The 288,358-nt window shown below is 39.8% G+C and overlaps 1 protein-coding gene across 1 annotated transcript; it reads right to left on the reverse strand.

Annotated features, from left to right (window-relative positions):
• Positions 1-14,882: 14,882 nt before the first annotated feature.
• Positions 14,883-165,597, reverse strand: BEGAIN (brain enriched guanylate kinase associated). Its single transcript, XM_063291067.1, has 7 exons — positions 165,160-165,597; positions 164,284-164,312; positions 78,901-79,062; positions 75,388-75,454; positions 29,192-29,299; positions 22,658-22,741; positions 14,883-16,690 (listed from the first exon to the last, which is right to left on the reverse strand). Exons 1-7 carry the CDS (start codon positions 165,595-165,597, stop codon positions 15,320-15,322), a joined length of 2,259 nt encoding a protein of 752 aa, XP_063147137.1. The 3' UTR covers positions 14,883-15,319.
• Between the last annotated feature and the right edge of the window lie 122,761 nt (positions 165,598-288,358).

Below are 288,358 nucleotides of genomic sequence, written 5' to 3' on the forward strand. Positions count from 1 at the left end.
GACTGTTTCAATTAATCATGCATTCTACCAGACTTTTTCTGCAATAGTATGAGGTTCACATGCTTTTGTTATGTGATAACTGATTAAATAGGAAATTCTAAAGGCATTTTTCCTGATGCACAAAAATGTATGAAATCCCATTTTCTTTTCTTGGAATTCTGCACATTTTCATTTGAAATACTCAGGATTTATATTTCAGATTGGAATGTTTGGTTTTCAGATGTCTTCATCATTTTGCAGGATTCAGTCTATTATCTAATCCTTGCTCACATTCAACACACAATCCATTTGATTTGTCTCCCTTGCAGTTCATGTAAAACTGTTCAAGCTCTCATCATATTTCCATTTCTTATTTATGCTTGAGCTTAATTTCTCAGTCCTTGTGCCGTAAGAAGTAGCAGCAACACCAGAAGCACTGCAATTTGTTTTGATTCTTTTTGTTTTCACCTTTTTCTGTACTGTCTGCAGTTGTACCAGTCTGAAGCTGATGATCCATATCTGGAAAAATGTTCATGCTACATAAATATTTATTAGGCCTAATCAAAAAACAAAATAATATGCATATACAGAGGGGTAGAGATCTAGGATGGATATGACAATTTAATACTGTTAAGCTGAAAAGTTATGTATGAAAGTCACCATTTGTGATGTCATTTAAAATGAATCCCTTAGTTGGGAATGCTGAGGGCCTGATGTTCTAAACATGGCATGCACATATTACTGTAGACAGTAGTAATGGATTAACAGTGAAATTAAATTAGTTTTTTTCCCATTGTGAATGTTTTGCTGAAGCCACTTAAGCACTTATCTTCCTCCTGCCTGTCTGCCTTTGCAAATACAAGTCTTGTCTATGTTTACTACAGAGAATCCCCCGTAGCAGACATTTTTATGGCCTGTGTCTTCCTTGCAGGGTTGGTGGACTGGTACTCTGCCACTTCTCAGCTGCCTGCTTGCCCTAACACTACCTATCTATTGTTCCTGGTTTTTAGAAAAAAACATTAAAAGCCTGTGGTTAGTGTGTGTGACCTCTGCTGGTTTAAAAATAAAAAATAAATAAAATGTATTCCATACAAAAGGAACAGCCCAAAAAGATGCAGCTTTGTTATGCTGATATTCCTCTACCCACTATGGATATTCATTCACAATCACATGGAAAAAATTGACAGTAAACAAGGTCCACAATAAAAACATGACAATATTTTGAATTTCAACGTAATTTAATGTAATCCAAAAGATAATATGAGTGTATTTCATCTAGGAACTAGTGGAGCCCAGGTCTTCAGAGGTTCGCATTGTATCCAATGCTTGAAGTCTTTCTCTGGGTTTCTCATTAGAATCCAGTCTGGTGCTAAAGAAGTGAATTCATACTAGGATTATTCAGCCATTTTGATGCCCTTGTAAAACAAATTATAAAATTATCTCTTTTAAGTTCTGGAGATTTTGTGTAACACCTGTTTCTTTCTGTAGTGTTTGCATGGCTGCAGCACGTGTGCTTTGTTTACCAAAACAGTAGGTATTAATGCAGTAGTATTACAGCTTTCCCTTCCCTTCTCCTAGACTTCCCCCAGACTTAAGGTCTTTCAAGATAATAAGTGCTTTTGGTTTGCCATTAATGAAAACAAGAGCATCAGCAAGGACAAGCAAGCAGGAAAACAAACAGATTGGCTAACCTGGCACCTACATAAGGGCCTCAGTTTTTCATTATTGGTGTGATTCACAGCTCCAACAGAAGCGATATCTTTGGTTTGAGAATGTGTGAGTCCAAAGCAAAAAAAATTTTTTCTGAATACATTTCAGGTAAGAATATGAAACCTGATGTTGCTGAGGGAAGGATTCCTTTCTAAGATTTGTCTTCAAAACAATTTATTGTATTTACTTTTTTTAAGGAGTTCAATCTTTCAGGGAATATCTGGATGTACCCACAATTTATTCACAGGTGTGCCTTCATTTCTCAACTTCTGCGGTCTGTACAACACAAACAGCTTAGCTATCACCTCATTATACTTCTAACACTATTTTCTAGTTGAAGCATTATATCTGTTTGGACACTGAGTCATCTTTGTGTAAAACATGCTAAACCAATCCTGGTGCTTAGGTCAACCACTTACTTTTTGGGTGTTACCAGAAACATGGCAAATCCTGGCTAACACCATTTTTGACAGAATCTTAGTCTTCTTTGTGGTGGTTGGCCAGCCAAGACTTTTGAATTTGAGTTGGTTGATTACTAATTCAAAGGTGATGGAGAGAAAAATGGGAGCAGCAGAAACACCTTTGTTGGAGCAATTTCATTTTGCAGCCCTCCCTTCAGCTTTCTGTCCAGAGGCTGAAAGGGGTAGTTAACTAGAGATAAATGCTCACTTCCAGGTTCAGAAAATAAGCCAAACCCAAGTTTAGTTTAGCAGATCAATAGCATTTTTTCCAACAGTAGTAAAGCTGCTCCTTCTTACCCTCAATTTAATCCATCATTTTGGATTTGGAAATCTTGTTACAGTTAACCATAGAATGGCTTAGCACTTGGCTCCCCAAGTTGGCACCTTCTGGGGTATGTGTCAGTCCTACAAGGAAAACCAGACTAAGAAACCAATGCCATACAGGTCAGGACTACTTTTATTGTAACAACTATAGTAACAGAATCTTGCAAGTTTGAATGTGCTTCCTCCCCATTCTCCCTTTATCTTTGTGTGAACTAAGGAGGGGCTTGTCTGAGATGTTGTCTCAAGTTATTTTCTTGGCCTGGACTCAAGCTTATTGGACCATTGCCTTGGTAACGGCTCTTCCTCCTGTCCTTCAAGGCCATTCCCTCTATGCCTATAGACACTTACCTTAGCACCTCCCAGGCTGTATACATCACTTGCTTCGAGGAGGAGGAGGAGGAGGAGGCGGTGGCAGCAGCAAAATGCCAACCTCAAGTATTATTTTATTTTCAAGAAACTTTCTGAGCCCTTCTTATATTCCAGAGGCATTCTTCCTAGAAAATTAAAATGAGAGTGCAACTGGACCCATCTATCTGGAAAAAAGAGAGAAGGAAATTGGGGTGGTTGACAACATAACAGCATCCTGGAAGGTTAGAAGGGATGGTGAGGAGCAGTTTACCTCTACTATAACAGCCATTTTGTGAGAATGTCCATGATACGCTGACAGACCCTTGGTTTAGAATGGGATGTGAAAAGAGTCATTGAGAATTAAATCACTACAGGATGAGAGGCAGAGCAATCTTTGCCCCCTAATGTCAGCGAGTAGAAGTGCAATTCAGCCCTTAAAATCTCACAATCAGTATGCATTTAGCATGTGTTGGTCTTGTATTAGCATATCTGCAAGGTGCTGGCTAGGCAACCAGCATTGGCATCATACTCCAAATAACTGACTTTTTGGTGTGATGGATGGCTATTTCCTGAATCATTTCCCTAGCTTAAAATCAGTTTGTGCTACACTGCAGAATCTAGATAATGAGAAGTTATAATTGAGGCTTCAGCGTAATACAATATGAGCACTGAAGATTTTTTTGTGGTATATAATTTCAGGTTTTGTCCAAACAGTTGTTGCAACAAAGAAATCTTGTATATTTTCAGTGAGCCCATTTTTCAACTTGCAACAACTTGTCCTACCTTTCATTACAGCTTCTCAATTGTCCAGCAATTTACTTTTTGCATGACAATGGCTAAACACCAAGCTGTTTCTGACTGATTCAAAAGCCATCCTTGGAAAAGGCATTGTTCCACAATGTTTGTTCCCCAACTGCCTCCTTCTACAGAGCCCAAACCAACTGGTATTCGTGTTGCTAAAAACCTTCTCTCCCAGACATATTCTTTGAACACAATTTAAAGATCAGGGCAGTATAATAAATGTTTTGACTCACATGGCTTATTATAGTGAGGCTGTATGCCAGTTCCCATTATCAAGCACTAGAACATGACGGGGGTGGGGGTAGAAACAAACAAGAAAAAAAGAAAAAACCAATAAGGAAGGCACAGAACAATAACTTACAAGATCTTAGCTAAGGGAGCAATTATTTTTTGCCCTCAATGCACACTTCAAAGCAAACCAAGCATTCTGCTTGTAGAAATGGGGAGGGGTGGGATGTCACAAAAAAGGTGGAAGAATACGTTTTGTCAGAGCTGCTAAAAAGCTATATTAGTGTAATAGGTATGCATAGATTTAGGTTATGCTGGTCTGTGAAAATAAGAATAAATATTGCCTGAATAAAGAAATCTTAGCCATTGTATGATTAACAGTTTGATCCTATTCATACCTGTTTAAGAAGTAAGCTCCGTTGAATTCAATGAGATTTGCAACAAAGGATTACAACATCTATTTACATAAATTTCTACATATACATACATTAATACTTCATGAAAATCTACCTTGAAATTTCTCAAAAGTTTTATTTCCCTATGAAAGACACTTTCAATTTGCTACCTTATTCTCAGGGTGCTTGAATATTTATCTCAAATTTGTCTTGATGAGGTTTTTCTTACTTTATTGTTAGAAGTGATGGAAAGTGTGGCTGCTTTTATTGCTTTTCTTTAACTACATAACTTAAATAATTTCTATCCCTCCTCTTTCTTCCCTGGCTGCTCTCCCTACCCCCGCCCTCATTTCAAACTGAAAAGCTCAATAAAAGGAGGTTCTTGATTCCTGATGAGCCTAACCCTAATTGTAACCCATGAGATTTTTCATTAAAACATGAAAAGCCAGGGATGTTGTTGATCCCTGTAGAGACTATTGTCCAGTGAAAGAAAGCAAATTCACACAACCCTCTTTTCTGCCTCAGAACTAAATAAATACAAGAATATAGTCTGTATTTAATCTGCATTCTTCCCATGATAATTTCTTTGAAATTCTTTTTCTTTTTAAAGAAACTCTGAAAGCAATTTAAACATATTGAGAGAACAAGTGGGGAAAAAGTACAGGAGGGGTTCTCTACATGGCACTTACATATATCCAATATTTTGGTGGGAAAATATTTGGTTGCATAGAGCAAAGTATGCTGATTCCAGTGGTACCTAATTAAAAATCTTTTAGGCATTCCAAAATTAGTTGACTTGTTTATGTAAACATAAGTACCAACACCTTTGAAGATTACACTTTTGATACAGCCTATGAATAATTTACAGCATTTATTGAGGTTGTGACCATAAATTTACATGGTGTTAAAGGGGCCATATAAGGAGCTACCTTATTGACATTATGTCCTGGCTGTCAGGTTTCAGGGAGGATGGGGGGCGGGTTACTGTGGGATAATGCAGAGTCTGAAGCAGTAAAAGAAGCCTTTGTGGGAGGTGCCAGTGTAATGCAGGGGTTACAGGATTGGACTGGAATGGGAAGGCCTAGTTTCAAGTTGTCCATCAACTGAGAAAACTCACTGGTTTACTTTGGGCCTCTCATACCTCACAGGGTTGTTATTTTGGTTAAAAGAAACCTGCTGTGTAAAAGGTGAGATGTGAAGCTAACTATAAACAAGAAGTCCAATATGATACCATAAATTGTCCTAATCAAGGCAACTGAAATGGCCACTACAATTTATTAAAGCATTTATTTATAAAGGTGATCTCTCCTTCAAGGTGGGCTTGATTCCTGGTGGCTTCCATGCAGCGTTCTTGGCCATAGCATGGAAACCATTTGCCAGTGTCTTCTTCCAGGATATTTTCCCAGTTCTCAGCTTAGTTTACTGCTCTGGTTTTACCTAGGAGTCTCCCCTTCAAGCACCATCCAGAGCCAACCCTGCTGAACTTCGGAGCCCCGAGAAGGTCAACCAATACTGTACATGTTTCTAAATAAGTAAGGAAAGTCTCCCCATTGACAATCATTCAAGGACTTAAATTGGAACATTTCCATTTTTATCTTATTGTGCTGTTCCATGTTTATACATGGTGTATTCAGCAAGTTATGATCTTATGCATGTAAAATATATTTAGATGAATTTTAGCATGCATGTATTTTATATGTATTGTTCTGACCTAGAGTATTTGGGATCAGGAAGGCTTCTTACAAGACTCTCTCCCTCCAACTTTCTATCACTGAAAGAATGTTCTGTCCACAGGAAGGAGGAGGGAACGGGGCCTTAAAAAAACTCAAGATGGTGGTTGCAACTGTTATTAAAGCCCCACCCCTTTTCTTACATGTGTTGCACGCCTGCAGATACTGCTGGGAGAGGGCAACAGCTGGGTGGCTGGGACAGACTTCATGTTTTTCTTAGTTTTTGGTGGGAATGGATCACAGGAGACAGGATTTAGGGAATTGACATCTTGCAGTCTATATGGATGATGCTGTCACTCTATTCCTATCACAGCTAGAGAGCTATTATTGCCTTAGTTCAACATTGTCATAAGGAGCATTTGATGGTTAACTACTAAAAACCCAAGGTAATTATCTTTTTAAGAAAATCTATAAACTTTAGTTGGACCATTAATGGTTATAAGATAGAACAAGTTAAAATGTTTCAATATCTTGTGGTTATATTTCAAGTCAATGTTAGAAGAGGTGCTCATGCTGATTATGTTGCCAATCTGGCCCTAAGAACCAAGACAGCAATCTTAGCATATCATCACTCACAAGGCCATACTTGTAGCCACTAAACTTTGTCAAGCCAAGGCTTTAGCACAACTACTCTTTGGAGCAGCTATTGGTCCATATTCTTACTTTAGTCTGCTGGAATCTATTCAATCCAAATTCCTTAGTTCTATATGGGGTACTCCCAAATGCGTCTCAAATGTGGTTCTTAAGCTAGAAGCAGGGCTGATCCAAGTAGAGACAAGAGCTTGGCTTGTAATGTCTAATTATTGGCTTAATCTATCAGCCCACAGGGCTGCTCTATTTGTTTTAAATGATACTTTCCAAGCCACTTGGAAGAAGTCCCATAATCAAAAGCTCCTTTCAGGTGGCCTTTCTTAGCTCATTTTATGTAACCTTGGCAAGTCTCAGGCTAAAAACTTAACTGTCCAACAATTACTAGAAACCGAGCTGCGGTATAATTTGAACTGGCTTTTGTCTATTACCAAAACCAATTTATTTCCTAGTTAAATAATGTAATAAAATAGATCTGATCATTTGATGCTAATGTAATTAATATAATTGTGTCCTCTACATGCCTATGATGTCAGGGTTTGCAAAAAAAGGTCTGCCAGCTCATGTGGGCCATTGCTGTCCACCTCATACAAGGTAACAGGAGGGAAGGCAAGCATGTCTCTATTGCAGTAGGTTTGAGTACTATATTAATGGTATGTGGAAGTAGGGATTCCAGTAGCTGACAGTGCTGGAGATTTCCAGGGCCTGACATTCCCCCTGCTGGAAACCTCATGAAGGAAATTTTGGACTGGACAATTTAGCCTCCTATGACCAAAGTAGCCCAATGCAGGTTGAAATGATCATAGCAATAGCAAGTCTACTTATGTTTATTGGTTAGTTAGAAGTATGACCCATCTTTTTTCCATGAGCTTAAGGGAGTGTGCATGTCACTTCCTCCTTCAATTTCCCCCCACAACATTGTGAGTTATGTTAGGTTGAGAGAAAGTGCCTAATCTAATTTCACTGTGTGAGTTGAGGCTGAAGATTAATTTGAATCTGAGTCTCCCTGATCCTAGTCCAACCCTTTAGCCACCAGACAACTCTGGGACTTCTAAACATAAAAGACCCCTTTTGTACTACTGAACTATAGGCTATGCCCATACTTCCTCACTTTCATATGTTTATTCTAAACTTGCAGGTGCCCATTTTTGCATTTGGAACATTTTGTGGAAATTAATCAGTTAATCATCCACACACACACATACAGGATCAAAACATACAGGCACTCACATACTGTATATGCAGGATCAGGTTATTTTATTGGCCCTCTGCTGTCCTGGCTAGGGTGAAGATAATGTCTCTATACTGGTTCTGTCTTAGCCCTTTCACTAATCCCCTGCAGCCAATGGTTTTAATATGCTTTAAATTCAAGTAGTGTGCAAGAAATGAAATGGCTGCTCTGAGTGTTGGATCCTGGTAGAGCATTTGTTGTTGAGGTTGCTATGAAATACCCTGTGGAGGATAGAAAATAATGTAGGCAACTACTGATGTTGGAAATGGAGGAGAGTAATTAATTGACGACTGCTGCTGTTTCTATTTTTAAACTGCAGGGATGCATAGCATAAAACTAAGTTTGCTTTGGCAGGAAACATCAAGCCAGCTCAGTCACTCATATGCGTCTGTGATGAAAAGGAACATAGATTGAACTGACCCAGGCTTATGAACTCAATCATTTTTATTTTTTATTTGGTAAACCAATATGCACTGGAATGGAGTTGGAGGGTAATGTGCATGATGAAGAACGTAATCAGGTGGTATGAATTGGCACTTAAAAAGTCCAGTTCACATTTTCCACCTGGAAGAGCTGATTTATGTTATGATATATGTATATTATAATGTATTTATATTATATATATTATATATATTTATATTATATATATTAAATATATCTAAATTTCCTCAGATCACACATTTTTAAATAGCGTATTTCACTGATTTCTTACCAAAGGTACAGGTGGTCTCCTATCCTGAACCGCTCACATGGTTCAGAAGATAAGCCATATTTGTCTGTTGCAGTAAAACTAGCAAACATCTTGTAGTCTCACCATAACATATTTCAAGGGATTGTAATGAGGAGAAAGAATAATGCTGCCCATTGTATACTAAATAAGCACATAAGCAAATACATCATGGAATAGATAAGCCTTTACACTCCTCACACCAAATTCATGACCTGTAGATGTGCTGGAATATCAGTACTGCTCATGTTGGCTGGGGATGATAGGCATTCATCCACTGCATCTCAGGATACCTGGGAGAATAAGGTACTATGAATACAAAGGATGAGAGGAAAGCCATAGCCTGTAACATATGTTCAGATCCTTGTTGAAATGTGACCTTGGCCTATTCGCTATTCCTCAGCTCAGTCAACCTCATAAAGTTACTGTGAGAAAAAAAAGCAAAAAAGACTCTGAAAGGAAAATGTAGTGAATAAATGGAGCATGTTAAAAAAAAAGATCAGGGACAGAGCCCTTGAAAGACACTTTAAAAACAAACTGTTTTTGTGGCATTTGATGAAAAGCTGCAAGCCAAACTTTTGAACCCTCTCTTTTTCTCTCATGCAAAAGGAGCCCATGTTCTCTAGTACCTTTTTACCCCCCCCTTCCTTCCTTCCTTCCTTCCTTCCTTCCTTCCTTCCTTCCTTCCTTCCTTCCTTCCTTCCTTCCTTCCTTTTTTGGGTTGGGTGGGTGGATGTCTTCATGTCAATCCCAGTTGTGAATCTGCAAAATGAAACCTGTCACTCACATGAATGCTTTCTGAGTAGAAGCCAAGAAAGTAAATGGAAAAGCCCTCAAGGCAGGCTGTCTCAACTAAATGAGGATCTGATGGAAAGTGTACAGAGCACCATCTGTCCTCTAGCAACAATGAACAAGTGGCCATCATTGGAAAACAGCCCATTAAATCTGCTTACAAATGCCTCCTTCCTCCACCTTACTTGGCATCAAATACTTGCTGATTATCGGCTGGTCTAATAAGCATTAAAGCAGAAAGTTCCAATTGCCTCTAAGTAAGTTTAATTGCAGGCATTGTTGCTCAAAATAAATGCTAGCACCAAATTACTTGCTCCTTCCTACCATTAGTTGGCATCCAAAGACATTGTGCAACAATTCCAACGATTGACTAGAGTTGTGCTCTTGAGAGAGGTGTTCATGCAGTGCTTTCAAGTCATGCTTTCTCTTCCTCAGGAAACCATTTACACAGGGATCAGAAGCCCGTGAGCCACATGCAGTTCTCCAGAACTCCTCAGCAAGGTTCACCCATTTTACTAGTAGCATCTGCAGGGTCTTTCTGCTATGGCTACCCACTCTCAGAGCACCTAACAGGGTTAAAAACATCACAAGACAAAAGCAGTAATAAAATATAAAATAGACACTGCTGGGAACAAAACACAATCTCTGTATATTTACAGCAGGTTCATATGTCATGCAAGCCCCAGAGGTGTCCACAGGGTGTGGTCAAAAACATCAAGATGGCAGCCACCTAAAAAGCACATAAAAACCAGGTGGAGCTTCAGTAGCACTGCTGTGGCCATAATCTTTGACTTTTTTGACCACACCTGCAGACATCCCTGCTAGTCCAGTGCCTGGGGAAAGAACCAGGTCTTAGTAGATTTGCTGGGTCAGCAGCAGCTGAGTTACAAGGGGAAGACTCATCTATATGTCAGGCCCTGCAAGAAGTCATGACTTCTAGACCTTATCAGAATACACTGTTCAACTGATGGGACCCAGAGCATGCCAACACTGTTGGATTTTGTAGGATGAGCAGAGATAATTGGAGCCAGACAATTCCTCATAAAACCAGACCTGTGCCAAGCAGGATTTATAAATGACTTCCAGCAACTTGAATTGCGCCCAGATCCCATTGTAATCAGTGCAGCTCACACAGTAGTGGTTATGTGGGCATATTGAGGTATGCCCATGCCTACTCATGTTGCTGTACTGTACCAGCTGTAGCTTCTGAGTGGTCTTCAAGGACAGCTCCATGTAGAGCATATTGCAATGGTGTAGTGGTTAAAGGCACCAGGCTGTAAATCGGGAGATCATGAGTTCTAGTCTTGCCTTAGGCCCATTACTCTCTCTCTGGCAATGGCAAACCACAGGGACTTGTCCAGGCAGTTTCTAGGAGTCGTGACTGACTTGAAGGTACCAATTTTTTCTTTTCTTCCAAACAAGCCATGAGTGATTGGCTTGTTTGGAGAGTGAACTGATCCAGAAATGGGTACAATTGGTGCATAAATTCTTTATTCTTTATTCCTATTTTTAGTATTTTTACTGTATTTTATTTTTTGTATATTCTGATGGTTTTAATCACTTGTTGTAAACCGCCTAGAGGCCTCCGACGGGAGGAGATGGGCAGGGATAAATTAAATAAACAAACAAATAAAATAAAATAAATTTGTACAAAGGCTAGGCACAGCTGCCAGCTGCTCTTCAAGCAAGAGCCATGAATCTAGAAGAATTGCACACCAAACTGCACACCAGATCTGTCTGGGGAAGTTCATGACAAAAGCAGCACTGTGGCAATGCAAGCTCTACTCCTTTGGGGCATGCATTTGACATCACAACATGTACAAAAGTGCAGAGCTTGCATCATGCAACACTCCATGATACTGCAACACTTTTGTCAGTATGATTTCCTTTGTCTCATATGGACACCACTGCATTTCACCTTAAAGCCCCTCCAATTTTTGTCCTTGTGATAGAGGCTATACTTTCATTGCTACATTAAAAGAGTATGTGTTCATCCATCTGTACAATTACATGTGTGATCATTCGGCCTCAGGAAGAACCTTATTTATGATTTATATGCTGGTTTAAACTTAAGTTGGCTACTGTGAGGCCTAATTTCATTTTTTTTCTCTAGTTCAGGTCCACAATTTTTTCTCTCTCCCCCCCTCAATCAAACCCAACCCACAATCTCAAATCAAATATGAATCTGTGTATATTCATTCTCACAACCATTTGAGCCATTTGAGCCATACAGTAAGATGGTGTGTTCAGGGTAACATATGAACATTCCTAATTTCAAAGCCTAAGGAAGGGGAAGGTAACGCTGACTTATTTCTTATATTTGCCACTTCTACTGCAGAGTACACAAACCCTTCAAGATTATTTGTTCTTTTCTGGCAACCAATATAATATATTTTATTATATTTAGTTACTTCTTGGGTTTCTCTGCCTTAATTTTGCAGCACATATGTGTTCACAACTACAACCCATATATTCACATACATGTTTTTGATTACTAATTTAAATATGTCCCATCTTCCTGAAATAGCTTCAGCAGGTGGTAGCTCAGGCTGACCTTGTTGGGCTTGGAAACTAAGCAGGTTCAGGCCTGGTTAAAACTTGGGTGAGAAACTACCAAGAACTACTAGGCTGTACTTTTGCCTGGAAAATGGCATAGACGTATCAATGGAGTCACCAGCAGCTGCTCAATGTAATGGGTTTTACCTTTATCTTCCTTTGTTTCTAGTCAAATGTCTCAATTCCTCTGAGATTTGATTTCTGCCACGAAATATATTATGGATCCAGACTGCTCTCTTCACGAAGTGGTTTGGGAATTGTAACCAATCTGAAGATGTATTGATCCAAGAATTAAATATTGACCCAGTCAAATTCACAATCAATTCTCATTACAGTAGTCAAGTTCTTTAAGGATGAGATTTTCAAAGGCAAAAGGACAAAAAGAAACCGGATCACATAAAAATTGGATAAAATCTACAGCTTGATTGAATAGCTAGATTAGCTGAAGCTGTCCTCAGAGGAAGGATGCCAAATTTAGCTTTGACCGGATTGATGCCATAGGAACAGCTTCAGTTGGCAAACTCAGAATGAACTGAGGCAAATGTTAAATTTAGATTTTCAAGCCTGCATGCCCTGAAGCTGAGCTAAATTGCAATTTTGAAATTTGCACTTTTCATAAAACCAGCCTTTCAGTAGGGAAGGAAAGAGCACTGTTTGTACACATTTGTAACATTTTAAGAAGAAACCATATAATCTGGTATTATTTAATGTCAACAAATTTTAAATAGAGACATCTGTTTAGGACCCAATTTATATTTAAGTCCTCGTTTAATCTAAACTTTCTCCCAAGTGACGTGAGAGTGGTGCTCATCAGGAGAAATCCCTCTCATTGGTAACACCCCAAGGATGAAACGCCTTCTATGAGGAAGCTCCCTTGTTGTAAATACCTGGATCTGTAATAGGCTGAATCCAGATTTAGTCAAAACTGGAGTTGCCCAGCTGAAATCAATTAGACTTCAGTTAGTCTGTAAGGCTTTTTACTTTCAGTGATCTTATTTAATTGTTTAAGTTCCTCTTCCATCCTTCTACTTAAATGAATATTCAAGATGACTAATAATAATTTAAATAATAGAATACAAAATGTTATAGAATATACATTAAAATTAATAGTGGATTAATGAACAGCTGAGAGTCTAGCAAACACGATGTCTCTCTCCAGATTTCCTAAAGGCAGAGAGAGTGTCTGAGAAGACCCCACCCCAATGCACCAGATGATTGGGTGGCAGCCAAAGACAGAACCTTAAGGAGTGATGGGGTTCATGCAGAGGAAGACATTCTGTCATGTAGACTAGCCAGAACGACAGGGCTTTAATAACAGCACTTTTTGTACGTCACTCAGAAGCCTTTGGGCAATCAATAGTTATTTAAGAACAGGCCCTTTCAAAATAGCCTTTACATCAACCAGACCAGTGGCTACATTCTGAATGCATGGTCTGAACATAAGGGCAACCCTTAATTTTTTTGATTCGCAATTCATGTGTTGAAGCCTAGGACTGAATAATTGGTAGTCGTCCGTTTAATCCCAAGAACACCCCTGCACAATAAATTAAGATAAGGCATAGTAAGTTACCTAAGGCCAGCAAGGGAATGCAGGGCTGAGCAATTACTCGAATCAAGATTTCCTTGATAACCTTAATCCAACTGTTATATCATGCTGAATCTCAATTTACAAAAGAATTTTGAAGGTCTTCACCAGTTTGATCCAATGCTGCTCATTTTAATCAATGATTGTACATTTGGGGGGGGGTTGTGGAAACAAAGGATATATTTAATCAAAACCTTGGATATTCAAAGAAATGGAAGTAAAATGTAGTTTTAAAAAAAATGATAGATAGGTCCATAGGTAGACCAAGAGGAACAGCAGTGGTATATTTCATAATGGCAAGTAAAAATAATCATAGTGATATTTGCTAGAGGGTCTGTGGATGAGTGGCAGACTTTGTGAGCTTATGTGAAGCAGCTGCAAGTGCTCTGTAGAATGACTGGATCAGATTCAGATCCTGACGTATCCAGGTAGGGCTAAGAAAATTCCTTCTTGATATTACAGATAGTGCTCTAATCAGTATTGACAATGCTGAGCTATTATAAGGCACTTAATATTAAGCAACTTCCTATGATTCTGTATTGGCTGTCTTTAAACTGGTATCTTCCAAACAAGTTAGGATTAAAATGTTCGGAATTCCTAGCCATCATGGTCACATGATGAGAATGCAATTTTACTATATCTGGATGGTGAGGTGAAGCTATTTTAGGGTTCATAAACAGAACTGCATAAGAGAAATTGGTAGGCATCTCCAACTGCTGTAATATTGCTAAAAGGCTGCAGTAAACAGAGGGCTCCCTGCAACAATGGAACATAGTTGTCTGGTCCATAATTTTGGATGAATTCACTTTCTGAGTTAATTACAAACATCATGGGGAGCACTGCTCAGCATCAGAGGCCATGATGTTTAGTCTGATATAGCATAAGCAGCCTATGTTTCATATATATGTTAACCATTGCACACTAACACTGTTGAATACACTACACAGTAACAACGTTCTGTCAGAACATCTTTTTAATGAGAAAAAAAAATCAAAACATTTTCACCGGTGCCTTTTATTAAGTAATGCAAAATACAGTACTAGTTATGACACTCCATGCAGTTGAGACGATATAAATGCAAGCTTACAGAAAAATAAGTGACCAAAGAACCCCTCAATTAATTTTGAGGTAGTGTACAGTGTGGGGAATTTGAAACACAATGGGACAGACAAACCAAAATATCTGTATCACTTTGTGCATTCATTTTCCCCCAGGTTTTTTTACTCCTAAATACATTTGTATTAAATAACTTTGTGGGTTGTTTTGACTCCATTTCATCTAAAAAATAGATTTCTTTATAATATAATATCACGTTCTAGTATATCTTGCACTGCACACAATCCACATTTTAAAATAATCTTATAGGGCCTGATTTGTCCTTGCAAAAAGGTTTTTCCCTTCTCTTTCTCTCTTTCTCCCTCTTTCTCTTTTAACCCTTTTCCTCCAAGAGTTTAGGCACATGTGGCCTCATGCACAAAAAATAAATAAGAAACCTACTTGAAGGGGACAAAAATGTCACTCAAAGTGCTTGAGAGTACTAAGGATAATCTAATAAATACCATTTTGTTTATAAAAATATATTAGGTTATAAAAGTGGGCAAAGGGTTAGTATCCAAGATGGAAAAGTCATTATGTGAAAAGTGTCTTGTAATATTTTTCTTTTGCTTTTATCAGGTTTCTGGTTTTTTTTTCCTGTTTAAAACAGTACCATTGTGACTATGTATACGTGTATGTTCTCTCTCTCTCTCTCTCTCTCTCTCTCTCTCTGTGTATAGTTTCTCAGAAACCTACAGGATGCTGGAAGTGTCAAATGTCATTATAGTTGCTGTTGTTCTATCTCCTTATTGCAGCTTTGGAAGATGTTTCAATTAAGGAGAGTTCCATACAATTGTGCTTTTGTGAGGCTGTCCTTTCGACTCAAGCCTGTACTTCCAGTCCGTTGAAACTGCTGCTGCTTGCTATGGAGGCTTGAATGGCTTCCTTGCTCAATGGAAGACTGATGGATCTCTGAAGCCTCCATGGAACTCTGGTTGAGGGACTCAGCTGAGCTGTTTGGACTAACGTCAACGTATTCTCTTTTCAACACAGGACTCCCATCAATGCTTTTGCTACTGCACACCTGGACTGTGATTCTTTCACTTTTTTTGTCCCTTGGTTCTTTTGTTTTATAAGAGGACAATTTGTCCTGCTTACAACTGGTACTTATGTCAATATTCAGACCACTGTCTGTCCTCAGGAAGCAAGAGTCCACAAGTCTACTTTGACAAATATCATCTCCCTCTGAGAAGCTATCACCTTTGTAACTAGCATAAATGGGACTTGACCGACTGTCTCCTTTCTTTATAGGACTTCTGTAATACTGCTCTGAAAAGCTGCAGGGTGAAAGCCTGCCACTGTTCCTGTAAGAATATGCACCAATATCTTCCACACTAAGCTGTCTCCACTGTCCAGGCAGGTCTTCTTCTGACAAATGGGTGTTCCTGCATTCACTGCGCATCTTCTGCGATGCTAAAGCTTGTTGAGTTGTTATGGCCGAGAAATGATAAGGCTCACTTGCATAAGGTGACATAGTCCTAGTGAAAGTAGGGGAGTTCTCATTGTCATCTGCCAGCTCCATGTGCTGAATAGATTTAGCCTTGGCAAACCTTGGACTCCCCTGGTCATAACCTGAAGATGGCTTTCTTTCAAACATCTCATCGCGGCTGCTCAGGTAAATGGCTTGCTGGGAGGCTGTCAAGGTGCTAGCTTGGGCATTCTCCTTCTCCTCAGAAGTTACACTAAAGCTGGAGTAGGAGCTAGAAGTAGGTAGAGAGGTAACATATTCTGGGAAAGCTTCATGAGAGAAGCTGGAATGGAAGCCATCTTCTTCAACTGTGCTGTCAGTGGAATTCTGGGACCTCAAGAACCCAACGCCCTTTACTTGCATGTCTACACTCTGCCGTCTCTCCCGCCTTCTTTCCTCAGGGCAGTAAAGAGCTGTATCACTGCAATAAATGTCAGACTTGTACTGAGGTCTTTGGCCAAGCTTTCCAACAGATTCCTGGAAGGCAAGGTCTCTGCTCGATGGGCTTGACATGTGGGGAGAAAGGCTGTTTGGGTCAGGCTTTTCCAGGACTTTTGCAATGACGCAAGTTGGTATGTTATCAGCAAATGATGTATGACACAGGGGTACCGAGAGGCTGCATCCATGCTTTTCTAGATGGATGCTGACACGTTCCTGAAATTCAGCTGGCAGCTGTAATAAATGTGGGGAAGGAGAAGAAAAATATATGAAAGGGTTGTCAACAGTATAGCTTATGATCTAGAAATCCCAGTTAGTGAAGCCAACAAGTGTGACTCTTAAAGTGAAAGAAAGCAAATAATTAATAAAAAGGCTCCAATCATGAATGAAGCATTAACTCAGATGTGCAAACATGGCAGATTACCCTGGCTGACTAAAGGAGTTAGCTATTTGTTATGTGCTTATATGTTATAGGCTGTCCTGCCTCATAGAGGCAGGATGTTTAACATTCAGATGTTGAAATATATGAACATCCTCCCCTTCTTTGTCCTTTTTTGATTCATGTCAATGAACCGATATACTGTACACACCAATTACTACTGAATATTGCAAATTAACAATCAGTATTAATCTTGAGCATTGCAGGTTGTACTTTCACTTACTTCTACTGTCAAAATAAGCTTGTAGCTCCTGTGATATAAAGCTATTCCCCACTTTCATGATGATGTGCAGTAGTTTCAAGCCAGGCTGAAGTAGCCACTTAGGGGAAAAACAGCACTTCTTATTCCACTAGCAGAAGCTGACTGGGCTCACAACTGAACCTTGTTTTTAATACCAGTGAAGTAGCAGGCAAGCTCTGGGCACATAGGAAAGACTGTGTGGCATGGACAGTTCTGCCCTCCATTGGAAACTTAAAAGCAGCAGCAAGGCTACCACTGCAACCTGAAGTGTCCCTTTCACTTTGCCTAACAGTGAGACCAACCCTGGATGTTGGACTCGGCAATGGCTCTGAACATAAAGTTCAGGTAGCAAGAATAAGTCTTTGGTACAGCTATACTACAGTAAGGCCAAATGTAGCTTTCAGGAAAAAGTCTCCATTCCAGAACAACTATAAATCAACAGGGCAGAGGTCTATGGTAGCTGGATCTTCTTCTTGTAAAGAAACTTCTTGCAAGTGTGATGTGCTAATGGAAATCAGTCACTGTCAACGTAAGGACAAGTTACAACACTCAGCAAAGAAAGCAAATTTTAAAAAGTATGTTGATATGGCCATGCTTTATTACAAAATAACTCAATGTCCCTGATCATCCCCATAGCCCAATCTTGTGGTATACAAACATCTGCAGCATAGCAGAATGCGTTTCACATGAACTGCAACCATATCCTTCCTAAGCTATGAAGCCATAAAAGCAGCTTTTCTCATTTTCTCAGCTGTAATGAAGAAAGAGATGGTGGCAAGGGACACAAATATGCAACCTGAAAGCTGATTTACAGCCCAGAAGTCCAAAGACTCCCATATTCATTTTTTGTGAGTCCAGAAAACTAAGTCTGCAATCCTACAAAGAGTTTTGCTCCGAAAAAGCACCAGTGATCCCAATGAGACTTCCTGCCTGGCAAACAGACATAAAATGGTGCTATAATCCAGTGATTTTGGATTGTTTTCAGGATTAATTTGTGAAAGAGGTCTATCCGGGTGTTTATGTTAGCAGTTAGACAGCAAATAATATTGACTTGGGATGCACAGCTTTATTGATGCCAGCTTCTTTTTCTTTGCTTAGATTCCAAGGCTGTACTAGATCTCACTGGTGATGCCCTGACCTCAGCTGAGTGCTAAAAGTAAAGTCTCCCTTGAGCAAGTTTAACTCCTGGCAATTTCGTAATTGGTAAATATAGTTTCCTTGGCAACAATATGGATGTGGTTTGCCATTGCCTTTCTCCTGGGATGCTTTTTCTAATTCCCAGTTTAGCCTATAGGCTTTGGGATTTTCTTGTGGTGTCCCATCTAGGTACTATTTCAGGTACTATATCAAGTCTGACTATTCTTTTTTTTCCCTTTTTTTTTCCTGAGATCAGCCAAGATTGACATTTTGTATCCCTCCCCTCTTTTGTATTTGTGGAAGGTATCAGTATAAAACAGTGCCTTAAGCTTTAGATTTTGAGAGATTTTAGGATTATAAGAGTGACAGAGTTGCAATAAGCCACAAAACTGAAATTTAAAGTATTGATTTAGCAATTTAAAACTTCCCCTACCGACCCAAAAGGGTTGAAAACATTGATCCTGTCTAATTAGAAGGTGCTTTGGGTGCCAGAAGAGGGCACAGGGTGGTCTTATGTGGTCTGTGACCAAAGGTGTGCCATGACTTCATAAAATACTGGAGCTCAGCAAAAAATTGGTAGCTGTGCAAATACACAGTTTCTTCTCTTCTAGTACACGACCTGGCATAGTTATTAACGTAATCCGTAGGAACCTGTTATTACAACCCTTTAACTAAAAATGGAAGGCATTAAAAAGCACCATCATAGTTTTATATCAGTTCCATCCGGCAACCATCCTACAGCTATGTAAGAAAAAGAGAGATGCTATTGGAAGGCCTTCCTCTTATTAAAAATGACTGATTTGTGATTTAATGGGTATTTAGAATCATTCACATCTTTGTTAAGCTTCCTGCTTTCTATACCCAGAGATAGCACAGTGTGAAACAGCAGGAAGAGAAGAGAAACCAAGAGCCTTCATCAGTCTGGAATCAAAGCAAGTCAATTTCCCAGTACTGAAGTGACATCACATACTTAATACTTAACACATGCTCTTGTGTTGTTATTTGCTATTTTCCAGATTACATTAAACATACATTTAGGAGCTGAGGCTGGTAATGTAATGGGGGAGTACAGCTCTACTATTTTTTTCAGAGTGGGAGAGTCAGGGTTATTGATGAATCTGCTTTGGTAAGTGAATAAGATGACGGTAAAACTTTCAATACTTATTTGTCTTTGCAGAGTAGAAGTCAGGGACTGAGGAAAAGATTGAAACAGGCTGGATTCTTCTTTCTTTTTTTATGGTGTTACTGTATCACTTTAACATTTGGAATAGAACCACCTTTTTGCAATATTGTTAGCTTTTCATTAGCTGAAGAATTTTTGGTGAAACTAAACGTGTTTGTGATTCCTGATGAAGTGGGCAGGGTCTTTCAGACTGTGAACTTGGCCACTCATTTATTAGGTCCAGGCCCCTCCAGGGTGGTTAAAGCTGCTTGGAACAGTTGGGTCCATGCAATGGTATTGGCTTCTTTGAAATAGGTGGTCCCTTTGGCCCTGAAGGAGGTGGTGGCATGCCCCCTCCTTAAGAAGCCATCAATAATCCTGGAGAACTTTTGTCCCATCCCCAACCTTCCCATTTTAGGAAAGGCTGTTGAAAAAGTGGTTGGGCTCCAGAAGATTCTGGAGGCAACAGATTAACTGGATCTGTTCCAGTCAGGTTCAGGCTTGGATGCAGTACTGAGACAACATTGGTCGCACTTCCTGATGACCTTTGACGAAGCTGGGGTGGGGATGGTGCATCTTTGTTGTGCTCTGTGATCTCTCAGCAGCTATCCTTATGGAGTGGCTGCAGGGACTGGGAGTGTCATGGTGGTTCTCTTCCTTTCTCTGTGGTCAGTTCCAGTTAGTCTTGATGGAGCGGGGAGAGGTTGAGTCTGTTGCCCCTCACTTGTGGGATGCTGCAGTGCTCAATACTTTCCCCCTCCTATTCAACATTTACATGAAACCACTTGTCCCTGGACCATCCAAGTGTTGCTGTTGTGTTCTGTCCCAGTATTTGGAGATTGTGCAGATCTGGATGGGGAAGAACAGACTTAGGCTCAATTCTGTTGATATTCAGGCCGTCTGGTTCTAGGGAGTTTCCCTCTCTCATATTGGATGGGGCAGCATACCCCCATTTGAGAATGGTACACAATCTGGTGTCTTCACAACTCCTGGTTAAGGAGCAGATGGCAGCTTTGGCCAAGCAGACCTTCACACAGATCCATCTGGTGCACTGGTTGCACTTGCTCCTCAATCAGGAGGCCCTTCAGATGATCACTCATGTCCTAGTCACCTCATGACTGCACTATTGCAATACAATCAACATGCCCTAGAAAACCATTTAGAAGCTATAACTGATCCAGAATATGGCAGTGTGGGCAGGCCTTGATATGCCCATGGGACACCACTGCTCCACAAGCTGCATTGGTTGCCAGTTGGGTTTCAGGTACAATTCAAGCTATTGGTTACCACCTATAAAGCTGCAACTGCATTTTATTGTAAACCGCCCAGAGTCCCCCATGAGGTGGAGATGGGTGGTGAATAAATTTATAAACAAACAAACAAACAAATCTCTCCAGAGCATAGGACCAAGTTATCTGAGAGATTGCCAATCGCCAATTGTTTCTGCCTGTCCTATAAAATATGGCAGAACATGTATGCTTCATGTTTCCTCAAATAAATAAAGTCACCCAGTGCACCTCATCTGTGGCAGTGCTGCCCTCTGGAATAGCATTCTCTCAGAGATCCATACAGCTCCCACCCTGATGAAGTTATGTAAGACATCGAAAACATGGCTATTTTCTCTGGCTTTGTGACAAAGTGGTGGGTGAGCCCCTGTAAGTTTTTGTTTGATATAATTTTGTTTAGTTGTATTTAGTCTTTCCAGATACATATGATCCATTTCTTTTTTTATTATTTTTCCCTCGTAATTATGTAAAATGCCCAGGGTAATCTGGAGTCGGGCATTCTTTAAACTGATGTATATAGATGAATAAATAAATAAATTCTATGATTTCAGAACTAAAATGAAATAAACATGACTGAGTCCAATAGTAATAATGCATAGTGTTTTTATCATATCATGAAAGCTTAATTGTGAGGATTTTATTCATTATTTATTTATTTATTTTTCCTTTTCAACTTTAATTAGAATTTCTAAAATTGAAATTGAAATTTAAAGTTAGCATACTGTGCAAATGTAATTGCTAGGTCTTTAACTGACCTGGTTAAGTGGGTTAGGCAAGCACAGCAATGAGATGTCTGCAGGACCCTCAAAAGGCATCCTGGTTGCTCCATAGCAAAACAAAAGAAAACAAAACAAAACACTGAAATCTCATGAGGTTGCAAGATCTTGCATAAGAATGCCAAAATCAGAATTATATATATATAAGTATATGTATATGCATATGCCTATGCAGATACACACATACACACATGCCCAGTCATTTCATAAGATACTTTGATAGCTCCCAGTTCAGAGATAACTGCTAATCCCTAAGAACTGCTTAACTGTACTGGAATGATGCCTTTCAGATATGGTAGGGCTCCAACTTCCAGAATCCAAAGTTGCCATAATCATCTGGAGAGGTACAGTTGGGAAAAGCTGGATTAAAGCTTCATCTAGGTAAGTACTTCACGTCTCCAAAAGTTGTGAATTGTGTATCTACCTTTGGGAAGCTCACAAGAATAGTGAGATGGATACGCCAATAAACGTCAGAACATTGAGTAGAATGTCCTTAAATATTTTGTTTCTGCAGACAAAATATTGAATTTCCCATCCATTTCACTGATACAGCTTGGCACTTGAGGCTGGGATAGCCCCTACTCCATTAATGCTCAGGATATGCTTTTCTGTAGAGCTTGTATTTAGCCATATAACACTAATAAGGGGGGAAACTGAATGTCTGGGTTGTTTTTATGATTTTAAGCAGCCTAGAATCCATGGAAGTTTGTCTATGCTGTCTTACAAATGACAATATAAACAAACAAACAAAAATAATGCACTAAGTACAAGAGACATGGCATGTTGGGCTTCTTGAACCTTCTTCACCCTTCCAGCTTGGCCTTGAAGCTACTGGGATCAAACATGGTTTCATTAATCTCTACCCCATCCCCATTATTTTGTCATCCAGTTGTCTCAATTTAGGATCCCATCCAGACCCTCTTCTCCATTCCAGTAAGTGAATGCTATCTCATATCTTAGTGATCTTCTCATGATAGTTAATGAACATGGTCTTGCCCTTGGGCTCTTTAATTACTTCTCCCTCTGCTGCCTATTTCTTGCCTAGGCACAGCATCAGAGCCTCCATCTTCCCCTCCCCCTCTCATGGTTCTTGCAAAGAAGAATTAGGCCTCAACAGCAAGCACAATGATGAATTTCAGTTATATATTTATTTGTGTTACCTCAGAAAGTTTATGCGCCCTGTCGTAATTCTTGCTACACTGGAGCAGCTGAGCAGCTAAATTGCAATCCTTTCTATAGAGCTCCTGCAAAATAACATAAAATGACATTTAAAAGTCTTAGTTCTGCAACCAACAACCAAAAAGCTGCCATCAGCGATCTGAGAAAGTACAGAATATATTTAAAGTTTCATCCCAATGATGATGTGGTAACAAAAAGTTTATTATATTAGAATCCAGACTCCAGATGCTCTCACATGAGATTATAGTCTGGAGGCTGTATTGGACAATGCATACACTTTCAAATATCTCATTTTAAATGGCTGTGATCTCAATGAATTTATTGTTATCATCACAAATATAACAACGATAGATAGAAGATAGAAGTAAGCCATTGACCGTGGCAATCATAGCTATATTACATATAGTTATGCAGTACAATAAAACACACAATTGAATGTCATCATAAGCCTGTTATTATTCTATCCAGCAACTTCAATTTTCAAAATGAGTATAACAAAGAGGTTCCCACAAATCCAATTTCATTCTTTTTCTTTTTAAAGATTAGGATTTTTGCTGTCTTTATAAATGCTTATTTCAGAAAACTGAAAGAAACACTGATTAAAGGCCATTTGGATACATGATTGCATCACAGAAAATATGGGCAAACTTTGATTCAAAGGGGTTTTTTTTCTATTTATGTATGGTACTCATGAACTGAATGGGCAACAATCTGGAAAGAAATGGGAATACATAATATTGACTCCCAAGATATAGGAAGTATAATATTTCTGCCCTGCCCTGCATCTTCAATCATGCATTTAATGTCTATATAGCTCTAACAGCTACTGAACTTTCTATTTCTGATTTCCCCTAAAATTAAGAAAATTGCCCAAAGACATCTGGAGCACTAATTCAATTGAGTGGCACATTCCAGACATTGAATCCAGACCTTCAAAAATCTGTTATGCACTATTGGTATAAATTAAGATTATCATGCTTGAAGGTCCATTCACTCACATGAGTTCTTAGTTAGTTCTGCTCCAGAGCAGGCTATTACCCATGTGGCCAGCTGATTTATAGTAACAGGAATAGAAACATACTGAAACACTCCAAATTTTGCTATGCAAAAGTAGTTGGATTCTACATTTACTTTTTGACACTATGGGGAAAAATCAGTTTAGCCTGACCAAGAATAATAGCTACATAAGTTAGTGGCTGGTAGATTATCTGGTGTAGGAGAACTACTCCAGCCATGATAGATTCAGCCATTGTTTCTCAGAATTGGCAGGTATGCTTATTAGAGTAATTACCATTCATTTCACCCCTGAAGATTAGTTCCATGAAAATGAGGATTTTTATCTTGGCAATTTGGTTAAAGGGGTGATAATGGCACCCTAGTTCCTTAATTGCAACATATTTTCAAGTTAATCTGCTCAGCTACTGATCTGTTCAAATGCCATTTGTATGGTGCTTTTTCATATGAAAACTGAATTGGTTGAAAAATAACCATGCACACACAGTAAACACATTTATATATTTTTTTCTTCCTTTAGATACAATCTAAAATGCCAGTATTCACTTAGAAGGTCTCAGCTAGGTCCAAGAATGCGGTGGCTTGGAGCCTAAAGTAAATTAAGGAAGTACACAAAAGGAACATTTCTGCAGGGAGTTGGACTATAAGGCTGAAAAGGCTCCTTCCAACTCTACAACTTCCAGATCCTTCCTTCTACAGTCATTTGTGGCTCCTGAAAAGTTTTTCTGAAAAGTCAGTAACTCTCCTGAGCAACATGGGATCAGAAGTCCAGGGAAAGAAATGGATAAGGAAGTCCCTTCTGTGAATATGTGAATTTATCAACATCCCAGCTTGATTTTGAGCAAATCTCCCTCTCTCCAGCAGTTCTTCCATGTTCCTCCTGCTTGGTTTAAGTGGAGTCTACAACTCTCCTGAGAAGGTTCTTTAGGAGTACAGGTGACTGTAGGGAGACAGTGGGATGAAAAGCATTTCTTTTGTGAACTTCCTGATAGCATCTATTATGCATTTCCTGCATAGTGAACCTCATCCAATTCAATCAGTTTTACTGGACAGATAGGTACAACTGTGCTGTTCAGATGATCTTACCTAATGTGCACAAAGTATGACAAGCAAAAATGCAGAGAAGTCTTGAGCCAAGTTTTGAACCAAAAGCCAAGTTTCTGTGCTGCCCTCAAAGGACAGATCAATGCTGTTTACCTGAATCAGCATAGCTCCCAGGAATCTTTCCATTCAAAACAAATCAAAAGACTTGTTTTTTCTCTGAAAATGTTATTTTTCATTATCACCAAAAATGCTTTCAAGGGTTGGTTTACACACCCAATGGGCTTGACGATAACTCCATGAAAATGAAACCTGGAGAAAATTTCACGTGATTTTTTGACAAAATCCATACCTTATAGAGCAGTGTTTCTCAACCTTGGCAACTTTAAGATGTGTGGACTTCAACTCCCAGAATTCCCCAGCCAGCCATGCTGTTGTAGAGTAATTCATATAGCTATAAATAGTACTGTATCATTTAAATCTCATTTCTTTGCTTGTCATGTATAGCTATGGATGCAGCTAATAACTAATGTGAATTCCTGACATGATGACACTGATGCCTTTAGCCGGATCACGTAGATGTCCCAGCTGGGTAGATACCAACAGCACCAAAAACAGTTATTGGGTAGAGGACACATTTGAATCATCTTTTCTGAAGCATATTTTCTTGATTCTGATAGAGCTAGCACAATTATAGGAAGGCAGATTTTGGCAGAATGGTGGGAAAAATGTCCTAAAGATAAGAGCATTTTGACAATGGAACCAATTACATACGTGGTGGACTCTCCTTTGCTGGATATTTTCAAACAGACTGGACAGCCAGATATCAAAAATGGTTTCATATGGATTCCTTCAATAAGTAGGGGGTTGAACTCAACCATGTAAACTACTCCTTGTCACTCAGCAGGTTTATGCTTACAGCTACACTCTTATTTCAATTTTACAGGTTAGGTTTAGATTGTCATTTGTTTGTGAAAATGGCTTGGAACCAAAGTGGTTTGAGAACAAGGAATAGTGAGCTACTTGAGTATATGAAGAGTTTCTGCTTGCCTCCAACTATGTATATGTATGTGTGTAGAATATCCACACAAATAACTTTGTGTGGATATCAAAATGAGTTCTGCATGAAGGTTCTTGTGGCTTTTGCCAAAGCATCCCAATCTATAAATAAATGGATTCCTGATAATCTACAGCAGCCTAAACCTGGCACCTTTATTGAGACTGCAGTTCCTAGAAGTTGTGCCTACCATGACATTTGGAAGATATTATGAGAAATAAACTGAGAACCAGCAGTTCTCTGCACAGAGGTATCAGTTATGTCAATAGCCAGCAACTGCTGGACTCCAAGAAGCACAGGGCAAAGTCTCCACTGAAATGTGGGAAAGGTACAGAGAAAAAGCAATGGATTTAAACTATCATGGAAATAAGAGGGGAACTATACCCTCACATTAACTAAGGGCAAACAGTTGTTCAATACTGAAATGGTTGAAGCTGGTGAAACAAGCACTCCTGATTCTCATGCCCAGGAAAGCCATTGGTAAATAAGGGACAGATGACATGGCAGAGAACTTCAAGACTGAGAAGAGCAGCCAAAAGATAAGAAGAGGACCAGAGTTTGAATCTTAGAACTCTGTCTCTTTCTTTCTCTTCCTCTCTCCCTCCCTCCCTCTCCCTCTCTATCTCTCTCTCACAAACACACACACACACATACTTGGCATACGAAAGAGATTTCAGGCAAGTCTGAGTTTAGCAGCCAAACTAAGCCATGTGAAATTGGGAAACTGAGATTTACTGATGAATTTTGGTCCAGGGAGCCTGACAAGTGCAATCCACACTCATCTGGGGGTTGCCAGGCTAGGCTGCCATTTAACATAAAATTCTTACTATACAGAACACTGTCTGCATGTCTGTATCTACTGTTTGATTGTTGATCAAATTGTTAATTGTGATTTTGCTATTAATCTCTTGGTGGACTATTCAAGCAGAAAAGGGCTTTGGGGGAAAATCTCTATAAATAACATTCTTCAAGGATCGAAAGCTTCTTCTGACACAAAATTTTCTTTTCAGAGAAAGGATGAAGGAAAGATTACAGTATTCGATGTGAGCGTAATGAATTGGTGGGGATCAATGCAAAGTAAGAGCTGAACTATATATTACATTAAAAATGTAACGGGTTATTGGAACTAAAAAAATAGGTTTGAGTCTTCAAGGGAAGAAATGGATATTGCTGAACAGGAAACAGGATGATAGATCCCTGAAGAACAGAGGTGATTCACAATTATGAGAAACTAAAATAAATGTGTATTGCCTAGACATTTTGATTTCTTTGGAGCAAGAGCATGGATCTGGATGCAACAGAATAACTTCCATGATTTAACAAATCCTCTAACAATTATCACTTCCTGCTAATCACTGTGGAGACAACATTGCTAAAAGCTGCTACAATCTATATCACCATGGGCTCTGAACATCTAGGAAGGAGTGGGGTCAGATGATCTTCTCATCCATTATTTCATGGGAAAGGATTGAAAAGAGAAAGAATATTGCCGAGGAATAACTGGCTACCCAAATTATGTTGATGGGACATATTTGATTTCTTAGATCATAACCTCAGTTAAGATTAGATTCTTGGCACAAGATAGGTTACACCTTACAAGGCCTGAAAAAATTGTGTTTGCCTAAAACTTGATAAGCTTGATCAGGAGGGCTCAAATGGAATCCTGTGGGAACTGGAGTGAAAAAATATAAAGTATGGATATCAGGTAATGACTTGAACACTAAAAATTAGGGAGAATGTTGAAACATGTCCTATAAAACCATTAAATAAAAAATTAGAAAGGTTGACTCATAATATTCATGCATTTCATTGCCTAAAATTTTATGTAAACATGGTAAGCTTGAACTCTTAATACAGGAAGGCAAATATAACCTAATATGTATAACAGAGAGCTGATGGGATGACTCCCATGATTGGAATATAGCAACGAAAGGAAGCAGTTTGTTCAAAGAAACAAAAGCAGTAGAAAAGGGAAGAAGCTGCATGGTAAATTAAGTGCATCCATGCCTTAACCCAACCCAAGTGAATGAATTAATTTATTGATACTGTAAAGAGCATCTGGGTTAAAATAAGTGGAGGAATGAATAAAAGCTATCTTGCTATCACCTGTCTAATCAAGGAGAAGATGGGGATAATGCTTTCCAGGAACAAATTGCTTATTTTTCAAGGAGACATGAAATAGTAGTGATGGGGACTTTAATTTTCCTAGCGACTGTTGGATAACAAACTCTGCCAAGCATTGTCTTCCCAGGAAATTACTGATTTGTTTTGCTAATGACTTTCTCCTTCAGAGAAAGGAAGGCACAAATCATTGACTTGATACTAACCAACAGGGAAGACTTCACTGATGAAGTGAAAGTCATAAGAACACTGGGGAAAACATTTAATTAAATTAATGATCACCAATTAAAATTCTCTATTTATTTACTTATTCATCAAATTTTGCCACCACCCATCTCCCCCCATAGATAAAATTCTCTATAAAGTAAGGTAACCCATTGGTAGAATTAATTGATCCTTTAAAATGATTTTAAGGGAAAGTAAAGCTGATTATAGTCAAACAGAGGCTATGTTAGTTCTGAATCAGAGGCTGGATGCTGTGAGCTGCTGGAAGCTGCTCCCACAGTCAAAGAGGGTCAAATAAACTGAGACTGAATTATTACGAAATGGAGAGTTTATGGATGGCTCATTCCTGGTAATTGGAATGGCGATCTTTGTTCTCAGTAAGGTTCTTTGTTCTCATACCCTCAGACATAACAGATAGTTTAGAGATACTTCTCCAATCATAATTGCCATGATATCTCCATAGTCAGAAGGGCCTGTTGTCAGGTTTGGTTGGGTGCCAACTATATCTTCTTCTGGACAGAAAAAGTAACACTTGGAACAATAGACCAGCATATAGTATATAATTAGAACTTAATGATTTTTGTGTAGTTGCTGGCTCCATTTGAGATTGAGATGATTCTCCCATTTGTTAAAAAAAGTAAGACATGTGTTTTGATAAACCTTTAGCAAGTGAAATAACTGTTCTGTACATTCTTACTAAGTGGAATACAGGTAGTCCTCGTTTAGTGACAATTGGGATCAGCATCTCAGTCGTTAACTGAAGCAGTTGCTAAGTACAACTACAACTGTGTTTATTATCTTCAGCTTTCCTTTGCTTTATAGACTTGCAAAGGTCGTAAATGCAAGGATTGGTTGTAAAGTTACTTTTTCATCACTGTCGTAACTGCAAATGGTCGCCAAATGAAGCAATCGCTAAACGAGGACTACCTGTAGTTAAAAGCTGAGTAATTAGTACAACAAAAGAGTACCAAAATTACTTGTAACATAATATTTTTATTCTATAATTCATAATTTTTACCTTTATCTTTCCACATATTATAGCAGAGAAAATACTTACATTATCTTCTGATAATTTATCAATTGTCACCTTGGCTTCTATCAAATGGTTATTGAGGGCTATTATTTCGTGGCTTAATGCTCTTTTTTCTTCTTCATAGTGTTGACCCTGGGTACAAAACAGTTCAATCAACATTTTTCCCTTCCAAAACAAGCTATTGAGCTGCAGTTTCCTCAGCCAAAGAGTAATTGTATGAAACACCTTTTCTCTAATATTTCTTTTTTTTCTGTTACATTTCTTCCCAAGAATCATATAGTAGAAAGTTGAAAGCTGACATTTCAAAACATTCAACTTTCATATGAAATATTTTCACTGATCGTTTTTGGGTTCCAGTGTCAGGCAATATTTATACAGAACCTTCAGAAAAATATAGTGTGCATTTCCTTACTGTGTCGCCCAGCCATAGCATTGATTCATGGCCCATATATAGCAAGCCATGTTTAAGCCTCTAATCTGACAGCCCTTTTACATTCTTATGGTCAACGTATCTGCTTTGCAAGACAGAGATGTAACTTAAGGGTAATTGCTTATGTTTGCTTTTATAGATCCATCACAATTATATAATAAGCCCAACGCTGTTATCATTACAAAGATAGCTCTGCCCCATTTTGCTGAAGCTACCCTGTTACGGCAACCTAATCAACCAGGTTTATATGGATAGCATATAAACATTACAAATAAATAAATATATAGATATTACTGATTTTGAAGTATAATTAATTTTGGCCATGAAATACCATTGGAACAGGAGCTTCATTTTATGTTACCCATTTTTAACCCCCTTCCCCACTTGACCTCAAAATCTGGCCCTGAAGTTCTCCCAATCCTCTAGAGCAGATTTTGAAAAAAATGTACAGGAGTTGCAGGGTGGAAGAAAGTTAGAAGAAATCCCAAAAGAGGAATGGACGTTTGTAGCACAATGTTGATTTCTACCCATGATTTTCCCTTCCTTCCTCAGAAGCCTCTGCTGTGCTATATTTTGGCCAGTTGTTCTCAGGGTCCTGAGCTGCTTCTTTGTTTCTAAGGTTCAAATGCTGCCACTGTCTTTCCAAAAATGTTTATATCTGAAGAATACCAAATATTCTCTCAATTATTATTTAAAACCCACAGTTCTTGAACTGTGCAATGCAGCCTCCAGGGCACCATGGGATATTTTAAATTTTTGAGGAAAACACAGCAGTAGTTCACAGTTTTGGCCTACAGGTGTCATGAAAAAATTACTGAGACACTAAGGGTGCTATGAACTGAGAAAGTTTGGAAACCACTGATTTAAAACTTAAAAAAAATTCTATAAAATTCAAGCAGCAGTAGGTAATGTCATACCTTCATACCTCCTTTGGTTCCAGATTCACTATCAATAATCAATAATCAATAAATAAATAATCAGTAATAATCACTATCAATAATCAATAATCTAAGACATAAATGGGAAGCAAGCAGGCTCCAAATGGTCTCCAGCATCATCTTTATTGAGAAAGAATGTCCTGAACTATAGATAGGTAGGTCTCATAAACCTTCTTAGAAAGTCGAAATGGTCAGTAGCTGCAGCCCAGTGTTTTGTGGTTATACCCCCAAAAGGACAAAGTTAAATCAGTATAGACACAAGAATCTTGGGGAACTAGAAGGGCTAGTGGTGAGTAACTTCACTTGTTTACTGTCTTGTAAATGGATTCTTTTGTGGTTGACTATATGCACCATGGTACCTATTACCTGAAGAGACAAACTTCCATGACAACCATTTTGTAAGCCTCCACACATTATGTCCTTAACCTTTCAGATAGGCTCACTGGCCTTAAAGGTCCACCTAAGCCTCTATTAAATTAAAACATTGCAAGACATCATGTATCAAAACTGACTGAAATAACTTCTATAAGGCAGAAAGATTTTGTCTGTCAGTTATTGGGAGGGCCCCCTAGCTAGGCCTATTTTCTTTAAGTTCCAGTCAATGTGCAATTATTTGCTGGCAGAAGAACTTCTTCAATGAGGACATCTGCACTATTTCATCTGCCAATCAATTGGGGTAGTGACTCAAGGCAATTTTTCTTTCAGTACAGCTGGAGAAACAGATGGGAGTGCCAGACGCATCCTAAGGTTCTGACAAAAGTGTCCACAAATTGCATCAAGCCACAACAGTCACAGAATAATTTTGTATTTATTCCATAATTTTTAAAGTGTACCTAAGGATACCACTCAATGCAACATGAATATTGCAAATGTGTATCATAGAAGGGTAAGGCAACAGACTAGAAACCAGGAGGCAGAGAATTCTAGTCCTGCCTTAGGCATGAAAACCAGCTGGGTGACCTTGGGCCAGTCACTCTCTCTTAGCCCAACTCACCTCACAAATAGGAGGAGGAAGGAATATTAGGTATGTTCGCCGCCTTGAGTTATTTATAAAAATAATAAAGGCAGGATATAAAATCTGGATTGTTTGTTCTTCTCCAGGTTGTTTTACCTTACCTTTTACCTGTTTTTCCTTGCAGGTTTACACATGCTTAAAGGTGTAAACAAGCCAGGAGTAAACCATGCATGTCTATTGGTATATCATGCTATGTCACCATTGCAATCAATTAACCTAACAATAAATCATGGTTTCAAACTATGCTTTATTCATAGAACAGGTATACCTATTTCCCACATTAAATTAAGTCAAAAGTAAACCAACCATTTATGGTTTAGCATAATGTGGGAACCCAGCTGCTTATTTCCAAAATCACCACCACCACTACCACCACAATAATAACTACTGCTATTATTGTTTCCTCTCCTATTCTGTATGCATGTCATTTCTGCAGCCTTTTATTTGCCTTTAGGAAGGAAGGAGGGAAGATAGGAAGAAACAGCTCCACACATATTCCTTTCAAGAACTTCCCTCTCTGCAGAAAAGGGCTCCCCAAACTTACACTTATCTTTCCTTTTTACTGCAAGGCAGCACATGCACTTCTCCACTGCATTTTACCCCCAGGAAACAAGATGCTGCCCCTGCCCGCATTCACCAAGCTCCATGGTGAGGCAAACCTGGATCTCCTCTGATATGCTAAGCACTGCCCCACATTTGCTCTCATTTACATGAGATAGCACAGGGAGCTCCAAAGTCCAAATCTGCCAATTTCCTATCGTATTTTATGTTGTCTCTTAATACAAAAATCCTGCAGCATTTTATAAAATCCTAAAAACATTTCAAAGTAACAACCAAGCAAAAACCAAGGAAAACATCAGAAGAGAAACTGGAAGAAAAAACAAAGTAAAAGACAATCTTTTAAAGGACAACTGTTATGGGGAGGTCATAGCTGAACAAGGTCCATCCAACCATCATTACTTTTATATCTTGTCCTTCTAATCAGTTTTGGCATTCTTGGTCTCTTACCTCCCACTTTACTGTATCTTGAAAGAAGAGAGGGACCCTGGTTTTGGGGGAGGGTGGAGGAGAAAACCACATGCTTACAGAGATGTAATGTATGACCATTCCATGTCTTTTTTTTTGGAGAAAGGCTTTTTGCTTTGAGAAGTTCTCTGGATAGTATTCCTTATTTTGATGTTTATCATAAGTAGCTGAGTAGCAAGCTTATTTGTACACAGGGCAAATGTCAATGGAGATTATAGAAATTAAAATGTGACAAACTGCTTACATGAAGCAACACTTAAGTGATTTCAAGACTTTATTTTTGGGTGGGTGGGAAATCAAATTTAACTGGTGGCAAAGAAATAGTTATTATCATCTCAGGGCAGGTCTCTACTATTTCCAAATGAACTGTGCAGCAGTAAGTTGAAAATGGCAGTACATTTACAGTAGTTGGCTAACTTATTTCAAGTAAGGCAATTCCAATGGAAGAAGAAAAAAGAATGGGAAACTAATGGGCAACTTATTACATGTGCAAACTCTCTCAGAACATTTTTTTCTATAAAGAAGTAGGCATGTCTAACAGGTCAAGCCCATGATAATAGATCGGTGTGAGTGAACAGTGTCACTAATATCCTCTGGAAATTAATTTGAAATGCTTGAAGAAACTGATGCCACAGGTGAATGTCTTCAACAGGCATAAAATGGAAAAGAGTGCATAAATGCAAAGCAATACACCCAGATAACACAGCAGCAGCAAGAACAACAACAACAATAATAGCTAGGTTTTGTGGCTTAACCTTAAAACAGGGTTTGCTTGGATGGACTTCAGGGATGTAGGTGGGAAATAAATTTTATAATATACAATTTCCTTATGTGGTCTACATGCAATATTTCCTATGTACTTTTTTGAATACTACTGTAAAATATACATTTTTCTATATAATTTATCTTAGTTTGCTATGGGTGAAATTCTATATTCAATTCCTGCACTTGGAGCTCTGACTGAATGTGGACTGGAAAAGCATTATCTGATCCAGCTTCTTTCAGATAGGTAGATTTCTATCTTCACATTGTTTTTTTTTCCCATATGCCATCTTTCTACTTTCCATTTATACACAGCACAAATGTTATGTTTAAAGATGGAAGACAATTTCACTTTTCCCTCTTTTTAAGGAAAATACGGTAATTTGCATCTGGGGACTGACTTGCAGAGAATACTTATCTTTTGGACTGTGTACTTCTGCAACATTTTGTACCATCTCAAAAATTGTGTAGAAAAATCTATGGTTGCAAATGCTTCCATTGATTTTCCCATGGAAGGTCAGGAGGTTTTTTTTTGTTGTTATGCTCATTTTTTGTGTATTTCTTCTTTCAAAATGACAGACAACTGTGCTATCAATTTTCAGCAACTGCAGTCAGAGCAATGCAAAAAGGAGGCTCAAAAGCCCTCTGTGGCACTGGGACTGCTGTTGTCACCAAAAAGGGACTGAAAAAGAGCCAAAGTTCAGATACAATTTGTTAAATAAGCTGTTTGCTTAGAAATCCATACCCAAAGAACTGGCTATGGAAAATTCTTATTTAAGGCTTTCACTGAGTGTCTTCTAATTATTTTTAATAAGTAGACCTTAAATGGCATATCATGTGCCATTTGAAGCTTGTGTAATTGTAGTTCTCAAACCATCTAAATCTCTTCCATGCTATTAAGATGAAAGAAGTCATGTGGCACAGGGTTTTTTTTAGTTAAATCTATTAGCAAGTCCTCATGAAAAATATATGAATGGTCGCAAATTGAAACATTTAAATATACTTAAGAAAAAAACTTTTCCAATCCATCTTTCTTACTGGAAACAGCTCTATCATGACCTCTAGAACTTTGAAGAATATTGCATTGTGCTGCACTGCACTGCACTGCATTATTTTATATTATATTATTAATATTAATCTAAGCAATCATCATAGAGGGAGATCTGAGGGCTTAAATATGGGTATTCATCACTGAATATGGCTCAAGATCTCCAGGTTACACATCTCTGCTCTATGGAAAGTGAGGAACAAGACTAGGAACTGTCATATTCCTAACTCAGTACCCCAAATGTGTATGAAAATACAGATGTTCAACTGCTCTTAACCCAGTAGGGAATAGTAGCTATTCTACTATACTACACTACTAATTGAATCTGATTCAATTCATCAATTCTTTTTTAAGAGTCAGGTCAACTGAATCACTTTTAAAATGTCAAATTGATTTGAAAAAAAAAGTATGGGATGCATCAAATTGCCAAATCAATTAAAGGGCATCCAATTTGTTCTGAAGGGGTGATTTGATCATATCACCATCAGATCAAATCTTTGAATCAAAGCTTCACAAAGTCTTAAGCTAAGCAAAACTTCTGTGACTGCATTTACTGTACATTGTTAGCTTGGCAACACCATGAAGTGGCATGCCATTTCCATCTTCTGGAATTTCAGGATGGTCCTGTCCCAATACTACCTAGGCCAAGCATTATTTAACTTCAGAGATCAGCTAACTAGATGCTACAATATGTTGAGGCTTATGTGGCTAACAATTTTGGGATATTTCAGGGTGGAACTAATCCCAGAGATAAAGCTGGAACAGTCAGTCACCCAGGATATATGGCATCCTTCATAGTGCTTGACATGCAAGCAGAAATATAAGAACTCTTAGAACCCAGGGCCAGCACAGCGCCTTACTTAAAACTCTTTGGCATCTTCAGGAAAAACCAAATCAAACCTGGGGCTGTATCCTTCCAGAATGCAGAAGTATGGAATCTTATGTTCCTTTAACATTTTTCCCATTAAAAATCCTCTCCCTGTGCATAGAAAGCTAGATAATTAGGGTCCATTCATTGATCTATTCCCTATTGGCATGCTGAACGGGTACAGTCCTAAAATACTTTATTGAAAGTTTATATTTTGAATGGTAGTGATTATTTCTTAATATATTACTCATTTGCTGCAACACTTAAAATTACTTGCAGCCCAAATTTATGCATGTTTGCTTAAAAGGAATTCGTATTGGAATAAATGGGACTTCTACACCTTAACTGGAGAATTATGAAGTCCCCCTATGCAAGATCAAGCACAATATAACTTGCAAATTAACTCTTCTATACATACGTCAAAAGCAGCAGTGCTTTTACATTTGAATCCTTTGAGCTCCCTCTCCAATCTTTTGTAGTCTCTTTGATTACAGCAGCTAAAATAACCTCTTCAGTAAATGGTGGTTATTTTTGTATTTGTAATTCTACAGAAAGAGCTCTATTTTCAGTTAGACAAAACGGAGAATGCTATATTTGCTTCATTTGTAGCTTTTGGCAATCTCAGCTTTAATGGCAATGGATTAATAGAAATCTGAAGGTTCACAGGAATACCATAACAGGAAAGTAAAAACAGTTAGATATAATAGAAAAATGTTGGTTTTTTCCATCATCTCAAAGCAAGGATGTTGATTTTCTAGTTTAAAAATCACCCTTGATTTCAGAGCTTTACACACATCCCACAATTCTTTTAATCTACATTTACTTTCATCTCCATCAAACATACTCCTAGCCTCTCATTAGCATTCTCTGACAATGTGAACAGTCTCAAGAGTACATATCTCTGAAGCAAGGAAAAGAGAGCATGGCCCTCCAGAAATTAGAGAAAAACAAGTACCAGCAGCCCCAAATAGGTGAAGGATAAAAAACATTATTGTTCAGTAAGATCTGGTGAGCGACATGTTTCTGCCCTTGTTCAAAGTCCACAACCCAGTAGTTACATGGGCAGTACAGATGCTATAGCAACCTGTTCATTGTACAACCATCTTTCACAGCCAATGTGAGCATGACTAAATAATGTGGTTGACTGGTTCTAGCTGTTGAAGAGGAATGTATGCCAAGCCAGCCAGAGACAAGATGCCACCCTTCCCCCATTCCCTTTTCAAAAGCTGACTGAACTGTCAGTTGACTCCTAGGTCAACACCAGGGATGGGCTCGCCTTCTTGATGACCAAAATTGTGGGGAAGATTCTGATTACACAGTAGGAGAAACTTCCTAGCAGTAAGAGCTATTTGGTAATGGAACAGATTACCTGTGGAGGTGATGGGCTTTCCTTTGCAGGACAGTTAAGCAGAGGCTGGATATTTATTTATCAGGTATGATGTTGGTCACATCCTGCACTGCAGATCCTGCATTTAGCAGAGGGTTTGATTAGATGACTTCCAAAGCACTTCCAGCTATATGATTCTTTACAGACAATACTGTGTTAAATGGGCCAATGATCTTGCTAAGTAATAGGCAGCTTCCAATGCTTTTAATCACAGCATGATCATCAGCCAGAAACTCCAAAATGACAAGGCCTTTCAAGCTAAACATTATTTTTTGAGACAGGGAAAAAAAAACCCCACATGATCACATTCACTTTTGCGATAAGAAAAAGACGAAAGGTCAGTTGAAGATTCCAGCTAATTTGTGTCTGTCTTTGCAAATACTGATCTTAGGTGATTGGCAGATATCAGCATCCCTATTCTTTGTATTTTTTCAGTGTAAGAAAGCCCACTTTTAAAAAATGACACTGGTGCCCAGGTTCCACAATAAAGCTTTACAATGATATACATTTCTTCTGATTTTTAAAATGGCTTTATCTTCTGATATAATAATATTCCTAAGCCTAAGGAAACTCTGACATTATTTTTACAGATGGGAATCAAAAGACTCACACAGAATTATTGGATCAGAAGGATTCTAAAGGCAATTTGACATGGATTCCCTTAGGAAACAGCTTAAGAGATTTTGGACTTTGACACGGAATGGTAAAAAAGAACAGTAACACTAAATACTAGATGAATTTAGTTGGCTGCCCTTTGATGGTCCTATTAAAAAACCTGTGGCCTGATAGGCAGGTAATTTCCCCTTGGATTCAATGTATGAAAACCCGAGAATCATCCATCTGGAAGGGGCTTGGAGGTCAGCTGGTATAACCCCTACTCAGTACAGGACATACAGAGCAACGCTATTTTCAGCTGATGGCTATCTTGTCTCTGCTTGAAGATCTTCAGTAAGAAGGACCCCAGTCAGCAATTCCAAACTGCTTCCATGGTGAACCGTCTTTCCTGGTTGAAAGTTTTTCCTAATGTCCCTCATGCCTAAGGCTTTCAGGAATTGTTAAGTCTCCTCCTGCCTTCTCCTCACCAAGCTAAGTACACCTAGTTCTTTCAACCACAGGAATGCCTAACCAGCTTAATTTCTCTCTTTTTCACTTGTCCCAACATGTCTATACCTTCTAGATGTGCAGGGGCTGGATCTAACTCAGTATCCCATTCTGTGTTAACTCAGCACATACAAATGATCCATACATATCAATACTCCTCAGATTAGCCGAAGTAATATAGTATATCCTTTTAGATTAACTATTGTTAATTTGGGGGGGTAGTTACATGAAGTTGCTGGGAAGTTTCATTTGCAGTTTAGAGCTAATTGTTCTCAATATTCCGATGATACACAATATTCTGATGATAAATAGAATTGAAATTGAATTCCATTGACAAATGGAACTGCTACTGTACTTCCAAGATTTTGGAGATTTATCTTTTCAGAATGGTGTTCCACTTTCCCTTAAAGATGAGGCTTGCACTACTGGATCCAATAGTGATGCTAGATAGCTAATAACATCAGTGGCATGGAGGGCTTATTACTGTAGCAGTTTCAGTTATTAATTCAAGTAGGTGCATCCCAATTGGGAAGAAAGCAAACTAGTTTTAGGGACTCATGTCCTAGTAACGTCAAGGCAGGATCATTGCAATGTGCTATTTGTCAAGTGGGCCGTGAAGACAATTCAGAATTGTAGCTGGCCCAGAATGAGGCCATAAGAATGGTCAGCAGGACCTTCTGGGGTTCCCACATTATCTACACATTGAAACAACTGGCTCAACCGACTTTCAGGGCTGCCTGAAGTCAATGTTGACTTCTGGCAACTGCGTGGACTAGTCCCTGCAGTTTTCTTGGCAAGGTTTTTTGGAAGTGGTTTGCCATGGCTTCCTTCCTAGGGCTGAGAGTGACTGGCCCAAGGTCACCCAGCTGGCTTTGTGCCTAAGGCAGGACTAGAACTCATGGTCTCCCAGTTTCTAGCCTGATGCCTTAACCACTACACCAGACTGGCTCTTCAGGGCTGCCTACTCTTATACAATCCATATTATACTTTTAGATCATCAGAGGAGCACTTTTTAGAGATCTTGCCATGAATGAGTTTCCATCAATGGCTCATTTAGCTTTCTTTGTGGCCTCATGGCCAATGAGACATGTCTTTCTTACATGAGGGCAGAGAACAAACACTGTAGAAGAATCATTTGCTTAGATCCTGAGAAGGCACCCAAGGGATATAAAGTGACCTGGCCAATTCAAATTCCAATATTCAGGACTCAGGCTGCATGTGGGCTAAGACCACTGAGTCCCTGAGAATGCCAGACTGAGGCTTTGCAAAATAAAACCTTTGTAATCGAGGCCAACTAATATCAGCTGTGTTTGAGTGGAAGCTGAAAGAATCTGAATTTAAAACCTGACTGGACATACTAACATGCTGGAACAACTTATCAGTGACTGCCTCCTATAAAGAAGTGTTGTGTCACGCTGCAGTCGTGGCTGTTATATGGGTTCTGCCTCCCATTTATTTTGATATGTGACTTGCTATTCTATCCCCTGTATGAATTTGGGCTGGCTGTGTACTTCCTAACAAAAGCGAGTACAGTATTGCTTACGCACAATAGATCAAGCTGAGTATGGCTAGACAATAGTATGGCCTTTTTAATGAAACAGATTACAATTAGAATTACAGCAAGGTGCTTTATTATACTTTAGAATTATATTTGTTTTCCAAGGCCTTTTATGCCATTGTTTTAGTTTCTCTGTGTTTCTTATGCATTATTATAATCATTATTATCTCTTCATCCAACAATAACAGTTTTGCCAAGTTGTTCTTGAAAGATAGAAATAATATGTACAACATTCCTTTGGATATTTTCAGTGAATTGCTTTCCCCACAGAAAATCCAATAAACAGTCTCCCTGGTCCCAATTAGATGCCACTGAATAAGGGGAAAGCTGACTTCTTCTAGTGAGAATTCATTACGTGTTTATCACTGAACTTGTTAAACAGTTCTGTGTTTATCATTTCAGAAGCAAAATATGTCCAGCCAAAAATAGAGGAGCTATATGGTAGCATTTAGAGCAAAGTAAATAAAATTAAATCAAATAAAAGCAGTATAAAACTTAAAAGTAAAAATGAGAAATAAAAACATATAAAACAAGCAATACCCAAAATGTCAGAAATAAATATTTAATGCTAAAAAGAAAGACTTGGTCAGATTAAATATCTTCTAGAATGATCTCAAGACATACAGTGTTCAGGATAGGTAGGCCTCCCTGAGATGGAAATTTCACAAAACTTCCATCACTTTGAAAAGGCTCTGCTCCTGGTAGATTCATACTGTCATACTGATAAGCAGAGCATCTAAGGAACTTGTAATGGTATGTGGGAATGACTTTGAGAGCCAGGAGGAAGACCTGCAGCCCAGGCAATGGTCTGATAAGAGGCAGTTCAGTCGGCAGGTGTAATGGTATGTGGGAATGACCTAGGGAGACAGGGCGAGGAGACAGAGCCAAGGGAACGGTTAGATAAAAGGCAACTTAGCCCATAGCAGGAATGTGGTCAGGGCAAGCAGCTCAGAAGGGACCCTCCCTAGTTTCTTGGGCTGTAAAGGGGATGGAGGGGGGGAGAAATGTACTTTCAGACTTACAAGGTTGATGTCGACCTTGCAAGGCAGACCAGACAGGAAACATGGCTCAGGATCTCCCAGTATAGGACTTTATAGATAAGAACCAGCACCTTGAATTAAACCTGGAAACAAGTGTATTGAAGAACACGGGAAGACTCCTGTTTGCTCAGACTGAAGGCCCTTCTGTTCTAGCATTCTGTGCCACTTCTTACTATTGTTCCTAGAAAGCTGCTATTACAAGATTGGTGACAGTGCTTTGTCACATTGTTTTTGGGGTACCTCTTTTTATACGTTAGATGTTATTTTATAATTTTGTGTTATTCCTCAAGATCTACTTCCTTCTCTATCAGCTTGTCTGAGACTTGGCGTCAACTTCTGAGGCCTAAATTCAGAAACTCACATCCAAAGTATTTTCAGCTAGAACCATTCTTCCAACTGGCACTTAGGCAGAACATGAAGCTTCTGCTAAACCACAGCTAAGATGGTACAGATTTGTTCAGTAAATGAATGTGAGAGCTACTGAGAACCCATGTAGGATTTTTTGCATTCAGTGATAGGAGAAAGGTGAGATATACATCAACAACATAAACTTAAAATTGAATTATGATGGTCTACTAAATTTTAAAGCTGCAAGTCTATATTCTCTGGAAGGTTATCAGATTTGAAAGTGATTATAAAGAGGAAGTGAATCAGAACCCACCCCAGCCTATACACATCCTGACAGCTTTTGGGTTTAGCTGTTTCAGACATTAGGAAAGTCCAACTCCAGAAATGAGCAAAAAGTGATAGCTGACTAGGATTATTATATCTGAGCTTTTGAAAAGAAGAGGATACCATACAGAGGGCTTGTTTTCACTAATACGTCATAATTGGTATAGCATGCAGCAAATGAATTAATTCTGTCCCCTGCCGCCATTCCCCAATAACAACATTAATAACTGAAACTAAAACCAATTCAAGGTGTTGGTTATCACCTTTAAAGCCCTACATGGCCAGGTTACCTGAGGGACTGCCTCTTCCCCATTACATCAACCCGTCCCACCTGATCGTGCAGAGAGGGCATGCTGTGGACCCCGTCTGTAAGAGAATTCCATCTGGCGGGGTCCAGGAGGCGGGCCTTCTCTGCAGTAGCTCCCGCCCTGTGGAACATGCTGCTCCCGGAGGTGAGATTGGCCCCATCACTCCTGGCCTTTCAGAGGAGTCTGAAGACCTGGTTCTGCCGCCTCGCTTGGGGTGGAGAGGGGAATAGATCTACGTGGGGATGGTTGCTAAAGACCACTCCTCCCACACTTGGACTGTTTTAGATTCTTTCGCCACTTGGACTTTTTATCTTTACTTTTATTTATATTATTATTGTATTTTTATATTGTATATTTCTGATCGTTGTTTTAATTGATTGTTGTAAACCGCCCAGAGTCCCCCAATGGGAGGAGATGGGTGGGGACAAATTGAATGAATGAATGAATGAATGAATAAATGAAACAACCTTTGCCACTATGAGAGCAGAATGGTACATTGAGCTAGTACATATATCGCCATGGCAAATGAAAGTGCTATTGATTTACAATCTCACGGGATACTGATAAGCACACACACAGAAAATAGTTTAAAGAGAATGCTCATCAGCCAATTTGATATTTTGCAATGCTAGACAGAGCATTTAAAAGACACTGTTATTGCAGCAGAGGGTTTTTTGCACTTCACACTGTTAAGTACCACAACAGTTTCAAATCTTCAATAAAATATTCTGATTCCGATATAGCCTGTACATGTTCAAATGCCTGAACCAAAACGGAAATGATTGTTAATGCTATATTTGCACCATATTCTAATCATCATCATCATCCTTCATTATCAAGAAAGATGGGGCATAAATCAAATCAATAAATAAATTTTCCTTTATGAATGTTTACCTTAAATCAAAGCAAAAATGAAATCTCTACAGTATAGCAGTCCTAATGACTGCTCAAACCAGAGTGTGACTTTTGGAGCCTGGTGGCCAGCAGCATCTCTATGGCCATTCTCTCTCTCTTTAATCTTACAAATCAGGAAGCAGAAGGGCAAGGCAGTTTCCTTAGGGTGACTTTGATGGAGAAGTCCTCCTCCCGACTGTCATAGCATATCATTTTCCCTGGCTACTGCAACTTAGGCAGTAGCCCTTTAAAACCCAGATGTTTTGCCAGGTTTTAGACTCCCAGCCAGAATGAGCATTCAAGGTTAAAACGAAGCATATGTCTGGGAAAAATTAGACATATGGTAACCCCACTCCTGACACAGTCCTAAACTAACATGAAACCTACAGCAGCTTTGAGTTGGCACCGAATTATGTTTTCCACTTGCCTTAAGAGAAAGCCTTAAAATAAAAATTAAAACAAACAAAAAAAAAAACCCAAGAAAGGAGAGGAGGACACAGAGGCTTCCCTCCTTCCCTTTCTCCTTGCTCATCAGTTGCTGGAGGGCTTCAAAGATATTCTGCTCACTTGAGGGAACGATATTAAAGGCAAAACTGAAATACTTTGGCCACATAATGAGAAGACAGGACAGCCTGGAGAAGATGCTGATGCTAGGGAGAGTGGAGGGCAAAAGGAAGAGGGGCCAACCAAGGGCAAGGTGGATGGATGATATTCTAGAGGTGACGGACCCGTCCCTGGGGGAGCTGGGGGTGTTGATGACCGACAGGAAGCTCTGGCGTGGGCTGGTCCATGAAGTCACGAAGAGTCGGAAGCGACTAAACGAATAAACAACAACAATGTTGGAATGCTGTTACTCTAAAGTACAATTAACCGGTCTATGAGTTATTGACTGATGTATAAAATAATACATTGTAGTGGATTTTTAAATCTTACTGTATGATTCCTTACCACTAATATCAATCTTCTCTTATTGGGTAAAACCCCCCCATGGATGCACAACTCTAGAGCAGTCATACTAGAAGAACAACAACAATTATGGAGAAAAACTATGGAGAAATACAATTCTGTGTTAGTCACCTGGAATTTTGCCAAATCTTAGTGATAGTCGGACTGTTCAGGAAACAAATCACATATTCGGCTGTGTTCAGGTCTTGTCATATTGAAATCATTCCTAACTTAAGTTCTGCTGATTTCCGTGAATCTATACAGATCAAATTAAACCTGAATTTTGCTTTATTTCTTTGCTATTGCCATTCCCATCCTCTACAAGATATTGAAGAGTCCAGGGCCCAGAACTGAATTCTGCCCTACCCCACTTGACACTTATTTTATTTATTCATTTATCATATTCATATACCACCATCTCACATAAATGTGACTCTGGGTGGCGTACAATAAACGTGTTCCACTAAGGTGAGAACTCTGAGTATTGATTTCGAGCCATCTGAGGATACAATTAACAGAGGTGACATCCAGGCCATACTTACTAAGTCTACTAATCAGAATATGGCAGGTTACTTTGTCAGAATGTAGAGTCAATTTCTGGTTATCCTACCACATAATGAATATTGCAGAGATATTTGTGGCACCATTGTGTTAGGGTTTTTCTTAATATGGTACACAACACAGACACAAAGACTGCATTTGCTTTTCCCACATAAAACTGTTTTATTGTACAAAATTAAACTCCTATCTTATCTTCCTCTTACAGTAAATTTACAACTATTTCTATTCTTATTTAATCCATGCATTTAAATCTCTATGTTCCTGTTCCTGTGTTTGTAGCCCTGTGTTTTCTTTCCTTAACTATTTCTTAGCCCTTTAAATCTTTCCTTCCCCCCCCAGGTCTTTAGCTCTTGTAGCCAGTCTCAGTCCACTTGCATGTGAAAACCCTTCCCACTCCTTTACAGGCTTGTGAATGGGCTTTCCTCTCCTCCCTCCTGCACTCACAGCCCTGTTTCTGGAGCTGGTCCTAAAGCTCTGCCAATGGGCTGCTGCACGCAGTGGTCCTGGTTTAGTGGCTTGCTTGGGTTTGCAGACTGGTTGGGCTCTTTTCCTCCCCCATCTCTGCTTTTCAGAAGTCTTGCAACTCTAAGAATTGAAGTTTTCTCTTGCTGTCAAAAGACTACTGCTGAGGTGCATGCTTTTGGGTTGGAGGTTTCTCTTTCCTGAGTGTCTGCTGTATTCCTGGCATAACTCCTTTCTTGACACACTCACACACATGCTTGCTTTCAGTTCCCTTTTTATAAAACAAACCCTCCAGTTAGGGAGAGGGTGGGGCTTTTTAAACCCTCTTTCCTAGGTAGCACCAAAACTCTGGATCCCAGAAGGAAAAAATGCCTGCTCACTCCAGGTGGTGAGTTCACTCTTCCATAATCCATTTTTATATTCACCATGCCAGTCTTTAAAGTCTACAGAAGGGGGGCCCATCTGTAGAATCTTCAACAACCACCGATGCTCTGGACCAGTTTCCCACATTAGAATCTTCTCCACCGTGGCACCTTTGCTATGGATTTCAGACCCTTGATGATGCCTCTTACATCCTGTAAGAGTATTGTAATCTCTTCAAGATGCTACTCTTCACCCCGGCTTTGATTCTCTTATATATGTATGTCAGCCAATCTAATCGTACATTTTATTGTATCTCTTTTATTTATTGTACATTTATCTTAACTTTCTAAGCCACCTTGCTATTTCTTCATGAAGGATAGTATATAAATCATCATCATCATCATCACCAAAATTCTTCAGATGATCCATGATCTGGACAACATGGATAGAATGGTATTTGCTTGGCCTTTACTAATGAGAAACGGGATTCTGAATTTGTAGAGGGATTGAGCTCTCGCCTTAAAAGGAGGCGACAGACATGAAACAATTACTCAGGCTCTAAAAGTAGAAAGCAGGAGAAAGACACAAGAACAGCCCCACTTGGATCCTGTTGTCCTTAAAAAAGGGCTTCCAAGTGTCTGTTAATGTATGCTACAAGAATAGAGTAGCATTCCTGGAATCCCTGCAGTGTCTGTTTCTTGACCTTGGTTACCTCAAAGGACTGATAGTGATAGATCTTTGGTCCAATCCATAAGGGATTGTGATAGCTTGTGATAATAACACAATGCTAGTTAAGTTATGCAGTTTAACACCAATACGTAGAAAAGCTGAACTACACTGTTACAATCAATTTCTTCTCATCCCCATGTTCATCCCTCTTCAGGACTATTATTGAGAACCGTGTTTCTTTATCTGAGATCTTGGTGTTGCCTAAGCATTTTTTAATGTTTACATAGTTGATATAAATTGTATTGGATCATCAGTGCTGCATAATTATTCATCTTTATAGTTTATAGTTTTTCCACATCTTTCCAGTGTACTAATTTTGTATCACATCTGTCTTGATAATCAGGAGTGCTGTTTGCGTAGGCAGAGAAATCTAGTAAGGTCTAAAGAGCAACTTATACATACATTCAAGGTTAGATGATGGGAAAAACGTCAGCAATTGATTTTAACAACAGCTGTTGTGGCTATTTATATCTCATAGAGAATCAAAAAAGTAAGTGCCAGAAATTTGGTTTAGAATGAATTGACTTCCAAACAAATTACCATGGACATTTCTGTCATAAGGTGATTCTTGGTGATTATGATTAGAACTCCTTGGGTTGCAATATGAAGCCTGTTTTACTCTGGCTTTTGTTAATTGGGAGATACGGCTAATTCTTCTTCTGCTGTACTGCTGTTCCTCTTTTAATTTTTCCATTATTACTGTTTTACTCATACCCAGAGATGCAGAAATCCAGTCTATTTTATTAGAGTTATATTCTGGTGGGCTTTTAAAAAAATATTTTTTCTTTTAGAAAAGATCAGCAGGAGAATGAACATCTATTTGGCTTGTAGCATTTTTGACACAAATTCACCTAATATTTATTGTTTTTATCGTCAATTCCTTAGGACAAAAGAATGTCCTTGATGTTACTCCTTTTTATTCAGAATTTCCCAATAAAAGCACCTTTTAATGAATTGTAACTAGCCCTTCTTGCATGCAATTTTTCACTGGAGAAAGATGGATACTAATGGACCCTTTTGAATACATCTATCTGTGGTGTGGCACAGTTCATTTTTGGCAGATCTTACACATCCACTCTGGTACTAATTTCTGGCAGATTTCTTTTATATCTCTATCGTAAATGTGAGATTCCAGCCAGCCTCTGACTCAGAAAACGAAACTTTTTCTGAGTCAGAGGAGGAAACTTACCGGGATGAAACTGGGAAAGCGAAACCCAGAGAAGAGTCAGCAGCATGGGAAGAGTCAAAGACATGGATTGGCCAGTCTTTGGAGGAGGATTTGAATCCTCCAATCAGCACACGCCAACCACGGGCAGAAAAGCGTGCGAAGAAGGCAGCCCGATTGGTTGCAGAAGGGATAGGCATGCGAAGGATCAGCATAAAAGGCAGGCACGTGAAGAGCAAGCTGCCGGAGACAACCGATCCTTCAACCTTGCAGCTCCCACAGAAGAGTCCTTACCAGCGTTGGAAACAGCATCTATTACCGAAGAGGAATCAGCGCCAGCGTTTTCCATCAGAGAGGACTTGGATCCTGCTTCTGCTGCCATCAAGGATCTTCTCCTCACCAGACCCAGCAATCTCAGTCTCGGGCCCAGCCTCAGTCCTTCGCATTCAAGGCACACTTCCGGTCCCGCTTCGAGGTTCCGTCCGTGTCCAGAGTCTCCAGTCCAGTCTTGTTGTGCTTCAAGTCTGCAGCCTTGCCCCAAGTCTTTGGTACAACTTTGCAACATTTCTAGCTCCCAGCCTAGTCCAAAGTCTCCAGTACAGCTTTGTTGTCCATTCAATCTCCAGCCTTGCCTTGGATCTCCAGCCCAGTCTAGCTGCACCTTGGTTGCACGACATTGTTCAGGAGTTTCACACCTATCTGGTTGTGAACCAGGTCTGCAACCTTGAATAGATCTGGTGGTCCAGTCCCGTCTTGCCTCAAGTCTCTTCTCTACTCCAGAACTTCAAGTCCAGTCTTGTCTTGCGCCTAATTTCCAGCCTCACCAGGAATCTGCAGCAGAGTCCAGCCTTGCTCCGAGTCTCTAGTCCTGAGTATCCAGCCCAGCCCAGTGCCTCCAGCCGAGTCTAGTCTTGCTTCAAGTTCTCAGCCTTGTCCAGAGCCTCCAGTTTCGAGTCTCCAGTCCAGTCTGAGTCACCAAGTCCAGTCCAGTCCTGTTGTTAGAACCAAGATTTATCCAGAGGGCTCCATCCAGCCTCACCCAACGTTCTGGTGCCAACTTAGTTCAAGTGGTGTTCCAGTTCGTGGTCATCCGATCCCAGCTCCAGTAGCACCACGTGCCTTAGCTTCTCCCAGCCTTCCAGCCTCTGTCAGAGAACCCTGCTCCGCTGCTTTGCTACCGTCTCCTCCTGCAACCTTGCCAGTTTCTTTGTTGCTGCCCAGTTGGTCTTGATCGAAACCAGTTACTTCTTGATTCTAAGGACTTATTTATTGTAAATAGTTATTTAATAAAGAGTATGTTTGATATTAAATCTGCCTGGCCGCCTCATAGTCTGATCAGGACACTAAATAGGGTGGCTTAATGTGTTGGCTTTTTTTCAATCTACTCTTTCAGTTCAGTTGGATATTTTTGTACCTGAAAAATGCAATATAAGTATTTGAAACAACCCATGCCCTTAGAACATGTAGTTGGGCTTTGCTGTGGGTCCTATTGTCAGTTTGGGGAATAAATATCACATGGACTTTGGTGGAGGGTGGAGTGGTTCACTGAAGTCAATGGCCCAGTAACCAGTACTATATAGAAAGACCTAAAATACTGAAATAAAATTTCAATTATATTTTAATTGGTTAGGTTTACCACCTTAAATGAAAAATATTGATCCATCTCATAGCTGAATACTAACACGTTCTTTGGACTGGGCTTCTTCCATGGTTGAGATCTAGTAAATTGTCCTATTCTCTCCACACACACTTACCTACTTTAAAACTCTTTGGTAACACTTGAAGTCACCAAGATCCACTTCTCAGGCAACAGATTTCTGAACTGTACCATTTTAGAGTGCATGTATTGGGACACTTAAGTTTTAGGATATCAATATGATCGTCTTATGGTGGAGGCAATTCTAAAACTATTTTCTTAATACATCTGTTTATTACAAGCACAAAGAAGTGTTCAATATTTTGATTAATGTGGTGGAATACTGACAAGAAATCCTCCAGCTTCTGTTTCTTCGGGGAATTTTACTGTATTGGTCTTGAAAAGTAAAACCACTACTTCCAACCATATCAAAAGGATAGTTATTGTAAATAAACATAGCATTTTTTCCTGATTTGTTTCAGTATAGCTTAAGAGTTCCAATTATGAGATTCAAACTCTGATGTATTGGAAGAAATAAAGATCTCTCCCTGCCCCCAGAATACTGTCTTCCTGCAATATTGCCCTCCCCTTGAACAAGGTAAAAGGTCAAAAGTTACAAAATAGAATGGGTTTGATGCACAAGGGGATGCCAGAGATTAAAATGTAAAAGGAAGCCTGATTGATTAGACAAAGGATTCCCTACCAATTTAATCAGAAACTTTGGAAAACAAAAGGTCGCTCATTCACAGAATTTAGCAGAGCCCATTCAGGTGAACAGCCAAACAGATCTTCATAGTCATAACAAAAGATTCCTGCCAAGGTGGACAGTTCAGGCTAGTAAATAAAGCCACAGCCCCACAGGTAACCCAGACCATCAGAACAGGAAACACAAACAGCAAGGGGCCTGACCACAGAGTGCCTCCTTTCTGAAATCTGGTAAACTGCACTTTTCTCAAGTTCCTAGAGGGCAGGAACACCTTTGCATAACAACAGCCAAGCTTTCCTATATAAAGGGCTTATGGGGGAAATACAAGGGTGGCCACCTCCAACCAGCATACTCTGTACATGCTCTTGGACAATAAAGCAATCACCTCTGTTCAAGCAATTGCCTGTGTTTCTTCATTCCTGGCTTGGGACGGACCCTGATAAGATTTCCTTCTAACACATTCCTATTCCCATCTCAAGTGGCTTTTATTTTAAGCAATAGCCAGAGTTCCTCTATGTCCCCCTCATATATAAATTATCCTTGGTAGCCTTCTAAAATAATAACAAGAAATTTTCATTATTCTTTCTGAAGAACTTTAATGTGGATAAAATTATTTAAGATTCCCCACTCCCCATATGAAGCTCCCTAAGGAAATGAGCAGAAAAAAAAAAACCCTCTACAAGCATTCTGTCCCAACTGAGAGAGAAAGAAATTCATTAATATAAATTGTTCTGTTTCAGCTTCCCCATCTTAATTCAAAAAGATTTTTAAATGTATCATTTTAAAAATCTACAGCCAAATAACTGTATTAGCTAACTTATATAGCAAACAGACATGTTAAAAAAGGAAATGGGCCATTATGCAAATTGTTGGATAAAAGTGTGTATCTGTGGTGAGATTTGGCTTCCAAATTTACTTAATATGTTTCTCAAGTCTACTTCAGTTCTGTTTCCCCAGAACAACCAATAATTCAAATTGCTTGCTATATTTTTTATATTAAAGGCTGGTTAATACACAGGGAGTGGAGGAACCCAGATGCATGATTTAGTTTGATCCTTATGCATCTTAGATATAGATGTGGGGATGTGTATTATATGAGCTATTTCCATGGCCCTCGAAGACTGTCTCAGGATGGTGTAGAATCTACACAATACATGTAGTATATAGAACCTCTAGTCCAATGTTTTCAACCTTGGCAACTTTAAGTCAGCCTTTCTGGCTGGGGAGTTCTGGGAGTTGAAGTCCACATGTCTTGAAGTTGCTAAGGTTGAGAAATATTGCTCTAGCCCATGGGTTTAATCTGACTCACAAGGCCTACTGGCTTCAAACAGAACTTTCTCACCAGTTGTTATGATCTACCCCTATAACTGACAGAAAAGCACTGTTAGTAAATTAAATCTCTCCTTTGGGACATCTTTGGCATGAGTTAAAATACCATCATAAATGTATCATATCTTTTTCAATTATGGTAATGAATTCCAAAACAGGTTCTGTGAAATAGTACATCTTTTATTTGTCGTCTCCTGAATGCCAAACAATTTCACTAGCATAACCTTGTGGTCAATCCTAACCCTTTCAAGCCTTCTACATGTACAGTGCCTATACAATTGAGCAGGGAATGAAAATCTGCTCTGACAGCTACCAACTTGGACCCTGAGGTCTTCATAAATGCTCATCCTACAGGTTTCCCCAACGTATTAGGTGGTATAGATGGCAACAATAAAAATGGTGGCACCCTGCCGGTGGGGTACCCTCCCTTAAAAAGCTTACCTAGAATCTACTTTATTATTATTCCAAGGGTTTTAATGATCTGTGCATTAATTATAATTTTAATTATAATTAATTGGCTGATTATAATTTTCTCTCAGTTACTCTGCTGTGCTTATTCTTAGTTTTTATCATTTTGTTGATTTAACTGATTTGTTCAAGCCCTGAGAACTATGGTTATCAAATACTTTAGAAATATAATAAATAACTAGACTTCTTTGCGTGCTCATAAGCAAGAATCACTTCCTGCTCATCCCTTGCAGTTCTTATTCAGGGTTGCATTGACCCTTAATATGGTGGTATTGATCTCTATGTACTGTATCTCTTTATTCCCATGGATGTTTGGCATCCTCCTCCTCTTCCATCTCAGCTAGGTGACAGGCACAAGGAAACAGTGAAACGGGTATTATGAATTGCTTTCACTAATGAGTCACAAGCATGACCTGCTGTTGAACTAGCACCGAAACAAAGATGAAAAACAAAAAGCTAATTTCCTTCAGCAAAGGAAATGTGTGAGCAAAAGGTCCTTTGTTCTTTCAGAAACAAACTGAAGCAATACCTTCATGCCGGCTTGCAAATAAACATAAACAATTCAACTTTGCAGGGCTGGAGGCAGACTGAGAACACATGTGGCTCATTAGTTACTCTGTATCTTAATTGTGGGTGAACATAGTGATGAAGAGCGAAACCATTACAAGCATTTGGGAAGAGGCAAGGTAAAACCCGTGATCCCAGCCAGGGATAAATCATATAAAGAGTAAGATTTCTCTGTGCATTACAGGATGGAGGTGTCATGAGTAAGGATGGCGAGCAGGGGGCTCCCTTCCAGACTGTTAAGCGCATGCGTAGCACTGAGGAATTGGTGAGCCATTCCAAGAGGCACAGATTGGGACCGCCTTAACCTGCGGGGTTTATATGGCTGGGTTTTTCCCACGCTTGTTCAGTTTGTTAGGATTACTGTTATGTATTAGCAATAAAACATTAGAGAACAGTTCCCTGTCTCAGAGTGTTTCCTGGGAGTCAGGACAGGAGGGCTACCAAAGTGGGCAAACATTCTTTGGCATTTTGTTTTTACTTTTTTTGAACCAATGAGGACCGCAAAGTAAAAACAGTCATGTAATGGCATAATTGGTGGTACTTCCCCAGAACTACTTTGTATGACCTTGACATTTACTCCAAACCTGACAGATCCCATGACATTGTCTGTTTCTGGGAGCTGTTGATTTATTTCTGATTCTATTCTAAACTCTTGGAAAGTATTTTCTTAAACATGGATGGGACTTTGCAAACTTTGTGAGAGTCTGCTTTCTTACTGGTGGGACCTCATGCCTTGCCTGGCCTCCCGGCCTCAAGCCAGCCGTTACAGGCAGTCCTCGCTTAACAACCATTCGGTTAGTAACAGTTCGGACTTATGATGGTGCCGAAAAAACTGACTTGCAACTGGTCCTCACACAACCGTTGCAGCATCCCCACGGTCACATGATCAGGATTTGGGCACTTGGCAACCAGTTCGCATTTATGACCATCACAGCATCCTGTGGTCGCATGATCACCATTTTTGACCTTCCCAGCTGGCTTCTGGCAAGCGAAATCAATGAGGAACTGTGTAATTTGCTTAATGACCACATGGTTTCCTTAATGTCTGTGGTGATTCACTTAACAACCACCAAAAAAAAAAGATAAAATTGGGTCAGATTCACTTAATGACTGCTTTGCATATCAATCAAAATTCTGGTCCTAATTGTCATCATTAAGTGAGTAAGTAACCTGTAGTTACTCAGTTTCTTCATCCCTATTGGGATTCAGTGTCCTGTTCCTGGAGCTTGTCTCCTCCTGTGTGCATTGTTTAGAACCTCTTTTCTTCAAGCCACTATAGCTACATGTGGTTTTAGTTACAGATCTTGGAAAAATCACCTCTCTACAAAGCCATGGAAGCTCACTGAGTAACTTCAGTCATTCTCTCTCAGCCCAATCCACCCCAGAGAGTTGTTGTTACAGCAGACTGGAGAATAGTATATTACCCTGGATACCTTGGAGTGGAGAAAAGTAGAAATAAATATGGTTGCGTGCATATATTCAAAGGTGGTGGCGGCAATCTCTAAACAGGAAATGCTTACAAATAGTTTTCACCGTTGTTTGCTTCTTTGTTTTACATCGGTTCGTAAGTTTTAAAATACAATTGTTCTCTCCTCGCTTTAGAGTGAAAAAGAAAGACTGTGTATAACTGTGCAATAATTAATCTCTAACACTGACATCATTCAGAATACAAGACATACTGCAGATTATCAGTTCTGCCTCAAATTCCTATTTGCTTTTTGTATTTTGTACAAACACAAATGCAAGATTTCTTTTTTAAGCCAAAGCTTCTTGGCACTCACCCAGAGAGGATAAGGTGTGTTTATAGCTGGTGGCTTATTGATAACTATATATTCAATCTCAAAACAAATGTACATATTTAACCCTTCTTAAAAGCAAGCCCTGATTATTTCTTTCTGCTTTTTGTGAACTTCTGCATGTACTTTTTGTGTGTGTGTGTGTGTGTTTGTGTATGTATAAGATTATCGCCCTACTTGTGGATAGCTAAGTTAAAGTGATAACCTGAGGGGGCCAAGTTGAAAAGAGTGAGCATAAGCAAAGACAACCACTTACTGACATGTTCCCTGTTTCTGCTTGATATAATTTCCTCATAGAGGAAGGTCAAACTATTTATTCATCAACCCCATGCTTGACTTGGTAGCGGCTTGCCAAATTCACAGGCACAGAGGGGTATTTTCTATCACCTTCTGATGGATTTTTTAAGGTAGTGATGTCAAGGATGGAACCCAGGCCCTTTAGCACACAAAGTATACACTACTTCAAGAAAAAACTACCTGATCCCCACCAGGCTCAATCCTCATCTTGGTTTTATTATTCTTTAAACAGTCTTTAAACTGAGTCAAAAATTCAAATGGAAATGTGGCATGCAAGAAAAAAAGTGCAAGGTAAACTTCACAAATAAGAAACTAAGGCAAAAGTCACATCCTGATGTTTGTGACTAACAGTTAATAACCAGAAGTTTCTTGTTTTTCACTTCCTAAATGTTATTGGACTCCAAATCTCATCATTCCCTGCCAATGTGGCCAGTGATTAGGAAAGATGGGAGCCAGTTTGGTCTAGTGGTTAAGTCACCAGGCTAGAAACCAGGAGACTGGGAGTTCTAGTCTTGCCTTAGGCATGAAGCTGGCTGGGTGACTTTGGGCCAGTCACTCCCTCTCAGCCCAACTCACCTCACGGGGTGGTTGTTGTGGGGAAAATAGGAGGAGGAAGGTGTATTACGTACGTTTCCCACCTTGAGTTATTTATAAAAATAATAAAGGTGGGATAAAAAAAATCTAAAAAACACCCACTGTTCAATAAAACCTAGCATTCAGTTTGGGGAAAGACTCATATACTACTTCTGATCATGGCTGTTTGAATTAGCACTCACATCTCATAGTCTTTGATAGGTCTACCTCCTTGTAGCAGGGGTTGGTAACACACAATCATTTTCTCTGCAGTTCTTAGACTACATATATTACCATTCCAAGTCCTTAATATGGAATCAAAGATTATTCTCCACCCTATTGAAGGCTGACCTGCTGCCATGGGATAATCTAAAATTTATGGACGAGGAAAGGGAAAATCCAGAGTTGCATTTCCCAAGCCCAAGATTTTTTTTTTTTGTTATGCAGGAAACTTTTGCATAATGATGAGCCACAGCTTGGGGGAAAAAAATGTGAAAAGAATCAGGCTGTTATCCTTGAACATCATCATGATTCTGCGTAGACTCAAATATAATTTATACAACCATGCCTTCTATATCAAAAAGCATCCTTTCTTCTTAGTTTGGATAAAAAGCTAATACTTTTCATTTAACCAAGCAAACTACATCTGTTTACATGGGGCTTGGGATTTGTCTCAAATTGTTTATTTCTTGTTTGTTTGTTTTTTCCTTTCATAAGCAGATCCCTCTGCCCCTTTCACAATCTTACAAGCTGAGATTGTTAAGAATTTGAATGAAGAATCTTTGCATTTGCAAGGCATTTTGGAGAGCACCCTGCTCTTAGATCAAAGAAACGTGCTGACTCAGTGAGCAGTATTAGGATGCGTATTTGCTTGAACATCTGGAACATAAAACTGAGAACCCTGAAAGATTTATTTATTGATTTAAACAAATGTGTGTGCCATCACAACCACGGGCCTCTCAGCAGCTAACAAGATGCAAAAATACAGTAAAGTAAAAGAGGATAAATGAGGATAAACAACTTACAATGTTTGACACGTGACAGCTTGGAATGATGTACATTTTTAATCTGCCAAGACAGGCTAAAGGTACATTTCCTTGTATTACAGAACCAACAATAATGTTCTCCTGAGAGTAGCAATATTATTGCAGCATTGGGCCAGACCCTGTTTTGTCCAAAGCATGAAGCCAAGACAAAAGTTCCAAGATCCAAATGGTGGCGAAACAAACCGAACAAAAACAATCCTATAAATTGAACGTGACATTTCCCAGCTCTAGAGCACACTTCCACAGGTCTTTCTTCAGGAAAGGAGTCAGGACCTTCCCCTTCAGCCAAACCTCTTGAACTGAGCCAATAATTATTTTAGTTGCTGTTTTCAGGTTTTATTTAAATTGAGCTATATTAGGAGAAGGGGATTGGTTCTATTTGCTTTGTGCATCGTTGGGATGGAAAAATGGAGAATAAATTGAATTGATCACAATAATAAAGATACCTAAAGAATCCTAGTCTCTGAAGTGAGCTGAACACTCAATTCCAGAGTGTCAAATTAATTCCAGTTCAGGAGCTTCACACTGGAATTTTTCCTTGAAATATTTTTGTTGGAATATCACAGAATCATAAAATTGGAGGAGTTGGAAAGGACCAACTTGTCCAAACACATGTGCTGTGCAGGAATCCATTAATATAATATCCCTGAGAGATGGCCATCCAGTGCCTCTATTTAAATACCTCCACTGAAAAAAAGTCCACCATTTCCACCATTTCAAGAGCTGTTCAACAATTCTATTGTTGAACAGCTCTTGAGAACCATTATGATATTTTTCTGATCTCCAACCAAGATCTAATTCTTTTTAATTGAAACACATTATCTCCTGTCCTGTCTTCTGGAACAACTCTGAACAATTCTGCCTCATCCTCTACACAACAATTCTCAAAGTTTCCTGCTCACCAGAAAAAGTCCCTCTGGAAATGCTGAAGCTTTCTTCATTCAAAATTTGTGTTGTGCTACTAATCTGGGATTTCCTCTTATAACACAGAAGCATATAGTATGAAACAATCACTACTTCCCCCATTTATTTGTTTTCTGATTATATCAATCACACCTCCCCCTCCATTGTATGGTACATCTGAATTCTTACTCTTACAGCCTTCTTTCTTTTCCTACAATATAGGAAAAGACAGAAGGGAGACTGGATTAATAATAAAAAATATGCTTTTAATTTTTTCCAATTCTCAATATTTCAGCTTGAGTTGCTAGGATTTCTAATCCAGGTGGCAGTGTTCAGAAAGGTCTTTGTAGGTAGGGCTTATGTAGGTAAAAATTAGCAAAGGAAAGAATATGCTTGATGTGCAATGGAGTCGAGAAAATAATATATAATGTATGCCTGATCACAGCCCAAAGGCATTTTTCATATTCCAGGATACAAGCAGAAAATTCCAGCTACTCGTGGCACCAGGTCCTCCCCAGTGTGAAATCTATATTCCTACAACATGCATATTTAGATCTAGTCTTCACATTTTCTTTTTTCTCAACTTACCATATTGTTCATACTATTGCGCATACTAATAGTATTGCATATACTATTCATACTATATGAAAAACCAATTATAGAAGCCAACTAGCTTTGTAGGAATTATTTAATTTAAAATACTTCTAAGAAGTACCTGGAAGTACATTTTTATCCATAATTCTGTCAAATAAAGTTTCTTTTTGTCCTGTTGGCAAGCAGAAAATATTTCTACCATGGTGATTTTACACATCTCTTAATTAGAAAGCATTTGATCTGAACATCATATTTCCTCATTGGAATCTATGGGGGATTCATTGGAATAAGATTAAACTTACAGAAATCCAGCTGTGTTCCTCTGAAGCTCACAAAGAAAGATGATATTTTAAAAACAAAGATTTACCTGGAAAATATTCTCAGAAGTGCTGTCTTGCAACTAGGCCAGACTGCATAATTCAGGTCTATTTAAGTCTAATTCACTTCTATGGAGTAAGGGTAGGCTATGCATTATTTATTTATTTAGTCCCCGCCCATCTCCTCCCATCGGGGGACTCTGGGCAGTTTACAGTAACCAATTAAAACAACAATAATAAAATCCACAATATAAAATTACAATAACAAATAATATAAATAAGAATAAAAAATGAAAAAGTCCAAGTGGCAAAAGTGGCACTATCTCTCTCTCTTAACCAACAAAGTGGCATTATCTCTCTCTCTTAACCTTTTAAAGGGGGTTGTGGGAATAATGGTAGGTTACAGTGAAATAATAATGTGAACAAGTTCATTCATCATCCTAATACCTTTACAGCTTGCCTCATAAAGAAGGACACACTTTTTATTGCTCACTAGATAATCCTCGCTACTGTTAATGAAAAAAAAATTAGCTATTTTTCTAACAACTTCTAAAGAAAATAAACCCTTGTCTTTGATTTATTACCTTCATGGCATGTAGTGCTTGCATTATTTAAGACTGATCATCTTCATAACTCATACTGGAGACACCTCATTGAGTAAGTAAACCAGCTAATGAATATAGACTGCTGCGTTCCACCAAGCGAAAAATCAAGGAATAGTCTTATAATTTAAGATGGAGCCTTAAGAACAGCATTCTGCTCTTATGGCAGCCAGCCAAAGGCTATTGGACATGCTCTATGGGAAGTCCAGAAGCAAGGCAGACTGTATTAGTTCTCTTCCTTAGCAACTGTGCATGAGAGACCTCTGATACTGGAGATTATGTACATACCTACATATGACTTGGCCTAATGCTGTACCACAATCAACATCAAATTTCTCAGAACTTTTCTTCTCCTGAGAAACAGATTCCTGTTCTTCTGCCTTTCTGCGTGCTTTAGAATTTATTCTGAATTACTTTTGGTGGTGTTTTGAGTGTACTTTGTGATTGGAGGTGGTGGTGAGTGCAACTGAGGATGCTTTTGTTTCTATTATATACATCTCCATCACGCAGAAGCTTCCCTGTTTGCCTGCATTTCCCAACCTGAAGAAAGCCCAACGGGGAAGAGGATTTCTCCCTTAATGTTCATTGCAATTTAACTGAGCAAGTCTGGAATGCTGCAGACTTCAGGAGGGATGATTGCATAATGAAAGAGAGGACTTTCATACATACCTCTTGGTCACCATGTAACTAATGAATCAACACCACACTCTACCCATTATTCAAATCAAAGTGGACTTGAAAGAAAAATAATACAGGATAATTTTTCTGGATAGTATTAGACATTAATCCTCCATAAAATAGGTGTGCTGTATGAAGTGGCATTTATTTTAATCTCTTCTGAAACTCTCATTCAGAATCATTTGATGATGCAGTTTTCTACACTAGATATGTTATCAACATCTGTCCTGTGTCCACTTGCTTATCTTTCCCAAAGCAAAAAGGACCTAAATGTCATTCCATGTTAGGAATTAGTAGATCAGGTAAAAGGTAAAGGTAAAGGTTTCCCTTGACGTAAAGTCCAGTCGAGTCCGACTCTAGGGGGCGGTGCTCATCTCCGTTTCTAAGCCTTGGAGCCGGCGTTGTCATAGACACTTCCGGGTCATGTGGCCAGCATGACGACACGGAACGCCGTTACCTTCCCGCCGAAGCGGTACCTATTGATCTACTCACATTTGCATGTTTTCGAACTGCTAGGTGAGCAGGAGCTGGGACTAGCAACGGGAGCTCACCCCGCCGCGCGGTTTCGAACCGCCGACCTTCCGATCGACAGCTCAGCGGTTTAACCCGCAGCGCCACCGCGTCCCTAGTAGATCAGGGGAAAAGACTATATTATTAATGAAAAGATGTGCATGGCGATTATTCATCTCAGTGGAATACAACTTTCATATTATAACATTACTCTATGACTTTATGGAGAATATGGATACAGAGAAATATTTTCCTTCTCTCTCTTCTAATTCTAGAATCCAGTCATTCAATGAAACTAAAGGAGGGGACAGGCAAAAAGGTTCCCCCCACCCCCCGCTTAGTACACTATTTGCCTGTTGAATTTGCTTCCCCAAGATGTGATGATGGCCAACCAATTCATGTGGCTTCTAAAAGGAATGAAACAAAGTCATGAAAGACTATTAAGGGCTCCTAGCAATTACATTTTGGGAATCAGAGGGAGCATAAGTTGGAGAATGCTATTACATTCATGTCCTGCATTTGGGTGTCCCAGGCAGAGTGGGAAGAAAGTGAAGAACCAGATCATTCTTGGTTTGATCCAGTACAGCTCTTCTTGGGTTTTCTTGCTTTTAAAGCAAGTATGTCTTGGAATACAAGTTACCAGGAAGCAAGCAATAGTGGGAAGGTTATTGGTGGACTTTCCAGAAAAAAAGGTGAAATGGTCTGTTAAGGAACAAGAATGAAAATGAGAGAAACAATTCTGAAAGAAAGGCCAAATTATATTTATCCTCATTGTATGTCAGGGGAAAAAAAAAACTTTCTCCAAGGGCTAGTAAATCCTATAGATTTAAGTATTGGCCTGTTAACACTGAGACTTCCTGAGGTAGTTGCCTGCTTTCCAAAAAAAGCAAAACAGGAACAGCAAAGCTTCATGGACAGCTTTCCAGCAGTTCCCATAGAGAACAATGTTAAATTTAATTCTCACCATCTGTAGTCATAAAGCCATTTGAGGAAGGCTGGATTAGATAGGTCTTTGACCTGATCAGTAATGTTCTTATTACTCAAGAACAAGGCATTTGTTACACTCTACTTAAGAAGGAAGTTCTTTCATGCCACTTCAAAAGATACACTTTGTCCCAGTCTTTCTTAGGTGTGTGGACAACAAAGGGAAAATCTTTAGGTGTATTTTAAGACCTTTCCTTCCACTTGGGGGCAACTCTAGATTAAGATAATTCAAGACCATGTGAGATCAAGATAATGTGAGACAATGCAATTCAACACAGCAAAAATAAGACTGCCCAAGTTGTAGTCTCAGGAAATATAATCTTTTTCAACTCCTCAGTCTATCCTAAAGCCCTGGGATTTCCTAGAGCTTCCCATCTAAATATTGAACAAGGCAAACCCAATTTAACTTTTTGAGAACAACCAAGATTGGCTAGGTTCTACCACCTACACATCGGGTGTTCTGCTGGTTCAAGGGGAAAATAATTTTCCCTGATCTGCCATCCTGGTTACAGCAAAATTAATGCAATGGTTAGTTTGCCAGTAGATATCTCCCTCCTCAGTACAAAATTCAAGGCATAAAATATCAGCCCTCTATAAATACAAGATATAAAACATAAATCATTGGTTAGTATGGTAGGTTTCTTAAGGCCTGCAGAAAAACCCTCTCATTTAAATGTAAAGAATGAAATAAAATTAAATGAGCTCCCAGTGTACTCTGAAATAAGCAGGCATTTGACCTAAGTAAATCACAGGGGAATCTCTCAATACTATTATTCAAGTTTCATGTTTTCCCCCTCTGCACATTAGAGGGTCAGTACATTGATGCACTTAGACACTGCTGTGTTGCAATAAATTCTACCTATTAATCTTCTAGTTGCCTACATAAAATTTCCCTTTGGAACACCATCCCAGAACATAATCTGAAAACTATCATACTCAAATTAATTGAAATAAGTTTAATTAGGATCATTGCTTTATTGAAAAATCTCCCAGGGTGAACTTGACTAATGAGAAGGGATGCTGGTTGACCACCAGAAGAACATTAATGTATGCTCAGCATAATGAGGGTGGACTGGTCAGCAAATCAGTTCAAATGTGTGCCTCACTAATTATTGAAACTGACTCTCTTTCAGCAATCTTGTCACACAATGTCACAGCTTAGCAGAAAGTAAGCAAATTTCAGGCTTGCAAGATTGACTTATTTTCAACAGAACTCTGAGATTTTCCAGCCAGATCTAGATACTTTACTTAGGTAAACATATGTTGGCTAGATTCACCCATCACATCACATGTGAAAAATAGTATCATTAATAAACAATCAAGAATTCTCTATAAACAAGCAAGAACAAAGCAAAACACAAACAAAAATGCTGATCTAGTTTTCTTGCTATTCTGTTAACTTTCCAGTGAAGCTATCCAAAATTTGATTTCTTCTCTCCTTTCTCCTGATATTAAAGGCAAAACTGAAATACTTTGGCCACATAATGAGAAGACAGGACACCCTGGAGAAGATGCTGATGCTAGGGAGAGTGGAGGGCAAAAGGAAGAGGGGCCGACCAAGGGCAAGATGGATGGATGATATTCTAGAGGTGACAGACTCGTCCCTGGGGGAGCTGGGGGTGTTGACGACCGATAGGAAGCTCTGGCGTGGGCTGGTCCATGAAGTCACGAAGAGTCGGAAGCGACTAAACGAATAAACAACAACTCCTTTCTCCATCTGGTGTAGAAGGAGCTAAGCAGTATTCCAACCCCCATGACTCAGTATAGAATACCGTCTTGATACTGCTGAAGAAATCTGGATTATGAATTTGATACATAAAATAAAGTACACCTTAGTGTTGTCTTATTTTTGTCCTGTCATATTCAGTATCCCTTAAAACAGCCTTCTTCAAGGTGGTTCCCTCCAGATATGAAACCCCAGCGCATCTGGAGGATATATCAGCTTTTTAAAGGCTGTCACAGAATTTCCTATGACCTTGGCTTTAAGAGTCCTTACATGTAAATCAGATTTCTGAAAATGTTAATTAATGAGGTAGATATAATAAGATCATTATAGCTAATTTCTCATCTCAACTATGAAGTCAAGTCACAACACAGCTTCTATTTAAGTCCTCTCTCTTCAATTGTGCTTTTAATGGTCAGGGATATTGAATTGCATAGGCAATTGACAATCCCTCGTGTTACAGCATAATAACAGCATAATGTGAAAGGGTGATAGGCATGTTAAACTACTGTCAAATGTTACTGTTTGGAATTTCAAATATTATTCCCTGTAAAAAGTGTCTGACACCTCTGTCTGTGATCAATCCATATTTGGATACTGCAAGTATATACTGAAAGGACTAACTATGGCAGCCTTCCTTAAATTGGTCCAATCCACTTCTTTCTGAACTGAAGCTCCCAGAATTCCCAGCCCATATGGCCAAAACATTCCCAAAAAATCTGGAGGATACCAGTTGTAGGAACAGTGAATTGTGGTTATGGAATAAATAACATTGCATTACTTTTGGGCACAGAGAATTGAGACCCTTTGCTGAACTCCTTTGGTATCTGTGGCAATCTAGCAAACAGCACTGTTATCTCTACAGGTTTCTACCAGCCACCCTCCATTGCACTTTAAGAATATCCTGATAAAATACTCTTTCAGTGCAGGCCTGCAACTAGGGTCTGTGTCATGCGGGGCAAACATGGATTCTGTGCCCATTTTGGCGCCCCCCCAGCATGGCACCTGGGGCACATGCCCCCCTTGCCCCCCCCAGCTGCAGCCCTGCTTCAGTGCACTGTAGGCAGTTTATGGAGATAGCTTCCTGACTACTTGATACTGATGCTTAGTAAAACTGAACTCTGAATAGGGGGCAAGTGTTGGCACCTGTAAGCAGTGCTAGAGTGATGATCTCAACTGTTGAATCTGAGCTTGCCTCTAGTCCAGTCTCATTATTTCCAAAGTTCATTTGGAATCCTACAGCAGTTGTGGACATTAGTTCATGATTTCTGGAGAGCAATAGTTCTAATACATTTAGAAGCTCCCGGGTTGGGAAAGGCCATGTTAGAAAATTATTTAAGGAAGAACTGGTTTAAGTATTGCATATATAAAAATATGTCAGTATGAATTCTACCAGTAAATGGGATTAAAATGAAATATTGGCATACATTATTAGAGGGGAATAAATCTCCAATAATCCCTCTGTCTATCACATAACCAAGAACAGTTTTTCCTTGTCATATTCTGTTCAGTAGTATTGATCAGAGCTTTTCATTGCGGCAATGTCAAAAGAATATTTTCCATCCAGTCTGATAGAAAACAGTTTAATTTTTCAGGGAACACTCATACTTGAACTTACCTTAGTTACAAATTGACTGATGTTTCGTGTAGGTGTTCTATCCTTCACTATACAATAATCTCACTAGCCATCTGCAGCCAGCATGCCTGCTCAGATTTCAATTAAATCCCACAGGAAGACATCATGCAGGAACTCTTCCCATGGGCTTTTTTTAAGATAGTAAGATAATAAAATCATATAAATTAGATAGAAACAAGGGGCTATTTAAGCCATTAGCATCTCTGATAGATTGCTGTTGAACTTCCAGTCAAACATATCCAGTGAAGGAGACTTCACAATTATCTCTGGGCACCAAGTTCCACTGTCAAAGTGAACTTACTTTTAGGAGACTTTTCTTATCATTTGATCAGAATCTGCCTTCCTGTAGCTTAAATTCATTATTTATGTCCTGCAGTCTGAAATGATGCAGAACAGATCTTGACTTTATTCTAGTGTGACATCCTATCAAGTATTTGAAGGTCTATTTTATTTCCCTTGGTCTTCTCTTCTCATTCCTAGTTCCTTCAGTCTCTCTTCACAGGACATAAAATCTAGACCCCTGATCACTTTTGTTGCTTTTCTCTGAATTTGATTTAGTTTCTTTGAATCCTTGCTAAACTGTGGTGCCCATTAACTGGCCATCGTATTCCAAGCAGGTCCACCCAAGACCAAATAAAGTGGAATGATTATTTCCTCTGACTTGGAAATAAGAAGCAAGACCAACCTGGGGGCTGCAGCTGCGTGATAGATTCACATATACCAAAACCAACAGCACCCCCACTGTTACCTTGCAGCAGTAAATTTGGTTTTAAAACAGTTAAAAGAGATTTCAAATTACACCAAGTGTGAGGTAGAAAAAGAGAAGGCATCTTCAGAGAGGGAAAAAAAACAAGTTTGGGAAAATAGATTTTAGCGTATTGTTCCTTCCAATAATACCATACAGAAATGTTTTGGTGAGCCTTCCCTGGCCTATAAAAAATGATCATGTTCTTTGTTCCATGGAGCTCCAGGATTTAACTATTGCTCTAACAAGTAGTATTCCAGTAACGGATTAAATATTTTATCTTACCAAAGGTTAGAGCCACATCCATATATCCAACTAAGTCAGTGTTTTTTAAACTTGGCAACTTTAAGAAGTGTAGGCTTCAACTCCCAGAATCCCCCAAAATGCTGGCTGGTGAATTCTGGGAGTTGAAGTCCACACATCTTAAAGTTGCCAAGGTTGAAAAACACTGAACTAAGCCATGCTTTCTTTATCAGTAGTCTACTGAATGAACCATAAGTGGCTGGGTTCGCACAACACAGTAAACTATAAATCAGACCACAGTGGCTGAGTGTCCATGTCTCACTAAGCTAAATTTAAGCAACAGCATTCTTACTTAGTTCTTGTGGCTACTAGGGCTGGTGGTTTGGTGTGGAAACCTCTATATAAGCAGGAAATGAACATTTGTGGAGGAGAGAAGCAAATGACAAAATGGGCCTTATGACATCATGGCACAAGTAAGAAAGGCATCATGATGCAATAACACACTTTTTGTCATTTTGATGTCATCCCAGCTAGCTATCTATGAAGCAGGACTAAGCCATACTTAGTCTAATCACTAAGCCATAATCCTATTTGTAGAAATTTTAGAAATACATGTAAAAACATTTCGTTAAATGAACAGATGGACAGATCGTGATAATCCTGCATTTACAAAGATGTTATAACTATGTACACATAAGGATAGTATTATCTTACTCAGATAGTTTCACCATAGAATTGGACCTTCAAAACTATTGGAAAGTAAGAGTTTGAGGTAGGATGCCATTTATTTCAATCCATCATCTCAGGGTTCATGCCACATATGAATTCTGCTCTGCTAGAAATGTTGGTTCCTATTTGAAATGACCATCCTAAAGTTCTATCAAAGCTTTATGAAGCTGCAGTTTCAGCTATTCCACATAAAACAATTTATAAAAGTTAGGAACATTGCAAAGTCAGAAGTTGGTGGTGACACTCTGACCTATTCCCACAACACAGTGTTGACTTGAGCAACATTCGCCTAACTGAATTGACATTAGCATTATATTTAGCTCCAAACCAATGTAGTCTTGCACAGGGTTAAATTAATTCTGTCAGCCATGTCATGGGAACACTGAAGCCCAGTTGGTTAATCTGTTTTGCTTAGTTAGTCTTCTAAGAAGAGCGTGAGAAAAAGGCTGAAAAAGCAAAGCTTTCCACAGCAGAACTCCCTGCCAAGTCCTGGCAGCACAGAAGACACTTTGCAAAGATGGATTGCCTGCAGTGGGCTAAGCCATGCCCATTACTGCCTGGGAAAAGGGCTAACAAAGCCTTGCCAACACATCTCTGCTACAAGAGCACCAAAGAAAGTGTGGAGGGTCTTTATATTCCCCAAATGGCAGTATCTCTTTATATAGTCACTCATGAGCTGTAATGGTTGCCTAATCCCAAATACTCAGTCCCCCAAGCCAGGGCTTAAAGATAACTGATTTATTAAAGGAATAGTATGCAAATACAGAGAAAGCTGAGAATGAGCAAAAGCGTGCCAAATACAAACTTAAAAGCCTTGCTTCCAACCCAGTCCCGCCCCGAGCGCTCGTTAGCAACCACCCCCTCCCAGGTGCTAGCAACCGTTACATCTGCCTGGGAAAGTAACCTTGAACAGAGTTGCAAACCCAAACACACATTCCAAAGGAGCAAAATAAAGAGCACAGCAATAATGGAAAATACCAGGAAACGTTCAAGCATGTAATACACGGATTAAAGGTTTGACATGTGAAACGTTACGATGTTAACAGAACATTGAAATGGTGAACATGACATGAGCATTGTCAAACTACAGAAATCCAGTACAAAAGAAAACTGAGCCGAGGCCCCTAAAAGTCACACGATCAGCTTTTGCTCCAACTACTCTTAGGTGCTGCCAGAACTACTCATAAGGAGATTTGAGACTGTTGGAACAATCCCTAAAACAGGGATGGCAAATCTGTGGCCCTGGCCAACAGTCAATAATGATGGGAACCGTAGTCTAACAGTATCTAGAGACCCACGTTTTCCCCTCCTTGCTTCAGGGCATGCTTCTGTCCTGCTAACATTTGGGCTTATAACATACCAGCTGAGCTTAAAGAATGGAAGGCTTGGAGCCTCAAACCTCCTTCTTCAGAAGCCTGTGGATCTTCACACCCTGGCCCCAATCATATTTTCGGGTAGTGGCTTGGTATTTTGCCCTGCCACCATCTATCTTCCATCTACTCCATAACCCTGGTGTGTGTGTGAGACAGGACTCTCACAAGCAGTGCTGCCTTAAAAGTTAAAAATGCAAAAAGCAAAATAATTCAGCATTGCAACCTTCTGGCTGTGTAGTATAGAGATGGGTGATTTGATGATTCAACCCTTCCTTCCATTCTTGAGAGACAATGAAGGCTTAGCACTGAAAACCAAAAATCAACCAATCTGGTGCAGATTCTTGGCTAGAATGTTCTTATCTATTTCTATAGAAAAAAAGAAGACTCATTGAAGCAGATATTCCCTCTGCTCCAATTTCCTGGGCTTTCCCTTATTTCTTGGGTATTCCAACTTTTTATCAGAGTCTTCAGGGACCCCAGTCCTTTTCCCACCTCTGACAAGCCACTTCTGGTTTTGTATTAAATGGGGGGGGGGGGACTTTCTCTCTCTCAGCAGAGGGAGGGACTGGGGTATCTTACTCTCTGTGTATGTAACAAAGAGCATTTCTCCCTCATGGGGATGTATATATCTTGTCTGGGCAGTAATGTCTGGCAAGTAGGCAAAACACAACAGAGGTCAGGATCGAGCCTTCTCCATTTCCCCCAACAAGATGCCTGTTAGATTGAGGACAGAGTCACATGCAAAAGTTTAGGCTGTTATTTCTGCCAAAGTACGGAATGAAAGAGTATCCAAACTTCCGTTCCTGCCATACAGATGTCATGTTTAAATTTTTACCGTGTCATGATCATGTCAGCTTCTGTTCACTTAAGAGATTAATTGAAATATGCAAATTGAGCAGGGATGCCTAACAGTTTGCATATACATGCACAGTCCTTGCAGCTGAACTACCTATTCAGAGTTTCCTGTAGGGAGAACACCTGGGACTAATGTTCCGTTCATTAATATTAGGGCTGGCTTGTGCCCAGTTACCCTTACATAGACTTGCAGCTGTCAATGGAACTTAACTACAATAACCAGAGCCTTGGTTTCAGATTTTTGAATAGGCAGGGACATGAGTTTGTGCAACCTTGTTGATAGAGATGTTTAAAGATCATGATTTCCCCTTTTCTTTTTTGGAGACTTTAAAGCTGTGAGTAATCTAGCTTGAGACACTTCACTGAAGAAGTTGGCAATGGATCAAATGCTCTTTGTTTCTGTTATAATGGTACTAAATCAGCACTAAACAGAGTTAATTATAGAAAATGTCTATAGGATAAATGTCACCAGCGGAAACAGCTGGTACATTTACCTCCCATTCCAGTTTCTCTTCTAATAAAACTCCACAGCAATTCTCTTCCTTTCTTCTTTATGTCATTCATTTTCTCAATTTTTGTTATTCATCAATGGTTTATGGTTCAGTGGTTTATGGCAACATAGGAGAAGCTTTCTTCCTTTTTGGAAAGAAATTCAGGAGTGTAGACAAGTTGAACAAAATGTACCAAGATTTTTGTGAAAACATAATTCAGAGAGAGTTTTTCTCATTGTACAATAAAAAGGTCTTCGTAATACTCATTTTCTTTTATTAAAAATTAAACTGAGAGGACTGGAAAGAATAACAATATGTTTAAAAGTGAATTATCTAGCACCAAGTAGATAGAAATTGAAATAACAAGCAAATAAAATAAAACCTTACAAATATTCTCTCCCCTTGTTAAAACCCTTAAGCAACATTAATAGTAACAAATTAAAATGTCTAGGAAAACAAAAATGTTTTTGTATAGCTCTTGAGCATTCCATAATGAAAAGCAAAACATGCAAGAAAGAACTAGACATTATTTTAATTTTGAAAAGCTAGTGCTGTTCAGAATCATGAGAATTAAGAACACTTGATATTTGCTGAAATAGGTTGATTGGCTTTTAAACATATAACTATGCAAATGAACAGAAACAGCATGGATATACTTCAAAATGTGTAGAATATTTAGATACCATTAATGATCCTAAACAGTCAGAATTCTGTATCTGCTATTAAGCAGATGAGATCTTGTACTTCATTTGTGAGTGGGAGAAGAGAGTAGAGCCATAGGTCAAAGAGAAAGGAAGGAAGGAAGGATTAAGCCAAGGTGACCCAAATAATAATAATAATAATAATAATGATAATAATAATCAGAATTATTAGCCTGGTTCACATATGAGGCTAATTATCATTCATTTGTCCATAGTTTGTGGAGAAAAACACACAACTGACTGGACTCATGCACAGCGCTAAGTCATTCTTCTGATAGGAAGTGGAAATTAAAGGGCAAGTGGAAGAACTGACCATTCATGGAGGAAAGAAGGAATTCCAAGATTGTGGAAGTTACTTAGGCCTCACAACAATATAGCACAGAAAGAAGAAAGTAATACCATAGCACACTTTCCAATTATATATTAATTAATTAATTAATTAATTAATTAATTATCAATTTCCTATAACTAGGGGCCTGAAGAAACAGGAAGTTTCTCCTAAAGACTCTCATACTGAAATGATGCTTGATGGGAGTTGTGTGTGTGTGTGTGTGGGGGGGGTCACATGGGCCAGTTCTGCTCCCCTACCACCATCACAGCCATACCCTAGCTGTTGTCACCCTTGGCAAAAACACTTTCTTGCTACCTATGCATTCAGAAGCCACAGGAAAGGACTCCACATAATTGCTAATGAACATGTGCAGCCACATTCCTCTTTGAGAAGACAGATTTGACTCCATCAGTGTTACTTCTTGAATGGCAGGGGAAGAGACATAGTATGATATGTCATGTATGTATATATCATGTCTCCATGCAAACAAGTCCTTGTCTGAAGTCAAGCCTTAGCCATTAGACATGGAGCTGGCTTCTCATATCTTAGAATTAGAGTTTAGAAACTGTGGAGGTGGTAAGCCAACTTCAGGTTACAGTGAGACACAAAACTCTGCATCTGACATGGGGTGTGTGGGGAAGGCTCAAGTTCTCTGAAAGCCCAGAGAGGACAGAGTCTGATCAATAGATGTAGCAGGCAGTTAAGGAACAGGTAACTCGGAAGTAAAGGCTTCCTCAGAAGTTCAGTCATATTTGATTCCTGTACTTTTCTTTCACAGGAGGGTGGAGTGTTTCTTCTGGGGCTAGCTAAATGCCAGGTAAGAAAGAAACCCCAATCCAAGAAAGCTGGATTGGAGATCTAGGAAAAATACCACGCTCTAAGAACTAGTGGAAGATAGATGCAGAATTAGAATGCTGACTTTATTTACTTTAAAATGAGCTAAATTGTGGTGCCTCTGCTAATCTCTGGTTGCCTTTGTTTTATTTTGTTATCCTATGTTCTACTTGTATATTCCTGGCTGGAGTCAACTGACAGTACCCTTTTTGAATTAGTTGTTCAATTCCTCTTTTTGTTTTCTTTCCTTGTCTTTAACCCCCCTATATTCCCTAATTTTAATATACATAACGACAGGCTTGACTTTCTGTATTGAATCAGCCCACTCTTTCTGCAAGTACTTTTACCTTTACGCATACTTTGTTTGTTTGTTTATTTATTGGATTTATATAGCTGCCCATTTCATATATGTGACTCTGGGTGGCTCACAATATTAAAAATAATTTTAAAAATGTACAAAAATATAAAGCCCTCAGCAGCCACACTCCAACACTCAACATAACCAAGTAATGGGCTCTGTCCCACAGCCAGGGTCCAAGGCTCGAGGACAAAGTCATGTTTCCAGGGCCTTACGGAAGGCCAACATGGGGTCTAATGCACCACCCCTGTGCTTGTATGTATAAGTGCATATTCACTGACTATGTGTCATCAAGCCAGTGTTGATTCTTAGCAACCACACAGATTCTTCCCAGGGCACATTCATTACACACAGGGAACTAGGACTTAGCACAGAGGGTGAACCCTGTTTAAGCTCTACCAAATGTGACTAAACCCTCATTTCCCATTTTCCCTGCCAACATGGAAGTTGTTGATTGAGAGGAAAGGGGCTAGAATGCACAGTCCCATATACAACAAGATATTGTACCTTCTGGAAGTTAAAATGTTGGACTAGGGTTGAGGAGATCCATGTTCAACTCACACTAAGCTATGGGACCTCACTGAAGGATTTAGTCTAGTTATTATCTCTCAGCAGAATCTGTATCACAGGTGGGAAAGAACTGAGAGGACAGACTGTTATATACAGATGATATGATAGGGGCAGGCATCTAATGATCTAGATACTGCTGAAGTACAGTAATGACCATTGCCCATAATGGTTGGGGCTGTTATGAGGTAAAGTTATGAATTATTTTGAGATCTGCAATATATCCTTAGCCATATTCCCTCCATGCATTCTTTTTCCTAAGGCCTGAATGGGATAATGTGAAGTGAAAGTTCTCTTTCTGAAAGTTCTCAGCATGAAGGCAGGCTTATAAATGAGAAACAATTCCTTCAGGTAATGTGACTCCCAGCCATTTAGAACTCATGAATCCTAACTGCTGAATTCTGCTTTGAAATACACTGGCAGCTACTGTAGTCTTTGCCTAGAAGCGTGTTTGTTTGTTTGTTTATTTATTTAATTTTTATCCTGCCTTTATTCTCTATAGCAGGCTTCCAATCAACAGCCTGATGTCTCCATTCTGAAACACCTGAAGTTTCTAAACAAAAGATAGTCCCAGATACAGTTGATTGCACTTATCAGCAATAAATATAATGAAGTCATATTAAATATAAACTAGATATTATTTGCCACTTCGAAGAATGGGCAATGGCATTCGATAACTCACTGTGAACGAAAATCTTCCTTTCTTGAGGAAAACACTTTAAGTATGAGCTTATAAAAATACTTTACATCTACTCTAGGAAGGAAGGACCCTGCCATAAAATGATATATAATAAATATTTCAGAGATTTGTCATGGCAATAAATCTGTCACACCCCTGGACAAGGTAATTCTAAAAGCTATGATTATAGGTCAAATATGGATACTATAAATTATATAGAATTGCTGATGGCAGGTGGCATGTTCAGCATTAATCTACAGGAGAGAACAATCCAGTAAGAAACAAAATTAGAAACTAAAAATGTAACTAACCAAGAAATTAAAAATATACTCTCTTCATGATACCAAAGCAACATTATAGTATTTTAAAACTGTAATAAAACTGGCTTCAAAATACCTTTTTCAAATCATAATAATCACTGTATGCACAATACATGTCAAATGTCTAAAAATATGCACTTTCATAAAAGCTACACCTGGAGTATTCATTCACTTTTAGATCAATAGTTTTAAAAGGCAGTCTTTTCATGCTTATTAGTAGTAATGCTGGTCTCTTTACAATTCTGCAAACCATTTAATAATAGATATTCTCTCAACTGAGTGATTGCAATTGCCTCCCTGGTTTCTCCTGCACAATTCAGAAAATATCTAGAACAACTTCCTACCTTGAATTACTGTTAGTTGTGGTCAGCAACCCATAGGTGATTTGTCTGGCAAGGGACAAATCATTTCTACAAGTTCCTGGAAGCATTCCATATCTGTGAAAGACTTGAGACATCTACTAATAACTATAGAAGCAACAGGTTTCCTCAACCACAGGGCAACAACACCTAAAAATGTAGAAATCACACCAATTTCTGCATAACACAATTCTTACATACAACTAAATTGACACATTTTCTGACTTTTATTTTATGTTGCCAAAGTAGCTATGGGGCGTAGAGAGTGATTTGTGTTACAGTGTTGGGGGAGAAGAATTTGTTTTCCCTTGGATGATTCCATAAAGCAAATTACTAAGATCTGTTGTTAATAAATATTTATATTTATATTTATATTTTCATTCATTCATTCATTCATTCCCTTCTCACCCCTATGGGTGGTATGTGTCTTCCTCAACCTCGGGTCCTCTGCCAGAGGCCTGGGAGTTTGAGGGTTCTGAGCAGTATCTTAGCTGTTCCTAGCACTGCACTCTTCTGGACAGAGAGCTCTGATGTTGTTCCTGGGATCTGTTGGAGCCAGTCTCCCAGCTTAAGAGTCACAGCCATGAGTGCTCCTACCACCACTGGGACCACTTTGGCCTTCACTTTCCACATCCTCTCTAGTTCCTCTTTCAGGCCCTGGTACTTCTCCAGCTTCTCATATTCCTTCTTCCTGATGTTGCTGTCACTTGGCACCACTACAGCTATCACCACTGTTGTCTTCTGGTCCTTGTCTACTACCACGATGTCTGGTTGATTGGCCAGTACCTGCCTGCCTGTCTGGATCTGGACGTCCAACATCTTAGCCATGTCATTCTCCATGACCTTCTGTGGAATCTCCCATCTGGACTTGGGAGGGTCTAGCCCATATACTGTGCAGATGTTTCTGTGCACAATGCCAGCTACTTGGTTGTGCCTTTCAGTGTATGCTGTTCCTGCCTGCATCTTACACCCTGCCACTATGCGTTGGGCTGTCTCTGAGGCTTCTCTGCACAGTCTGCACCTTGGGTCCTGTCTGGTGTGGTAGACCCCTGCTTCTATGGATCTGGTGCTTAGTGCTTGTTCTTGTGCTGCTATGAACAGTGCCTCAGTGCTGTCTTTTAGTCCAGCCCTTTCCAGCCACTGGTAGGATTTCCCGACTACACACACACACACACACACACAACACAACACACACAAACACACACATGCAATATAGGTATTTTACGTTTTCCTCTGAATGCATTATAGCAGTTCTTAATAATCAGCAAGGAAAAGGGGAAGGTTGAGTCTTTCCTTGCCAGTATCACATCCCTAATCAGTATTGCCAAAGCTAATGTTCATGCCTATTTGGAAGTGTACCTTATTGAATTCTAAACCTTCATAGGGCTGCTCCATTAGTTATGAAAAGCACGAGGCAATCAACTTTATACAGAGCTATAGGTCTTGCATATCAAATAAACACAACAAGCAGAATCACTGCACTAAGCAAGCAAGACAGCCAAAAATGTGTGAACCTTTCTTAGGTGGTCTAGTGGCAAGTTACATTGCAGTATAAACATTTCCCCACTATTCAGGAAATACATACACACACACTCTCACACACACCTATATGTCCACAGACCTCATTTCTAAAGTGTGATCAATTTCAGAATTTTAAATATAGCAGCCTCCCTAACCTGATGTTGTCTAAGCACTTTGGAGCTCTACTCTGATACAGATGATATATAGATATAGATATATAAACATATACAGTAGATATATTCGCCTTCTGGCTGATGGCACACACAGTGAATGAGTCTCTGCACCACTCCCACTTAATTAGTCCTATCATATTTGGACTGCACAAATCCAGAGGATTTTTAGAGAAAATTCTAATAGCCATCTGGTGGTCATCCAGGTTTTTGCAGGCCAGGTATGATATACCTAATTTAATATCAAAACGTTGCATGATCGGAACCTTAGAGGGTACTAATTAGATTTACTCCATTAAAAATGACAGGGTTTCTCCTCCTCACCAACTGGAGACTCTGAAGATCTTCTATTTTGAATGATCTTTTTTAATGGTACAGGGCTGGATGGTGCATCTACTTTTGCCAGCACCTTACGCTAAATAAAAGGGAATAAATTTTAGGAGAAATAGTTTGCAGCAAAGAACCCCTTTCTTTCTAGTCTTCTGAACTATTTGAAAAGTGTATGGTAATTTGTAATATTCATGTTTTTTAATGCAACAAAACACAGATCACTGTCATACCCATGTCATAGACAGGCAACTATGAGAGAAAAATAGCTGGTCACTCACTTAAGGATATGAGAGAACTTTATGGCTAAATTAGGCATTTGGAGCTTGACTTCCAAGGGATGCATTCTAAATTCTACTCTCAGCTTTTGCCAACTTGGCACTCTCTAGATACTTTTGGGTGCAACTCCTGGAATTGCCTGTTCAGCTGGAAATCCTGGCAGCTGTAATTCTAACACACCATGAAGACGGCAACCTGGAAAAGACAACTCTATAAAGCCTTATATACGTGCAACAGGAATAATCACATATACTCTCCCTGACTAGCCTTTGCTTTGGTTTGCTTTCACCTTTTTGCTTTGTGTAAGATTTTAGACAATGAGATCCTTAGGTCACAGTATCCTCTTGTATTCTGTAAAGCATCAGAAAATGACTAATGGTATTGTCCACTACTCTGTGCTATGAGGAACAGCATCCTTCAAGATCATTAAAAAGAAGTACAGGTAGTCCTTGACTTATGACCATTTGTTTAGCAACTGTTGAAGTTATGACGGTGCTGAAAAAAGTGACTTACAACAGGTCCTCGCACTTACAATCGTTGCAGCATCCCTGCAGTCATGTGATCAAAATCCAGGCGGTTGGCAAACAGCTCACATTTATGACAGTTGCAGCATTCCAGGGTCATGCGATCCGCTATTTGCAACCTTCCCAGCCGGCTTCTGACAAGCAAAGTCAATGGGGAAGCTGGATTCGCTTAACAACCATGGTGATTTGCTTAACGACCGTGGCAAAAAAGGTTGTAAAATCAGGCATGACTCACTTAACAACTGCCTCGCTTAGCAATGGAAGTTCAGTCCCAATTATGATCTACCTGTATTTCCCCAATCCTGCTGATCAAAATTGTTTCACAAGAGACTTGCAAGGACCAAGACTGGGATTATCTGCCTGTAAAATAAGCTACAGCCTGAGCACCCAAAAGCCTATGTAACAAAGTTTAAGACACATCTTCACAAGCTTTAATCTACAGCTTTGCTGTCCTGAAGCACCAAGAGTTCAGTATTACATATGAATTCCTTTCTATCCATCTCACTACTGAAACATTAATTCTGTAATTGGAAGAAGTAAATACGGTCTGCAACAAAACACTGCAGTGAATAGTAATCCCATTTAGTGTGGCCAGATGGACATGCGTATTCCCAGAAAACTCCATCCCATTTCAGATTTGAATTTCTATTTATTTCTCTCTCTCTCTCTCTTTCTCTCTCCCCACAACAGTCACTATATTCTGTAATTGCTGCATGCTCAGTTATCACCGGACTGTTTGGGGATATTGAGTTCTAATTTTCTCTTGTTCATTTCCCCCTGCAAAAAGGTTCTAAACAGCTGCAGCAGTTCCCTTGTAGGATGATGCCAGATGAGTTCATTATTAGAGGGCAAACAATTAGAACATCAAGTGACTATATTAAAACATTCCTAAATTCATCCTGTTGCAGTAGGGGTTTCCTTTCATTATACAAGAAAATTTTATTTGTGCAGAATAGCAGAAAAGTCTACCTAGTTATGGAATCAGACCTTTAGGTTGCAACTGTAAGCACACTTATTAGAGAAAATGTCGTAAGTCAGTACTGTACGGCTTACTTCCGAGTTGCTCTGTCATAGCATAAATATAAGATTCCTCAGTGTTATTTTACTCCAGCAACTTAGATGACTGAAGAATCATATAGGTCTACTTAATAATCATATAACAGCCTCCTGTACTTACCATCCTGTATAATTTATCTTCTAGGTCTTGATTAATTCTTTGTAAGGCTAGGTAATTGTTTTGTATCCTAAAATAAAGAGGAAATCATGTAAGTAGCATATCCTTGCACTTTCAGTACTTTACTTTTTAATTTCATTTTGCACAAACAATTGCAACTTAATTCCCATTTCCTTTGTATGTGAGAGAGGTACATTATCTGTCATAAATTTGAAAAGCAGGATGATGTAATGGCCAAACTAAAACCAGGAAGACATAGGATCAAATCTCCACTCAATTACTGAGCTCTCATTGTCCAATCTTGGGCTGAAGACTATCTCTGAGCTTAGCCCTACTTCACAGGGTAGCTGTGAGAGTAAAAGAGAAGGGAGGAGAGAAGTTCCTGGGAAGTTAGGAAAAAAAACTGGAAACAATAATAAGAATCTGTTAGAACGACTGGATTGCTTATGCTTCCCTATTCTTTATTGTGTTGCAAATTCAAAGGCTGTTGTGAAATATTGCACAGTCAATCTATAAGAAGTTGAACTAGACGAAGAAGAGTGCCCTGATGTAATGGCACTTTTCACATTCTTTAGCTTCATGGAAATAAAAGGGGAAGATAGTGTCTATCATTACTTTTGATTCCCTACAAGTAAGAAGGATAAAGCATTCTGAGAATGGCTCCTTTCTGATAGAGTGTCAAGGTTGAGGACATTTTCTGTTTTTCTTCTGAGTTTATTGTCCATCTGATGTCATCAAAAACCAGGAGGAGAGGCATGCTCCAGGTCCCGTCCGCTAGAGAGTTCCATCTGGAGGAACCAGGGAGGAGAGCCTTTTCTGCCATGGCAGCCCCTCTGGAATATTATCCTCCCTGAGATTAGACTTGCCCCAACCCTGCGGGCCTTTTGCAAGGCATTAAAAACCTGTCTTCTCCATCTAGGCTGGCACCCTTTCAGTATGGGTTAGCCTGTTTCATGCTGAGACGCTGAATGTTCTTGGCAGCTATTCTATGCTATTGATGTTTTTTAAAATTTTGGTTGTTTTATCCTGTTTTTATTTGGTTTTTAATTGTCAGGCACCCAGAGTTATGCATGTGAGATGGGTGGCCATATAAATTTACTAAACAAACAAACAAATGATAAATTGGATTGGCTAAATGGTTTCATGGCATCATTATATAATCATTATACATTATATAATCCCTGAGGGGTGGCAAAGAGGACAGCTATAAATTGTGGTGGTAGGGAATGGCATAGCAGCAGAACAGTAAGCAACTTCTATAAACAACTGGAAAGGGTAAAAACATATAAAAAGACACATTGAATGGATCAAGAGAAACACTGGGAGAACAAAATACTAACGTTTGTTGAAAAGTGATTATTCAGCATAATCTGAATTTTTTAAAAAAGGAAAGAAACTCTTGGTAATTCTTCTTGGTATTAAAAGGCACTAATTCTAGATGGTGATTAGGAGAGGAAAACCATGCAAATATATTGCATAGAAATCATTCCAAATGAACTAATTTGAATTAAATATGAGATACTGGGGATCTTACAGGATGAGATCCTGAATCAAATATAAATGCCACATCCAATCTGAAAAGATATAATTTATTAAAAAATCTGATTAGTTCTGATTGCTCAGTGCTGTGAAACTTCTTTTTTGGTAACATGGAAAAAGAATTTTTGCACAATATAATGGGAGATTACAAAATTGTAGACCCCCCAGCAGCCCCATGAAAGGGATTTCAAATTGAAATGGTAGGACAAAAATATTGCTTATGTTACTGTTATTTTGAGGAATGGTTTCTTTTTTAGGTGACAGTCCCTAAAAGTATGAATTGGGACAGATGGTGCTTGCTGTTTGCTCAGAACCAACTTTCATTTCACTCCCTGCTCTAAACTGTTTCTGGCAGTCGAAACACATTTGTTTGTTTTTATTATTACTCATCTTGAAAATATTGGTAAAAGATGATATAAATGTTAATGATCTTATTATGAGAATTGCCACCACCATATATAAAACTTACAATATAGGTAATTTTCAGGCTGCAGGCAATTCCCTAACATCCTTTTTGAGGCATTCACTCTGGATGGGCAGGATCATTTGGGGCCTTCTTTTTCTGAGGTCAGAGTATTTGAAAGACTGAAGTGGGTGCCTTAAGCCTTGCAGAGGCTTAAAGCACCCATTTTCTTAATTAACTGTTTTGATTTCCAATAGGAAGAAAAATTGGTCCATAAATGAAGGTCAAAAGGAAGCTTCCGTGGACAAATAGAGTTAGTACCGGCTCAGATTAATATAAAATAAACTACTAAGAATTGCTGTGAGGCTCTCCTTCCACAAACTCCTTGCCAAGTGGGCCAAAAACATTAGATTTTGCACCGCTTTCAGCCCTCATTGGATTTTAAGTGCGGCCTCTGCTCACAAGGAAGCAAGAAGGATATGGACTTCAGTAAGGTCTCTTTAATACTAGTCTGAGGTTAATACAGAACCTTAAAAGCTCCAATAGGAATTTCCCTGCCACAGTTTTAGGAGTTAATTTCAAAAGAGTTTCCTTGAAACACTTTTTCTCACCCCTCTCAGTAGCTAGACTGAGTTTCCTTTTCTGAAATAAACATTCAACAGACCATCCCCCATTTCCCATAGGAAATCTCTCACAGGAAGCTGTATACCTTGACTTAAGAGATTTAATATATAATGGTAGCCATCCTCATAATGTGCCACAGAGATTCCTATGTGTATGGGTAATTCGCCATAGGGGCATTTTTTTTTCACCCTCTCTTGGCATTTACAGGTGAAAGATAAAGAAATATAGTACAAATGTTTATTAAGGAAACCTGGAGTTTCTTGTAAGGAACCAGCAAAGTTGCAACTATATATCTATTTCTCTGGAATTAAATTCCATTGACTTCAGTGAGTCTTACTCTTTTACACACATACATACAACTACTGTATGTTGTTATATATTATGCTGTTAATAATTGGGATATTAAACTTTTTACTTTTGACATTCATTCATTCATTATGGCAAATGGTGACAAAATGACCACCTTTACTGAAGGAGTAAAAAGAACAGATGAAAGATCTACTTAGTCCTGCATTTAGTTCCATTAGTGGACAACCAGTAACCCCTACAAACTAGAAAGGAAAATACTTCCTTTTGGCTGTGTAGAATCTTTTAGCAATTAGCTTCATGCAATGACCCTAAGATCCAGTATTATGAGACACAAGACAGAGAAAAAAATCCCTATTTCATTTCTCCACCTCATGAATGATTTTGCATACCTTGATTATATCCCACGTTCTTTGTCTCCCCACCACCATAAACACTGTAACTTTTCTTCATAGGGGAGATGCTCCAATTCTTTGACCATTTTGTAGTTCAGCTCTGAGATTTACAAATTAATGCCAATACTTTTCCAATGAACTTCCTTTCTAATTTTTAATGGACATCAACATTCCCCACATTTCTAATATCCTGATAAAATAAAATGTGCAATTTATTTTTCTGTAATTTCAATGAATTCAGAAACAAACCGTCTCAGCTTTTCTGTCACTTTTTCAAGTTCTTCCTGAGCACGTCTCAGTTCTACTTCAAGATATTGGCGTGTAGAATCAAATTCAGTTTCAAGCATTTCCAGTTTGTGAGTTGTGTAGGAAAGACGCTTACAGAGTTCTCCCTTCTGTTCCTGTAGCGTGCTAGAAGGACAAAGAGTGCAACAGATAAACAATTCTGTACAGAGCCTAGTGACAGATATGGTCACATAGATTATACAGCTTCATGTAATGTAACAAATATTCGAACTTCATGATTATTCTTCAACATTGAATTATAGCTGTCATCCTCTGGAGCAAGATTTGTGAAAGTGAAAGTCACTATCAATATTTGTGTTTGGAATTTGCTGGCAAATACATGAACACCTTTATTTCAGGTTAGAATATTGGTCCATCTCACTCACTCAGTCTACTATGACTACCTGTAACTCTCCAGTGTGTGGGCATTAGTCTTCTAGTGAATTAGCCTTTCATTTGAGAAGTAATAATTGGAGATACCAATACATGGAACTAAGATCTTTTGCACAAATCAAACAAAAACCATGGGGCCAAGTAAAAGTTCCACCTATGGATTGAGAGTTTAAGATTTCAGAGTGGATCCCACTAACCGGATGCCCACTGGATGTTTAGGACTGAAATCCCTATAGTCCACTGTTAGTTTTAGTTGTTCTGTTTTGTTGCTTGGTCACTATTTTATATCTTGTATTCTATATTTATATATTGTAGATGTTTAACATTATATAGTTTGGGAGGATTGTTGGTTTATTGTTTGTTTTTATTCTTTATATATGGGATAGGATAGGATAGGATAGGATAGGATAGGATAGGATAGGATAGGATAGGATAGGATAGGATAGGATAGGATAGAATAGGATAGGATAGGATTTAAGGACAAATTTGTAAGAGAATGTGGTATCTCTTGATACGTTTTTTGTAAAATGTCTTACAAAAACTGAATGAATTAGCTCAGCTAGAGCTATTAAAAATAATATAGTTCGTAAGATATATTTAGACTAGAAATTGTTATTTTAATAAAAAACCGATGTGATAATTACAAGAGACAATTCTGGGGGGAAAAGCACTTTGAACAAGGAAAAGTTATTTAGAAACAGAATCCCATCTATATATCCTTTTTGTGGATTGAACTGCATGCACTGAAGTATGCTATGTGAGTGCTGGGCGAAGCCTGCAGGCTGAATCTATGAATGCATAATAAAACTTTTTGAGAAAGTACATGAACAACCTAGATGTGTTAGGTGGCAAATTAAAACACGTCTTTGACAGTGGCAGGTTTACACATTCTAGGTGCTTGTTCATATACCATCCCATAAATGGAAATAGTATTACAGCTATAAAGTTCATTATTAGGCTCTTTTGTAATGAAAGTCATAAAATATAAGAGCCCTGGTGGATTAGTTTAGTGTCCAGGCAAGCACTGTCTTTTCAGCAGTGGCCAACCAGAAGCCTAAAAGAAGCCCACTAAGTAGGACAACAGCACAGCATTTCTTTCTCACTGCCACTCCACAGTGACTGGAATTCAAAGACAAACCGACTAGTAGCCACTGAGAGCTGATACTTCAATTAATGTGTCTAAGCCTCTTTTGAACTTTCTGAGTGGCCATTACTCTCCCTTTTACAATCTTAAATATGTGCACTGAAGAATTGCTTTAGTTTTGCCTAACCCGAAACTCCTGTCATTCAGCTTCATTGGAGACATCATGGTATTTTTATTTATTAATTTTTTAAAATCACCCAATAGCTGAAGTTCTCTGGGCAGTTTACAAAAAAACACATTGAACGATACGAATTGAATAAAAACATACACAATAAAATCAAAATGAAACTCCATCTGAACTAGGCAGCAGCAAGGTGGTAATTGTATAACTCCCATATAATATTACATGCCAAACAGCTACACACTTTTTTTGTAAGAGTAGGCTTTTTTTAATTGCACAGAATTCTGTGTACCTGAGTAACATTCTGTGCTAGAATACTAAAGCTTGGTCTTTTATCAAAGTAATTAACGCTTTAAAAAAAAGCACCATCCACTGAACCCTGTAGATCTTGTGCTGTGCCAGCCTTAGCTGCTTTAATATTTGGAGAGGAAAGCCAAATTTCATAAGAAATACCCCAAATTCCCTTCTCCTCCCTTCGTACAGGGAGAGCTTCAGAGCTGTAAACACTCTGTTTTAGTTAGATTGATTTCACCAAATATGCTTAATCAAAACTAAAACCAACAGCATGACCTTAGAAAATAATTGCTAGTTAAAATAGACATTGTAGCAAATGCTGATGAACTTAAGATTTCCTTCTGAGTAAACATGTATGGAATTGTACTGCACAAAGACTGATTTCCCAATAGTTGATTGCTTTATGTGTACAAATGGGATTTACAACAAAATACTGTGGATTGGCTCCAATTCAGGTTTCCAGCCACTCTGTTCAATGCATCTGGGTTTTTTTTCCTTCCCTCAAGTCAAGCAGCATTTGACAGCTACTAAGTATAATCAGTCCTCAATGGTGTGTATTTGAGGGTGGGGGGAGGAGTAAGAGAAGGATACAGCTTTTACCTGTAACATTTTCAAAAAATTGTACCTTTGTAAACACTGTTATGACAGAATGTAGCCATTGATTAAAAAAAGTTGCCCACCACTGCCTTAAACAATCAGTTGATGATTTGGAGAAGCTAACTTGTCTAGATAGACCAGAGAGGGAAATAAGTCCTCTACAGGTTATGTTCCTGCCCAACCACCCATTTCTTTCTGGTTGTATTTACAAGGCAGACTTAATGACATACTAACTAAACCCATTTTAGCCTAATATGTTTTCCAGATGCAGCCCATGGAGTATGTGCATAATGTGAGCCCAGGTAATTGTATTAATTGAGTAAACCAGAGTTCAATTCACCATAGGTAAAGATGCTAACTTCTGGAGTACCTTTCACATATCTCTAGAATTACTCACTGGTTAATGTGACTAGAAAGGAGTTTTACCTGTACTCATAAGTAGTTACACAGAGGAACTTCTGATGCACCCATTTAAGGGTGTGAAAATGTTCCATTGTGGAAAATTATGAACCTGAAATGGGCTGTATTAATTTTTGGATTGCACTCAGAATTTTTGGAATAGTTCAGTTCAAGGTCAAAATGGCCTGTTTCAAAATCAATTTCTGAACACTGGAGCAGCCCTTTTTGAAATGCTCCATGATGAAATATGCTCATACCAACACTGATTCTCTCCAGTTTTTCTCATGAAATTTAATTTCATGCAACTGCCTGTCTTTGATCCTGGCTCAGAAATGAACCTGATAAGGAAATTTTTTAACAGGGAGCTAGTTAGAAAAATTAGTGAGAGCTGGTTCTCTCACCCAAAGGAAGCTCTACTTTATGTGGCTGAGGGGCACAGTCAGCCCATCTCAGGTTCTAAAAATATTGGCATATCATTAGGTTTAATCCCTAGATGGGAATAGCTCAAGCTGCTAGTGACTGTTGTTTTCTCTCTTCCAAAGTCTCTGCAGTAAGTGGAACGAGCCAAGCACATTTGACTTGTGGTGCAGTGGACGGGGAACACCAGGGAACATAATTCAGAGCAGCAGGAATGAAGTCATCATCTGCCTATTGGGAGACCCTTTTTGCTTTGGCAAGTAGATGAGATGATATTGCTGTGCATGGCAGATGAGCATTAAGAGAGCCAAAGAATGAGAATAATTATTAAACTTAGTCAAGGTTTTTCTTTCCCCCTCCTTTTTTGGATGGAATTACTATTTCATGCTACCAGTTTAAACAGTAACACTGTTTTTGAGATTGCTTGCATTTTTAATTTAAAATGAACAGTTCTCAACTTAGCAGCTGAGGTCTTTTCAAAATCACAGTGTATTTTCCCAGTTGAACCTGTGCAATAGAAACGCGCTTCATTGAATTCAGTAAGTTTACTCCCAGGTATTTAAGAACAAGGTTGCAGACATGCCTAGCAAACTTCACTTTAGATTTGCTTTTATGACAATGTTTAACTTTTCAACCAGAATCTTAAATCCTTTCAGTAGGAATAAAATGTACCTTGGGGTGTAACAAACATTGTAGTTTATCTATTTTTATAGTGGCTAGAATAACAACAATTATTTTATTATGGAAGTATCAATAAATGCATAAGAAAATATAGCAATGCACTCTTTGGGATTTGGGTCTGGATATACTGAAAGTAAGAAAAAGCCAAGGAAAAAAACAAAGCTATGAGTTATGTCAATGATATTTTCTAACAAAAAAAAGTTAGAAATTCAGATTCAGTATATGCTTTTGTGGAAGCTAGAAACTATCTACATTTTCAAATACATTAAATTAGAGTCTACAATTGCCCTCACTGTTTAGTGTCAAAGGCAAAACTGTGATAACTCCAAAAAGAAACTCATTCTGAACAGTTACTTTCAAGCTCTCAAATGTCTTGATTTTAGAATTTATCACGTAGGTGCATTCTGTCCAGTACCAGGGACAGCTCTACGCAGAATAACCCTGACCAAATACTACCTTTACTGCACAAAATGGAGAAATCTAAAAGCTACTGAGCTTAATGTATGAGCTCAATACCCAATGTTCACAACGAAATATTAGACATGAATGAACGTAATTATATTGGAATCAATTATTTTCAGTATTGAGTTTGCAAACTTCTGGATCTAACATACATTTAAATTTCAGGAATATCTCCATGCCAATCAGCTGAGGCAACCCAGTGGTCAGTTCTTTGAAATCATAGTACCTTATATCTGCTAAATAGACTGAACTAGAAATCACTCATGGGTTCCCATAATTCTGGAAATAAGTTAATGTTTTGATGACCTTTATAAAGAAAAAATCAGAACATTTGTATTATGTGTTGACAGTCATGATTCACTTACCACTTATCAAATGCTGCCAAGTACAGAGAACACACTGCTGCCATTAAATTGCATTCCAGGTTCATGGATTGGTTTTGGAAATGAATGAAATCATAATGAGTGGAATTTGTTGTGAAACAATTTGCTGCATTACATTCAGCATTCCACTCACTTTCATTCATGAAGACTTAAGGGCCAGATTATACTTGAGAGCAACAGAGCAAGAAGAATGCTCATACATAAATGGATTATTGCCTTCCTTCTCATTCTGGAAGTAAAGGAACAGAATTTATACAGCTTGAGAAAACACAACTGGGTGGGGGTAGATATGATAGTACTTTTCAAGTATCTGAAGAGAAGTTATACAGAAGGTCAAGACCCATTCTCTTTTGTACCAGAGTTCAGAATATGGAATAATAATCTTAAATTAAAGGAAGATGGATTTGGACAATGTCATGGAAAAGCAATTCAACAGTAGAACTACTTACTGAGGTGGGTGGTAGCTCACCTTATTTGGTTGTGTTCAACCAAAGGCTGGATAGCTGTTGGGGATGTTGGATTCCTGCATTGATAAGAGCTTTGGACCTGATGCCTACAATGATCCTAACCTACTCTATGATTCTATGTCTACTCCCAAGCATCAACCTTGGAATTTTTGCAGGATTGGTCAATTTTTAGTGAAATAACCACTTGTGCCAGAATTCCAAGAGCACTTATCACTGCTATATAAATACCTTGTAGAAAGAACACACCCTACATTTGGAGCTGGCACAATAGACAACAAAGTATTTCATAGGCTGTTTATTATCCCCTGCATTTTGTACATTACCAGTGCTGTGGCAGAGCACAGATGTCAAAACTCTGAAAGGTGAGCCAACAATGACCTCATTGTCCATGATGGAAGATGAGATTATTGTTGGCAAACCACATATAACGTTACCTTCTGTGCTTTCCCTTAGGGCCAGGTAGAAATGCAATAGAAGCAGTAGTTTCTACCAATCATCTCCTGCATGCTGCCATCTCCTCAGCCCTAAATGAGAAAGTGTCCAGGGGATACTAATATTCTGATTTCCACTGACCACCTGGGGAGACAATAGGCAGATGACAGATCTGGATGTAGTAACAGATATCTCTTAATTGTTTCACAATAGCAGTGAAGCAACTTTTTGCTGGGATGTAACCAGAAGATTTTTGTATGAACATAATTCAGTTCTGGTCTCAGATTACCTTTAAATTTGTTTCTGTCTTCTGAACAGACTCAGGATTTTTTTTAAAATTATGAATCACAGGTTTTACTAAAAAAAAAAAAGCTGATATTTTACCAGTTCTCGATCAGTTGTAATTCTGCTGTGCTTCGTATAAAAAGTAACCATGGGTGGGGTGGGAGTGTTAATTTGTAAAAGATAACAACACAAGCCTTGGACCAAGCTTGGGACTTGGGTCTTGTCCTGAAACTGGCATCCTCCATTTATGCATAGAATAAAGAATATTCCACAATCTTTGGCTTTTACAAAAGGTACAGCAGATGAAAATGATCCTCATACAGTAGGAGATCAAGGTAATTCTGAATTGATGGAAAGGCTAGAACACACTGGCCAAAGGAGTAAGGATTGCTTGGTGTGTGTAGGTGACCCTGTCCTTCCACCTAGTATTGCATTATACCCCAGTAAGAAAGTGATCAGATGATCACTGTGCCTGCCCAGTGTACTGTGAGGTGCCCGATGATGAACCATGTCCCTACTCTCCTTTCTTGTAGTTTTTTGTCTCTAAATCAGATTTAGATTGGGGCAGCCTTGAAATCTTTAAAGACTTCTTCAGGAAGAGAACTGTGCTTTGTAAAACAGGAAGTATGGTTAATCTGTAGCAGTAGCAGCAGCAGTAGAGTAAACATAATACAAAATCTTTATTAAAAGACAAGGGAGAGCTAAAGGAATTTCCAGTTGTGTGTTAAAGACTAAGTGAGCCACTTGGCAAAAGACATTTTCAGTTTGGGGAAATGCCTGAAAATAACTGCTCTCATGGTAGATGCAAATCTTGCATATGTAAATAAGGGTACTCCAATCTTACAGCACTAGATGTTATCAAAAAACGAAAGGTGGTCATTTAGAAAAATGTAATGCTATATGTATTAATGAGCATTAGATATTCATGCATGAAATTCTACCACCCTTGATCTGTGCTAGTTGATTATCATGTACAGTATATAGACAGGGAATGAAGAAAAAAGAAATTCAGAAATAGCAGGACTTGCTGCCCAGAAGGAATTAGCTGTAAATAAGACTGGCCCAAGACATTTGCTGCCTGAAGCAAAGATACTGCCTTCTCCATTTTCCTGCACAGAGGAGTGACAATATGGACCAGCCTCTTCCAGTTCAAATAAACATGGCAAGCCAGCTTAGGTGCAATGTCATAGTTCATAGGATATACCCAGCTCTGACCCCTCAACAGCTCCTGTTTCATTCAACCTAATTGCCTGACCTTATTCTTTATGCTACCTGTGAAGGTGGAAAATAGAGGTATTTGCCAGCCTTCTGTTCAAATTACATTAATCTGATGTCTCTGGAAAAGCCCTTTTTCATGGAAAGAAATGAAGAGTGTTTATATCCTGGTCATGTTCTCCTTTCTCGCAATAGTTCATCATCAGATATCCTTGGAGTTTATATTAAGAAAAAAAATAATCAGGTCACCTTCTGTTTCTAGGCAGAATTTGTCAATTTCTATTGCCTCCAGTGGCAATGGAATGCACAGCTCTAATTTAACCCCTTGATTGGCGAGAGGGAAGGAGGGAGCAAAAAGAATGCATGGAAAGTATTAGGAAGGTATCAAGAGTACTATTAAGATGCTTTCAGATCTTATCCTGAATAACATTACACAGACCTGTTCACAGGCAACTTTAGGTTAGATCAGAAGGCATGCATAAGTGACCCTAACCTAATAGCTTTACCTCTACTAATGAATTCCTATGTAAACACAATGCCCCTCCTGTTATGGAGCTTAAATATCCAGATTGATTTTGTTTGAGGCCTTTGTCTTAAGAGCCTTCCCCAAGAATGGAGAAAAGAAGATGGACCCGTTTCAGATTATATGGCATGAGAATGTTCCAGGACTCAAGAAAGGATTAATCATGTGATCTGCAGTATTCTAGGTAAATAAAAAAATCAGTAAGTCAATATTAGAATTTTGATTTTATTTTGAATGTGCTCAGAGCTTTCTATGAGGCTAAATCTCCAGTTTGGATGAGTTTACTGACTGTTCCTTTGGGCATACTTATATTCTGAATCCAACTTGTTTTCTTTAAAACTTACAGCCATCCATACTTCTTTTTGCTGTGGTATGCTTCCTAATACATAAATATTATTTTCAAATAGATGTTTCTCTTCCCAGTAGTATTCAGGATTGCTGTAAACCTTGCTACAGATAGCCTAACCCTATGAAAATTGTTTACTAACTGCTGGTCTTAAACTGCCTTTGTTTTTTTGTCTTTTGTCTTTTTAATTAATGGAAGTGGTATTTTCCTCCTTTTGGCCTTGCTCCTAAATTTTGGTTGAAAGGAGGAAAAGGTGGTAGCAGCAACACCAGCAGCCAGAATCCTTGCCTCATTCACTCAGAGCCCCAGAATATGACTCTGAACTCAAGAAGTCCTCCAGAAATAGGAAAAGTAAACAGAAATGAATATTCCTGTATTTCAGTATGTATAAATATGAATATAAATATGAATACAGAGATAAAAATCTTCTGCGATGCCAAGCTAAAGTTAGCAACTCCATAGGAATCAATCTTGGAGATCTCCCTGACAATAAATGTGTATGTGTGACCCAACTGTATGTGCTCATGTATTTCTGTCTGTATATATGCTAGAAGCCCTACTCCAAAAAGGGGCAAAGGCAGGATAAGAAAATTAATATTGATTGAATAAGTACTGATTAAAATTGCTTATAAAATTAGCTACCCCGTTTATAGTTCTCCTTTTACATAAACCAACACAAACCTGTCTTCCATAGAAATCAGTTTCACATAGAGAAATACACAAGTGCACATGCACATACAACCTTCAGTCCTTCCAGCAGAAACTACAGAAAAGAAAAATAAACAGGATGGCAGTGAGGGAAAGGGAAGGGGAGCAAAGAGAAAGGAGAGAAACTGGATATAGATGAAAAATGCAGGAAAGGGGTAATTTAGCAGCAAAGGAATGAAGAAAGATAAGCCCTGATTAGGTTTTAGAAAAAGAGTTAAAATTCAGCCCTCAAGTAGGCCCTCTATATCTTCAAAAGCTTCCATGCTTTTCACCAGCCATTTCTACTTCCCACCCAATCTATCTTTCTCATCAAATTTGAGATGTCTGGACCCCTCCCTGCCCCATAACAATATAATAAATGTTTGCCATATTCACTATCAAGTAAACATGGCAAATATTCTTTGTGTGTGTGTGTGTGCCACAATAAGCTATCCACTGACCTGAGCTTCTAAATTTGACAGTCATTCCTTCTTGTCTGAACTGGGAATACATCAAGAAATAGCCAAAAGAATAAACTGGATTGAAGGTTCCAAATTGCAATTCAGCCTTCAAACATTTGGGTGACCTTAGACAAGTCAGTAGGCTTTCAGTTTTGTCATTTTATAAGGAAAAAAAAATTATAAGGTGGCAGTTCAGAACTTGGTGAAAACATATGTAAGAACTTTGGGTAGTCAGAAAAGGTGATGCTTTGCAGTAGAAATGAGAATTACAAACCAGCCAGTCTGACATCAATACCTGGAAAGATTCAAGAGTGATGCTCTTTTAAGAACCTTTTAAACCGTGGTTCCTAGAAGTATTTGACAGAGCAGCTTCTCATGACATTCTGATTAGCAAGTCAGTTATTTATAGCATGAATGGTATGCCTATTAGGTGGATCCACAGCTGGCTTAAAAACCGCTTGGTGAGAGCTCATCAAATGGGAGTGAAGTATCAAGTGAGGTGCTACACTTTCATACTTGGCCAAGCATTCTTCAACATTTTCGTAATTAATGACACTGATGAAAAAGTGAAAGAAATGCTTATCAAATTTACAGATGATGCAGAACTGGGTGAAGAACTAATATTCTAAAAGGCAGAAACAAAGTTCAAAATAATATTGACAGTTTAGGGAAGTGGTTTGAGAAATAACACAATGAAATTAATAGAGACAAATTCACAGCTAATCACTAAGGGGGAAAATCAATTTGAAAGATACAGCATAGGGGGTGCCAGGCTAAGTAAGAGTATATGAGAAAAATATATTGGAATCAACCTTATGAAGCCAACACAGGAAATCACTGACACTGACTGGTATCAATTCTCCAGGATTTTAGGAAGGACTTTTTTCATCTGTACCTGCAGATACTGGCGATTGAAATCTGGATATTCTCATGCAAAGTGTATGTTCTGCCATTCAGCTTTAGCCATTCTCCTGAGATTATTCTGAGAGAAGATGATCCACAACATTGACTTCTCTCACCTGGTTTGAGATTTCCAATAACACTGTAGCAGTGTGTAAAAGTGTCACTTATAAATGAGTCCCAGAGCAAGAGAATGAAGTAGGAAAAAGAGCTTGAAGTACCAAGGCAGGTCTCTAGTCAGAGAAAATTTCATTGCTAAGTTGATCTGGAGTCTTTCAAACACTATGCTAGTTTTTATTAACAAGATTTTGCTGAAGAGACTTTCTTGAAGGTTATATCTCTGAGAGAGGTAAAGCCATAGGCCTGAGGAAGATAAATGACTGCTCAGACCAGAAAATACAGGGGGATAGCTGCCAAATTCAATGATGACTAAGGGAATCTAAAGTAGGCTGGACACTTGAGGGAGGTAGTTGGACTGCTTGATTTTTTTTTAAGAAAAAAGCTTTGTGTGTACTGTGGGGATAATGCCCTGGTTTATTCTGAAGTGGGATAAGGGTTTAAAAATATTTATCTGGATTGCTTTTAGGGATTGGCTGACTTCATTCATCTTTAATGATTTGGATTAAGATGATTAAGGTATAATAACAAATAATAAATGTTTGGTTTGGGGTTTAATATGATTAAGATTATTAAAATTGTTGTATTATCAAGTATAATGGCAGACAATTATATGTGCTTTAGTTTGATCTTTATTATAGTAGACAGGAATATATAGAGTAGTAGTGGGAAGGAAATAATTAAATAAATGTTATCTTTGGGGGGAAGTTGATTAGGATATACAGTACTGTGCAAAAGTTTTAGGCAGGTGTGAAAAAATGCTGTAAAGGAAGAATGCTTTCAAAAATACAGTATATATTGTAATTGTTTATCAAATCCAAATCAAATCAATATTTGGTGTGACCACCCTTTGCCTTCAAAACTGCATCAATTCTTCTAGGTACACTTGCACACAGTTTTTGAAGGAACTCGGCAGGTAGGTTGTTCCAAACATCTTGGAGAACTAACCACAGATCTCCTGTGGATGTAGGCTGCCTCAGATCCTTCTGTCTCTTCATGTAATGCCAGACAGACTCAATGATGTTGAGATCATTGATGGTTTGGCCCCTCTGTGGGGGCCAAACCATCACTTCCAGGACTCCTTGTTCTTCTTTACACTGAAGATAGTTCTTCATGACATTGGCTGTATGTTTGGGGTCGTTGTCCTGCTGCAGAATGAATTTGGGGCCAATCACAAGCCTCCCTGATGGTATGCCATGATGGATAAGTATCTGCCTGTATTTCTCAGCATTGAGGACACCATTGATCCTGACCAAATCTCCAACTCCATTTGCAGAAATGCAGCCCCAACCTTGCAAGGAACCTCCACCATGCTTCACTGTTGCCTGTAGACACTCCTTATTCTACCGCTCTCCAGCCCCTCGGCAAACAACTGCTTCCTGCGACAGCCAAATATTTCAAATTTTGACTCATCAGTCCAGAGCACCTGCTGCCATTTTTCTGCACCCCAGTTCCTATGTTTTCATGCATAGTTGAGTCGCTTAGCCTTGTTTCCACATTGGAGGTATGGCTTTTTTGCTGCAATTCTCCCATGAAGACCACTTCTGGCCAGACCTCTCCGGACAGTAGATGGGTATACCTGGGTTCCACTGGTTTCCACCAGTTCTGTGCTGATGGCACTGCTGGACATCTTCCAATGTTGAAGGGAAGTAAGCATGATGTGTCTTTCAGCTGCTGCATCAAGTTTCCTTGGCTGACCACTGCGTCTACGGTCCTCAACATTGCCTGTTTCTTTGTGCTTCTTCAAAAAAGCTTGAACAGAACATCTTGAAACCCCAGTCTACTTTGAAATTTTTGCCTGGGAGAGACTTGCTGATGCAGTATAACTACCTTATAGTTATAGCCAATGTCATTAAAAACTATCTTCAGCGCAAAGAAGAACAAGGAGTCCTGGAAGTGATGGTTTGGCCCCCACAGAGCCCTGATCTCAACATCATTGAGTCTGTCTGGCATTACATGAAGAAACAGAAGGATCTGAGGCAGCCTACATCCACAGGAGATCTGTGGTTAGTTCTCCAAGATGTTTGGAACAACCTACCTGCCGAGTTCCTTCAAAAACTGTGTGCAAGTGTACCTAGAAGAATTGATGCTGTTTTGAAGGCAAAGGGTGGTCACACCAAATATTGATTTGATTTGGATTTCTCTTCTGTTCGCTCACTTTGCATTTTGTAAATTGATAAACAATTACAATATATATTGTATTTTTGAAAGCATTCTTCCTTTACAGTATTTTTTCACACCTGCCTAAAACTTTTGCACAGTACTGTATATATATATATGTATGTATGTATATGTATATACCTTTTAATATAAGGGGAGGGAGCAACTGTAATTAGTGATTTTTATATTGTGTCAATGGAATGATTTATAGAAATAATGTGATTTTGGTTCAATATAGAGTAAGGGATTGATTATGGAAAATGGTTGCATATCCTTGCTGTTAAAAGTTGGAAGTCACCTCTTTTTGAAAATTTCTCTTTTGTGTTTCTACACTTCTTTAGTTTTTTTCTTCTTTGTAGTTTTTTGTTTTTTTGTAGCTTTTATCTTTGCTTGAAACATAATACAATTCTTATTAAGGAAATAAAGTAGGCTGGACACTTAAGGAAGACTTGAATTGTCATATTTTAGCCTCTTGAGCTTCTGTAGCATGCATTTCAATTCAAATTATGTTTGACAGCCTACTGGTTGACAGGAAGGGTAGGAGGGGTAAATGCTTTAATGGGCAAGGCCTTGTTAGAGAGAAGTCTTCTACATTGACTCTGGGAAGCAAGTTGGCTCTGGCACACGGATGGCACCCAGATCTCTATGCTGACCAAGTGATACTGTCAAGATGCTCTTGGCATGTCTGTAAGGTGTAGTGGTCTGGCTGGGGAGGATCAGTCAGGTTCAACCTTAACAAGCCTGAGTGGCTGAGGTTTGGGGGACTTCCGGGATCTGAAGACTTAATTACCTGGCTTCTGAATGGGGTGCATTTTCCCAGACAGAGCTGGTGGGAGATTTTAGAATCTTTCTAGATTCTTGAGTCCTGCTTGAAGAGCAGGCAGCACTTGTAGCTAAGAGATCCACCTTGTGTACCAACTGCACCTGTTCCTAGACTGGAAGGCCCTATTCACTGTCACTTATGCTTTGGTCACCTATTGTCATTGTTACTGCAATGGATTTACATGGGACTGCCCTCAAAGACTACTTGGAAAACACCATAATTTACTGAGATACATGCTCATGGCAATGAGGATAAACTTTACCCAAGATTGGAAGAAAGATACAACACTGATGATATCAGATTAGAAACTTGAACTTGGAGAATACGCAGCAACAGCAAAACTAACAGCATATATCCACAACAGAAGTTTAACCAAATTCAAGCAAGAATGGTTTCCATATACACAATACATCATGCAGCAAGGCAAATACAAATACTTACAGTATAGGTTTTAAGGGGGTCTAAATGTTTATAAACACTGTAAATTGGTTGGAGTATAAAAAGGGGGAAGTTAGAAATTAAATACCTATCTACTCTTTCCAAGCAGCTCCTTTTTTTCCTTTTCCTTTTCCTTTCCTTTCTTTTCTCTTTTCATACTTACAAACAACAAAACAGTGGAAAATTTAATATGAATTATGAAGATCAAAGATCAAAACCTTTCTCATAAAATAATTCAGTGCATTTTGTAACTGTTTATCAGTTATACTTAGCATTAACTGCACAGTTTAAGCAACCTTATGTTGACTACAGTTTAGAAATCACATTTAACGTTGATACAAGCTTTCTTTCCTCACCTTTAAAGGTTTATCTAAATCATCACAGTGTTAACAATTTCTAGTTTCTATTGTATACATACCACTGTACTTAGTTATTATCTGTATTCTATAATGTATTATTTGCATTTTGTAATGCAATAAAACAATTAATTTGAGGGGAAAAAAGACTACTTGGAAAGCTACAGCTGGTCCAGAGCGCAGCAATGCAGGTAGTTATGGGTGTGACTCAGTATGCCCCTGTAGAATCTCTACTTTGCTAGCTGCACTTGCTCCCACTTTCCTTCCAGGTACAATTCAAGGTGCTGGTTATTGCCCATAAAGCCTTGCATGCATAGGGCTGGTTTATCTGTGGGACCACCTTTCTCCAAATGTTTCTGCTCTTCCCAAAAGATCAGACAAGGTGGGCATATTCCAAGTCCTCTTTATTACACAATGCCATCTAATGGGACCCAAGAAGCATGCATTCTCTACAACAGCATCTGCCTGATGGAACAACATACTCCCTGAGATTCAGTCCCTGGTGGCCTTTAAGGACTGAAGACCTGGCTCTTTCTCCAAGCAGTGTGTTGGCTGAGCCAGTCTTGGCATTCCTGGCTGTATGTTACTGAATTACTCTGCTATGCCCAGAGTAAAATTGTCATCTTCTGCTCTAAATTATGCCTCCAAAGAGCTGCTAGAAGCCTTGCAATAAAATAAGAGGTAAATTTACAGCTTTCAATAATACTAATGACTATTATGAAGATCAAATGGAGAAGTCATCTGGAAAGGGTTCAGTTTACAAAAGGGAAAGGCATCCTAGAATTGGTCATTTTAGAATCAACCATGATTCTTATATTTTTTAACAGAAGCATAGCTGTCGAGATCAGAGATTAACAGTAAATATAATTTAAAAGGTAAAAAAAAAAGCCATCAACTAGCTTCACACTCTAATGGCCAAATTCCAGTAACAATGATATTAAGAGGTTCTTATTTAGTGTTACAAATGTTCTGTCCAACCTGCTTCTGGGCACTCAGTGACAGCTTTATCTGCAGAAATCAGTAGGTGAAACTTTTCATAGAATGGAAATAAGCATCATAAACTATTAATACCTGCAGGTTCAGACATAGGAGTTGAAGCCAGCAAGAAGTTGGCAACCCAGTTCAGAAGTCATTACAGATCCTTAAAAAAACAGAACTATTTTGATTGCCATCATTTAGTGGTATGAATAGTTGGAATACATGGCCATGAAACTAATGGTTCAGGTAAACAAACCCAAGCTTATTTTCAAAATACTGTCTCTTTTATCAGAGCATCAAGGAAATGACTTTTATCAGAGCATCAAGGAAAGGCCAGGGAGGTAGGGAATGAAAACAAGTAGAAAGTTATAAAGAAACATCAACTTGACAAAATATCACTCTTTAATTACCTGTCCCAGAGGCTAGGTGAAGATTTTGCGAGCCTGCCCTGGAGTATTCTAGGCTGCCATAGGCAGGTAGGCACCCAGGAATTTCGTACCCTGCAGCATGAATAAAGGATAAACCATGGCTAGGAATGCGTCGAAACAGATATCTCTGTGATAACCTAATAGAAATCCTGCAAACAAGCAGGTAATATATATGAACACATATATTGAGGGGATCAGTTAAAATTAGGTTTCTGAAAAATATTCAATGTATAATGGACACTTTAACAAATCTCTTCAAACAACTACCACTTCATAGATCATCAAGCAGAGAGTTGGAAAGAAATTAAACTAAGCGAACTGAGAACTAGTGGATCATCACCCTCTACCTGAAGATCCTCCCACGAAGTTGATTCTACCATCCATCTCGATAATTAATTATATAGTCAAACAATGCCTCAGAAGTTTTTCTCAGTGTTAATCTGGAACTAGGTGCTTCTGCTACAAGCTGAGATCTCATCAAATGAGTCCTCAGCAGCACTCTTGCTGCATGGAGTAAGCCAAGTTTTCTGTGCTGCTTATTTGATAACTGTTGCTGTTTTATCAACTTTTAATGCTGCTCAGCATCATTCTGACTTGAGTGGCCTTACAAACTGAATAAATCAAATCAAATCAAACCTGTATTATGATGTCATGATGCAAGCTTTATTACTTTTATACATTTGTATCATTTGGCCTTCTCCAGATGCTCATGGCTGAAATTAATTGCCCACTAGGCCAAAAAGTATTTGTCCTCTTCTCTGACAGTCCTTTATGAATGTGAAAAGCACTGTTAGGTATCTCTTTTAACCTTTTCTTCAACTTTCCTGCTCAGACATGTCTTCCAGGCTATCTATGTCTACATCAGCCTTCCCTGGCTTTGCATCCTCAGGAAGTGTTCGATTAAAATGAATCTATACTGTAACCTTCTCCACTGCATCTAGAAAGCACCAGATAGTGGAAGAGTGGTATACCTCCTAGAGTACTGAACACATGATATGTGACTGTAGACATCAGTGCAGAGATGGATGGATAAGCAGGTAAGAAACTTAACTGTATGAATCCACTCTTAAACATGTTGCATGTGAAATGAAAATACATCACTTTGTATGCTCCCTAATAAGAGTTTGTCATTAAGATAACCATGGAGGTCTTAAGGAGGCAAGGATGATCTTAAAGCTGAAAGTTGGAAATCCTAAAACTATTATAGTTTTTATGCCCAGTATTTTGTGGTGTTTTTCTTCCAGACAATCGAGTAACTTAATATGGACTCTGTGCGTCAATAGGTAGATGGTGGAATGTGGGAAAGGGAATGACGGCTGGATCTATTTTCCTTCCTTCTCAACTGTAATGGTCTGTAAGGAGAGCTTCAAGTCAATGATATGGGTGGATCAAGCCTACTGCTCTGAAGGAAAGATGAGGGCATCTTAGTCCAAACTGGATCAGGACTTAGATTCTGCACCTCATAAACTGAGCACACCTGGCAGCAGAAGCAGAAAGACAGCTGTGAAACATTAGAGGTTTATTGGGGGGGGGAGCACAACTGGGATTAAACTTGAAGGAGCAAATATACAGGCCATGATTAACACACAGCTAAAGCAGACTGAGTGCCTGACAAAAGAGCAACAGGTAAGCATGCTAAGCAACATGAACTGCCACAAGATAAAGCACAGCTGTGCAGCGCTGGTCTGCAGTTATTTTAATTCTAACTATCTATTTTGTGCAATTTCTTGTATTTCTGCTAAAATAAACAGATGGCTTAAAAAAAAATCTGCACAGCAACAGGGAAATGGAGCTCAACATTTTTTAATGATTAACATATCCCTATTTCTTCCTTTATATTTGACTTTTATATCCTTCCTCATGGCTCTGCAACCCTTCCCCCCAAGACCTTGTGCACAATGCATAAAACAAATACCCTTCTGTTACCACATGCCAGAATAAACCTGCCAGCACTGTCTTACAACAGAGGCAAAGCCACTGGAACAATTCCCAGTCAGAGTACAACAGGGTCTGCATAATTAAAAACCACCACCACCAGATGTTTACTGAAATAAAACAATATTTCCTCATGTTCGTAACTAAGTAGGCCTTATTATGATGGTCTGTAATCAAGTACTAGGCTGGCCTAAGACATTCTGCTGCCTGAAGGAAAGGTCAAGATGGTGTCTTCCCTCATTCCATGTACAAAAACTGATCAAACTGAAAGTTGAACCTCAGTATGAATGAATGCTCTGGCAACGGAAGAAACAAGTTAGGTGACCTTGGGTAGGCTCTTAAACCTCACTGCTGCTCCCATCTTGCAGCAACTGCTGCACGAGATGACTAGTTCATGCTGTCAAATGGTAGGGCTGGCACTGGTTCCTGCCCTTTTGGGCCAATCAACCTTACTTCAGGCTCTACTGGCAAGTAAAGGATTCTACTTTCAGACTAAAGTAGAAGGGCCTTCCATACCAGGGAGAGGAAATCCATCACAATGCGAATGAGTGAGAATGTGCATGCTCTAATTAATATACAGATAAGCAGATTTGGAAAAAGAAATTAAATAGAATGACAATACATTTTCTTATAGTGGGAACAGATCAGGTGACCTGTGTGCCTTGTTATCCAAGTGCTGTTGATGATGTACATTATAAAGACTATTCTGTAAGTACATGCCCTTACAGGCATTCTTTCTCATGTTTCTGTATCTTTAAATAATGGACATCATCAGAGGATGGTCCTCCAATAGCCACTGAAACAGAGGATTATGCCACTTGACATTAAAGGCCCATGTCAACCAATATTCTATCAAACTAGATATTCCTTCTGCAAAGTGGGAAGGTAGGATGTCTCCTCATGAACTAGTTCTCCAACAACTGCTGTTTTGGGACTTTTCTATCTCAGACCCAGATAGAGAGAACTACAGTCATGGGAAAAGGTAAGTACACCCTCTTTGAGTTCTATGGTTTTACGTATCAGGACATAATAAAAATCATCTGGTCCTGAGCGGGTCTTAAAATTAGGTAAAGACAACCTCAGATGAACAACAACACATTACATATTACATTGTGTCATTGTTAATTTTTACAAAAATAAAGCCAAAATGGAGAAGCCATGTGTGAAAAAGTAAGTACACCTTATGATTCAATAGCTTGTAGAACCACCTTTAGCAGCAATAACTTGAAGTAATTGCGTTCTGTATGACTTTATCAGTCTCTCACATCTTTGTGGAGGAATTTTGGCCCACTCTTCTTTACAACATTGCTTCAGTTCATTGAGGTTGGCGGACATTTGTTTATGCACAGCTCTCTTGAGGTCCCACCACAGCTTTTCAATTGGGTTGAGGTCTGGACTTTGACTGGGCCATTGCAACACCTTGATTCTTTCCTTTTTCAGCCATTCCATTGTAGATTTGCTGGTGTGCTTGGGATCCTTGTCCTGTTGCATGACCAATTTCGGCCAAGCTTCAGCTGTCAGACAGATGGCCTCACATTTGACTCTAGAATACTTTGATATACAGAGTTGTTCATGGTCGACTCAATGAGTGCAAGGTGCCCAGGTCCTGTGGCTGCAAAACAAGTCCAAATCATCACCCCTCCACCACCGTGCTTGACAGTTGGTATGGGATGTTTGTGCTGATATGCTGTGTTTGTTTTTGCCAAACGTGGCGCTGTGCATTATGGCCAAACATCTCCACTTTGGTCTCGCCTGTCCAAAGGACATTGTTCCAGAAGTCTTGTGATTTGTTCAGATGCAACTTTGCAAACCTAAGCCATGCTGCCATATTCTTTTTAGAGAGAAGAGGCTTTCTCCTGGCAACTCTTTGTGGGGAGATGGGCGGTGAGAGAAATTTGAAATATAAATAAATAAATAAACCCTTCCAAACAAACCATACTTGTAAAGTCTTTTTCTAATTGTACTGTCATGAACTTTAACATTTAACATGCTGACTGAGGCCTGGAGAATCTGAGATGTAACTCCTGGATTTTTTGCAATTTCTCTGAGCATTGCACGGTCTGACCTTGGGGTGAATTTGCTGGGACGTCCATTCCTGGGAAGATTGGCAACTGTCTTGAATGTTTTCCACTTGTGAATAATTTTCCTCACTGTAGAATGATGGACTTTAAATTGTTTGGAAATGGCCTTATAACCCTTCCCAGATTGAAGGGCAGCAACAATTGCTTCTCTAAGATCATTGCTGATGTCTTTACTCTCTGGCATTGTGTTAACAACACCTGAATGCTCAAGACCAGCACACCCCTAAAACTTTGGCTTTTATAGAGGTGGGCACACTTGCTGATAATTAATCAAGGGCATTTGATTAGCAGCACCTGGCTGCTACTTAGCCTCTTAATACCTATGGAAGCAGTAAGGGTGTACTTAGTTTTTCACACATGGCTTCTCCATTTTGGCTTTATTTTTGTAAAATAAATAATGACACGGTGTAATATGTCATGTGCTGTTGTTCATCTGAGGTTGCCTTTAGGGCGCGGTGGCGCTGCGGGTTAAACCGCTGAGCTGTCGATCGGAAGGTCGGCGGTTCGAAACCGCGCGGCGGGGTGAGCTCCCGTTGCTCGTCCCAGCTTCTGCACACCAAGCAGTTCGAAAACATGCAAATGTGAGTAGATTAATTGGTACCGCTTCGGCGGGAAGGTAACGGCGTTCCGAGTCGTCATGCTGGCCACATGACCCGGAAGTGTCTATGACAACGCCGGCTCCAAGGCTTAGAAACGGAGATGAGCACCGCCCCCTAGAGTCGGACACGACTGGACTTGACGTCAAGGGAAACCTTTACCTTTACCTTAAGGACTAGATGATTTTTATTATGTCCTGACACATAAAACCATAGAATTCATAGAGGGTGTACCTACTTTTTCCCACAACTGTAGGTCTAAGAAAGCATGGTTGAACAGCAGGTTCTAATTTTTATTTCATAACCTGAAAATTTCCAGTGGGGAAATGGCGGATTGAGCAGCTGTGGCTGCGGGCTTAGCAGGTGGAGCTGAGAATGCATTTTTTTTCAGGCTCAGACAGGTTTTCCTGAAGCCCAGAAATGTTCTCCAGATAAAGGAGAACACCTGGAATCATCCCATATGTCCTCCAGACAGCTGCTTGCAGCCAGAAGATCTCAAACAGTGTTTCACGTTCGACTGTAAGAGCTGGCTGGGAGGTGGGGTTGTCATCATTTTCCAAGCTGCACTGTAGCCTTAAAGGGACACTAAGACCAGCCACCCCATTTCTAAATCACCAATTTATGTTTTTTTTAAAAAAAGTATGTGTACCCTAAGAGAGGTTTTCTACAGCAAGGAGAAGCTGGCTCTCTTGGTGCTTATAGTTATTTTTGGGATTACTTTAAAAAAAAAACTTTTTTAGGTTTCGGACTTCATTTTCCTTCCAAATATAAAGGAGGATTGAGAATAAACAATTGTCTTCCTGTTATTATTTTTGTACTAAGTTTGAAGATATTAGCATTTTCCTACACGTTGAATCAGCTGATCTGAACCTTCAACTTTGTTTCTATTTTCCCTTGGGAACTGTCTGCCTATCTCGCTTGTGTAAATACATTTGGGAACTTTTCCATATCTTCGATTTTTGCTGGTTAAGCTCCTAGGGGTGTTATAATCTACTGCGTGAGACAAGGAAGATTTTAAACAGATTTTTTTCTGACTTCTACCAAGGTTCTATGCAAGCTATTTAGGACATCGCAGAAAATATGAGGTCCAAAATGTGCCATCAGGTTGGGGATGTGGTGGGTGAAAATGAGGAATTCAACAGTGATAGAAATGTTTCTTCTAAGAGTGAGATTGGGATTTCTACTGAGATGCTGGATAAAGATTGGATAGTGGAGTTGGAGAAATTTAATGGAGAGAGAGATCTGCAAGCAGTAAGTGAAACTGACTTTCTGGTGGAATGTCATGAAAAAGAAGGTGTCTAAGGACAGAAGAGGTCATTATGTGTGGGAGGTTTTTTGAAGATGAAGAGAAGCTAGAAATTTTGAGGGGGCAGTTGGGCTGTTTGATTTTTTCAAGAGAAAAGCTCTGTGCATATTGTGGGGATATGTAAATGCTCTGGTTTATTTTGAAGTGGGATAAGGGTTAAAGAATGTTTACGTGGATTGCTTTCAAGATTCGACTGATGTTATTTGTTGTTAAGGATTTGGATTAAGATGATTAAGGTATAAAAATGTTTATTGGGATGGTTTTAAGGATTTGATTTAAGGCTATTGTTTTGAATTGTCTTTTTGGGGGGGTTATTAAGATTATTAAAACTGTTGTACTATTAAGCATAATGGCAGACAATTTATGTGCTTTTTAGTTTGATTCTTATTATAGTAGACAAAAATGTATAGAATAGTAGTAGGAAGGGAATAATTGTTATCTTTTGGGGAATTTTTTTCTTTATTTTAATATAAGGGGGGAGTAATTGTACTTAGTAATTTTTATAATGTGCTAAAGGGGAATAATGTATAGAAATAATATGGTTTGGTTTAATATAGAGATTGATTATGGAAATTTTTGTATATCCTTGCTGTTAAAAGTCAGAAGTCACATTTTTCTGTAATTTTGAAAAATTTTCCTCTTGTGTTTTCACACCTTTTTAGTTCTTTTCTCTTTTTCGGTAGTTGTTTTGTTTTTCGTAGCTTTTATGCTTATCTTGAAACAATAAAATTCTTTAAAAAATAATTTTATTTCATAACCAACCCTATCATTTCCCCTACCACTTGTAATAGATTAAATCATCTTTGTTATGCTAATAGACCAGCATAAGACATGGGGAAATAATATAGTCCTTGAAATACAACTGATAGCTGATTCTCTTATTTCTATGCCACACAATTAATCAGTACACAATAGAATAAAAAAGTCACCCAGCTAGTCCATAGGCATCCCCGCTTCTTAAATGCACATCATGCATTCACATTTTGCCCTTTTTGCATTTGGATATATTAGAGAGTTTCAAAGGACAAAATGGTTGCCTGAAGCCTTGCGGAGAATTAAGACACCCAAGTTTTGCCCATTGACTTCCATGGGAAAAATTGGCTTGATTCTTTAAGGGCATAGGGGTTTTTAAGTTTTCAATAGAAGCCTAAAATTTCTGCAGCCTTAAGACACCCAGTTTGGCCCCTATGCCTGACCCACATCTGCCCAAATGGGGACAAAAGTTATACAAATCCTTGAAGTGGGGAGTTTCAAAATCAGCAAGATGGCTGATAGACCATCTTGATGCAAGCCTTGCCCCTTTTGTATATGGATGTGACATCAACACATATACAAAAAGGCTGGGATTTGCTTCACAACATGCTGTCTACCATCTTGCCAATTCTGATGCACACCCACATGGGATGCTGCCGCTGGGATTTTCCTGTGGCATACAAATTGCTTACTCTTGACATAATAGATTAATAATCAACAACAAAATGGATCATATACTGCTGTCAGACCCAATGAAATTTTTAAACTCTTCAAAATCCCCAATTAAATGAATAGCATTATTATAACTCCCAATTTTGATTGATAATCAATATTTTTTTCCCTGTGTTACTTCATGTGCTTTATGACATGCATTGCTAGCAAGACTCGCATAATTTCTCTCAACTGAAGAAATGTTGAGAAATGCACTGAGATATAACAAATGTGGCAAAACTCAGCTTAGAAAAAAGATGTTTAAAAAAACTCCCCAAAGGGATTTAATAACTTCCTGTCAGAGATAATCAGTGTTCACTGTGGCTACATTAATCCAATTCAGAAATATAAGGTTGAGAGATAATGAGCAATTATATGACTTATTTATTTGCCTCATATATTAGAAATATGAAAATGAAGCTAGTGACATTCCAAAATTACAGTGGAAATCTTTTTATCTCTGATAAAGGGAGGAAAGATTCTGACACAGTTCAATACTAATTCTTATCTGGAGAAAGTGTTTTCATTGAAAAACCAACAGGAAATGTAGCTATACTTTGATGAGCCCCATCTTTTACCTTTGTAAATGTGGATCTTGATTCAACGTATGCACCCATTCCTTTTAAAAATATTATTTTTATCACTTTGTCTGGTATGCTTTCCTGCCAGGAACAACAACAAAAAATGGTTTATTTCTATAGATAGCTCTGCCAAAAGCTGAATATACTATATTGCAGAAAAGAAATAAGGAAGCTTTTTATGGCATTGTAGCTGATAATGTAATTGATCTTGCTTTTTATTTTCATATTTCATTACAGACTCAGTATAATTTTTTAATATATACTGTGGTCAGAATTAGAATTTTCTCAGTGTACTGTGATGGGTTTGATAAAACCAAAGGGGCTTTGAGAGCTGCATGAAACCTTGGCCGTCAGTCCCACTGTTGTGCTGGAGATACAGACCTGGCCTTAGGCCATAACAGTTGTTGTTGTTGTAGTTGTTGTCGTCATCATCATCATCCATTTTGATTTTTATTGCCCCCTTTTAGATCAGACACCCAAGGCAGCCAGTGTTTGAAAATAAAACAAACAGAAGCACTTAACATTATGGTTACTAGTACTTAAAAGGCCTGGTTGAAAAGGAGTAGCTTAATTTTTTCTTCCAAAGAATAGAATGGAAACTAAGTTTGGTGAGCCATCATGATGGTGACGCAGGGGAGCCACACTTCTATCAAGAGTAATGGTGGTCAAACTTTTTGAAGTCTAGAGCCATACAGGGATGTGGGGAGGTTGACAGCTATGCTGGGGCCTGCAATGGACAGAGTTATATCCTCCCCCTAAATTAGAGTTGTTCTGGAATTGGGTGGCACCCAAATCTAATCAATTAAATAAGTCTCATAAAGGCTAAATTCTTATGCTAGTGGGCTTCAATGAGGTATAATATTGAAAAGCACGAAGAAAAACTGAAAATACACTTGAACACCACCAGTGAATTTCAGCAGAGGTAGCAGGATTCCAAGTCCTGAAGAACACTGAGAGTCACTGGGGCTTACCAGCCTATCTTGCCTTAGATGTAATCTGCTGGGGTCATCTGATAGTGATGATATAGCTGGGACTAACACTGGGCACACCCAGAGATAAAAATTAGGGGTACCCTACCCCAATTCCCACTCTCTTTCTGCATTGGTCTCTCTCCTTGTCTTCCTCCCTGTCATGAGTACTGATGGTGAGCAGGAGGGGGCCCCTATCTAGGGGGAAAAACACATTCGTAGTTTAGAGGCTTTGAACTTTCCTTCAGAGAAACTCAGAGCAGAGCTGCCTTGAGTTTTGGGTTTATTTGTGTGGGTTTCCCACGGTCTTTCAGTTTGTCAGGATTTTCTGTCTGCTAGAGTAGTTCAGTTAACACTAGACACTAAGATACTGTCTCAACATGGTTCTTCGCTCTGAGTTAGGACACTCCCTGCCCACAGGACTATCAGAGGAAGAACAAACCTCTCTTGCTAGAGGCCCATAATCATCATTATAGGAAGGCAAGTACAATGGGACTGCCTGCAGCATATGTATGACAAAACCTCGCACTCTAGTGCTTCTGTCTTGCACCGAGGGTCTTCCAGAGTGGTTCAGGTTCACCCAAATTACTTTGTTAAGGTGAATGGGATGGCCTCTTCACTTCAGCAAAGCAAATTGGGTTGCCTCCATGGCCTAAATTACTTCAACAATAACAACAACAACAAGGTGTAGTGGTTAAGGCATCAGGCTAGAAACCAGGAGATTGTGAGTTCTAGTCCCACTTTAGGCATGAAGCCTAAGCTGGGTGACCTTGGGCCAGTCCCTCTCTCTCAGCCCTAGGAAGAAGGCAATGGCAAACCACTTCTGAAATCTTGCCAAGAGAACTGCAGGGACTTGTCCAGGCAGTTGCCAGCAGTCAACACTGACTCGAAGGCAAACATACACAAAATAATAATAAGAAAAACAAATAAACAAAAATGTTCCTGCAGTTCTGGAAGATGAGAAGTTGAAGCAATCCAAGGCATTATTAAACATGTTTTAATCTGACTGAAAAAAATGCTAATTCATCTAATGTTTATTAGTTTAAAATATTATTTTTACAAATCCAAATAGAGGGAAGAAAATATTCATCAGCAGAAAAAAAGCTCATAAGTAATTAACGACATCCAAGTTTAATCACTTAAACTAATAAGAATTGTAACAGTGAAAGCATCAACAATTAATTAATATTTGAATGCTTTCACTGTTCAAAAGCTTTCACATGTATTATCCATCTATAATCTTACAAGAAAATCAGTAATCTTTTATCCTGTAATGAAGCTGGCAATAGGGTGGTGGGACAGAGACTGAGACAGATCAGCTTGCTAATGAGAATGCAGGGAATACTTTGTCAAAAGCATTGTTAAAATCAAGATATATTATATCTATAATAGTTCCGTAATTTAATAAGTAGGCTAATTCAATTTAAAAATGAGGTAAGTTTAGCTGGCAAGGTTGATTTTTACAAATCCATCCTGATGTCTGATCAACTAACATACTGTTTTCAAGAGGCTGACAAATAGATTGCTGTTCAACCTGTTCTTGAATCTTCCTGGGTATTAATGACAGATTAACCAGATCTGTAGTTCCCTGAATCCTTCTTTTTCCTGTTTGTGGAATATTTGCCCTCTTCCAGTCATCTGGCCTTCATTCATTCTCTAGGATTTCTAGAATAAAATGGATTAAGATTTGGCCAATCCATCAACAAGATCTTTCAGGAGGCAATCCATCTGGCCCTGGAGATTTAAACTCATTCAATTTTAATAGGTATTACTTAATTATATATTTTTATCAAGCTCAATCCTACTCCAGCTTGGTCCTCACAATTGCTCAGAGGTTTTAGTGAAGACTGAGTCAAATTAGGTATTGAGTAGATATGACTTTCCTTTGTTACCTTTTAGCATTTTGTCATATTCTCTGGGCAACTGGCATATCGATTCCTTTTCTGCCCTTTATTTTGAACATATCTGAAAAAGACCTTTTCATTCACTAATCCCAACTCATTCTAAGCTTTATGTTTTCTGACATCAACTTTGCAGTTATGAGCTACTTGTACGTATTCTTCCTTGGTTTATTGACTTCCATTTGCAGCCTTTATTACTTTTACTATGCAGTCTGTGCAATCACATTGGCCTCTTCTAGCTTTCTTTACTTTCCTCATTGGAATTCTTTATGACCGTGCTTTTAGTATCTCATTTTTTCTGGAACTCCCAACCACCTTAAGCTCCTTTTCCTGTCTGCTTCTCCTGCCTTGGAGTTCTATTTATCATTACTTTATGTTTATTAAAATCCATTTTTGAAAATCTGAGATATGCATTCAACTACACCCAGCTCTAGTTTCCCCTAAAACCATGAATTCCAAAATTACATGTTCAGTTTTCTGCAATGTTCCTTCTACATCCACTCCTGCAAGGTGAAAATGAATTCAACAGACAATCTGAGCCAAATTAATGTGTTAGAGTATATGTGTGTGAAATCTGTAAGTAAAGGTAAAGGTTTCCCTTGACATTAAGTCCAGTTGTGTCCGACTCTAGGGGGCGATGCTCATCTCCGTTTCAAAGCCGAAGAGCCGGCGTTTGTCCATAGACACTTCCATGGTCATGTGGCCAGCATGACTAAATGGAACACTGTTACTTGCCCGCCGAAGCGGTACCTATTAATCTACTCACATTTTCATGTTTTTGAACTGCTAGGTTGGCAGGAGCTGGGACTAGCAACAGGAGCTCACCCCGTCATGCTGGGCCCTAAAACAATATTCCTACTGCAAATTCTTATTCCTAATATTCCTGTTGAAAATTCCTATTGCTGCCAATGAAAAAATTCCTTGCTAAGCTAGGTAGGATCCTCCTTGACATCCCAACGAGGGAAAAATTATGAACCTCACACAATACACTGGAATTCATTTTTTAAAAAATGATCCTGCTCTTAGTTCTTAAGCGGTTACAAACCACTAATAGATACTTTGACCCTAAGTTCCAAACATAGGAAAATCAATATTTGCCTGTTAGAGGATCAGAGTTACATCATTTTCAAACAATTAACATCTCTGCCATTGTTAAGAGATTTCTTACAGCTAGAGTATCTTCAAAAATTAATATTAGGGCTACCAGATCTGGACTGCAAAAATCCTGATGACCCATAGGTGGCAGCACACAGAGATACAGAAATATATCTGCTGTCATGCAGTAGACATTTGGAATTTTGTTGCTCAAATAATATGGTTAACATGCAATCCCTTTGTTTTTCTGAGACAGGCTGAATTTCTAGGAAACATTCCCTCCCTGATCCCCATTGTCATGTAAACAAGATACTTCACCTGCTTCACATTATTTTTCTAAATAGCATTGCTCAAGCCAATAAGGGCTTTACTTGCCAAAATTAGGATTTTAATACTTATAGGAAAGCTAGTGCAGAACACAAAGCACTGATGTCATATGGTGTTATGTCCTTTACCAGTTGGAAATTCTATTGAAGACTTCTAATGATGCCCTGTTAAGTACAACTTCTCTGACTGTAATGTATTGTCAAGGAAATACATGATATAACATCATAACACGCATTTCCCTTTCTCGTTCTGTATTACAGACTAACCTGAGAGGTAGGCTGAGAAAATGCATTATGTAAAGATTGACAGCCAATGTTTTCTTAAGTACATGGTATACCAATTAGCAAGAAGTCTGGCTATAGACAAATCAGCTCCGAGGGCCTTATCTTACCCATTAGACAACAATCAAAAGTGGGTGAGATCAGGCAGGCATCACATCAAGCTAATAGGGAGGAATACTTATTGATGGATTTTATAAGCAAATGCAGTGCCCAGGTATTATTGTAGCTCAGCCTCCACAACTTGGTATATTCCAGGTATATTGGACTTCTACATAAATATCATATATCATCCCATTTCAACAGACCTCAGTAATATTTTAAAGGCATTAAACACACTCTTTTCTATGTCAAATGCTTAACTTTAAATGTTAATAGACAGCTTGTTCTATAATATCCTCCCCCAAACACACATGAGCTGAAATTACGTGCACTGATTACTAATTACTTCTTCTGCAATTACTATACATGCAACATTTTATGGAATGCAGGAAGATGATATTACAAAGTAGAAGGTTGGGATCCAATATAAGTAATTTAGGAGCTGCCCAATCATTCCTGAGAAATAATTCCATTTAAGCAGAAACCTTGCTTTGAATTCTTTTTCAGGATTAATTTTATGGCAACCTCAATTAGAAGCAGAAGATATAATGTAGCCACTATGCAAAAAAGGAAAGAAAGAAATCATAACTAAAGGAATTGACTGTATATAGGTTATTCAAATTACTTAAATCCAGATGATTTACTAATCTGTTCTCATATATAATCAGCATTAGGTACTGTACTGTATGTGCAAATAATGGATTCAAAGCATTGACTCCGATTGTGCAATTCAGAAAGGTATTCACTTAATTCAGGGATTTGCTCATATTTTGTAATAGAAGGGAACATAAGTGCTCAGGGTTGAGCAGTTGGGTTCTTGTTGCTCTCTGAGCTTGGTAGTTTTCTGACAGATCTTTCATTACCAGCCTAGGTAACATCTTCAGTGCAAGGGAGAGTGGAGTCTGATGGCTGTTTATATAGTTTAATTTGCTCTTGTTTTCTCTGCTGAGGAAGACATCCAGGAAGTGTACTGTGTCTTTTTTTCTTCTCTTGTAAATTTTATCCCTTTAAATATGTTGTTGTCTCGTGTGTCTTTTCTAAGGAAGGAAATAGTCTAGAACACATCCCCTGCAGCAGCCAATACCCAGGTAAGCAGGAAACAGCACCAGATAAGCAATCAGGGAAGGAACAATATCCTAATCTAGGAACCATCAAGGAGGAAGCCACACCCCCATTAAGACTAGCAGGGCAAGCAACTATACAGTATATAAACAGCCAGGAAACCTCCCTCTCCTTTGCACTGATGATGTTACCTAGCCTGGTAATGAAATGTGTGCAAGAAAACATTCAAACTCAGAAAGCACCAATAACCCAACAGTATTCTGCACATGCACGAACGTACTTTTTCCAAACTAATTCAGATTTTTCATAACAAACTGTAAATCTGAATATGATCAGGGCTGATTCAGACACCATGTTATGTTACTTTATATATAATCTAATATATAAAAAAAGTTGAACTGCTGGCTTTGAGCATGTGAATTATGTAAATATATACATAGTTCTCCTTTCTCCCTGTAAGAGAGAAAAATACAATCTGGTAGGACGGGGATAGGTTTCTTAGTTAGGGATTGCATTTCTTGTCTGGCAATGAAGATATAGTTGTACTGTCACTATGGACAGAATTCTCACCACCTTCTTTTCAACTTTATATGGTTTGGTAGGATTTTTTGAGAACTTGGCAGACATGGATTTTCAAAATTTGGAGGCAAACAGATTGGGTGAACAGGTTGCCTGAATGTCTTCAGCAGAAAGAAAAATTCTCCATCTATTTCTTAAGGGCAGAACTCCTTGATATAGACCAAAGGGAAGATCTGCCTCATTATTACTTTTCCTTGGGATTTGACTGCACTGTGTGAAGCCATACGTCTGCAGGTCACTGGAGAGGACTGTACAAGGAAAATCAGGATATTCACACACACACACTTAATTCAGGGATTTGCTCATATTTTGTAATAGAAGGGAACATAAGTGCTCAGGGTTGAGCAGTTGGGTTCTTGTTGCTCTCTGAGCTTGGTAGTTTTCTGACAGATCTTTGTGGCAATTAAGTGCAAGACCACATTCAACTTAGGAATATTCTTCTGAAATTCTCTTATTTCTGAAAATAAATTCTAAAGCAAACTCTTTCATTCAATTGAATGCAAACAGGTAGGGAAAAAGCAGGAGAATGCCATTCAGTAAGCAGAAAAATCACGTAATAATTTTGCAGTTTGCTGCTGAATTTTGATGGGGTGATTGTGGAACAGTTGGCCACAGAAATGAGTCTGAGGACTGCATGGTCATGGACTGACCACTCTCCTCTAGATAATATATTGCAAGAGAAAAAAATCTGAACTGGTTATACCAAGGAAATTCTGACTGATTGTGCCCAACAACTGACTACTCAAGCAAATAAATTAATCCAGTGGTCTCAAATGGAAAGATTTTCTGGTCAGAATGTAGCATTGTCTCATTCCTGATAGCAATAAAGGTTTATGAGGAAATTAATCAAATGGAATATATCAGAAGTTCTCAAAACATGTTTTGCACATACCAAGAGATCTAGTAAAGGCTTTAAAATGTAAAAATTACTAGCAAATGTTCCAAGTTACTTGTTTTAGTTCCTAAAAATACATAAAGTCTTTTTAAAAACTTACCAGGTGTGAGCAATCATTGTATAATTATTCCATTCTGAGCTACCTGAATGACCTTTGGTCTCATTCTTTAAGCTAACTATTGTCAAACATGTCTCAGTTTCACAGTTAAAAAAATCTGTATACCCAGGTAAACCTTAATGCACCTGGATGTTTTTCATCATATGCTCATTTATTCTTTCTCTTTAAGCTTATAGAAAGCTCTGTAGAAAGAGGGGAAGTATCAGTGCATTTAAAATCTGGAGGGCAGGGAAGCTTTCCTCTGTATTTTAAAAACTGAAAATGACTGCTTTAGAGTGATACTTACATCTAAATGTATGTAAATGTGATGCAAGGATGGACCATCTTTTCTCATGGCTAGGAAGCCCCTTTGAAAGATGAGGACAATTAAGAGTTTGTTTACTGCAATCTGCAGAAAAGTTGACAGTTCTGAAGTCTGGATTGCATGGGAAGGAAACAGTGGCTTATCCCATTTACTGAAGGCAAGATATTTCAAACTGTCTCCTGAATGGGCTATTATGGAGCTGAGATTGCCTTGGTTGGCATGATGGATTATCTTTATATAAGGTTCAATACAAGGAAAGTGACAGTGCCTTCCTGGTCCCTCAGCAGCTTTCTATATCATCAACTGTGCTCTCCTTCTGGACTGCAGGAATGAAGCAGTCATTCCTATGTCAGGTTGATCTCTGATGGTGCCAGCTGGAGACAACTGCTCCTGGAATTGGGAGCTATTACATAGCATTATATAGCATCCCTCAAGGCTCCACTCTGTCTCCTAGTTTGCAATATCTAAATGAAATGCTGGGGGATATCACTGAGAAATTTAAAGCTATAGGCTATCAATAGACTGATGACTTCCAAATCTATGATATCTTCAGGTAATGGTGTGACTGCCTGCAGTTGGTAATTAATACATTAAAACTGAATTGAGACAAGATGGATGTGCCCCAAGTTCAGGTTACAGTTCGAGAGAGTGATAGATTTCCTTGTTCTGAATGAGATTATACTTTCTTAGAGTAGACATTGGCAGAGGACAGCCGTGTTAGTCTATGGTAGCTGCATATCAGAAGGAATATGGTAGTACCTTTTCTGAGTAATCTGATGAAATGAGCTGTAGTTCACAAAAACATATGTCTTTAAACAAAATTTGTAAGTTGGAAAAGGTGCTCCCAGACTCGTTTTGATTTTTTAGAAAAAGCAGGTATGCAATTTAGGGTACTGCTGGTCTCAGATAATTCTCTGGCTTCAGAGACTGAGGCAAGGGCCAAGAAACATCTTTTAGTAGTTTTGGTTGATGTGCCAACTGCATCCCTTTTTAAATCAAAATGACCTTAAAAGTGGTGCACATGCTGGTAACCTCTAGGCTTGACTACTGTAATGCACTGTACAAGTGGCTCCTGTGTGACTTGTTTCAAAACCTAATACAGAACTCAGTAGCCTGACTGATAGTTAGCTATATAATACATTCAGTAAGTAAGTAAGAAATTAAAATGAGAACTAAAGCCAGCTTCAGAGGTTGTTGGAAAGTGGAAAATCCAAGAGCCAATCCCCATGGATAAATGACTCCCCAGTAAAAACAAACGAACAAACAAAAATCCTCCCCCCCCCCAAAAAAACTTTGGACTAAGGTGCATGGGACAGTTTATCCTCCAGATTTTGCTGACCTTGGCTTAATAAAACACAACTGCTGTACTGTATTCACTTTATCAAGATTTACTCAAAGACATAAACCATATTATTGCTTAATGTGATGGCCTCATTCACACATTAGAATAATGGCTTGGTTTCCAGAAACCACAAGCTACCATTATCATTTCAGCTTACTTTTACAATATGGGAACAAAACCATTCAGTGAGTTCCAATGGAAAAATGGGATCCAAATTTCATTAGTGATTGTGAGTAGTGATTCATCTTGCTTCTTCTCTTCAAGTTCTCCCTAAATGAGGAAATACTGTATATGCAAATAGATATGCATTTTGTGGTGGAAAAAAAATGGAATGCATTGTCCCCTGTAGTTTAAAAACAGCGATGATTATTATTTCTTTCCAAGAGAAAGCAGGATGGAGCCTATCTTGTCCCTCTGCTCAAAATAAATTCTGTATCCCTGAATTTCCCAACAGGAAGAATGCATATTTAAGATTTTCCAATCCGCTGTTCTGCCTACCAGATCCTGCTCCACCTACAAGATTCTGGAGGGGTGAGGGACCTTAAGAATGTAACAAAAGTCCCATTAGCCAGTCCAACTTTCTGTTACCACACAAGGCAGCAGGATAATTCCGAGAGGTCTGTTGATGCGTATGTCCCTCAAAACTGGCATTCATAGGCATGCTGCCTCCAATACTGGAAGCCATGTATAGTCACCAAATAATATATTATATTTGTAATGCTCTCTTCAAACCACCCTTGGCAGCATTTTGCAGTAGCCTTTATGGCATACTTCCTTTTCTTTGTCCTAAATCTCTCAACATTCAGCTTCACTCTGAGATAGTCCTGCCCTCCACTATTTAAGATAGGGGAGGGGAGTAAATCTGCTTTCTCCATGCATACTCATTCTGAATATCAGGAGTAATCAGAGCTTTATTGTAGGTAATTCCTAAGGGGAAGGAAAAAACAACAAAAATGAGGCTACTCCTTGCATGAAAGGAGTTTGCTCTTCTAAGTTTCCTCTGCTTGTTTTTAGATCACTTCCACACCTAATTTTGCAGCTCCACCAATACAACTTACCCTGTTCAGGATATTCTCCTGACCTTCTAGAATGGACTTCAGCACAGTGCAAAGATTTTTTAGGGGTGGGGGAAGAGGATGAGACACATGAAAAGTTTCTTTGCCTAATTTCTATTTCTATTAGAATTTCTATTAGAGTGGCCACTTACATTACATGCACGAAGAAGACAAAAGAAAATACAGATCTGCATAAGATTTGCATATGCTCATTGATATGGGGGAATTCAAATTTGGAAATAATTACAATAATAGAAGTTCCACGCAGCTCACTAGAATGAAAAAGGTTGGGACTCAGTGGTCACATGTCTCTTTTCCAACTGCTAATTGCTGCCTGGCAACTTCAAGGTCCCTCTTCTCCACTCAATTTTGTAGACTAGAGAACTTTCAGACATAGGACACCTTCAAAGAGAGGACTGTCCTCTAAGTAGGTTTTGTAGCGCATCCTTTGGATTTAATTATCTTCAATTACTGCCAAAACCATCTTGACAAACAAAGTGGAGAATAAAAATGATACAAAAAAGAATTTATTTTATCTCTTTTAATGTCGGTTTATGGTTCTGGAATGTGCTGCAAAATTCTCCCTGAGCTGATGTCAGATTGCTTTCTGTAATTTAGCATATGTTTTCTTCTCAGAGAGCTTGATGGAAATGAAAGAAGTGAACCCATAGGATTCAGAACAGACTGATGTCACATTTCAATTCTGTAAATACTGAGCAAATGATTTTACTTCTTTGGTGGAAAGGTAGGCAGCGAAATTGCCTATCCCCCATTCATTCAGATCTAACAAATTAAATGGGTGAACATTCAATTCCTAAATATACAAAGAAAGTATAATCTTCCAGCATTGCAGAGTGATGCTGATAGAGGGAAAATAAGACTGACCTGAAACAAAATGTTTCACTGTGGAGAGCTCATGGTTCCAGCCATTCCATTCCATTCCATTCCATTCCATTCCATTCCCAAGACACTACTGCCCCTCCCTCTGCCATTTTTGGTTCCCCAAATAGGCACATGCTTGACATGCAGAGAAACTATCCCTGTCATCTCTAAATAGGGCTGGGAAAACTCCAGTGGGAGTCTTGGAGAACTACTTTCAGCCAGTATGGCCAATGCTGGGCTAGATGGATCAGTGGGTTGATTCACTCTACAATATTTTTTTAAAGTTCCTGAGGTAGAATGGAAACAGAAAATACCTTGTTATACGGGAGCAGAAGCATGGAATTCATGTAAGCAATTATCATTCCCTCCACCTTTTAAATAGGAAGCATCATTAAGAAGAGTGTATCAATCAAATAAAATTAAAACATCAATTACATTCAGGATAGCAGAAGAGACTAATCCCTCTGTACTTCAATGAATCAACCAGTAGTCCCTGATTTTTCTGAATGAAAAGGAACTCAGTGAACAAAAGGCCAAAGTTGGTTCTTTTTGTCCAGTGTCTCCATTGCACAGACTTTATCAGAGGTACTCAAATTTGACAAGGCTCAAATTATCATATTTTTGGATGCATTATGTGAAGACTCTCTGGATAAGTCTATAATGCTGGGAAGGTGGAACGAAAGAGAAGAACAGAAGAATCAGCAGCAAGGTGGACTGACTCAATTACAATGGCAATGGGTATCCCGTTGGAAGGCCTGAAGGGCCAGGTTGGGGACAGATAATTCTGGAGAAGGTTTATCTTTGTGGCCTCTAAGAGCAGACACTTGATGGCACATCATCCATCCATCCATCCATCCATCCATCCATCCCTTCGCAAATTTATCCAGATTGTATGAATATACTGTGGAAAAGTTAGTGCTTCTTCAGTGAGTAGGATGTTCACTTAAATAGAAAGTTCATCAGGGAGGAAGGAAAAAGGAAAGGAACTAATTCATAGGCTTTATAACTGCAGGTCCAATAGTATCCACACCTAGGTAAGATCCTTGTGAAATATCATCAATAATCTTTTGTTAGCAGACCATGATAAAGCCAAATGTTGCTGTGCTAAGCCAAGGATGTCTGTTGTTCAGCTGGTGAGCTCTTAGCTTTTTCATTGCTTCCTAATAGCTGGCAGACATATGTAGCACTTGAGGGAAATTGTCCTCTGCCACTGACAAGACAGATATAATACCTATGCTCATCTAATGTGCCCCTTAAGTGCATTAGAAACATGTAAAAGCTAAAGACACTAAATAATCCAAGCTCAAATACCTATTGCAGGGAACAAGCTATGAATGCAGATGAATAACAGACATTGTATTATCTGCCATTAACAGACATTGTATTATCTGCCAAGATTACTGCAGATGCTGACTGCAGTCAGGAAATCAGAAGACGCTTAATCCTTGGGAGAAGAGCAATGACAAATCTCGATAAAATAGTTTAAGAGCAGAGACATCACACTGACAACAAAGGCCCGCATAGTTAGAGCAATGGTGTTCCCCGTAGTAACATATGGCTGCGAGAGCTGGACCATAAGGAAGGCTGAGAGAAGGAAGATCGATGCTTTGGAACTGTGGTGTTGGAGGAAAATTCTGAGAGTGCCTTGGACTGCAAGAAGATCGAACCAGTCCATCCTCCAGGAAATAAAGCCAGACTGCTCACTTGAGGGATTGATATTAAAGGCAAAACTGAAACACTTTGGCCACATAATGAGAAGACAGGACACCCTGGAGAAAATGCTGATGCTGGGGAGAGTGGAAGGCAAAAGGAAGAGGGGCCGACCAAAGGCAAGATGGATGGATGATATTCTAGAGGTGACGGACTTGTCCCTGGGGGAGCTGGGGGTGTCAACGACCGACAGGAAGCTCTGGTGTGGGCTGGTCCATGAAGTCACGAAGAGTCGGAAGCGACTAAACGAATAAACAACAACAACAATTATCTGCCATAGTCCCAGGCTGATGCAACACAATGCTGCAGTTACAAAACTGCAAGTTTGGTTTCGGTTTACAAGCCCACATAGAACCAACACCCCCTTCTTTAAAAATGAAGACATATACAGTATTTAGAAGACAATTAAGACAGGCTTAGACATCTTGGTAACTTCCAGATAATTTGAACAATGGTGCTCTATGCTGGACCATACTGGCTAGAGTAGATGAAAGTTGAAGTCTAAGCCATCTGAAATGTACTACTGTCTCTCCCTGATATCAGGGAACTGAAAGAGGTTCTTATGGCTCCCCACAATACACAATCTATGTTCATATAGCATGTGTGACCAGATCAGTTAAAGGTTTGGCAACTGTATTTGCATAAGATGCTAAAGTTTGGTTAGTGTTAATATGCTGATGCATTTTGATGCTTAGCTTATTGTAAAAAAAAAAACAACCTTTGTTTTTTGGTTAGTTTGTGGTTCAAAATATTGTGTGATCCCAGAAAATATTTTCATTCAGATTAATCATGCTGGACAAGTGTAAGCATAGCCTTTTGGGGACACTGTATTCTATTAACAATACAGTAGATCAGGTAACCAGAATTCCTAATGTTCCACTTCTACATATCATAGTTCATGTCAGATTACTAGTCCAGCTCTAACACAGTGAAAGCACAGTTGAAATTCTGCATATATTCTGATTGCCACAGCTCAAAAAGGATATTATATCTTGGAGGAAGCATAGAAGAGAGGGAATCAAAATGATCAGTGATTAGAACATTTCCTTATGAGGAAAAATGCAACTTCTACATGTGGTTCATTTTAGGCAAGAAAACAAACAAAAATTCAGCAAGGGAGGCCACAATAAAGGCTTATGGAAGTATTCTTGGGGCACGAGAGACAATGGTACATTTCAGATGGTTTAGACTTCAACTAAATAAGGAGAAAACAGGAACAAAGAAAAATCCTGTTGGATTAGACCATGAATAGAGTGGCCAAAGAGATGGATCCAGCAAATTCACAAACAGGACATGAAGCTGACACTCTCTTGTATTGTTGTTCTACAGAAATTTGTCATTACCACGTGCTATTTAATTCTAGAAGAATATATGGCAATCAAGACTAGTAATCTTATTCTCTATGAATTTGTTTAGTATGCTTTTAAACAATGCAAACAAAATAGTGGCAGGGAATTCCATAATACTACGTATATTATAAAAGATGCTTCCTTTTATTGGACCTTAATCTCCCAGCATTTACTCTCAATGAATGATCCCAAATATATAGAGAGGGAGAAATAATTTTATCTACCCATTTTTTCTACCCCTTAACTGTACATCCCATAGTCTATAGACTGTGTGCCTTTATTTTGTGCCTCTCAGAGCATGCTCTCCAATGAGTGCTGCCAAACTTCAACCTTTTTTGTTTTAATAAGCTAGATGTTTGGGGATTTTAAAAGGTCAAATGGATGCTATAAGATCAGCAGATGTTAACGCATCAATTTTAATTGTTATAGTTTTTTAAAACTTAACCCTCTTAATGTTTCCCACGTTGCAAGGTTTAAGGCATCCAGTTTGCCCCTATAATGCCATCACAATCTCCCAAAGTTGAATCCAAAATGGACTCCCCTCAGTCTGATGACATCATGTCATTAGATGTGTCCTTTGGAGCCCTCCCACTTTTAAAATGTTGCCCAGGGACTCAAGAATGTTACATGCTCAGTTCTACACTATCACGTACAGTAGATCAGTCTTTCTCAACCTTAGCAACTTTAAGAAGTGTGGACTTCAATTCCCAGAATTCTCCAGCCACATTTCTTAAAGTCGCCAAGGTTGAGAAACACTGATGTAGATATTCAAGTCACCCATTATCCATCTTAATTCTAAGCTAAAAAGCTCTAAAAATCCCTTGGACTTTCCTCATATGGAAAGTTCTCTAACCTCCTAATAAAAGGGTTGTCCTTTTATGCATCTTTTCAAGGGTTCACTCCATGGCATCTGAGACCACCTGCTCAAACTGTCATCAAAGGAGGTGCTTCCCATTCTGCCTCTCTCTTCTTCCTGATTCTCTTGCAAACAGAGCTCATATTCTGCCTTTTTGCAGAGAGAGAAAAGGGTCAGAAATGCCCACTGAACATTTTAAGCTGGCATACTTTCCCACTGCCTCAGTGACTGCAGAAAGCATGTTGGGGCTGCAGCCTGAATGTGCTCATAAACACCCTCTTTCCATCAGGTATGGCTCATGTAGGATTTAAATCCAGAGCCACTTAAATTCTACATGAAAATCATTCCTGAAGACCAGGGTCAGGTAACCCTTTTCGTGGCCAGAGTGGCATTTTCTTCATTTGCTACTTTTCCATCCACCAGAGAACACAATAATTGTAGTGATGATCTTCTGCCCCCCTTTTGAGAATTAGGTAAGGTTTTTTTTTAAACAGAAAGTCAAGCTGTTAAAACCTGGTGGTTTCCTGAAATTCAACGACATAGCTTTGTACAGTTTTGGAGGACTGGGGGCATCACTTGCAGCCTGCCGTGGACCCAGGTAGAAAGCGGAAAAAATCTAGCATCCTTCAGGCTTTTAAAGTGAATAAGAAGATAGCAGTAATAAAATCATGATTGTCAGGAAACATTTTCCACAAGAAATACCAGAGTTTTACTTTATTGATATAACCTATAGTTATAGACTCTTGAAAGCCCGACAGCATTTTCCCTTCCCTCAAAGGGGGTCATTTTAAATTTCTTTATAATGCCTCTTTCTCTTCCCAGGCTTAATCCATGTTTTTCTCATGGTTTCCGCATACCTTCTTCAAGGTCATGCCTGTAGTTCTTTACAATGATACAGGAATGAAATCCACATTCTTTATCTTAGCACAGATAGGGAATCAGTATCTGTTTTTCTAATAATGCTCTTGTGTCTTTCTAAAACAGTGCCTGAGGAAATGTAAAAATAATGTTGTCTCATAATATTGGCCCTTCTAGATTAGTATTGACTTCAGCCTTCTCCAACCTGGCATTCTCCAGATGTCTTGAGACTGCAACTCTCAGAATTTCCAGCCTCACTACAGCTGGAATTGCCCTGTTGAGGAAGGCCTGTCTATGGTGATTGGTTGCAGCACTTCTGGGTTTCAGAGAAAGATTTGTCCCAGGTCTACAGAGAGATTCTGGAGATGAAACTTTGATCATGGTGCATGACAAATATATTCTCTTCCCTAAAAAGCTTTTTCATCTTCTGTCCCTCTTCTAATTCAGACACTAGGAAATGAGCTCCTTTTGGTGATCAGCTTCAGATAAGGATGGATTTTAATTCATCTTACAAGCTGTTTTATGCAACTGTATTTCTTCTTCTCTGCACCAAGGTTTAGAAAAGTATCTTCTCCTGGGCATGAAGTAAGCTTGGCAATTTCCACATGGGCAGGGTCAAAGATAGACACTCCAATTCATAACCTATTTCAGCACCACCCAGAAAATGTTTATACAACAGCTCCCACTTCTGACTCTTAAATGCCACTGGTGTTTTTGTTACTAGAAGTCTGCAGAGTTTGTTCCTACTCTCTCATTACTACTGAATCTGGTTCTTATTTGTCATACACAAGTCAATTAATTGACCCTTAGGCTCATTGACTAGATTGATTTTGGACTTTCACTGGCATGGGGAATATATTCTTGACGTTGCACATAGCTCACAGCAATTTTAAAACAACTGGCAGTAAAATTCCTAGACATTGAGAACCACTCCATTTTGTCCTTCAAGATGATAGGCACAAAATATTTTATGTCGCTCAAGCAATATGAATTTTCTCTGATAAATTAAAGACCGGGAATGTATATAATTTTCTTTTAGGCCTTTAAACTTTTGAGCCATTGAGTTCTAGATTTGTTGTATATTTTTAGTGAAATATTTGATTGTATTATTTGATGAATACTGGAATTTGATTTTTTATTCTTTTGCCCTTACTATGTTAATGTTTCATTGTTGCAAGCCACCTCAGCAACATAAACTTAGTATTTTATTATATTACAATAATGTTCATCATTAGGTTGCCAAACTTAAGAAGACATATTTAGAAATTTTTTCAATAGTACATAGGCAATTTCTACAAGAATTAGAATGTCATATTTGCTAGTTCATATACTAATTAAGGTCCTATTCCCATAATTTATGGCCATGAGGACTTTTAAATGTATTCGTTTTTTCCTCCCCTAGAACCTTCCTTGTGTTAAAAAAAACAATAAACAAAGATAAGAAGCATCCCTTCTAAACCAGTTTTCCATGCTCAAGTGGTTTTCTATTCAAATCATTACTTGGCTTGACAGTGCTTTTCATAAATTCCTGTTCAAAGAACTGACTAGGGTTCCATTGTACAGAGTGATGGCTGTTGCTCAACAGGCCAAGTTTAATTAACACTTCATATGACAAGGAATTGCTTGCTTCCCACCTGCTTTTCTTGAGTGTTGGTGGTAAGTGACAAATAATTGTTCAGTATACTTTGCAAGACAGCCAGTTTGGTGTAGCGGTTAAGGTATCAGGCTAGAAACCCAGAGATCGTGAGTTCTAGTCCCACCTTAGGCACAAAGCTGGCTGGGTGACCTTGGGCCAGTCACTTCTCTCAGCCCTAAAAAGGAGGCAATGGCAAACCACTTCTAAAAAACCTTGCCAAGGAAACTGCAGGGACTTGTCCAGGCAGTCTCCAAGAATTGGACATGATTGAACCGATTAAAAAAAAAACTTTGCAAAGCTTTATACCCAATACTTTGGGTGTGCAACTAATTATTCTGTAAGTCTGTGTGCTGAAAATTAATGAGATAGACTTCGGTTGGCGTACATTTGAAATATACAGACCTATTCTTCTGGGAGCTGAATTTGACTACAGATCCTCTTTGCACATAAATGGAATGGCACATTTTCTGTAGTTGTGCAGTTTTCACTTCAAACCCAAAATTCACAGATAAACAATTCATCCATGCTAAAAACACTCTATATTTCCAGGTATACCTGGACTGCTGAATTCATTACTGGGCATTTATCCCATTACCCAGTGGCAGTGAACATCACCACTGAACAACTGTTAAAACACAGGTGAGCAATCTATAGACTATGAATTACATTAGCCATCCAGCTCCATTTTTATGGTGCTCAGAGCCACTCAAAATCATATCACTCAAACATGTCCTGCCTTTCTTCCAGGTGCACAGGGCAAGATTTGGATTAAGATCTCTCTCTCTCTCTGGCAAAGATCACTTGTCAGCTACCATAGACAATACTTGACCAGACAGATCAATGCTCTAAATCAATGAAAAGCAATTTAATCTGACAACAGGGGCTTTAACTTTATTAAAATGAAAAAGAAGAGATATAGACGTAGATATATGGTGCTGTGAATGAAAATGCATGGTTGCAATAAAAAACAAATTATAAATGATCACAAAGTTGATCTGTGTCCAAGGAAAGAAAAAAAATACTTCATAAAACAATACATCGACATAAAGCATATATCTCAACACCCTCCCCACAAGAACTATGCAGGAGAAAATGAACTTGTTGTACAAGATTTTGGGAGAGAGGAAAAAGGAAAGTGAGTAGATTAACTGGATAAATTTCCATGAAATTCAGTAGATTCTAAAATGCTGAAAAGAAATATGTGGCTGACTTCTGAATCTTTCCAGTGGTTACATGGGACATGATTTGCAAAGCTGAATGCAGTTTTAAAACAATAGTGTCAGCTTCTTACAATGGAATAATTAGCAAAGTCATTTTACTCTAGATGCTCATTGCCAGATCTTTGCTTGTGTTCTTGCCCCAAACCATGGAGCTTTATTAAATGGGCTGTGTGTGTTAAAGAGAGATATGGTTGTGCTAAGGAAACCAATAGGGACAAGCTTAGATAGTCTCATAAGGTTTATCAAACAAGAAAAGTCTCAATCAGTGCCAATTTCAAATAGAGATACTGAAGTGAAGAACACAAGGCTGAATTAACTGAACAGAACTGCAGGAAAACTGTTACAATTTGAGGAGTGGGGAGAGAAATGACACTTTTCAGGGCTTAATCAGAATTTCTGTGTCTGTCATTCCATCTGTAGTATTCGTGCCTCTTTCTCCCTCCCCTTGCTATCTCTCCTGCACAGTTCATCATCTTCTTCAACTGACTGTATGGATCTTGGAAACAAGTGGCTACCCCACATTAGAAACAAGGTACTCAACTAAATGGGCCTTTGGTTTGAGGCTGTTAGGTTCACACTCACACTTAGATCACGGGCACAATCTTTACGGGCAGGGGCAAAGACCATATATTAATCTTACGGAATGTGCAGGGCAAGGAAAAAGGTGTGTATGGTTAAAGCAAATGGTAGATACAGCCAGAGTGAGAACCATTTTCCTTAAATCCAATTCCTTATTCCTGTTGATGCTCACACTATCCTTCTCTCCTTTCTTAAACCCAGTCACTTTAACATAACCTGAACATTGGAGGAGCCAGACAGAGGCAGGGGAGTTATCAAAAAGCTTTCAGGGTACATGTTTAGATTTTATGTTCCTTGGGGTTGATTCTATAATGCCGTTCAGGTGCCATACACCCTTATGATACTGGAATACCTTAAACAAGATGGACAAAAACATTGTGGAGTGCTCCTGTCCAAGAATTCAACTGGTCAGCTTGTCAGGATGTCACCACTGCATTCCTCACCACATACCCAATTTTCAACGTTATTCAGTTCCAACCATCATATTGTGTTCACTGAACTTCATTAAATTCTTAACAAGTGGTTCCACCCCACTGGCCCCTTCCCAGAATGTTTCTGTTTCTGTATACTATGAGATTCATCACACCTTCATCTTGTGCATAAAGTGTGCTGTTTGTGCTAAATAAGGACATTCAAATGGAGAATAAGTTTGCCTTTACTACAAGCCACACTTCTCTGCAGTGGCACCCGCCCTTTGGAACATCTTGCCCCGGGAGTTGAGACAGGTTTCCTCGCTCTCTGATTTCCGGAAGAAACTTAAGACCTGGTTCTGCCGCCTTGCTTGGGAGGGGGAGAGTGATAGCTCCACCTGGGGATGGCTGGCGCCATGGCACCTCTTAGTGATTGTGTTCCATCTCCACTTGGATTTTACATTTGTTTTTATGTATATTTTAATGGTAATTTTTACGTGGTTATGTTTTTAGTGCTATTTATTGTAAACCGCCCAGAGTCCCCCATTGGGGGAGATGGGCGGTGATATAAATTAAATAAACAAATAAATAAATATCCATACTGCAGTTTATATTTCCCTGCTGCAAAGCTGGATTCCTCACAAAAGAAATTCTTAATCCAAGTCTACTGCCAGGATTATTACTTCAGGCTGCTTCTGGTGTTATATGTGTGCTTCAGCCAAATGATAACAACACCTGCTTCTGCTGTTTTTAACTAAGTTAATCATGCACTTAGTTCTTGCGCATTGGAATCAATGGGATTACAGTGTGCTGACCTTTGTCTGCCTTTGTTCACATTGCTGCATTGCAAGTTGCACCAATGACCAACCCATAAGAATAAATCGTAAGAATGGGCTAATCGTACAGTCCCCGGATCATCATGCTGTTTACTGTCCAAACAACTGCTGCAATGCAGCAGCAAACAGCATTACATGAGCAGAGCAGTGCATGGAGAAGGGCAATGCCTGCCGCCTCTCTGCTGGCTTGCTAGGTCTGCTTGTGATGTATTAGGAGAAGGCTAGATATAAGCCCTAGAATATGAGGCTGACAGTGTTCTTTTAATTATTCTTCTAATATGATTTGGGTCAGTATAGAGACAAACATAATGTAACTGTGTTCAGACAACATACCCCAACATTGTTTACAAAACTAGGGCTTATTGGATATAATTGGCTGGCATTAAACAGCATTTAAGTAATAAACCAGGCTTTATAAACCATAATGGCTAAGTTCATACTCTATGCAAAGCTAAAACAAGTAAGCTCACATATGGCTTAGTGTGATGTGTGAATTCAGCCAGTAACATGACAATTGTAGAAGAACTGAAAGGAGAAAATGAAAAGGCATGAGGAATTTAAGAGCGAAAGGCTTGCATGTTGGAGAGGTTCACTGAGACTTGCATCCCAAGTGGCCAATCATATGATAATGGGAAGAGAACAAGCAAGTTATGTGGGCAGTGGTACTTTACTGCTCATGTGACCCAGGAAACAGTGATTTGACAGTATTCCATAGATTATAGCCACTTTTATTATAATGAGCTTATGGGCAAGGTACAGGGTGGAAGGTTATGAGTATCAGAACTAGGGACTCTACTGGAAAATCCCTGGTAGCACATTGGAACTAAACTAGAAAAAAATAGCAGCACATTGCTATTACTACTGCTGACAGAACAGCAAGCACTGTTGGGCAGCAAAACAACCTTTCTGGCAATCAGGTTCAATTATATCTTCAAATCAAGAAGTTCTTGATGCAGATTTGACCTATGATAGACCAGCATGCCATAGTTGCTGCTCCTGCCACCCAGTGATCTATTTATTTAATTTATTTAAATTTGTATCACTGGCCATCGCCCTCCATCTGTTTATCTATCTAACTAGTTTTTTCCCATTTCAAGTTAGATAGCATGTGTGCATGTAGCCAGACATGGGTTTTTTCTTTTTTAGTTGCTAGGTAGAAGCTGGGAAGAGATGAATATAACACAGGTTCTCTTAACTTTCTCAAAGGCAAGGGTGCTACTGCTGAGCTGGCAAGGAGGAGGAAGCAAGTAGAGCCTTAAGGAGAAGTCTAGGAACAAGAAGGGAAGGGAGATGGAGGTATAATGACAAGCAAACCAAGATGGATCTAGACAGCATTGGCCATTGAAGAGTTGTTTCGGAAGAGCCTGGGGCAAGACTCCAGAGGTTTGTGATTGGGAGAGGTCTGAAGACCCACTGAAGGAAGAGGACTGCAGTGGGACAAATCTACTCCATGCAAATAGCTTTCATGAAAAACTGAAGACAGAGGAGAAACTACATCCTGCTAGCCAGAGAAAAGCACTTTGCACTTGAAAGAGAGAATGCCAGCCAGTGTAATTACTCCCTACTTATCTCTAAGTAGGAAGTAGAGACAGAACAGGAGTAGCAATATTTGTATTTAGCTAACACATAACAAGTGGAGTTTACCAGAAGCAGAAAGCTTTACTTTGCCAGTTGAAAAAGAGTTCACTTCAAAATGTCTGAGTAGTTGTTTCTACTGTAATTCAAATTGCTACTGATTGCTTTATTGCTGCTCTTATCTGTGCCAGGAGGAAGGGGCAAGCTATACAGAAATACTGCCTAGAATAGAAACTAAAGGCTTATGTTGCTGGCTTGCTGAATAAAAAGAAGAAAAAATCATAAGCTGTGTCTGAGATCAAAATTCTGAGAATCCCCAAAAGCCTGTGACACACTGATTAAAATGAGACTATAAAATCTGAAACGAATAATAATTAAACAATGACAAAGTTTAAATATTGACATATTTAAAGACAAAACATGAAAAGGAGGCCTGTATCAAGGCAGACATTTTTAACAAGCACCTAAATATCCCGCAGTTGGTGCCTTCTAATCTGAGGAAGGAGGAAGCATTTGTTGGGTTAGCATTGTCACTTGGCAAACTTCCCTATTTCCAGGTGTGTCTGATCTGCAAGGGTTGTCTGCTTCAGCACAAAGTTCACCAGGACACTGAAAGATAGTAGAAAGTTGTTCACAGTGCTTCAGGGTATGCTCTTGTGGCACGGAAAAACAACATATCACAAGTTGCACAACACCTTCCCTTATGAATAATCATGGCATTGGATTCAAACCAGGACTATCATTATTGCTCCATCATGGCACCTCAGGAGGAAACCTGGAGCTATGGCTGCTTCTCCCCCCTAATTGGTGGTAATAGCAAGAGCTGTATCCCTTTAAGCCTGAGCCACGGTGACGAAGTGACCTTAGTCCAAAATCACTGGATTTATCAGGTGAACAAACTGGATGATCAACAGACTAATAAAAATAAATCCTTTTTTTACTGGACAGAACCAGTCACAAGATTGAGATGGGTGGCTATATAAATTTTATATAAACAAACGAACAAACAAACACCCTTGCTAATTCCTGTTCTTGCTGATGTGAAGAAATTGAAGTGGTAGATAGCTTTTGCTTTTTAGGATAAACCATTAACAATAAAGGAACAAGCAGTCAAGAAATACACTACAGACTAGCGCTTGGTAGAGTAAGCATGAAGGCCTTGGAAAAGATATTCAGATGCTGTGATGTGTCTATACATACAAAGAGCAGAACTGTGCAAGCATGGTATTCCCTGTGACACTCTATGGAAGCAAAAGTAGGGCTTTGAAGAATCAGAATAGAAAAATTCCTTAGAACTTTGCTGTTGGAAAACTCCGGAGAATACCAAGGACAGCCAAGAAAACAAACCAATGGATCATCAAACAAATCAACCCAGAGTTCTCACTTGGGGTACAAAGGACCAGGCTCAAATTATCCTACTTCAGACACATTACATGAAGACCCATTCCTCTGGAGAAGACTCTGATGCTGGGAAAGGTAGAAGAAAGGAGAAGAAGAGGAAGATCACCAGCAAGACATACAGATTCAGTTATAGTGGTGATCGCTGCACTGTTGGAAGACCTGAAGGACCAGGTTAGGGGCAGATTGTCATGAAGAAAATCTTGCTATATGATTGCTAGGAGTTGACACTGACTTGACATAATCAGTCAATCAATCACTCAATCACTCAGTCAGAATCTTGAAAGCCTGACAGTTTCCCTCTGCCCCTTCTTATACCATACAGAAACAAGGTGGGTTATTTTGAGTTTCTCATGGTCCATTCTTTCCAAGGACTATGCTGTTATTTACTTTCTCTTTTATTTTCTCTTAATGGTTCTAATAATTCTTGCATTCCTTGATTAACTTTATCTCTGCATTCCTCTACACAAGTTTTGTCTTAAAAAAAACCCCTGCCCATGTGTTTGCAATGCTTGCCAGATATGCAAAATGGGCATGCCTTCCTCCTAGTAATTACATCTGGAAAGGGCTCTTTGTATGTGTGATGATGAGGATGAAGACAACAAAATGATGTTGTATATTCCATTCTTCTACCCATGATTAATGCAATCTTCTTCCAATTTCACACATTCAGTACATTTGTAATGGGAAGTCTTCTAAGTAATTCTAGAACTCTTTTCTTCCAGGACTCTGAATACCCTCTGGGTTTAATTCACATAAATTATGCTTAGAAGAAATACAACCAGAACGTTCTCTAGAGGTGAAGATAACTAGGCTCAGACTCTCATACTTTGGCACATCAGCAGAAAAGACCGATTGCTTGAAAAGGACATCATGTCTGGTAAAGTCAAGGGCCAGCGGAAAAGAGGAAGACCTTCAATGCGATGGATTGATACAGTTACAGCAACGATGGATGCAAACATTGGGACAGTCAGACATATGGCGCAAGACCAAACAGCATTTCATTCTGTTATACGTAGGGTCGCCATGAGTCGTAGACGACTCGACGGCAACTAACAACAACAACAACATGCTCTTAGTTGCCAGCACATCTAAGGCAAACTCGTACCTCTGACAATATACAGAAATGCTGGAGAGAGCTGCAACTATTTGTATAATTGCAAAGGCTAGAAAGCATGCAGTTCTGTTGCAAAAATAATTTCTGGCTAGATGTGAATGGATTCAAAGTCTGGGCATTTTTCTGGAATCCAAACAAATGCTTTGTGCAGTGAGATTTTCTGTTTTTAAAACATTGAAGTCTTTTGACCACAGTGTTGAAAATATTGTTGCTTACCCAAAGGAGCAATTCATATTCCTTGTACTTGAAGCAATTATTTGGAACTATAAATGAACCATTAGAGTTGTGGAACTATAGGCAGAACTTCCATCTCTCTTCATGTCAATTCAGACCCAACGTTCAGCTAAAGTCAAAACAACTCTTGACATGGGGCTGCCACCCCCACCCCACCCCCCAAATTGGGTCATATTATTATACTCCCCTCTCTCTAATAATTATGCCCTATTTATTCTTTGAATGGCTATCCACCTATAGTTTGTAAAGAGGATCATGGTGACCAGCTATGCTTCGTCCTGACAGCACACATGGTGGTTGGCCACACCTAAAGCTCTTCCATGTGATGGAAGCCCGTCCAGATTCTACCCTATGTGGAGGAATGGTCATTTTTTCCCTGAGACTGACACTGCAAATGCTAGGTAAGTTGGTGCAACCATGTGGTTTATGTAGCAGGGTCATGGGCTATAAGAAACTTCCCAAGTTATCTTTATTTCTTGTGGAAACATTTCTGTTATGATTTTCACGTCACTGCTCTTCTGATATATGTTGATGCTCTGATGACAGACACTTATGCCCTTGTCACCTATCAAGTTGATTATTACAGCTTGCTCTATATGGGGGTGCCCTTCAAAACCACCTGGAAGCTTCAGCTGGTCTAGAATGCATGCTCACTGGCCAATCTTGGTACTACCATGTTACACTTCTGCTGCAGGAGCTGTATGGGCTGCCATTGTATTTCTGCGTACAATACAAGGTGCTGGTCACTAGCTTTAAAACCCTATATGGCTTGGGGGTTACACATACACACACATTGTTTGCTAATAATTGTTATAATTTTGTTATTGAAGTTTTTAAATGAAATTTTTATTGCTATTTTAATATGAGTAAACCATGTAGAGTCTGTGAAGATTGAGCTGGTAGTAACTAATCTAATCTAATTAATCTTTTTCTAGTAGCAGTACAGAAACTCATCTAATGATGATTCCAGGAAATGAAGTCAGTTGGTTCATGCCTTTTAAAAGGATACACTAAGATGTACAAATCATTCTTTTTCTGGACAATGATAGTTTGCATGTGTTCAGTCTTAAGTCCCTCCCAACTTGTTTCTGTATCAGCATATAATTTTTTAAAATTTATGGAAACTTTTTGGGGACACATTTTTGCTAAAATGTCAATGTTTGCATGCATTTTTCCCTAATAAACATCCAAAAGTTTTGCTCCATTTCTAACATACAATTTCACCATCTGAAAGAGTTGTGATCTATATATTAGTCTCTATATAAAATGGACTAAATGAAAATTTCCTGCATTCTTATTTTTAAAAGATAGTTCTCAGAATCTAAAGGTCATGAGAAAAATCAACCTCTCCAATGCCTCAAAATATTTTTAGATTGCAACTTAATATTTCAAAACAGTATGATCAATTGCTGGAAATTAAGTAACACACCTGGAAAGGCCCAGTTTGGGGAAGACTGTATGAACCATTGTTTTAGAACAGCATGTTCTAAATGTTCAAATCCATAAAATCAATTAGACAGTCCCAAGAAGTCACTGATTGTCTGTCAATAGTGCTTTAATCTTTATAAAAGAGATGGGCTGAGCAAACAGTAATTAGGATCAGCTTGCTCCTAATCCATTTCCAAATTTAATGGGAGATGCCTTTAAGAGTATTTAAGACATGGCAACTACTTGCCTCTAGCAGTACATGCCACTTTTACAATGACTATCTTTCTCACTATCTCACTCACTATTATGCTACACAGAGCTTGCAATACAATGACTTCCTTTTCACAGTCTTAAGGCTGGCTCAGGGCAATTAACTGTCTAGTCCTTCTGATCTTTAGACAAATACTATTCTCTCTGTTGTGTTAGTATATAAAGAAGTCCACTGAATACCTCAACTGTACTCTCTTCCATTCTGTTTTGGTCTGTGACCATTCAGAAAGTTAATGAAGAGAAGAAAAGGCATGTCTTTTAGATCCAAACTAGGAGAGGCATTCAGACAATGTAATGCCATTTCCCAAACCTACTGTATTTTACCAGATTGATGTTAAGATTACCATTTCCTTGCTAAAGGCTTGCTATTTAATTGTTCTAAGACATTCAGGTCTTGTGGCTAAAACATTTTGTATCCTGCTTAGAATTGCCAGGATGCAAGCTAGCAATTTGCCTCACACTTTTAAGGGCAGTGAGATAAGGGCCCAAGAACAGGAGGAACAGGCAGAAAAATCAGTGATTGCTCCTCTTTATTTGTTTTATTGTATTCATTCATTCATTCATTCATTCATTCATTCATTCTTCTTTCTATGATTTTTATTTTTTAAAGGTGAAGTCTGCTTTGAGCTTCCTTAAGGATAGAAAAGCACAATCTAGATCAATGAAGACCTTATACATTTTGTAGACAGGCAAAATATCTAAAAGTAACACGATGGATCTCCAAAATAATATATTGATGTGGCCCAGACTTGGATAATCAAATTCACTGATGCAGCTTTTATGAGGGAGAGTTATTCATACACAGTTGCTCAGCATCCAGTGTTGTGGTATTAAGATACAAGGTGATTTAAAATAATCATGGTCTATCAGGACATGTAAAACCTAGTTCATATATCATGTAATGGCTTTTTTAAAACATGGTTTACTACAAAAACATAATGGCTGGTTACACACAACTTGTAAACCATAAACCATGGTTTATAAATCACTATGGTAGGCTTACATACCAGGTAAAGCCTACCATAAAAAGGTAAAGGTAAAGCCAAAAGCTCACAAATCTTATGGTGTGCATTAGTAATGAGGCCATATTGGAGAACTCAATGGAGATGTTGACTCAGTGTGCAGCAGCTGTGAAAAAAGCAAATTGCCTGCTAAGGATCACTAGGAAAGTAATAGAAAATAAAACTATTTATTTTCTGGCCACAAAAATAATATTTTACAACTGGAAGATGCAGAAAAGGGAAAGCAGAATAACAAAGGAGCTGGAATTATCCCCAGGGATGAAATATTGCAATATTTGTGCCATTTTAAATTTAGATAAAGGCAAGTTGTGGGGAGCATAGTAGAAATATATAGAATTATGTATAATAATTGTAGAAAATAGATAAGGAGGAACATCCAAGATAGCTGAATATGGGGAGATTTTGGAGCACTTCACACAGCACATCATTGAATTATACTATTTGCTACCATAATTAGCATAAGATATAGTGAAGGTGACTATGGTAACTGAGGGGGCTTAAGATGGTCAATAAAATATGCTGGCCCTAAGCCTCTTAGAGCATTATATATACAGTTGGTAGAGCTTTGAAGTATACCCTTCAGGCCAGAGGCAGCCAATAAAGCCCCTGAAGCACGACGGTGACAGAACAGAGTTTTGACAGTTTCTTTAGCAACTGTGCTGCTTTGTTTTCCACTGCCTGAATTTGCTGAATTTGCTTCAAGGGTGTCCCACACAGAGCTGATCACAGTAGTCCAACATGGAAATCACCAGAGCATGTGCTGCCATAGTAAGATGAGAGTCTGAGAAAAAAAGCAGATCTGACAAAACTTCCTCAGTTGAGAAAAGCAGCTCCAATTCGCAGCACTTATCTGAGATGACAGAGTAAGAGATTGGCCAAAGATGACCCTCAGGTCTTGAGCCTTTGACATGATTTGTGGCTGGATTCTTGAGAATCACATACCACCTCCTGCATCTCTTCTCCCAGATCCTTTCCTCTAACATAACAGTAGTTCAGTCTTATCAGAGTTAAGGTTTAGGCAACTCAATGTTATCCATATACAAATATCAACCAGGCCTAGACCTGGCCCCACCCAATCTGAACCCATTAAGATATACACCTGGGTATCAACTGCATGTATATGATACTGCAACCCATGACATTTAAACAGTTCTCCCAATGGCTGCATGTACACATTGAACATGAAAGGAGAGAGGATGAGCTCTTGTGGAACACCAAAAAGTCAGGGTTCCAGAACTATGGAAACAGTATCCACTGTTACTAAGTGGTCTGGTCTGGACTGGGATCAGGCTAGAGACCAGAGCCTCTGCACCAACACCAATGATCAGCAGTATCGAACCCCACTGATAGATCTAGTGGTTAAGGCTGCAGGCTAGAAACCAGGAGACAGAGTTCTAGTCCCACCTTAGGCATGAAAGCAGGTTGGGTGACCTTGGGCCAGCCCAACTCACCTCACAGGGTTGTTGTGGGGAAAATAGGAGGAGGAAGGAGTATTAGGTATGTTCCCCACCTTCAATTATCTTTAAAAATAATAAAGGTGGGATAAAAAAATCTAAAACCAGCAGCAAGATGGATGGAAAGGACCACTGTTCATCACCAAAAGGAGATAATCACAAACTATGGTAAGTGCAATCTCCATATTATACTCAGGCATAAACTCAGCTTGATATTGATTCCCAGATCTGCTCAAGCACCACTTTCTCAATTAACTTCCCTAAAAATAGGAAATTAGAAATTGTCCGGTAATTAGAAGGAACAGAGGAATAAAGAGAGTTTCTTGATTCCTCTGTTTCTAGTCCACTAGCAACTTTCAGATCAGTGAGACCATGTTTGCCTTAAAGAGTGAACTAATCATCTCCCAGGCAGGTTCAAGTAACCAAGATCAATTAACATGCAAGAGGTTAATCTGAGATATCCAGAACCCCTTCCAGTTCTGCCTTCCAGTTCTGCCAATGAAACTTGTTTGAAACAACCCAAAGAAGGCACTCCTCCAGGATAAATCTGTAAACCAAGTTGAAAGGCTCTAATCTGACTGATTTTAGAAGAAAAAAACTCAGACTCTTCACAGCACTGAATAGATAGCTCTGTTTGGGAAATATCAGATAGTTTGGATTTATTAGACTGTGCAAAACTTCAAACAGGTCAACCTGATGATTCTTAACCATATCTATATGTGAGGAAAGAAAAAAAAACACCTTTATCTTCACAATAGTCCTATGATATTCCAAGCAAAATGCAGTAAAGCATTCATGATGAGCAGAGGAATGAATATGCCTCCAGTAGCACTCAAGCCTGTTTTTTCCACTGCAGCTCATCTGAATATCAGAATAAGACATGAGGGCTAGATCTTATTGCCTGAATACTACTTGCAAGGGAACACAAGTAGAAGGGTACAGCTGAATGCTAGGGGAAGACAGTGCTGTATTAGATCAACCTTAGTCTAGCCAGAATGGCTCTTATGCTTTTTTGAGGATATAAAATATCCTCACTGTCATCTTGGCAAGTGGGTCACAGAGTTATAGAATAAAATTAGCTCTGAATTATTAACATTTTTTAAAATGACATACGGAGACCCTATTATTTTCAGTAGTTGATGTGTAATTTCCCTGTGATGAATTTGATGTTTTATCATAATGATTCAACATGCTGAGTGGCAATAGAAGTTAGATCACCCATCTGCCTAGGCCTTTTACCACTAGGATTTTTATTTTTATTTATTTATTTATTAAATTTATATCACTGCCCATCTCCCCCAATTTTGCCAAGTACGCTTTCTTTTCAGGTCAATACTGAATTAATTATCCTGTTAATATTTTCCCCTTGTTATCAACACCATACTGACCTGAAAGCTAGCTACAGTAAATTAGAACCTAAAACAGAAAGACCATCCAAATAGATACTGGCATATTTCTCATTCCTTTACTTGAGACGATTACATAATGTAATTAAGACAGCTTTGCTAGGATGAGATATCACCGTTTACTGGTATAGTGTAGTGCGTATGCAGCAAGTCCCAGGATCCATCCCTGGCATGACATCAAGTGCCAGTGTGATAAAGGGGTCAGCACCATGCAAGAGGGCCGAACCAGCATCTGAGTTTGCCAGTCAATGGTACTGAACCTTAAGGTGATGTATTGGAATTTGGCTTAGTGAATTAAACCTGGCCACTGGCTTTGTAATTTATGGCTAGGCATATTATGTACGCTAGTCAACTATAGTTTATTTAATAAACCAAGTCCAAGCAAACTATTCAGAAAAGTAGCCAAGATACTTCAGCCTAGCTTACTTTGGATAACTTGTGTATGGTATATATACAAATTGCATGCAGTCATCAGTCGGGGTACACTATATAGTATATTTAGGAAAATAGTTCTGTATATTAAAGAATTGTTTGGTGTCAAAATTAGATGTTATAAGCCACAGTATTTATGCATATGATCAGATGAAGCTGAGTTAGAGATTTAGCCCATCTAACACAATATTGTCTATACTGACTGGCAGTAGCTCTTCAGGCTGAGATGGTCTGCAGTTTTCTTTTACTAGAAGCAGTAAGAATTGAATCAAACACGGTTTGCATGTCATCTATTCCTGAGCCTGCATAGCATTTATCAAAAAATAAGATGGTGATCTTAAAACTAATTTTAATAGAATCATTTTTAAAATTATAAATATATATGACCTAGGAAGCTTATGAGACAAATTTATGTACAAAACACATAAATTATAAAACAGCATTAAAAGTAAATGCTAAAACCTCTAAATCCTAACAAGGCCTGAGTAAAACAAAAATAAGTGTTAGGCTCCCACCTAAACTATAATAAGGAAGAGGGAAACAGTTTTTATTTATCCAGTGGCAATTTATTCCATGGCATGGGCTCCTCCAGAGGAAAAAAACCCAGAATTTATTGTTGATACCAATTATATCCATGGTACAACTTGCAAATGTGTCCCTGTGAGGACCTAGGAGTGCTTAGCAAATGAATGCAAAGGAGAATGCAGAGAATCTGGGTCTAAGCTGTATCAATCCTTATACATCAAAACAAACTGGGCTCAGAAAGCAACTGGAAACCAATGCAGCTGTTTCAACATGAGCATGATCTGGCACTCCTAAAGCTGCCCCTTGCTATAGATTGTGCTACATTCAGGGCCAGGAACAATGTCCAGATCATCTTCCAGATCTTCAGGAGACATAATGCCACCAGGTCCAACCTTCTCCTTGTAGGAATCCAAATTCCAATTCTATATACTTGAAAACAACGAAGAATAGGTTTTGACCTTCTTTTGCATGACATTCCTTCATCTACTCATGTTGTATATCCTCCCGTAGTCATCTTTTCTCAAAACTAAACCAAACTAGTTTCCTTGTCTCTCCTCTTATAAGATACAAGTTTCCAGTCCCTGGTCATCCACTGTTTCTCTGAACCTTTCTTAAAATTTGTGCCTAGAACTGGACATAATACATAGTACACTGGACAGGATATAATCAGTGTAGAATATAGTAGAATCATTCTTTTCCTCATGATTTGAAAATTATATCCCTGTGCTACCTAAAATTGCATTTGTCTTTTTGGGAGCCACATTTCCCTGCTGATTCATATTCCTCTTGGAAACAACTACAATTTAAAGATAGTTTTCACATGTGCTATTACCAAATGAGCTCTCCTCATTCTATCCCAGGGGTTTGGTTTCATTTACCTGACACTTGGTTTTAGCCAAAAGGGTGAGAAGCAATTTTACATTTGTCTTTATTAAATTTTATTCTGTTATTTTCAATTCATTTCACCGACCTATCAAGAGCACTTTGAATTTTATTTCTGCCTTCTATAGTACTTTCTATCCCACTTAGTTTGGTGTCATCTGCAAATCTGATAAGCTTTTCCTTATTTTTTGAAAAAAAAAATCTTAAAAGATTCCTCTACCTGAACCAGACTGAAGTCATCTCGAGATAATTCATTCAGCCACAGAGTAAATAGGCAAATTACTTTTAGGTCCTTTACAATTTGGAGGGACTTCCAGGGAACAGGAGTCACACTGTCTTTATTCTAACATCAAATCAAGTTTGTTTGTATAAACTGAAGCTAATCACTCCTGAAAAAAGAAGAAAGAAGTCTCAGTCCTTGAAAGAAAGCTTGTAAAATCCTTTGTATCTCCCTCTTGTTTCTAAAGGACTGTCCATTGGTAGAAGAGTGCCAATATTATTGCTATTATTCAAAGTCTTTGCTAACCTACTATACACCATCTGAAGATGGATCAATAAATACCAATAAATATAAATACAAGTCCAGGCCTGATTTAAAAGACAGGCATAATTAAGTCCCACATCTCCTAACAAGTTTATTAACTTGATGATTCTCTTTTTTCTAATCCTTCTCAAAAAATCTGGTTACAATTTTCATTCTATTTTCCATCCACATTTCAGTGGTCCAGGTAGATAGTTGGCAAATCTATTGTCTCCATTTTTCTTCCACAAAGACTAAGAATTGTCTGTCTATTCCAAAATTTGAAGCCTGCAGCTCACTTTATGTTCCACCTTCAGAAATTCCTTTCTGAGTCTCTAAATCTTCTCCACTCTTTCCCACCTTGATCTTGGCTTGCTAGGCACACTTTGCTGATTCATCACCCCATGGAAATTCCACTTTTCCCTTACCATTGCAATAAATACTGAAGAATCAATTTGTATGATTGAATAGGAATCCCATAAATGCTGATAGCCATTTAACATTGCCAAAAAGTATTTTTCCCCCCAGTGAGGCAGGTATTTCAACTTGTCTTAATGAAAAACATGCTTTAAAGCTTCTGTCTATAGCAGAGGTAAGGAATCTGCTGTCCTAGGGCTACATGTGGCCCCTGAACACATTTTTTTTTTGCTGCTCTTAAGTCTCCTCTGGTTGTATCCTTCAATTTAGCAACAAGTGCAATTTCTAGTCATTGTGAGGCAGGAAGCATCCATATTGTGGTATAAGCTGCAATATAGCACAGTTAGGAAAAGAGAAAGGAAAACTACATCCTCCCTCCCCCCTGGCAAAATGGAAGAAAATGGAAAATACCTGCCAAGTGCAAGGTAGGAGCCTTGCACCAAGAGAGCAAGGGCTTAGCATTAGCTTCTCCTCCACTGGCCTGGAAAGTAATAGTAGACACCACTTGACCAGTGCATCCAATCAAGTTTTAGGAGGGGTATTTTGTTTTTTGTTTTGTATTTTTTTTCTTTTTGGTGCCTTTGAGTTATTGTTGACTCCTGGCAATTTTCTTTTTTTTTCTTTTCCAATACTCTTTTTTCCCCCAGCTGTTTCTCTTGGAGGTCAACTGACTTTTTAACAACAAAGCTGGGTGGAGTTGAACCTTGCATGTGATTAGATCTATTTGGGATTAAATTTGACCTCCTGCAGGTTAGATAATTGATTTTTATGTTTCCACAATAGACTAGCCCTGTCATTGACCCAGTTAAACCTGCAGTGGGAACAGGGCCCCTGAGTATTAAGCCTGGGCATCTGGATGTTTGCACTTCTGGGCCAACCAGGATACTTGATAATTCTCTTTGCCCTTGGGGAACACCAAACAACCCATTGTGCATCTCACTAATCCAACTTCCTTAATAGCCAGCCCTTTTTGAACATTCTCCATGGTGTTCAGTAAACATGAAAAATAATCCTGTCTTGAATTGGTCTCAACTTAAGGTCATTAGCAATATATTTAATATTCTTTAATACCCTTCATCTGTTAATATGGAATATTCCAATTTTTATTCCAGACTTCTTGCACATAGTTGATATCAACCTTAGTGATAATATTTCCTTGTTTATTAAAAAGTACTGAAAATTTAGAATAATCTAAAACATGTTCAGATACTGATAATAATTTGGGTGTTTGAAACACTGCTAATTAACCTAGACCAAACTGTGAAATTGAGAAGGGTTGCACCAGCCATGCCAACTACACAGGACTGGGATGTAATTCCAGAATACAGACTGCACCAGTCAAGAGTAAATTGTTAAAACAATATTCTTCTGCATGTGGGCTGCTGGCCTTTGAAAGCAACACTAGATGATGTATAAATCAGTCTACAGTATGACATAATCAGGGAACAAATGTGCCTCTGGCAGGATCACCCCTAGAGCATACTAATTTGAGGATACTTCTGCATGGGTTTGCCTAAGTATATGTCTTGTTCATTTTAGATAAGCCAAAAGGACAGACACTGCCATTTGAAGAAAATATTGGCAAAGTCATCTGGGGACAAGGGACAGTGCAGTGACTCATCCAGGGTATATCTTGTGTATGCTGCATGAAAATATGAGGAGAAAGATGACACTGGGACATCCTGTGAAATCACAAATAACTGAATCAGGGACCCCCTTTCCCACTTTAGTTATTATGATCTCACAAATGCAGAGGAGAAATGCTAACAGCCCTCCAGAATTGCGATGTGCTTTGAAATCTCTTGCAGAAGAACTAGCAATATCTACTGAGATGGTGATAATGCCTTACAAGGCAGATTACAGTCATGGACTAAACCTATTAAATGGTTCTTCTTCAGAAGAGACTGCAACTATATCTGTAGGGTTAAATGAATAACTGTGTTTGTTTATTAGGACTTGCACTGGCCTTTAATTGAGGCTTGTCAGCACAATTTGTTAGCTTCGAGTAATTGCTGAGCTATTTTCTTCCCAAGAGATTGTTTTTATACGCATATGTTCTAATTCTAGTTTATGAATAAGGATGTTCTAAGAATGGAAATACTCATCTTTCCCAAAAATGGATGATTCAAAAAAGGGAGGGAGGGGTACTGAATGAACATGGCTTAAAGGAATACAGGTCTGCTCCAGTCCACTTGGAGCCAATTCATATTAAGAGGAGAGAGATTCAGCTTCAATAATAGTTACAGACTGCAAGCTTAAGAAAGGTAGTGCAGGGAAGAAGGTAGTGTGGGTGTGGGTATGTAATATTACTACATTCAGGGGTGGGCTGCCTTGAATTTTCTTTTCACAGTTTCGTTGCCTGCATTTTAATAAAGCAAGAATGTATACTTAGGATCTAAGAGTACTCAGAATATTCAGACATAGGTACTGTAAGTGCTCTTGCTTAAGAATATGAGAGCTAGTAAGGTGTCAGAACATTTACAATAGCTTTTTAACTATTCACTTTCCCTTGAGCAGAAAAGAAAGTGTTTTTCAAAGGAGAAGAATATGTCAGGAAAATTCCCATGGGTGGCTGAAATGAGTGCAAGTGTGTTCATGTCTTGTTTTCATTGTGCAATAATTACTCCAAGGTATGGTGGTCTCTTTGGCTTCTCATGCCTCAATTAAATCCCAATGGAAGACATCCTCTGGATTTTTGGGAGTGGGGGAGTTGGGAAGCATGGGTAGCCAAGGAGGTTTCAGACTAAGGGAAAGATACTTTACCCATAATGCCTTTTGCCATTTTTGACAATACAGAAAGCTCTATAATTATCTCCAGAAGAAATTAAGAAGAAATTCTCCAGCACCCTAGGAATAGCATGGAAACACAGAAGCCTTGTGTTTGGAAAAACGTTTTGAGGAATTGAAAGGTAAACTATTTTATATAACAGAATTAGGACCAGTAGCAGCCTTTTTTGGAATAGGGGGCAGTAGAAAAACAAAAAATGTTAGAAATTTTCTCCAAGATTATCTTCTGAGAAGTTTTGGCTCAGGTCCACTTCCCAAAATGGGATTGAGTGTTGCTTCTCCCATAAATAAGTATGAAAAGGTCCTGATGCCAATTTAGCGTAAAGTGTAAATGTAATCTTAACAATACTGTAAAATAGGTTAGGGTCGCATTCTCCTAGAATGTCAGGTTTGCAACCTGGAGACATTAATTGATCTACTTTCATCTTTAGAAGCTCTACGAGCTTTGTGGTTGAAGCCCACTGTGGCAAATTTAATGGCATGGAAACAAATTGATTACGATTTTCCATGTTCTAATTCCCCCATTTAGAAGATTGAAATGTTTTGCATAAGGCTGCCTTTAAAAATAGTTTAGAAACTGAAATTTGTCTAGTATCTGGCCTGCAAGATTAAACTTTGAGTCTGGGCATTTTGATAGTACTTTGTCAACTGTACTGCCTCCTAATCCATTTACACACCAAATTCAACTGCTCATTTTCTATTAAAGGTACTGACCAAGCCATATGAAAGGGTCCCTTTTCTTATATGTATCTATCTAAACCTTAGGATCTTCTCTAATGGCCAAATATCACCTCTAATTGGAATCTTTTAGGCTAGTCCTCTTAATTTAAAACTAACATTTTCAATTGTGTTTTAGCATTAATATTTTTTGTTGTTTTATACTGGGTCCTAAGGCTGAAGTTATGAGTGAAATAGTCAGAACAGCTAGTGCTATAGGCCTGCTAAATACAGTAGAATGAATATGCCAAACATGCAGAACTGCTCTTTATTATTACAGACCAAGGGAGCACATAATCTGACAAGACTATCTTGAGATACTGCCTATTACTCTAAGATATAAAATGGTTTGTTTAAGGGTTAGACAGATTTGCAAATGGGGAAGGGGCCAAGAATTCACTGTGGTTTGTTTTATGGCAGTAAATCATAGCTTGAAACTGTGGTTTTGTGTGATGTACCAGTAGGAACATATGGTTTGTTGATGGTTTATTTTGGTTTGTTTTTAAGCTCTTTCCAAGTACATATGCAACCTGCAAAGGGACAATGCACAAACATCTAAAAAGAAGGGAAAACATATGATGAACTAGCCAAACAATCCATGGTTATCTTGCTAAACTGCAACACTGACTATCGTTTCTTTCTGTTCTGATTAGCATATAGTGCTTTAGTATGATGTTTTAACACAACCAGTTTGAGCCCCTGAAGATGGCATCCTCCACATCCACTAAATTCATGCAAACCAACTGAACTAACAGATGAAATTTATTTCAGTGCTCATGATGGGACAATAACCTCTACCATGTCTGAAAATAGCAAGCTATCTTTGAAAGCATAGAGCAAGTTGATTGGAACTCATGGTTCTGTCCCCTCCACAGCATATTTTTGTTGCTATGTGTCTGCCAATATCTGCCACCTAAGGTAGCTACTTAACTCTGCCTGTTGATAGGGCTAGCTCTGCAGCTTGCAGTTTCTATTCTGCAAGCAATTCTCCCAAATCTTTAAGCAGTGATCTTGCCCATTGTCTCAAGCAGAAATCTTTGAACTGCAGCTGAAAGTGTGGTCTGAAGTAGCTTGCACTTCAAATTTAAGCTAAGAAGATTGGTATTATGAAGGTTAATGATTGGGTGGTCCAACACTACTTTTTTAAAAAAATTATTTTCTATCCCTTTATTATTTTTATAAGTAACTCAAGGCAGTGAACATACCTAATACTCCTTCCTCCTATTATCCCCACAACAACCACCCTGTGAGGTGAGTTTGGCTGAGAGTGACTGGCTGAAGGTCACCCAGCCGGCTTTCTAGTTCCTAAGGCGGAACTAGAACTCACAATCTCCTGGTTTCTAGCCTGTTGCCTTAACCACTAGACCAGACTGGCTCCCTACTTGCTTAACTTAACCTTTCCCAACCAATTATTTGGTGAAATGGCTACTTTCAAGTCCATAACCTCATCCGCCAGGTATCAATTGTCATAAAAACAGCCCTGATAGAAAGTCACACATTTCCTCCCTCCCTCCCTCCCTTCCCAAGTGTGTGTTGATTCCCATAACTGCTTTGGGAGACTTATAAAAATACTTGTGGAATTCTTTCCATCAGGAATCTCATTTACTTCTATGTCTGTTTTATTTTATCTATTTTCTGTTTTCTTACACTGTCCATTTTATCTCTTTGGGAATGTTACTGCATTTTATGATTAAGCTAATCATTTTATCTGCTCTGAGTGGTATGTAAGCAGAAAAGCATATTACACACAAACATATCCTAGATGCCAAGTATTGAAACTATACATGCAGTGTCTTTGTTCCTACTGAACTATGTAGCTTAATTAGTATTTTCCCAAATGACCCTAACAACAATGTTTAGTCTAGAATTATACATTTAGTATTCTTTATATGGAAAGCAAAGGGGAGCCTCTGTTGAATCAAATATACATTCTAGCTGGTATTGCTTTTGCAAATGAAATTCTGAACTTAAGGAGTGCAAAAAGCAATTACATGTTAATATCTTAATAAATGGTAACTATATGTTAATAGTGGGTTGGTTAAAATAATCCATTCAAGCAAAAAGCCAAAGAAGAAAATCAAAGCAAAGAGATATACTGTATATCTGATATAAACATTGTATTTTGGCAGTTTAAATGAGAAAAGAGTGATTTCTGATTCTGAAGCCCACAAAAAAGTAATTGGCTTTCCTTGCTAGTTATCAGAGCTTTGATGATAGATGCTTTGCTGAAATAAAAGGGACTCGAGCACATTAAATGGTTTATGGATTCTAGCCTCGGCAGCTCAAATACAGAGTAAGTTTAACAAGCTGACAGAGATAGGAGAAACAAACTATAATGAAAGGTATATTGATTGGGGAAAAAAATAAAATTCCATTCAAAATGTACTTGTTAACTAAAGTTGCTGCCAAAAATCCTCAATGGGAGCTGGAGGAAGATCTGTCTGCAAGTCTGGACTTGACTAAGATCATAAGTTGAGCTCTCATTGAATTTGTAGTGGATCCAGACTGTATGCCTTCCTTTACTAACTATGCTTGACCTAGTCCAGTGCTGGTGAAACTTTTGGGTCCGGCCTGTCAAAAATTCGGAAAATGCCTAACTTGACTCTGCTGGCATGTTACCCTCCCCAACAAAAGAGAAACAATTCTTTACATATTCATTTATTTTTTAAAAATACAATCCAATTTTCGGTGGACAAAAGGACAGAGATGGGGGAAGGAGATGATAGATGGAGGGAGGAGTTGCAGTGCCTTTTGTTTGTTCAGTTTCTTAGGTAACTCAGACAGGAGAACAGTTATTCATGGGTGTTGGTGAATGCTGGCGTGTCACCCAAAACATCATGGTATGTCACCTTTGATATGCGTGTCATAGGTTTACCATCACTGACTAGTCATCACTGAGCTTTGAGGGACTGGTGAACTTAAGTGACTTTACAGTACTTGGGTTTGGTATCAGCATATAACACTCTTCTGAAGATACCAAGTACTCGTATCCTGTTACAGGTCCTGTTGTTGACAGATGTCAATAAAGGACATATGAGAACAGCACTCTATGTCTTACAGAGTGTCCATGATTTAAACTTCCTACAATGTCACAATACTGCTTTCCTGGGATATTAAAATGGCCCCACTGAGAAGGTGCCTTTTACATTACAGCCCAAATGAATGCTATATCAACAGAATAATGAAATATTTCTGGAGTTTAAAAGTTAAAATTCTTTAAAAGTAGGTTTTCTTAGTTAAGACTTTGATTTTTATGTATAAATCATGTTTCCTACATCAGTAGAAAATTGCATAGAACTAAGAAAGTTGTTGTGATTCAGGATGCCCTTTGATACTGTAATTCAATTTCAAATGGCCTGAGTAATGAGGCAGAAGGCAGATAATAAGGATAATAAGACTTGCATTTTGGGAAGAAGTATGGAAAAGGGTCACTTTATCATAAAATAGAAAGGAATGTAGATCAGGATTAACAACCAGAGAGAGATATGAGTGCCAAGGCTGGGTCAGGCTGACAACCTTATTGCCAATATAAATTTAGGGACTTTTCCTGCCTAAGTAAATGCAATTATTCATGACTGTTGATGCATCTTTTCTATCTTCTATATAATCCAAAACGATGCCTCTATAAATGGACATCATCAGGTGGAGTATATAGAAACCAAGACAGGGTCAGGTATTAACTGTGGAACAGATGTGCAAGTTCCAAGTTAAGCTAAAGAAAAAGAAGAAAGCCAGTCAGTTTCCATAATATGATCTTGAGCATATAGCCACCATTTTTGAGGAGAACATCAAGAATTGCTTTGAAGTCCTCAACCTTACTGATAGAGAACCAAAGGAGTTATGGAATGAACTTAAAGAAGTTGGTAAGGAGGAATGTAAAAAGTTACTGCCAAGAATGAAGAAACAGAAGAAAGCAAACTGGATGTCAGAACAAACCATGGAAATTGCCAAGAAGAGAAAAGAAGCCATAGCCAAGAAAGATAGCTGTTGGAAGAGACAAGAAGCAGTATTACAGCAACAACTGTAAAGACACTGAAGATGGAAACAGACATGGAAAAACAAGGAAAGTCTTTCAAAAGATCTCTGAACTCAGAAGGAGGTTCCAACCTTGAATTGGTATGCTAAAGGATGCCAGTGGACAGATAGTAACTGATTCAAAGCAAATCACACTAATATTGAAGGCGTATACTGAAACACTGTACAGTAAAGATGTCAACATCCAAGATACCTGAGCAGATATTCCCTACTTACAAGAACATCCAGTACTAGAAAATGAACTCTGGTCATTACCAAGTTGGAAGGCCACAGAAAGATGACAAGCAACAGAAGAAGAATCAGTCAAGGTTTGAACCAAGCTATGCGAGAAAATCTGGAGAACGACACAGTGGCCAACTGATTGGAAAAGGTCCATCTACATCCCAATATCAAACAAAGAAGAGATTTAACAGAATGTATAAACTATTGTACTATATCCTTAATTTCACACACTAGCAAAATAATGCTTAGAATCATTCAACAAAGATTAGAGCCCTACTTGGAAAAAGAGATGCCAGATGTTCAAGATGGCTTTAGAAAAGGCCAAGGATCATGAGACATTATTGCTGATGCATGCTGGATAATTGAGAAACTCAAAGAATATCAAAAATAAGTCACTATCACTTCATTAATTATAAAAGGCCTCTGACTGTCAATCACATCAAGCTATAGAATGTGCTCAGAAATGGGAATCCCAGAACATCTTGCTGTCCTCATGAGAAACCTATTTACAGATCAGGAAGCCACAGTAGAGACAGAACATGGCAAAACAGATTGACTCCAGGTTGGCAAAGGAGTGCATCAAGGCTGTATTCTCTCTCTCTCTCTCTTCAGCAAAGGATCGTTACCTTGTCGTGGTGCTGGAGCTTGAGCACCTCAATGATGCCATGAGCTAAACCATGAAGGGCCACCCAAGATGGGAAGGTCGTGACAGAGAGGTCAGACTAAATGCGATCCCTGGGGAAGGTAATGGCAACCCACCCCAGTATTCTTGCCGTGAAAACTAAATGGATCAGTACAACCAGAGATATGTTGGTATACCATCGGAAGATGAGACCCCCAAGTCGGAAGATGGTCAAAATACTACTGGGGAGGAACAGAGGATGAGTTCAACTAGCCCCAGACATGATGACACAGCTAGCTCAAAGCCGAAAGGACGGCTAGTGGCCGACGGTGCTGGTGGTGAACGGCGAATCTGATGTTCTAAGGATCAACACACCATTGGAACCTGGAATGTAAGATCTATGAGCCAGGGCAAATTGGATGTGGTTATTGGGGAGATGTCAAGATTAAAGATAGACATTTTGGGCATCAGTGAACTGAAATGGACTGGAATGGGCCACTTCACATCAAATGACCACCAGATCTACTACTGTGGACAAGAGGACCACAGAAGAAATGGAGTAGCCTTCATAATTAATAGTAAAGTGGCTAAAGCAGTGCTTGGATACAATCCAAAAAATGATAGAATGATCTCAATTCGAATTCAGGGCAAGCCATCTAACATCAGAGTGATCCAAATATACGCCCCAACCACAGATGCTGAAGAAGCTGAAGTAAAGCAGTTCTATGAGGATCTGCAGCACCTACTGGATAACATGCCTAAAAGAGACATTATTTTCATTACGGCAGAATGGAATGCTAAGGTGGGCAGTCAAATGACATCTGGAATTACAGGTAAGCATGGCCTGGGTGAACAAAATGAAGCAGGACACAGGCTGATAGAACTTTGCCAAGACAACTCATCTGCATAACAAACACTCTCTTCCAACAACCTAAGAGATGGCTTTATACATGGACTTCCCCAGATGGACAACACCAAAATCAGTTTGACTACATCCTTTGCAGACAAAGGTGGCGGACATCTATACAGTCGGTAAAAACAAGACCTGGAGCTGACTGTAGTTCAGATCACGAACTACTTCTTGCACAATTTAGGATCAGACTAAAGAGATTAGGGAAGACAATAGAATAGGAAGGACAAGAGACCTCTTCCAGAAAATAAGAAACATCGGAGGTAAATTCCAGGCAAAAATGGGTATGATCAAAAACAAACATGGCAAGGACCTAACAGAAGAAGAAGAGATCAAGAAAAGGTGGCAAGAATATACAGAAGGCCTGTATAGGAAGGATAACAATATCGGGATAGCTTTGATGGTGTGGTCAGTGAGCTAGAGCCAGACATCCTGAAGAGTGAGGTTGAATGGGCCTTAAGAAGCATTGCTAATAACAAGGCAGCAGGAGATGACGGCATCCCAGCTGAACTGTTCAAAATCTTGCAAGATGATGCTGTCAAGGTAATGCATGCTATATGCCAGCAAATTTGGAAAACACAAGAATGGCCATCCGATTGGAAAAAATCAACTTATATCCCCATACCAAAAAAGGGAAACACTAAAGAATGTTCAAACTTTCGAACAGTGGCACTCATTTCACATGCCAGTAAGGTAATGCTCAAGATCCTGCAAGGTAGACTTCAGCAACTCATGGAGCGAGAATTGCCAGATGTACAAGCTGGGTTTAGAAAAGGCAGAGGAACTAGGGACCAAATTGCCAATATCTGCTGGATAATGGAAAAAGCCAGGGAGTTTCAGAAAAACATCTATTTCTGTTTTATTGACTATTCTAAAGCCTTTGACTGTGTGGACCATAACAAATTGTGGCAAGTTCTTAGTGGTATGGGGATACCAAGTCATCTTGTCTGCCTCCTGAAGAATCTCTATAATGACCAAGTAGCAACAGTAAGAACAGACCATGGAACAACGGACTGGTTTAAGATTGGGAAAGGAGTACAGCAGGGCTGTATACTCTCACCCTACCTATTCAACTTGTACGCAGAACACATCATGCGACATGCTGGGCTTGAGGAATCCAAGGCTGGAGTTAAAATTGCTGGAAAAAACATTAACAATCTCAAGATATGCAGATGATACCACTTCGATGGCTGAAAGCAAAGAGGAACTGAGGAGCCTTATGATGAAGGTGAAAGAAGAAAGTGCAAAAGCTGGCTTGCAGCTAAACCTCAAAAAACTCAAGATTATGGCAACCAGCTTGATTGATAACTGGCAAATAGAGGGAGAAAATGTAGAAGCAGTGAAAGACTTTGTATTTCTAGGTGCAAAGATTACTGCAGATGCTGACTGCAGTCAGGAAATCAGAAGATGCTTAATCCTTGGGAGAAGAGCAATGAGAAATCTCGATAAAATAGTTAAGAGCAGAGACATCACGCTGACAACAAAGCTCCGCATAGTTAAAGCAATGGTGTTCCCTGTAGTAACATATGGCTGCGAGAGCTGGACCATAAGGAAGGCTGAGAGAAGGAAGATCGATGCTTTTGAACTGTGGTGTTGGAGGAAAATTCTGAGAGTGCCTTGGACTGCAAGAAGATCAAACCAGTCCATCCTCCAGGAAATAAAACCAGACTGCTCACTTGAGGGATTGATATTAAAGGCAAAATTGAAATACTTTGGCCACATCATGAGAAGACAGGACACCCTGGAGAAGATGCTGATGCTAGGGAGAGTGGAGGGCAAAAGGAAGAGGGGCCGACCAAGGGCAAGGTGGATGGATGATATTCTAGAGGTGATGGACTCGTCCCTGGGGGAGCTGGGGGTGTTGACGACCGACAGGAAGCTCTGGCGTGAGCTGGTCCATGAAGTCACGAAGAGTCGGAAGCGACTAAACGAATAAACAACAACAACATCTATCCATCCATCCATCCATCCATCCATCCATCTATCATCCAACCAACCAACCAACCAACCAACCAACCAACCAACCAACCAACCAACCAACCAACCAACCTGCTGAATATAGTTGAGCATGGTTTTAGAATTGGAGGAAAAAATATCAATAGCCTGCACTATGCTGATGGTACTACCCTGATAGCCAAAAATGCAAAGGTTATGCAAGCTCTAGTAATAACAGTCAAGGAGCACAGTGAAAAAATTGGACTAAAATTAAATATAAAGAAGACCAAACTAACGTCAACAGGTACCAGTCTTAGAACTGATAATTTAGATATTGTAGTGGTGGGTAGCTCCTGCCTTTTAGGATCAACCATTGACAGTAAAGGAACTAGCAGTAAGAAATATGCCACAGACTAGCACTTGGTAGAACAACCATGAAGGCCCTGGAGAAGATATTAAAATGCCATGATGTGTCTACACCTACAAATATCAAAATCTTGCAAGCAATGGTATTCCCTGTGACACTTTATGGAAGTGAAAGTTGGACTTTGAAGAAGCAGGATAGGAACAAAACTGATGCTTTTGGTGTTGGAGAAGACTCCTGAGAATACCATGGACAGCCAAGAAAACAAACCAATGGATCATCAAACAAATCAACCCAGAGTTCTCACTTGGGGCACAAATGACCAGGCTCAAATTATGCTACTTCAGATACATTATGCAAATACCTAGCTCTCTCAAGAAGCTTCTAACGCTGCGAGAGGTGGAAGGAAAGAGTACAACTAGCAGCAAGCACTGTAACTCAGTTACAGTGGTGATGAGTGCACCGTTGGAAGGCCTGAAAGACCAGGTTAGGGACAGATTGTCATGAAAATTATCTAGGTTTGGTTTGGATCTCCCTTCCTTTCATTCATATTACTGTGGATCAGTCTTTTGTCTCCATGGCAGATTAAAATGGCAGGTGGGTAGCGCTAACAGGACTTTTATCACTGTAATCCATAGCTATGATGAAGTACCCCTATATGGCAGAGGCTCCCTATGAAGTAATTTGCCATGGCCCTCTGTAATATTCAGACTGTAAACAAGCCAGGATGCAGACCAAGCCTACTCCAATAATTTTGATTTTCTTGCAAAATATCTTGACTTCAGGGACTAAATCAGGCTCACAAGGCTTTGTGAGCTGCCCCGAGCTTGCATGGCAATTTATCATGTTCTCCCTAGCATACATTTTACCAGGTCTTCCCTGCTCTCTGCAAGACAGACACAATAGTTCCTAAAGCACATGCTTGTTTTGTGAGCAATGAATACTACTCACATTGGTGGCCTTTGCCTATTTTATTACTTTGATCAAGAAACATTTCAATAAAAGTTAAAGACAGCCTTGAGTCTAACTTGACTCCTGATAACTACAGGGACACAATTATGCATTTGTTTTTGGAAACAGTATAGAAGTGGTTAGGCATTCCTATCTTCCAGGATGGTTTTCGACTTCTTGGTTTATCTTGCATCTCTGGTATTTGCTATTGGTCTTTTATCCATCCAAATTGTCACCACACTTGACAAGGTTGGCATTCCTGCATTTCCTCTGTGGGTCTAATGATATTATGCTGATCTACATTTTATGAGTGCAATTGTACTGTATTTATATTAATATGCATAAGAGATTGTTGTGCGGTAAAATCTCTGATACCAACTCATTGTGCTGGCATGTTGGCTGAGAATGTTTGATTGCCTAAAGAACAAAGCAGTATTCCACTTTCTGTGAAGGAAGAGAAAGCTGTCATGTGAAATAGAATTGGTGTAATATAGCTCAGTAGACTGAGAAAAAAGGACCCAAAGGAAAGGAAAGGAAAGGAAAGGAAAGGAAAGGAAAGGAAAGGAAAGGAAAGTGGGGAGGCTGCTTGAGAAAAACCACTGAGGAAACATGATGTGAGCAAATGATTTCTAGGAAAATTCACAGAACTTAAGTAATGGAATGGTAGAATTGCTAAAGTCCTGACATGCCCCCTACATGCCTATACTATCATTCAAAGACTTTTCACTGCTATTGTTAGCAAGAATGTAAATTTCCCAAAAGTCAAGTTACAGGGGAAGAACATCAAAGGAGTCAAGAGAATGATTCTTACTGCAATGCTTACTTACTGCAATTCACTTGCAGGCTGCACAGTTCATGTATGGGATGAGTTAAGATAGGTGGCCTCGTGTTCCAGCAGGAAGTTGCATGAGCCACTTTTTTAAATCACTCCCAGAAGTATGTTTCTGTCATGGCAGATGGGTCCATGAAGACCATGCCAGAGAATTAATATGAACAACCATAGTCTGTATATAATGGAGAGCTTGGTTTAGGCTTGATTATTTAATACTGTAAATACATTTACCAAAATATTATAGACAATGAATCAGAGACTCTCTGTTGCTTACCAATATCTGAAATGCCGTATTTCATAACTTTCAACGGCATTTTGAGCATCTTCTGCTCACCAAGTCTTGTTGAACATATCTAGTTATGTCTATTGCTTATACAAGTATTTGCACAGTGACATCCAGAATTACAAAAGGAGTTCCTTTCCTCTTCATCTGCCTGAAAACCAGTATTATTTCTATGCTCTTAAACATGGCTTTAAAAGGGTATTGAAATAAAGAAGGTACCCACTTTTCAACTGTGTTTTATGACTTTGCCTTAAACTGACATCTGACCTATAGACCTTAGCAGTTGATAATCAGTTTCACTTGCTAATTTTGGGAGGTCAGAGAGATGTTGAAAGCACAAAAGCAGGCTAGGCTATGTGGTATGATTTTTCTTGATTAGTTGGCACCTTAATCAAACTGCAACCTTGACTGATCAACAGAATATGCTAGTTTTGCAGTGTCACCATGTAGTACTCTATAAACATCCCAAAATCTTAGCGACCGACCATTTCGCTCCATCCTCAAATGCAGCTTCGTTTTGTAGCAGAACCAGGTAATTTAATCACAACTGTTTTTATTATGGGAAAGAAAACTGTCAGTGCCTTTGAGTTATCTGTCTATGTAGCTGCATTCTGCATCCTAAAATGGTTTATTGTTGCAGATCTTAGTATGAAATATTTAGATCTTTAGTAGTTGCCGCTTCTTTTATATTCTAGCTGGATCTAAGCAGATGGAACAGGCGTGGTCTTCAGGTCATATAAAACATGGTCTGTGAAAATAACTATGCACAGACAGAAAGAGAAATGATGTTCACTTGGGTCCGTGGCCCCAATCCATGAACTTTTATAGTTAATATCAGCATTTTGAATGGGCCAAGAAGTGATCTGGGAGCCAATGAAGTTGTTGTAATATTGCAATAATGGGTAAAATGGTCCTAATTCCAGTCAATACCATTGCTGCCATATTATGCACTAACAGATGTTTTGAAACAATCCTCAGGGACAGTTCCAGGTATAACACAAAATGAAACATTACCAGTGCAGGGATTGCTGAAAGAAACTGTACAAGTCTGAAACGATAAAAACCACTTCGTGTTATGAAGGCTCACTGATGGTTCTAAAGACAGAGCTGGATCTGTTGACAACTGCATCCTTCTCCCTCTTTCCCCACAAGTTTGCTGTACAAGGTACGAAGCTTGTCAAGTTTACTGTGGGCCACTTTTGGTTTGGTGTACAATACATGCTTGATTTTAACAATGCAAGGATCAAAATTAGCAATTACTACTCTGTGAATAAGAATATACAAGAAATAAGGCAGGAAAGACTGACCATCTTGCTACTTTAACACTAACAATTTCATTGCAATGTAACATATTTCAAAGAAAGACTTTCAAAGGTACTTAAAAGAATTAAGAGTTTTTCTGCCTTTGCTTGTAGGCACAATATGGGTTATATGCTTTCAAGTCAATGGTAATTAGTGTTTCTTAAATGTCTAGGTAAACATTCTCAACCAACCTACAGTATATAAATATAGATTGGAGAAATACATTTATGATTAAAAAGTTTAGTCTCATTTCTGGGGTCAAGAATACATACTTGTAAACACAACTCCATGGTGCAACATGCTTCTAAGAATTTCTCAGAGGGATGGGTTTAACTCAACAGGTAGCTGAAATTGGGGATAAAAATTACATGCTTCCTCTTCAAGTGGGTGTTTCCCTATGCTTGAGATGAAATTCTGAGATCTTCCCAATTTTCCATCCTGATTTCCCATACCAAGCTCTGAATTAACTTTGAGGCTGCAATTGTATCCTTCAGCTCAAAAGAACAGAAAAAATTGCAGGTCACTCCACTTCTTCCAACAACAGAATTATCGTATCAAGCTCTGAGTACACTTAAGTGTATGGCTGATTTTTTTTTCTCTGTTTGCAGGCAAAATCTGTTTCTGAATTTCATCAACTTTCTATTTTTCTCTTTCCTTCCTCTTCTCCTAACATCTATAGACAAAAACAAAGTGTAAGAGTGTCTGGCATTAAAATAATGTCCAGTACACACACTGCTGAAACCATGATGCTTGTCTTCTCTGGACTCAGCTGCCTGATCTCAATCTCGTTGTGCTCTACATGATTACCTGCATTTTTACAGCTGTGTTAGCCACAGACTAGAATTGTCTTTGCACATATGATGGGAAATATTATGGGTTGGAACCACAGCCTGAGAAACCCTTGAAATTATCAAGTATCAATATATTCAATATTCCTGTAAGACAATAGTTCTGGGAGCCAGCGTCTGCAGCTCTGGAAATAATAAAGAAATGTAAGATGTTTGAGATACTCAAATCATGATGCTTGTCCTCTCTGGATACATTATCCAGTCTCTACACTGTTTGTTTCACAAAGCCTGAATCTTATAGTTGTCATGAGTTTTGGATTTTAATAATCCAGATAATGGAGGAGGCTGGGACCATGTGTCATGTCCTGAGAGATCTACTGCAAGTATCAATAGTTCTAGAGATTTCTGTAAAGGAGTCTCAGAGAACCTAGCAATGTCAACATCTTTCATCTAAGATGGCAACCTTGGCCTCCTCCAATACCTTCTTGGAATTCTCCTCAATAAAAAAGAGCATTCTCCTACTTCCAGTCATAAACCAGGTATTTGGATGTTGTCCAGTCCCACCAGAATCATCCCTTAAAAATTCCTTTAAGAAGAACAGAATCCTTAAAGGGGAAGATTCTAGAGGCAACCCCTTGGCTTCAGGACTGATGAACGTTACAGTCAGAAATTGCTGGGGCAATTCCTATTGTTCTGATGAACCTGTAACCAGTCAGTAATGCTAATCTGCATGGAGCTGATCTCCTCTGTTGCTGAAGCTTGTCCAAATTCCAACAAAGCCTCTAACTGGAAGCCATGATAGATTGAGAACAGTCTCCACAAGTTTCTTCCAGATCAGATTTAGGACTTAACAGTTTACAAACATTTCCAAATGAGAATTGTCTAAAAAAGGTTCCCAAGCAAAGGGATCTAATACGCACATCCTCATTCAGCAAACACAATTGGACTTTAAATACCTTCTACTACAGCTGCTAATTCTATCTAATCTGGGAATTCTAGTATGTTATTATCTTGGGAATTAAATAAATATATAATTACAGGATTTAGCCTGTTTACAATACATCTGTTACATGATTAATAGCAAAGTTAAGGCCAGATGCTAGTACAAAATCTGTACTAACTAAACTTTGTAACACTGAATAATTCAGGGACAGGTAAATTGAAGGGCTTCCAAACAACCATATGATCCTGCATAGGTTATAAGACTGTCCTTAGACTCCGCTCTCTGACTTGCAACTAAAAACCAACTATTTATATACTACTAAAACTCTCTTGTCTGTTTGTCTGTTTGTAACCTTCAATTGGGTGAAGGTGCATCAAAGGGCAACAATTTTTGAACCCAGGTATCTCAAATGGGCTAACTTACAGAATGCATCCAAAATCTGGGACCCATTACTCCTGTGGGATTGAAATTTGGCAAAGTTGTGGCCACTTCAGAGCCATCACACCATCTGACACTTCCCAGAAACCCATAGGTTGCATGGTGCAAGGGAAGATGGAAAGGACATATCTCTGCCCTCTTTCCCACCTCCCTCTGGCCCCTGCACCCAATCAGTTGGCAACAAGGCCCAATGGGTGAGTGACAATTGGCTGCTTTGAAACTGAGGCTGAAATCTGAAATCTGAAATCTCTTAAGGGCAGTGGGCAATGAGGGAAGGACGAGGGAGTGATTCAGATGCCTGCTGGCTTGGGGGTGATGGCAGTCGATGGGTGGTTCCTTTTCCTCCCTGAAGGGAAGGGGCCCTTGGGAACATGCCAGGATGGGGAGTGGGGATGCGGTTTTCCTTGCAGTCCACTGCTCCCTTTGTTCCTCCTCCCCCAGCAAAGTGGCAGGTAGTTCTGTGGGTCAGCCTAGGAAGAGGAGTCATTTCTGATGCTCCCTGCCAGCTTCCCACAAGCAAAATCAATGGGGAGGCCTGCAGGAAGTTGGAATCACTCCTGCTCCCGCTGCTTTTTTGCCTGCCCATGGTCATTCTGTATCTCTGTTTAGGTAAGGAAATATCTCTGAAAGGATGACCCAACAGGTCACGGGTTGTCTAGTTGCTACTAATTTTCAATCTTTTGTGTTGGCAAGAATAACAAGTAGGAAAAGCATGCAGAGCAAGGGTTCTTAAATACTTTTTAGCCAGTTTATTATAGGAAGTATATGTACTTTCTTTTGTATAATGAAGCATTGTGTGTCTATTTCTTCTTCCATGTTGCACCTGTGTTATAAGTATGCACTGGGAAGCACAAGGGAGAGTCATATGATCAGGAAGGAGAAGACAGCGTGGCTCAGAATGGAACAATCAGCAATATTCTGGCCACTATCCAACTGCCTCTTCCATCGAGGGAATTTTTAACATTTCCATTTTATTTATTTATTTAGTTATCTGAGTTATTGTGCCGGTGGGCTGACAGATTAACAAATGGACAGCTAGACCAAGGTCTGAGGCCCCTTAACATAATTTCTTTCAAACATTTTTTTGGGTGGGGGTTGTAAAGAACAAAAAAACAGAACTAAATGCAAGTTTCATCCATCCCTACAAATATCCACCTCATTTCACAAACAATGCATTTTAGCCAAGCCAATACAATCCACAGAAAGTACTGGCCCCATTACTCCTGGTCTTGGGATTCACAGGATTAGATGTTCATTTTTGCAAAGTGAAACCTTTCTCAGTACCAGATACATGTGGTATGTATTACATGTGCCACCAGTTTGTCTTAAACTAACACAGTTTTAATGTTTTTTATTCATTTAAAACATTAATATGCCATTTTTCCAATAGCTCCCAAGAAAGCTAACAGAAAGTATAAACAAGATGTCATTAATGTTTTTAAAAAGAAACTAAAGTACACCATAATATTAACAATACAATGAAAAAACAACTAGAAATGTATGCCAGGCTAGAGCATTTCTAAAGTTAAAATTTCTGAAAACTTAAAAAAATATAACAAAACTGTTCAGCCTAGTGCGTGAATGGATTGTAACCTAGGCATGAGCTGTGCATCTTATAAAGGCAGTCAATAACTTGGTCAAGAAAGCCCTTTCTTTTGCTATAACAATGTATAGAAAGCTTAGAGAAGAGCTTTAACAGAATAATACTGTCTATGCATGGATCACGGCCATCTGCAGTAAGGGGAAAGAAAAGCAAACGATAGAATGCCGTCATCATGTAAGCACCATAATTTATATTTGTGTCAGATGTCATGTTGCAACCTTAGCATCTCTATGATGACATCATTGCATATGTGCTATTATTTTGATGTAATTGTGATTTATTAGGATGCTGCTGCTTCAGACTGGAAGACTAGAATTCATTTTGGAGCACACATGAACACTTATATATAGCACCTGTCTGCAATTGCTTAAAACAGATGCATCTTTTCCCAGGATCACATGCTGCTCTCTGCTGCTGCAGCGTGATCATTGGAAAAGATGTATTTGGTTTAAAGGGTTACAGACAGGTACTGTGTACACACCTACACAAGCTTGAAAGGATCCTTTTTGAATCCAAAGTATTCTATATCATGACTGTTCTTCATAGTTTAAGGCAAATGCCTTAACCAACCTGATGCTTTCCAGGTATGTTGGACTATAACTCTCATCTCTGCAACATGTGAAGGCCCCAATGTTGACATGTTTTAGATGTCTTTATATGGACCTTCCCTGGCTTTTAACTCTCCTAACATGTCTTTTAATGGATTGTTTTTTACTCCAGCTGTCACTGTGAAATGTTTTTCAGATTTAGGATTTTAAAAATCACAGAGAATAAGAACTGAGAAGTAGTTACAAGTGGTATAAAATGTTTCAATTGAACTCTAGTATGACCATGCTGGCTGGAGATTATTTATTCATTCAAAATATTTTTTCAACTGCTTTTCTACTTACAAAGTATCCAACATGAAAAACAAGATAATTAAAAAATGGAATTAAAAATACAACCAATATTTATACCAGCAACCAGTCATAAGGGTCAGCTTAACAAGCTTTAGGTGATAAAGAATTCCATAAAACAAGAGCGGTTACTCCAAAGACCCATCTCTCTGCAGATAACAGCCTGGTTTTCAAAAGCAGTGGAAATGCAGAAGGAAGCCTCTCTAGCTTTTTTTTACAGGCCAGCAAGATTCATACAATACACTGGGAGTTGTATTCCATCTAGATCAGTGTTTCTCAACCTTGGCAACTTTAAGATGTCTGGATTTCAACTCCCAGAATTCCCCAGCCAGCCATGCGGGTTGAAGTCCAGACATCTTATGATTGCCAAGGTTGAAAAACACTGATCTAGGGGGTACACAGTGAAGAAGGTCGTGATGGCTTATGTTACTGGGATTGAACATAGAGGCTTCTTCATGAAAGGATATGCTCTATCACTAGCATATGATTCTCCCCCATGTGGTATATGTACCTACTTTTTTCATGGCAATAAATTCTCTGTCTCTCTCTGTTCATCACTAATATATTTCTATATTAGTAATGAATCTATATTAATATATTTCTAAAATGAACAACAATTTGCATGCCATCAAAGAGAGGAAAGTTTTCAGCCACATGCAAAATGGTAGATTTGCTTTCAGCAGGTTAACCAGATGATCTTGTTACTTAAATACTTCAAAAGCAAAAAACAACAACAACTAGGTTGCAAGTTTAGATCTGGTACAAAGGTTTATCAGGTACAAAAGTCACTCAGACTTCAATAAGTTTAAATGTAAAGTGTGTTTAGTACTGTGGCTCTCATCTTACATGTATAACTTAACTATTATTTGTTTTAAGAAAAAAGCTATGGGGTAGATTGCAGGTTTTGGATGAAGGAAAAATGCAACAGATTTAACAAAGTTAAACTATGCCTTTCATTTTTGCACATTTTAAAGGGAAGTTTGTATTTCCTAGCATAAAATGCATTTAGTTAAATGAAATGTAATACAGGTTTTTTTTGGTTCTATAGAATATATGATTTTTCTGATATGCTGACATGGACTATATAGCAAAGATCTTCTAATGAAAAGGTGCTTATTCTGTGCTACTGATTCAAGTTTACCTGTCAAACCCAACATAGTTGGCATATCTTTTGTATTATGTGTATATTATGCAGTATGTACTTCCAGTCTTCTTCTGAAGGAAATACATAAAACATGCGTGTATTTCCTAAGAAATGGTAGTCAGTCTCTGATGAGATACTGTCATTCTTATTTTTCACACAAACATTTCAATTCTATTTTAGATGACAGATGGTTATTTTTAATCAGATGAAGCCATGTTACCACCTGACTCTTAATTTTGAACAATTCTCTTTTCCCTAAAATGCATACAGAATGGCTATTTGGTCTCATTTCAATCTTGCATAGCTCAGTAAGTATTGCTGTGCAGACAGAAAGCACTTGCTTATGCAATCAAACGAGATGATCTATCTCAGATAGAGAAAAGAATTTTGATTGAAACATAACATCTAACATCCTAACATCTTTTAACTTCAAGAATCTTCCCTGACTTTGACAGGGGTCATGACTGAAAAGGGACTGTTTTCCTGGATGCCTGGATTCTTGGATAACTTTTCTGAATGAACATTTTGAACATTCCTGAGTTTTGTCATAGGGCTCAAAGTTCTGGCTCAAATCCTCAACTTTTGAGATTCTTTTCTATTGAAAGGATATCACTTAGGAGTCTGAAATGATAAAGTTAAGAAATATCTTTCTCTGTGCTCAATGAGACATGTCTGTCTCCTATTCACATCAGCCAGGTTTGCCAACTAAAATACGATCATAGAAAAATTATAACATGGGAGTAGTTATTCTGAGAAAAACATCAGTGTAAAATCCTGTTAGTCTTGTATTAAAAATTGGTGCATATCTCAAAAGTCACCCCTAGTAACATAATTGGCTTTTTAAGGAATCACCCAAAAAGAAGCAAAACAAGGAGCAGATGGAAGGAGCAACTAAGTAGGGTCCTATGCACCCCAATCTTTGGTTCTCATTCTCATTCTTGTTCACAACCTACCCTGCTCTCTCTTTTTTTTCAAACAGAAAAAGTGCGCTATTCTCCTCATATTGGTATTTGATTTCATATTGGAAGAGGAAGAAATGACCGCTGAGAAGAAGAGAGGGGTGAACAGTGCAATATTACAAGGAAAAATCCTTTTATCTTTCACAGATATCACTAGGCATAAACTAGGAGACTGAAGACCCAACTTTTTCCTCTGAAGGTCCTATAGCTACTCCATTTGCATACCATGGTCCCAGAATTCAGAGGCACTGGTGGCCACCTCAGCTCTTGAGTTAGGATGAAGTTATCATCTACTCCTACAGGCCACTATTTTATTAAAACTTCTTGGGACCTCCATGGAGCAGAAGTGTAGCCTAGAGTAAGAGTGATTAATATCTTTGCCAAAATACTCTCATTTTTTCTTCCCTTCTCCACCTTCTTTCAGAACTGCCTATTTAGCCAATATTGGTCAAGATGATGCAGTCATCAGAGTAGAGTATAGGGTTTCCTGCGGCCTTCCAAAATTCTTCTTTTTTGGCCCCCAAAGAGTGAGTGGGAAAAATCTTTTTAGCATTGGGGAGTGGATGAACTTTAAAAAGGAAAAAGATAATTAAGCCTTGCATATATTTAAAGCACCCATTTTGCTTGTTAAAATACCTGAACTCCCCTCCTAAAATAGGCCCTAGTTTTTGGAGTGCAGCTCTCAGTTTACCATGCCCTTGAGCCTACAGAAGCTATGCATTCCTATCTCAGACAGATGGATTAGGATTAGGATCTGAAAAACAGATTCTATTTCTCACTCCACTACTCCTTGATGATCCTGGGGTCTTGGGGTCTTGCTCAGCCTAACCCACCTATGCAGGCTATTGTGAGGATAAAATAGGGAAGAGAGTACCTATCCTGCTCCGAGGTTCTTGAAGGATGAGAACAAATATAATAAATTATAATTTGGTCTTGACTGTATCTTTTTTTGTTGTGGCATGGAAAACTCACATGAATCACCATCAAGGGTTTACATGTGTTAGGAGAAACATATTATGACACAGATGGGCAACTTTCACCCTAAAGCTGCATGCATCCAATATCTGGTCTTTGGAGCTGGAAATGAATGACCATTATGAGCTGACTAACAAAAAGTAGATTACTGGTAGCTGCCTGTCATTTATCAGGAAACCAAGTAATCTGGTTTTCCAATCCTAATGGCAAAATTGGGCTCTGGGAGGAAAGAGAATGAAGGAAGAAGAGAAATGACATGTATATATAGGTCTATGAAGTGCATGTATGCGTGTGTGTCATTGTGAAGGTATGCATGCAGCATGATTCTTCCATCAGACAACTTGTAAGATTCTTGGTACCAAAAAGATTGCTAAATTGTGCTCTTTGACAATAGATTATATGAGCAATGTGAAATAATTAAGTTGGAAAAGAGAAAAATAAATCTGTTAGTTCATTTTTCCCTATCATACATTTTTAAAAATTTTCCCTCTTTTACAATCAACTGAAATCCTCACCCATGCCTTTAGGGGAGGGTTAGTCAAATTCAGAGTTGGTCTACTGAAATCAATGAAGTTTAAATCAGACATGATTAATTGAAGACAGAGTAATTTCAATGGGGCTACATAAAGACTAAATTGAGTCACACATTACATCACAATTTATTGAATAAACCAAAATTGGCCAGGTTCCCACAATATGCTAAGCCATCAGCCATGGTTTAAACATTACAAAGAATGGATTCACATACTGTGTTAGGAAAGAAGGCCCCTAACTAACCAACCAATCAACCACAGGCCTTGTTATAATGTCTGAACTAAGTCTACATTTAACTAAAACTGGCTTCAGCCACTGTTTTTGTAAATAAAGAAAAAAATCAGGTCTTCTATATAACTAATAGTAATTAAGGGCTACTATATTCTCATATTTTGTTCTGTTATACATAGGGTCGCCATGAGTCATAAACGACTCGACAGCAACTAACAACAATGACAATATTCTCATATTAAGAGAGCAGTGCAGTGTAAGTGTAATATTTGGAGGGCAAATACCTGCCCAAAGAAAATAGCATAATATAACTCTTCATTCTATTTTACATATTTCATTCATTTTATCTCAATCAGTACTACCCAAGGCCAGTTTCTCTCTTATAATCGAGCAATACGAAACAGATTGGCCACACAAGATTTAAAAATAGACACAGGGTGAAATACCATCACCAGACAAGAAAATCTGGGTGAGGGCACTGACATCTAGGAAGCTCCCCCCACATTGGAAGGCCTGAAGCAGGGGGGAGCTGCTTATGATCTCTACTTCCATTTAAGGAGCACCGGGGCCAAGCCTCTTTTGCATTATTACTCTACATGGCAGTTTACACTGGAAAATATATAGAATATATAAAAGACAGGTCCTCTACTAGGAAGCTTACAGTCTAACCTGAAAAAGAATGGAAATTCAGGAATGACTACAGTCAAGGGCTCATGATTCTTGTTTTCCCACGTCAGTATGTGAGTTTGCTGATTGAATAATCAAGATTAAAAAGTAGATCATTTTTTTTCCTGCTAAATGAGTAGATGGAAATCTAGGAGTGTACAAAATAAACAAATAGGTGGCATGAAAAAGCTGAAATCTGAGCACTTTTATTCAAGTATTGTTTTGCCAATACTAATCTATTTTGGCCTACAACTATATTCTGGAGGGGGGGGGGTTCCCCAGTAAAAAGTTTGTTTTACAGAATTTACAGTATATTACAGAATCAAAAGGAATGCTTCTGGCTAAGAAGGATTGTTATATAGAAGGTATGCTAAGATATCAGAATTTGAGCACAAAGATTGTTCCTGCTCCCATGAAACTTGAGAATCAACGCCTTCCCTGATATTCTATGGAGAAGTGCAGACTCTTTGGTAGAGTGGAGCCTGAATATCTCAGATTACAATCCCACAAGTATTTATCTATCTTACTCAGTTCAACATGATTTACTTTTGAGTTGATATGCCTAGGAGAGTGCTGTTGCAAACAGTGTTTACTTCTGAAGTGATTAGTCCTTGGGAAAAATGTTACTTAAATTCCCCTCTCTTGTTTTCTAGTTGCTGTGACTTATTCACAATGACATTAAACATTAAATCATGAAATCCTCATGCTCAATGGATGATTCCTGATCGGGTAGGATAAACATTTAACTAATTTAGGGGGGAAAAAAGTAGTAACAGATTGTGATGCTGAATAAGAACAAAAAAAGGAGCAGCTTAATGTAAGGGGTGAGGTAGAGCTGTGAAAATCCTTCAAAAGGGAAGCTTCAGAAAGCCCCAGACCGTATATGAAACTAGTTTTTTTTTAACGTTAAAGCAGATGCATCATTTTCTAGCCTCATGCAGCTACTTCAGAAAATGTTCCCATTAGTCTCTGCACATGTGGGAAGGACAAATTAAGTGTCCAAGCATACATGTACAAGTGAAGACAACCAGGAGCAGCTTCCGAAGCAGCCTCACCAGCCTGTTAAAAGCTGAGACTGCTTCAATAATTCAAAAGGAGGTGCTCCCACCAGACCAAAGAGAAAAATCTTTACAAAAACCTTTTGGGTTTATGCTGATAATTAACCTTATCAATCAAAAAAAGAGGCCACTGCTGTGATTGGACTCCTGTTATCGAATGTTTAAAAATATATTCATGCAAGGCACAGAAACCTATCCTGCACTGTTTTTTTTAACAATTCTCATTCAATTTGATGAAAAAGAAGTTGCTTTAGAATTTTTGCAAGAAGATAAATTTGAGTGAAACTTTCATGAATGGTGTGTGGTATTCTTGCACTGATTGAATTACAAGGTAGCTGAGGGAAGCATCTGACTATCCTGTCTTCACTGTACAATCTTCTCTCCAATGGAGTTCTAGTCCTGCCTGAGGCATGAAAGCCAGCTGGGTGACCTTGGGCCAGTCCCTCCCTCTCAGCTCAAGAGCCAATCAGGCGTAGTAGGAGAGTTCTAGTCCCACCTTAGGCCTGAAAGCCGGCTGGGTGACCTTGGGCCAGTCCCCCTCTCTCAGCCCAAGAGCCAATGAGGCATGATAGGAGAGTTCTAGTCCCGCCTTAGGCCTGAAAGCTGGCTGGGTGACCTTGGGCCAGTCCCTTTCTCTCAGCCCAACTCACCTCACAGGGTTGTTGTTGCGGGGAAAACAGGAGGAGGAAGGAGTATTCAGTATGTTCGCTGCCTTGAGTTATTTATAAAAAAATAATAAAGGCGGGATAAAAATAAAACGAATAAACAAACAAACAAACAAACCTGCCTGGCTTCCCACTGTAGTTAAATCGCAGGTGAAGATATTGGAGAGGCCTCCTTGCATTGAGCTTTCTCAGGAGCAGTGTTACAGTCACTGCTAGGGAGAAGTCCTGCCTTTGGGAAAGGGTTGGAGAATTCCTCTTTCCCCTGGAGAAATCATCTACCCAATTTCTCTAACCACTTGTTTGGCGGAAAATTCTAAGATAGATAGATAGAAAGCTTGTTATCTTATGGGGGGAAAAGCAGGCCTGCATGAGAGATCCCTGGGGCAAAACCTACATAGCCATAACCTTACTTTTCTGATGCTTTTCAAAAGCAAAGGACACAAGCAGAGGGCAAATCAGAGATTACCTGTTGAGGGAAAAACAAGAAGGGGGAGGATGCCTACACCATTCTTACTGAAGCAGCTGACATGTTTTCTTTTAAGCACCCTATTCAGACTTCTCTCATCTTCATGTGGTGTTCTCCAACAGACAGAAAAGCCATATGTGTGAAGTTAGACAACAGCTTTTCTCACTTTCAACACCAGCACACTTGTGCTGATAACCTCGTTGGAAATGTGAGAGTGCTATGGCATTGTAAACTGAAGCGCTTTGCTAAAACAAACAAATGTTAACCCAAACATAATCATAAGTCTAGGATGTGTCTATGCCCCCTCTGTTTGGTGTGAGAGTTCCAAAGGCAATGTATTCTCAGCAGGAATTTGGAAAGTTATCTGGAAAGCCAAGAGTGAGGTGAATGTCTTTGTATATCTAGCAGCAGATTGCTGGCTCCTGTTTGAGGGGAACAATTCCCAGTAGAACTTACATGCAATCAAGATAACACCCAAAAAGGAAGTGCAGGGTTTTAAGGGCATGTGCTACATTGGTTTTCACAAGATTATATCAACACAGGATGTAAGAAAGAAAAAGGATCTGTGCCTTTGTCATTCATGCCTGTGTAAAGGTCCATTTTCTTTGTGAAATAACAGAGTTGATCCCCCAAAAAGTGTTTTTGAAGAATTAAGGGCAGCAAACTCAAAGGAATGCTGTTTCACCTCTTCTCTTTAAATCTGTCTTGCATCAAGCAAAGCTGTTATAGTGTTAGCACACTGCTAAAGCCTATTTTCTTTTCAGCCCCTTCTATCTGTAAAAAGAGCATATTTGTGTTCTCGTTATAAATTACTGGGGTAGTAAAAAAACATACTACTACTGAAGACCTAGGCCTTCCTATAATTTATAGTTTTCTACCTGTTTTTTTAAAAAAGAATTGCCTACAAAAACTCATGGCTGTGGGAACAAGACTCACTTCAGTAACATTTCTAGCTAAATTATTATAAATCCTTTGTGTTGATATACTCTTCTCTTTTCCTTAAAAAAGTATCTATCAGCTCATTCCTTTCAAATCCTTTCCTATTTCATAATTCAGTGATGTATCACATACGATAATTTACTCAAATATATTGGCAAAGTTGTTCTTGGTATAAGTAATTAACAATTAGGGACATCATGACAAATCATACTGCAATATATTTGCTGATTCCCTCAAAGTGCCCTAACAAATATCCCCCAAGATATTTTCCATCAACCTGAGAAATTCCGATCTTCAATTCCTATGACTCCAAAGAATAATGAATGAACTTTACATAAAACTATTCTAAAATACTTTGAATATTCCATTATGGTATTATCCTACAATCACATAAAAATAAACCAGGCTATGTTTTTTCAAGCTAAATTCTCAAAACAGAATCATTCACATTTCTTCAAGACCTCAGCTCTTACCTGACTTTGCCTATCTTTTGTTTAGAGGGTTTACCAACTTAATGGAAAACCTTTTAATATCCAGAAATCCAAAAACCATTGTATCTTAGCCTACAATGCTAAGAATTGAAAGAAATAAAGCTAATGAACCAGAACCCTTGGAAAGTAACCCTGAATGCTAAGATAAATATTGTTTGAACACAAGAAATTATTTTCAGGTTCCAAATTCCACTCTGTTGCTCACATTGCAAAACTAGTTTACTCCAATATAAGTCCTGTTGTGTTCAGTGGGGCTTCCTCTCTAGTAGGTAGGTAGGTAGATAGATAGATAGATACTTTGCTAGAGCAATTAATTTAACAAGGCATTATAGTCTTTGTCTAAGGTGAATTAGTTATCGCAAGACATACAAGAAACCAATTTCCAAAGCAGACTTAGCAATCAAGACATGAACTGGAAAACTTGTCCTCTTCCAATTGCCATCTCCTCCTTGATTTAAAGGAGGGAGTGACACTCAGAAGAAACTTCCACAGGCAGACAGCATTTTTAACACAGAGAAAACAACATAAAAATCTACTGCCATTACTCAAGAAACATAAAACATAAAATCAAATATTAGTGCTGCAACATTTACACTGAAATGAACATTAGCAGTTAGATGGCTTGATGCAAAGATTTTTTTTTAAAAAATGAATCTTACTGGTAGCTTCTTCCTTGCCCCCACCCCATCCCCTTTCCTGGGAATTATTGATCTGGCTTTTCTCACTGAACAGGGAAAGCACGCTCTTGCAGTCAATCTGACAAGTGGTGGTGGTGGCTACTGCATTTGTTCAAGCAACTGTCCCTCACATCTTGGAAGAGAAGCATGTTAGCATGCAGAAAGGCAGAGATGCTCCTTCGGAATTAATGTGGTTGCAGAAATACATCCAATAAAAAATGAAGTAGCACCTTACTCACTCCCTGGATGCCATTTGCTCCTCTGGCATATCAAAGCAGGAGATCCAGCCCATGACAGAGAGCATCAATGCTGATTGACAGAGAAGGGCTCTCTCATACACCCAAAGACTGCTTGCCTTGAAAGAAATGTGTATGGCATGGGGGGGGGGGGTATTTGGCTTACCTTATTTTCTCCATCTCTGCCGCAGAGGCCTACAAGAAATCAAACAAGGAGCAAGTGAATGGAGAGGGAGGGAAGCGTTCCCTGAGCAGGTTAATGCATAGTTCAGGCTATATACCCCAAGGACTGCTGCGGGCCAAGGACTCCCAAGCCCACTGCAAACGGAGGCCACGTCTTGGGGTGAGCATTAACACGAACACACACACACGCACATACACACACACACGCACGCACGGGCTGAGAGGCTGAAACTCCAGCAGAACGCAGCGGGCTGCAGAAAAGATGCTGGGGACCCAGGAGGCCTGGGCGTGCATGGGATGACTCAATTTGGAGCGTCGAGGAGAGGCAGAAAGGGAGAGAACCAGCCGGCAGTAACAGGTTACTGTGCCGCTCGGATGCCAGGAGAGAGAAAGTTGAAATCGCAGGGGCAGACACGAGCAGCAGCAGCAGCAACAGCAGCGGGAGGAGGAGGAGGAGGAGGAGAAAGGAAGGACGGAGGGAGGGAGGGACACGGCAGAGTGGTTGAGACTGCCGGCTCTAACCATCCAACGATTTAGCTTCGCTAGAAACCGGAGATGTTTGGCATGGGCTGTGTGTGCGTGTGTGTGTTCATCGTCACGTTTCCCAAAGATCTCGACAGATGGAGTGCGCATAAGCCCTGAAGCTCGGGCGGAGAGTTTCAATGATCAGCGGTTCTTCCCCCCAAGCCGCCCGCCCCCGTAATTCAGTGCCTTTAAAATTAACAGCTCTCTGCGTCTCTCTCTCCTTCCCCACCGCTTGCCTTCCCTCTTGCAGAACCGGTACCGCGCTGCGCCAGCCTCCTCCCTGCCCTGGCTCGGATCACACACCTCGGGGAAAGTTTCAGGGCGAGCCGTTAACCTGAGCCTCCCCCTCTCCTTCTTCTTCCTCTTCTCCGGCTTGCAGCCCACGGACATGGCCAGGAGGAAGCCTCTCTTTACCCGGCGGTTCCGCCCGTTCCCCGCAGAGCCGGGGAGGAGAGAGAGCGCCAGGCACGCGCAACCCTTTCGCTTCATGTCTCGCATCCCGCAGCCGCCGGCTCTCTGCTTCCCGCAGCCTTCTCCTAACCTGCCGCCTTCCAGGTGTGCCGGACCAGAACTCCCAACAGTCCCGACCGGCACAGGCCACGCTCGGCCGGGGATGATGGGAGATGTAGTCCGAGGCGCCAATAAGGCGCCGGCTTGTGGCGGCGGTGCGCGGAATCGGGACATCTGGAAGCCTCGTGATTAACCCGTTGCTTCCCGATGAAGCCATAGAGTGGGGCTCTGGTCTCCAGCGAGGTGAAGTGCCACTATCCATCTGTAACTTTCCGTCGCCAGATTCTTAGTTCAGTTAAATCCAGAACCTTTCATCCCAATTTTGTGAATTAGAGTGTAACATCACCACGTAAGCTTATCATCACACTTTTTTTAAAAAAGTACCTCTGCCTGCCCCCAGTTTACTTCCAGGAAATAAGATCCCTTATTTTAGATGCTCTGATTTTATACAGCCTGATTGTCCAACATAAGATGCTTAGTATTTTGTTTCTTTCATTGAGAACAAATCCCCACATCTCCCTGTATCACTCCTGTTTTCCCATGATCCATTCACTTACAGTTTCCATATTATGTGAAGTCATTCCCCAGAACCATTGTTGCCTTGGCAGTTCCAGTGAAGCGCATAGAGAGTCTATTGATTCACCTCCCCCATTCTCTCATATTGTTTGGTGCACAAGAATAAACATCCTATCCAAATGTCACACCACTAGGTGTGCCTGATTGCCCTAAACCTCAAGAGTAACAGTTGGCATATGTTCTATACAACTAGATACTGCCCCCCCCCCCCACACTCCCTCTGGATATGGATATGGCCTTTTGTCTCCCAAGCAACTTGCATTATGCCAGGGCAACCTCCTGAATCAGTCCACCTTCACTGATTTTACACAAACATATGAGATCAAATTCAGGTTCCCATCTGTATCAGTGCACATTCCTACGTCTGTACATGGTACATACAGCTTCAAGGAAAGAACAAAGAGGAAGGTAAGAGGTGTGTTAGGAAACAGAAACATTATTTTACAGTTGTGGCTAACCTTTTTGGACAAGTATTTTATCAGTTATGTCCACAGAATGAGAGGTTACTACTAGAATGCACACTGTGGTGGACCCCCAGTTGAAGAATGGGCCTTTCTAGAAACAGAACAATCTCCAGAGGAAATCTGACGTAGTAATCTAACCTAGCTACATGTATAACTAATAGGTCTGCGCAGGTTGGCAGAGGTTTGCCTTATGAGTGTGCAGCAATGACATGATTTGCCCTATCAGATTCTTGTAGCTGAAAGAGACCTCTGCAAATGTGCTGACCATACACAAATTCCTCCCTACTGGAAGGGAGGCATCAGAAGCAACACGAATTAATTCGGCAGCTTTGAGCTTTGCTTTGCTTTCGGAAGCAGCTTCAAAGGGTTGCTTTGTGCGAAGCATTAGTGATGCAAAGTATCCTTCCTAACTTACTTTAGTTAGTACTAATAATTTAGTATCCTTCTAAATTATTAAGACTGTACTGTCTTAATAATTCGTATACTACCTCCCTGCCCTACCCAACATCTCTCGTGATTTGCTTCTAGACTACTGAACTAGTGAGCGTGCAGTAATGCAACTGGAGCTGGCCACAGATAGCTTTCTAAAATTCTTCACCAAATTTGTGGGCAGAAAATTTTCTGAATTTCACCAAGAGAAGAGGAAAATGTATGTCACTTTCTTAAGGTCAGCACTCCTCCTTAATAGTGCCAGTAGCACTGCTACTGAAAAAGTCCAATGAGAAGAATGACATCTACCCTTCAGATTAAATGGAAGTGTAGGTAGACAGGAAGGCTGCAGAACTATGCCGTGAAAAATAATTTATTTATTTATTTATTTATTTATTTATTTATTTATTTATCAAATTTGTCACTGCCCATCTCCTCCCACCAGAGGGACTCTGGGCGGTTTACAACAAATTTACACATGCCCCTTGGTCATCCATGAACATTTCACTGAAATGCCCTTCTCCCTGGAAGAAATTTGTAAAGCAAATTCTCTTTCATCCCAGTAAATAAGAACTGGGAGGGGGAACAACACAGGAATAATTTTCTGTCCAGCGCTAGGCAACCCAGGAGAAACAGACAGAAGAATAGAATTGACACCAGAATGTAACCAGACACTCTTCAAATTGATCATCTATATAACACAGTACAGTACAATACAGGACTCACCAACTTAGCACCTCCAAAAGTGTGAGCTCCAGGTCCCAATAACCATGCACTGTCTTTTCAGCAATCAGGGTTAGAAGGGCCACAAAAGAACAATATGGGGTTGCAGGCTGCCCACTCCTGGAATAGGTAACTTCTGCATAAGATGAGACACAGTGCTGGACTTCTTCAGGAAAGTTTAACTTCCAAATGGGGATAATCTTACACACAAGGAATATCCCATGAGCATAACTTCTGGAATTTATATAGGACCTCCTAGTGATCAGTAGTGAATATAATACTGTAATAGAAAGTTATGTAATCCTCCCTCTGGGAGCAGACCTTGAGGTTTCTAATATGAGGCCCAGAAAAATTAACACCTAAAGCTCTAGTTTGAGAATGCAAACAAATAAGAAAGGAAGGTGTACCATTCATAGCATCTATTCTGGAATTCTTTGCAACCTCTTAATAGCAGCAATATTCTGGGTCATGTGACCAGGAGTGAGAGCATTGCACAATTGCCTCTTCCATAGGGATGCATCCAGAGAACTTTTTTTCTTGATCATTTTTCTCCATAGCCCCAAGGTGGGACCAGCCCAATCTTCTTTTTGCTGGCTTCTCCTGCACACCAAATTTCATCTCATTTGTTCAATTTTTGGAGAGTTACCATGTTGATGGACAGATGAAATTTTGATCCCTTTTATATAATTTCCAACATTTCATTGGGTTGGAAAAAATTAAAAAAGGGGCGGAGCATGTATTCGTCCTTGAAAAACTTGAAAGAAGAAAAGGATGTAAATTGGAATGTGTGATTGTGACAGCTGGAGTTGAATTAATGCAACTAAAACTTGAGTACTTTGGATATAATGAACAGCTTTTTAGAAATTGTTGCCTAAGTAGTTCAGTTGCAAGCTGGTTCACACATATTTATTCATCACTTGATGCTAGCAGTAGAGGCTGGGAGCCTGCATAAATAGTAAATGAGATTTTTGTATCCATTCAAATGCTTTTTTTCAATTTCATCAGTTTACACATTAACCAATAAGTATTTGAGTACTCCAGTGAAGTGAAGGCACCAACCTCATGTTTAGCGCTATTGTATCTCCATGAAAGGTATGGCTTAAAAGCTTGTACATGAAGCAGAAGATTTGAAGCTGAAGCAACAAGCAGCCCAACTCAACTTACAGGGTTGTTGTTGTGGGGATAATAGAAAAAGTATTAGTATGGGTTAGGTATGTTCGCCACCTTGAGTTATTTATAAAAATAATAAAGGTGGGATAGAAAATAAATAAATATGTAAAGAGTCAGTTCCTGAAATTGGTTTAGGAAAAGAATATGATATTTTATTTTATTTATTTAAAAATCATCTTTTAAACCATTTGTATTTCTGGGTTTCAGGCAGTGAACACTTCAGGAAAGCCAAGGTTGGACACATCTAGAGGTGCCTGGAAGCCAATGGCCATTTTTAGATTAACTTTCTACAGTGCTTCAAATACATGTTGTCCTCAGAACCAGTTCTGCATTTGCATTTGCATCACTTGGTTACTTAAACATTTAGACTTAACAGAAGGCTGGATGGATAGATGAGGTGGCTTCATTAAAAAGCATGTTACAGAAATATTGTGATGATTCATTTACAGATGAAAGTCTATCATGAGTGTGCAAATCAGCCTTGATTTTCATAGAAACAGAAAATAAGCTCTAATATATAAGAATCTAATTTTTACAGATTTGGTCATTCTAATTTCTTGACTATATAGTATTCCTAGGTAGTTCTGGATTTAGGCACTGAGTAGATACTGATCTGCTTAGCTTCAGCAAAATACCATCCCCTGGGAACTATTTGAGAGCACATTTTTTGCACAACATTGCTGTAGTATATATCATGTCTGCATAATATGAAGAAATCCATATTTTAATATTTTAAGCCCTGGAGTCATACAGCAGTTCTGCACAACATGATGTGATTTACTATAGCAAACACAGGCCACAAGGGTCATCATAATCCTAGCTTTGCTGATGGCCTGGGACAGAAGAAGCAGATAGGCACAGTGATGCCATTAAGGCAATGTTTTAGGGCAGTAGTCAAGGGTCTCATTTAAACAAATGCATCAGAGAGCCACCAAATACAGCAAGGTTAGCACATCATATTTTGAAAGAATTAGAAATACATACTAGATGTAATGGTGTGTGGGAATGACCATGGGAGACTGTGCAAAGAGATGCTGCCAAGGGAATGGTCAGATAAGAGACAGCAGAGCCTGCAGCTGGATAGTGGGTGGGGCAAGAGGCTCAGAAGAGACCCTCCCGAGCTTCTCAGGCTGTAAAGGAGATGGAGGGAGGATTGCACTTTCAGATTTGCAAGATTCTGTCAATGTGGCTTTACAATAAAGTAGAATTAGCTCATCTGGTCGTGTTTACTATGAGGTCTGCACCACAAGGCCGACACCAATCTTGCAAGTCTGAAAGTACATTTACCACCTCATTTCATGTCCTTTGCATCTCAAAATTTGATGTCATTCCTTCTAATCAAAATATTGGATGAAATGAATTGATATCAAGATCTCAATAAGGGGATTGCTTTCATACATAAAGGGTTTCACCAGACTTTTTTTTGATTACCCTTCCCTTCATTTCTTTAAAAAAAAGTTTTTAATTTTTTTTCAAAACTGTGAAGCTATGCTGAGTACAGTATCATGATGAATCTAGCTCAGGTTGAAAACTACATTGAGCCTGAATTATATTTTTGTCATGAAAGGGTTATAAAAGAAATCTCTTTACACCTCCCCTCATCCCCTACCCTGATTTAGTATGTTCTGTGCCTTAGCTTTCCTTCTCCAGGTCACTCTTTGTAAAAATAAGAGTCAATTCTAACTCCCACACAAAATGTGGAGCTATTAAGATTGCAAAGGAGATACTGAAATAAGACTCCAGAGATTCCTTTGTCAAAAGCAAACCATATTGATTAAAACAATCATTGGCTCCTCACATGTCATATTTTCCACTCCTTCCTGTTTCCTTCCCTCCTTCCTGCACACACTTCCACAGAGGAAAGGGGGAAGGCAAACCCAAAGGAACACTCAGTGAATATGTGATGCTATTTTTAGAGAGGGGTTTCATCCAATTGCAGTTCAGTAGACTAGTTGTCAAGGCAAGCACGAGAAGGTGGTTAAGGTTGAAGTTGTCAATGATTCAGCAGCACCGGCTGTTGCCAGTGCTGCTTGCATCTCTGAAGATGATGTGTGATGTAACGGCAAGAAAGATGGGCTTCAAAAAAAATACAGACTCACTGGAAAACCTGGAGAGTATTGGTCCTGGGGCAGATCAGAATCTATAGTTTTGGCAGCAGGCTGTGGGAAGAGAGAATGCAGGTGAGCACAGAACTTTCTTGAGAGCTTCAGAGCAGGGGTGACAATGACATAATCCGTAGGAGCACTAGAATAAATGTCAAATGACTGCAGCAATAACAGTTGGGGTCTTGCTTCTGTTTCTGATAGGAAAATGGTACAGTGGAAGACTGGAAATGAGCAAAACAAATCAAGCTAAGGCCACAGACGCCTTTTAAAAAAGAAAATGCAGTTTCTACTTCATGCTGCTACTTTCAAGTGGTTACACTCTGCAGTATGGTTTGCATTTCTAATCACAAGCTAACATTTCAGTTGGCAAAAGATCATTGGCTAAAGTTCAATATATTTTACCGGTTAAACAAATATACTCATTGAAGTGAATATTAAAACAAAGCTCAGAGAGCACCAAGGATTCCACAAATGTACTCAGTAGCAAGCACCACTGAATTCAATGGGAGCAACTCCAAGTAATTCCACATAAGATTGCTGTGACACCCCCTAACCTAATTAGAACTTAAACAATGAGTTTAAGTTGTTGCTTAAGGGTTGCTTCTTCCTTTTTAACTTCTGTGGTAGCCTGAACATAAATGATGGGGAAAAATCCAAATATGCAATTTTTCAATGCAGAGTGGCATTGAACTGCCAGAGATTTAAATAACAGGTAAGACTTTTATAATCACTAAACCCAAAACCAGCATGTGACTCCACTCATATTCAGCAGCCAAATGTTGTATATGTGAGGTTTCAGTCAGCTTCTGACTCAGAAAACAAAACTCTTCCTGGGAAAGAGAGACTTACCAGGCAGAGATAGGGAAAGCAAATCCCAGAAGTGACTCAGCAGCATGGGAGAAGTTACAGATGCTGATTGGCCAGTCTTCAGAGGAGGATTTGAATCCTCCAATCAGTGAGTGGGAAAGGCGTGCAGAAAAGTGCGCAAAGGAGAAGGCAGCCCAATTGGCTGCAGAGGGGAATAGGCGCTCAAGGGATTGGCATAAAAGGTAGACTCGTGAAGAGCAAGCTGCCGGAGACAACTGATCCTTCAAGCTCACAGCCGCAGTGGAAGAGTCCTTATCTGCGTCGGAAACCTCGCCTGTAGCCAGAGGGGAATCAGCTCCTGCATTTCCTATCATAGAGGACCTGTATCCTGCACATGCTGCCACAGAGGATCTTCTCCCTGCTGAATCCAGCAACCTCAGCCTAGTGTCCAGCATCAGACCTCACTGCTGCCATTCTGTGCATTCTAAGCACATTCTCAGCCTTGTTCCTAGCTCTCACCTGTGCCCAGGATCTCCAGTCCAGTTTCATCGTGTTTCCAGCTTCCAGCCTTGCCCAGGATCTCCGGTTCAGTCTAGTTATGCTTCAATCGCCCAGCTTTGTTCAAGAACTTCAGGCCTATCTTGTTATGCTCCGGGTTCTCAACCTTGTCCAGGATCTGCAGTCCAGTCCAGTCATGTTCCAAGCTCTCAGCCTAGTCAAGAGCCTCCAGTCCAGCCTAGTCATGTGTCAAGCTTACGAGTACATTTGTGGAATCCTTGGTGCTCTCTGAGCCTAGCCCAGAATCTCCAGCCAAGTCCAGCCTTGTTATAAGTGATCATCCTTGTCCTGAGTCTTCAGCCCAGTGTACCCAGTCCAGCCTGGATTGTCCAGCTCAGTCCAGTCCTGCCTAGAGAGCCAAGCCTTGCCCAGTGGTTCCAGTTCAGTCTTGCCTAGTTTCCAGGTGCTAGCCTAGTTTGGGTGGTGTTCCAGATCGCGGACACTCATCTCCAGTTCCAGTTCCAGTTTTGCCATGTGCACTATCCTCTTCCAGTTTCCCAGCTCCAGTCAGCGAATCCTGCCTAGCTGTTTTGCCACAGTCTCCTCCTGCAACCTTGCTGGTTCTCCCCTTGTTGCCTGGGTGGTCTTGATCAGAACCAGTCTACCTCATCGATCACAAGGACTTATTATTGTAAATAGTTGTATTAATAGAGTGGTTTTGATAATAACTCTGTCTGGCCACCTCATAGTCTGAACAGGACAGTATAATCTAGTAATAAGACATCAGTGATATAGAAATTTATTTGAACCATATGGGTGACTCCATGACAAAAAGCTGTCATTCTTTATTGGAAACATACTTTGAAGACAGTCCCATGTTCAGCCTGGGTAAGGTTTCCTGAAAGCCTCTGCCATCAATCTGCTACCAGTCAGTGTCATCCTCTGCCACAGCCTTTGCCACTGGTCAATGTAAATAATCAGCCACATGGACATTCTGTTGGTATATGGTTCTCTTATGATCCAATGTAGGGTAGAAACATTGTAAAAATATAATGTTGTAGTGGCACCCTTACTTTGGCAGATGAGGTCAAGGGGCTCATGCTCCACCATTGTCCAGTTTCCCTGGAAAATCTTAAAACAATTTTATTATGCCATATTTTAACATGGTTACCAGTAATAAATAGTATTATTAGTTTTAACTCCTGGCAACTGCCCGGAAAAGTCCCCGCAATTTTCTTGGCAAGATTTTGGAAGTGCACAAGATAAGGCAAGGCAAGGCAAGGCAAGGCAAGGCAAGGCAAGGCAAGGCAAGGCAAGGCAAGGCAAGGCAAGGCAAGATAAGGCAAGATAAGGCAAGATAAGGCAAGATAAGATAAGATAAGGCAAGATAAGATAAGATAAGATAAGATAAGATGAGATGAACTTTTACTGTCACTTCACTATACACCAAAGTGTACATTAAAATGAAAAGGAAGAACATCTAGCTATAAAGACAGTCAGTCCCTGCTCAGTTGCCTGTTGTCTGCATCGCACCTTGCCCCTGAAGATGCCAGAGAAACATCAGGAAATCTGTTGTCTAGACCATGGTCACTAACCCTGAAGCCCAACATTGCCCATTTTGGAAGTGGTTTGCCATTGCCTCCTTCCTAGGGTTGAGAGAGAGTGAATGGCCCAAAGTCACCCAGCTGGGTCTGTGCCTAAGGTGGGACTAGAACTCACGGTCTCCTAGTTTCCAGCCTGGTGCCTTAACCATTATGCCAAACTGGGTCTCTTAACAATAGATTAGAACTGGCAAATAAGGATGTCATCCACAAAGAACCCTGTTAAATGCATAAAATAATTTGCTTTTTCTCCCCCTACCACCCTTGTCTTCACAGAGACCATAAGTAGAAAACAAACATTGCTAGAAAATATTCCAATCACTCAAATATTTTGGGAAAGCACAAGAATTATGAATACAAATATTTTAATGAATAAAAGAAATATACCTTTTATACTTATAGCACTGTATAATTAGGCCAATCTTTATGGAGTTGTTTTGGTTCCTGATTCTTGTTTTCATCTTCTCCTGTGGAAACATCTGAGGGGGATTTTGCAAACTTTCCACTTAAGCTTTAGCAATAAGCAACATTTGTTTGCTTAGAGATTATTGAGGGTCCCTGAAGAACAAAGTTGACCAATATTGAATTTGTTAATGCAGATCAACAACTTACAAGATGCTAGTTTCTAATAATACTAAGTTGTTGCTGTAAAGATTAATTAAACTAAAACATATTGAACTGGCAAAGTAGACTCATGAATAATTCTCCATGACATACTGGGAGGATTGGGGTTTATTTGCTCCCAAGGTTAGCTGAAACTTGATGCATAGCAGAAAGAGCAAATATCTGCTGACTACCCCTGCCCTGTTTGCTACAACTCTTGCTTTCCAAAGCAATTGTTGCATCCCAATATACTTTGATTCAATAAGTTTAATTACAAAGTTGAAAAAATGTTTTATTTACCATGGATCACATTGGAATGCACTTAATATCCATCTAAATGAGCATTTGGCCAGGGCAATGAACATCTGTAAACACACACACACACACACACACACACACACACACACACACACAGAGATTTCAAGGTATGCAAAGTGAAGGAGAAAGAATAGTAGACCAGAAAAAAAATTAACAGGCAGAAGATAAGAAAAAATGAAAATGAAATATAACTAAATTGAGTGTATATGAACATCATTCACTATACATCTCTGACCCTTCTGTCCTTGCAAACTATCCTTGTTTGTGCCAAATTAATACACCAATTTACACATTGCCTTTTGTTCTTTAAACTTCTCACTCTCTCTTTTTAAAGATCTCATTAACTCCAAATTACAGCTTCCAAATTCCTGTGATCGGTCCAAACCTCGAAAGGACATTTAGCGCTTTCAAGGAGATGGCACCAGGTTTCTAAAGCTGCTTTCACAGCAAATGCCTCCTTTTTCCAAACATGCCAATGGCGTTCTGTTTCAGAAAATTTCCTGGATAGATAAGCGCAGGGTTTTAAGTGATTTTCTGAATCCCTTTGTAACAAAATAGCCCCAATAGAGGAGTCAGAAGCATCAACTTGGACCACAAAGGGACATTCAGGATCAGGGTGCTGTAGAATAGGCTCAGCAGTGAAAAGGGTTTTTAATTTCTCAAATGCTGCCTGGCATTCAGGCGTCCAATTCAGCACTGCCCCAGGGTCTTTTACTTTGCGTGTCTCCCCCAAACCCTTGGTATGGAGTAAATCAGTGAGGGGCAAAGCAATCTCAGTGAACCCCTGGATAAATTGCCAATAGTAATTACTGAACCCTAGGAAACTTTGTGCTGGCCTTGAGGAATCCAAGGCTGGAGTTAAAATCTCTGGAAGAAACATTAACAATCTCAGATATGCAGATGATACCACTTTGATGGCTGAAAGCAAAGAGGAACTGAGGAGCCTTATGATGAAGGTGAAAGAAGAAAGTGCAAAAGCTGGTTTGCAGCTAAACCTCAAAAAAACCAAGATTATGGCAACCAGCTTGATTGATAACTGGCAAATAGAGGGAGAAAATGTAGAAGCAGTGAAAGACTTTGTATTCCTAGGTGCGAAGATTACTGCAGATGCTGACTGCAGTCAGGAAATCAGAAGACGCTTAATCCTTGGAAGAAGAGCAATGACAAATCTCGATAAAATAGTTAAGAGCAGAGACATCACACTGACAACAAAGGCCCGCATAGTTAAAGCAATGGTGTTCCCCGTAGTAACATATGGCTGCGAGAGCTGGACCATAAGGAAGGCTGAGCGAAGGAAGATCGATGCTTTTGAACTGTGGTGTTGGAGGAAAATTCTGAGAGTGCCTTGGACTGCACGAAGATCAAACCAGTCCATCCTCCAGGAAATAAAGCCAGACTGCTCACTTGAGGGAATGATATTAAAGGCAAAACTGAAATACTTTGGCCACATCATGAGAAGACAGGACACCCTGGAGAAGATGCTGATGCTCGGGAGAGTGGAGGGCAAAAGGAAGAGGGGCCGACCAAGGGCAAGGTGGATGGATGACATTCTAGAGGTGACGGACTCGTCCCTGAGGGAGCTGGGGGTGTTGACAACCGACAGGAAGCTCTGGCGTGGGCTGGTCCATGAAGTCACGAAGAGTCGGAAGCGACTAAACGAATAAACAACAACAAGGAAACTTTGTAATTGCTTCCAGGTGCGGGGATGTTCCCAACTTAGAATTGCCTGAATTTTGGCAGGGTCCATTTCTATACCCCTGTCAGACACTCGATAGCCCAGATAGTCAAGTTGGGTTTTGTGAAACTCACATTTGGAAAGTTTGGCATAGAGTTTGGCATCTCTAAGTTTGTGTAACACCTGTTTGAGGAGGCATTCATGTTCCTCCTCGGTTTCAGTGTAAATGAGAACATCATCTAAATAAACCAGGACCCCTTTAAACAAATGATCATGTAATACTTCATTAATCAATTGCATGAAGACTCTGGGTGCCCCTGCTAACCCAAAAGGGAGGACTTTGTATTGAAACGATCCTAGCGGGCAATTAAAAGCAGTTTTCCACTCATCCCCAGCTTTTATGCGAATGTGGAAATAGGCTTTGCAAAGATCGAGCTTGGAGAAAATCTTGCCCTTTGACAAATGAGCTAACATGTCTTTCATGAGGGACAGAGGGTACTTGTTGACAATAGAGATGGAATTTAACCCTCGGTAGTCCGTACAAAGTCGAAGCGTGCCGTCTTTCTTTTCCCGGAATAACACAGGAGCCCCAACTGGGGAATTAGCAGGTTCAATAAACCCCCTTGACAATTTTTTGTCAATGAAGTCCTGTAATGCCTCAAGCTCCTTCTGAGTCATCGGATAGATTTTTGGCTTGGGCAATTGAGCATTGGGGACCAACTCTATTGCACAGTCAGTTTTCTGGTGGGGTAACTGATCTGCTTCCATCTCCTCAAATATGTCTGCAAATTCTTGGTATCGAGCAGGCAAGCCTTCTAATTGTGGCAAGTCAGGGCGCGGTATGACGATCGCTGCCCTTCCAACCCCTGCACGTGCAACTATCTCCGCTATAGGAGCTTGGTAAAATCCATCTTTAAAAGTCACAGTTCTGTGCTCCCAGTTTATATAGAGGCTTTGATAGGTCAACCAGGGGATCCCCAGGATTACCAAGGGATTGCCAACAGGTGCTACAATGAATTTCAAAGTCTCATGGTGGCTGCCCATTTGCATTGCCATAGTTCCAGTGAAATGGGTTGCTGCCCCGCCCCCCCCCCCCCACTGTTGAACCATCCAACTGTGTGAAGATCAAAGGATGCTGGAGGGGGAAACTGGGCAGTTCCAAAGCAGCAACCAGATCAGGGTGAATTAAACACCTGGAACACCCAGAATCAACTAAAGCCCATACCTCTGTAGTTTTTGTGCGGGAACCCAATTTCACTTTTACTGCTAAAGTGACAGTCAGCACTCACCATAGCATCTTCACGCCCATCCTATTCCACCTGCCCGCAGGCGCCCTTCATGGCAGGTGGCTGGCGTTTCCCGTCAGCTCCTTAGAGTTGTCTTCAGCCTCTCCTGAGAAGTAGATTACTTCTTCAGCGTCGGCTGTCCCTTTGGCTGCTGTCATTCGCCACGAGGGGGGGGGGTGATTTGGCTGGCGGCTTCCCTGCTCAATCTCCAGCCTTGGCTTTTGGGCAGTCAGCTGCTCGATGGCCCTCCCTTCCGCATTGGAGGCACTGACCCCTTGCGTAGCGCCGATCTCTCTCCTCATCCCAGGCTCTATAGCTTGGCTGGGCAGCAGTCGCAGCACTTCGGGGTCCTCTCATGGTGGCGAGTGGTTTCTCAGGTTTTCTAGTTTGCATGAAGGTATGCTGAGCATGCTCAGCCTTTCCTGCCAGACAGATCCAGCTGTACAATGACTTGGGGTCATCTCTATACAACACCCAATGCAGGACATCCCGGTTGAGTCCCTCTTTAAAACGCTCTATTAGAGTTGACTCAGACCAGTCAGTGATTTTCCCAGTCAGAGCTTTAAACTCTAGGGCATAATCAGCTACTGACATTTGGCCCTGGGTAAGATCCTTCAGCTCCTTCTTAGCTCTTGCCTTGGCCAGAGGGTCTTCAAAATGCAGCTTTAACGCCCACATGAAATCATCAAAATAATCAAGTGCAGGGGAGTCAGCATCACTTAATTGAACATACCAGTCAGCCGCTCGACCCTTCAACTTGGTGGCAATGGCAGTTATTTTAGCCTCTTCGGAAGGGAAGCATGCCCCAACTGCCTCATATAACTTTTAGCATTAGTTAAAAAGAAAGATAACTTTGTTGGATCCCCATCAAATTTGACAGAAAAGTCTCTCACTCCGCCTCTGGTTGGAGTGGAACCAGCAGGCACTTGAGTGGTCGGGCCCCAGGTAACAGTAGTTTTCCCTTTTTGGGGTGGGGATACTGATGACCGGGCCCTGCGGGGTGGAGATTCATCCCAGAGCCATCTCTGGCCCCGCTCCACCAGCGGTCTGGATGGTAAGATGGGGGATCGTTGCAGGAAGCTGGGATCTCCTCCGCGCCTCCCCTGCCCCTCCAGTGACAAAGACAGGTTTCTCAGCATGTACTCCATCGATTCTATTTTGGCTTCTACCACTCTTAGTCTCTCAGGGGTTCGAGAGTCCCCTCTCCTTCGCGTGCCCGGTTTCTTCTCAGTTGACACCATAGATTCTTTGTCAGGGATTAGCGGGAACCGATACTTCCAGGATGTCCCCGACGTCCCTGGTTGAGGTTCCCCCACTTCATCCAAGGTGATCAACTCTGTGAGCAATTCGCTGGGTGCCAGTTGCTTTGGCTCTTCCCCATTGTCAGATTCCTCTGCATCAGAATTGGAACTCGATTCATCCCTTGACAGGTCTCAGGATTCTGAAGGTTCTGTGGTGAGATTCAGTTCTCCGCTCTTGACCATCGACTCGGTTATCAAGCTAGCCGTCTCCTCGAGTCCCCCGGTTGTGGATTTTGACTCAGCCATCGTTAATTATTTTCCCTCACAAGAGACTGAATTTGGTAGGAGCTAATGGTACAACTTTGGGATTCTCAGCTTTATGTAACGGTTGCCTATTCTAAAACACCATCAGACTCATGAGCAGGAATTCAAAGATATTTGATTTATTAAAGAATAGTATGCAGGATCACAAAGAAAGCTGAGAATGATGAAAGCACCAAATTCAAACTAAAAACCCTCGGTGCAAATGAAATCCCTCACCCCACAGAGTCTTCTCAAGTTCACAATCCCAGGTCCTCCTAACAGTTTCTGATGGTCTGTGGGAAAAGGCCTTGAACAGATAACATAACCCAAACACATTCCATTGTACTGATTTCACATACAGAGCTTGGTACAAGGTCTCACAGCAGCTCCCTCCCAAACAGAAACGTGCGTCAGAGCCATGGCATGTGAAACGTTACGATGTATAAACTACATTGAATCAGTGAACATGACACCAACCCCCAATCTTTCCATCTTGTCCTACCCCTCAACTCATTCACTATGCCTTTGTATAGTTATTCAGCAATTTCCTCACTCCTTCTCTCCTTGTGACCAACCACTTCAATGTTCTTCTTTCGTGCAGTCATCCTCCCATATGCTTCAAAGCCCCTTTTTGGAACTGAATCCTAAGTGCTGCCCAGCTCTAAATCATCCCCATCTCACTGGTCCTTTTGCTCCAGCCGCACTAACTCTTTGCCCAGTTTCCCCTTCCCCATCTAGTTTTGCTCCTTGGATCTCATCACTTTACAGCTTTGAAGATTTGAATCAATCAGATTAACAGCATTAGTCTGGGTTTATAACTGTGACACTAGATTTGCATAATGATGACATTCAGACATTTCTACTGCAAGTAATCTGTATTGTTAAATCCATCTAACATCTCCCTTGAAAAATATAAAAAGGGATAGAATTTTCCCAAACCTCTGTTTCCCGAGGCTGCCAAAACACAATAAAATCTGATGCAGAATAATATGCGCAGTGTAGAATATCTGCACAACTGAGGCAACAGTTTCCTAGCAACCATAGATCCTCCAAGAATCTTTCCCTCATAGCCATTAAAATACACGTTAAATAGAATTGGGCATTAAAAAAGAGAATAAGATAAAATATAACAACGAGATTCATGCCTACAAAGATTATGAATAAGATGCTTGAAATCTGAGCGCAAAACATATCCATGATTATATAGACAAGGATACTCCGATCTAAATAGTATTGCTTATTATATATTGTGTTAATATGCAAGACCGGGTAAAGTCTGGTGCTACTTTGTTGAATCCAAGGGTGTCTGCACTGCTCTACTCTCTGGGCATGATTTGCAAGCAGTCCTGCAGCAGATGGCAGAAATGCAGGTAACTTACTAGAGAAGTCAGCAAAGTTCTTGTACCAGACTCGGAGAAGAACTCTGTATGCTTCTCAAATTAATCTCCCTCAAAACATTAATTGAGATTTACAAGTCCTAAAATTCTTTTTCAATATGGTTTCTTTAACCATGGCTTGTTGAATAAGACATATTTGGCTGAGCTGGCACACTGTATTGTCCTAAAACATTATTTATAAACCATACAGTTAGATTTACTGATCACCCAAGCCAAAACAAAACCAACTTCCTCATAGCTTAGTGTGTTGTGCATGTTAGGCCACAGAATCATAGAAATAGAAAATACCTCAGTGGGATCAGACATGGGTTGACCTACCTTTCCAAAATGTACAATATAATTTTCTGTAAAGGCACTGCTACAGAATGGTGCTACTTTGTTGAATACAGGATCTTTGCAGATAGGATGTCATATGGTCACTTGGCTATTCCAGGAGGTTCAGGAGAAGCCCTTAGTCTGCAAAGAATGTGGCATACTTGCAGCAAGATGGTAGCATTTTTTTAAAAGTTAAAGATGGAGGAGAACACTTAGCCATCTCATACATTTTAGAAAGCAGTTGCATCCCCTATTTTTCCATTGGGTTAAACCTGACAGTTTCTTCTGTAGGTTAAAACAATGTCCTCACACTGTCAGATTGAAAGTCTGCACACACAGTTAACGGTTAAGTGAATTGGTCCTGTTGATGGGCAGCTGCTAATCAGGACACTATGGAGGAGGGAAAAGTTAATTTCAGATGCTGCTTGTACCACCAAGCCTATCAGCTGTTAAACATTAAGGAGGGAAGGAAGTAGGTTAGGTTGATAGCATGGAATTTAGAAGACTTTTTCTAAGTTCTTTGGATTTTTTTTTAGGGGAAAAGATTAGTCAGTAAGCCTGAATCAAATTGTGAGTCCTGCTTCTACTTTTAATCATATAACTGGGAGCTGTTGGAAGCACTCACTTGTCTGGGAAACAGTTTCACATAATTGTGAGCCACTGTATGGTACCCAGTTCCCTCACCAAGGAATTTTGAACTGAGAGGCACCGGCATTCTTTTCTATAACAGGGACTTCTAGGCACGTAAGCCTCCAGAGGTCCCTGTTGCATCAGAACACATACATACGGTTGGCCACCAACCTAATATCTTTATGCCTGGTAAGGAAACCTTGGGGACACATTTGGCTAAATTCCTATGTAAGAAGAATCCCTCCCCCCACCTCCAAAGTTAACTAACCAGGAGAGAGCCCACTAAGGGCTTTTATCTTGGAGCCTCCCCAGAAGTCTTTCCAGGAACAGGACTGGCTAATGAGAAAGAAGATAGAACATGCTCCTGGTTGACAAATCAGAATTTTCCAAGATTCAAGAAAAATCACATGCAGTCTTCTACTGTAGGAGCAAAAAGTAAGCCGCATGTGTAATTTTCTTCTGTGTTAGATGTGCTCAAACCCCTGCCTGATTCATTCCGTATCTATTTTTCCCTTAGGCTCACTCTTTATTCTGGATGGTGTCTACCTATAGTTCCTTTCTTTAAACTTATTCTTTGAATCCAGTTCTTGTTCCACTCATCCCAACAGTTACCCATGCTTCTCATTCCTATTGTATGTTTTCTCATAAGGTAAATACTATAAAGACAGATTGGGGGGTGTGTGTGTGCCAGTTTGTGCCTGGATATAGTAGTCTGGTACCATGCCTTGATGGCCCAGGACTCTGCAGTTTGACTAATGGCTGTTGAGCTTAAACTGCCCTTAAGTGTTCATTCTTTCATTAGGCATTTTCCTTATTTTAGCCTTTCTCTGATATCCCTGACTGAAGGAAAAAAAGATTCTGCATTCACCCCAGGCTGCCTGGTTGAGTGGAGGAAGTCCCTGGGGCTGGGGTGATACCCTTGATATCCTTGCTTTCTCTTTCACCTGAATATCTAATCCAAAGAGTTTCAGCATGAGAATCAGACAGGAGTTTCAGGTGTTTTGAATAATACATTAAAGCTACTTTCACATTGCTTTTTGTTTCAGTGACATCTAAACCACTGCCAATATGTTACATTCCAGAGCTGAAAGATGTTATTCTTCCAGATGCCATATGACAGCAAAGGATAATATGAAGTTAAGTAGCATGATTCAGTGAAGTCTCCAGGTACTAACAGATTAGAACTTTCTATATTATGAGATCATGCATCAGAATATGCTTTTAAGTGGGTTCAGAAAAAACTTAGACTATTAGTTTAATTCCTGTTTTTAAGGACTGGGAGATAGGTTGGAAATCACTCCTGAGATTAGAGTTTAAATTGGAATTCTGGTGCTAAGGATGGGCTTTCTTTTATTTCTCCACATCCTGTTGCCCAAATAATAATTGTTGAGCTCCTGATGTTATTTGCTATGTAAACATGCACATGGCTATTCATCCTAATGGAGTAAATAACAGTTTTTAGGAGATGGGGGAGATCAAATTGTTTGTTGCCCCCATCACTGCTTTTTAGCAACAGATACTGTAAGATGATGAGGTATCTCATTCCTGATCTCTGTCAACTCATCTTGCTTGGCCTTGAAATGGAGTTCATGCTGTGTATGGAACAAAGATAAAAACCTGACTTCCACCCTCCTGTACCACCTCCTATCAACACTCCACAATACCATTCTAGGGTGGAATTACATAGGACTACCAAAAACAACACTTTGGCAACTTCTGCCCTTATCTCTAAATTAACTTGTCTCCTGGTTGTATAACAAAGGGCATTTCTCTGTCATTTTTTTTAAAAGGAAGAGCAGATATCAAGAAATGTACAAAGTAAGAATATGATGATACTGCAGTAGCCCATCCCATTGCCAACAACATGAAAAGTGAGTGTGTAATTGAGGCAGTGGAAGAGATGTTAGAAAGGCCAAGATCATTTGAAAATGTCCCAGAACATCAGAAAAGATTAAGCTCAGGTTATAATTATCCTGGAAGTCTCAAGATTTCTTCTCTGTGGCAGCACCTGCCCTCTGCAACACCATTCTCCCCAAGATATGCCTGCCCCCCATCCTGGCTTTATTAAAAAGAGCTCTAAAAATCTGGATCTTTACCCAGGCCTTGGACTGAAGTGGGTGGCAGGTCCTGCATGTTGGATTGTCTTTTAATGGTTGCTTTTCTTCAGGTGTTTGGATGGGTTTTTTAAAAATTGTTTTAATTGTATTGCATGATTGTTTTTCCTATACACTGCCCAAAGTCATTTTAAAATTGGGTAGACTTGTGCATTTCTAAAATAATGAATAAATAAAATGGGGAATGTTGTTGCCCTTAATTTCAGCTCTTGAATTAAACAATAACATTGGTTTAAACTGGAGCATCCTGGATTCCAGCGAACATTTAGGTATTATACTGCAGTTGGTAATAGTTTTCAGAGAGTGCTGTTACCAACAGAATCTCTGCTTCCTTATTATTTTGGAGCAGCATCAAAAATTCTGAATGTGTTTGATGAGGGATTATCATGGGTCAGAAGAAAAAAAAAATCCCATCACCATTCCTTTTCTTCAGATGTTATTTCAAAAATAACCAAAAGTATCAGAATGTATCTTTTAATTTACAATTGATTGATGTTAGCATTTATTTCCCCTGATAGTCTGTAACATGAAGGAATAAATAGCACAATTTTCCATAAGCCCAAGAAGTGAAAAACAGTGAGGTACATTATCTTCCCCAAATGGTTATGCTGTCTGACAAGGGAAAAAAGTTAGCATAGAAAATAAATAAAGTAAATATGTTCCTATCTATTTCTTAGGTAGGTAAAGGTAAAGGTTTCCCTTGACGTAAAGTCCAGTCGTGTCCGACTCTAGGGGGCGGTGCTCATCTCCGTTTCAAAGCCTTAGAGCCGGCGTTGTCATAGACACTTCCGGGTCATGTGGCCAGCATGACAACTCGGAACGCCGTTACCTTCCCGCCGAAGCGGTACCTATTGATCCACTCTATATCTTACTGTGTTTTTTTGGTCAAGCAAGAATACATTGCAATTGAATTAGACCTGGGGTTGTTGTTGTTTATTCGTTTAGTCGCGTCCGACTCTTCATGACTTCATGGACCAGCCCACGCCAGAGCTTCCTGTCGGTCGTCAACACCCCCAGCTCCCCCAGGGACGAGTCCGTCACCTCTAGAATATCATCCATCCACCTTGCCCTTGGTCGGCCCTTCTTCCTTTTGCCCTCCACTCTCCCTAGCATCAACATCTTCTCCAGGGTGTCCTGTCTTCTCATTATGTGGCCAAAGTATTTCAGTTTTGCCTTTAATATCATTCCCTCAAGTGAGCAGTCTGGCTTTATTTCCTGGAGGATGGACTGGTTGGATCTTCTTGCAGTCCAAGGCACTCAGAATTTTCCTCCAACACCATAGTTCAAAAGCATCGATCTTCCTTCTCTCAGCCTTCCTTATGGTCCAGCTCTCGCAGCCATATGTTACTACGGGGAACACCATTGCTTTAACTATGCGGGCCTTTGTTGTCAGTGTGATGTCTCTGCTCTTAACTATTTTATCGAGATTTGTCATTGCTCTTCTCCCAAGGATTAAGCGTCTTCTGATTTCCTGACTGCAGTCAGCATCTGCAGTAATCTTTGCACCTAGAAATACAAAGTCTTTCACTGCTTCTACATTTTCTCCCTCTATTTGCCAGTTATCAATCAAGCTGGTTGCCATAATCTTGGTTTTTTTGAGGTTTAGCTGCAAGCCAGCTTTTGCACTTTCTTCTTTCACCTTCATCATAAGGCTCCTTAGTTCCTCTTCACTTTCAGCCATCAAAGTGGTGTAATCTGCATATCTGAGTTTGTTAATGTTTCTTCCAGCAATTTTAATTCCAGCCTTGGATTCCTCAAGCCCAGCATGCCGCATGATGTGTTCTGCATACAAGTTGAATAGGTAGGGTGAGAGTATACAGCCCCGCCGTACTCCTTTCCCAATCTTAAACCAGTCTGTTGTTCCGTGGTCTGTTCTTACTGTTGCTACTTGGTCGTTATACAGATTCTTCAGGAGGCATACAAGGTGACTTGGTATCCCCATACCACTAAGAACTTGCCATAATTTGTTATGGTCCCCACAATCAAAGGCTTTAGAATAGTCAATAAAACAGAAATAGATGTTTTTCTGAGACTCCCTGGCCTTTTCCATTATCCGTCGGATATTGGCAATTTGGTCCCTAGTTCCTCTGTCTTTTCTAAACCCAGCTTGTACATCTGGCAATTCTCGCTCCATGAATTGCTGAAGTCTACCTTGCAGGCTATTGAGCATTACCTTACTGGCATGTGAAATGAGTGCCACTGTTCGATAGTTTGAACATTCTTTAGTGTTTCTCTTTTTTGGTATGGGGATATAAGTTGATTTTTTCCAATCTGATGGCCATTCTTGTGTTTTCCAAATTTGCTGGCATATAGCATGCATTATCTTGACAGCATCATCTTGCAAGATTTTGAACAGTTCAGCTGGGATGCCGTCATCTCTTGCTGCCTTGTTATTAGCAATGCTTCTTAAGGCCCACTCAACCTCACTCTTCAGGATGTCTGGCTCTAGCCCACTGACCACACTGTCAAATCTATCCCTGATATTGTTATCCTTCCTATACAGGTCTTCTGTATATTCTTGCCACCTTTTCTTGATCTCTTCTTCTTCTGTTAGGTCCTTGCCATCTTTGTTTTTGATCATACCCATTTTTGCCTGGAATTTACCTCCAATGTTTCTAATTTTCTGGAAGAGGTCTCTTGTCCTTCCTATTCTATTGTCTTCTTCCACTTCCGCACATTGCTTGTTTAAAAATAATTCCTTATCTCTTCTGGCTAACCTCTGGAATTTTGCATTTAATTGGGCATATCTCCCCCTATTAGTGTTGCCTTTTGCTTTCCTTCTTTCCTGGGCTACTTCTAGTGTCTCAGCAGGCAGCCATTTTGCCTTCTTGGTTTTCTCTTTCTTTGGGATGTATTTTGTTGCTGCCTCCTGAACAATGCTGCCAACTTCTGTCCATAGTTCTTCCGGGACCCTATCTACTAAGTCCAGTCCCTTAAATCTATTCTTCACCTCCACTGCATATTCCTTAGGAATATTAGTGAGTTCATATCTAGCTGATCTGTGGGTCTTCCCTAATCTCTTGAGTCTGATCCTAAATTGTGCAATAAGAAGTTGGTGATCTGAACTACAGTCAGCTCCAGGTCTTGTTTTTACCGACTGTATAGACGTCCGCCACCTTTGGCTGCAAAGGATGTAGTCAATCTGATTTCGGTGTTGTCCATCTGGGGAAGTCCATGTATAAAGCCGCCTCTTGGGTTGTTGGAACAGAGTGTTTGTTATGCACAGTGAGCTGTCTTGGCAAAATTCTATCAGCCTGTGTCCTGCTTCGTTTTGTTCTTCCAGGCCATGCTTACCTGTAATTCCAGGTGTCATTTGACTGCCCACCTTAGCATTCCATTCTCCCGTGATGAAAATAACATCTCTTTTAGGCGTGTTGTCCACTAGGTGCTGCAGATCCTCATAGAACTGCTCTACTTCAGCTTCTTCAGCATCTGTGGTTGGGGCGTATATTTGGATCACTGTGATGTTAGATGGCTTGCCCTGAATTCGAATTGAGATCATTCTATCATTTTTTGGATTGTATCCAAGCACTGCTTTAGCCACTTTACTATTAATTATGAAGGCTACTCCATTTCTTCTGTGGTCCTCTTGTCCACAGTAGTAGATCTGGTGGTCATTTGATGTGAAGTGGCCCATTCCAGTCCATTTCAGTTCACTGACGCCCAGAATGTCTATCTTGAATCTTGACATCTCACCAATGACCACATCCAATTTGCCCTGGCTCATAGATCTTACATTCCAGGTTCCAATGGTGTGTTGATCCTTAGAACATCGGATTCGCCGTTCACCACCAGCACTGTCAGCCGCTAGCCGTCCTTTCGGCTTTGAGCTAGCTGCGTCATCACGTCTGGAGCTAGTTGAGCTCATCCTCTGTTCCTCCCCAGTAGTATTTTGACCATCTTCCGACCTGGGGGTCTCATCTTCCGATGGTATACCGACATATCTCTGTTTGTACTGATCCATTGAGTTTTCACAGCAAGAATACTGGGGTGGGTTGCCATTACCTTCCCCAGGGATCGCATTTAGTCTGACGTCTCTGTCATGACCTTCCCGTCTTGCCCTTCATGGATTAGCTCATGGCATCACTGAGGTGCTCAAGCTCCAGCACCACGACAAGGTAACGATCCTTTGCTGAAGAGACCTGGGGTACCATATCTTAATTGCAAGAATTCAGACAACCACTAGAGGGAATCAAGGAGATATATGTAACTCTTCTGGCTCCCATCCAGATTTATACATTCCAGGTAAAGTAACCCTAAATTAACTATCTTCAGTGATTGATTATGTGAGTTGAAGTCAGTGTCAACTCTTAGTGACCACACAGATAGACCTTTTCTTGGATGAAACTATTTTAACTATTATTATAATTCTGGTTATGGGGGTGGGGTGATTACTGGGGTTAGAAGTTAATTGTAGAGAATTCTCAACTCCTTGTAGAACTGTTTCTAGGACTCTCTGGGACCTATGTCACGTGTGTATATGTGTCATATGTGCATTGCATCTTCACTGCACCTGACTATTAAGATAAAATACTAAGTAATTTTAGTCATAATCATGAAATATTCCAGCATGGCTTCTATCCATCCAATCTCCTCCAGAAGTGTTAGATTATAGTTCCAAGCATCTGTTGAACGTGGCCAATAGCCAAGCTAGATGGGCTTGACATAGAGTTTGAGTCTAACATCTCTGGAGGATACCATGCTAGAGAAAGATAATTTAAGTCTGAGTCTCATAAGTACTCAGGATGCATGATCCAGTTGCCATATATAACTATATAAATATAGAATAACTATATAAAGAGATGGAAGGGCCATTTCTGCTGGGTTTCAGTAAAACACTTCATGGCCATTCCAGCTTGGGCAGCCAGGTGTAGTTGCTATCCTGTGAGATGCTGCCTTTTAGTATAAAGCAATGGTGTACTTCCCTCTACCTGCACTAATCATTGTTTAAGAAACTGTGAAGGGCTGACAGAAACTAGCAGGTTCTCTTCTTGTGCTTCTAGAATTTTACCTTCTACTTTACTGTTTTCCATCTTATTTCTCAGAAGACTAACCCTACCAGCACATCATTCTTCCAATTTACCTGCCCATTGTTAGCTTCAACCCTTGACAATGGGATACTTCTGAATTAGTTGCATTTTCTCTATAATTATGAAGACAAAATGGAGATGGGAAATTATGTATGCTACCTTTTGTATCTTGGACAAAGTGTGGGGGAAAAAAGATAATCCAGTCTTCTGCAACTGGTAATCCCCAGATATGCTGAACTCCTCTCAGCCAAGAAAGCCATTGGGCATAACTGCTGAGCATTTTGGAAGAGTTGCATTTCAACACATTCAGAAGTCTTCAGGTTGGGGCTGTGTATTAATGCTGTAAAGGTAAACAAAATCAGAGCCATTATTGATATGATGTCAAGAGAAAATAAGGAACAAATGGTTCTTTGAAAGCTAAAACCAAATAATGCTGAATTAATTCTAAATAGTAACTTGGAATTTTGAGGAAGGGGAATGTTCTGAAGATGTTATAGCTTGAATACAAAGAAGCTAAATTAAATAAGATATTCACTGAGGAACTGGGGTAGAAGAGGAACTCTAAAAATATACAACAAATTAGGCAAGTATATTCTATTATTAAAGCTAATATTCTCTGAAATTAGGTATTTTCTTGAAGACTTGTATTGGGAATTGCTATTGTAAAGCCTATATAATATTAAAACCTGTTATATTTTTATATAGTAAAAAGATTCAGCCCCCATCCTCTTTTTCTGCAGTAACTTTCAAAGGGAAAAGGGCCAATGGCAGCCTAACCCAACCCTCTTCAGATATGTTGAGCTGCAAATTATTTACTCAGGAGGAAATGGCAGTTAGTTGGTAATGATGGGAGTTGTAATCCATACATTTGAAGGCAACTGAATTCCCCAGAATTATGCCTGCTAGATTACTGGCACAATAAACCTATCCTAAACTAAAAATAAGTTAAGTGCTTTCATACATTCCAATACACTTCATTTGCTTTGTACAAGATTTTGGGTCTCATCAAATACATTTTTGTGATTTTCACTGCTATCTCTATTACAGTTACTAAAATAACGTATTTTATGTAATTTTACTGCATTTTGTCTTTTTAAAAAAAGATTATTAATAATAATTACAGGTTTATATATTTTACTGTTGTGCTGTCTGGCCTAAAGGCTGTAATAAAGTTTGATGATGATGATGATCTCATCAAATATAGTTAGGGGAAAATATTAGCACCTAAAACAATCCTGGTAGATATGTACTGTAGCAGGTTTTGGGAGTAGGATTTCCAGTTCTGGTTTCACCATCATTTGTGGGGATAACAACAACAACAACAACAACAACATATTAAATTTATATGCCGCCTGACTCCCAGTGACTCTGGGCAGTTAATGTAATTTAGGGTATGTGGAATACTCTACTAATCCATGCCTTAGGTGTTTGGTAATCTAGCTGCTTGTTTTGTTTACTATAAACTTGCTGTGCACTAAAAATGGGTGAAATGGAATGAAGAGTTGGTTTGTTGACAATCCAAACTGTTACAGCATTATGGAGAGAAAGACCTCCTGCTTTGTCTCTTAGAACCCCAGCATTAAAAGACCTTCTAAGAAGACAGCAATAAACGTTTATTGCTGACTGGAAACCTCTTATGGACTTTTTGCATAAAACAGAAAAAAATGAACTTATGATCTATGGTTTTGACAATTAGATAGCATAGATTATAGAAAGAAGAGAGTCACGGTATAACTTCAAAGAAAGAGGTAAATCTACAATTGTACTTATAACTGCTGTGAAGAAGGTTGGAAGCTACTTCTTTGTCTTTTTTTCTTTCTTTTCTATTTTTCTTCTACTTTTTTTGCAGTTTAGCTTTCTCTTTTATTCCTTTTTCCTTTTTCTTTCTTGCTTTATTTTAGTTTGTATTAACTTTTACTCGTTTTTAAACTTTCAATAAAATTATATTTTTTAAAAAAAGATCTTCTAAGGAGAAGTCCTGAAGATACATAGGCTACAGGTGATAGTTTCCTGCTTCAAACTGTTTGTGGGTGTCTGCAGCAAGGGGACGAGTTGAGGAAATGTGTATAATTAGGCAAAATCACAACTTACATATTTGTATCAGACATCAGGGTACAAGTATGTAGGGGTGGGATTTGCATCATATCATCAAACACATAATTAATGTAGTCTGTTTGCCACAGATGCTTATGAAACTTTCTTCCATTGAGAAAAAAAATCTGATATAGATTAGTTTATACATGAATGTTCATCTCTTAATGTCTGTTACCCAGCACCTATGTTTCTAATCCATCAAGTATTTAAAAATCACTCCTTGGTCAAGATGCAAATCTATGTCTTCTATTACACAGAGACATGGCACAACAGGGAGTATGAGATTTCCTGCATATTACTATTTGTGATATCTTAAAGATTTTCAGTCCTTCAGATCTGGTCCTTCAGTTCTTATAATTAATAAATGCCACCCATGTGCCTTGTTTCTCCTCACAATAAATTCTAGTAATTAGGGAAGATCAAGGAATGTGATGTCAACATGCTCCATGTTTCATACCCACTCCACTCTAATAGCTTATGATGGATTCCACATGAGAAAATGAAGCAGTAAGGGAATCCTCTCTAAATATAGCCCAGCAAAGATCTATCAAGAGGAGAAAGTGTTCCAAACCCCCCCCCCCACCCTACCCTGCAGTATTTTGAGGCATGACACAAAGCAGTGATGAGGAAGGGAGTTGAAAAGGGGTCTAAGTGTCAAAAAAGCTTCATTCCATTTCTCTGAAACCCAGTTACTCAATATAATTATCTTGCCTGCTACTCATGTATTGAAAAGGTGAAGCAGAAGGCTAAGTTTCCCATTTCAGCTTGCTAAGCAAGGAGAAGTGGGCTGGGATGCTTCAGGTGATATATAATCCCTTCTCTGAGGAACATGGTTGGAATGACAAGATTCTATCTAGAGCTCCACTGGGTATTTAAGATTTCTTTCAGAACATGTTAACAAAGAGGAAGGGGTGATGAAATAGAGACTACTGTTAGTGTGAGGAGCCATGGAAATAACCTTGGAAAAGCCATGGAAAAGCTGTTAAAACAAGAATAGGTGTAGAAACATGCATGGGACTAGGGAGGAGGAAAACTATTAGAAGAAGACTCAGATTGTCTCCCCCCTGGATCTCAGATATAAGAGGAAGGGAAGGGAAAATGCAGACAGACTTGCAGGATTCTGTTACTGTTCTGTCCTTTCTTTGGAGTCAGTTTCCTCATCTGGTCTATCTTATGGGGCTAATAGTTTGCACCAAATACACCTCTTAGCCTTAATTTAAATCCCTCAGCTTTGCTGCTAATGAAGCTAGGTTTTCTTTTTTTAATTCTTCACCATAACTGTCCTAGTTTATATTTCTCAAACTACTAAAATTTGAAGACATGCCTTTCACTTTCCCAGACATAGATGGATTTTCTTCTCACCCATATACAGCCCAAAGAAATAGTTATATAATTAGGGTTTAGCAATTTGATCCTTAAATTTCTCCCTGCATCTAATGATTGTTAATATAATACAAATTGGTGGCAAATCTGGGTTTTAAGAACATATTGTTATAAATAATGATGTCCCAAGTTCAGTGATCAGTTCTACAGTTCTGTTTTAAAGATACCTTCTGCTGGCTATGTCAGCAAAAGAACTAAAAAAGAGGAAATGGATCACTAAAATGAGGAGATGGAGCTGAGTAACATTTTTTTACATAGAGATACAAATTTGGTGCTATAATTTAAATAGGAATGCAGCAAGTGTTACCCAGTGTAGTAGACTATGTGTCTAGAGTATAGTATCTGATGTTAACTATAGAAAGTCATCTTTAAGACCCCTTATTCTCTCTTTCTATATTTTAAAGAAGGCAAGGACTGGGCAGCTTTTCAAGGAAAGGAAACCATGACCACTTACCATGCACAGAGCTAAGTGTGTAAAGATGTGAGACTGTGTCTCCCAGCCTTGCCATCTTCTCTGTTCGATGTTCATGCATTCAGCGGTGTTTCTGCCTGATGCGTACAACAGATCTGAGCAACATTTTGCTCATACAAATCTCACAAGGGTTTTGTAGTGCAATGGGCTGCATCTAAATGTGAATAGACATAGATCTCTCTCATCTCTCTCTTTCATTTACACACACACTCTACAACTACCCCAACAAATACACAAACAATCCTCCTTACCATAAAATCTACCCATCCACACAACTTCTCCTTCCTGTTCCTCCTTCATTGCAAAGAAAGAGGGAACCATTGCATCCCCATTTTTAGCAGCAGAAGGGCTATTATTTCAATCTCTTTACTGGGAAAAAAGGCCAGCTGAAACTAGGGAGGTAAAAGAATCCCACAAAAATTCCATTGGGATCAAATGAAGGCATTCCACTGCCTTTAGATTTTGCCATGTGACAAAAACTTATTCTAGTTCTCATCTTCCCATGAACAGGTGTAAAAAAAGAGAATGTTCTTTAAAAAGATACTGTGCTGAAAGTGAATGGTTTTGGGAATTGCATAGAAATACATGCCACTCTATGAAAACTGCAAACATTCTAAGGGGAGGAAATTGAATTCTTCAATATTTGAAGGACCTGGGAATATTCAGATGAAACTTCATAGAAATTTCTTTGACGAACCCTTTCTGCCTGAGTAATAAGAATGAAACAGCAATATTGCAAATTCAAACCTAGGAACCAAAGAGCCTTAGGAGACAAAACCTGGCAGGAGCAAGATCCTGGATTATGGCTTCATTCAATAATTAAAAGTGTAATGATTTTCCCCCAAACTTTATTCTTTATTTTAGAAGATTACAAAATATAAACAGAGTAGCAGATTGCACAACAATGATAATATTAAAACTAAACGATGTAAGAAATAAAAATGAAGAAAAAAGGAAAAAAGACCCCTCCCCCCAACCCTTAAAGACCCAATTTGGATCTACACAATCTGCTTTACTCAATCATGTATTTACCAATCATAAACATATCTGGGCTGCAAAAATCTGAATGACCACTAGATTGCAGCAAAGAAGTACAGAAAAATCTAACTCTTCACTGATGAAACAAGGTTTTGTGTAGTCATAGACTGCCAGTCTTGAACACTTGAATGAGGCTTGGTAAAGTGACAAACCCAACAGTAAAAAGATGGAGATAGATGTAGGTTTCTGTTCCAGCCACATAATTGCAGAGAACAAGATCACAGTTAATGAAACTTTGGAAAAAAAACCCATACTTTATACGTTGCAAAACCCCATCCACCATTTTTTGTATGAGTAAAATACACAAAAAACACTCCAGAATGGTAGATATATGAAATCCTTTACTGCAAATCTGATCTCTATTTTCCAACTGTGGAAACGTGAAACTGAATAACAGGATAACAATGGCTATCTGCATTCAGTCCCACTGAATTTTCTGGAAACAGGGACAATGGGTAGAATCAGGATTTATCAATCCCATACCTTTCTGCTGCCTTCTAACTTCCCATAAAACTACTAGAGAAGGGGTTATAAACTAAAAAATAGTTGAGAGAGTACCCTCAGAAATCCTATTTTTGCAAAGCCTCTTTAGGCTTTCATCTCTCCTTGAGAAGGGGAAGAGAAAGATAACCCCTCAGGAAGATATACAGATAACTGGAGGAGTTACATTAATTAAACACAGCCCTGGGGCTGTTTTACACTAAAAGTAACTCTCTCAGGTTTAGTTGACTGAGTCTGTAGTCTTGATCAGGTTGTTTAAGCAACATGTTCTTCCCTTAGTTAAGAAGGAACACTCAAGTTCCCTTAATTTTATGCCAGGAAAATGAACTGTGATGCAAATTCCAGCACTGAGCAACTTTATAAGGAGTTTATTGACTACCTCAGGTATAGGATTATAGGAAAAAGTAGATAGACTGAGCAAGAGAAGCATTTTATAGAGCCAGATAGAACATTACAAAACATTCTATCACTGGGAATGAAGTCGGTTTTCTGCAAAGCAAGGCTATTATATTTGCTACATCAGATTACACATTATAAAACCTGATAGATCAATTTAATAATATAAAATAAAATAGTTGCAAAGCTCAGTAATATGTGGGTGCCATATCCTCTAGTTTCTTGTAATGAAATTCATTCTGAATCATAACCATTGCACCCTAAATGTAACTAAATAAATGAGCCTATAACTGTATTAACTATGATAAACTCTCACCAAAGACAAAATCCATCACTGGCTTTTAGCAGTATAACATTTGGGCCTGTTTTATCTTTCACATATTTCAGGAATATGGAAACCTTGCTATTCAGATATGCTTAAAATATACCCTATGTCAAATTCTATAGTTTGCTATGGCTCAGCAGTGCCCCCTGGAGCATCTGGTAAATTGGCACCATGCTGGAAAGTGGGAATAGAGCAGACTTTTTTTTTCTCCCCTTCACCACCATAAATCTCAAAGTATCAGGTCTTTCAGATGTTGCATGGTAAGGTGATTAGATACGATCAGTTAGGACACAAGCATGAGCTTATAAGAGCTCAAAGAAGCAGTTACTGACAGAGAATCCTGGCAAAACGAGGTCCATCAGGTCATAAATAACTGGAAGTGACTGAACTACAACAGCCGCTTTCAGGGGAAGGAGTTGCTGCAGAGATAGACAGCCAGCAGAAATCAGAGTGACAATTTTTTTTGTGTAAACTGAACCTTGGGTATAAATGTTCACATGGATACAAATAAGGACTTGCAATGACATCATCATACAAAAACTGCAATTTACATCCTTGTCAGATGTTAGGATGGAAGTACATAATTGCAGCATTTATGTGAAGATGTAACTACACCACCACACACCGCTGTTTTGGAATCATCACAATCAGCTGTGAATGCCACTCCCTTCCCTTTCCACATCCATTGGTGCCTGCCTGATTGGTGGGAGGGAGTGATGTCATGAAGCTTTGCCAGTATCCTTGTGTTGTAAGGGCTCATGGGACAACAAGCGCTTCATAAAGGAAGCGAGTGGGAATTTTGTAAACCTAAAATGGTGATGGTAGTTGAAATTTATTATAGCTGCCTAGTCCAGAAGACTCTGTTGTCCAAGTTAGTGTGATGTGAGTTGTGGAACCAGTGGTAAAGATTTGGCTGTGTCAGTAGTTGAGTCAGATATGTTAAGAGAACAAGGCCCTTGCATTTTCAAGATTTTCACAAGATTTGTTAAGATTGTATTGGGCAAGAAAATCTAAAACAGCTTTCTCTGTATTCTCTCCCTTCCCCCCAAACACCCTCCACCCCAGATAAAGTGTTTGCAATTCTCCAGGTAGGCAACTTAAAATATCTCAGGAGGTTTAATGAGCCTTTCCTGTTCCTCCTCCTCCTCTGAGGAACCTAGTAAAAAAAACAACCCACTGTTTAGGCACATCATCCCCTCTCTTTTATCCATAACACTAACTCAGCTGCTAAAACATTTAAAACCCCTCCCATTTTAAGCTAATTGAAAAACGCCCTTTTACACCATAAGCTGATTCACACAATTTGTGCACATCAGCTGCTGTGAAATTGAATATAACTGAAAGTTAATTTGTATGACTGTGGGTGACAGTTGCTTTATCATTTATGTCAATGTGCTTCACTGAGGCTTGCAAATTAAATCTGATATCCATGGATTTGCGGGGGATGGTGATAAACTCAACAGAAGTTTGGATAGCCTCATGCCTCTTTTGAGGTAAGAAATTCTTGGAAAATTTCTAATAGAAGTAGAATCAAGAAACCTTGGACAGTAATTAGATTTGCTTTTAAAGCTATTTGAAAAGGTAGAATGGGAGATGGGAGTAACTACTGCATGTCATTTTGCCTCTGTCTCTTCTGGTTCAAAACTGTTCTCTAATTTCTGAGCTAAGAATTACTAGATCCAATCAAATCCTTCAGGAAACCATCTTTCTCTCAAGAGAAACTAATTATTGTTTTCTACAGCCAAATGTACATCTGTGCACAATCCAGGTAAGACATTGTCATGTCTCCTGCACGACAGAGGTGCCTAACAATTGGACTATTATGGCTTCCTCAGGTAAGTCTGTTCCAGGTTTTCTAAAAGTTAAAATATGAAGATTACATCTTGGCTGTTGAAGCTAAATGAACATAGAATGGCAACCTGTGGTTGTCATGGTAAGCACCCATGTGATACAAAATATCCAGAAGAATAACTCAGTAGGCAGTGGTCATGGTGATGATCAAATGTAATCTATCCAGTCTTCAAGTTCTGCTCCTGAAGGAGGTAGTTTCGATTTTATTAATGTCTCATTAAGCAACAAGCTTTTAAAAATAAAGACTTTTGAAGCCAGTCTGTTACTAAAGCTTTTGTGTTAGAGCAGAGGAAATGAAGAAGATGGATCATGTGAGTTCTGAATGATATCTAACTGGACTGATTGTTATTCACATTAATTGCAAATAATGAGACTTATGAGTCTCTGCATATTCCAAATTTCACTAGAAACCTTTCTGCAGTCTATACTGCAGCTTAGATGGGAAAAGAAATGTCCTTGTTTTGTATTTTTATTGGAGGTGGAACTTTAAAGTGACCAATATCTTATCCAGAGTGAGAAACTTTTTAATGGTATTAAGAATCTGCCACCAGAACAGAAGACATTTTCTTCTGTTATCCACTGCTCCAATGTGTAATAAGGTATCTTGATAGATGAAATGAACTTTTATGTTCAGTCATGTTAATTCAGACTCATCCAAGAACCCACCTGTTTTTATCCTCAAAACCCACCTTCCAACTACCAGAACTGTGATTCCCTTCAACAAATTGGTTACAAAACCCACTGCTCATTCACAAGGAAGACACCCAGTCACAGTGAACTTCTATTCACACCACACCTTATCAAAGGACTATTTTATCAATCTTAATTCATATTAACCTTCTCCAAGTAATTATATATGTTAAACTTATTATTATTTTTGGTAAAACACAGCAGTTTTTAAGCGGCCATCTGTGTAAAGAGTTAGGTTTCAGTAGAAGATTGGATGTTCCTTCTGCACGTTTTGTGTTTGTATTGGAAAGGCACCATATTTATTTATTTATTTATTTATTTATTCATTCATTCATTCAATTTTGTTATAGCTGCCCAACTCCAATGGACTCCCATAACACCTGGGTGCTTTGGATCCACAAGTTTAGCAGTGTGTAATTTATTGTAATTTGCATTTCGCTACTGGGGCTGGAAAATGCACCATCTCCCATCTTGCTTAATCATTATGGCAGAACTATAACTCTTGTGGCACAGAGCACATACTTAGATCTACACTGCAGATCCTAATGAAGCTAGGATTAGAGAACTGTTCTAGGAGAGAATATACAAGTCCAAAATTTTGTTAAAATTGATATTGTTTTCATATTTTTAAAGAGCCAATTCGGTTTGCATTTTGAATATATAGAAAGATAAAGGTGTGTTTTTCATGAAAGAATATGAGGCAGTCAAAGAGAACAAGCTAATGCAAACTAAACATGTATGCTTGACTACCTTTTCCTGTAATTGACAGTTTTGTTTCATTTGCAAGAGATTTTTCTGATTAATCCAAATGTCACAATTGCTTTATATGGGTTGGTTTATACTGGTTGAAACCAACCAATAATGTTAGTTTCATTGACCTGGCCACAAGGTTTCACCCTGCATAATAATGGGCTGGGGTGATTCATGAGAATGAATGAATTCTTTCAGGTGTTACTAAATAGGATGTGGGAGGATTTACAAAATGAAAGAATTTAGTAACAGCACGAAGAATTTACAAAATGTAAATTCTTAAGTTGAATCAGAATAATTCTAGTAAAGCTTTGTAGCAAGAAAAATAGCAGTCTGGCAGAAGAAAACTTTCCTACCAAATTATACACATCCTGATTTCATATCCTAATTAGTAACCAACATTAAACTACTGCCACCCTCTTTAGACTTCAGCAAAGGATTGTTACCTTGTCGTGGTGCTGGAGCTTGAGCACCTCAATGATGCCATGAGCTAAACCGTGAAGGGCCACCCAAGACGGGAAGGTCATGACAGAGAGGTCAGACTAAATGCGATCCCTGGGGAAGGTAATGGCAACCCACCCCAGTATTCTTGCCGTGAAAACTCAATGGATCAGTACAACCAGAGATATGTCGGTATACCATCGGAAGATGAGACCCCCAGGTCGGAAGATGGTCAAAATGCTACTGGGGAGGAACAGAGGATGAGCTCAACTAGCCCCAGACGTGATGACGCAGCTAGCTCAAAGCCGAAAGGACGGCTAGCGGCCGATGGTGCTGGTGGTGAACGGCGAATCCGATGTTCTAAGGATCAACACACCATTGGAACCTGGAATGTAAGATCTATGAGCCAGGGCAAATTGGATGTGGTTATTGGTGAGATGTCAAGATTAAAGATAGACATTCTGGGCGTCAGTGAACTGAAATGGACTGGAATGGGCCACTTCACATCAGATGACCACCAGATCTACTACTGTGGACAAGAGGGCCACAGAAGAAATGGAGTAGCCTTCATAATTAATAGTAAAGTGGCTAAAGCAGTGCTTGGATACAACCCAAAAAACGACAGAATGATCTCAATTCGAATTCAGGGCAAGCCATCTAACATCACAGTGATCCAAATATACGCCCCAACCACAGATGCTGAAGAAGCTGAAGTAGAGCAGTTCTATGAGGATCTGCAGCACCTACTGGACAACACGCCTAAAAGAGATGTTATTTTCATCACAGGAGACTGGAATGCTAAGGTGGACAGTCAAATGACACATGGAATTACAGGTAAGCATGGCCTGGGAGAACAAAATGAAGCAGGACATAGGCTGATAGAATTTTGCCAAGACAACTCACTCTGCATAACAAACACTCTCTTCCAACAACCTAAGAGACGGCTTTATACATGGACTTCCCCAGATGGACAACACCGAAATCAGATTCATTACATCCTTTGCAGCCAAAGGTGGCGGACATCTGTACAGTCAGTAAAAACAAGGCCTGGAGCTGACTGTAGTTCAGATCATGAACTTCTTCTTGCACAATTTAGGATCAGATTAAAGAGATTAGGGAAGACCCACAGATCAGCTAGATATGAGCTCACTAATATTCCTAAGGAATATGCAGTGGAGGTGAAGAATAGATTTAAGGGACTGGACTTAGTAGATAGGGTCCCGGAAGAACTATGGACAGAAGTTGGCAGCATTGTTCAGGAGGCGGCAACAAAATACATCCCAAAGAAAGAGAACACCAAGAAGGCAAAATGGCTGTCTGCTGAGACACTAGAAGTAGCCCAAGAAAGAAGGAAAGCAAAAGGCAACAGTGATAGGGGAAGATATGCCCAATTAAATTCAAAATTCCAGAGGTTAGCTAGAAGAGATAAGGAATTATTTTTAAACAAGGAATGCGCGGAAGTGGAAGAAGACAATAGAATAGGAAGGACAAGAGACCTCTTCCAGAAAATTAGAAACATTGGAGGTAAATTCCAGGCAAAAATGGGTATGATCAAAAACAAAGATGGCAAGGACCTAACAGAAGAAGAAGAGATCAAGAAAAGGTGGCAAGAATATACAGAAGACCTGTATAGGAAGGATAACAATATTGGGGATAGCTTTGACGGTGTGGTCAGTGAGCTAGAGCCAGACATCCTGAAGAGTGAGGTTGAGTGGGCCTTAAGAAGCATTGCTAATAACAAGGCAGCAGGAGACGACGGCATCCCAGCTGAACTGTTCAAAATTTTGCAAGATGATGCTGTCAAGGTAATGCATGCTATATGCCAGCAAATTTGGAAAACACAAGAATGGCCATCAGATTGGAAAAAATCAACTTATATCCCCATACCAAAAAAGGGAAACACTAAAGAATGTTCAAACTATCGAACAGTGGCACTCATTTCACATGCCAGTAAGATAATGCTCAAGATCCTGCAAGGTAGACTTCAGCAGTTCATGGAGCGAGAATTGCCAGATGTACAAGCTGGGTTTAGAAAAGGCAGAGGAACTAGAGACCAAATTGCCAATATCCGCTGGATAATGGAAAAGGCCAGGGAGTTTCAGAAAAACATCTATTTCTGTTTTATTGACTATTCTAAAGCCTTTGACTGTGTGGACCATAACAAATTGTGGCAAGTTCTTAGCGGTATGGGGATACCAAGTCATCTTGTCTGCCTCCTGAAGAATCTGTATAACGACCAAGTAGCAACAGTAAGAACAGACCACGGAACAACGGACTGGTTTAAGATTGGGAAAGGAGTACGGCAGGGCTGTATACTCTCACCCTACCTATTCAACTTGTATGCAGAACACATCATGCGACAAGCTGGGCTTGAGGAATCCAAGGCTGGAGTTAAAATCTCTGGAAGAAACATTAACAATCTCAGATATGCAGATGATACCACTTTGATGGCTGAAAGTGAAGAGGAACTGAGGAGCCTTATGATGAAGGTGAAAGAAGAAAGTGCAAAAGCTGGTTTGCAGCTAAACCTCAAAAAACCCAAGATTATGGCAACCAGCTTGATTGATAACTGGCAAATAGAGGGAGAAAATGTAGAAGCAGTGAAAGACTTTGTATTCCTAGGTGCAAAGATTACTGTAGATGCTGACTGCAGTCAGGAAATCAGAAGACGCTTAATCCTTGGGAGAAGAGCAATGACAAATCTCGATAAAATAGTTAAGAGCAGAGACATCACACTGACAACAAAGGCCCGCATAGTTAAAGCAATGGTGTTCCCTGTAGTAACATATGGCTGCGAGAGCTGGACCATAAGGAAGGCTGAGCGAAGGAAGATCGATGCTTTTGAACTGTGGTGTTGGAGGAAAATTCTGAGAGTGCCTTGGACTGCAAGAAGATCCAACCAGTCCACCCTCCAGGAAATAAAGCCAGACTGGTCACTTGAGGGAATGATATTAAAGGCAAAACTGAAATACTTTGGCCACATAATGAGAAGACAGGACACCCTGGAGAAGATGCTGATGCTAGGGAGAGTGGAAGGCAAAAGGAAGAGGGGCCAACCAAGGGCAAGATGGATGGATGATATTCTAGAGGTGACGGACTTGTCCCTGGGGGAGCTGGGAGTGTTGACGACCGACAGGAAGCTCTGGCGTGGGCTGGTCCATGAAGTCACGAAGAGTCGGAAGCGACTAAACGAATAAACAACAACAACAACAACCCTCTTTAGATATAATGGTTTTGTTAACAACACATGTAAAACATCTGATTTCAGTCTGGCACAGCTTGATCTATAAAACCAGCCACTATGTTTCATAAACCATGGTTTATGGCTTAACCTTGTGAACCAATGAATGATAGCCTCTTACCAAACCATGGTTTAATTGTTTAGCTTAGTATAGACTTTATCAGCGGGATCTGTAAGTCTGAACTTGATCTATGGCTGAACTTTTTAGTCCCTTTAAACAATTTGCTGTTGATCTCCGAGTCACTATAACTCCATTAGAAAGTCACCCAGTCATAGGCATGGGGGGCGGAGGGTGGCAAGGGGAAAGTCAACTGATGATATCCTGACACAAACCCTGCAACTTATATTTTTGTATCAGATATTGGAACACACATAGGTAAGGATAAGGTTTGTGTAGTGTTATCATTTTTTATGTTATTGTTTTAGTTTCAGATTCCTATGTGCTGAATTTCATTATTCGCAAATTAATTTTATGAGGATGAAGCTAAGGATGACCATAATATCTTATAACTACTGGCTGGCTTCTTATTACTCATGAATAATTCACTTTATTTATATCCTGTATACATTTGGGCTGAGTAGAGCAACATGTCATAGTTACTGCTTACTCTTTCCATTTCTTTACCTTTGTAAGCTACTTTTCATAAATATTTATGAGCGCATAGACACACTCTCTCACACACACACTCACCTTCCAGCCAAGGTAATTGTTCCCTAACAGACATTATAGGATAACAATACTCTTTGGGCATTATATATTTTGGTCTATGTAAAATGTATGTTAAAAATGATCAACTATATGACAATGAGGGTATAAACTAACTGTTAAAACTGAGCTACTGGATGGTACATAAATTATATATGTCATGTACTGAAGCTGTTTATTTTAATTTTACTAAATAGAAGGATTTTTCAATTAGCTAAAACTGTGAACTCTTTACAGACTTTCTGTTATTAGCTACATTAGAAAAGTTCATCTGGCATTTCTTCTGAAACAGTTGAATTACTTTAGTTTGTTCTTGGTTTTAATGTATGATACTGATTTTATTCATATGAACCTTTTAATAGTGATTATTTTTTGAAGCTGCAATGGTATTAATTTAAAAATATTTTAGCTATTCCCATGGTGGTCAAAGAAAAGCGACAAATTATGCAAATAACTGTATCAAAATATTTGGTGGTGCTAGTTTTTCATTTTTTAACATTTTCAAAGAAATTGTATGTTTCAGGCAGAGAATAAAACAGGAAAATACTTTAATAAAGAGAAAATGATTCTTGAGTGTATGATATGAATAGGCTAAAAAGCTGTGGGTTGGGAATCCCAGATCAGACCCATATTAATAGAGTCATAAAATACTGTCTTGGATTAAAATATAATGCTTGAAGAAAGAGTCAACTCATAGGCCACCCATCTCAGCTGAGCAGTCCAGTCATCAGAATTGCAAATATTCCTACTAGATCCATCTCTTAGAAATACCTGTAACAGACTGAAAGAGAAATGATCAGAGAGGAAATGTAGGTCTGACTGAGCCACAGCAGCATCATATGAGTGTCCTGATCTGTTAGTGAGTTTACAAGCTAACTGGGCATAGCCTTAGCTTTGTTCAAAAGTGAGCAGGGGTGAAAGTTGATTATGTGGGAAGTAGTTGCCTGTTGATTACATTGTTGGATTGTTGCACATTCTGCATTAGTCAGAATAATAATTAAACATTCTAATGGCAGCTTTTTGTATTGTGGTCATCACCATTATTTTCTTTATGCAGCATCTTTCATTTGTAATTCAGGGTTATGATTGGGATGGAGCAAAGTGCTCTTGAATTGTTATTGACTTCTACCAAGAATTTTGCTCTGAGGTCCTCTCTGACCTACAGCAAACAGTTAAAAGCATTTTATAAAATAGATGTCTGCCTGGATTTAGTGGATGAATGGGGGAACCATACATTGAAACAGGAAGTATTTTCTACCCTTTTCTATTGTAGTAACCAGTATGAAGCCCTTTTCTCTGGATGTTTTCTCTTAACATTAAAACTTAATGTAAACGCTCAGCTGAAAATCAAGTTTGTGGTCTGATTTACACACTCTCAAGGCTAGCTTGCTTGTAGCTCCTGTGGTAGGTAGGTTCTTAAAGGAGATGAGGAGGATGTTGACAATCCCACACATTATTTTATTGTGGAGTCCTTGGTGCTTTCTGAGCCTTGTTTTCTTGCAGATGTTTCATTGCCGGACTGGGCAACATCTTCAGTGCTTCGCAGTTCAACCCTGAGCTACAAATATTCGCTTCGATTGGTACATTATTTTACAAATAAGTTTTAGGCTTAAAAACAAGGACTGGGGAAAAGCTCTGATCACGTTAATTGGTAAACAATATAATATAGAAACTGCCTGTACCAGGAAGTTTGGCCTCCATGAGGTCTCCTGTAAATATATGAAGCCATACTGAACAATCATTAAATTGCCTCTTGACTCCATCAGTGGTGACCCTCCAAACCAGCCTTCCTCAATATGCCTTTATTTCCTTTTAACTTACAATGCTCAGACAGTGGACCTCTGATACTGGGCATATATGTTTACTTCTAATTTTCTATATTATGTCCCAAGGTATAGGTCCTTGCTGGCTTCCAGCAGGGATAAAGTCAGGGACTTGAATCCATGGTATTGCAAGCTCATTTATATTGCTAGGCTAAAATTGTTCAAGAGAAAAAATTCTGATCATGTTTGACAACTTTTTGTTTATTTCCCCTTCCCCTTCCCCAAGAGACAGTGTTTTTGAAGCATATTTTCCAATACTTCATGGATTTATATTATTTATTTAAACATGTTTATAATTATTTATTTGTAGTAGCTAATGTTTCACATATACTGGGGGCATTGTGGAGAATCAGAAAGGTGGCCTGGTTGAGCAAATCTTTTGAAAATAAATTGTTGGAGATTTTCTCATCACCTTCAAGCACATTTCTCCTAATTTTGCAACCTGTAAATAGAATGAAGGGGCTATATTTTGTTCAGCAGTATACCAAATCAAATTAACATGCTTATTATGAAATGCTTTCAAACCGGCTCACCATACAAGTACTTTGAAGCAAAGAAGCAGATTTTCTAGCAGGCATTTCACTGCTGTGCAAAATGAGGCTTTCCTGAGGGAGAGTAGCTCTTACTTGGCATGAGATTTCATTTCTATACTGTCCATAATGTCCAAAGGCAGGGCTTGTACCCACAAACAAAGATTTTTTCCCCTTGGATATCCATGCTTCAGGAACAAAATTGCCACTTGTCAGGCTTTCCAGGTCCATGTTTCCATTTGATTTTGGGGCTTTATGCAAACCATCCAATCATCTTCCACCTGAATCAAGGCTACTGTTTGGCTTGACAGCTCTGAAAGCCTTCAGGCTCATGGGGTCAAGGAAGATGTATGTGCACCTGCCATTGTTCTCTGCCCAATGTTCAAGTGACCTGGGGCAGATTTAATTTGCACTATGTGGAAAAGGGAGGGCTGGCATAGATCTCCCATTGCCTCCCAATATCCAATTCTGTTGGCTTTGTATCAGGTTCTATCAATCCTCTGAAACATCTCTACCCACAGTGAGGCTTGACTGTGCCATTAGTTTCTATATATTGTTAAGTGTCAGTGCATTGTTAGCATTTTAAGTATCAACAAATTAGGAAAAGCATGCAGAGCACAGGTTCTGGAATTCTTCCAAAGACTCAATAATAGTTCTGCTCTGGGCCATAAGACTGGGCCACTGTGCAACTACTTCTCCCAAAGGCTGCACTGGGGAATTTTTTTGGCAATGTTTTTCTCTGCAGCCCAAAGCTGGATCCAGCCCATTTTCAACCTGATCTTTCTTTCGTTAGTTTCACCCCTCCCACCAAATGTGGTCCCATTCTCTTCAGTTTTTCAGAAAATTATCCTCTGTCTTAAACTTTACATAATACCTTTCCAACATTATATTGGGTTGGAAAGAATAAAAACGATACCTGTAGTGGAGAAAATATATGATTTTTTAAAAACTTTTTTGAAGAAAAGCACCATATCTATTTCTTATGCTCTATTGCATAATTTTGCTACTACAATGTTCTATTTACCAAGCCTTGTACATTGTGCAGAATGTCACATTTGTCCCCTTCTGGGGTCTGAAATGTGTATTGCTGGATGCTTGAAGAAAGAGAGCTGCATACCTTGAAATCTGCATCTCTCCTGTGTTTGTACTAGTAGTTCATATCCAGTTCAGCATCCCTTTAGTTCAAAAGGGCAGGGATTATCAAGACTACACTGAATAAATTCCATACTCTCTTCTTTTTTGTTGCTATGATTCCACAATGTTTTTAAGAGAATGTTTACTACATTTGTCTACCTCAAAAAATTATTGAAAAGAAAAAAGAAAAGAAGAAGATTGCTTCTTTTCTGCTGTAAAGCACCTTAATATGGCATTCACATGGGAATCAGGCTTTGCCATCTTATATGTGAGTAGAAAATGCTTTGGTGAATAGATCCAGAACATTTCTATCTGGTGGCATTTCTTGCATCTTTTAACTTTCCGACCAGGTTGGATGTCAGAGATAAACAGATACCGGATAATATTAGAGCTAACTAGGTACAAATCTACTTACTTTTGAGATATGCTTTTTAAAGGGCAGAATCATATTTATAGAATTAGTGGATATCTAGTAAACATCAATATAATACAAATGTATGTTCCTGCTACAGATGCAATGGAAGGAAGATACTGTATATAGGAATTCAGTAGCAAATTTAGAAGAAGAGCTAAATGCTACATTGAATAAGAATTTGGCAGTATGATTGGGCAATCTCCCCCCTCCCCCAGTCCTGCTGTGCTGCCTCATTGTGGTTGGGGTGGTGGGGAGTTCCTGGGAGGGATGAACAAAGAATGCTGGGAGTGTATGCAAAGAGTATATACTCCCAGCAGGGTCATCCATGCTGTGAAGGGCATCCCAACTGCCTAGTTAAAGCAAGCAGGCACCTATCATTGGACAGCAGTGACACAGAGAGATGCTGGAGGCAGATGATCACTTTAGTGACAACAGGAGAAAACAATGGTAAACCACTCCTGTATTTTACCATGGAAACTATATGGATAGAAAACATAAAATGACTGATGTTATAGTGCTGGATGATGGCCCCCTCAGGTTGGATTTCACTCAACATGCTACTGAGGAAATGCTGATGATCTTTCAGAGTATTAATGTTATGGATGTGGCTAGATTAAAGCTTTCAGGACGTTTAGTTGTGGATGTTGCCATGCAAGAAAAGAAAATCTGAAACTGAAAAAAAAAAAGAATTGGGAACATGGAATGTAAAAAGCATGAACAAAGGAAGTTCAACACTGTGAAAGAGGGAATGAATCGACTACACGTTGACATCTTAGGCATCAGGAAATTGAATTGGACTGGGATTGGACACCTTCAGCCAGAAGATCACACTGTTTTCTATTCAGGATATGAAAAACACAAGAATAATTGTGTTGCTTTCATTGCTAGGAAGGGTATAGCAAGAACAGTACTTGGCTCCAATGCAATCAATGTCCAAGTAATATCAATTTCAGTTTGTGGACAACCTTTTAATATGATTATCCAGATTTATGCTCCAACCACTGATGCAGAAGAAGAGGAGATTGATGATCAAGTTCAGTTTGAAATAGACAGAACATGCAAGCAAGGTGTGCTGTTTATGATTGGAGGCCCAAATGCCAACATTGGAAATATTAAGGGGAAAATGTAGTAGGAGTGTATGGCCTAGGAAGCCAAAATAAAGCAGGAGAATGTTATCAATTTCTGCCAATCCAATGATTTCTTCATTCCTAATACTGTCTTCAAACAACCAAAATGATGCCTATATATATGGATGTCACTGGATGGAATACACAGAAATCAAATTGACTATATTATTGGTAGAAGGAGGTAGAAGAGCTCAGTTATTACAGGAAAGATGTGGCCAGGGGATGACTGTAGAACAGATCACAAATGGCTATTCATGTGCAAGTTCCAAGTTAAGTTAAAGATGAGGAAGAAAGCCATCCAGTTTTCATGATATGATCTTGAGCATACACCCACCATTTTCAAGGAGAACATCAAGAATTGCTTTGAAGTCCTGAACCTCTTTGATAAAGAACTAGAGTACATGAGGAATGAAAACTAAGAAGCTTTAAGAATGAATGTGAAAAGAAACTGTTCAAGAAACTGAAGAAAGCAAACTGGATGTCAGAACAAACAATGGAAATTGCCAAGGAGAGAAGAGAAGCTAAATCCAAGAAAGCCAAAGATCTCAGGAAGGAACATAATGAAGTACAGGTAGTCCTCGGCTTATGTCCATTTGTTCAATGACCATTCAAAGTTATGGTGGGCTGAAAAAATGGACTTATGACTGGCCTTCAAAGTTCCAGCCATCACAGCATCCACGCAGTCATGTGATTGTGATCCAGGCGCTCAGGTGCCCAGCTCACAATTACGTCACAGTGAGCCTCATCATGTGATCGCCATTTGTGACCTTCCCTGCCAGCTTCCCACAAAGTCAATGGGGAAATTGCCAGGGACGGTCGCAAGTCGCCCTAGTAAGTTGCTTCTGCTGCTTTTTCTCCTGATGAACCCACATGTAGCAACTCCCTGCCCTCCCTCAGCCTCCACCAGCCCTCCTGTGGCCCCTGCTGACCCACCCGCACTCCCTAGCACCTGCCCACAGCACCCCCACACACTCCCCCATGCTTCTTACCTGGGACTCCCACCTCTTCCCACTTAACAACTGGTGTGTCCTGGGGTTACAGCAGCAACAGGGACTGCCAGGCTTGCTATAGCTATGTGGTCATGCAACATCACACTTTACAACTGCATTGCTTAGCAATGGCAATCCCAGTCGCAACTGCTGTTGTAACCCGAGGACTACCTGTATTTCAGAAAGCTGTTAGAAGAGACAAGAAGCAGTATTATAACAACATCTGTAAAAACATTGAAGAAGGAAACAGAAAGAAAAACAAAACAAAAAAAGCCTTCCAAAACCTAGCACTTTGTAGAGTAACAATGAAGGCCTTTGAAAAGATATTCAAATGCTATGATGCGTGTATAGCTACAAAACCTACAGAATCATGCACACAATGGTTTTCCCTGTGGCACTCTTTGGAAGTGAAAGTTGGAAGCATGTAGAGAGTAGAGAATAGAGAGGATGGCCTTGAAGGACAGAGGGAAGATCTGTTACTAAGGCAACAATCAGATAAACATGGCTTGAGCCCATACCAAGAAAGAGATTTACAAAAATACCTCAGACAGCTCCCCCCCCCCCATGTACATGAAGATAGGGAGGAAGGGAAACACATTTAGACTTGCAAAATTCTGTTACTATAGCTGTTCTAATAAAAGTAGATTTAGGCCCACGTGGTGTCTGTTTCTTAGTCTGGTCTACCTTATAGAGCTGACAAAACAGGATATAAAGGTATTGGTGCTCTTGAACTTTGATGTTGGAGGAGACACCTGAGAATACTATAGCTAGCCAAGAAAAGAAACAAAAATCGACCCAGAGTTCATACTCGAGGCACAATGACCAGGCTCAAATTATCAGGACACATTATGCGAAGACCTAATTAAATAAAATAAGTGCTTAATGGATATAGAATGGAACATTTTGTGGACTCTTTGGAGCAGTATATTATCAGGTGGCTGTGGTTGGGAACATAAAAAGATGTGGGGTTTTGTGTGTGTTAATGAAGGCTTATTTAAATGCTACATTTAAATGACATTTTCGAGAGCCTTTTTTGTTGTTTTTGAACAGGAAACAATCTTAGTAAAGACAGTAAAGAATGAGCACTATTTCGCATTCATTGATTGAATGAGATGACTCTCAAGGCCATACTGTAAACTGAAGGTTTCAAAATGAGTGTGTGTCTCAGCATACCGTTAAAATGAAAAGAATCCTCCTTTTGCTTGTGAGTGTATGTATGGGGTCAAGGTTCTCATTTTTCCCTTGAACCAGGCTTATGTTTAATTTTTCAAAAGGGCTTTGTTTTCCTGGGAAGTGTCATAAGTAAATGAAATCTCATGTAGTGAAAGGAGAGGAGCTGCAACTGAGGTTGTTATGACAACTGGAAGTTTCCAATAGAATTGCTCAGAAAGATGTTTTCATTTTGTGCCCAGAGCTGTTAAATGTTCTCTGCAGTTATACTGTATAGTACATTTATCCTCCTCATACTCATAAGCATGTGGTGATGCTGGGAGGGTTGGTGGTTGAAAGTGGTCAAATTAGTGTGTGCTCCTGGGAGTGAAGATCAAATGATACCCACTGATGTTACAGACCTTCTTATCGATCAACATGTACTTGCTGGATGGATAAAATCTGTCTCTATTTTGGCTTAGTAACCACAATGACTTACTTGTTTTAACCATGGTTTGTAAAATGAGATATAATGGTTGAGCTCCCAAAGCGCAGCATAAATGATGAGGCGAGGCAAGGCAAGGCAAGGCAAATGAGTTTATATCATTACCTTTTTGAGGGAGATGGGCGGTGATAGAAATTTGACAAACAAATAAATAAATAAATTACCATTCACTATATCTCTCCATACCTTTCTGTCCTTGCAACCTTCCCTGCTTCTGCCATGTCCTTATACCACTGCATATATTGCTTTTTGTTTTTTAAACTTCTCACCTCTTTCCTTTTGAACTCCATTCAAACATAACTTTCTCAGGCGTCCCCTTCCTCTTAACTTATTCAGTCTTTCTTCATACAGTACATTTGTTTCTCATTCTTTCTCTCCATATGACTAAACCACTTTATATTTTCCTTTGTAATCCATTCACATTCATTTGCCATCCACTTCTTGTTTTAGCACACACACACACATCTTCAGTATTCCCTTCGCATTGCATTAAACTTACTTTTATGTTTTCCCTGACATTCCCAACTCTCACTTCCACATAAAGAAGTGGACAGAAGCACAGCCTTACACACAGCCATTCTTGCTTCTTTTGACAAATGATCACATAATACTATCTACCAGCATTTCTTGTTCTATGTTTGTCCATTTATTTCCCCCTCTCTAGTAAAATTTCTACCAAGGTAGATAAATTCATCCACTCGCTCTAGTCATATTACATGCTAAGCCAGAAGCAGTGACCCACACTTATTCTCATTTGGTTATTATTTTTTTATTTAGATGTCCATCATTTTGGTCTTGGTAGATGCCAAGTCTAACTGCCCTGGTTAGTACTTGAATGGGAGAACACTAGGATATATAGGGATACATCAAGGCTGGGAAGATACATATAAATAACAAGGCAATGGAAGCTACTTCCCTACAGTTGCCAAGAACATGTCCATGTAAAAACCACGTAATCAAACTGAGCTTGAATTAAGGGCCTCTTTACCTTTTCACCATCATTATGGTGGGTTTGAGTGTTTGGAGAGATAGCTAATAAGCAGCTTGCACAGCTATGTCATCCTTTCTCAAATCAGTGACAACTTCCAAGCAGCTCTTGGGAAGCATTTGTCAATGGAAAAAATATTTTCTGCTAAGATCAATTGATCAGGATTAAAAAGAGCAGCTGGGCAGAAATGGAAAGGAGATCTCTGGATAGTTCACAATGAATTGACAACAATTTCTGACTCTCATTTTTTTAAAATAATATCTGCAGCAAATCCCTGGATTCAGGATTCTGGATTGAGGATTCAGAGTCTACCATTTGTTGCAGGATCTGATTGGTGTAGGGGGGTTTGGTCAAAAACTGGTTCTCTCTAGCCTTTCTTCTATACAGTTGCTTTCATTTTGTCTTTCTTACTGTCAGAGAGATTAGTTTTGGTTTAATTTTGCATATGAAAAAGCAAAAAAAGCAAAAGCAGAAAGCAAACAAGCTTGCAATAGTTACTCCCAAGAGAAACTGTGACTGTTGGTAGAATGATGTTCATGTCAGTCATTCAAGGTGCTACCAACTCCTCCATCAATGGCTTCAGGTCCTTTTAAAATGTTTAAAGTGGTATCAACAGATTTCAGATTAAAGTTGATTAATCAAAAAAATGTAGTTAGCATGTATTGTATTCCCCAAAGAATGTATCTGAAAAGATGGACATAATTTTTTTTCGTTGGAGGTGTAAAAAAAAAAAAAGAGTTCACTGACCTATGTGATATGACCATGGGATCCTCTGGTTCCTTTTTGGAATGGTATTTTAATGTATATGGGTAGATTTATGCAAAAAAATTTAAATTTTAAATTGTTAATGTGATGTTAAATTATATACCAGAGCTTTGGAATTTGACTGTTTATTAGGAATTATGGTTGTATTGAACATTTGGAGGGAAGCGGGGGTAAAAGAATTGAAAATTTGTTGAGGGATGGTTTTTGGAAATGTATGACTTAACCATCTTGGAAAAAATAGAGTTTCTATTAATACTCTACAAGTATTTTCTACCAATCAAAGCATGTAGTAATATGTACTACTTTGGCAGAGATTTTTCAATATTTTAGAGTAATATTTTGTATTGAGTATACTATAATACTCTATGGTATTTATTAGTAAACTAGTGACCATTGATACATTTAATATATAAGATAGTTTGTTTTTAAAAAAATCTTTTTGTTTGTTTGTTTATCTTTTCCCCCCTTTTTAAAGTTTCCATTATGTTTTCTTCAAGTTTAAGTTTAAAGATTGTTTCAGTTAATTGTTTGTGTGTGTGTATATGTGTGCTTTAGTTATTTAGGTATTTGTCAATATTTTTTAACTTGAAAAAATAAACATTCCTCACCCTGAAAAAAAAAGGATGCTACCTACTACTAGACTAAAGTATGATCTTTGAGACTGGTTGGACGGGTTAAGCGAATAAATATTTGGAGCAATGAAATTGTACTTTTAAATATTCATGGGGCTCTTCTAGAGAAATAACATGTTACAGTCAATTGGAATAAAAAGATTCCTGCTTGCAAAGACCAATTTTAGAAGGTTCACCAGCCTTCCAAAGGTGACATGGGAGTCTCTAACTTCTCACGTCAATGGGAATTTCATACTGACTGAACAAAACTTTTAAGTTAACTACAGTTTTCCCCTTTCAGTATCTGGCTTGGTTCTCATCTTCAAATCATCTGGTGCAAGTTGGCTTTTGACTGTTCTCCTGAATGGGCTACATTTCAGATCTCACCATGTGAGCAAAAATAGTAATTGGGGGAAAATGGGGAAAAATCACTTTCAATTACTACTTTTCTAACATGAAAAAAAGAGAAATAAATGAAAGGAAAGCAGCATTTGGTGGCTCCTTAAACAAAGGAACTATGACATTTATTTTGGGGTTCCCTGTAGGACTGCAGACATTAGTGAGAAATGCCAAGGAGTCACAGCATAAGGCAATAGGACTTTGATATAGCTGGTACTCATTTTTGGAACCTCAGTAATTTCAGGTACTGTGCAATGCCATTATTGATGCTCACATGGCACCTATTAACAATGAACTAAAAATAGCAGAGGCATATATCCAATAGCTACAGATATTACCTCCTACATTTTGACAGCAGAAGCAATTTCATCTGAATGCCCCACTTCCTCAGTGAAAATGAACTCTGCAAGAAGATTTTAAGCATGTCTTCATTTGCCCTTTTCGCTAAGCTTTATGGGGAATTAAGAAGAAAATGGTTTCCTTTTAGACTGAACAAGAAGGTAAAACTAGTTCTTTGCCATTAAATAATTCTTTTTTCTTTGCTCTGCAATGAATTTTTACAAGTTAACTATAAGCAGATACTGAACTGTAATTTTTGCACTGGAGTGTTGAAACTTTGTACTTACCTGCCAGTTTTATCCATTTTTTTTTTTTTTTGCAATGCAGTTGTATGTGCATTTTCATCAGACAAATGGCATGTTCTTCCTGGACATCCATAAATCAGTTAAAATATTAAATACTGCTAAAAAGACACTAAGAACTCAACATTTTGAGGCTCAGGGGCCAGGCTTTGCAGTCTCTTGTCATGAAATCAGAAGTAAGAATAGGTTGAATGCCTAAAACGTTACATCTGATGTTTAGGCTCTTAGATCATTTAAATTTTGTTTTATATCGTTCTTCTATTTTCATGCAGTTCCATTCACACCCCATGTAGCTTACATACTAAAGGAGTACAATTTTATAAATAAAACTTGAGTTATGATTCAATCTGTTGCCAGTACACTTGAGCACTTTTAAATAGTTTCGTAGTAGGTCACTCTCATAAAAGTCTCAGAGAAAAAAATTCTGTGTGTGGTCTGTTAGCTGTCAACCTGCAAATAGATAATTCTTCTGAATTGATATAGAGGAGCAGTGGATATTCACAGGTCTAGAAGCAGCAGCATTAATCTGCTGACAGAATGAATCTGCCTTCCGTGGTCCATCCGGAAGCCAGCTGTTATTCCATTGCACAAGATGTTGGAAAGAGATGGATACTTATCTCTACTTAGCATAATTGTTTTTATGCTGTATTGCATTTTTTTTGGTGTGTTTTCCCTTTCTGCTCTTCTCCCAGGCTGAGTGTGCATTAAATATGGTAGCTGTTTTGCTGGCATAGCAGAAGCATCTTTTTAATCCCATAAAGTGAGTACAGCATGGCTGAAATTGTGCTGCAACTGTATTTCAGGACAACATGGCTTGAGAGGCTTTGAGTACAGCATCTCCATTCTTTCTTTGTCAAACCCTTTTCATTCAAATGCTCTTACATACTGCCCAAGGCTGCTTGCGTTGTTGTTGACAAAACTTCTAAGGGAAGATGATAGAAAGGGATTTCTGCCAGCACCATTTTTAAACTATAGCATATATAATTTCTTAATCCAATCCTGAACGACTTAGAAGGAAAACTATGATTACATCTGTGTTGTCTTGGCCAAATCATAACATCTAGGAAATCTACCAAAAATGCACTAATAATGTATCAAGCACCCAAATGTAATGTACCTAGGAAAAATGGCTATTAGGAGAAACACTTAAAAGCCCTTAAAATTCTTTATCTCCAGTAATATCATGTCAGCTAAGATATCTCAATGCTTAGGCAGGATTTGAATAAGGGTTGTTGGGTGGAGGGGAGGGGAGGGGAAAGAGATGAAAGACAAGACAAGACAAAACCCATGTGGCTACTAAAATGAAATTGGTAGTGACTAGATTTGTCCTGAAAGTTTCAGTGGCATCATGTTCAACAAATTCTTAAATTATGTTGGAAAAACATTTCTAGAAATGTCCATCAATATTTATTTAAAGGGTTTCTAGGCTGTTCTTTAGTAATAAAAATTATTAGGGTGACATATTATAAAATGATAAAATTGCAAGTAATAAAGATAATATAAAATGAGGGTTGGCTCAGAATTATAGTGATTGTTGCAAACCATTCCAATGAGCTGTTTCAATTCATCATTTTTTCAACAAAAGAGGGAAAAATAAATAAGACCAAAGAGGTTTTAAAGGATGTATCTTGATCTTGGGAATGGGATGGGCAGGGGAAAATTAGGGAGGAACAGTTCTATGCATGCATAAACAGAAGCCCCAATGAGTTCAAAGGATCTCATTCTGAAGGGTCAAAGGAATTAATTGGTGACTCACATTTTGGATGGAACAGCTATTTCACAAGCTATTTCTCTTTAAAGGACAGAGTCAATTAAACATTTTTTATGAAATTGCTTTTTCTTGCCAGATCTGATTAAAACATAGGTACCATAAAATTGCAATAGCAGTAGGGTGCCAGAAAACCTGAAAGAAACCACTCTTGAATGTGTTCACACAACATTGCCAGAGTGTCAGAACAAATAAAGGAGTCATTCAGGGAAGTCTGTGGAAGGTGGAATAGGGATCAAAAAGGTCAAGATGGTGGTGGTGATCACCATTTTGACTTTTTTGCCACACACACACCCTCCTGCGGATGCTGCTTGAGTCTTTGCAGTGACTCACCATTGGTGCTAAACTTCCTTGTGGAGGGCATTACATGAACCATGCTGGAAAAAAGAAAAGACCCTCTCCTTGGTCATATTCCAATAATTAAATTTAAAAAGCGTAGTGGATAAGTGTGCGCATGCATACACACACACACACAAAGTAAGAAATGTTTGGACAGCTCTCATGAAATAGAGTTTTCAAGTCTTCTTCAATTATTTAGGTGTGGAAATAGATTGGTAACGTGTTCAGTTGTTTGAAAACTCTTAGGAATAAGTTACCAGCTTATTCTCTTTTTTCCTCCTGGCATAGACATTTTATGCTCCGAAGCTCTTTAGAGATAATTTTAAACTTGTTGACTATTTTGTGCTGCCTTCCTATCTCATGACCTTTTAGTTTATTATGTTTTGCTATTTGTACTTATGCTTTAATTTTAATCCTTCTTGTAAACTGCCTTGGGAATTTGATTGAAGGGTAATATAAAAATACCTGTAATGATGTAAGTAAATAAGAATGCAGTTACATCTTACTAGTTTGAGTCAGAAACAGAAAATCTCCTCTGAACCTGAAGTTTTAACCACTGGAAGTTCAAGATTCCAAATCACATGGGTCACCTGTACAAACAGAGGGAAGTCTTTGCTGCATACAATTGTCCTCTGCATGTGGACCAACAAGAACAGGGAAGGGGATGGGAAGAAAGGCTGTTTGCTTCCTTCTCCTCCTTTTCCTCATATGTAGAGCTTCTCCCATATAGATGTTGAAAGAAACATCAAGTCTACTATAAAGGCCAGAGGAATGAGATGCAATTCAGGTCAGATAAAAGGAAGTGCTTCTTCACACAAATTGTCAGCTCAGTCACAGTGATGGCTGCCAACCTGACTGATTTTAGGGAAAGATTAGACATATTCATGCAGGATAAGGCTATCACTTTCTACTAGTCACCATGGCTATATAGTAATGTCTGTATCAAGGGCAATAAGAACATATAAGTTAGAGTCTGCTACTGCCTTCACATCTTGGGGTTGGACGTCCGAGGAAGAGGTCATGTGGAACAGAATGGTGTCTTAGTTAAGCTTTGGGTGTAGTCCAGAATGGCTTTTCTTTTATATATGTAGATCCCAGAGTACATGTTTGTGAAACGTCCTTCTTTGAGGAGTCCTTGGTGCTCTCTGAGCCTTGTTGTTTTCTTGCAGATGTTTCATTGCCAGACTAGGCAACATCTTCAGTGCGATGAAGCAATGAAATATCTGCAAGAAAACAACAAAGCTCAGAGAGCACCAAGGACTCCTCAGTTCAACCCTGAGCTACAAATATTTGCTTTGATTGGTACATCGTTCTTTTTCAGAATTTTCATAATGTGATGGCACAAGCTGAGTGTACAAAAGGTGCCAGGCCCAATCATTGCAAGTGCCACCTTTAGGTAGGACTGGTAAAACTCCTGCCTGATAGCTGGTATCTACCAAGCAGTCAGTATTGATAGATCTGGGAGAGATGGACTAATAGTGGTTAAGGTGCTGGGCTAGAAACCAGGAGACTGTGAGTTCTAGTCCCGTCTTAGGCATGAAAGCTGCTGCTGGGTGACTTTGGGCCAGTCCCTCTCTCGCAGCCCAACTCACCTCACAGGGTTGTTGTGGGGAAAATAGGAGGAGGAAGGAGTATTAGGTATGTTCGCTGCCTTGAGTTATTTATAAAAATAATAAAGGTGGGATAAAAATAAATAAATAAATAAAATAAAATACTTCAGATCACTTGCCACACTTAAATTGGATCAAAGTTGGAATTAGTGTATTATGTAAACATGGAAACTTAGTCATTGCTGGGGCAGGAAATGATCTGTTTTAAGTTAAAACAGCCCTGATTTGTTCTAAGTTTTATGGTTTGAAAAATGAAGAGAGGGTTAACTTAGGTTTTTTTTGCCTTCATAGCCAAGTTTGTGTAAAATGGTCTTTTTTGCTTATTCTTTCTCTCTTTTTCTTGCCCTTTTGGAACAATAGGTTGTGGTCTTTAGCTTAAAGTGGGCTTTCTCGGTCTAGGTTTTCTCCTTCCTTCCATAGCTCATGGTTGATCACCCTTAATTTCAGTGGGATTCAAATAATGTTTCAGCCACTGAGCTATTTTTGTAATCAGAAATATATATATTTACTTCTTTTAAAGCTTTGTCCTGGCTTAAACTAATTTGAGTTCCCTTAACACACCTCTCAAGTATAACCACTGATCCAGTAAAGTTGTGCACATCTAGTATGTGGGGCTAGAGGGAGACAATTGCATAACATACTGATGCAATATCCACCTTTTGCACACATATTTACCCACCATAATGCTCAAATTGGAACATTTTCTCCTTTATACAATTTATGCAAAGTTTAAAATGTGATGCTTTTTAAGCAAGTTATCATTTCTAAAATATTCACAAAAATGTGAAGGGATTGATGATGATAATTAAGTATTGCTATGATATTTAGCTAAATACCATTAGAAGATGGCTATCTGATTACTGTGAAGGAGCTGAATTTGGACTGAACATGCTTCAGACAGCTAGGTAGAATGATTAATGTTTCATAATGGGTTCTGGTTAGAGAGCTCCAACCAAACCTTTGTTAAGGTAGTACAAGCAGAGGAAATCTTCACAACAGCCTGGAAATAGTTAGTCTTCCACAACAGTTGTAAATGGGAAGGGCACACATCTCTTCCACCCTACCCACAGATTATGATTATGAAGTCATCTCTGTAAATGAGAGGAAAAAGAAGTAGCAGAGACTAAAAGTAGCAGAGTGGAGTGAAAGCTGTGCATGGGTAGTGCTATTATACAATCTAGTCACTAGGACTTAGTTGTCTCTGATGGACTCAGATGCTTCATCCTGCTGTTCTGTTCTTGTTTAAGAGTGAGAATGAAGTACAGGTATTTGTCTTGTTTCCTGACTTCTGTCTTGTCAAAGCTTTTCATGACAAGCTGAAAGCATCTGGGGTGACTCTCTGATGATCTGATGTGGAACATGGATTGCCTGCTTAATCAAGAAGCTAAGCTGCATGCCTTTCACCTATGTTCAACATATGAATGTATAATTAAGCCCTTTTTAAAAAAATGGCTTCAAACTCCAGTGATGTCTTCTGTTAAAAGAAATCAAATGTAGGTAAACACTACTAGTCCTGGAACTCCTTGGGGAAATGGAATACACACAGTTCTTATTTTAATCATTTTCAGTTTCAGTGAAGATTAGTATGATGAATGATTGGATAAATAAAGCCAAAGGAGCCCTGCTTCCTTTCACCTTTTGCAATAACTATCTTAACCAATAGTTTTTAAAGATTGTGATAGGTGTGTATGGGTACAATTGGTGAGGTGTTGTCAAGTTTGGGAATTATTACAGGTATTGTCCTTTTTTCTCCATGCTAAAGGAGAAAACAGTATGAATTGAAATATATGCTTTTTGAATGTGTTAAAAAAAGTTTAATGTACTTGTTCCTTCCCTACATAAACTTCCAGTAAGGGATATGCCTTTTCATTTCCCAACAGCAACATTCATCACTGCGGCTTAAGGGAAGCTGGTATTACATTATCTTGTACCAGGACTGAAATCCTCAAAGCAGTTTGACTGCTCTCCTTTAACTCAGTGATTAAAGAATCTGTAATTTGGGGTGGGGTAGGGAATGACCCTACGAATAAAGCTATTTTAATATATAATAATGTTTTATTTTAATGGAAGCATATGGCATGGATTCACAGCATAGTGTGATAAAGTGTTACCAAACAATATACAAACCATGTGATACAGCTTCTCAGGGAGCAATGATGGAAGATGATTTCATCTAGTGGAATGGAACCCCAGGGGACTGTCAAATTTGGGGGAGGGAAGAATTTTTTTTCCTCTGAAGTGATAGGAAGGAGAAGGTAGGGTTTTTTTTGATGTCTATAGAATATACTTCAGCAAAGGATCGTTACCTTGTCGTGGTGCTGGAGCTTGAGCACCTCAATGATGCCATGAGCTAAACCGTGAAGGGCCACCTAAGATGGGAAGGTCATGACAGAGAGGTCAGACTAAATGCGATCCCTGGGGAAGGTAATGGCAACCCACCCCAGTATTCTTGCCGTGAAAACTCAATAGATCAGTACAAACAGAGATATGTCGGTATACCATCGGAAGATGAGACCCCCAGGTTGGAAGATGGTCAAAATGCTACTGGGGAGGAACAGAGGATGAGCTCAACTAGCCCCAGACGTGATGACGCAGCTAGCTCAAAGCCGAAAGGACGGCTAGCAGCCGACGGTGCTGGTGGTGAACGGCGAATCCGATGTTCTAAGGATCAACCTGGAATGTAAGATCTATGAGCCAGGGCAAATTGGATGTGGTCATTGGTGAGATGTCAAGATTAAAGATAGACATTCTGGGTGTCAGTGAACTGAAATGGACTGGAATGGGCCACTTCACATCAACTGACCACTAGATCTACTACTGTGGACAAGAGGGCCACAGAAGAAATGGAGTAGCCTTCATAATTAATAGTCAAGTGGCTAAAGCAGTGCTTGGATACAACCCAAAAAATGACAGAATGATCTCAATTCGAATTCAGGGCAAGCCATCTAACATCACAGTGATCCAAATATACGCCCCAATCACAAATGCTGAAGAAGCTGAAGTAGAGCAGTTCTATGAGGATCTGCAGCACCTACTGGACAACACGCCTAAAAGAGATGTTATTTTCATCACAGGAGACTGGAATGCTAAGGTGGGCAGTCAAATGACACCTGGAATTACAGGTAAGTATGGCCTGGGAGGACAAAACGAAGCAGGACATAGGCTGATAGAATTTTGCCAAGACAATTCACTCTGCATAACAAACACTCTCTTCCAACAACCTAAGAGACGGCTTTATACGTGGACTTCACCAGATGGACAACACCGAAATCAGATTGATTACATCCTTTGCAGCCAAAGGTGGCGGACATCTGTACAGTCGGTAAAAACAAGGCCTGGAGCTGACTGTAGTTCAGATCACGAACTTCTTCTTGCACAATTTAGGATCAGACTAAAGAGATTAGGGAAGACCCACAGATCAGCTAGATATGAGCTCACTAATATTCCTAAGGAATATGCAGTGGAGGTGAAGAATAGATTTAAGGGACTGGACTTAGTAGATAGGGTCCCGGAAGAACTCTGGACAGAAGTTCGCAGCATTGTTCAGGAGGCGGCAACAAAATATATCCCAAAGAAAGAGAAAACCAAGAAGGCAAAATGGCTGTCTGCTGAGACACTAGAAGTAGCCCAAGAAAGAAGGAAAGCAAAAGGCAACAGTGATAGGGGGAGATATGCCCAATTAAATTCAAAATTCCAGAGGTTAGCCAGAAGAGATAAGGAATTATTTTTAAACAAACAATGTGCGGAAGTGGAAGAAGACAATAGAATAGGAAGGACAAGAGACCTCTTCCAGAAAATTAGAAACATTGGAGGTAAATTCCAGGCAAAAATGGGTATGATCAAAAACAAAGATGGCAAGGACCTAACAGAAGAAGAAGAGATCAAGAAAAGGTGGCAAGAATATACAGAAGACCTATATAGGAAGGATAACAATATCGGGGATAGCTTTGACGGTGTGGTCGGTGAGCTAGAGCCAGACATCCTGAAGAGTGAGGTTGAGTGGACCTTAAGAAGCATTGCTAATAACAAGGCAGCAGGAGACGACGGCATCCCAGCTGAACTGTTCAAAATTTTGCAAGATGATGCGATCAAGGTAATGCATGCTATATGCCAGCAAATTTGGAAAACACAAGAATGGCCATCAGACTGGAAAAAATCAACTTATATCCCCATACCAAAAAAGGGAAACACTAAAGAATGTTCAAACTATCGAACAGTGGCACTCATTTCACATGCCAGAAAGGTAATGCTCAAGATCCTTCAAGGTAGACTTCAGCAGTTCATGGAGTGAGAATTGCCAGATGTACAAGCTGGGTTTAGAAAAGGCAGAGGAACTAGAGACCAAATTGCCAATATCCGCTGGATAATGGAAAAAGCCAGGGAGTTTCAGAGAAACATCTATTTCTGTTTTATTGACTATTCTAAAGCCTTTGACTGTGTGGACCATAACAAATTGTGGCAAGTTCTTAGTGGTATGGGGATACCAAGTCATCTTGTCTGCCTCCTGAAGAATCTGTATAACGACCAAGTAGCAACAGTAAGAACAGACCATGGAACAACGGACTGGTTTAAGATTGTGAAAGGAGTACGGCAGGGCTGTATACTCTCACCCTACCTATTCAACTTGTATGCAGAACACATCATGCGACAAGCTGGGCTTGAGGAATCCAAGGCTGGAGTTAAAATCGCTGGAAGAAACATTAACAATCTCAGATATGCAGATGATACCACTTTGATGGCTGAAAGTGAAGAGGAACTGAGGAGCCTTATGATGAAGGTGAAAGAAGAAAGTGCAAAAGCTGGCTTGCAGCTAAACCTCAAAAAAACCAAGATTATGGCAACCAGCTTGATTGATAACTGGCAAAGTGAGGGAGAAAATGTAGAAGCAGTGAAAGACTTTGTATTCCTAGGTGCAAAGATTACTGCAGATGCTGACTGCAGTCAGGAAATCAGAAGACGCTTAATCCTTGGGAGAAGAGCAATGACAAATCTCGATAAAATAGTTAAGAGCAGAGACATCACACTGACAACAAAGGCCCGCATAGTTAAAGCAATGGTGTTCCCTGTAGTAACATATGGCTGCGAGAGCTGGACCATAAGGAAGGCTGAGCGAAGGAAGATCAATGCTTTTGAACTGTGGTGTTGGAGGAAAATTCTGAGAGTGCCTTGGACTGCAAGAAGATCAAACCAGTCCATCCTCCAGGAAATAAAGCCAGACTGCTCACTTGAGGGAATGATATTAAAGGCAAAACTGAAATACTTTGGCCACATAATGAGAAGACAGGACACCCTGGAGAAGATGCTGATGCTAGGGAGAGTGGAAGGCAAAAGGAAGAGGGGCCGACCAAGGGCAAGATGGATGGATGATATTCTAGAGGTGATGGACTCGTCCCTGGGGGAGCTGGGGGTGTTGACGACCAACAGGAAGCTCTGGCGTGGGCTGATCCATGAAGTCACGAAGAGTCAGAAGCGACTAAACGAATAAACAACAACAACCTAGAATATAAGGGGTCTTCAACATTTTCTTTTAAGAACACAGGCCTGTAAGATACTTGTAGTGGTTTCAAGAACTCATTTCCCACCCTATGCTATGAAAAAATGTCAATGTATTATCTGATATGTAATATTGTATTGTTAGGGATGCGGTGGTGCTGCGGGTTAAACTGCTGAGCTGCTGAGCTTGCCGATCGGAAGGTCCGCGGTTCGAATCCGTGTGACGGGGTGATCTCCCGTTGCTAGTCCCAGCTCCTGCCAACCTAGCAGTTCAAAAACATGCCAATGTGAGTAGATTAATAGGTACCGCTTCGGCCGGCAGGTAACGGCGGTCTGTTACTGTCATGCTGGCCACATGACCACGGAAGTGTCTATGGACAAACGCCGGCTCTTCGACTTTGAAACGGAGATGAGCACCACCCCCTAGAGTCGGACACGACTGGACTTAATGTCAAGGGAAGCCTTTACCTTTACCTAATATTGTATTATTTGATAAAGCATGCAGACACTGTTTACCCACATAGCATACCCACAACATAGTATGACCAATTCATCACCTGGCCAAATGGTATGGAGTGAATGAATCTGTGTAGATCCTACTGTACAGGTAGGCATGAGGTTAAATTCACTTCACTCTGTCATCATGACAATAACTTGAAAGGTAAGCCACTTTTTGACCATACCATGACAAAATAATGAAAATAAATTAACTATTAACTGTGGATTGATTGAAAGTTGATGCTTTCAGAAAAGCCACCAAGCTGATTTGTTACATTTCAAGTTCTTAATAGTATACTTCATCCACAGTCTCTACACACCAGTTAATTGTAAGACTAGGGCTTTTTTCTGTGGCTAGCAGCTTTCTGAGTTTCACATATTACCCCTTCTATTTTTGTTTCGGATAACAAGATCACCTTCCATTAGAATTCCCCATAAACATACAGTTCAAGATTTGGATTTAAGGCTAGGTAGAAGCATAGTGTTAGAAGGGGTCATTTAGGCCCCTGACTCCAATTCCCAGTCCAGAGCAGGAATCCAAATTAAAGCGTCCTCAGAAGATGACTCTCTAGCATCTGCTTGAATACATCTACTGAAGGTGAGACCTCTCTGGGTAATTGGTTCCACTGCCAAACTGTTCTTACTGTTGAGGTATTTTTCTTAACAATTACTTGGAATTTGCCTTCCCATAATTTTAAATCATTATCCTGTATCCTGCATTTCAGGATAATAGAGAATAGAGCTTGAGTTTCTGGGTGACATCCTTTCAAATATTATATTCCCCTGTAGTCTTCTCAAGGCTAAACATTCCCATTAACCAATATGTTCACTATATAATGGACTAAATATTGTTTCTGGTAGAGAAATCTACAAATCAGCTGCTTGCCAAGTAACAATCCAAAATCCAGTATGATTCATGAACAAAATAGGAGTTAGCCATGAGAAAAAAAAGAGAGGAGCAAATTAAACTTAGAAGGAGCAATTTACTCCATTATTTACGTGAGTGATTGTGACACTTGGATATTACCAAACTGCAACCCCCAGAGCTTCAGCAATAGTGTGAGTGCCACATGTTACCTATCCCTATTTAAATGATTCATGAGATAACAAGAAATATGTTATGGTTGTTTTCTAAATCAGTTGATTCACATGCAGTTGATTCACTCAGTCACATCAGTTTGCATCCAAGAGATGTGTGGAGGTTTCTACAATATTATCAGCCAATACTTATTCACTAGGTAGCTAAAATTCTGTTCTAATTATTAATTATGCCTGATCATTGTATTTGTTTTCATATAAGCAAGGATGTTGACTGGATCCCAAACTATGCCTGCCCCAGGGGCTTTTTACATCCTTTATTACCTTGTATATTTTCAAGAATCTACAATTGTTCTTCTAATAAATCAATCAAACTAGTAAATACATGAAATGTATGTAGTCCAGGAAAATATTGATTAGACAGAAATGAAATGTGCATACCATTGCTGAATAAAATTGATGGCACACTGATAAATTGAAGATGCCTGCAGCTGTAATACAAGCACAGCTTGGTGTTTTAACCCCAGATTAGTATATACTTCAGCACCTACAGAATATACATACTTGGAGAAAGAGCAAATTATATAGGTAAGTTACAGAAAATAGCCCAACAGATGGAGGAAGCCTCTGTTGCCTACATATAGAGGCAATTCTGATCTTTTTACTTCTTTTTGTGAGACACATCAACCTGGAAAGGTACTGTAAAAATAGGTTTCTAAAAGGGATTTCTATTCTCTGATCCATCGTCATGCCCCTGAAACAGCTGTGGGAATATCCTCTGATACAAAAGTGTTGGCAACTTGCCAATGCAAATCAAGTTGCACTTAACATTTTTTCAAACAAACAATTATTTCATCTATGCATCACAGCAAATGTTGGTGGCTTTCAGCAGCAAAGGACAAATGCCTGGCATACTTAAGCAAATCCACTATTAAATAATATTCCTGAAATGTTTAATCTAAACAGCTAAAGTATGTTTTTATCATGTGAATGCCAGCTTTCTAATTAATAAATTGGGGAGGAATGCTGAGCTGTGATTCCCACCTTGCATCTCCTGCTCATCAAAAATGACAGGGCTGATTTTGTACTTGACAGCCAATCACATATATGCAATACACAGTCCATTTGCAATGAGATGAACTTGATTTGTTCCATGACAGACATTATGCAAATGAAAGAAGCAGAACTCCATCTCCCCCCACCGTCGTCCTCCATTTTCCTTCCCAAACCTTACTTTGATGCTCCATTATAAAGCATTACTCCACCATTTGTTTTCTTTTGCTGTGGCTATCAGAAACCATGCCCTCCTAATATGCTCTCACTGCACTATGGTGCATTAAAATACTCCCTCGTTAAAAGGCAGCATCATCTCCTGAAAACTAGAATCAGACATGTTAAATCACATTAAGATAGACAATTCAGACATTGCATTGCAGCACCATGGTTCCCATATCAAAGCCTATGTCTCCCCTATGGTACAGTTCTAAATCCGAATGCATGCTATGCAGCAAAGAGGGGGAAAAGCCACAATACTCACTTAAAAAAGATTGCTTAGGTTATGCGCTTTTTCTCTACAGCCTGCAACTGTAGAGCCAGAAATACAAGTAGCTTATTAGATACATTCAGCTTCAGCAGGTCGTGATATACTGTATATTTTCACACTGGGTAGTTTGATGTTCAAATGGCGTCTCTATTTTTGGCCACTTGCAGAACAAACCATTATTAAATGTAACTCACATTTTTAATGAAAGGAAAAGTTAGTCGATGCTTTCTCATGATGTTGCACCTTTCAGTGGTACTGAGGAGAGGGCCCTTCAATTGGGGTTTCACTTATTTTGGTTCTTACATCAGACACCCATGACAGTGATATGGGTGGCAGGGCAAGGTAAACTAAGTATCTGTGCAGCAGGCCCAAATCCATCATTCCTTCTGTACAAAGTCCTGCTAATGGCCACAAGGGAAAGACTGGTCAAGTCATGATTGTCATTGCATTGGACTCATACATTATTCCAGGAGTGAGCCCCAATTACAATAATAGAATGACACCTTGCTCTGAAGCAGTATAAAGAAAATCACTCTAAGAAGTTAGAATCTTTTTGTATGTGGCACCCATTCATGCCTGCAGCAAATTACTCATGCACACAGATTCCCTGGAGGGTGTTTTATACCAACAAGTGTCAAAGTTTATGAAAATGGAAGCACAAATGTAGGCATTGGGGAGAGCCGTAGCTCAGTGGCAGAGCACGTGCTTTGTATGCAAAAGGTCCAGAGTTCAGTCCCTGCTATTACCACCTTAGACATTCAGATAGCAAGTAATGGGGAAAGGAGATCCCCATTACCTGAGATCCGAGAAAGCTACAATCCTTCACCAGGACAAATAATACTGAGCAAAATAAACAAATAACTGCCACAAGGCAAAACAACTTCATAAGCGTGACTTCTACTTTAATTCTATCAACATAAAATTGCATACAATAGGCATTCCCCTATAATATACTGAATAAAAAATTAATTCTTCCATTATGATGAGCAGATTCTGCCTCATCAAAGGACATGTTTATCTGTGGCTTCTCAAAAACATAGAGCCATTATCAGAAAGAGGATGCTAAAGAGCCAGTGTGGTGTCAGATTAGACTCACCCATGTATTAGACTCACCCATGGATTCGAAACAGAGGAATTCTGTCATCCATCTTGAATCTTGGGACTCCAAATCCTTTCCAAGTAACCTGCCACCTACCGTCTCATATAGGAGAAGAAGAACCAGGTAAGTTTTCCTCTGCTTCTGGGGAGAAAGAAGGATGTTTTCATGGATAACGCTCCCAAGTAGTTACATGTTATGAGGGTTAGGACAAGGATCACTGTCACTTAGAGAAACTTTCTTACAGGGAAGATATTGCTTAGAGCAGCCTAGAGATAAACTCCAGTCTGAGCTGCTTGGTGGATATCTTTTTTTCAATATAATTTCTATTAAGAATTTTAATTACAATAGTAAAAATGAATACAAACTAAGAGAAAGAGAAGAGAATAAGAGGGAAAGAATAAAAAATGCAGGAAAAAAGAAAAAGAAGATAGAAGAAATATTATAAATCATCATGTTTATTACAGCCCTAAGGCCAGACACAATAAAACTACACAATAGCAACAATCTTACATTAATACATATACTGTATATATAAAAACAAAAGCAATTAATATACTACAATCCAAAGTTAATTAAGAATGAAAATACTGAAATGAATTGAAATAAAATACTATGTTAAGAAATTCAAAATCTAAGTGATGGTGTGGTGTATTGTGCAGATGGTAGCACAAAACTGGGCAACCTGGGAGGATATTTTTGGGTCTTTGTCCAAAAGAAGTAACATTAGATAGAAGTCACTATCTAAAAGAAAAGAAATATATAACGTGACTTCCAACCTTCATCACAAAAAGTATAATCAGATTTCATAACTATTCACCCCCTATGAGGTTAAACAGATATCTCCTCATCCCATATTCTCTCCCTTATCTATAAGCAAATCCATAAAACATCAACTTTTCAATCCTGATGTCAGCAAAAAAAACCCATAAAGGGTTGCTAGAACATTGCAAAAAAGTAAAATAAAATATAGTAAAAATCTTATTTTAATCTTGATCAAATAAACCAACTTTATATTGCTTCCTTTTACTTCTAACAGTCTTAATCTTTAAGTCAATGAAATATTATTGTAGGATTTGATTTCTCTTCAATTCTTCTTTATCCCATCGCACAGATTTCTTCAAAGCTTTAACAAGCCTCTTTTGTAGATCTAAAAAGAAAACATTTTCCAGGTCATTCTCTTGGTTTACCATTTGTATTTCCCTTTTAATTTTTAAAACTTCAGCCAGTTTCTTTGGTATATCCAGTAAAGCGTCCTTTCCCAAATCATTCTGTTGGCCTGTCATTTGTAATTCCACATTCTGTACCTTCTCCATCTTGTCAGATAAAATTGGTTCCACATCTGTCATTCCTTCATTAACATCTTTTAAACATCATCTATCCATAGAAGCAGACATCATTACTGACAGCGTTGATATTGTAGTTACTAATTTCTGGCTCTATTCTTCAAAGATCTCCTTTAATATTTCTGATATTATAAAGTTTTGTGTCATTTTGTAAGTCCCAGCATTAACTGACAGCAAGAACAGGCTTGTATTTTTTTTTCTTCTGTTTAAAATCTTTAGTCCTCTCTAGTGTCCAGTTTCTAAAATCATCACTTATCTTTTTTTATGACTTGCAATAGCCAGGATAGCAAAAATAAGTCTGTTTCCCATGAGAAGTTGTTATTTTTTATAGTTAATTCCAAAATCTTATAGTAAAAGTCAATATTCCAAATTTAACTGGACTCTTAATCTGTTTATAACTTTCTTAGATCAAAATCTTATTTAGCTTTTTGCTGTATTTCAAATTCTTTAAGTTCTTAAGCTTATAATTAATTTTTCTTTTGTTCAGAGTTGAGGATAAACTCACCGGATGAAGACTTTTCAAATTTGTCATTCCAAAGGTCTCTACTAGCTTTAAGATGGTTAATAGGCAATTTCTGAAAGTGATTAGAAAGTGAGGTATGCAAACTTAGTGTCCTTTAAAAGGTTCTGCCATGGTTGCAAGCAAGATGGCTAATCCCATAATCACAGCACTCAAACCTGTGGAAAACCGCTGCCTTGCAGTCTCCTCACAAGCAGCAGCTGAATGAAGCACATGTGGACAATCTCCTATCCCCTCCTTATCTGGAGAGGTTCCAGGGAACTAGTTTACTCACCAGTGTAATGGTTGCCTAATCCCAAATACTCAGTCTCACAAGCTCAGGCTTAAAGATAACTGATTTATTAAAGGAATAGTATGCAAATACAGAGAAAGCTGAGAATGAGCAAAAGCGCGCCAAATACAAACTTAAGAGCCTTGCGTTCAAACCAGTCCCGCCCCGAATGCATGACAGCCAGCACCCCCTCCCAGGTGCAAGCAACTGTTACACGTGCCTGGGAAAGTAACCTTGAACAGGCTTGCAAACCCAAACATACATTCCAGTGTTGGGAAACAAAGAGGAGGGCAGGAATGGAAACCCCCCAGCATGAAATAACGTGAATATAGTAAGAGAGGTTTGACATGTGAACCGTTACGATGTACACAGATCATTGAAACGTGGAACATGACAACCAGTTCCTTGGTCTTTGCTGAGGTTGTCGGCTCCACTTTCACAGAGCAGTCTTCAGTTTGCCATACCTCCCATGGAAGTCCCACTTGGTGGTTATCTGTCCTGACTTAAGCAAAAAACCATGCTGAGACAAGAAATTAGTCTCTAGTGTTTATTAACTGCTCTAGTAGACAGAAAATCCTACCAAACTGAAGGAGCTTGGGAAACCCAGACAGATAAACCCCAAAACTCAAGGCGGTTCTCTTCTGAGTTTCTTTGAAGGACAGTTCAAAGCCTCTAAACTACGCATGCGTTTCCCCCCCTGGAAAGGGGCCCCCTCCTGCTCTCTCCATCCATACTCATGACACTATCTTTGATAATTATATAAATTCCTTTTACATCACTTTTTACTGTAGCTTCGTGGAATCTCTGTAAAATGGCTATGTTTTACTTCGCATAGGATGATCTTTTAACTGAAGACATGATTTATGTAAACGGCTGGTTACTCTGTATCTGCTTTAAAGAGAAAGGATCATAAATAGGGATAGTGGGCAATCTAAAGTTGACCATCAACAAAAGTGGACTGAGTAGCTACACAGTGTAGTTTCCCCCACGATGTTAAATAGTTTATATTTTCATTTAAATTATAGTAATTATTTCTTTGTATTTCATAAAACTCAGCTTGTCTTTTTAACAATGTGTGAATGGCCATCTTATCTACAAAAAGGACAAGGTTATTACACTTTGCCCTGTGTAACCTCTGGCCACTCTGGGAAATAGGTTGCTGGACCAGAGGAACCTTTGGTCTTATAACGTTTAAAAAGGAGAAAGAGAAGGGGGAACCAATGAAGGATCTGTACATAGGAAATTAAAAAAAAAAAAAAGCTTGAAAGATGATGCAGACAAAGCCTGGAGTGTGGGTATTAAAACTACATCATGATGAATGGTGCCATTAAGTTTCTTCGACAAAGGTATTCATAATAAAACATCTGGACAAATTATCTCCAAAAGGAGAGAGGCATATTATTATAACATCTTTGCAAGCTCCTTTTCAGATATAATCAATTCCATTCCTTCTCTTCATTTATCTTGCTTTGCACATAGCTGCTTATCGTCACATCAAACTCCCAGCTGCCTGGCTACTGCACACCTACACACATTTCCTGACAGTTTTCATTCATTTCACCTTATATTGGAATCAGAATTGCTTTTTGAAAAGCACATAGTGTTTAAGATGCTGATGGAATTATGTTATTGTGATTTTTCCATTGCCCCATTTTCTGTAATCCCCCTATGCTAAACTTGGGATAATATTTGCAATTTAAAATATTTATGTGTCCTATTTTGGAATTTGGGATTGCAGTGCTAAGCATCTTTACCAGTGAATAAGTCCAGCTGAATTAAGTAGAACTAAGTTCTGAACGAACAGTAAACCAGGCTGCATGGATTGTGAAAACATGCATTAGGCATTCTATGTAGGTGATTCTAAAGGCCTTTAATAGTCTTTGAGCTATTATTATTTTTAATTTTTTAATTGTTTTTAAATTAAACCTTCCATATTTCTTTCCTCCTGAGATTCATCTGAGGTGCTAAATAAAAGTCAGAACATATTGATTAAAGACAGGAACAAATCTGCCCATTTGATAGAAAATGGCACATGAACAGAAAATGGAGTGAAAGATTAAGGCATATATCATTCACACTTTTAGAAAAAAAAAGGTGTTAAACTTCCTATTTGTAATTTGAATGAAAATTAGCCTTGTGCTTTCCAATCAATCATTACAATTGTTATGTAGACCCCTTTCAGTCAGGTGTCAGGCTCAGTTATGGGACAGAAACGGCATTGGTCGCACTTATGTATGATCTCTGGCCGGAGCGGGATGGAGGCAGTGCATCCACCCTTGCTCTCCTTGATCTCTCAGCGGCTTTCGATACCATTGACCATGGTATCCTTTTGGGGCGGCTCAGGGAGTTGGGGGTGGGCGGCGCAGTCTTACGCTGGTTCACCTCCTTCCTCCAGGGCTGGTCCCAATCGGTGTTGACAGGGGAGGAGAGATTGGCCCCACGGCCCCTTCTTTGTGGGGTGCTGCAGGGTTCGGTACTCTCCCCTCTCCTTTTTAACATCTACATGAAACCACTGGGCGAGATCATCTGTCACCATGGGATGAGGTATCATCAGTATGCTGATGATACTCAATTGTATATCTCCATCCCGGGTGAAATAAGTGATGCCGTGACCACCCTCTCCGAGTGTCTGGGGGCTGTGGGGACCTGGATGGGGAACAACAGGCTTCAACTGAACCCTGGTAAGACCGAGTGGCTGTGGGTTAATGGTTCTTCCGTATCTGGGACATTAACATCTCTGGTTCTGGATGGGGTTGTGCTGCCCCAGACAGACCCAGTGCATAACTTGGGGGTCCTCCTGGACTCACGGCTCCTGCTTGAAGAGGAGCTACATGCTGTGCACCAGTTATGCCCCTTCCTGGACCAGGAGGCCCTTCGAACAGTCACTCATACCTTTGTTATCTCTCATATAGACTATTGCAATGTGCTCTGTTGTTGTTTATTGGTTTAGTCGCTTCCGACTCTTCATGACTTCATGGACCAGCCCACGCCAGAGCTTCCTGTCGGTCGTCAACACCCCCAGCTCCCCCAGGGACGAGTCCGTCACCTCTAGAATATCATCCATCCACCTTGCCCTTGGTCGGCCCCTCTTCCTTTTGCCTTCCACTCTCCCTAGCATCAGCATCTTCTCCAGGGTGTTCTGTCTTCTCATTATGTGGCCAAAGTATTTCAGTTTTGCCTTGAATATCATTCCCTCAAGTGAGCAGTCTGGCTTTATTTCCTGGAGTATGGACTGGTTTGATCTTCTTGCAGTCCAAGGCACTCTCAGAATTTTCCTCCAACACCACAGTTCCAAAGCATCGATCTTCCTTCTCTCAGCCTTCTTTATGGTCCAGCTCTCGCAGCCATATGTTACTACAGGGAACACCATTGCTTTAACTATGCGGACCTTTGTTGTCAGTGTGATGCCTCTGCTCTTAACTATTTTATCGAGATTTGTCATTGCTCTTCTCCCAAGGATTAAGCATCTTCTGATTTCCTGACTGCAGTCAGCATCTGCAGTAATCTTCGCACCTAGAAATACAAAGTCTTTCACTGCTTCTACATTTTCTTCCTCTATTTGCCAGTTATCAATCAAGCTGGTTGCCATAATCTTGGTTTTTTTCAGGGTTAGCTGCAAGCCAGCTTTTGCACTTTCTTCTTTCACCTTCATCATAAGGCTCCTCAGTTCCTCTTCACTTTCAGCCATCAAAGTGGTATCATCTGCATAGCTGAGATCGTTAATGTTTCTTCCAGCAATTTTAACTCCAGCCTTGGATTCCTCAAGCCCAGCATGTCTCATGATGTGTTCTGCGTACAAGTTGAATAGGTAGGGTGAGAGTACACAGCCCTGCTGTACTCCTTTCCCAATCTTAAACCAGTCCGTTGTTCCGTGGTCTGTTCTTACTGTTGCTACTTGGTCGTTATACAGATTCTTCAGGAGGCATACAAGGTGACTTGGTATCCCCATACCACTAAGAACTTGCCACAATTTGTTATGGTCCACACAGTCAAAGGCTTTAGAATAGTCAATAAAACAGAAATAGATGTTTTTCTGAAACTCCCTGGCTTTTTCCATTATCCAGCAGATATTGGCAATTTGGTCCCGAGTTCCTCTGCCTTTTCTAAACCCAGCTTGTACATCTGGCAATTCGCGCTCCATGAATTGCTGAAGTCTACCTTGCATGCTCTTGAGCGTTACCTTACTGGCATGTGAAATGAGTGCCACTGTTCGATAGTTTGAACATTCTTTAGTGTTTCCCTTTTTTGGTATGGGGATATAAGTTGATTTTTTCCAATCTGATGGCCATTCTTGTGTTTTCCAAATTTGCTGGCATATAGCATGCATTACCTTGACAGCATCATCTTGCAAGATTTTGAACAGTTCAGCTGGGATGCTGTCGTCTTCTGCTGCCTTGTTATTATGTGCTCTACATACTCTTGAGGAGTATCCAGAAGCTTCAGCTGGTCCAGAATGTGGCCGTGCGAGCTGTTTTTGGTGCCCCCAGATGTCATGAGTAAGGATGGCGAGCAGGGGGCTCTCACCCAGACTGTCAAGCGCATGCGTAGCACTGAGGAACTGTTCAGCCATTCAAAGAGACACAGATCGGGACCGCCTTAACCTTTGGGGTTTATATGGCTGGGTTTTCCCACGCTTTCTCAGTTTGTTAGGATTCTTGTTAAGTACTACTAATAAATATTAGAGACCAAGTCCTCGCCTCAGTGTGTTTCCTGGTAATCAGGACATCAGAAGGGCACATGTAACACCATTGCTGCGCGAGCTGCACTGGGTACCAGTTTGCTTCCAGGTCCAATTCAAGGTGTTGGTTATCTCCTTTAAAGCCCTACATGGCATGGGGCCAGGTTACCTGAGGGACTTCCTCTTCCCCATTACATCAACCCGTCCCACCCAATCGTGCAGAGAGGGCATGCTGTGGACCCCGTCTGTAAGAGAATTCCATCTGACGGGGTCCAGGAAGTGGGCCTTCTCTGCAGTAGCTCCCGCCCTGTGGAACATGCTGCTCCTGGAGGTGAGATTGGCCCCATCACTCCTGGCCTTTCAGAGGAGTCTGAAGACCTGGTTCTGCCGCCTCGCTTGGGGTGGAGAGGGGAATAGATCTACATGGGGATGGTTGCTATAGACCGCTCCTCCCACACTTGGACTGTTTTAGATTCTTTCGCCACTTGGACTTTTTATCTTTATTCTTATTTATATTCTTATTGTAATTTTATATTGTATATTTTATAACTGTTGTTTTAATTGATTATTGTAAACCGCCCAGAGTCTCCCGATGGGAGATGGGCAGGGACAAATTAGATAAAAGAAATAAATAAATGTGTTCCTGAAGGTCGCTGTTTATTGCAAACAACATTTTTGTGTACAAACAACAGTTTAGGAGAGAGTGGATTTGAACCAGAATGGGGTCCCCAATCAAAATCACATACATATTCTGTTTGTGGTTGCATTGTTCTGTGCATTTTGCAAATGAGAAAAGCCAGTCTAGATTAGCTATGCAAAACTTATTTACCCAAGCAGATGTCAGTCACTGGGAAGAGTTCTGCTGCCACAAAGCATTCAGACATTCTGGATACAGGAGAAATTTCTGATGAGGATAAACTTCAGACTTCCTCTTCTCTGAAAGATATCAAAGGTAGGGCCCTTCCAGGCAGTGGATATAGTTTTGTCATTATTTTCCAGATGCGTCCATCTCTCCTGCTTTGCAGAAATCTGGAGCATCCAATGGTAGCCTCTTAAGAGTCCAGTCAAGTCCTCCAGAAGTGGTAGAACCAATCACATTACAGATTGTGTCTGCTCACATTAAGTTCATCTGGCTCTTGATAAAATATCTTCTTATTGTCCTATTAGTTAGAGAGCTAATTCCACTCTGGTCTTATTCCAGAGTGAACCATCCATTGTTCTGATATGACCTGCCATTTGCATAATGCCTTTTCTTACCTTCCTATGCCAAATATGCTACCTTTTCTGGTTAGAGTTAACTATTCCATTTGCACTGGATTTATCCTATCCAGATCTGATTGGATCAGATGCCATTGGCTTTTCATATGAATTTCAAGGAGCCTCTCTTGCTTGAACGTTATGAATGGGTAGCAGAAATTAAGCAATTCCCAACTCCTGGAAATGAATGAAAACTGAATGGAATGGTGCTCATTGTTTTCCGTTTTCTTTTCTGTTTGCTTGTGTGTTTTTAAATAAGGCATACTAGCTTTAGGCAGAAGTTCTGCAAGCTGTTCACCAGGTACTGGTGAACAGGATGCCTGCCAATTACACAATAAACTCTAGGAGTTACCAGCAGGATATTGTTTCACGAGGCAGTTATTTTTTAATGACTTTTTTCCTGATCTAACTTAGAATACAGACTGGCATCTCTAGAGCAGAGGACACAGAATTGATTGTTCTTAGATGGTCTCTCTTGATACTTACCACTCATGATCTCTTACAACTTGTATAAAATACTCTCTTGTTTTCCTCTCTTGATTATTGCAGCAAAGTTTTTGCATATCTGTGACTTGCCACATTTGCCTTTTTTTGGTGAAATCATATCATTATGCAGTATGATTAGAAATCACCCTGACTTTGTAAGATTGTAATTAGATCCCAAGTGAACACTAGATACAGCAAGGAAATTTATTCCAGTGAGATAATTGGTGGTAAAGGACTGTGTCCCATTTAATATTTAAAAGGGGGAATTTAATGAGTGGCCAAGAGTTTTTGAGATATGGATTTTCTCTTCTCCAGCCATCTCCCTCTAAGCATCTCTGGATGATGGGAAATAAATGAGTATTTTAAGTGTGAAAGAAAAATGTGCCCAAAGTATCTTTTGTGGCAATCAGTTTCTTTAGAACTTTCTAATTGAAATACATTGTCCTGAGGAACACAGAAGAAATCATGCAATGGACAGTGCTATATAAATTCAACATTAGGCCAAAATGTTTGTGTGTGGTGGTCTGCTTTCCTCCTGAAATTGTGTAACAATTCTGCTAGGCCGGCAACAAAGATTCAGAGCTGCTTTTTTTTTTTGGTTCTCTGGTATCTACATAGACTAGGAAGAAAACTACTCATGTCCTAAAATGTGCTGTTGCATTTAACATGACATGAACCCTATCAAGTCCAGCTAGTGATGGTTGATAATTTCATTGCCTTGAGCTGAAATTGGTGTAAGTGGAAGCAAAATGAACTTCATGATGATTGTGACAACAATTTGACATTTTTCACCTCCTATCTTTCATGATGTGCTTAAAGAGCTGGAGAAAGCTAACTATATCAAGGCCATGTTATTATCTAATTGGAGCCTCAACACCAAGAGCTCTTGAGAACTGTTTCTATTTGATCATAACATGAGGCTAGCATTCCAGAGTAAAGGGAACCCTGTTGCTGGAAAAGAAAATGGGGAAGAGGCAAGTTAATCCTTCTAACAAAGAAATAAGAAAGGGGGGATAGAAAAGGATGTAAAAATGAAAACTGCCTTTTCTTAACAGCTATTATTGAGAACATGCTATTATGGGGGACAGATTTCCTGTAAAATAATGATTAGTGGAATGAGTGTCTTGTATACAAGTTATTTTTCAATTAATTACCCTTTGTTTTTTATAGAATTGGATATTTCGATTATTCTTAATAACTTTTTCTATGTAAGAGTTAAAATGGAGGAAAAGGAGTCAATATTATAGAAATCTTGACTAAGTATAGTGTCTTAAATGGGATCTCTATTTTGACAAGGGACATCTCATTCTGAATAAAGTAAGGTTTAAGGTTTTAGGAGATGGTCAATGTGAGCTCATTTAAAACTCAGTTCAAAAATGTCTCAGGCCCACAATAATGAATGTGGTTTCAAAAAATGTCAACAGACATGGAGGATTTTATCAGCATAATCATGACCATATCAGATAGGAGGGGAAGCCAAATTCACTCCATTCCCCTTCCAATGAAAATCACCCTATGAATCTATTAAAATTTGGAAAAAAAGTTGTGGATGCTAATGAAAGTTTTATTCCAATACAAACAGTATGGGCTCCCTTTGAGGAATGCTGGCTGGGGGAAACTGGGAGCTGGACAACTTGAAGTCCAAACATCTGAAACTTGCTGAGGTTGAGAAACACTGATCTAGAAAATGGGGTGTGCTCTATCTCTTCCCTAATTTTGTAGTAGCCCTTTGAGAAACCTTGGGTGTCCTTATGTGAGGGCACCTACACTTCCAAAGCAGAAGCTCTGAATCTCTCTCATCTCACAGTGTTGGCTGGTTTTGCCATGGCTCAGGACTCTGATTCTGAAGAGCTGCTCCAGCTGAACCAGTGAAATGTCAGCCTTAGGAGACATGAAGCCAGGAATCACCTGAGGCTGATCAGATACAGGCACCATCAGAACAGCTGGAACAGTCAGATGAGCCTAGTCCAAGCCCCTGGACTAGGCAAGTAGAGTAGAGAGCAGAGCAAAGATGCTCAGTGAGGCTCCTTGCCAAGCAAGGGAGTAACTGTCTTGGTTAAAGACAGCTGGCTGCAGCCTGATTTAAGAGGCAGCCCTGAACCACATTCCTCTGTTGGAAACAACTGACTGATTTCCTGCTCTGGTGTGTCATTTCCGTGAATCTTGTTCATAAAACTCTGGCCTTAGACTGGCTGACTAACCTGATGTGGCTCTCTGAACTTTGGACTGGATTTTGACTACTCTTCTGCATGCTCCTGTTGAAAGTTGATTCAGGCAAGCTTTCTTTTCCAGAGACTCTGTTTTGATTCACATTTGTTTCCTTGTCTGCCATCATCCATTCAGCCTTGAGTAAATTGCTATTTTCACCTAGCAATTGAGTGTGTGTGAGTTTGAAACCTGAAGCAGGACAGGTCTGAGAAGCTGAATCAACTCATTTCTGGCTTCCTACCATTTTTGTTGAAAAAGGGGGGCAAACCTTTTCTCCTTTGTAGTGCTGCTGTTCTGCAGAGCTGGTGGGTGAGCTTTGTTCCAAATGGTGACAACTTTGTTCGGCAGGTCTCATGTTGTTATCCATATTTTCAATTGACATTTCAAAGGCAGTTTTAAAGATGGTATCCACTAAAAACCTCAAACAAATATTCATTTGATGAAGCGCACTTTTGTTATAAAAGTTCATGCCACAATAAATATTTAAAGTGGCATAGGAGTTTCATGTTTCTTTTTTTTAAAAAAAATCCACTATTCAACAGAATATAGTCTACATGAAAGTATTCAATTTTGCTTTGAACGGTGACCCTGAACAACAGATTCAGAGCTTAGAATTCCTCACTTTCATCTCATTTCCTGAATTACAGTTACTGTATACTGCTTTATGAAGAATCAATGGGACAAGGCATGCATATTCAGTAACTGACACAATCGTTAGTATTATGCATTTTTATTTATGCATAATATACTGAGAATGAGCAGTAATGGTCAGAAGGCTATTGAAAATAGTCCCATAGGTTCAGAAACAGGTGCTGATGCACAGGAAATATCAGCTGGCATAGTGATTTTACTTTATGCAATGAAAGATATAATTAGCATTGCTAAGGAAGAAAAACATAATTAAGCTGTTTGACAGGTTGTGTTTAAAGAAAAGATGATCAGGAGTAAGGCTGAGGAAGTTTTCCAAAAAAATCTAATGCCAAGTTTGCCAATATAGTTGTTATTAATCTTCCATATAACCTGCTTGGTGTGCAACGTCCTTTACTTTGCAGATGATATTTGCCTTTGCTACAGTGCTGTGAGATAGGCCAGAATACATGATTAATCTCATTTCATAAATTAGAGGTCATTGTTAGCACATAATTTGACCAGTAATTATGCACCTCAACTGGCATTTCAGCAGCAAAGTCAATCCATTTAGTTACTGGCTTCTCAAAGAAGGAGAAAGCAAAGTAATAAAAACAGCAGGAAGGAAAAGTGTCTGAGCTGTTTTGGCTATGAAAGACAATCTGTACCCTCCAGGCCTTATTCTGGGGCTCACAGAGCCCTCCCTCAAATGAGTCTGCCAGATAGGTACAAACCCACCCAAAAGGAGAAGTGTGATTTTTGCTTTAAAAAAAAGAAGAAGTAAAATAGGTGCTTTAAGACACCTATTTTACAGAAGAGGAAGAGGAAGAAGAAGAAGATAGTGTGCCTTTCCCACTGCAATACCCTCACAATTTTCAGTGTCTAAAGCAGTGTTGCTCAACCTTGGCAACTTTAACATGTGTGCACTTCAACTCCCAGCATTCCCCAGCTAGCATGGCTGGCTGAGGAATTTTGGGAGTTGAAGTCCACACACCTTAAAGTTGCCATGGTTGAGAAACACTGGACTAAAACATTGTGGACAAAAAGGAAACTGCTCCCTGTTGTGTGAATCCCATAGTGGATTGGAGGACTGGCATTCTTGGGCTTTAAGTTTCAGCAAAGGCTCATTAAACTTTGGGCTAGAGTTGTAATGACAGCTATTTGGAGGCAAACTTTGCCAAGCTGGGTCAGTTTAGCAAATTCCTGGAAACATTTTCCTTCAGAGGGTAGAGGAAGGCACAAGAAGATCTGCTATCTATGACTTGATTCCAACCAACAGGGGAAAGTTAATAGACAAAGCAATGGCAGCTCTGGGTGAAAGTGACCTTATAATGCTGGAAATCTTGATATCACATGAACTTAAAGCTGCATATAATCAAGTGCAGATTTTACAAAAAGGAAAATGATTAGGAGGATTCCATGGCAGAAGAAGCTGTAATGGTATGTGGGAATGACCTTGGGAGATAGGGGGAAGAGCCACAGCCAAGGCAACAGTTGGATAAGAGGCAGCTTAGCCCACAAAAGGGCTGTGGGAAGGGCAAACATCTCAGAAAGGACCCCCCCTAGTTTCTTGGGCTGTGAAGGCAAGGGGAGAGAGATGTACTTTCAGACTTGCAAGTTTCTGTTAATGTAATCTTATAATAAATTAGAATTAGTTCATCTGGCTGGTCTACCTTGAAAGGCTGACATCAGCTAATGGGAAAAGAATCCCAAAAAGGGTAGTAGTGCCTGAAGAAGGAGGTATTAAGAGCCATGCTGCAAACAGTATCAATGAGGAAACCATGGAAGAAAACAGAACAAGCCAATGTAGCTTCAGAAACCTCTTCAGGAAAATCTGCATTGTAGTTGTGAAATTGTTGTACTGTAGATAACTCAAGGCAGATATTCTGGTCCAGCAAAGATCCTAGAAACTGAGCATAGACCTTCCTCACCACTGAAGGTATTTGTGCCCCAAGTCACAGCCTTAAACCCAGGAGAAATCCCAAGTTAAGTCACTCCTTTCTTCATAGGGAAGGCAACCATAACCTAACAAATGTCTCTTTTAACAAAAACAACCCCCCCCACCTGATCAAGAAATGCTATCTTGAATATATGGAGATGCTGTGGATAGCTGCAGCACCTCTATCTTACCAGAGAGCAGCATGTTTTGACAACTTTGTCTTCTTCCTAATTCTTTACCAGTTTCACTCTAGAAAACTCAAAGCAGATTGACATGACCATGTGAATGCATGTGTAAGAAAGTAAAATTCATTGCTTACAGATTTTGGCAGGAGTTGAAGTCTACATGTCTTAAAATTGCCAAGTCTGAGAAACACTATGCTAAAATAAGAATGCCAGATCATGAACTGTTTGGTGAGAAATAACTGGGAGTCCCTTTGGTACATGATTGTCAGCCTTGCAAGGTAGACCAGACAGGAAACATGGCCAGATGAGGTGATTCTATTTTACTCTAAGGTTACATTAACAGAATCTTGCAAGTCTGAAAATGTATTTCTCCCCCTATCCCCTGTACAGTCCAAGAAACTAGGAAGGGTCTCTTCTGAGCCTCTTGCCCCGCCCACATTCCTGCTGCGAGCTAAGTTACCTTTTATCTGACTGTCCCTTTGGCTGTGTCTCTTCACCCTGTCTCCCTAGGTCATTCCAACATACCATTACAATGAGATGTACAACTTGCCCTAGGAGAATAATTCTAAAAAGGGCTGTTTAAGTATTAATGTATTAAGTGTTGGGTCCAAGAGATAAGGCTCAGGAAATGTGGTGGCAAAATAATATTTGTGCTGGCATCTTTTAAATGAGAAACTCTTTTTACATATTATTTCATGGGAGCTGATCACAATTAAATGAATGTTTAAAGAGCCCAGAAACAACCTGAAGTGGCATAATACTGAAAAAAAAAAAGAATTATCTCAAACAAGAAAACCTGTCCTCCAAAGTGGCTGAAGGTAGGTCTAGGTGTCCTAATAAGATATATGTGTGATTAGCAATAAAAAGTATCCCCATTTTTTGTAATTCCTAGTTGTTTACCTATAATAGCAACAAAATTACTCCTTTCCTGTCCTAAAGTATACTGCTGAAATGAGGAAAACCTGGAGTAGTAACAAGGAGTAAATTTTGGTGCAGAATGGTTCTGAGCTACATTCATTGCTGGTATTCAAAATACATTTTTAAACTTTAATGCTCAATTGGTATCTTCTACAGCAGTTCTCCAGATGATGGATCTTGGGATTTCAGTAAAGAAAGTGTTAAAAAGTAGATTCCATAACCTTGAAATCTGCTCAGTCCTATGCTAATATTCATATGAGGACAGTTGAGTTATTTTAAGACAGTGTACTACAGATTGAGTTCCAGGGGAAATACTTCAAGTGACCAACATATTTATTTCAGTTGTTAAAACAGTAGGACGTTTTTCAATGATTCACAGAAAATGTTCTACCTAGATTCCTGTGGCCTTGAATTTTCTCAATATCTGCTGCTACCCTATTTGAAATATATTAAAGCACAGTGGGAAATATGTGGCTGGATCTCCCAAAAGTTAAAAATAGGTTCAGAGACCTAAGGCCATGGAGCTGGTCTGTGACCTTGGGGTAGGAGATTATTTTCTCTATGCCCCTTCACCTCAGTCTAGAATATTTTCCATGGGGGAGAAAAAGGGGCAGGTACAACATGGCTATCTCTGACTTTTTCTCTTCACTACTAATGAAGCTAGTGAGTGTGTGAGTAATGTGAGTCAGGAAAACTGTATAAGGAATAGAGTGAAACAGATGTATTTTGGTCCAAACTAAGGACCCCTTGCAGCTGCTTTCAACTAAAAAAAGATACTAAGGTTTTGAACATGCAACTGCAACTCAAGGCAACATTGACTGACAATTATTATGCCAGTGTGCTTCACATGTTCCTTAGTGTTTTTTCTGTGGGAGTCCTTTGATTTCTCACGGGAGGATTGACTCATTATATGGAATCTTGAGGGAAATCCCACATTTCTTATTTTTGGGGTGCTGTCAGATATTTATTTATTACTTTGGTTGTGGTGGAGATACATTCTTTAAAAACAGAGAAACATTTACCCTTCATTTCTACCCTGGTTAATATTTCTTTCTTATGCTCAATCTTACGTTGTGAAATTTGAAAACTTACCCCATGCAGAAACAATCAAAAGCCAACGTGTGCCAAATGATGGGAGGAATGGAGCCAGGCAATATGTGACAGAGGAAGGCAAAATTGTTACCTCTAGCTTGGTTTGAACATTTCATCTACTTGGAGTGAAATTTGTATTGATGTAGAATGTTACATTCTTTTCTACTAAAGATTTTCCTGCTGCCTTTGACAGCATGGTGATCCTGTTAATTTCAGCTCTGTGCTTTATTCTATCTGGATGTACTTTTGCTATTTCTAAATTCCAAATGTTCTTCCATTCTCTTAATCAACCCACTCATTCTATTCAGTATTAAGAAAAACTGGGCAGTATAACTGATAGCATCTTGGTCTGAGTGATGCCAATTTAATCAAACCTTCAATCATAATTTTTCTTGTATTGCAGATCTTGTCCACTCCCCGATAAGTCAAGGGAGTAAGAGTTGGCTACAGGAAATTCTTTTACTTGGCTACCAGCAGGGAGAAATAAAGACAAAGGCTCAAGCAGCAGGCTTTTTTATTATATGATATTTAATGTTTCTACCCTAATTGCATCATTGGGTAAACACACAAGCTTAGTCACATGTACACTTCGATTATGCCTGTTGTTTTGCCTTATTTTCTCAAGGTCCAGTCTAAAACTCTTTCCTGGGTACTCTTGCAGTCACTGTGGAAAGGTCACACATGTGCAGATCATCTTCATCCCAAGAGGTTCTATTAACAGTTCCAGATGTGGTTTGTTGGTGATCTGACAAGGTCTACGTGTCCTTCTCAATGGAACAAGCATTTGCCCAGCCCTTTTTACTGGAAACAGTGTCCAATTCCTTACAGTTATTAGAAACAAAGACATAGCTCAAGCTACTAGTTGTTGTTTTCTTCCAGGCTTAATTTTCAATGGACAGTGGCTTTAATGTTAAAAACATAGTACAATGGATTTCTACTGAATAAAGATTCTTCCTCAGTGCTGGGCTAAATAATAGTTGCACGCTGGTGACAGAAAAGCAAATAGGAACAGATTTTTTTTATAACGGAAGAAGAATATAAATAATGATCAATAAAAAAATTATTTTAGGCATAATCAATGTATCGTGGCATTAAACAGCTTTCCATCAGCAAATAGTTCCTAAGAAGTGTATTTATTAGTTTAGCCAATGCTGAACATCTGTTATGTTCCTCTTGAGCATAATCTCATATAAGTCATCTGAAATGCTAAGGCTGCCATTGCTGAGAACATAGTTGAAAACTGCAGCCCTCGCGTATTGCAAGGTGTAGCTCATTCTGCCCTGGTATCATAATTATTTATTATTGGTTGCATTTACATCTCTTATGTCCTGCTAATCTTGGCATGAAGATGTCCTGTAGTTTTTAAAGGACTTGTCCTTATGTTGCTGCTTTTGTCTTTTCCTCAGCCCATCATCATCTAGGCAGTTTACATTCATATTTCACTGTCCAAGTTTCAAAATCATGCTTTCCCTCTCCACTTGGACATGATTTATTACTTTTACTGATGAAGATGGTGATTACATGGCCAGGAGCTGGGTTCTGCCCAATTCCTTTTGCCATTTCTGTGGGTATGGCTCCTCCCCTCTGATCTCTTGGCACTGCCCTCCATGGACATTTTATTGCAGTCATTATTGCAGTCCCGTGGCCATTTTACCTTGGGCTGTAAGAGAGACTGAACATTTGATCTTCAAATACAGGTTTAGTGTACTGTTGAAAAAAATGCTAGATCTATGTTTAAAAATCAGGACTAGCACTCTCTCTTGGGAGAGCTTTAGATCTGTCTTGTATCAGAGGTCAAAATTAAGAAAGAGATGTGTTTCTCAGCCATGTATTTTTGGTTCTGTCCCAGTACTGATTTTCTAGTGGTTCTGCCAACAAGGAGTTTCACATAGCCATACTTTTCACTGTTGGGAGGATGAGATGCCATTTTTCTTACCTCTAAGCCATTTTGCGTATTCCATGGTCAGCTTTCTGGGTGCTGTCAGCCCTAGCCACTCACTGCCGTCACTGACATTCTCTTGCAGCATTCATCAGTTGCTCTGTCCTTCTTCATTCTGTACCTCTCTGCTGCACTTCTTACCTGACGGATAGATCATATGCTCAGTTGAGGGATGTGGGGTAAAGCAAGAAGGAGTTTCCTTGATGGCCTTGTTAACTCTCTAGTATGCCGGTAATCTTTCAGCTAGGCTATTTCTGAATATGGGTCTAGCACTCTTTTGAAAGAACATCAGATCTGTTTGTTGAACTGTAGCTCTAATGCTTTTCTAAAACTGAACTAAACCCATCTTAAAAAGGAGCCCAACTGACAAGTTGAATTTGTAGTAACTAAATACATAAGGTAGGAGGAAGCTCTCTTGATCATTCTTATTCATATAAGCAGCAGCCTTAATTATATGATCAAGAGTGAGCTCTCATGAGCCAATGAACATTAACTAAAATTGTTTATTTCCTGGCATTGCTCTTCAGATGGTTCAGACATTCCTTGTAAATGAAATATGATCTTTTCAATAAAATACTCTCCCTATCAGTGGTTGTTATAACTCACCACTCCTATTTTTATCTGGACTTTGGCAATGAAAAATATTATAATATTGTAAAGTTTTAATTGGAAGAACAAAAAAATAAAAATAAAGTACTTGTTGACACAAAATCAGACTGTTCTGTGTATAAAAAGCATCATTGCTGATCACAGTCTCTTGATAAATGCTGCAACAAAATAGATGTTGCCAAGCCAAGTATCCTAGTTACTCTGTTGTAGGAGGAAAGGTGCTTCAAGGATCTGGTTTCATTAGTATCAATGTATGCAAGAATCACCTTTTCCCTACATGGACATACAGTATATTCTGAGCTTTGGGGCCCCATTACATAATTACATAATTTGTCTGTCTTATTTTTTGCCTGTCTTTTAGGGCAAAGCCTTCCCACAATAAGTCAACTTTAATAGAAAAAGATAATCTTACAATTAATTAAATTAATTACAGTTAATAATTAAAGCAACAGTATAAAAGAATTTTACAGACAATTTTGTAAAAGTAACATTCATAATTAGGGACGCGGTGGCGCTGCGGGTTAAACCGCTGAGCTGCTGATCGGAAGGTTGGCGGTTCGAAACTGCGTGGCGGGGTGAGCTCCCGTTGCTCGTCCCAGCTCCTGCTCACCTAGCAGTTCAAAAACATGCAAATGTGAGTAGATCAATAGGTACCGCTTCGGCGGGAAGGTAACGGCGTTCCGTGTCGTCATGCTGGCCACATGACCCGGAAGTGTCTATGACAACGCCGGCTCTAAGGCTTAGAAATGGAGATGAGCACCGCCCCCTAGAGTCGGACACGACTGGACTTTACGTCGAGGGAAACCTTTACCTTTACCTTAACATTCATAATTAAGAAAGAACAATTTAACAACAGCAACAATGTAGGCCACTAAAAGGTCTATGCAACATCTCAGCTCAAACTAACCTGAAATAGATTTTCAAAGCCTATTTATTTTATTTATTTATTTATTTATTTATTTATATTTATTTAAAAGACATTGGTCAACCAAATGTATGTCCCTTGGGAGGGAGCTCCACAAATATGGAGCTACCACTGTGAAGTCGTTTTCTCTAGTAGCTGCAAATGTGATAGATCCAGAAGGTGCCTCCCTCTGAACAAGATACTATCATTGACAATAATAATAGCAACAATAACCACGATGGATAGTATAAGTATCACAAAAAGAGGGCAAAACATGACTCAGTTTTGCTTATTTAAACATGAGTACTAGAATTTAAGTTTCATAGAAAAGAAAGCAAGAAATTTCCCACCCATTTGACCCAGAGTCCAAATAAATATATTCTTCAATGAATTTTGCACCTTATTTTTATATATGCTTTTAAAATGAATGTATGTTTAAAAAATTATTTATTAAAACAGTAAAAAACAGAATAACTGCAAAAAGAGCAAAAGAGGAAAGTAGTGGGTAAAAGAATAAAATATCAGTAAATCAATGGAAAGTTTACATCTGTCAAGAAATTTGAAATTATTTCATTCATTAATTAGTTGATTATGTAGAACTAAGTTCATTATATGATTTTAAAAAGATAACTAGAAATCTGTCTAGTATTTTGACCATGATATTAATATCACCACTATTTATCATTATTCCAAGCATAAATGCACATAATCATATAAAAAGAAAACCAAAAATGAAAAAAGAAAAAAAAGAGAAAGAAAAAGAAAAATCAGGAAGTGTTAAAACTCTTTTTTTTTAATCTGTTCAATCATGTCCAAGTCTCAGAGACCACCTGGACAAGTCCCTGCAGGTTTTTTGGCAAGGTTTTTCAGAAGTGGTTTGCCATTGCCTCCTTCCTAGGGCTGAGAAAAAGTGACTGACCCAAAGCCACCCAGCTGGCTTTGTGCCTAAGGTGGGACTAGAACTCATGGTCTCCTGCTTTCTAGCCTGGTGCCTTAACCACTACACCAAGCCAGTTCTCTATTAAAAACTATTTCTAGATAGTAATATATCTATTAAAAACTACTTAATTTTAAATTCCTTTCCATTATACCCCAACAGATAATTGCATCACCATGTTTATAAATATTGGAGTTATTTCTGATTATATCAATTGTTTCCCCTTTAAAAATCATGCTCTAAGTGTCTGAGTTTGCCTTGTTGTTCTGATGTGATGTAATATATATAGGGAAACTCTTCTTGCATAGATTTGCTCAAGCTTCTGTTTTGAGTGTATACTCTTAATTTTGCCATTGTTCTGTATTCCCAAGTTTGGTTTCCCAGTCTTATTTATTCGGATCAACTATCAACAGTAAAAGAACCAGTGGTCAAGAAATACACCATAGACTATCACTTGATAGAGTAACAATGAAGGCCTTGGAAAAGACATTCAGATGTTGTCTATACCTACAAACATCAAAATTTAGATTTTGAAGAAACCAGACAGAAACAGTATTGATGCTGTTGAACTCTGCTGTTGAAAAACACTCCTGAGAATGCCATAGTCAGCCAAGATTAAAAAAAATTATAGAACAAATCAATCCAGAGTTCTCTCTGGAGGCACAAATGACCAGGCTCAAATTGCCATATTTTTGACACACTGTGTGAAAACTTAGTTCATCTGAGAAATCCATAATACTGGAAAAGATGGAAGGAAAGAGGACAACTAGCAGTAGGATGTATGGAGCCAATTACAGTGATGATGGGTGCATTGCTGGAAGATCTGAAAGGATCTTCCCCTGTTGGGGACAGGTGAGGAAGGTCTGTGTGGTTGCTGAATTGATACTGATTTGACAGAACATAATTAATCAATTGATTCAGCATGCTAGGGTGAGTGGTTGCATTTGACAGGAGAAGAGAAAGAAAATTAACCCCTCCCCTAGTGTGGCTGTGAGGTGTTTGTAGACAGCAAACTAAAAAGGTAAGAGTTCCTAGTGTTGGATACATTAAAAGAAAAAAAAAATTAGAAAAAGAGAAACCAGTAAATATTAAAAACTTTTTCTTTATCTGTTTCAATCATGTCATATTCTCGGTGACTCCCTGGAAAAGTCCCTGTCCACCAGTGGTGTGCTGCTAAAAGTTTAAGAAGTGGCTCTGCTGGCTCCATTGCTGATGCTGTGTGGCATCACAAGCCACGGAACAACTAATTGGTGTGCTGGGCGTGGAGGTTCATCTCTGCTGACAACCAGTTTGCAACATTCCAGGAAATGTAAGTTAGTTCTCTCAGACTGGTGCAAGCTGCCTCCAGCACACCGCTGCTGTCCACTAAACGGTTCCTTTAATGTTGCAGAATAGAGGTAGAATTACTGGTATCCTACCTTCTGTCTTCTTTTCTGCTGCTGTTATGTACATAAAACCATTAAAGCTGGAATAACCAAAACCTGTTTTAGACAGTCCTTCCTAATTATCCAGAGTCTTGTTTCTAGTGGCTCTGGAAAGTTCTGTGCTTTTGATAAATAGCTAAATATATACAAATAATAAAAATTCTTCCTTGTTCTTCATATCTCTTTGTCCCCTTGTTTTTGCCTGCTTTTCATCCTGTTTTGCTAGTTAACTGTTTTGGTATTTACTGATGTTACCTAAATACATAAACAAGCTTTATTTTTGCTAGCTGATTTGAGTGTTGGGCATGCTTGCTCTGATCTGGATTATAGGGATTGACTGGGAGTGTGCTGGATGCAAACTAAATTGTAAATTTAGACCAATTTAGATCAATACTGCTGAGGCCACTCTAACAGTTTATTTATCTATGGGTGCAGGAAGTGAAGCTTAACCCATCTTCTGTGTTTGCAGGATATGACTAAATGGGTGAAGTACTTTAGTTCGAAATCCCTCTAATTCCACCGGTGAATCAATTACAGGATTGGCACAACATGCTAATTCTGCTGATGGTTAAGGATATAATCTGAACACAGCCAGAAGGTCTCTTGATCTCAGGTTGTACACAGAATTAGGCAAAATCCTCTAAAATGTTTTTCTTTTTCTACATATCACAATAATGGGCATTTTTGTTAGTTAACTAGAGTAATAGCGTTAGGCATAAAGCAGGTGAATTTGCATTAGAGTTCAACAATGCATATCTTCCTCAGTGCTCTTACAAACAGCTTTTTAAAATATCTCAGGGACTTCATGTACAACATCCTGTAATCGTAAATGATAGGGATGCATTTATTTCATTGCAGCCAACTGGAGATTATTTAAAACCTCATCACAAGAACATCCAGATTTCAATTCTTGTTTTGGAAGGTTTTGCATTTTTATAAGCATACATATTCAAGGCATCCGTCAGCTACAAAGTAATCATTCTTGTAAGTAAGCTGCTATGTATGAAAAAGAAAATGAACTCTTTTGCACTTTTCAACAAAGGAGGGTATGTAGTGATGATGATAATGGTGAGGAGAGAGAGAAAAACCTTGATTTTCTACTTGACCTGATTCCAATATGAGTTGCATTGCTAAATTCTAATGGAAGTTGGGTTGCCAAAAATAATGTACAAAATTTATGAAAATGTCTTGAGTGGAAAATTAGACAATTCTGAACACTTTTGTAGTCCACACAATCCTATCTTTGCAGCTAATTCAGCAGAATAACTTGCAGATAATAAGAAAAGGAGTTCATAGAAAAGTCAGAATGGAGCAAAGCTGGAATGTTTCTTTTATTCCTTGATTTATTTAAATATTTATATACTGTCTTTCAAAAACAATCACAGGTAGAATAATAAAATAATGATAGCAAAAACATGTGTGCATAGTTCAGTGATCATCACATAAAAACAGACTACAATGATTAAAACAAAATAGGTTAAATTAAATGTTTACATCTTGATGACTTCCTGAAAACAGAGAAACAAACTGTAGCTCCCAAGTTCTACCATGTGTAAGTAATCCAGGATAAATCACATTGCCAGCAAGCAGCACTCTGCTTGAATTCATTCATTCATTCATTCATTCATTCATTCATTCATTCATTCATTCATTCATACATTGTATTTAATTTTTCCCATATTGTATTTGCATCCTGAACGTGTGGTAGTACTCTGTATATATTTTCCGGTTGGTGAGATATGATAACCAGCTTGCATACAATAGTGTGAGTATGCTTGGGTGAAGCTGGGCTTTGGTTCTGCTTGGGACATATTGGCTAAAACGGGCCAAACTGACTTGTACTGTTCTAACCATTAACAGAGAAAGCTGTATGTGGCAACAGTACATCTAAGGCTGGTAACCTAGCCTATGTCTTTTCTATCTTACTAGAAAGTGTTAATGTATGAAAGTCTTAAATTACCAAAGCCATGATGGGCAGAGAAGCAATACTTATGGACCATCTGATAATGACTATAGCATATGGAAGATGGCAACTTGCAATGTAAGAGGTGTGCATGATAAAGAGTATGAATCAGTAAATGAAATGAAACGAATGAATACAGATACACACACACACATGTTTCTATGAAACTGAGAGGGGAAGGTTGTAATAGATCTGAATGGAGGAGGTCTGATCTTGTGGATGAGTACATGCAGGGCAGTGAAGGTATAGGGCTAAAATATATTTTTGGTCAGAAGGTCTGAATTGGTCTAATCTAGGATGTTGGAACTACACTGAAGTAAATGGTGATAATGGAAAAACCAGATATGAGCTTTTGGAAAAATTGCACAACATTCTGAATGAATGTGATTCAGAAGAAAAAAAGATTCTTCTAGGTGACATGAAAGGATGGGTGGAAATGAGATTAGACGGTACAGAGCAAAGTGACTGGGCCATTTGGAGACTCCATGTATGTATATAAATAGACTTATGATTAAACCAGGTATTTGGAACAAATAGACATTTTCCTAACAGACAATATATAGTCACAAACCATCACCATTTTCATTCATTCTGGGCATGGGCATCTATACAGGAGGGCCAAAGACAGTGGACAATGATGAAACATGCATTGCAATGTCATAGTACAACTCCATCTCTTTTGTACTTGCATTGCAACATCACACGTAAGTATGTAAGGGGCAGAGATTGCATCATGTTGTCCGAATGCACATCTCATCATTTTGACAAATTCTCATCTTGTTGTGGATTCCCCAATGGCAACTTCAGGGAAGGCCAAGGGAGGGCAAATGATGAAGTAGCAATGACTCCATCAACATGCAAATACCACAACTTATGTACTTGCATCAGATGTTGGGGTTCAAAACAGTAAGGGTGGCAATTGCATGAAGGCTGTGTTGTCCTTTTGACATCATAGTGATCTGCTATAGATGCCACTGTATAGCAAAGAAATGAACATAAATATGAAGGCATGGTATGATTGATTCAATTGATGAAAGAGCGAGCCATCGGAAATTAAGCTGAGTCCTCGGTTAAAATCTTCCTCATTGGTCTGTTTAGAGGTGTCCCCTTTACAGGCTTGTTTTGTTTTGTTTAATTTCCTATATTCAAATCAGCATCAGAACCCCTGCTCTATGTTCACCCAACTCATCTTCACATGGGTCCTGGAGCACTTTCTGAAAGATGGAGGTCTGCCTGGCCTGATCTTGACTTCCTGCTTTTAACAGGCAGAGAAGACTTGGTCTCTTCTGCAAGAGGATTTAGGCTGTGTTATGTTACCAACTGCTGGATACGATTAGAGTTTTCCTCCATTTTCCTGTTGTTTTATTGATGTCATTTGTTTTATACTGTCTATACTGATACATGTCACTGTTAATCAGAAGAATGGGGTACAAATATTGGATATAAATAACATAAAATAAATGTGCAATTCTATATAGGTCTAGCCAGAAGTTAGCTCCGCTTATTCCCAAGTACATGTCTCTGTGAGGGGAGCCAAAATAAATATATGCAACAAATAAGCTTGACATTTTTATATATGCAGCTACACATACAGCCTTTGCTTTCCTCTCCTTTCCCTTTCTTCTTATTGTTAATTCAATAATGTGACTAGCAAAAAAAAAAAATCAAAAGTCCTATATTGCTGTAAAGCATTTATTGTGACATGACCTTCTACGAACAAGAGAGTCTCTCATTCAAGATGCCACAGGACAACCAGAGTTCGATTTTTGTTCCTTTCTTCTGTTGTAACAGGCTCACCCATTTAGCCTTCTGGAAACTGCACAAAACAGCACTTTATTTTTCCTGATCACTTTAACAACATATTGAAAGAATGACAATGCACCATCTAGTGGGCAGCAAATCTAAACCTCAAAGCCTCAAATCATATTAAACCTCAAATCATATTACTGATATTTTGGTACTGCTTTCTCTCTGCTATATAGGCTGGGTGTGATGAAGGTTTGCACAGACAATAGTATTTATTCTTTTGCAGCATATCATAACAAAAAACCAAGGAAGTCTAGCTCTGAACAATGACCAGAGATCATTACAACTTCCCCTGGGCCTCTCTGCAATCCCACATACCTCCATACTGCCAATAGATGTTCTGGAAGTTGGGCAGACCCAGAGTAGTTCACCATCCTTCCTGGAAGCTCATCTGCTGACTCTGAATCATTTTCTCTTGAAGGGTAACTGTCCTCACAGGGTTGTTGTGGGGGGAAATGGAAGGAAGAAGCATTAGGTACGCTGGCCTGACCTCCTGAATGAAAGGTGGAATATAAATCCAGTAAACAAGTAAACAAATAAGTAAAGCCCTCTGTAGCAAGGGCTACATTTTGGTGTGAGCAAAAATTAAATGGACCAATAATATGAGTTTTATGTACTGACTCTGCCCAAATGAAGACACAACACATTTAACTTTAAACTTGGGTTAAAAAAACACGGTTGCTGTGTTCACAAAGCAAACTGTGTGTCCTGTTCAAACCATGAGATGGCCAGGCAGAATTACTATTAAATTCTTTATTTACAATAACTATTTACAACAGCAAAAGTCCTTGTAATAGATTAGGCAACACAATTCAAGACCACCCAGGCAGTAAAGGACACCCAGACAAGGCTGCTGGTTCAGGTTGTGGCAAAACAGTGAGGCAGAACTCAGCTAACTCTCTTATTGAAGCTGCCAGACCTGGTGAAGCTAGAGTGCATGGCAAAGAGGTGGCTGGAGGCACAAGTCTGTGAACGGGGGCGCAGGTTGGATTAGGCTGGAACACAGGGACTAGACAAGACTGGACTGGAACATCTAGGCAAGGCTTGGACCTGGAGACAAGGCTGGACTTGGCTGGGGCGTCAAGGCAAGTCTCAGATCTGGAGACAAGGCTGGACTTGGTTGGAATGTCACAACGAGGATTGGAATTGGAGGCGAGACCGAATCATGCTGAAGCAACAAGGTGAGGCTTGGAACTGGATGCAAGGCTGTGCTCGATAGGGATGGCAAGGAGAGGCTCGACTGGAGTGGCGTGTGCAGGAAGCAGGTCCATGATGACAGAAGGAGCTGGCTCTGGTTCCACGCTGGCTACAGGCAAGGCTTCCGAATGGGGTAAGGACTCTTCTGCAGATGCTGTGAGCTCAAAGGATCGGTTTTCTCTGGCAGCTTGCTCTTGGTGTGCCTGCCTTTTAACATGATCCTTTCCATGCCTTTTCTCACACTGCGGCCAATTCGGCTGCCTTTTGATTCGTGCTCTTCTTTCATGCTTGTCTTTCACAAGTGCCGATTGGAGGATTTAAACCTCCCTCCGAAGTTTGTCCAATCAGCGCTTCTAGTTTCTCCCACTCTGCTGAGTCACTTCTGGGTTTTATTTCTCCAAATCCTTCCTGATAATTTTTGATTTTCCCTTCTGACTCAAGATAAGTTTTGTTTTCTGGGTCAGAAGCAGACTCAAACCTCACACTATGCCCATTAACATAGTGCTGTGGTTCATACAAACTACTAAGAAAATTATTGTTTTTTTCACTACCAAACTTTATTTTGGCCTAGTCTATCCTTCCGAGGTCAATAAAATGAGGACCCAGCTTGCTGGGGAAGGTGATGACTGGGGAAGGCAATGGCAAACCACCCTGATATAGTCTGCCAAGAAAACGTTGCGAAAGCAGAGTCCCTCCAAAGGGTCAGACATGACTCGGTGCTTGCACAGGGGACCTTTCACTTTCACTATGGGAATACAGGCATGTTGTGTGAATGCAACCATGGATTCAGCAAGTTGTTCTGTGGACAGCGGGGTGTCCTGAGGATCTGATGTCATCTCCATGATCAAAGGAAAGGTTTAAAGCCTCTCTGATTAGAGAGTCATAAGGCTTTCAAGACTGATGTCAGCTCAGGAAACAGACTCTACCATGACTACCCAACTTTATTGTTTCAGGGTATAATAACAGTCTTGAAAGCCTGACAGAATTTCTCTCTCCCCCCTCTTATACCCAAGAGAATCGAGCTGTGGCAATCTTGAGTTTCTTTCTTACCCCTCCTCTCTTTCAGGACTAAGCTGGTGTTTATGTAGCCATTTTTGCATTTCTTCTTGAAGGTTATCTCTGTACTCCTCTACATTTAGGGTTACTAGACATTTTGCAAAAGGAGGATGTGTCCTCCTTTTTGTCCTCATGTCCTCTGTCTGGCAGGCATAGCCTTAAAATCAAATGTTGTCCGGCTTTTTGAGTATCTCTTCTTGAGCAGCTTTTCTCTGTGGTGCAGCACTTCCCTAATAAGTGCTGACCACAAGTTAACAAGCTCAGCTCTGTTAACTTAATTAGTTGATTAGTACCCTCCCCGTTTGTGCTGCTGCCTGAAAATGACAAGTCCTTAATCAGTTACTCACTGGAGGCTTTTGCCTCCTAACCTGCTCTAGCAGTTCCTGCAGTTGAAAAACCAGTCTTTCTGATGCTGGAAAAACTAATTTCATACACATCTAGGCCTAAGTACTTTTTTCTTTTTCTCCTTTTGAAGTTTTTCATGATAGTTTTGGTCACAGATGCCAAGAAATTTAGTTAGTGTGTCCTTCTTTTGCCCCATTTGTCCTTTCCAGTTCTCCATGTCCTCCTTTTTCTGTTCAACCTTATCTATGTTTCTCCAACACCCAAGTTCAAAAGTGCCAGTACACTTCCCATCCTGCTTCTTCAAAGTCCAACTTTTGCTTCCACAGAGTGTTACAAGGAAAACCATCTCCTGCATGATTCTGATCTTTGTAGGTATAGACACATCAAAGGGACAAGGAGGAGAGAAAATATCTAGAATCCCAGGATGCAGTCAAAGTCTGTAGATGCTCTTTTTAGATAGGATTATGATTATTATAATTAGCCATGATGGTAAAAAAGAAGCCATTCTGAAATCTGCTTTCTGCATTGCCTGATTGTTTCCCTGCACCCCAACTCTTCAATAGTAATCCATGAAGAACAAAGATATTTCATAGTGGTGGATAGAGATGGGGGAGGAGGCTGACATCCGGTTTCCAGTATGCTATAATTTGTCTGACAATAAAGCTGTTTGAGAATAGTATTGCTAGAAGAAAAACAGTGGCATTCCATGATTAAAATTATGATTAAATTCACAAGCTGTTTTTCTCCCAATGTTTATTCAGGAGGCATGTTCAGTACAGCTGGGAATCTCATTGTTCACTGATGAGCAAAACAGCCTGTGCAGTGGAATTAAAAAAAAAATCACCCTCAGGTTCAAGTACCACTGAATATCTGCTAACTGCAGACTGATATAGGAATGAAGTGCCTGCTAAATCTACATGATGAGGTGGGCATGTAAGTGATGCTGCTTAGACAGGACATCTGTAGGTTGAGTCATGGCAACTGGATTGTCCAAGCAGCTTCTTCAGTCTGTGCAAAGGTTGGTGAGGGGACCCCATATATGTCTTCCAGGGTGGCTGCATTGTCCCTACACCTGAATGGCTGTTAATTGTGCCATGGGGGTGTGGATTGCCTTTGTGATGTCTTACTCCTAGATCCTTTGTTCATCCCCAAGTGGATCATTAAGAGTGGCCTTCCTGGTGGTCTTAATCTTCCTGGGGACTGATGAAAGAGCAGCATGAAAAATGGGGGACAAGTTGTGTCTGAGGCCTCCACCTCTATTGAGGGAAGGATTTTCTACTTTGGCATGAATGGATTCCTTAACCCCTCTCTCAAACCACCTATCTTCTCTGTCCAAGATGCGGACATTGTTGTCCTCAAATGAGTGTCCTTTTTCTTTTAGATGAAGGTAAACAGCTGATTCTGGTCCTGTGGTGTTGCTCCTCCTGTGCTGGGTCATCCTCTTGTGTAAAGGCTGTTTGGTTTCCCCAACGTAGAGCTCAGAACACTCCTCACTGCACTGGATTGCATATACTGCGTTGCTCCTCTTATGTTTCTGTGTTGGATCTTTAGGTGTACAAGCCTCTGACTCAGTGTGTTCGTGGGTTTGAAATATACCGGTATGTGGATTTTCCCAAATATCCGTTTTATCCTTTCCGACATGCCGGCCATGTAAGGAATGCCCAGGTTCTTCCGTTGACAACACTGAAAGACCAAAACATAAGAGGGTTGGGACAACTTTTTGGAACCTGTGGCACTGACTGGCTTAGAACTCTTGTCATGCCTAAAGGAGCCTAGAACTCTCAGTCTCCTGGTTTCTAGGCCAGCACCTTAACCATGACACCAACCTGGCTCTCTATTTAATATTTAAAATGAGAAATACATCTACAGTTGCAATTAAATCCACATTAAATTGAACTGAATTTCTTATAAATTCTAGTTCAGCTGGTTGAATGAATCAGAGCTTGAATATTTCTCACTCTCTTATTCACACCTGTTACCCAGAATATATTCCAAAGACATACACACAGACGTGCATCCACTTGGATGCATCTTGTCTAATACAAATAATTAAATATCAACTAGCCATTGCTCTGCAGCACCGTTCTCCTGAAAGAAGAGTAGCAGATGAAAACACTGCCTGAGCACTTTACAAAATCCTTTTACATCCACAGTGATTAGCTTCATAATGCTATGGTCCATTTCTGATGTTCACCTTACCCTTCTGTCAAGCCAACACAAAGAATAGCCCATAGGATATCAAGCATTTTCTCCAGTAGGCATGCAGGCATGCAGGCAAGCAGGCAGGCCAGCCAGCCAGCCAGCCTATTTAAGCTTCCTGGCAGCATACAAAGCATACAAAGTATAATTTGTAAGACTTTCTCTGTAATGGTGACATGATAGAAGAATCCTGCTCATCATTGCAATGGTGAAAGAGAGCCTGAGATTTGCAAAGGGGGGGTGCTAGAGAATGGCTGGGGGGTAGAGCATGCTCTATTTTTTCCCCTTCTAGCTAACTACATCTCTTTCCCAAATAACATGAGTTAAGCCTGGAAGGCTGCTGGCAACCAATGCAAAATAAGTGCTATTCTGTTGAACTGTTGAACTTACATTCTGTGTCAGTTACAACTTTTGAGTTGCTCTTTGTGAAGCCAGTAACAGTAGTTTACAGTAGTTTAAATGACCAAGATTTTTCCCATTTTCAGACTTAATGAAGTGGGAAATAATACCCCTGTATATTTCCATATGTTGCCCAAATGTCCAATACAGTGTGAAAACTACATTTATTATGTTATGCTATGGATATAATTGGAAAAGATGAAACTTAAGTACCCCTTCCAGCTCTGTATTTCTTGATTTCAAGGCCCATTCCCTACTGCTGAGTTGAACTGTTCTCCACCCATGCCTGAGTGAGCAGAAAGCTATATCAATGTCAAATTGCCATCTCCCTTGCTGATCCCTGTCTTGTCTTCATTGTCTCTGTTTCAAGACAGTGCAGTCATTTGACTTCATTCCATAGTATGGGTGACAAAAGGCTTTATACATATTGAGGATGCTCTTGGACAGTGTGTGAAAAAAGGACAGTATTATAATATTGATACAGCTAAGGATTCATAGGGAATCAGATGATAACATCATAGCTAGTACACGGTAGAAAAACAATGTTACCAGGGCATTGTGTGCGTGCTTGTGTGTGTATGTACAGTATGTGAGAAATTTCTAGGCCACTCAACTCCAAATGACTTTGAATGGCTCCACAAAATTAGAAATACTGTAATATATGTAAAAAGTGCACAGCAAAATGCAGCAAAAAGTACACAACAACTGGTATGTGTGGGGGGAATCACAAAAAATCCAACATGTCTTTGCAACACCCATAACTAAAAGGGGACCTACCCAAACAAATAGCCTGGGCCTGGGAAAACAACCAGGTTTTTAACATTTGCCAGAAGGCAGGCAAGATGGGAGCTGTGGAGATCTCGGGGGTGGGCGGGGCGGGCATGCTGCTCCAAAGGGCCGATGCAGTAACAGAGAAGGTCTGCCTCCTAGGTCCAACTAGATAGCATTATTTAATTGACAGCACCCAAAGCATGCTAACCTTGTTGAAGTGAACAGGATGGAATGACGCTATGGAAGACAGGGGATTCCTCAAATAGCTAGACTCTATGACATGTAGGGCTTTATAGGTAATAACAAGCAACATAAATTGCAGCTGGAAGCCAACTGGCAACCAATGCACCTCAGATAGGGAGGCTTGTCCATCAATGCTCATGCTGCTGCATTCTGAACCAGCTGTAATTTCCAGGGCAGCCCCATACAGAGTGCATTCCCATAGTCCATTCCCCTCCATCCAGGAATGGACACAACAGGTGTACAAGCTGAACCTGTACAAAGGCTGTTCTGGCCAGAGTTGTCACTTGCTCCTCAAGTAGGAGCTGATTGTTCAGGAAGTTGTGCACAAGTCCTGAGCAGGGCTGGGCAGTGAAGCCCACTCAGGACTAAAGGCGGAAAGTCCCTGGAACTGGGAGGACCAAACTTTCAAAGCCACTCCATCTTGCTAGAGTTGAGCCTGAGTCTGTTCCTCTCCAGACCTCAACAGCCTCCAGGCACTGGGACAAAACCTTGACAACATTGCTTGCTTGGCCAGGGGTTGAAATGTACAAATGAGTTTCATCAGCATACTGATGATACCTGACCTCAAACTGACAGATGTCCTCCCTCAAAGGCCTTTTGTAAATGTTAAACAAGAGAGGCAACAGCACTGAGCCCTGAGGTACCCCACAAACCAGAGGGTTTGGGCTCAACCTGTCCTCCCAATCAACATCAGGTGGAATGGACTGCAGTGGAAGGAGGGTCACCGCCACCACACCATGCCCCTCACTGCCTATACAAATGGATACCATGGTCAATGTTATCAAAAGCTATGGAGAGATCCAGGAAGGCCAGATCCGGGAACCCCATCCCGGTTCCAGTAAAGGTCACCAACATGCACATTTAAATGTACCCAATCAAGCTTCAGAGGTACCTGAGGTGTTTTTCTATTTGATGAAATCCATGACTAAATTTAAACTTACTACTTATCTTTATCAAAAGTAAAAAAAAGTGTAAATTGGATACCACTGGGATTTACGAACTATAGACTAAATAATTGGAATATCTGATAATGCCACATCAATGGCCACGAGTCCTTAAAGTTAAATTTGTATCAACTAATTTAAGATTAAAATTGATTAATCAAAAATTATATTTTGGGTTTATTGGACTCCCCAAAGAATGTACTTACAAGGATGAGCATCAGATTTCCTTTCTTGGAAATATAAAAAAATTGAGGGTTCATTGATCCATATGATTTGGTCTTGTGAACTACTTGCATTTTTTTTGAAATAACATTTTAATGTATATACATAGATCTATGGGGAAATCCCTAAATGTGAAACATATTAGTGTGATGTTGAACTATATTCCCAAAATATGGATTCTGATTGTCTTTGAGGAATTATGGTTGTGCTGGGCATGGGGGGGAGGGTCACCAAAAGGGTTATTCTGAGAAATTGGAAAAGTAGTAATATTCCTGATATTATGGATTGACTTTTGGAAATGTGCAGTTTATCTGTTTTGGAAATCGCAATATTTTCCATTAGTCAGAAAATGAAGCAATATGTGTTTCTTTGGTGTAGATATTGTATAACAGTAAGGTAGTATTATCAGGTCATTTTTCTCTCTGATAATTATTACAGTATTATTAGGTATTTTCTGTTAACTATTGATTTCCACATGTTTAATGTCCATATTTAGATGCTTAATATATTTTTTTAATTTGGGGGGTGTTCTTTTATTTTGTTTTTTCCCCCTATTCCAGCCTTTTTCAACCTTTTGACCCTGGGGGAACCCATGAAATAGTTTTTAGGCCTCAGGGAACCCCTGCACATTCAGGCTCAAATATAGGCCAGAAGTTACAAAATTATTATACTTGTTTCATCTGTAGGCCTGTATATATGCATTAACAGTGTTCTTAAACTGAAAATAAAGAATGAAACTTACCTCTTTAATATGAAGTTGCCTGAACTTGAAATATTTTTTAAAATAAATTGTTATCTCCCAGGGAACCCCTAGTGATCTCTCGCAGAACTCTGGGGTTTCATGGGACCTTGGTTGAGAACCCTGCCCTATTCTGTTTAGAAGGGAGGTTTGGTAGTTTATTACTTTTTTAAAAACAATCTTTGTTATGTTTTGCATTTTTGTTAATTTTTTTGTAATTTTGTTATGAAATACAGTGGAAGGAAGGAAGGGAGGGAGGGAGGAAGGAAGGAAGGAAGGAAGGAAGGAAGGAAGGAAGGAAGGAAGGAAGACAAATTCAGACATGACCAATGTCATCTCAGTACTATGTCCTGACCTGAAATCCTACTGAAAGGGATCCAGATAATCCATTTTATCCAGGACCTTCTGTAACTGTAACTGTAACTGCAACCCAACAACCTTCTCAACCACCTTCCCCCGTAAATGTTGTGGTAGAGGTGTCCAGCATGGCTTCTTGAACAGAGGGTACAGCACTGCATCCTTCAAGGAAGGTGGAACCACCTCTCAAAGAGGCTGATACAACTGTATGGTGTACAGTGCAGATGTTCTCTGGCTGTTCAGATTGTGCAGGCAGATTTAAACAGGGAAAGGTGGTCTCATACCTTTAAAGCTCTAAATGGCTGTAAGCCATTTAGGGCTTTAAAGGTAGTGACCAGCACCTTGAATTGCACTCAGAAACACGCCAGTAGCCAGTGCAAACTGTAGAGAGTAAGGAAGATGACCTTGATGGAGATATGGAGGAACTGTTACCTAGGCAAAAGGGGCTGAAACATTTTAAAATCCAGAACAATGAGATAACATTTGGAAATGGCTCAGGCAGAGGAGGTACAGTACAACCAGACTTGCAAGGTTCTGTTATTATAGTCAACCTCAGTAAAATTAATTTTAGCCTTCATGTGAAGTTGATGTCCTGGTCCAGGCTACCCAGTGGGGTTGAAAGCAGCTCCCAGAGCAATGGTGTAATATAGCTAAGGCTGACCAGTAAGCATGCAGACCACTGCATTTTAGACCACCTGAAGTTTCCAGGTCATCTCTGAGGGCAGCTCCATATACAGCAAATTACAGCAACTGAGAATGCTGTAAGTGCATCCTGTTCCTGGTAAGGCTGCAACTGGTGCACCAGCCAATGCAAAAGTCTTGCTAGTTACAGACTCCATTTCTTCCTCTAACAGGAGCAATGAATATCCCCAGATTGCAAGTTTGCTCTCTCTGGGGAATACAATTCCATTACAAATCAAAGAGGTATACCTCTGGAATCAGTAGACTTTTGAATTCACAGGATTCAGCCAGGATGCATCTGTACCTACAAAGTTCAGAATAGTGCAGGCAATGGTATTCCTTGGGGCATTCTATGAAAGTGAAAGTTGGACTTTGAAGAATCAGGATAGAAAGAGTATTGACACTTTTCAAAACTCTCGAGAATACCATGGTTAGCCAAGAAAACAAATAAATGGATCACTGAACAAATCAACCCAGAATTCTCCCTTGAGGCATAAATGACCAGGTTCAAATTATCATACGTCAGACATATTATGCAAAAACCTAGCTTTCTGGAAAAGGCTGCAATGCTGGGAAAGGTGGAAGGAAAGAGAAAACCAACAGCAAGGTAGATGGACTCAGAGTGGCAATCAGTGCTCCATTGCAAGAGGTTAGGGGCAGTTAGGGACTTGTCATGGAGAAAATATATAAATGTGGCTGCTAAGAGTCTACACCAATTGGATAGCACATAAATATTTAAACTTGAATATTTAAAGTTGAATGAATCTAACAGTTTGTAATTCAGAGTATCTGCTCTGAGATACATATGCTAGTAATTAGGTGTTGATCCCAAATGGTGAGAAGCATTAACAGTTCCTCTGCTCTCCATGGAAGGGAGGCATAGAACAATACATTTGTTAGACCGATATGAGACTGTTAGACTGATACCATTCCTCCAGAAGCACAAGCATATTGCTACACTGCTTCTTCTTTTTCCACAGCACTAACACTGTTGTTAGTGTTAGTGCTGTGCCAGGAATCCGGCCAGGAATCCAATGTCATGTAGTTCAGTACTAGTTTTATTGTAAAGCTGTAGTAACAGAATCATGAAATGGATTGATGCTGGCAATTGCAAATGGAAGGCCGCTGGGTTTATTTAACTACTGGAAAGGAGCCAATCAACTTTGAGTCAAGCTTCTTTGAAGGTTGGGCAGATGGCAAACATTTTGTGGAAAGTCACACCAAATCCCCTTCAGAAATTCTAGCCCCTTCCTGCATGTGTGTGTCTGTGGTCTGTTTGTATGCCACTTTTGTCATCTCCAACTGCTCTTTTGAGAGACATTGGGCTGCTTGCCTCTCTGGTAGGAAATCTGAGGTGTGGGGAACTGAAGATTCATGAGTTGCAGAGGGCAACACACACAGGGGTGATAGCCAGAAGTTGCCTGACTGTATGTAGCTTTCCCACCTGATAATGACCGCAGGGCAGATCTAACTTCATCTTCCAATACTGGAGGTTCTTCTAAGTAGGGAGTATCTTCTAAGGTATCTTGGATATTGATATCTCTTCTGTACATAATTTCAGTATAGTCCTTCATCTTCCTTTGATCTTCTTTGGATTAGTTACTATCTGTCCAATGGCATCCTTTAGCATATCAATTCAAGGTTGGAACCTCCTGAGTTCGGAAGGAGACTTTCCATGTCTTTTTCCATCTTTGGTGTCTTTACAGATGTCATTGTAATACTGCTTCTTGCCTCTTCTCTCTGAAATTTTTGTTAAATTCCATTCTGAGATTTTTGTCTTTTTTGGCTTTGGCTTCTCTTTTCTTGGCAATTTCCACTGTTTGTTCTGACATCCAGATTGCTTTCTTCTGTTTCTCATCTTTAGCAGTCTCTTTTCACATTCATCCTTAATTATTTCTTTAAGTTCATTCCACATTTCCTCTGGTTCTCCATCAAGGGGGTTCAGGACAAATCTTCAAGACACTTCAGTAAAAAAGGTTGTACTGCAATGGTTTTTAATTGTCTTTTTAAAAAGACAAACAAATCACTCTTGGCAAAGTATTCAATAAGGCAAGCATAAATAAGAAACGAAAGCATCACTAATTGGACACCAGAGTATTGAGTTTTAATGACACTGTGGGTTATGGACCAGTCAGGAATAACTCAGCAGGACAGTGTTTGAATTCTGATGTCTTTTAAATATGAACTGTAGGAATGGCAACCATGAAATTAATGGACTTCTGTTTTTTATACTACATGTATATTATATCAGATTAACATTATTTGTACTCATTACTAAAAAAAATATATTTCATGCTTTTCATATCTCCCTATGATTTGGAGATAATCTCATCAGAATTAGGTCTTATTTTTACCTATAGAAGCAAAGAAAAGCACAGGGATATAACTCACCTACTGAGGCTATCCAGGATGCAGCCTATCAATTTCCCAAGGTTTTAAACATGGTTTAAATAAGATCAGAATATTTACATTCATGGGCATATTATATTGCTGCAATTCCAAAGTTTACACTGCACTTCAATTTGTGTTTGTCAGTGTTTGCTGGCCAATAGGTGTCCTTTGAGTATGTCCACAAGACCCACCTGCAGTGCACTGGATTCTGAATTAGTTCACATTACAATGTCCTTCCTGAAAATAAACAAACAAACAAACAAACAAACAAATAAATAAATAAGTAGTAATTCATTAGCTCTCATTCCCATGATCCATGGCATTTTCTACTTTATTACCTATATTGGTTCCCCCTCCCCACAAAAAAAAAAAAAATCCCTTCTGAGAGATGGTGGCAAAGAAAGATTGTAAAGAATGTAAATGAATGCCCTCATGGCTGCATGCTGATGTTACAGTAAAAACTTTTCTGAATGAAGAAGTATGGTGGGATTGGGGAGTGAAGGGAGATCAGCTGTAAAAATGTGTATAGAAAGACTAGGAGGTGATAGCCTCTGTGGGAGGGGCTGATGCTAGATTGCAGATGAGGTATCTGACTGTTTTCAGAAGGAAGTAAAAAGTTGAAGCTAAACATAGGAGCTGGAGAGCAGAGGGTATGGTGAGAATTTCTCCCAAGGAGGAAGACTTCCATGGGTTGTAGAACTGCTGAAGAAACTTGCTATTATAAAATGTCAGTAATGTACATTCTGGAGGGGAAAAGATAGGAAATATAGTGATGGAGAAACACACAAACTTTAGCTAAGGCTTACTTTGTCCATAACTCTACATTTTGTTTGGTAAACATTATTATATTAATAAACATTATTATATTAATAAACATTACTATATTAATAATTAAAATATTATATCTGAAGTGAGTTTAAATGTGGAACAAAAAATAATGGCTGGCCTATTGTTTGCATCAGTATAGATGGTAGTACTAGGATAGCTTAGTAGAACCAGAACCAGTGTATTAAAACTACAAGGAGGAAAGTTCAGGCTAGACATCAGGAGGAACTCCTTGATTTTACAAACTGTCAGCTCATGGCACAGACTGTTATATGAAGCAGTGAGTTCTCCTCTGCTTGAAGTCTTCAAAAGAGGCTACGTGGTCATCTTCAGAAATTTATTTATTTGTTTATTCGTTTATGGTGCCTTCCAGTCAGTTTCTGACTCCTGGTGGCTGCCTGGACAAGTCCCTGCAGTTTTCTTGGCAAGATTTCAGGAGTGGTTTGCCATTGCCTCCTTCCTAGGGCTGGGAGAAAGTGACTGGCCCAAGGTCACCCAGGTGTCTTTGTGCCTAAGGTGGGACTAGAACTCACAATCTCCTGGTCTCTAGCCTGGTGCCTTAACCACTGCACCAAACTGACTCTCTTCAGAATTGTTATGGTGGATTCTGCACTGAGCAGGTGTTAGACTAGAATCAATAATTTCTAAGATCCCTTCCAATTCTATGATTTGATAAGCAAACAGTAATCATAGTGGCACTGAGGGATGGCTAGGTTAAGGAAAGTGTTACCAAAAAGCAGGAGCACATTGAAAATATTACTGGCATGAAAAATAATGATATAGTTTAGAGATCTAGGGACTAATGTAACCCTGCCAAAGATTAATTGCATGGATTTGGATACATCACTATCTCTCAAGTCCAGATTTCTGCTCATTAAGTTAGAACAGGAGTGGACAGTCAATTAGAAAAGAGCCATGGAAGATTATTTTTACATACGATTACTGCTGTGAGACTATTATATGCAGAGAAACGGAAAGACTCTGAAATACCCAGAATGGAGGAATGGTTGGTGAAGAGGACAGAACTAGCAGAGATGGCAAAATTAACTTGTTTGATTAGAGAAAGATCAACAACCACATTTATTAGTGACTGGAAGCCCCTTATGGCCTTTTTGCTGAAAAAAGAGAAAAATGAACTTGTGAATTATGGGTTTGAAAATTAGAAAGGGTAGCTTATGGAAAGAAGGAAATTATGATGTAACCTTAGAAAAGGTAAAATATAACTGCATTTATAACTGTTGTCAAAAAGATCTGAAGCTGCTTCTTTAGAATCTTTTCTTTTTGTTCTTTTTCTATTTTCTTTCTTATTTATTCACTATTCCTCCTTATTTTCTTTTTTTCCCCCCTAATATTTATGTTCTTTTTATCTTGTTAAAAAAATCAATAAATTTATATTAAAAAAAATAAGTTAGGAGTATTTTTCTTTGCTAGAAAGTTGTTAGGTTAAAGATGGCAAAATTAAGTATGCTGTAAATAATAACTGTGGTAATCTAGAAGTCAGGCAACCAGATTAACAAGAGTAAAAAGAAGGACATATTACATATTTAATAAAGTTAATCTGCAGCCTCAAATACTTGTTCAGGCACACTTAGGATAGCCACATATGGGCTGCAAAAATCAGGATAATGAGCAGTTGCTCACAGTGGGGAGAACTGGTTCCTGGAAGCCAGGATATTTTCCTGCTTTTTTGGGGATGCCTGCAGGGCTGTTTGTAGGGAGGGAGTCAAAAAAGTCAAGATGGCATCCACAACCATATGACTGAAGCCCTGCCCTTTTTTATTTATGTCATGATGCACATAAAAAAGGCTTCAATCACATGGTTGTGTCTACCTTGACTTTTTTGACCTCTTGCAGACATCCCTGCCAGGATGCCTTCCACAAACTGGGTCTGTCCTGGAAAAACCAGAATATGCAATTACCCTATCTAAAAGATAATTAAAAGAAAAAAATATTCTGCATAAAATTGGGAATGGCATTTGAAATGAAGCTTGAAGTGGTAAAAGAGAGGCGTTATAAATTGAGATTAAAAAAATGTTTTAAGATAATCAAAATCTGTCAGGAAAAACCCGAGATACAAAGGAATGAATTGCTATTACTGTAAGAGCTACATATATACTATAAGCCTTTAGTATTATTAACATCTCAAGATAGATGTGGGCCAATTGCCATTTTATTTCCCTACAGTAACGTGTTTATTTTATTTAATCAAGGCTTTTAAAAAATAACATGACTTTGAAAGCCATGATTAAAAATGCTACTATAAGGCAGTTGTACCTGCTGAAAATAAAAGAGTTTATAGAAACAAAGAGTTACAGCTCTGGAGAATTGCTGAAATTGGGTTACAGGAAAGTAATTTTGCTTCCTGCCTCCATGGAGACAGGAAAATGGCTGTACTGCCATCAGTATCCTATGCTTACTAAAGGAGAAATTATATGTGACATCTGCCACCTTAACCTGGCATTTTGTAAATGTTACTCTTTGTGAAACAGATAATTGACCTGAATTAGGATCACTGAGGGCTTCAACTCTGCTCCTGTTATGGTCTGCACTGGAAAAACTACATACATGAAATGTGCAGTGAATTTTGGATTCCCTCTGTTATGAAGAGGAAGTATAGGTGGGCTACCATTAGATCCTGGGTCATTTGCAGCAGGACTAACTGCTCCCTCCCTGAATCACTCTTGCTTTTGCCCACTTGCTCCATGTCAGTTGTCTACCCCTGTTCCACTGAAGTCTGACTTTTGTCCCAAAACAGGCAAAAGCCATCATAACTTTATAACTCCTGCACTTAGACTCCTCCGTCTGTTGGTTTGATTTAGACCCGACCATTCTATCCCTAGCACATACCAAGTTGCTAATAGTCTAAAATAAAATATAAACAAATTTGCATTTTATTGTTAAATTATATTATTCAGCTTCAACCATAAAGCATAAACAATTAAAATAACATGCCAGTATCTTTAACACATGCCAAACAGAGGATTGCATGGTTTTTGTGTACAGATATCTCTATACTATTTATTATTTTTAGGGGGGGGGGGAAAGGAAGGGACACTTGGATGAAACACCAAATAATTCTCCTCCAAAATTTGAAGATGCTCCTCCCCGCCACCCCTAAGAACTGCAGCTGTGATTCTGAAATTCTACAGATTCTACCCTAGGGTCACCCTCCATCTGTATGTATTTTTATAAGCATCTCCCTACCTGGCATAACTTCTCTTTCAACAAACCACAATCAATTTACCTGAATTTGGCAGGATGGATATTTCCTTCTCCCCAAAGAAGCAATCTTACCTGCAACCTTAATTTAATCCTACCCAAAACTTTTGAAAAGGCTATCCACAATTATTTGTCTTGTTTTAATTTCAATATAAGCACTTAGATTTTACCCTAACTCTGATCGTTTGTAAGATTACAACTGACCAATTCCATCATGGCTTTCATTGGGAACCAATTTAGGCTTCCCATTTTCAATTAGACTTTGCAGCAGCATCAATATTAGCATCAGATGAAGCCCATTAGCATTAACGCTCCCCAATCATACTTCACAAAGGAATAAGTCTGAACAGAAGTAACAGCATTGAAAGCTGATACAAACAATAGCAATTTTAAAGAATAGCATTGGGGAAATTTCTCTTGAAAAAGTCTCCACAGTAGAAACGTTTGTTATCAAATAATGAACATAGAGTTGCATTAAAATAAAAAGGTTCTCAGGCACTTTACATTACCAGCTACGTAAATTAGTGGAAGAAGTTTGTAAAGGCTCCATATGGAGATGTTGCAAACATAAACAATTACTAGCTTTTCTATGTTGATTTTTAAATCTAGAAAAAAAAAGTCACTGGACAGAAATACTGCTCTAGTAATGCAGATGGTAAAACTGGCTGATTTTTATTGATTAACGAATCTCCGATGTGGGAGATTTGGGAGTCTTCTTCAGAAGACAGAGGCAAAATGGCTGCGTTGCTTCACTTTGCATTGCTCAGTGCATTATTCCAGGGAAATACTGTACATGCTGGAAGAGAACTCAGTCAGTGATACATGCTAGGTTGTCTGGCAGGTTTGCTTAAAGTTTCACAGATCAATGGAGTTTTTAAACTGCAACATAACTTGACAGGCACTTCAAATTCCGTAGGCACTTGAAAAGTAAATCTCATTGTGTTCATGTCTTCTTCGACTAATGTCTGCAGCTATGCATGAGTGGTACAATTAATTTAACATCATGTCATATAAAATTTTTCAGATGGCATTCTATTCTTTAAAAGTCAGATATTTGTTAAATATTATAATGAATCTTTCCAGCTTTTCATCTGTTGTAAGTACAGAGATAAGCGTGGCAAGGCAAGTATGCAACATGGATTTTTCTATGCCGCTTGGCGTCACTTGCTGAGATGGGCAGCTATAGAAATCAAATAAATAAATAAATAAATAAATAAATAAAGCCTCAGCCTCAAGGGTTTTTTTATTTGTGTATATGAAGGGAGAAGAAAACCTTGCTTGCATACAGGTAGTCCTCACTTAACAACCATTCGTTTAGTGATGGTTCAGACTTACGATGGTGCTGGAAAAAATGACTTGCAACTGGTCCTTACACTTACAACTGTTGCAGTGTTCCCCCCAGTCACATAATCATGACTTGGGTGCTTGGCAACTGGTTTGCATTTATGACTGTCACAGCATCCCATGGTTGTGTGATTGCCATTTTCAACCTTCCCAGCCAACTTCTGGCAAGCAAAATCAATGTGGAACCATGCGATTTGCTTAACAACCATGTGGCTTGCTTAATACCCATGGTGATTTACTTAACGATCATCACAAAAAAAGTCGTAAAATTGGGTCAGATTCGCTTAACGACAAGTTCGCTTAGCAACCAAAATTCCGGTCCCAATTATAGTAGTTAAGCAAGGACTACCTGTATGTGTGAAGTCATCTGGCTGGAGCCTCTTGAAATTTGGAGCATCTGGGACTACAACTAACACTTGCCCTACTGATGAGCCACTCCTATTAGTATAGCAATACTGTAGGCCCCTCTGGCCAGCTTATCTGGATGTAGAAACATTATTTTAAAGGACAACCATTCCCCATATGCATACATATAAAAACTCATTTATGTAGTAGATTGATGCTGCAATAAGGGATCTTTTACAGAGGTGTGACAGACATGCTATGGCTTTATGCATTATACTTCACCAACAGGGCAATAAATATGATTGGAAAACAATTAGTTCAAAGTTACTAATACTTATTTAGAGCATACTCATAGGGATAGAAAGAGAATGAGTGACTGGTGGTTTGGTTAGTGTACTCAGTCTCTGAACAACAATAACAATAATTTATTAAACTTGCATGTGGCCCAACTCTGGGCTGCTCAGAACAGTCAAATATAAATATTATTTCTATTTCTCCTCATTTGAGCATACAAAAAGATGTAGCTTGGGGAAATTACATTTGTCAAATGAGGAATTAAGAAAGCTGCTATGTAAATGTCAGTGTTTCTGTTGTAAGGGGAAGTTCAAATGCTGGTGACGTTGAACTTTGGGGGCAAAACTGAGTTAAAATATAACAGAACAATTAGGAGCAAACAGCTGAAACTCTTAGCACTTCCACAGATCCATTCCATGCCCCTATAATCCCACAGTATCATACCTGATTGGCACTTTTCTGGTCTTAGGGTTGTAGCTTTATTGTTGATATTGATAAGACAGTTTTGATATTCTTTTGTGAAACTCTCTGGGTGAAAGAGTGGTATAGGAATAAGAAAGCAACCACCACCGGCCCTATATGGCAAAGCACCAGAATACAAGAGGGACTGTCTTTGCAGGACTGAATTCACCCATCTGGCAAGAACATCTCAAGCAGGCCTGCTAAGCATACACCCCCTCCCCCATTGCACCTTAGGGGATGTGGACCAGATGACCAGCTTTTTCTGTCAGGGCCCCCATATTTCAGAACTCTTGCAGCCCTGGAGGTGAGGTCTGCACAGTTTCCTCGTTGCATTTCAAAAAGCAGCCCAAACGACCCTATTGAATTGAGTTGTTTGCAGAGGTGGTCATCTCAGAGGAAGTGTATGAGTACATACACTATTTGTATTGTTTAACATTTTTACTCTGTTGTAACTTGCCCAAAGATCTGATGATGTGGATCACTGACATTAAGTTATTCTGATTAAGGTAAGATTGTAGTGCTACAGCAGCTAATGCTGGCCTCCCCTCCCCACTACTGGGACCACCTGTCATAGGTTGGAATCAAGGAGAACCTTAGTTTTACCGGATACATCTTCAGGACAGAGCAAGGGAGAGTCATCTTATATCTCTCTAAACTTCTACGACTGCTTGTGTAAAAGCTCCTTCCCTACCAAAGCTTGTCTTACACTCAAGGGTACCTGTGGAAGGGACTTCACAAGAAGTGGAAAGCCAGGAATTGTGTTACCCAGCTGCACAGGTAACACCTTCCCCCACAGGATTCAACTTGGTTTCCCCCAATTGTTTAAAGTAATTTAAGTTTTGACTTGGTGGCCAGGGAACCTTGGCTTTGATGCCAGTTTTTAACTTTAAATCATATTGTGAGCTGCATCAGAAATTATGGTCCAGACATGGGGTATAAATATTTTAATTGGTTAAATAAACAGAATGACTTTATATACTGAAGTAAATCAATTTTAGCAACATTCAGCTTTACAGGAAAGGGGTGGGGAGGGGAGGCAATTGGCTTACCAGCCAAAGCTGGTGCAAAAACCCAGAACAAAAGACCCTCCTTCTAAGAGCTCTTTTTGCCAGACAGCAATTTTGCAACAACTCTACATCTGCTCCTTTAAGGACAACAGAGCTCTGTCAAGCCTCTTGAAATGGCTCCGGTTCACGGCTGGCTGAATTTATAGCAGAAATGCAATGATTCCTTACTCCATTTCTATTTCCCCCTTCATTTTTTAAATACTCCCATGGAGGGCTGTAAACTGAGTAATATCTAAGTTAAGTGTCCCAAAACTGGCAAGAAATGCAGAAAACATAAAGTTGGCTTGTTTTAATTTGTGGGGGGAGGAGAGGGGAGAACCATCAAGGACTATCAGGGGAATTATATGTTTTCCATTTAGTTAATGAAAATTTTGCATTCTGTTTAATTGAAACCCATCAATTAAAACAAATTTTAAAGTATCTCTGGATAAATGTTCTACCACCTTGTTAACATATTCAAGTCAAAAAAGGAAAGTTCTTGTAGTATGGAAGGATATTGGACTCTATGATGCTTTTATGTTCAGTGAACATTTCACTGCTGAACAAGTAGTTTAGGTATTGGATCAAGGAGATCCAGGTTCAAGTCCACAATGAGACATAGTTTATTGGTGACTTTGGACCAATTTTTATATGCCTGTATCTCACTAGGATATTATTGTGAAAAGAACTTGAGGAAGGGCTATTTTGTACACTGCCTTGAACTCCTGGAGTAGAAACAAACTGGCCAGAACATAATTAGGATGTTTTCAGACATACGTAGTTAATGCTGCACTGAATTTTCTTGGGTGAATATTTTTAATGTAAAAATACTGCTGCTTAAAAAAAAACTGCCAAGTTTCAGTTTCCAGAGAGCACAGGTGGATAAGAATGATAACCACAAAGAGACCTAGAAGATATTCTGCAACAATGGCACTCAGAAATAGCTTTGAGGACTTCACAGAAGAATCAGGATCTGGTCTTTTTTGAATAAAGAAAGAAAGATACTTCTGAACAGGTGACAGGGCAGTGAATCCCAGAAGGGCAGAACAGAGGCAAATGTGCCTTACAACAAGACAAAGACCTGTGGTATTTATCAACTCAGTACTATGATTGATTGATTGATTGATTGATTATGTACCATCAAGTTGGTGTTGACTCTTAGTGACCACATAGATAGCTTTTCTCCATGACAATCTGTCTCTAACCTAGTCCCTCAGGTCTTCTAACAGTGCACTCATTGCCACTGTAACTGAGTCCATCCACCTTGTTGCTGGTCTTCCTATTCTTCTCTTTCCTTCCACCTTGCTCAACATTCGAGTCTTCTCCAGAGAACTAAGTCTTCACATAACAGCTCTGAATTCAAATAATTTGAACCTGGTCATTTGTGCTTCAAGTGAGAATTCTGGGTTGATATGTTCAATTGGTTTGTTTTCTTGGCTGTCCATGGTATTCTCATGAATCTTCTCCAGAATCAGATTTCAAAAGCATCAATACTCTTTCTATCCTGTTTCTTCAAAGTTCACAGTACTATTCACAGGTAGAAACAAATGAGTGTTGAATGGATTTGTTGGCTCATGAAATGTAGTGCTTGACATGAATACAGATTAGGGAAGTGACAAAGCAGCTGTCCAGACTGGTCATCTAATAGGATAAAAAAATCCAAGATGGTGACTGGGGGCAGACGCTGATGCCGACCGCTGCTCTAAGGGGAAGACTCCTGGGTCCCCCCCCCGGCTTTCACCTGATCAGGGGGGTTTGGAGGGGGATTTCTAGACTCCCCGGCCCTCATACCTGATGGGTTGGGGTTGGACGGAGCACCCTGGATGGAGCGGCGAGGGGCAGTGGACCTGGGCGAGTCCTGGTGGCACGAAGTGATGCGGTGAGTCCCGGAGGTTTGGCGGCACAGCAGATTGGCGGTGCATGGGACTCGGGAGAGGCTCAAATGGTGTGAGGGGCGTTGGGACAACACCTGGGGATGCTGGATGGTGGCCTGCGGTGGCCTGGCGGCCTGGAGGCATGGGGGAGCGACCTGACGGCGAGGTGAATTGACAGCGTTGCGGGCCAGCTGACTGGCCTCGGTGGACCAGCCTGGTGGGACGGTTTGGCGTTGCGGCAGTCAGACGGCTCAGTGGTGCAACGGCCCAACTTTGGAGGGCCAGCCCAGCGGAGCAGTTCAGCAGCACAGCAGACCAGTGGCGAGACAGACCTGCAGACCCACCTTGGAGGCCTAGCCTGGCAGAGCAGATGAGTGGTGCAGCAGCCCAGCAGCGCAGCGAGCTGGTGGAACAAACCTGGAGGCCCGGTTTGGTGGAGCAGGTCAACTACCAGCTAGACAGTGAACTGACTGACTGACCAGGGAGAGCCCGGGATAGGCCTAAGGCTATAGGCCTTGGCGTTGTAGGCCCAAGGACGTGGAGGGAGCTGGGCAAGAAGATCTGGGCCATCCCCACCCTACCTGCCGGAAGCGGTGGAGAGCTGTTGGGGCCCCTCCAGTGTGAATGAGGACTCCCTCCTGGGGTGAGAGACGGGGGGAGTCAGGTAGCATCTGATGGTGTGGGAGAGTACTCACCTCCTGAGTGAGAGGCAGGAGGTGAGGGGGAGCGAATGAGATGCCCCTGGCCAACTGGTGAGAGAGGCTGAACAGGGAGCATTGGGATTGAAGAATACATGGGTGGGTGATGGCTGGGCCCAGATGGCACCGAGAGCATGAGCTGGTACGCCAGAGGGCTTGCCATTGCCCTGTGGATAACTGTGTATGTGTGAGGGTGTGTGAGTGGATGGAGGGACCTCTACTCCAAGTGGGAGACTCCGGAAGTGCTGGAATGGGGCTGGGTGGATTTGGAGTCTCTAGGGGCTGCAGGGCGGGCCATACTACTGAGGTGGTGACGGGTAGGGGACATTATGGCAGGAGCCAGAGGGCAGGCCATCTTCGAGGAAGACGCCCCCGGTGTTGTTGCCGGTGGCGTGTTCCGGCCCTCTGTGCTCAGACCCAGGCCCTGGTCAGCAGACCCACAGGGGCCCTGGTCTTCGGCTGTTGCTACTTAATGCCAAGTCTGTTAACAACAAAGCCCCCCTCATAAGTGACTTGATCACTGAGGAGGGGGCAGACCTGGCATGTATTACTGAAACCTGGCTGTGCCCCGAAGGGGGGGGGGTGCCCCTTTCAGAAATGTGCCTCGCCGGGTTTACGGTATGGCACCAGCCAAGATTCCAGGGCAGGTGGGGAGGGGTGGCAGTTGTGATCCAGGAGACTCTGGTGGCCTTCAGGGGCCCTGCCCCACAAGTGGCCGGTTGTGAGACCCTGTTTTTCAAGTTGGGTGCCCGAGAGCAGTTGGGAGTGTTGCTGCTGTACCAGCCTCCCTGCTGCGTGGCAACCTCCCTGCCTGAGCTCCTGGAGGCCATCTCAGGGTTGGCAGTGGAGTTCCCCAGGCTTATGGTTCTGGGGGACTTCAACCTGCCTTCCCTGGGGTGGGCCTCTGAGGCAGCTCAGGAATTCATGGCTACCATGGCAGCCATGGGCCTCACTCAGATTATTTGCAACCCAACTCAAGACAGTGGCCTCACCCCAGATTTAGTTTTCTTGTAAGAGCAGTGGCAATGTGACCTGAGGGGAGAGTTACAGCTATCCCCATTGTCATGGTCAGATCACGCCCTGGTGGCCTTGAGATTCTCTTATGCCACCCCGCTCCACAGGGAGGTAGGACCCATTCAATTGGTCCGCCCCTGGCGACTGATGGACCCAGTAGGGTTTCAGAGGGAGCTGGGGGTTATACCTGGGGATCTGCTGCATGGTCCAGCGGAGGCCCTGGCTGCCACCTGGAATAGGGAGGCGGCTGGGACCTTGGACAGGATTGCACCTGTGTGACCTCTCTTGCCTCATCACACTCGATGCTCCCCATGGTTTATGGAGGAGCTGAGGGTTTTGAAGAGGACTAAGAGATGTCTAGAGTGCCGCTGGAGGAAGACAAAGACCGAATCTGACCGAACACTGGTTAGAGCTGCTATTAAGGCCTACCTGGTGGCGATAAAAGCGGCGAAACGTCAATACTTCTCCGCTCTTATTGCGCCTGCAGAATGCCACCCAACGGCCCTATTTAAAATCACTCAATCCCTTTTGGGGAAGGTGGGTGCAGTGACCCACCTGCAGGGCCATGCAGAGGAGTTCTCAGAGCATCTGCAAGACAAAATCGCTCGGATCCGCTCTACGCTAGACTCCAAGCGTGAGGCAGGGTCTGTGGAGATAGCAAAGGATCGTACTTACCATGTTATCTGGGAACAGTTTGATCCTGTTGGACCTGAGGAAGTGGACAGGATCCTCCAGACAGTAAATGCCACCACTTGCCAATTAGATCCATTTCCCTCCTGGCTGGTGAAAGCAGCTCGGGAGGTGACATGTGGTTGGGTCCAGGCGATGGTTAATACATCCTTGAGGGAGGGGGTGTTTCCAGCTGCCTTTAAGGAAGCACTGGTACAACCCCTCCTCAAGAAACCATTGTTGGACTCTACTGTACTGGATAATTTTCGTCCAGTCTCCCACCTCCCCTTTTTGGGGAAAGTGGTTGAGAAAGTGGTGGCATTACAACTCCAGAGGTGTAATGATTGCCCTAGCCCCAAATACTCAGACTCACAAGAGGCTGCTAAATGAAATCTGATTTATTAGAGAACTAAAGACAAGTACAAAGAAAGCTGAGAATGAGCAAAAGCGCGCCAAATACAAACTTAAACCCTTGGTGCAAACGTATCCCGCCTCCCTCGTAACAGCCCCGCCCGGCACAGGTGCTAGCAATCGTCAGAGTTGCTAGCCTGGGAAAGTAACCTTGAGCGCAATAGATAATACAAATACATTCCAAAGCAAAGCCAAAAGATAACTGTTCCCATCCTCCCCAGAGAGATGAAACACGCATCCAATTAATGACATGCGAAATGTTACGATGTATCAAAGACATTGAAACGGCGAACATGACATACCGCCCCCCTAAAAATACACCTAGGGACCCGGCTTAGTGGGATAAGCAGAGTGAAAACGTGCTACCAGAACAGGGGAAGCCACATCTGGTGCAGCAACCCACTCTGGGTGAGGGAAGTGTTTCCAACGAACTAAATATTGTAAAGTATTGCGAAGGCGTCTAGAATCCAAAATTTCTTTAACTTCAAAGTGTTGTTGACCGTCAATCATGATGGGGGTTGGAGGTGGAGGTTGGCGATGCCAGCGGTCAGAAGGAATAGTCGGTTTGAGCAAACTGCAATGAAAAACAGGGTGTAAGCGTTTGAGGTTATGAGGCAAGTCAAGTTTAAAAGTCACAGGGTTAATCTGAGCGGTAATCGGGAAAGGACCCACAAATTTAGGCGCAAGTTTCTTTGAAGGTTGTGAGGACTTGAGAAACTTAGTGGAAAGGTACACCGAGTCCCCGACTTGGAATGCAGGCTGGGGGGCCCGCTTTCGATCAGCATACAGTTTATAATCCGCTTGTGCATCAGCTAATGCCTGTTGAATCATTGGCCAAGAGTCAGCCAGTTGCGTTGTCCAATCATCTGGAGTGGCCGATCCTGCAGGAGGTTGCGGTAGATCAGGGATAGGTACAAAGTCTTTACCCTGGGCTACCCGAAATGGGGTTTGGCCAGTGCTTTGATGCACTGCATTGTTGTAAGCCACTTCAGCAAACGGTAGGAGGTCTACCCAATTGTCCTGCTGATAATTCACAAAAGCTCGAAGGTACTGCTCCAGAGTAAAATTAAGAGCCTCAGTGGCCCCGTCCGTCTGAGGATGCCAAGCCGTGGAGAGGGCTTGCTTCGTGCCCAAGAGTTTGAGGAACGCCCGCCAAAATTGCGAGGTAAATTGTGTGCCCCTATCCGAAATTAAGCGGGAGGGACATCCGTGTAGCCTGTACACGTGTACAAGAAACAGGCGAGCCAATTGACGTGCTGACGGAATGGACACGCAAGGGATGAAATGAGCTTGTTTAGAGAAATAATCTTTGACCACCCAAATGACAGTTTTGCGCTGGCTGGGTGGTAGATCTACAATGAAGTCCATGGAGATTTCTTCCCAAGGGGAAGAAGGGGCGGCCACCAGCTGTAGAAGCCCTTGGGGCTTACCCACCTTGCGTTTAGACATTGCACAAACAGTGCAGGAGGCAATGTAGTCTTTGACATCTTTACGCAATGTGGGCCACCAAAACTGCCTCCGAACCAGGTGCAAGGTTTTTACAAACCCAAAGTGACCGGCGAGCTTGTCATCGTGTGAACGTAGTAACACATCTTTTCTGAGGCTTTCAGGAACATAGAGGCGGTTAGATTTCCAAGCGAAGCCTCTGTCAAAAGTAACACTGTCTTTATTCGCCAGCAACCAAGTATCCGTTTTCAGTTCTTTCAGAAAGTTTTGTTGCAACTGGGAGGGAATTGACAAAGTGCTTGGCTGGGCAGCGTCCGTGGTGGGCGGCTGCTGCGCGCGCGTTTGGCTTCGCGTCACAGCCTGCATGCCCAATTGGGGCGCCGTCCATAGGGTGCTAACCACTTCTGGTGCTGCCCCAGCGTCCTGAGGTTGCCTTGACAACGCATCAGCCAAAAAGTTCTTTTTCCCCGGAATAAATTTCAATTGAAAATTGAATCGATTGAAAAATTGAGCCCAACGGACCTGTTTGGGGCTCAGTTTTCGAGGGGCACTAAGCGCCTCCAAGTTTTTATGATCAGTCCATACTTCAAAGGGATGATTTGCCCCCCTCTAACAGATGCCGCCAAGCTTCCAACGCGGCTTTTACTGCAAACGCCTCCTTTTCCCAGACATGCCAACGTCTCTCAGTTTCGGAGAATTTGCGGGATAAGTAGGCACAGGGCTTGAGGCATCCTGTCCCGTCTTGTTGCATCAACAATGCCCCAATGGAATAATCGGAGGCATCTGCCTGTACTACAAAAGGCTTTGAGGGATCAGGATGCTGTAAAATGGGCTCTTTGACAAAAGCTGCTTTCAGCCGCTCAAACGCCGTTTGACAAGCAGGCGTCCAGCGCAACAGCGCCCCGGGATTCTTGACTCTCCGAGTATCTCCCACCCCTTTTGTTCGAAGCAGTTCAGTTAGTGGCAAGGCAATCTCGGCGAACCCCCTTATGAATAATCTGTAGTAGTTGCTGAACCCCAGGAAACTTTGCAGTTGCCTGCGAGTGCGGGGACTCTCCCAGTCCACGATAGCCTGCACCTTGGCAGGGTCCATTTCTATGCCTTTATCTGAAATTCTATACCCCAAGTAGTCAATTCGGGTCTGATGAAAGGCACATTTAGACAGTTTGGCATACAATTCAGCTGATCTGAGTTTACACAATACCTTCCTTACCAGAGCCACATGCTCTTCCATGGTTTCAGTATAAATCAATACATCATCCAAATACACCAATACCCCTTTAAACAGATGTTCATGCAGTACCTCATTGATTAATTGCATAAATACCCCAGGGGCCCCAGCCAAACCGAATGGTAACACCTTATACTGGAAAGCTCCCAACGGGCAATTGAATGCAGTTTTCCACTCATCCCCCTCCTTGATTCGTACACGATAGTAGGCTTCTCTTAAATCAAGCTTAGAGAAGATCTTTCCCTTGGCCAGATGTGACAACATGTCCTTGATCAATGGCAAGGGCTATTTGTTGGAAATTGAGACGGCATTTAATCCGCGGAAATCGGTACAAAGTCTCAATGTCCCATCCTTTTTTGGGCGAAAAAGCACCGGCGCCCCCACCGGTGAATTCGCCGGCTCAATGAATCCGCGCGCCAGATTTTTGTCCACAAAGTCTCTCAACAGAGTCAGTTCCTTCTGTGTCATGGAATAAATCTTTGGCTTGGGCAATTGGGTGTTGGGCAGCAGTTCTATGGCACAGTCCGTCTTTCGATGGGGGGGCAACTGGTCGGCTTCCTTTTCACCGAATACATCAGCAAACATCCTGTACTCGGCCGGCAAGCCTTCCAGAGGAGGGGCCGGGTAAGGCGGAGTCGCAGCTGCCGCAACCCCCACCATCTCCTCTGGGGCACCCTTCCCCTCGGCCGCTTGATAGAACCCATCCCTAAACGTGATAGTTCGGTAAACCCAGTTTATGTGGGGGTTTTGCTGCACCAACCAGGGGACCCCCAACACCACCAAGGGTCCCCCCACAGGAGCCACGACAAAAGACAACCCTTCCTGGTGGCTGCCCAGTTGCAAGGCTACGCGCCCCGTAAAATGGGTGACCGGTTTGCCCCCTGCCATGGACCCATCCAGTTGAGTAAAAGCGATGGGTCGCTGTAAAGGGAAAATGGGTAGCTCCAAAGCCGCTACCACGTCGGGGTGCATAAGACACCGGGAACACCCCGAATCAATCATGGCCCATACTTCTACAGTCTTGGATTGGGAGCCCAATTTCAATTTCACCGTGAGAATGCGGTAACTGCCACTCACCGATGGAGGCTCGCGCCCTTCCTCTACCACCTGCCCAGCGGCGCCCTTTAGAGCAGGTGGCTGGCGTTTCCCGCCGGCTGCAGGATTTCGGTCTCCCCTTCAACGTCGTAGAACATCACATCGTCTCCCTCGGCTTCAGCCACCGCGGCTTTCTGCTTCCTCGGCAGTGCAGGGGACTTCGCCGACGGTTTGCCGGGCCGTTCCTCCCCCTTTGCCTTCGGGCATGCTGCTACTCGATGCCCCTCCTTACCACATCTCAAGCACAAGCCTTTGGCGTACTGCTTCTCCCGCTCCTCGTCCCAGGGTCGTTGTCCCGGTTTCCCCCCGGTGCTCACTGGGCGGCTGGGTTTCACCTCCCGCCCCGACTTGGCGGTCTTCCGCTGGGCAAAGATCTCCTGGGCATGTTCAGCCCTCCCCGCCAGCAGGATCCATTCGTACAGCGTATATGGGTCGTCCCTCCCCAGGGACCAGCGCAGCACCTCTGTATTCAAGCCATCCTTAAAGAGCTCGATAATGGTTGCTTGGGACCAGTCATCCACCTTCCCAGCTAGCGCTTTAAACTCCAAAGCATAATCTGCGACCGATCTGAACCCCTGCTTGAGTTCCTTCAGGGCTCGCTTTGCTCTCTCCTTTGCTAAGGGGTCCTCGAAGTGTTGTTTCAACGCCCAGAGGAACTCATCGAAACTTTCCAGTTCAGGCGCTTCCGACTGGCACATCTGGACATACCAGTCTGCCGCCCTCCCCTTCAGTTTGGTGGCAATGGTGATGATCCTTGCCTTCTCCGATTGGAAAAACGCCCCCCATTCTTCCATGTAAGTTTTCGCATTCGTCAGGAAGAACGAGAGTTTGGTCGGGTCCCCATCAAACTTGACAGGGAAGTCTCGCATGCCGCCTCCCGCCGGACTGCGCCCCACCACTGGTGCTGCCGCGGCTGGTGCTTCCCTGGCTCGGGGCGGCACGGGGCCCTGGGGCGATCGTCCTGGCGATGCTGCGATTTCCATCTGGACCGACTGGTCCCCTTCGCGCCTCCGCACCACCCGTCGCCGTTCCGGGGACCGCCCCTGGGAAGAAGGGGTTGAATGCCTCTGGCTTGATTCTTCCCGGACCTCTCGCAACGAGGTCACATCCAAGCTCAGCTGTTTCAGTATAGCCTCTAACAAATCCATTTTGGACTCCAGTACTCGGATCCGATCCGGAGTGGGTGAGCCCTCCGTTGGCTGCACCTGCACCACGTTGGGGGATAATGGGTATCTCTGCCTCCAGGATGGGCCCCCCGCTACGGTGCCATCTCCTTGGGTCTCATCCCAGGTGAGCAGCTCGCCCGGAGAATTCACGGTGGTCTCCGGGGCCGTTTTCAGCCCCCCGGCTTCACTCTCCGACTCGGAGCTCGCCTCTTCCCGTATGGCTGACAGCTCCCCACCTTGGGACGGTCGGCCGGACTGCCTCACGGTCGAGTCCGGTTCCCCTTCTTCCATCATCATGATGTCGGGTTCGGTCATCGCTGGCGCTCTCCCTCACAGGGTTAGACAACTTGTCTTTTCCTGGACAGGGGCCAGCGGGGTTAGGATCTTAGATTCTCAGCTTTATGTAATGATTGCCCTAGCCCCAAATACTCAGACTCACAAGAGGCTGCTAAATGAAATCTGATTTATTAGAGAACTAAAGACAAGTACAAAGAAAGCTGAGAATGAGCAAAAGCGCGCCAAATACAAACTTAAACCCTTGGTGCAAACGTATCCCGCCTCCCTCGTAACAGCCCCGCCCGGCACAGGTGCTAGCAATCGTCAGAGTTGCTAGCCTGGGAAAGTAACCTTGAGCGCAGTAGATAATGCAAATACATTCCAGAGCAAAGCCAAAAGATAAGTACTCCCATCCTCCCGAGAAAGATGAAACACGCATCCTGCTAATGACATGCGAAACGTTACGATGTATCAAAGACATTGAAACGGCGAACATGACAAGAGGATTCTGGAGGAAATGGATTATCTAGACCCCTTTCAGTCAGGTTTCAGACCAGGATATGGGACAGAAACGGCATTGGTCGCACTTATGGATGATCTCTGGCGGGAGCAGGATGGGGGTAGTGCATCCATCCTGGCTCTTCTTGACCTCTCAGCGGCTTTCGATACCATCGACCATGGTAACCTTTTGGGTCGGCTCAGGGAGTTGGGGGTGGGCGGCGCAGTCTTGCGCTGGTTCACCTCCTTCCTCCAGGGCCGGTCCCAGTCGGTGGTGATAGGGGGGGAGAGATCTGACCCTCGACCTCTCCTTTGTGGGGTGCCACAGGGCTCAGTCCTCTCTCCTCTCCTATTTAACATCTATATGAAACCACTGGGCGAGATCATCCGTCACCACGGGATGTGGTATCATCAGTATGCCGATGATACTCAATTGTATATCTCCATCCTGGGTGAGGTAAGTGATGCTGTGACTGCCCTCTCTCGGTGCCTGGGGGCTGTAGGGGTCTGGATGGGGAACAACAGGCTTCGGCTGAACCCTGGTAAGATGGAGTGGCTGTGGGTTAAGGGTTCCTCCGTATCCGGGACTTTGTCATCTTTTGTTCTGGATGGGGTTGCACTGCCCCAGACAGACCCGGTGCATAACCTGGGGGTCCTCATGGACTCATGGCTCCTGCTGGAAGAGCAGGTGGCAGCCGTGGCCGGAAGGGCCTTTGCACAGCTTCATGTTGTGCACCAGTTGCGCCCTTTCCTGGATCGGGAAGCCCTTCGGACGGTCACTCATGCCCTTGTTATCTCCCATATAGACTACTGCAATGCGCTCTACATGGGGCTACCCTTGAAGAGTATCCGGAAGCTTCAGCTGGTCCAGAATGCGGCTGCGCGGGCTATTTTTGGCGCCCCTAGAAGGGCGCACATAACACCTTTGCTACGTGAGCTGCATTGGATACCAATTTGCTTCCGGGTCCAATTCAGGGTGTTGGTTATCACCTTTAAAACCCTACATATCATGGGACTGGGTTACCTGAGGGACCGCCTCTTCCCCGTATCATCAGCCCATCCCACCCGTTCATGCAGAGAGGGCATGCTGCGGACCCCGTCAATAAGAGAATTCCATCTGGCGGGGTCCAGGAGGTGGGCCTTCTCAGCAGTAGCGCCTGCCCTTTGGAACATCTTGCCCCCGGAGGTAAGATTAGCCCCATCGCTTTTAGCCTTCCGGAGGAAGTTGAAGACCTGGCTCTGCCACCAGACTCGGGGCAGAGAGGAGAATCGACATACTTGGGGTTGGCTGGTGCCTTGAAGTGCCCCTCCTACATGATGGTTGAAGAGATCATAGCCATCTGGATTTTATGAGCTGGGGTAATTAAGAAATTGTTTTGGTTTTTAATGGGATTTTATTTACTGTGTTTTTATTTGAATTTTTATTGTATATTTATTCTGTGCTGTAAACCACCCAGAGTCCCTCCGGTCGGAGGAGATGGGCGGTGACAAATTTGATAAATAAATAAATAAACGTGCCCACTAACAGGCATCCTTTCCTTCTCATTTGCAATCTTCTGGGATGCCAGAGCTCACAAAATGTTAGCTTTTCTCTTCAGTATGACCTGTCTCATACTCAGTATGACCTGTATCACCTCTTACTCAGCTGGTGGTGGCATCAAAATAGTTTTATAGAGCAAAGGTCCATGGCTGAATCTGCAAGAATTAGCAGGAAAGCCTCCAAATACAGAAGGGCTGGCTTTTGAAAGAAGAAGGATATTATACCTTATAATCTAAAGTTGTATACATGCATGATCATTAGGTCCAGAATCTAAAGCAGCTATTTGCATCATTTCAAACCACTTCCATACTGTTTCCAGGAAAACTGCATAGGAGTTGAATTCAACTGAAAGACTATAAGCAAATGATTTGTTTGCAATTTTTACACAGAATCATGATGGTAGAAGTTCTAGAGATGCTGGGGAATGTTGTTTGGATTATAATTTAAGGGACATTTCTGTATGCAACTTTCTAGATAAAGGTACATATTGGAACAGAGTTGTCACTCTGCAGTTTGCTATGCAATTCTTAGCTGAAAGATATATTGAAATACACATCTATTTTTTATGTGGGGAATTTAGGATGCAACAGACTTACAACTGAACACATGCAGGCCTGCCAAGCACTATTTGGAATGCTCTAGTACTGAATGAATGCAGAAAACAGGAAAGAAATAATCATTACTGTTTCTCCTTGCACTATCCAAAGTGTTGTTTTGAGAGCAGCATTCCTATCAAATGAATGAGCTGCAATAAAATGGTGTGCTATTAATTGCTGTGGGTGGTGAAGTTTAATTTTTATTATTGCATGCTGTTGAAAACAGCAGGATCAGAAATTAGTTTAAAGTTTAATGATTCTGAATAAAATGTCCCAAGAGGTGCTATAAAAGTGGTTTTAGATACAGAGGAGATGAAAGAACCATTGAGACCTGCCTCTGCAATAAGACAGGGTAACCAGACACAACCTATATTTATCAGACCTTTGTGTTTTGCAAAGAGCTCTGAAGTGCTTGCCTGCAGAAGGAAGGAAGGATATTTGTAAGTGGGGATTGTGTCTGTTATTTTTTTTCTTTTTTTTTTTGCTGGAGCGCGGAAGTATTTTGTAGGAGGAACAAAATTTCTCAGAGAAAGTTTGTAGATTTCCATCTACACCTACATAATAAACTATCTGTGTTTCAAGGCAGATTTGTAGGCTTACAAGTAGGGTTGACTTTGGGTTTGGAAGCTAAGCAGAATTGGCCTGATTAATATTTGAGTGGAAAAGCTCTAGAGAATATCAAGACTGTAGGTTAGACTGGGAAGTTGAAATGGTATACATTGCCAATCTTGGGTAATTTTGAAAAGCTAAGCTGGGCCATACCTGGCTAGTACTTGGATGGGAGGAAGAAAAGGAATAAGGAGGTTTGCTATTCTGAACCTAATACTTACCAAGATAGAGGAATCGGTTGAAGATCTGACAGAGACTAGAACTTTGGATATATGATGTCAAGAGGAAAGGGAATAAAGAAGAGTAAGTCTAGTATACTGGATTTTAGAAGAGCAGATTTTGAGATCAGATGGAAGATAGAACAAATCTAATGGATCAAAATCCTGAAGAAGAAAAGGGTCTGGGAAGTGTCTGGGAAGGATGGGAAATCTGGTGAAATGAGATACTGAAGGTATAATTGCAAACAATTCCTATTAGGAAGAAAAATGGGAGACATTTAAAGAAACAAGTATGGATGCATACAGAGCTGTAAAATGCTAAAAAAAAGGGAGCATGTATAGGAAAAGGAAGAAGGGGTATACAACAAAGGAAGGATGCAAGGTATGATTATGTCAGACCACAAAAAGGCTTCTGGAATATATTAGGAATGAAAAGAAAAGAGATGGACCTAGATGGCATCTGAGGTCCCTTCCTACTTTATGGTTTACCCTAGATACGATGCTATCTCTGTGTCCATTTGGGATTAGCCCTCTAGGCTTTGGCTTCCCAACATGCTGCTATTCACTGAACCATGTTGATATCCATTAAATTCCACTAGGTCTGTACAGTTGTCAATGTCCTCAGTTTCCAGTAAGAACTTCTATAAGTTGCCTTGAAAGTTTTAGTTTTATATTTTGGGTTATTCTAGAGTATGCAACTAAAATGTTTCCTGTAAAAATAGCATGGATTAGTTAATATACATGTAATATGTATGTAATATGTAATAATATGTATGCCCAAGTTTAGATATGAATAGCTGAGGAACATATTTTCTATTATTGCTGTTTCTTGCATATATTTCTAACAATAGAGAATCATGTGGGCCTTGAAGAAATATTCAGAAGCCGTTACAAAAACAAAAGTGGCAGAAGCATACTTTGAGCCCTGGAAAAGGAGATAGTATTAGGAAGAAACTCAGGCTGGTTCTTCCTTGACTCCCTGGGGTATAAGAGGGAGAGAAGGGAAAACATAACCAGACTTGTAAGGTTCTGTTACTAGAGCCTATCTAAATAAAGCATACAAGCAGTCCTCAGGTTATGACCACTTGTTCAGCGACCATTCAAAGTTACAATGGTGCTGAATGAGGGGGACTTATGACTGGTCTGCAAAATTGTGGCTGTTACAGCATCTCTATGGTCACGTGATCGCAATTTGGGCACTTGGCAACTGGCTTGCAATTATGATGGCTACAATGTCCCACGGTCATGTGATTGCCATTTGTGACCTTTCCTGCTGGCTTCCCACAAGCAAAGTCAATGGTGAAGTTGGCAGGAGGTTGCAAGTTGCTCCTGTCGCTTTTTCACCTGCCCGCCCACCCGTGGTACCCAAGTATCTACCCATGTTTCACAGTGCCTGCCCATGGCACCTGCCCACCTGTGTCACCCATGCACCCACCTGTGCTCCATAGCACCTGCCCACCTGCCCCCAGCACCCATGCACCTGTCTGTGCTCTGTAGTGCCTGCCCACAGCACCCATCTGCCCGCAGCTCTCACTTGCAGCTTTTACCTGCTGGCCTGCTTGCCGGGGGCTCCTGCCTCTTCCCATGTCACAATCATGTGAGATCCTCGCTTAATGACCTGTGCAGTTCTGGGGTTAAGGCGGCAATTGGGACTTCCTGGATTGCCATTGCTAAGTGATGCAGTTACATGACATCACACTTTATGACCGCATCACTTAGTAATGGAAATTCCTGTCCCAATTGCCATTGTAACCCAGAGATTACCTGTAGTTCTAGTCTTCTTGTGGCATCTGTTTCCTGATCTGGACAATCTGGAAGGGCTGACAATAACACAGACAGTCGGATTTACCCTAAAAAGGTCCTTTTATTAGAAATTAATGTAAAATCCCTAAATTATCGATATTATTAGGTATTAGATATTACCTCTGATACGTATTCATGTGTTCGGGCAGATACTCAACTCTACTGTTTTAGAGACCCATGAATCTTTGAATTTAAGAATGAATTTAGTATTAAGTCTCCTTCAATATTGTTTAATGCTGCTCAGTCCTTTGATTTCAGCTCTTACGCTTTCAAATGTAACCCAAGGAACAAAAATGATTCTCCCAGTTAATTTCTATACCAGAAATACTGGTATACTCAGCTGCTGTTAAAAGCATAGTGCATTGATCAATTTTAAGAAGTGACAAGCCTCTTTTCTTCCCTCCCTCCCTTGAGCCATAATTGGCTATAACTTTAAAATACTGTCCTCATTTGTTGTTAATTATTTCTGTGCCAGAAATGCACATGTTCAAAGGAAAAAACTAGTCTTTTTGGGAATCTCTGTGGTAGGTTAGCCACTTTGTGACCTGCAGAAGCATGCTAGATTTAAATCTGTTAAAATATGATCTCGTCATAAAAATATAGCACAATATAATCTGTTTCTTCAGCGTAGTATTGGAATAATATCATTTCTAAGTGGCTCATTTGGCTTTCTTTGTCCTTGTTATATGCATTTTTTGCTTCCTTAATATGCTGAGCAAATGCCTGAACCGTGAACGAGTGTGCAGTTATCATTCCCTCTTATGTCACTCGCTCCTCTGATATTGCCTTGTAGCAGTCCATTAAAATAATTGCAATTCTTCCATAAGTGGTAACAAAGAATCCCTAGGAGACAAATAGCCTTTTTTAAAAGTCACATTTTTTTTGAAAATTAAGGGATCCAGATAGTTCCAGTGGGCATGCAAATTGAGTAAGAACACAATACTTGACAAGACCAGGGGACCTGGGATCAAATTAGCCCATGGATATTATGCAGGATGCAGACACTTAGAAAACTGTTCAGGTACACAGCACTGCAAACAGTAAGACAACCAGGCCTCTCCTGCCAAACTGAGGAAATGAATACAAAGATGAATGATGAATACTCAGCCATCATTATTCATGTTATTTTTGTACAGTGGTAGTTGGCTAACTCTTTGCTTATATTTCCTTAGAGAGCAGGACAGGTTTTGAATCACTTCAGTGATTCTTGCTCATGCTACGAGGATGCTACTAGTCACTAATGGGAAATTGTTGTAGGCAGACAAGTAGAGTGGTGATCTTTGCAGTTCAGTGCTAGATGAATGTTTAGGTTTACCCAATAAATGGTGAAATTCACTCAAAGCATTTTGCATCTCCTTAAGCACTTCAGGGGGCTGAAGGCTGAAGACCCCTTGTTCCCATACCTTAACTGTAAACTTTGCCCTTGATCACATATCATAGTTTTGTAATATAACATGGCATTTGGTTTTTTAAAACTTGTTTATGGAGCATAGGGCAACAGGTATTAAAGATATGATTTACTGATGGAAAATCAGTTTCTGCTGAACATATTTTGGAGAAAAAATTATAAGTTTTAACTTGGTTTCAAATGAGACAAGTGCAATAATTTCTTCAGAAACTCATGTGACTTCACCAATCAAGAATGTCACAATTTAAAGAATTGCATCTGTCTCTTATCATTTAAAATCAAAGGAATCTCTTCAATATTATACAAAACTCAGATCAAATACCTCTCTTGAAAGTCTTTTAAAATATGGAAAGATGAACTTGAGATTTGGACTTGATGGCTTGGAACTGTTTATAGTATAAAATTCCTCTTAAATCTATTTCAACAGGTGATCAAGCATTGTCTATAAAAATAATTCATAGATGGTACCACACCTCCTTAACATTTCATTAAATTAATCAAACTCTTTCTAGATTGTGTTGAAGGGATTATAATTAAATTGGCACATATTACTATGTTTGGTAGCCATCTTTTTCCTCAATAACTAGGAAATGGGGTGGGGAACTTATATCTCTTCAAATGAAGAGATCAGCAGCCATAATTCTTCTAA

The sequence above is a fragment of the Candoia aspera genome, chromosome 1 (genome assembly GCF_035149785.1).
Source record: "Candoia aspera isolate rCanAsp1 chromosome 1, rCanAsp1.hap2, whole genome shotgun sequence".
Classification (NCBI taxonomy): Eukaryota; Metazoa; Chordata; class Lepidosauria; order Squamata; family Boidae; genus Candoia; species Candoia aspera.

What these genes read in the sequence shown, in the direction of transcription:
- BEGAIN (XM_063291067.1), bottom strand. Translation starts at nt 165,597, where the DNA reads ATGGATAGTGGCACTTCACCTCGCTGGAGACCAGAGCCCCACTCTATG. An exon ending in GCAGAGATGGAGAAAATAAG is followed by an intron (nt 79,063 to 164,283) that starts GTAAGCCAAATA and finishes TTGTCCTTCTAG; the next exon opens with CACGCTACAGGAACAGAAGG. An exon ending in ATAAATTATCAGAAGATAAT is followed by an intron (nt 22,742 to 29,191) that starts GTAAGTATTTTC and finishes GTTATTTTGCAG; the next exon opens with GAGCTCTATAGAAAGGATTG.